Source organism: Pogoniulus pusillus, chromosome 25 (genome assembly GCF_015220805.1).
Source record: "Pogoniulus pusillus isolate bPogPus1 chromosome 25, bPogPus1.pri, whole genome shotgun sequence".
In the NCBI taxonomy this organism is placed as follows: Eukaryota; Metazoa; Chordata; class Aves; order Piciformes; family Lybiidae; genus Pogoniulus; species Pogoniulus pusillus.
Window position 1 is genome coordinate 21,130,160 of NC_087288.1, and position 288,358 is coordinate 21,418,517.

The window sequence follows — 288,358 nt, forward strand, 5'->3', positions numbered from 1 at the left end:
ACTCTAAATTACTTCCAGAGCAGCATGGCTCTAGTTAAGAGCATCATATAGCAATTTAATAAAAATAATTCATATGGTTCATTGGCTTCAGGAAAGAGCACAACAAAATATAGGCTGCAGAAAAGAGAGAGTGGAACTTGCCTAACACAGGCAATTGGGGTCCTTCACCCCAACATAAAATTCCACTTGAACAGCATCCAAGAATTATGAACCTTGTGGTCATCTCCAACCAAGCTCAGCCAAATAAGTGTAACCAAGTGGCAGATACAGCTGGGTACTTGTCTGTGTTTACTGAAAGTTACAAGTGCTTTCTCTCTCACTCAGCTACTTGCTAAGTTTACCATGACTGGGGAGTGTTACACTAAAGAATTTCAGTATTAGTAATTTTTTTAAGCAAGATCTTAAAACACCTTAAATGACCCAGAATTGTCACTTGTATTTAACATGACTAAACCCACTGGTTTATTTAGTAACATTACTGTCTCACTACGGTCAAAATAGTACTCATTGCTCCTACACACTGACCTTTGTCTCATAAAACAGTTCACATTGATAATTCCTCTTCTGGTATTAAAGTGTTAATCTTTTATTTTTAACCATGTTCATAATTTGTTCCAATTCTCGGACAAAGTACAGCAGATGCAATTGTGCAGAAGAGTCAACATCAGCTGATTTTATCAGTGTGCTACAGCAATGACTGTCACATGCTGAAGTGTTCAGTGGAAGGTCAGGACATGCAGCTAAACCAAAGCAACAAACACCATTCTCTGCCTACCCCTACACAAAACATGTTTGTTCTCCTGTCAGACGTCTGAACATCTTAGGATATAATGTATCCACATGTTGACCAACATGCTCAAGGTTAAAAAAACTTAACCTCCAAGCACCAAGAATTCCCATACTAGACTTCTGTTTTCCTGACAGCACAAAATAGGTAAGGATTTGGAACACAATTTAGTGGAGATGGCACCACACTTAAGTTTTTAAATGTTAGTGGAATTGCTAAAATGATCAGAGAATGAGAAAGCAGCTTCTGAAGTGATTGGAACTGAGTCACAATTGCTTTTAGCTCCTAGACTGCCAGTTCTAAACTGGATGTTCAAAGGCAAAGGTTCATCACCACATCATGCCACAGATGTAACCTGGTCTAAATGGATGGCTTTGATTACCCAATGAGCACGAATGGGGAATGTTGATTGACATGGTCTGGCCGGAAGGCACAGACTGTACCAACCCTCCAGAGGAGAAAATAATCCAGGCTGAGGAAGCTCCTCCCTATGGTGATCTCTCTGATCAGGAAAAGAACTACGCTTTGTTCACAGACGGTTCCTGTCATCTTGTTGGGAACAAGCGAATATGGAAGTCAGCAGTCTGGACTCCTACCAGGAGAGCTACTGAAGTGAGAGATGAAGAAGAAGAATCCAGTCAGTTTGCTGAGGTAAAAGCTGTCCAACTTGCTCTTGATGTGGCTGAACGTGAGAATTGGCCTACCCTTTACCTCTACACCGACTCCTGGATGGTAGCCAATGCTCTATGGGGTTGGCTAAAGGACTGGAAGAAGAATGGTTGGCAGAGGAAAGGAAAGCCTATTTGGTGTGCTGATCTATGGCAGGACATTGATGCACGGCTGGAGAGCATTCCAGTGAAGGTGCGGCACGTAGATGCACACATGCCTAAGAGCAGAACCACTGAGGAACACCAACACAACCAGCAGGTAGACCAAGCTGCTAAGATTGCTCAAGTTGATACCAACTCTGATCTTGACCTTGATTGGAAACACCGAGGTGAACTGTTCTTAGCTTGGTGGGCCCATGACTCATCTGGACATCAAGGCAGAGATGCAACATACCGATGGGCACGTGATAGGTCAATTGACTTGCCCATGGACACTATCACCCAAGTCATCCATGACTGTGACATCTGTGCTGCTATCAAGCAGGCTAAGCGAATCAAGCCCTTATGGTATGGTGAGAGATGGTCAAAGTACAAGTATGGTGAAGCCTGGCAGATTGACTACATCACTTTACCTCGATCTCGTTCTGGTAAGCAGTATGTGCTAACGATGGTAGAAGCCAGCACAGGATGGCTGGAAACCTATCCAGTTCCACATGCTACTGCACATAACACCATTGTTGGTTTGGAGAGACAAATCATGTGGAGACATGGAACTCCAGAGAGAATCGAGTCAGACAATGGTACTCATTTCAAGAACAACCTTGTGAAAAACTGGGCCAAAGAGCATGGTATTGAATGGATCTATCACATACCCTACTATGTACCAGCTTCAGGGAAGATTGAACGCTACAACCATTTTGAAAACCACCCTAAAAGCCATGGGGAGTGGAACTCTAAAAAACTGGGATAAACATTTAGCACAAGCTACCTGGTTGGTAAATAGCAGAGGTTCAGTAAACAGAGCAGGACCTGCACAATCAGACTTAGTCCAAACAGTAGATGGTGATAAAGTTCCTGTTGTAGGTGAAAAGAATCTGTTAGGGAAAACTGTTTGGGTATTTTCTCCTTCGGGCGAAGGGAAACCTGTCCGAGGGGTGATGTCTGCTGAAGGTCCTGGTCATACCTACTGGGTAATGCAGGAGAATGGTGAAATCCAGTGTATTCCACAGAGAAATCTAATCTTAGCTGAGAGAGTCTAAATTCAGAGTGTATAATACAAGCTGTTAGGAGTTTTCTGTTCTAGGTACCATCCGCGTCCAACACTGAAAGAATCTACGAGAGAACCTACACTATGCGAGCACCAACCCAACGTCACCTGGGAGTCCCTGATCTCATCTCACCTGTGAGGAGACAAACTGTTCTGAGCTTTTGAATCACCTACATCTGAGATAGCTGGAATGAAGAGTGAACTGAACTTGTGATATTCATTAGTGTAAATATTGGTTTAGATTAGATCAGACAGTTCTCAGCAATACTTTGAGTGAAGTAAACAGGGGTGGACTGTGCTAGTTTGAAGCAAGCTAGAATGTCTTGGTGAGAACTAGATTATAGGCTATGAAAGGAAAACAATGGTGATGTCTACCTCCCTCACAGTCATGCTGAGGAGTTTGGGAACAAGAAATGAAAACATCAGATAGCACTCTTGCCATTTTTCACTCACTCTCACTTGGGCTGCTGACTGAGCTGCACCTCTCTAACACACCCTTCCATTTGGCCTAACCCACCTTTGCTTCCTAACCCCCTGGCCGAACCTCCATTCTTCCTTGGGACCAGCGTAAGGTTGAGAGGGGTAGAGGGAAGGTGAAGGGGTGGTTGAGAAGCCCCTCCTGGGGACTCAGGTTTCTGGGATGGGAGTTGTGTTTCTGTATTACCTTTTACCTTGTCTATTTCTGTCTATAACTGCATATACTGTAAATATATGCTTGTCTATTGTGCCAGCTGTAAATAAATAGCTTCATTCATATTTCCAGAGCTGGCTGAGTCTAGTCTGGATGGTTTCTAAAGTGTGGGGGGGTGGGGAACACCCAAACCCTCACAATGGGAATCAGGAAGGAAAGTTAAACTGCTATTATTTTAAACCATACACTGAAGTTAACTGTCATGAGCTTTCTGAGCTGACCCAATTCTAACATAAATAGCAAATCCTTCACAGTAGAGCATACCTCACTGTATGAGATTAAATATATTTGTTATCTCTAGCACATAGATGCTTTCAGGCAGGATTATTGGAGGCCTTGTATCGAGATGACATACTTAAAATGTACACAAACTCACTTTTGCTTATTATCTACAGCATAAAAGATGAACCATCCTAGTTTTTCAATGAGCTCTAAACAATTCGCAACAGCTAAAATCAAAAGATCTGTGGCTTGTGGGTGTTTTAAATAGCTACACAGCAAAATAAGCTGTATCAATGAAGACATGTAGTAGGACTAAATTTCTTGAAGAACTAAGATGTGTTCACATGGTTATTTGCACCTGAGGGCATTTGAAACTGGTCCCATTATCAGTACTTTAAACATCAGTCAACTCACCATCCTCCTAAATATGAGTAGTAGTTTTTAACCTATTTGACTTCTCTCCTGCATTAGCTGAGAAAGTTCCCATCTATTCAAACAGGCCAAACTGTTCATGCTGCTTTACCTAACTTTACTAAATATAAAACTAAGGTTTCTAAGAATGCCATGGCAGAGGTGAAAAAAAAAATACAGGCTTCAAGTTAAGATTTTTTTCTTGTTGCTAACAAAGGCAATTAGGTATGCTGTTAGCAAAATATTTTCTGAAATACATTTTGACTGATATTTTACAACCCCACAATAAGCTTAAACCTACATCAAAACAAACAGGCCAATGGGAAGCATCAGAATAGTGTGAATTATCATACTGCATATTTAAACTAAGCCAAATTTGAATCACAGAATGCCTTCATTCTTCCAGAAACAAGATAAACATGAGCACAAAAGGCAAAGCATTCCACATGCCAAGCTATGTTTTTATGAAACACAGCAATGCAATCAATAGGAAAAAAAACCCTTCTTTTTTCACTTAACATCTACTTATTTCCATGTTTCCTTCCTTATTTATTATTTCTATTTATTGAAAATAATTTTGTCATACTGATGCATCTGAATATGTCACCTGGGAGTTAAATGGAAAAAAAACAAACCAAACCAACACACCTCCCCCCCCCAAAAAAAAAAAGCTGGAATTAGAACATTGTAGAAAAGGGACTGAAAGTAACTTTCTAAAATGTAGCTATTCTATTGCATAGTATTTTTGTGCCTCCATTGAGGACTGTGTGTATGGCAAGACAGCTATTAAAGAGACTGTTTCTTTCACCCTTCTAAAACTCCCACGTTCATTAAGTGAGACAATATTCATACATCTTATGTGAAATGCTCTTGCTTGGACATAATCTCATGTTCTCAACTTCTCTACAAAATTAGGTTTTAACATTTCAGTGATGACATTGAAATGATGAATAATCCCTAAAAAAGAAACAACTATAATGTTCTAGAACTATTTTTATTCCTTGAACACTCTCTCTCTTGCCTCGCACAGCACATAAGATCTATGTAGTTTGGTTTTTTAACTCTGCAGTGATACTTATAAGTGAACCTAGTTTTGCATAGGGCCTTTATGAGCCAGCTTTGATAAATGATGCTACAGCATTGTGCTAGTTTGAAGCAAGCTGGAATGTTTTGGTAAAAGAACTAGATAATGGGCAGTGAAAAGGTAAACAATGGTTGTGTCTCCTTCCCTCATCAGTCTCGCTGAGAGTTCTGGGAAGAAGAAGGAAAACATTAGATAACATTCTCCATTTTGTTTTTCACTCTGCTTTGAGCTTCAGACCTAGCCACATCTCCTTAACCCCACTGCCACTAATCTTCCTTCTTATCCTCTTGGCTGCACCTCTATTCTTCCTGGTAACTGGGGTAAGGTTGAGAGGGGCCAGGAAAGGTGTTGGGGTGGTTTGAGAGCCCCTCCTGGGGACTCAGGTTTCTGGGAGGGGAGTTGTGCTTCTGTATTGTTTATCCTTTGTATATTTCTGTATATAACTGTATATACTGTAAATAGCTGCTTGTATATTTGCTGCTGTAAAATAAACAGCTTCATTTATATTCCTGGAGGCCTTCTGAGTTAGCTGGGGCAATTCCAAAAGTGTGGGGGGGGCGGGTAAGAGCCCAAACCATCACAAGCATTTTAATCTAGATGTCAGTAATTCAGAATTTGTGTCTTGCTATATCCAGGGCAAGAATGCTCACTCATACCCTATATTTGTTAACAGAACAGAATGTGAGGTATCAGAATTCTGCATTCCACTTATCTCAATTCTGCCTCTTTAATCCCTACAAATGCATTACATCAATCATGAATATAATGGAACCTACTGAATAGAAAGGCAAGCAATACTCCACAACCTGGGGTCCAGAAGGTAAGATCATTGTCCTTAGGACACCTTCACTGCAGGCAGTTATCAGAGCTTTCTGTATTTCTGTGTTGGGGCTCTCACCTTAAGATCCTAAAAAAGATTAATAATTTGCAGAAGAATAGTCACAGTGGCCAAGACACTGATACACGGTGCCCACGCTATAATCTTCCTGAAAGGAGGTACCTTACTGGCTTGGGTTTGAAGCCTTTTCCCCTCCCCATCTCTCACAGTAACCTTTACACAAATGAAGTGTAAATTAATACAACTCTGAATACAACTTTGCATAGAAATAAGAAGTGCCCCAAACACTGCAACAGTAGCAGGAGGGGTTTATAGCACAAGTGCCTGTTAATACCTTAATGACTCTTAATGACTAATTTTTAGACTAGGATACATTATTTATTCCACTGTCAATGCCCCCACCCCCAAGAGCTGCCCAGCAAGTCTTCTGAAGAGAGGGAAAGAGAGGGATGAAAATCTTGTTGGGACAAAAATCATCATACGAGAAAATGACTTAAGTTGATGTTTACTTAAGATTGTAGGGTATTTCAGGACAGAAAGGCCCTCGAGCACTCTTTGGTCAAAACTAAGGTGAAACCTGGTTGTTGTGGGTTTTATCTGACCTGGCCTCAAAAACCTCCCAGGACAGAGATTGCACAGCCTCCCATGGCACCCGTTGCACTGCCTGACCACCATGAAAATGTCCTTCTTTATATCCAGTCTTAACCACTCTTGTTCCAGTTTATGCCTGTTGTCATTCTGCACTGGGCAAACCCTGGCAGTGCTGGCTGTTTGGCTGGTCTCCGGTCTCCACCTACCCTCTGCCCTGTACACTGTCTCTTCTCCAAATAGGACAAGCCCCATTTGCTCATCATCTCCTCACAGAGCAAGTGCTCCAGTCTCCCTGACCATCTTATTAACAAACCTGCTGAACCTGATCCTGCTGGTCAAGAATATTCCCATACTGGGAACCCACAATTGGATGCAGTATCTAAGATGTGATCCAGTGAGTGCCACGTAGAGGAAAATTTTCACTTTCCTTAATCTACTGGCTGTGCACATGGGGATGCAGCCCAGGGTGCTGTTGACTCTCATCCGTCTTACTATCTCCCAGTACCACCGAGCTCTCTATCACAGAGCTTTTCCCATCAGCTTCAGTTCCCAACTTGTATCCCTGACACAGACTCTTCCTTCCCACGTGCACAAATTTGTGTTTTTCCTGATGGAAATGCACAGTGTTCCTGCTTATGTCTCTGCACTACATTGGTCCCTCCAAATGGCAGCTCTACTTCAGACATTTTGGAGCCACTGCCTTGATGTCTTCCGCACATTTTACAACTTTACACTTCTACTGCCTGCTCCAGGAGTCCTGCAGTAACCTATTCCACTTGTTATTAGCATCCTCAAAGGTTGACCTGTTAACATCTATGCTAACCCTGATCATCCAATTATTTTTACCTTTCTAATTGTCTATCCACATAAACAAGAACATCTTAAGTTCAAAATATTTAAAAAGTGTAAGCTTTGCTGTTAGTCTAGACCCTCAGAAGCACTTTAGATATTTTACAGAAGCTTCATACAATACTTTTGCTTGCAAGAGGTGACTGCATTTTCCAACTATGGGATATCAAAAAAACAGAACAGCAAAGAAGATACTAACAGTTCCAAAGGCTCTTGCAGTGTATTGGTGGTAACTTCTCGACACAGGCAGTGGAGGAACCAACAAGGAGAAGTGCATTGCTGGCCCTTGTATTAACTAAGAAAGGAGTGGACGGGGACATTAAGGTTGGTGACAGCCTTGGCAACAGTGGTCATGACATGGTGGAGAGTAGTACTATGTAGGGTACAAGCACAGCAATAAGTAGGATCACAACCCCAGACTTCCGCAGGGCTAACTTTGCACTCTTCAGAGATACACTTGCAGAAATCATAGTATCACAGCATCACAGTATCATCAGGGTTGGAAGAGACCTCACAGATCATCAAGTCCAACCCTTTACCACAGAGCTCAAGGCCAGACCATGGCACCAAGTGCCACGTCCAACTTTGCCTTGAACAGCCCCAGGGACGGTGACTCCACCACCTCCCCAGGCAGCCCATTCCAGTGTCCAATGACTCTCTCAGTGAAGAACTTTCTCCTCACCTCCAGCCTAAATCTCCCCTGGCGCAGCCTGAGGCTGTGTCCTCTTGTTCTGGAGCTGGCCACCTGAGAGAAGAGAGCAACCTCCTCCTGGCCACAACCACCCCTCAGGTAGTTGTAGACAGCAATAAGGTCTCCCCTGAGCCTCCTCTTCTCCAGGCTAACCAATCCCAGCTCCCTCAGCCTCTCCTCATAGGGCTTGTGCTCAAGGCCTCTCCCCAGCCTTGTCGCCCTTCTCTGGACACGCTCAAGCATCTCAGTGTCCTTCCTAAACTGGGGGGCCCAGAACTGAACGCAGTACTCAAGGTGTGGTCTGACCAGTGCAGAGTACAGGGGCAGAATGACCTCCCTGCTCCTGCTGACCACACCATTCCTGATGCAGGCCAGGATGCCACTGGCTCTCTTGGCCACCTGGGCACACTGCTGGCTCATGTTCAGGTGGGTATCAATCAGTACCCCTAGATCCCTCTCTGTCTGGCTGCTCTCCAGCCACTCCGACCCTAGCCTGTATCTCTGCATGGGGTTGTTGTAGCCAAAGTGCAGCACCCTGCACTTGGAGCTATTGAACCCCATCCCATTGGACTCTACCCATCTGTCCAGGCGTTCAAGGTCCCGCTGCAGAGCCCTTCTGCCCTCCAACTCAGTCACATCTGCCCCCAGCTTTGTGTCATCTGCAAACTTGCTGATGACTGACTCCATGCCCTCATCCAGATCATCTATGAAGATGTTAAAGAGGATGGGGCCCAGCACAGATCCCTGAGGGACACCACTAGTGACAGCTGCCAGCTGGATGTGGCACCATTCACCACCACTCTCTGGGCTCGGCCCTCCAGCCAGTTCCTAACCCAGCACAGAGTGTTGCCATCCAAGCCATGGGCTGACAGCTTAGCCAGCAGTTTGCTGTGGGGGACAATCCCATGGCCTAAGACTCCAGAGGGTAAAGGAGCCCAAGACAGTTGGTAAATTTTTAAATGCCACTTCCTCCAGCCCAGGACAGGTGTGCTCCCTTGAGTAAAAAGTTGGGTAGATGTACTGAGAGACCTACATGGATGAGCAGGGAGCTTCTGACAAAAGTCTTGTGGAAGAAAGTTTACAGATCACAAAGAAGAGACCTGTCACTTGGGAGTGCTGTAAAGAAATTGTGAGGGCATGTAGGAGGAAGTCCAAAGCCTTCTAGGAACTAAAGCTGGCAAAGGAAGTAAAAGAGAACAAGAAGGGATTCTTCAGATCTATCAGCAGGAGAAGGAATAGGGAAAGTATGGGGCCACTGCTGGACAGAAGAATGCAGCCCTGAGAACAGAGGATGGAGAGAAGGCAGAGTTGATAAATAGCTTTTTTGCTTCAGTCTTTACTCCTAAGACTGAACTCCCCTATGAACTCCAGACCCTGCATGAGGGAGGGGAAACCTGTCAGAGGGATGACTCTCCACTAGTCAATGAAGACTGGGTTAGGGAGCAGTTACAAAAATGGAATATTCACAATTCCATGGGACCTGATGAGATGCACCCAAGAGCGCTGTCAGAGCTGCCTGATGTTGTCACTCTGTCACTCTCCATCATCTTTGCAGACAGGAGAGGTGCCTGAGGACTGGAGGAGTGCCAATGGCACTATATAGCTATATAACTATAGACCAGTCAGCCTCACCTCCATCCCTGGAAAAGCAATGGAGTGGCTCATTCTGGAGGTCACCTCTAGGCACCTGGAAGAGAAGGTGGTTATTAGTAGTAGTCAGCAGGGATTTACCAAGGGGAAATCATGCTTGACTAACCTGATAGCATTCTGACATAACTGAATGGGTAGATGCAGGGAGATCAGTGAATGTAGTCTACCTTGACCTTAGTAAGGCCTTTGACACTGCCTCCCACGGCATCCTTGTGAGCAAGCTCAGGAAGTGTGGGATGGAAGAGCAGGCAGTGAGGTGGATTAAGAACTGGTAATGAGACAGAGTTCAAAGAGTGGTGATCAATGGTGCCAGATCCAGCTGGAGAGCTGTGACTAGTAGAGTCCCCCAGAGATCAGTGCTGGGTGTGGTCCTGTTCAACTTCTTCATCAATGACACTGATGAGCAGAGTCTGCTCAGCAAGTTTGCTGATGACACCAAACTGAAGGCTGTGTGGAAATCTAATGAGACCTGGACAGACTGGAGAGCTGAAAAAAAGAGGAACCAGATGAGGTTCAACAAGGACAAATGCAGAGTCCTACATGTGGGAAAGAACAATAAATTACACTAGTATAGGCTGGGAGGTGATCTGCTGGAAAGTAGCGCTGTGGAGAAGGACCTGGGGATGCTAGTGGACAACAAGCCATCTGTGGGACAGCAGTGTGCCCTTGTGGCCAAGAAGGCCAATAGGATCCTGGGGTGCATAAAAAAGTGTGTCCAGCAGATCAAGGGAGGTTCTCCTTCCCCCTCTACTCTGCCCTGGTGAGACCTCACTTGGAATACTGTATTCAGTTTTGGGCTTCCCAGTTCAGGAGTGACAGGGATCTACTCAAGAATCCAATGGAGGTCTACAAAGATGATTAAGAGGCTAGAGTGCATGCCCTGTGAGGAGAGGCTGAGGGACCTGGGGCTTTTTGACCTGGTGAGGAAAGACTGAGGAGGGATTTATCAATGTTTATAAATATATGGAGGCTGCTTGTCAAGAGGGAGGGGACAGGCTCTTCTCAGTTGTGCCCTGTGATAGGACAAGAGTCAATGGGTATAAATTACAGCAAAGGAAGTTCCATCTCAACATGAGGAGGAATTTCTTTACTGTAAAGGTCACAGAGCACTGGTACAGGCTGCCCAAAGAGGTTGTGGAGTCTCCTCTGCAAAACTTTCAAGGCCCATCTGGATGTGTTCCTCTGTGACCTTGCACTAGATTATGGTCCTGCTCTGGCAGGGTGGGCTGAACTTGAGGATCGCCAGAGGTCACTTCCAACCCCTAACAGAATTATGCTTACGAATGAAATAGTTGTGTACTGTAACAATACAAATTAGTTTACACAAGTGCAGCATCTTTCAGTTACCCTGGCAGGAAAAAGACAAACTATAATTTCAATCCACCTTTTTTCCCTAGAAAACTTCAAGTCATATCAGATGGGTTTGCACTCTGGAGGCAGATCTTTGGAAGGCTGCCTTTCTAAAAATCATTCTTGTAACCCTAAACCTCAGGGCTGGGCTTCCTTACTACTAAGCTTCACAACCTTAACTTTTTCAAAGTGTGCTGAGAAACTTGAACAGGATACAGTAACCATGCTGTATTTGTCCACTCACATGATTACATTACAAATCCTCCAAGTATTCCTTGGGAATCTATGTTTGTGTACATCAAAGCAAGCATATTCTGAGATTTTTTTCCAGCAATATGCAAATTTTTTTTCTTGAAATGTCTCTTGTACCAAGAATCCATTAACTCCCCTGCACTCCTGCAGAATTAACCATGTACTTTTAAATAGAAAATATAAGCCTATTTAATGCAACCTTTAACCCAAATATATTTAGTTAACAAGGGTTTTAACGCTTCCAGTAATCAGCCTTTCTGTGTGCACAGATGAAAAGAGTTGGACTAGCTGCAGTGCAGTTTGAATTTACCAGACGCGATGAATTTACCACCAACAGCCTACACCGTAAGAGTGGTATCAAGAAGGTATCAGTCATTCCAAAACTGAATCAAGCGGTGCATAGCAAAGCAGCCGCCTCGTCTCCCCCAAAGTCGCACGACAGGCCTGCTTCGCCCGGTTCACCGCGAACGCGCACGGAGGAGTAAGAAATCCCTCTCCAGCAACATACAGGCCACCAGGTGCCGAGAAGCCTGGGCCTGGCGGACGAAGTAAGCACCAGAGCGGCAGTACGCACCTGCCTGGCCCGTCAACCCCCACTTCCCCGCGAACCCCGCTTCGCCCGCCGCCCTTGTCTGGGGCTCCCGTGTCGCTGCCCGCTCGTCCAACGGCCCTGGGGAGCGAGGACGGCGAAGGTCACGGCTGCGAGGACACCTGGGGACGCGGCTGCGTTACCTGGGGATTGTAAGCGGCGGAGGCTGCTGCTCCGACCAGCCTCTGCGTGAAGCCGTTAAACTTGTAATACATGGCGGTCACCGGCACGCACCCTACCAACCGCCCCCGGCTGCGACGCCCGGCGCAGAGGGGCCCCAGCCGCCGTGCCCCGACGCCGGCACCGGGAGGGGCCCGCCGGCTCGCGGATTCGGCCGTGAACGCCTGCCAGCGGCGAGCCCGAGAAGCCGCCAAAGGGTGAAAAATAAACAAAGAAAAGACAACAGATAAATACTCTACTTCTTCCTAAGCACTCGGAGTGCCTCTCTTTAAGTCAGTCTGCTGACAGCTTTCAGTCAGGCAACAGCCTGGGCCCCTAAAAAGCCGAGCGTAGTGCGCGCGCGCAGCGCTGCGCAGAAAGCGTGAGGGCGGCGGGCTGTGACTGGCGGCAGGTGACGTAAGAGGCGGGGCTGGTTCTAGCCAATCCGCGCCAGCAGGCGCTGGAGTCCCGCCCCTCACCGCGGCAGGATCGGGAGGCTCCGGGGTGGGAGGTTTTGCCTTTGTCGGTGTCTGCGTTGTGGCTCTGTGGCGTTCTGGGAGGGGAGCTCGCCTGGCTGCACCGTGGGGAGGGTTGCGTACGTGGATCCCCCTGTCTCTCCTGAGGCTTGGCGGCTTTGGCCCGCCCTCAGGTCACCTCCGTCAGCGTCCGACGTGTGCGCTCCGCCGCGTAACTCGGGGTGTTCAGAGTTTGAGGCAGCGCTGGCCGTTTGTTTTGAAGTGTTTTCTGACCTGAGATAAGGGACAGAAGCGGTTTTGTTGTCTGGAAGTTAATTTCTGTGTCTCCGTCAACTGATTCTCCTTTTCCCCTGCTTTTTTTGAAAACATCTGAAACTTCTAATTTCTTTAATAAAAGAAGATTTTAATTAAATTAAATTAGTGTCATGAACTAGGGAAATGCGATGTGATGCTGCTCCTGTTACGAATTTCATCTTGGGAAGGCAAACAGCCCCAAGACTGGCGGTACAACACGGAAAAGTTGCAGCTGAAGGGCACAGTGAGCAGTGAGTGGTTATTTGGCTTCTGGGCATGCTTCAGGTCACAAGCACTTAGCAACTAAGGTACTCTGGTTGGTAATCCAGAGTGTCTTGCTATTATCAGGGTCTGACAGTGCAAACTGGTAAATTTGAGTTGTCTGTGAGTTGCCTGCTGTTGGTTGAGATTAAACATACTGAGACTTTAATAAAAGAGGGTCATTGGTGGGTAATGTTTAGTCATTGGTGACCCACACCAGTTAGAGTATTGCCTATTAGAAGTGGCACATACAGTTTTTCAGATTTGGTTGCTATAAAAATAGCTTTGATCATGCACTGAGTGGAAACTATTGAAATGTACTTTGCTTATAAACTGGAGGAAGATCTGTTCACAGGAGATGTTTTAGAAAGTAAAAAGTCCATATAAATAGACTAAGATTTCTTAACCCACCCGTGTAACACCTTCTACTTAGTTTTTAGAATTGCAGTTTGCTGGCAGCAAAATTAAGCCTTAAGTCCTCTCAGTTATTTCCCATTCTGAAGAGACGCTTCCTGTGTAGGATAACCACTGCTTAGTAATGATGAAAGCCCCTGTGAGCCTTGTGCATCCAGGTGCTTGTGAGAGCAGGGCTATGAACCAGAAGCAGGGGTCTTCTGTGCCACTTCTTACCTGCTCCTCTTGCCCTGGAGGCAGGTTTTCTTCTTGGTGAGACTTTGTTCTACAAATTCTGTCTCTGTTGCCCTTTGATCAAGAAAACCAGCTGAATGCTTGAATTAGTTGGGGCAGTTAATGAAGCAGGAATGATAAAAATACAGTTACTTTTATTTTCTGAAAAGCCCCACCCCCAAACTACATACAAAGTAATTAAATTTTATTTACGGGTTCCAATTTGGCCGGGAAATCTTCACAAGGATGCTTATGGGCGATTTTAGTAGTTTAGGAAAATCAGATAAACAGAAAAGGCTTAGCCACAAAATAGCTTTACCCCACTTATAAATAAGAGGCAGCCTGGAGCCCTAAGGAAAGTCTGATCTACTCATGTCGATGCAGTGGGAATTTAGGGATAGTCCCTTGGCTCCTTTGCAGCAGTGTCTGGAACTGCAAATTATAATCTAGTCGTGGATCCACGCAGCAAAGTCTGATGTGAATAAAAATCCACCCAAGTGTCTCAGATGCTGCTTCCATGAGGCAAATCTCGTGAAGAGGCACTGCCTTAGCAGTGCCGGGAAAAGCCGAACTGCTCGGCGTGTCCCTATGAACGGCAGTGGTTTATGGCAGAGACAGGTCCTTCCAGCAGGAAGCTAGGAGGTGCCGGTCTGAAAACAGGAACTGCACACTTTCTCATCACCATTCTTCAAGGGCCACCTAGCCAATGTGGCCAGTTGTTTTATATATATACACACTGGGCATGATTTGCTGTTCCCCGTTCAAACCCGCAGGGGTGAGAGAAGCAGCTTCTCGCCTGCTTCTTCCCCCATTGTTGTCACTTTCTGTGCGAGAGCGCGACAGGCTGAGATTATTCTACTTTTTTTCTAAGGAAAAAGGGTAGTAAAACAATAATGCTATTGGTGGGTTGGATGTGAGTGCAGAAAGGTTGTATTTAAAAATCTGCAGGAACAGATATGGCATATGTGAATCCTTAACGCCTGATACAGGATACATGGGAATTCCCCCAAAAACCTTCTCCCCAACCAAACCAAAACCCACCACCAAAATGCCGGTGCTCATTTTCTCCCCTTCCCCATCGTCTCCCATTTAGGCCCAAAACAGGCCAAAATTCACTGCAGGCCTCAGCCTTGAAGGCCCCTGGCCTTCAGAGTACCTCCTACATGGTTACCTAGTTACCCAGATAAGATCCCTCTGGAGAAGCTGGGGAGGCAGGGAGAAAAGAGAGCAAATTGACCTTGCTGCTTACTTTTAAAGTATTTGCAGGATTATGGGATTGAATAATATAATTATGATATCCAAGGGTGACCAGTTTGTCCCCTGGCATGGATCTTGGTCTCTGTAGTTTTCCTAGGAACTCTGGAATAACCTGGAACCCCTCAAATCATGACACCCATTCAAACCTCCAGAGACAGAGAGTGGAGGTAGGGAAACCAGTTTTCTGCTTTCATCTTTCCCCTTTCAAACCTCCAGAGACAGAGTGGGGAAGGGAGTTTGGAGTGTCCTGCCACAGTGTCCTGAGTGGAGGTTTTGGCTGTGTTAGGAACATTAACTGGAGACAAGTTTTGTTTGCTCAGTTAAGTAGGAAATTGTGTCAATGTTTTGTATATGTTAGAGGAAGAACTGTGAAATCCCCGTAGCTCTCAGAACTAGGTAGCATTAATGACCTGGAACAAGTGCTGCATAATTTATGGTAGAGAAGAATTTGCTGATCAAGATTCTACTTCCTTCTGAGAAAACTAAGCTGGAAGTTGTCTGACTATGCATCTGCCTGTAATGGACCAGAAAACCCTGAAGATGGGGTGTTCATCTTCTTTTAGAGTGGAGTGCTGTGAGTCATGGCTACGTTTATGTGCTAAAGTCCAGAGCTATGGAATTCCATGGGATTTGTCTCATCACAACCATTCTGAAACCTACCCTGGACATACCTGTCTGCAGACACACTGTATTTTCACTTGTCCAGCCATTTCCACATTTGCCAGAAGCAGTGCGTGTGTCTGGCAAGCTCACTAAGGTTGTTTTGTGTCTGTCTTTTCTACCTTTTTTCCCAATGTTAATGCTGACTACAATCTCAGAGTAGCATAGCTTTTGTGGCAGGTCATGCATGGAGGTAAGGCCCTTGTACAGATAGTTCTTCCTGCATTGATGCTCTTGGAAGGTGATTCAGTATTGACTGAAAGCCACAGAAAGAAAAGGTTTGTGCCCTGTAGCTTCAAAGAGGCTGTGAAAGTCTTGATGCTTAAAAGTAATCTGTGAAACTTTGTTACTGTAAGTTCTTGAATTGGCACCTAGGTGGCATCTCTTGGATTATTTCACAAACTTGAAAATGGTGATTTCTTTGCTTTGCAAGAGAGATGCACGGATGGATGACATGAATAAAATTACAGATGAAGCTTCTGCTGTTGTTCTTGTAACACCAGAGCATTCCATGAAAAGAAAAGTGAAATCTGAATAGCATGAAATCTCTCCTTTAAATGAAGGAACTTGGTTTTGCCTAAGGCTTTTGGTCCATCTTTTGTTTTAGTCTTTAGATTTTTGCCAGGATCACTTTGCTTATCAGATTTTCTGACATAATGGGTAGACTGTAAAACTTATCTGCTGTAGGAAGGAACTGGGGCAAAATGAGACCACTCACTTTAGCAGGCTTCAAAGAAAGCCTGAGCATCTTTAAGGACCATAAAACTATGCAAAAAAAATCTCTGATTTTCAGACTGTCGTGGAGGGGATTTCTCTGTTCCTCCTCTGTTAGGGGGAGGTGAGAAATTAATTTGAGGCAGTTTTGATTTTTTATAAAATTATTTATTAAAATTAATATTTACAAATTTATACCACCCCCAACCACTATGAAATTCAGGTTCTTATGCAAGTTTATGAAAATAGCTTTAGGATATATTTACAGGGATTGATTATTAAAGGGAAATATCAAATTATTAACAATTATTGACAGAGAGAAAGATTCTTAGGCTTAATGCCTCTTAACCACTCTAGTGTTTGCCCAGTAGGGGATGAAACTGTGTGTGCTCTTCAGATAGAGATAACTTACATTACAAAGGAATCAAAGCTTACTTAGGTGTGCTGCTCTTGAGTATTAATCATTAATCACCCTCCCGGGAATCTGTCTCAGCGTGTGCCCAGTATTGGGGTCTTGGTGAGCTGGAGTCTGTCCCGGCTTGCAAGGGATGATAAAATTCCCAGTCCCTGGGTTAAACAGAATTTTCTCTAACCTTCTCTCCTGGGGTGATCTCTGCCTCGGGGCTGTTGCTTCTTCTGGCTGCCGTGTCCAGGGATGATCAGCTGGCAGGAATTCCAGGTGCAGGAGAAGGATTTGTCCGTGTGGCTGCTCTTGCAGATTTGCAGACAGTCTGAGGGTCTGCTGGGCTCTGGGTCTTTCCAGAGTTACAGAATAGCTGGCAAGTAGTATTTATGCCGGGCAAGCAGGGCCTATGCCGTGCTGCATGGAGACGAGCTCCGTAGATTAATCAAGATAGCTCTAGGCTTAGACTGGGGGCTATCGGCTCCCCGTATATGTATGGTGCAGGCATGAATGTGCTCTGCTTCTCAAAGGATTCGCAGGTAGCTTGACTGTGCCTTCAGATGAATGCCTGAGGTCTGAGCCTCTATAATGCTTGCAGGTGAGTGAGGCCTGGTCCTGTGCCTAGGCCATGCAAGCAGGTCAGGGCAGCAGGATGCTGCTGTGGATCAGAGCTGAGTCTAAATGCTCTAAGCTTGTGAATGGTTTGAACCTCTGGACCGTCTGAACGGACTGACCACGTGGTGCTGCTGTGCACCCCTCTTTGTAGGCTCTGGGGCCGAGATTCGTGGCTCGTTGGACGTCTAAAATGACCAATCAGGTTGGCAGTAAGCCAAACCTTGCCCCAGTAGGCAATAGAGATATGCCTGGACCTCCCAATAAGGGGTTACCTGCCCGGGCCTCAGGGGCACACGGGCTCTGTGTGTGTGTGTTACACAATTTGTTTGCTGCCTCGTGGGTCCTGGCAGAAGAACATGTCTGGGCATGTAGAGGCATGGTGGAGCCTTAGTTTTGGGGCTGCTGCCCCTCCACCACACAGACATAGACAGATGAATTCATGGGGACTGGCAGTTTTACATCTGGCATTTTGGATCTTCATCTGCAGTGTAGTATTGGTAGCAGCTGAAGTCAGTCCTATCCTGCAGGTTGCAATGAACTTCATTCTGCTTTTATCCAGATTTTAGAGGTAACTGATTTCATATGTGTTAATCATGGCTCTTTCCTGGAATAACACTAACATTATGCTTCAGGACGAGCAGATGTCAGTGAGTGACTGAAAGAAGCAGAGTGCCTTGAGCTTATTCTTCCTTTTTTTTTGTTGTTGTTGTGATATTTGTGTGCTTATTTTCATTTTGGAGATAAAATAAATAAAACAGCAAGACCTTATTCTGTTGCTTAATGAACAAAACCATCATATGCTGATCATTATTTCAGCACAGATGTCTGTAACTCACATTCTGTGAATCTGCTCATGCAGCTCTGTTCTTGAATTGCTGGGAACAACTGTGTGGGTGGATTTAGAACACGAAATTGCTGGGTGCACTTTTGCTTATGCTTTACTCTTAAATATGAGTACTAGAATGGACTTGCTTAATATTTGCTTTGTGTCTCTGTGTATGCATGATATAGACAAACTCCCAAACTAGAAGGTGATCACCAACCATAAGCTCTGTTAACAGAAGGCTATGACATAAACATGTTCCATTTGAATCATGTTATCAACTGAAAGAGATAAGTCTATGCACAGAATAAGGCAGTAGTTATTTCTGACACCTGCAGCTGAGTTTGTTGGTTCTTTATTGCCAATATGTAATGAGCACAGATGACTCTTAGAAACAGATTGTTATTTCAAAGTAATAAGAAATGTCTTTTTGATTGAGTTAATAATAAAAATAATAGATTTTAATTTTAAAACTCTTCATGCATTACAATATGAATATAAATTGAAGATACATTTACTGTTTATCTTTCTCACAACAGAATTCTCGCCTTTTTTTGCAAGGAGATGGCATTAAAGAGGCAGCCATTTATATCTTCTCTATGAATTTCAAAAGAATTACATATTTCACTTCTGTTTCATGGAAGTGTACTGGAAATTAATAATCTTTATTAATTATGACAATTTGTGTATTGATATTATTTTTATTGTTAATATTAAAAAATCAGGGAAATTCCCTGAGGCTCTTTGGATTTTCGGTCGACAGGAAACAATTGCACAGAATTAAACAGTTTAAACAATCAGAACTTGGAAAACAATAACACAAAATCAGGAAAAATTCTAACTATGCTTACGGAGTCCTGACATTCACTCCAGCAGATGCACTCATGACTCTTTTGGTCCCTGTCACTTTCAAACTCACGATATGAACCCAGGGTAGCATATAAAATATTCGAGGCAGAGGGAAGAAGATGCTGCTAAGCCACTAGTGTTAGCTGTAACACGTGGCTGCCTTTAACGAGCCACAAACGAGGAGCAGGAGCGGCAGGAAGGCTCTGTGCTGACAAAGGCATGGTGCAAAAAGGCTAGAGACAGAAAGGCAGGGGCAGAAAGGCGGCTTCTCAATCATCCCCCTTTATATACTTGATTTGAAAATCAGACTGGCCAATAGGCACTGGCACCATTGTTCTGGCCAATGAGTTCAAAGCTTGGTGCCTCCTTTGCCCACACAGGCACGGTGAGGGCAGCAGGAGACGCCTGACACTTGGTGCTAAGCCCCCTCCAAGCCCTCAAGGCTTTGCTGGAATGAAACCCTTATTGTCTGCTCATCTAACTCACTCCTGGACCCCGCAACAGAAGAAGAGCCATGATTAAACCTGCCCGGCAGGATTTATGCCCTACCAGGACAGGAAGCTTCTTTGTTTTGATATAAGGCTTCTACCTGTGAAATACCTGATAGCAATAGTTACTTAATAGCAATAACAACTTTGACTGGAATGTGATGGGAATCAGGAATCTTCAAAGGTTTAGAATTTTATTGGGAGGCATCTACATCCTGCTACACATGCACAGTATTCTTTTGAGGTTCTCAAGTAGAACTTGTCAGAAAAAGTAAATATAGAAATTGAAAACTTAGCAATATTGTAAAGTCTAATGATTGATTTATCTTACAGGGCAATACATTATCCTTCTTACAGACCATTTCTCTTCAGTAGTTATTATCTGTATAAAAGCAGAATGGAAATAGTGAAAGCAGTGGTTTATTCCAGTTTAGCAATGAAGCATTCTTTTATCCTCTAGTTTTCATATGTGAAAAGCATTGTAGAGACTTACTGCAAATACTGTTCTCAGTACTTTACATCTTTGTGGTCTTTGCTTTTCCCCCCATTATTTTCAGAATTGCAGAAATGAAGGTATGATTGAGATATTAGTGTTGGCTCTCAATAAAATATTAATTACACAAACCCCCTTTGTATTATACAGATGAGGAAGGAATCTGGAAATTCATAGGCTTATAACACATCCCAGTTTTGAAATGTGGTACCAGAATACTGGATACTGTGCCTCTTGTTGACTTTGGTAGGGATGAATATAGCTCCAGAAATTTTACTGTGTGCTTTACTATGTATGACATTCTGCTTTACCTTTCCAACCAGAAGGGAAATCTCAGTATGGCAGCACCTAATTCTTCCTTAAATTTTCCTTTAAATGTTATATGGGTGGTAAAAAAATTTCCCAAACAACAGAATGGTACCTCTGGACATTGAAAGGTAAAATGTATCTGTAGAGGTTTCTGTTCTCACACTGCTGCCAAAGTCCTTCTTCATCCTGTCTTCTCCCTCCCTAGGTTATAAATATTTTTTCTCAAACAATCAGCATTCTATGGCAGAAGTTTATGCTTCTCAATTCATTGTAGATAATGGGAGAATGATGCATTGTTTTTGAATATATTTTTTTCTTGCCAGCCTTTGCATATGCAAATCCACAGATAGGAGTCCAGAGACAATGTGACGGTTTGGGTGTCCCCCACCCCCCAACTTTGGAAGTCACCTAGACTAGTCTCAGCCAGCTCTGGAAATATGAATGAGGCTTATATTTACAGCTAGCACAATATACAAGCAGATATTTAGAGTACATACAGTTATAGACAGAAATATACAAGGTAAAAGTAATACAGAAACACAACTCCCCTCTCAGAAACCTGAGTCCCCAGGAGAGGCTCTCAACCACCCCTGCACTTTCCCCTTGCCCCTCTCAACCTTAACCCTGTCCTAAGGAAGAATGGAGGTTCGGCCAGAGGTTATGAAGCAAAGTGGGTTAGGCCAAATGGGAGGTGAGGTTAGAGAGTAAGATGTTGCTCAGTCAGCAGCCTAAGCAATAGTGAGAGAAAATGGTGAGAGTGTTATCTAAAGTTTTCCTTTCTCCTTCCCATACGCCTCAGCAAGACAGTGAGGGGAGTAGACATCATTGTTTTCCTTTCACAGCCTGTAATCTAGTTCTTCTCACCAAAACATTCTAGCTAGCTTCAAACTAGCACAGACAACCACATCCTTCATGCAGTGTGTAACAAATTCCCTGAACAAGGCAAAAAGATACTTTCTCTTCCCATGTGCCACTGTACATTTTAATGGCGTGAAGCAGACAGTAGAGTATTGTGATGGGCTGGTCCAGGCACCGTTTCTCAGCATTACAAACTAAAATACAATTGTCTTGGAAAATCTTGAGGTAATTAAAGCCAGGTGGCTTGACGTAAATACCTGACTCTCTTGTTTTCTTGATCTAGTGCCTACTCCTTAGTCATTCATACATAATTTTAGTTATTACCAGTCACATTTCAGAACATTCTGTATATCTGTGTGTATGAATTTGGGTTTAAATTACAGTTTCCCAGCAGTGATGCTGTCCTGTATCTACTCTTAACAGTTCCTTGGAGAAGGCAAAAATCAATGAACTTGCAGGGTTGCAAACACCAGCTTCACAAATCATGAGCTTGGGTTTAAAAATCTGTAGCAGCGGTACTTTACATCTAAGCATCCTTGTAAGAGTACTAGCCATGCCTTTAAAGTCTTTTTGTTGTGTTTGGGATGCAGATCTAAAGAGTCATCTCTCAGTTATGGATCCAGAGAGAGGAAACCGATGAGGTACATCCCAGTGTCCTGAGAGAATTGGCCACTCAACATAATATTTGAAGAGTCCTGTCAGTCAGGTGAAGTCCCTGATGACTGCTAGAAGGAATGCATTGCACCCATTTATAAAGGTTAGAAAGGAGGACCTCTGCCTCGGAAGATCATGGAGCAGGTTAGAAGTGCTGATGAGGCATATGGAGGTGGGAATCACCAGGGAGATGATCCAAGACAGCGAATATGGCTTCACTAAGAGGAAATCCTGCCTGATGAACCTAGTGACCTTCTGTGACAGAATGATTGCATCAGTGGACAAGGGACGCTATTTATCTGGACTTCTGCAAGGCCTTTGACACTGTTTAATATCTTTATCCATGAAACAGACAGTGAGATTGAATGCACCATCAGCAAGTTGGGGATATTACCAAGCTGAGTGGTGCTGTTGATTTACTACAAGAATGGGATGTCACAGTATCACAGTATCACAGTATCACCAAGGTTGGAAGAGACCTCACAGATCATCAAGTCCAACCCTTTACCACAGTGCTCAAGGCTAGACCATGGCACCAAGTGCCACATCCAACCTTGCCTTGAACTGCCCCAGGGACGACGACTCCACCACCTCCCCAGGCAGCCCATTCCAGTGCCCAATGACTCTCTCAGTGAAGAACTTTCTCCTCACCTCGAGCCGAAATTTCCCCTGGCGCAGCCTGAGGCTGTGTCCTCTCGTTCTGGAGCTGGCCACCTGAGAGAAGAGAGCAACCTCCTCCTGGCCACAACCACCCCTCAGATAGTTGTAGACAGCAATAAGGTCACCCCTGAGCCTCCTCTTCTCCAGGCTAAACAACCCCAGCTCCCTCAGCCTCTCCTCATAGGGCTTGTGCTCAAGGCCTCTCCCCAGCCTCGTCGCCGTTCTCTGGACACGCTCAAGCATCTCAGTGTCCTTCCTAAACTGGGGGGCCCAGAACTGAACGCAGTACTCAAGGTGTGGTCTGACCAGTGCAGAGTACAGGGGCAGAATGACCTCCCTGCTCCTGCTGACCACACCATTCCTGATGCAGGCCAGGATGCCACTGGCTCTCTTGGCCACCTGGGCACACTGCTGGCTCATGTTCAGGCGGGTATCAATCAGTACCCCCAGATCCCTCTCTGTCTGGCTGCTCTCCAGCCACTCCGACCCCAGCCTGTATCTCTGCATGGGGTTGCTGTGGCCAAAGTGCAGCACCCTGCACTTGGAGCTATTGAAGCCATCCCATTGGCCTCTGCCCATCTGTCCAGGCGGTCAAGGTCCCGCTGCAGAGCCCTTCTGCCCTCCAACTCAGTCACATCTGCCCCCAGCTTAGTGTCATCTGCAAACTTGCTGATGACTGACTCGATGCCCTCATCCAGATCATCTATGAAGATGTTAAAGAGGATGGGGCCCAGCACTGATCCCTGAGGGACACCACTAGTGACTGGCCGCCAGCTGGATGTGGCACCATTCACCACCACTCTCTGGGTCCGGCCCTCCAGCCAGTTCCTAACCCAGCACAGAGTGTTGCCATCCAAGCCGCGGGCTGACAGCTTAGCCAGCAGTTTGCTGTGGGGGACAGTGTCAAAGGCCTTGCTGAAGTCCAGACAGACCACATCCACAGGCCTCCCCACATCCACCAAGCGGGTCACCTGATCATAGAAGGAGATCAGGTTGGAGAGGCAGGATCTGCCCTTCCTAAACCCATGCTGGCTGGACCTGAGATCTTTGCCATCCCTCAGGTGCGCAGTTATTGACCCCAAGAGAACCTGCTCCATCAGTTTCCCTGGCACTGAGGTCAGGCTGATGGGTCTGTAGTTCCCAGGTTCCTCCATCTGACCCTTTTTGTGGATGGGGACCACGTTGGCCATTTTCCAGTCTCCTGGGACCTCTCCGGTGAGCCAGGACTGCTGGAAAATGATGGAGAGTGGCTTGGCCAGCTCAGCTGCCAGCTCTCTCAGCACCCTGGGATGGATCCCATCTGGTCCCATGGACTTGTGGGTGTCCAGATGGCTCAGCAGGTCCTGAACTAATTCCTCATGAATTTCCAGGGGAACACACTGCTCCCCGACCCCATCCCCCAGTTTAAGAGGCCACTTGCCTCCTCCTCCTCTCTCCTTACTGTTGAAAACTGAGGCGAAGAAGGCATTCAGGACCTCTGCCTTTGCTTCATCATCAGTTATAGTGTTCCCCTCCTGGTCCAGTAAGGAGTGGAGGGTCTTCATGCCCTTCCTTTTAGCATTGATAAATTTATAAAAGTGTTTTTTGTTAACTTTCACGGAAGTGGCCAGCCTAAGTTCTAGCTGAGCCTTAGCCTCTCTAATTTTTCTCCTACATAGTCTGGCTACCTCCTTAAACACATCAGGAGAAGCCTTCCCCTCCTTCCAGAGGCGATACACCCTCTTTTTCTCCCCCACTTCCTTCAGGAGCTCTTTGCTCATCCAGGCTGTTCGCCTCCCCCTGCGGCTCATCTTTCGGCACGTGGGAACTGCCAGCTCCTGTGCCTTCAAGAGCTCCTGTTTAAAGTAAGTCCAACCATCCTGGACCCCTTTGTTCTCAAGAACTGCTGCCCAGGGGACATTGGAAATAAGTTCCTTGAGCAAATTGAAGTTTGCCCTCCTAAAGTCCAAGGTGTAGGTTTTGTTGAAGTGCCTCCCTACCTCCCTGTATATTGAAAACTCCACTAACTCGTGATCGCTACACCCCAGGCAGCCTCCCACTATCACATCTCCTACCAGCCCTTCTCTGTTGGAGAGCAGCAGGTCAAGCTGAGCTTGACCCCTAGTAGGCTCGTTTAACAGTTGGGTCATGAAGCTGTCCTCCATGCACTCCAGAAATCTCCTGGACTGCCTCCTCTCTGCTGAATTAAGTTCCCAGTAGATATCTGGCAGGTTAAAGTCACCCACAAGGACAAGATCTGAAGATCTTGAGACAGCCTCCAACTGTTTGTAAAATATCTCATCTGTTCCCTCATCCTGGTTGGGTGGTCTGTAACAGACTCTAACCAGGATGTCAGATTTATTAGTCCTACCTCTGATTTTAATCCACAAGGTCTCTACCCCTTCATCCCTCACTTCAAGCTCAATGGCATGGAGTGACTCCCTAATATACAGGGCCACCCCTCCTCCTCTTCTCCCTTGCCTATCTCTCCTGAAAAGGTTATATCCCTCCAGTATAACAGCCCAGTCATGCCTGTCGTCCCACCATGTTTCTGAAATGGCAACTACATCGTAGTCCCCCTGGTGGACCAGGACTTCCAATTCCTCCTGTTTGTTACCCAAGCTGCATGCATTGGTGTAGATACACTTCAGCTGGGCTCTCGATTCAATTGTCCTTAGTTTCCTTCCATCTCTCTCCTTCTCAGAGAGAGTAATTTCCTCACCCACCCCCTTCAGACCTAGTTTAAAGCCCGCCTAATGAGCCCTGCCAACTCCATTGCCAGGACTCTCCTGCCCTTCCTAGATAACTGCACCCCATCACAAGCCAGCAGGTCCGGCGCAGTAAAAGTTCCCCCATGGTCAAAGAAGCCAAAACGCCGCCGCTCGCACCATCCCTTCAGCCATTTGTTGATATCGTAGGTTCTGCTATTCCTCTCTGTGAACTCCCTTGCCACAGAGGGAACTGAGCAGAACACCACCTGCGCTCCTGCCCCATCTATCAATTTCCCCAGGGCTTTAAATTCCTTTTTAATTGCCCTGGTCCCCTTCTTTTCAATTTCGTCGCTGCCAGCCTGTATTACCAACAAGGGGTAATAATCAGAGGACTGGATTAGGTTAGGGATTCTCCTGGTGATGTCCCTAACCCGGGCACCAGGAAGGGAGCAGACCTCCCTGTGAGACGGGTCGGGACGACAAATGGGTCCCTCTGTCCCCCTCAAGATGGAGTCCCCGACAACTACAACTCTTCTCTTTTTCTTGTTTTTTGTGGAGCTAGTCACCACAGTTGGTGGTGACTGCTCCACCCTAGGCAATGTCTCAGTGGGATGCTCCTCATTGCTCTCACCCTCTGTACCCTCTGCATGCAGCGCCTCATACTTGTTGCGCAAGGGCAGAGGAGGAGAAGGAGAGGGCCGGGGAGGATTTCCCTTACTACCCCTGACAGGGATCTGCACCCATCCCTCACTGTTTCCAGGGGCAGATTCCTTAGCAGGGGGGATCTGCAGAGCCTGCACCCACAGATCCAGCTCCCTTTCATTCTCCCTTATTGACCTGAGCCTGGACACTTCGTCCTTCAGCTCGGCCACTTCATCTTTCAATTCCGCCACCAAGGTGAGAAGGAAGTTCACCTGCTCACACCTGGTGCAATTGTTCTCCCCCTCCCCTTCAGCAGCAAGCGAGAGGCTGTAGCACTCCCTGCATCCAGTGGCCTGGACTCCTGTGCTTTCCCAGGTCACATCAGTCTGTGTGCACACGCTCCTCATGCCCTTTGTAGCACGAGTGACAGGCATAGTGCACAGAGATACTGACAGAAAGAAAAAAAAAAAAAAAAAAAAAATCTCCCAGCCGCAGCTAGGCCTGCAGAGCTTTTCACTCTCTCGGCTCGGCAGCCAAAATGGCGGCCGGCGCGGCACGCGGCGGGATTTTAAATCTCCCGCGGCTGACGTCACCAGCCCCGTCACAGTCTCACGCTGTATCGCGAGACCACAGCCCAGCTGTCCCCTCTGCTTACCTTATCGTGTCTCAGAACCACGGAGAGCAGCAGAACGGAGGAGCAAAACCGAACCCAGCAGCAACCCCCGCGGAGCTTTTCAGTCTCTCGGCTCGGCAGCCAAAATGTCATCCAGAAGGACCTGCACAAGCTGGAGAGGCGGGTTGTAAAGGGTTAACCCTCCTGGGGGAGTGGTCTTGGTCTCTGGAAAATTTAAACTGGAACCAAGACATGGGTCCAGTTGACCCTCATGCGGTTCAGAAAGACCAAATGCAGGGTCTTGCACCTGGGTCTGAAAAATCCTCATTATCAATACAGGCTGAGGGAGGAGCTGATAGAAAGCAGCCCTGAGGAAAAGGATTTGAGAGTTCTGGTGGATGAGAAGCTGGACTTGAGCCAGCATGCACTTGCAGTCCAGAAGGCAAATTGCATCCTGGGCTGCATCAAAAGAAGCATGGTTGGCATATCAAGAGAGGTCATTCTACCATTTTGCTCTGGTGAGACCTGTAAGGGACCACAGATCGTTATATACATGGCTTAACATTGGTGGCCTTGGCTCCATGGGGTCGACTGAGGGACTTTGAGCCCCTGGGGACTCTGTGGTGACAGAGGCGACAGAGTTTAGAAGAGTGGAGACTGCATCAGGCATGTGCTCCACTGTTGAATGAGGGAGGGTGGCTATTTTTAGCAATAGTGTGAAGCAATAAAAGGCATCACAGTATGATGGGCTAGGAGAACTGCTTGGACAATGATATGCTGGGGGAGGGGGGGGTGTCACTGCCTGTCATGAGGAGCCGGTGTGTGATGATTTGGGAGTCACCTGCCCCCACACACAATGAATTCACCCAGACTAGACTCAGCTGTCTGGAAGTTAAACTTTATATTCACATCTTACCACAATATACAAACAGATATTTGCAACATTTGACAATTATTTACAGTTATATACAGAAATATACAAGTTAAAAGTAATCACAGGCTTACAGGATGTTAGGGGTTGGAAGGGACCCAAGGAGATCATCAAGTCCAACCCCCCTGCCAGAGCAGGACAATCCTATCTAACACAGGTCACACAGGAACACATCCAGACAGGCCTGGAAAGGCTCCAGAAGAGGAGAGTCCACAACCTCTCTGGGCAGCCTGTGCCAGTGCTCTGGGACCCTTACAGTAAAGAAGTTCCCCCTTGTGTTGAGCTGGAACCTCTTGTGCTGCAATTTACACCCATTGCTCCTTGTCCTGTCCCAGGGAGCAGTGAGCAGAGCCTGTCCCCCTCTCCTGGCAGCCCTCAGATACTTAGGAACATTAATCCAATCCCCTCTCAGTCTTCTCTTCTCCAGACTAAGCAGCCCCAGGGCCCTCAGCCTCTCCTCATCAGCCATGCCCTCCTGTCCCCTACTCATCCTCATAGCCCTCCACTGGACCCTCTGCAGCAGATCCCTGTCCCTCTTCAACTGGGGAGCCCAAAACTGAACACAGGATTCAAGATGAGGTCTCAGAAGGGCAGAGTAGAGGGGGAGGAGAACCTACCTTGATCTGCTGGACATACTCCTGCTAACACACCCCAGGATCCCATTGGCCTTTTGGCCACAAGGGCACATTGCTGTGCCATGGGGAACTTGTTAGCCACCAGCACCCCCAGGTCCCTCTCCACAGGGCTGCTCTCCAGCAGTCACCTCCCAGCCTGTTCTGGTGCAGTTTGTTATTCCTCCCCAGGTGCAGGACTCTGTACTTGTTCTTGTTGAACCTCATCTGGTTCCTCTGTGCCCAGCTCTGTCTGCCCAGGGCTGTCTGGATGGCAGCACAGCCTGAAGCTCTCTCAGCCAAGCCTCCCAGCATGGTGTCAGCAGCAAACCTGCTGAGCAGACTCTGTCTGTCTGTGCCCTCAGCAGTGTCATTGATGGACAGTGGAACAGGACTGGCCCCAGCACTGATCCCTGGGAGACACCACTGGTCACAGCTCTCCAACTGGACCTAGCACCGTTGATCACCACCCTCTGAACTCTTCTGAATACAGAAACACAACAGCCCTCTCAGAAACCAGAGTCCCCAGGAGGGGTTCCCAACCACCCTTCAACCTTCTTTCACCCCTCTACCTTATCCCAGTCTGCCTTACATGCAAGGTGAGTTGGGAGGATCAGCAAGGGAGGTTAGAAGCAGAATGATTAGTTGGGCTACACAGATCCAAGCAGCAGAAACCCAGGGAGAAAACAGACACTGACAGACTCCAACAGACAGACCCTCTTGTTTTTATACATCTCAGTAAGCCTGTAAGTGCAGTAGACATCACCACTGTTTCCTTTTCACAGCCCATAATCTATTTTTTCTCATTGAAATATTCCAGTCAGCCTCAAACCAGCATATGGTGCTAGGGAAAAGCCATTTGCAAGGCAGCCACTGTCCTGGTAGGGCATAAATCCTGCCAGGCAGCTTTAACCTTGGCTCCCCTCCTCCTGTCATGCTGGGATCTGGGAGTGAGTCAGATGACCAAAGCCTTGAGGGCTAAGTGGCTTAGCACCACGTGTCAGGTGTCTTGTGCTGCCCTCACCGTGCCAGTGTGGTCAAAGGAAGCATGAAGCTTTGAATTCATTGGCCAGAACAATGGTGCTAGTCCCTATTGGCCAGTCTGATTTTGAAATCAAGTGTATAAAAGGGGATGATTTAAAAACTGCCTTCCTGAACCTGCCTTTCTGTATTCAGCCTTTCTGCAGGAAGCTTTCCTGCCTCTCCTCATTTGCGGCTCGTTAAAGGTGGCCATGTGTATGCAGCTCACACCTGCCAGCTTAGCAGCATCTCTCCCCTCTGCCTGGAATATTTGTATTTTACCCTGGGAGCATCCTCGTGAGTTTGAAAGTGTCTTTCATACAGGAAACTTAGTCAAAGACCAAAAGAGTCGTGAGTGCATCTGCTGGAGTGAATGCTGAGACTCCATAGGCATAGTTAGATTTCTTCCTGTTTTCCAAGTTCTGATTGTTTAAACTGTTTAATTCTGTGCAATTGCTTCCTGTTGACCAAAATCCAAAGAACCCCAGGGAATGTTCCTGAGTTTTTAATATTAATTTTAAAATAATATTAATAGTAGTCATAAGTCATAATGGTTATTAATTTCCAATACAGCCACACACAAAGAATCAGTTGTTGAGAAGTCAGAGCTAGAGACTGGGACCGTTGAGGACTGCCATATTGCCTTGCCCTGCAGTCTGGCTCGCAGTTTGCTCCCCCTGTTCACTTCATCCCTGCTTGAATGATCGTGACACATACCCCTTATAGATTGGACCAACATGGTATTTATACTTGCTTCCTGTTAAATAAGTGGGTTTGGCACTTCAATTGAGCCTTAATTCTGTTCCCAAGAATGTTGTTAGTCACATTAAAGGTCCAATTTGGCATCACTCAGGAGTTAAGCTCAGCCACTCTCAGCCCCTCTGATACCTGAAGGCAAGCTGGAACGCACAGGGTCTAACCTCTGCCAAATTTCCCACTGTTGGACTGTGACAAGACCTTGCTGTTACAGAGAAGAAACTGAAATACAAGAAGCAAAAACTGAGAAGCATTTAATCAGAAGTACGTTTCTGAAGTGATTGACTGTAAGGGCACACCTATTGTGGTCCAGCTGCTAAGGACCATTAAGGCAAAACAAGACCAGACTAGAACTAGTCTGAAGAATATTAGTGTAGAGGCATTTCAGCTGTGCCTCTGTTGGAGCTGAATTGCTGACTGATTTTCCCTCACCCTGATCTTTGGGCACTCTTTTCTCAGTCTGTACTTCAACCCTAGGGTCAGATCCCATCTGTCCATGCCCAGAAATTCTGTAGCTATCAACCTATCTCTGCCCTTCACATCTTCACTAACACATGGATTACCACATGATGTTTCCCTGTTGGCAGCTACTACCTGAAGGGGGTCTGGCTCATCTCTGCAAGACTTTGACTGCGTTATTTTGTCTCCAGCATGCTTCTGGGCAGCAGGTTGAGACCCTGTCTCGGTTCTAATTTAAATTCCCAGAGACGTTAATAAATTTGATAGAACCAATAACAATTTGTAGAGTGCCCTTCCCTCTCCTCCCTCCTTTCCCAAAAGAAAGGAGTTAGAAGTAGAGAGGAAAGGTTAAGCACACCCAGATAAATCAATCTCACTCGATTTGGAAGTTAAAAAAGAAAAGTTTAATAATAACTTTAAAAGGTATCTAAGGTAGGGAGGCTGCAAAGGTGTAGGGAAGGGAAAAGCAAAACACAAAATGTATAAATACAACCCGAGTTTGTGATGGTGGCTTTGTCTGCCTCGTGGGTGATGGCCAGGTGGTATGCAGGTATGCAGGGAGCGGAGTGATGCAGAGAGTGAGGCAGAGAGAGAGAGGAACAGGAAATCACCCTGCTTTTATGGGACAGGAAGGGGGGAGTGGGCTAACCATCGTCTGGCGGTGGCGGTGTTCAGACCCACCTCTGGGGAGGGGTCAAGACCCCGAGGGTCAGGTTCAGGGTTACTCCCCGTGGAGTGTTAACCCTATACAGAGCCCTCACTAGCTCTAACCCTATACAGAGCCCCCCATTGCTCCCACACTGGTGAGTCCTTGCACACCTTGCCACATGGAAGCCTGGTGACTTTATGACTGAAATGCAAGTAAATAATCTGCTTTTTAAAAGTAAACATAGAGCTGCACTCAAAACACACAGCAACAGCCTCAGCATGAGGCAAAAAATATTTTGAAACCGTAGAAAATATTTCAAATTCATTAAATACCTCTGGGATGCAACAGCACAGTTGAAGCCATGAAAATAAATGCTGACACAAAGAAAGCTATTTTCACGTAATTACTATTAATTGCAAAGTTTCTCCTGGGCAGCAAATGATAACAACTGTAACACCAGGGGAAGAGAAATTGCTTTGATCCAGCACCCCAGTGTGTATCTCCAGATCACAAAAACTCATCCTAAACCAAAACAACTCCCCAGCCATCTGAATGTAACTACTTTAAAGAGGTCTTTATTATAGTTTAGATTATTAGCCAGCTCAGTCCTTCTACAGCTTCATTTTATGCCTCATACTTTACTGTTTAATATAGAGGCTGAAGACTCTTTTAGTTGACCTGTTTTGGCTCATTTGTTTTTTACAAATTACATACCACCTTTCAAATGAGGGCAGCAGGAACTTCCAGATACTTCTTTTCCTCCACAATGGCCTTTAAAAAGGCCTCTTTTTCTTAATATATTACTAAGAATTTTGTTTATGGTCATCACAAAGTATAAGCATTTGGTCTTTTTAGAGCTCTCCACCTTATTTTCTTTTCAAATTTACTAAGATTTTTAGTCATGAAATTCAACACTAAAAACAAACAATAAATGGAACAACCCCCCAAAAAACAAAACAACACAAACAAACACACACACACCCCAAATCACAAAGTGACTCACTGAAGTTTCCTGCAAAATAAGACAAACATACCACAACAATCACTGAACTGACACTTGTGGCACTTAAGACAATGTGAATTACCACAAATTCACCATAAACCAGGTACTGCACAGCTGCGGTGGGGTGACCAATCTCGAAATTCCCAAATCAGAATATTTACTGGAAGATTAAAAACCCTGTCTAAAATCTGAGGTTTTGTTCCCAGTAAATTGCTGCTCCTCCTGGAAGAAGGTGCTGTTTATAGCTATTAACACTAGCTCACTAAACTGATCAAATCTCAATTGAAAGCCACTAATTTGAACTAAAATAACTAAACCTGAACTTGCCAGAAAACAGAGGAAAAGAAAACAGTGCTGCTGTTCAGCTAGCTAGCTTTGCTTACACTAAATGTTTTCCCATTATTATTCTGAAGAAGAAAATTATTGAGTTCTATATTCCAAATAAACTGAAAGCCAAAACCAGAAATCACTTCACCAACTGAAGCACTTAAAAGTGTTGTGTGATGATTGTGGTGTTAGGTTGAGGATGTGATGGTTTGGATGTTACCCGCCCCCCCCCTCTTATGGAATTACCCAAACTAGACTCAGATGAGCTGGAAATTAATGAAGCTTTTTATTTACAGCTTAGCACAATATACAAGCAGGTATTTACAACATACACAGTCTATAATCTAATTCTTCTCACCAAAATATTCCAGCTAGCTTCAAACTAGCACACATTGTCAACCCAGCACTTTACCTGTTCTGCTGTACAGTTTTACAACACAGCACATAAAGCTTCATTCACCTTGAAATGATTTCTAGTACACAAACTCTAATCTGTATTTCTATATAGTTACTAAATGGATGTCTTGAGACCACATTATTTGTACTCTCTCCCACTGCAAGCTCCCTGCAAGGAATGAGGGGCGTTAAAAACTATGGAGCAGGAAGCACGACAAATTGCAAAGCCAGAAGTATCTGCATAACTTATTGCCACTGTCAGAGTTCTAATAACCTTTTTTTTTAACAGATATTCTAGCAGTTGTTCCCGAAATAATGAAACACAGAAGCATGCACATGAAAGAAAGATGAAGATGTTTAAAAGTGTTGTTTATAAAATTAACAGCCAGAGAAGATGTATTAACTGAATGCAACTGCTGGAAGGAGGAAACGTTACAGCCATGTGAAAACAAACACCAGCATGACTAAATGGGGGTCAAAAATGAGTGTGGAACAACTGGCTGCCGTGTATACTTGACTACATTTTGTGATTGGAGGTTGGGTGGGTTTCTTGTCAACTGGGTAAATGAAGAGAGAAAAGTGACTAACCGTGACCTCTAGTGGATACACTGCCTACCAACCACAGCAGAGCCGGCAGAACTCCCTTCCGGAGGAGCCTGCACATTTATTCGAATCTTTGTTGAAGCAGTTTTTTAGAAGGTGCAAATAGAGTTTAAAATAGTAGTCCTTAATCGTATTCTCCTTTAAAAACAAACAGAAACAAAACCAAAACAAAACCCCACAACAACTACACAATTACATCACTATTAATTTATTTTGGTACACCTAAGTGTACCTCGCAACTGTCATCTGAGAAACTAACATGGCAGTAACAAGAACGGGAACCGAAAAGCTCCAAACCAAAGCCACAAAGGCAAGTACATCTATCTAGAGCCACAAAGAATGGGGATGGGGAAATTGCTCGTTTAACCTGGATGTCCGTTTACAGACACAGGGCTTAAGCGACAAATCTTTGGCACTGGCATTAAAAAAGGACATACTCCACCTGCCCTTTCTCCTTACAGGTAGAGGTTCATTCACAACAGAAAGCACCGCAGTGAAAGGGAGAATTCTGTCTTGTCTGATTTTACGACATGATGCTCCAGATGTTAATAAGCCTAGAAAACACTTCAGCCTGGAAAGCTGCCACATGCAGGTTTAAAAAGATTTAAAAAAAAAATCAGTAGTGGAAACCAGAACCACGCACATAACACAGCCAAATGAAAGTAAAGTAAAAGCTTTAAAGAGCAGACAGGGCCGTACCAGCTGATAGGCGTTTTAATGTAGTAGACAGGTGTAGAGCACAAGACCACAGGGAGCTAGCTGCAGAGCACAGGTATGAGGCAGGGGCGCGTGGAAGCAGAGAAAACGTCTCTGAGGCACACGACTCCTCCTGATGTCCACGCAACTATGTGCAAGAGAGAAAGAGAAGTCACTGCTAACCCAAATGTGCGCGAAAGAGACTGAAAGGTGCAGGGGCCGGGCTCGGGAAAGAAACCCATGTCTTGCGGAACAGCCCGGCGGTTGCGGCCAGCCGCTAACCCACACAGCCCGCTGGTCGCCCCATTGGGAAGTGTGGTGGCAAACAAACGAGACGGGAAAGACAGACGCTGGCAGACGGTTGCCTTTAATAAGGAGCGAGCGGTGCCGCGCACAAACGCTTCATTTCCAGCTTTTTTAGGAGCGAACCCCCTCCCCTCACAGAGTGTCACTTGGGTTTGGCGGACAACTTCGCCCAAGCGCCGCTTTCGCGGGGCGGGCAGCAGGGCTGGCAGCACGGCTGGCGAGTGCGGTCCCTCCCCCACTGCAGCCCAAGCCCACTGCCCGAAGGTGTCCCCGCAAGGCCGGGCCGCTTAGCGGAGACGACGAACCGCCCACGGCAGCATCCAGCGCTGCCGTGCGCTCCGCCATGTGCGCGGGCGGGAGAAGAGGCGTGTCCCCACCCTACTGCCGCCTCCCGCTCGACTGCCAGCCGGCGGTGCTGGAGCGGAGCGGCGCCGGGCGCGGAGAGACACGGCCCCGCGATGCCCGCGGCCGTGCCCGCGCCCCGGCGACCCCCTGCGGAGGCGCCCGCCTGCTGGCACTGAGGCCGCGGCCGCACCTGCGAGGGGCGTCGCAGGGGACGGTCGTGCAGCCTCCATTGCTCCCCATCTCCTGCGCGGCCGCCGGGGCGGCCGCAGCAGAGCCTCTCCCGTTCTCCCTCCCCACCCCGTCGCCAAGCAGGAACCGCCAACGGTGCAAGCGGAGCCCGAGCCGGGGCCGTGACAGCCTCTACAGTCCAAGCTGCCCCACGCCTCGCCCTTCCTCTCCTCCGTCTCGCCCAAGCCATGAACTTTGGCCGCGGTCCCTCGGTGGTGTTGAACGTCGGGGGCACCCGGTACTCTTTTTCCCGGGAAGTACTGAAGGATTTTCCGCTGCGGCGGGTGAGCCGCCTCCACGGCTGCCTCTCGGAACAGGACGTGCTGGAGGTGTGCGACGACTACGACAGGGAGCGGAACGAGTACTTCTTCGACCGGCACTCGGAGGCCTTCGGTTTCATCATGCTGTACGTGCGGCACGGCCACCTGCGCTTCGTCCCGCACATGTGCGAGCTCTCCTTCTACAACGAGATGATCTACTGGGGGCTGGAGGGCTCCCACCTCGATTACTGTTGCCAGCGCCGCCTCGACGACCGCATGTCCGAGACGTGCACCTACTACGCGGCGGAAGAGCCACCGGGGGACCAGGTCAGTGGCCCCGAAGGCAAGGGCCGGCGGCCGCAAGGAGCCGAGGGCGGGAAGTGGCTGGAAAGGATGAGGAGGACTTTCGAGGAGCCCACATCTTCCGTGGCCGCCCAGATCCTGGCCACCGTCTCCATTCTCTTCGTCATCGTGTCCATGGTGGTGCTGTGCGCCAGCACCCTGCCCGAGTGGCGGGCGCCGGAGAACCGCAGCGTGGAGGAGCAGAGCAGGTACACAGCAGAGTCAGTGAGGGAGCCCTCAGGGTAGGAGGATCCTTTATTTTCCTGCTGTCCGGTCCCCGTGTGTCCCGTCCAGTGTGTCCTGCACTCGTCCTGACGGTCCATGGCTGTAGTTGCCGGCGAAGATCGCCTGTGCTCCTTCAAACCCTAGCCCCGAATTGGGGAACCGAGGGGGAATGTAGGGGAGCTCCAGAGGAGAGGCGCTGCTCTGTCACTCTGGCTCCCATCGGGCTCTGCCCGCTGTCTCCGAGGGCAGGGGCCAGGTGTGGGGGTAGAGAGCGGGTAGCGGGAGCCGGCGGGCAGGCTCGGATCTCGGGCGCGCAGAGCGCGGGGCAAGGGCCACCGGAACAGGGCTTGCCGGCTCTCTACGTGTGCCTCCGCCTCTGGAGCTCGTTTCCCCGCTTAGAGGAGCCACGGGACTTAGCCCACACAGAGAGGTTCAGACACTCGGAAAAACTTACTAGCCTTACGATTGTGGAAGAAAAGGGAAATGAAAACCTGAAGACAACAATGTAATTAGTTTCTTTTCTCCTCTGGAAACAGTACAATCCTGTATGAGCTTTGCCTAAATTCGTACAAGTCCTCCTGGAGCAGATAACAATTCCAGGTTCTCCTCTTGTAGAATTTTGTGTGTGCGAACAGCCTTGCCTCAGTTCCTCTTTCCAACTCAGATGCTTTATGTGGGGAACACAGGCTGTTTGCTCTTGCAAACATCGTATTAGCGTCCCAGTGTATGAATGTAACAAATGTTTACATTTCCTTTAGCAAAAAACCTGTGTAAGCACACTAAACATTGCAAAACAGTTGCAAAAACGAGGGTACGGAGTATAGGCTTGATTCTGAGCTTTACTAGTAAGAAAAAAACCTTTTTTCATGTCCTTTGTGATTTCGGCTTAGGATTCCGTTGATGTAACTGCTGACTTCATTGCCATTTCCCTCTTTCTGTTCACTAGAGAACACAATCAAGACTGCTCTGGCTGGATTTTTCCCATAAATAGGACTGACATAAAGAGAAAGAAGTAAACATTTCTCGTGTTTGTTAGCTTTGCCCTTATTTTAAAGCAGATCACTCAACACAAAGTTCTCAGCTTCTGCCTTACAGTGGAATAGCAGCCTTGTCATTATGAAATCATCACATTTTACCGTACGGTTAATTGGAATGTGATAAATTATGTCCTACTCATTAGATTAATTCCTTGGAAAGTATTTTTGTAGTTTCCATTAGCTTAATGGAAAACTGCACCTGTGTTTTTCGTTGTAGCTGAGCCAAGGAACTAATCATATGAACAAAAAGAAAGCTGATACAGATTGAGGAGCTGTTGATTCCTGCTTAGATTTGGATATGTCAAAAGTTGCTCTTATAGGTTCTTCAGTTAAAAAAGCCTTACCTAAAGTTCGCAAGGCTATCAAGGCTATTTCAAAGGATGGGTGCTCCTTTTTTTTTTTTTTTTTCTGTAAAGCAGCTTAGGTACCCCCCAATAAACAGGGGAAAGCAGGTGCATGCAGATGGTATGTACTACCACAGCATTAACGATATGGTTTCTATCATTGTTCACAGTGTAGAAGCCAACAGCAGTTTTACCAAGTTCAGCTTGCAAAGAAATAATGCATATGATGTGTAATTTTTCTTTTGTAGCATCTTTGTCTTCAATAATGTGTGTATTAGATGCACACTGTCTGAACAATTGCATACTGTGTACCAAGTGTTTGAAGGATAAAGTCCTAAATACTTCGAAGGTACAGTGTAGCCAAGTACTTTGCAGAGTACAGTGAAGGCTGCTTTTAATACCAGAAGGACCACTATCAATAGTGAGTTTCTTCAGTACTGATTGCAGTCCTCTGTGGAATTACAACAACGAACCAAAGCAAGATAGTTGTAAAAGTTGTGGTGGAACAGATTCTAACAATCTTCCTGCAAAAGTCTGACTGGTAGAGGCTGGTTCATTTCACATGTGACATAACCCACGTGCTTGCTCTCACTCTTGGGAACTGATAGTAGTTTAATGGCAAACACATGGAAGACAGAGACAAATGTGTTCCTTTTCTGTCTACAGCTGGTCACCTGCTGAGGTGTCTTTGTTCTCTTATGGGAACTTCTTCCTTTATTGCATATGCTGTATCATGACCAACTACTTGTACATGTGTACATGACATAGTATTTGACATAACATGCCTAGCAGTCATCAGACTTCATTTCTCTTTACTCATATTTCTTTTCTTTATAGTCAAAATAAGTAAGACTCTCAAAACCTAAGTGGCTTACTTGAAAGTCTGACCACAGAAATCACACAGGAGTATCTTGGATTGTGAACACTGGCAATATCGTCCACCTTAGATGAGAAAGCTTTCAAAAATCTAGCTATTAGTTTCTGATACAATTAAAACTTTGAAGCCAAATTCTGTCTTTCATTTATTAACCAAGGTTCCTCTTTGAAGTAAATTCTGTCTAAGATGATAATGCAGTGATTTTTTTTTTTTCTTTTCGACAAGAGAAATTGTGGCACTAATGCTACATGTGAGCCTCAACTCGCATGGTGCTGCAGTGACTACTATGGAGACTTGACATTATTCTAAACCTGTATTTTGACAAATTGTAGAAATCTAAATTGAAGGGTCTTATCTAGAAGTCCTTAAGTTGAGGATTTTGGATGTAAACAACTATTTGGATCAGAATAAGCTTAGAAGAGATGAGAACTGCCTCATGAAATACAGCGACTTTTATATTTTCAGTCTGTCACATGCTTACTGATAAAACGCCCTGTCCTTCCCCAGCTGTGTGAACTCTTCAGAAAGGTCTCACATGGATAATTTCCGTAGCTGACCTGTGAAAACCATCCTCAGAATTGCTTTGGGCAGCTGTGTCTCTAGCCTACCTGGATGTCATGTTTAGAAGGACCACTATCGACAGATGCTAGCGGGCTTTTTTCATCTTTGCAAAACATCAGCTTAAAAAGTTGTATTTTAGACACCAAAAAAAAAGAAGTTACTGCTTTATGGTGGTGGAATTTCAGAATGCTCACATCCAACATTTGTTAAAAGAAAACTGGATAGCTTTTTTTCTGGGCAAACTCTAAAAAACCCTTGCATTTTTTGCTAAGTTAAAACAGTAGACTGAAGGTAAAGAATAGGAACTACAAAGCTCACTTAACAATCATAGAACAACTTAGGTTGGATGGGACCTTAGAGATCCTCTATTCCAACTTCCCCGCCATGGGTAAAGATGCCTCTCAGCTAGTGTCTTGGCTGCTCAAAGCCTCATCCAACCTGGCCTTGAACATCCCTAGAGAGGAGGCATCCGCAGCCTCCCTTGGCAGCCTATTACAGAGTCCCATGTTGCTGACAAGGATGTTAAACAGCACTGGAGCCAGTGGATCCCTGAGAAGCTCCACTTGTCACTGGTCTCCACCTGGACATTGACCATTGATCACAACCCTTCATGTCCATCTATCTAGCAGTCCATCCATCAAGTCCATGCCACTCAGAGAAGGATGTTGTACAGGACAATGTCAGAAGTCTTGCACAAGCCTGGATAAATGATGTCAGTTTCTCTTCCCATGTCTACCAGAGCTGTAACTGTCACAGAAGGCCACCAGATTCATCAGGCACAATTTGCCCTTTGTGAAGCCATGTTGGCTGCCACAGAGCACTTTATTTTCCATGCACCTTAGCACAGTTACCAGGAGGATTTGCTCTATGATCTTACTTTGAACAGAGATGATAAAAAAAAGACAAAAAGATGGAATTCTAACAAATTTACAAGCTTTTGGGAAAAAAAAAAAGAGATAACACAAAGGTCAAATATGCATCAATGCCTGACCACAGAGTGTGTTGATGAACTCACCACAGCTTGGTGTCACTCATCTTCAAACTACACAGAAACATTGCTGAGGACCTTGGGGCTCAAGGTGTTCATATCCATGTATCCCCTGAGAGCCATGAAAGGAGTTTGCCTTTTTCCAGGGGATGCTGGGTCCTTAACAGCTTCCCACATAAGTTACTGGAGTTTAGCTCACTAGGACATACTACTGCTACCAAAGCAGGGACAGCATGGACAAAAAGACAGCAAGGTTTTTAAATGCAGGGAAACCGGCTGCAGCCTTAACAATGAGTTGAAAACGTTGCTGATTTCAAAAGGCTTAAAAACAAGACATTTGTTCAAATGACTAGGAGCCTTTCTCAGCAGGAATTGGATCATTCTGACTACAGCTTGGATGCTTTTCAGGTTTAATGTGCTTTACATGGGAATAGGCTTCAGCAACAACATAAAAAAATCAGTGCTGACAGACTTTAATCCCATCATATACTTGTCTTTAATCATGCTGTCTGTTTTCCTCATGTGTCCTGTTGTTGTGCATGTTTTATTTACAAGCTTAATAGATAATAGTGCCACTTGCAAGTATTTTGGCTAGATTTCAACCAACTCATGAGGGAATATTGGAAGTATACAAATTGGCAAAAAGGATAATGCTAAGTTGAAGTGCTCAAAGACATTCATGATGTGATTTTATTAGTAATAACAAAACAAGTCTTGTTAGAGGTTGAAAAAAATTCAGAAGTGGTTTCACTCCTACCTAAAATCATTACTCTGAAAGGAAGTTATCAGATGGAACAGAAAATTGAACAGTGATGGGGATTACAGTGGAAATGAGGCTCAAGAGGGCTTCATTTTTTGTTTGTGGACAAGGTTCATTAAAGCAATATTGAAAGACTCTGAAGTAGCAAAAAGATTAAAATTTTGGGGGAAAAACTCTTTCATGTGCTTAGGTAGGTCTGGGACAATGAGCAGTAAGTTTCAGCAGAAATAATGCATAACGAATAAAAAGAGGACTTTTTATCTGAATATTTAGACAGTTTTTTGAGAATCTTCAAGGAAATGATGAATGAGTTTGTTTTTAATTTCCCCTCTTCTCTTTGAATACCAGCTATTTTAGAACAGAACTGATGGGGGGGGGAAGCAACCAAAAAACTGTGATGGAAATTTATAAAGCAGGTGCTACATTTTACCAAGTAAAGCTTGTCATATAATGACTTGGTTACAGATTTTAGCACAGCATTATTCAAGCAGCTGGCCATAAAAGGCAGTCTGTCCCGTGAACATGCAGCAAAGATTTTAAGAATTGAAGAAGATGCACTTGTTTTAGTTTTCCATGTGCACGCATTTTATTTGGCTTTAACTTCATACTCGGTTAGTCCTTGAGGACTAACTTAAATTTGCTTTCCTTTTTAGATGGTATCTATCCATTAATAAGGTCAGCTGTAAAGACGAGTCACTACAAGAAAATGGGGAGGGAGACTTTTATCCCTACACATCCGACAAAGTTGTCAGAGGGAGGTGCTGAGTCACCTGGGTGTGTTGCTGAATTTTTCTCCAGCTTGGTGCTGGAAATTAAGGAGTGATGGCAGCTACTCAGAGGAGGAACACTGTGTTCCCAGCATCCACCAAAATGGGTATTGGTATCCAGGCCACAGGCTGTGAAGAATGCCACAGCCTTTCAATGGCAACAGGGGACCACACTGGCTATGGCTGCATGCAGTGTGAACAGGTTGATAATCTGCTCAGCAATGTGGCACAGCTCCAAGATGAAGTGAGGGAGCTCGGGAAGAGGTGAGTAGGTTAACAAACATCAGAGTGAGAGGCACTAAGTGCCTCAGTCTTTTTATGAACACCTTCAGGCACGGTGACTCCACCACCTCCCTGGGCAGCCTATTCCAATGCCAATCACTCTCTCTGGCAAGAACCTCCTCCTAACATCCAGCCTATATCTCCCTGGGCACAACTTGAGACTGTGTCCCCTTGTTCTGTTGCTGGGTGCCTGGGAGAAGAGACCAACCCCACCTGGCTACAGCCTCCCTCCAGGTAGCTGTAGTCATCGATGAGGTCTGCCCTGAGCCTCCTCTTCTGCAGGCTGCACACCCCCAGCTCCTTCAGCCTCTCCTCACAGGGCTGTACTCCAGGCTCCTCACTGGCTTCTTTGGGCACATTCCAGTATCTCAACAGCTCTCTTGAATTGAGGAGCCCAGAACTGGACACAATACTCAAGGTTAGAATTAAATCTAGTCAGGGACATCAAGAGGAATTGCAAAAGTTTCTATGGGTACTGCAGACCCCCTCAGAAAGGAAGCAGGAGAAGTGGTGCCAAGTGGTGTGGAAAAGGCTGAGGTTCTCAATGACTTCTTTACCTCAGTTTTCACTTGCAAGGGCTCCAGCCACCTGAAATCACAGAAGATAATGGCAGTGGCTGAAAGAAGGAACTGCCCATTGTGAGCAAAGATCAGGTTCATGACCATTTGAAGAACTTGAGAGCGTACAAGTCCATGGGACCCAATGGGATACACTCACAGGTGCTGAGGGAACTGGCAGATGAGGCCACTTAACCACGGATTATTATATTCCAAAAGTTATAGCAGTATGGGGAAGTCCCCACTGACTGGCAAAGGGGAATCATAACCCCCGTTGTCACAAAGGGAAAGACGGATGATCCAGAAACTAAAGGCCAGTCAGCCTCACCTCTGTGCCCAGTAAGATCGTGGAGCAGATCCTCCTGAATGCACTGCTGAGGCAGAAGAGTAATGAAGAGCTGATTTGGTACAATCAACATGGTTTCACCAAGGCAAATTGTACCTGACAAACCTGGTGTCCTTCTAAGGTCACAACATCAATAGACAAGGGGAGAGCAGCTGATGTCATTTATGTGGACCTGAGCAAAGCCTTTGACACTGTCCCACACTACATCCTGATCTCCCAGCTGGTAAAATAAGGGTTTGATGGATGGGCCACTCAGTGGATAAAGAACTGGCTTCACAGCTGCACCCAAGGAGTGGCTATCAATGGGTCCACATCCAAGTGGAGGCCAGTGACAGGTGGAGTCTCTCAAAGACCAGTACTGAGATCGGTCTTGTTTAACAGCTTCATCAGTGACACAGACAGTGGCATTGAGGGCACTCTCAGCAGGTTTGCTGTTGACACCAAGCTGTGTGGTGTGGCTGACGGCTGAGTGAAGGGATCCATCCAGAGGGACCTGTACAGGCTGGAGACATGTGCCTATGCCAACCTCATGAGGTTCAACAAGACCAAATACAGGGTGCTGTCTCTGGGTTGGGGTAATCCCAGGCACTGATACAGGCTGGGCAGTGACTGGCTTGAGAGCAGCCGTGAGGAGTGGGGCTTGGGGTTGCTGGTGGATGAGAAGCTCAACATGAGTCACCAGTGTACATTTGCAGCCCAAAGAACCAACAGTATTCTGGGTTGTATCAAGAGAACTGTGGCCAGCAGTTTGGCTTCTATTATGAAAAAGATACAGACCTGCTGAGACATCTCCAGAGAAGGGCCACAATGATGATCAGAGGCATGGAGCATGTCTTCTGTGAGGATAGGCTGGGAGAGTTGGGATTGTTCAGTTTGGAGAAGACAAAGGTTTTAGGAGACCTTATTGTGGCCTTCCAGTATCTGAATGGGGCTACAAGAAAGCTGGTGAGGGACTTATTAGTATGTTGGGTAGTGGTAGGACCGAGGGGAATGGATCCAAGCTAGAGGAAGGTAGATTGAGGCTGGATGTTAGGAGGAAGCTCTTCAGCATGGGGGTGGTGACACTGTAGAACAGGTTACCCAAAGAGGTGGTGGAAGCCTCATCCCTGCAAGTTTTTATGGCCAGGCTGGATGTGGCTCTGGGCAGCCTGATCTAGAGGAAAGTGTCCCTGCCCATGACAAGGGAGTTGGACTAGTTGACCCTTGAGGTCCCTTTCAAACCTGACGACTATGTGATTTGGAAGTGAAGATGGAGTACGTAGCACTTGAGATTTCCATAAAAGGCAAGAAGTTTCTAGTTCTTCTCAGTAAAGCACTTAAAAACATGATTGACCAGGACTGCCAAAAGCCAGCTACACAGGCAAGAAAGGAGTGACAAGAAGAAAGATTGTTTTACTGCTGGCAAAGAAGTAAAGGGGGGGGGGGGGGGAAACACCCTTCTATGTTAGCTTCTCCCAAGCCAGGATTAATATAATTGATAAGAAAGAAGGTCAGATGTAGCACAGAGAAATGGAAGCACGAGATATATATATTGGAGTGGCATTAATGCGTCTCCCTCTGTCTTGATCTTGCTTTGTCATTTTTGCATCAGTGATGCACCTTAGCTCTCCTTATGTCCAGTCTACAATAAAAGGCTTCTTCAGTCCTTTGTGCTGAAGTAGAACTGATTCACTGTATCTCATGTGCTAGGAACTGACACAGTAAAAGAATAAATTGATCACACTTGTGGATTTAACTGGACAACTATTCCTCAAAGTTATACTGGACCACAGAATTAGTTGACTCGTAAAGGATCAGGATCTGACTTCCTTAAAACTTGACTGAGAGGTAACTTGCCTAATTTGTGCCATCACATTTTTTACATTCTCAGGGCATCAGGAGGAAATGCTAAGTGAAAAAGTTCTAAATGGTGTGATTACAAATCACATTTTCATTTAAATGTTCTGTGTCATGGGATACAGACAGTACTACCAGAAACAGAGTCTGTTGGAATTGTGGAAATTGTGGAAAGTTCATGGCTGCAACTCTGATACAGATACAGTTTTTCTTATCATGATTACATGAGATCTCAACTAGCTAAAATGTAAGTACATTCAGGCTTCACTGGTGTGTCCAGTACAGTGATCTCGCTGTTGGACTGATTTTACTAGGGAAAGTCTTAAGTATTTTCTCATCACATGTAAAAAGGACTGAAAACATTTTTTGTTGTTTGTTTTTCAGTGTATTCATGCAGTAGCTTTGCTATATTTAGCACCTGACTTTTGCTTAGATGACATTATTATGATTTGAGCTTTTTTTTTAATAAAGCTGCCCTTACTGAAAGAAGCCCTGGTATTTTCAAAAGCTTCCTTTTGAAGACAACACCTCATTCTTAGGAACAAGCTACTCTTGAGCTTCGCAGGTCCTTCTACCAAAAGGTGCTGACATGAACAAGTGTTTCATAATCCATTTATGAATAAAGACCACCAGCTCACAGAACTAATGTCATTATCCACTAACCAAGAAAAATGAGGTCTGGTTTTATGTGAATAGCTATTTCTTTTAGTAATATATTTATATTCCTTTAAATATGCTGTTGCTGTGTACCATATGACTTCATATCAACTGGCCATCTTCTCCATTTTTGCATAAATCTGAAGTGAATAAATTAATAAAATGAAATTAATAAAAAACGAAAACCCAACATCTTGGTGTATGAAACTTAGGAAAGTTACTTTATTGAGTCTGTTACTGTATTTTAAGCAGTTACAGGAGAATATTGTCTTTCTAGCAGGCCATTCATTGCCTTAACAACAGATTTCAGAACTGGTGAAAAATTGTGCAGATGTGTAAGGGAAGCAAAACTTTAGGTTTGAAATGACAGTTGAATCATTACATTTCTACAGACACTACCTTGTTGGAATCCCTGCAGCAGAAAAAGAGCTGTGGTGGTTTGTAGTATTTTCACATCCCCATTCTCATGTCAGTTTGGTTCCAGACCTGTTGCTGTGAGAGGGCATTGGTGACTGCTTTTTTATTTGCTCAAATTTGGTGAAAAAAGATGAACAAAAGAGGGAAAGATGAGGTTCCATTCCCTCCTGTATTAGTACCAGTGAGCACTGTCTGAATTCTTAAGGGTTATTTTCAGGTGGAAAATTTGAGACTATGTGCACTACAGTTGCTAAATAGAGCAGCATTTTCATCTTCTGATTCTACCTTCTGCTGATTTCAAGTTGGGAGAGTCTTGTCTCATTCACTGCACTGGGAACTTGAATATACTGAAGTCATCACCTTCCAGGACTTATTTTCTTAAGGCTGTTATTAGTATTTGGCAAGAAGATGATCTTGCCTATTGCTTTGGTTACCTTGATATTTTTGCTGCAACAGATTAGATGGAGTTACATTTACAATAATAAGGGAAAAAAAGGAGCAATGCAGAGCATAATCCTAAATAAGAGGACACAGGGTTATTACTTTGTTTACCCAATGAAGAAAAATAGAATATCATCTTATATTTAGTGGCAATACCTGGATACAAATCAGATGCATTGGTTTAGTCTGGTTCCTGACCAGCCAATTTGCATGAATTATGTAATGCCAAAGCCTTCTCCATCTTTACCTGCATTTTAATTTAGCAGTCTAATCCTATACCTTGCTGTTCATTGATCCACAGTCCTCATTATTTCCAAGTGGATTAGGCCTCAGAGATTTAAAACTGACAAAAAAATCTGAACAAAATCACCAAAAACCAACCAAGCAACCAAAAATGTGTTCTAGATAATGTTACATGTTGGCATCAGTGGCATACCATTTCCTGTAGAGTTCCAGGTTTTGTAGTCATATTTGTCCAGTATTTGGACTAATAAGACAATCAGTGCAAACTCCTCAGTACATCCTCTGGTTAATTGCTGAAATCTAGTGCCAGATGTGCAGGAAAAGAACAGGATGGCTTTCTGTTTGTCCTTTGTGAAGGTCTGAATGTCAGTTTTGTAGTATCCGTGAACAAACCGAACATCCACTAAAGCTTTGGCATGAAACATAAATACTGTACTTTGTTTCTATTGACAGGATAATCGAAGCTATCTGCATAGGCTGGTTCACTGCAGAGTGCATTGTGAGGTTCATCGTCTCCAAAAACAAGTGTGAGTTTGTCAGAAGACCTCTCAACATCATTGATTTACTGGCAATTACTCCTTACTACATCTCTGTTCTAATGACAGTTTTCACAGGGGAAAATTCACAGCTTCAGAGGGCTGGAGTCACCTTGAGGGTCTTAAGAATGATGAGGATTTTTTGGGTGATTAAACTGGCTCGTCATTTCATTGGCCTTCAGACACTTGGTCTGACTCTGAAGCGTTGTTACAGAGAGATGGTGATGCTACTTGTCTTTATCTGTGTTGCTATGGCAATTTTCAGTGCACTTTCCCAGCTTCTTGAAAATGGGCTGGACTTGGGAACAAAGAATAAGGATTATGCCAGCATTCCTGCTGCTTGCTGGTGGGTGATCATCTCGATGACTACCGTTGGTTATGGTGACATGTGTCCTATCACTGTACCAGGAAGGATTCTTGGAGGAATTTGTGTGGTTAGTGGCATTGTCTTATTAGCCTTGCCAATCACTTTCATTTATCACAGCTTTGTACAGTGTTACCATGAGCTCAAGTTCCGATCGGCTAGGTATGGTAGAAGCCTCTCTGCTGAATTCTTAAATTGACTAAACTTACATTTTGTTCTATCTACTTGTTAAGCTTTGTCGTAGAAGAGAATGGTGGAAGGTCCCTTTGTGTGTCCTTCTCAACAGGATGGTCCTATGGAACCATAATCTCACCAGCCTGGAGAAAGCCCATCACCATTCGGACAGCAAGGATGGCCAGCTGCCTTGGGCACCGTGCAGGGAGAGGGAGCGAAGGTTCAAATTTAAGAGAACAAAATTAACAAAAGAGGATCCAGAGGTCCTCCATTAGACCAGTCTAGTCTTCAGTTTGCCTTTTCACACAAAAGCAGAATAAAAAGATGGGCTTAAATGCCATTCCCATAACTACTTCTGATACTGCTCTAAGCAACATGTAGCAGAAGTTTTTCAAACGTTCCAGTATCTGAATGCTCCGTAAAGGCATTGGTAATTCTTGCCTGAAGTATCATCACTTAGCTAACCAAATTAGATACTGAAGGAGAATCACTGCTACTTTTGAGGTTCGCAACAGATTAGAGCTGGTTCTGTAACTTGGGAAAGGCAAAAACAGGCCTGTAGGGCAAAAAGTCTTGTAGACCAATTCTGATCTTTGGTGAAGCAAATACATCTGTAAAACCAGTGAAGCCAGCAGCATTGCTCTGAATTGGATAATTCAAAGAAGTGCACCTCCAAATATTGTACTGGGGACTTCCTTAGACCAAATTAATTTCTCCTCTGGAACCAAATTAGTAGTAGAAGCAAGTGATGTACTTCACAAAAATCAGCAGAAAAAAAATAGACATTGGTTAATATATTTTCTGGCAGCTTAGTTGAGAGCTGTCCAAATTTTATGTATATTCAGTTCAAATTCATCCACCCAAAGTTACATACTCAAGAGCATTTACCCCTCCACCCCAAATTAATCAAACATATATATCATAGTGAAAGCTCTTTAAGACAAATGATAAGATTTCATCACTTGACATAGTCTGGAAAAAGCACTGGAAAGCAAGAGTAGCTGCTCCCTGTCAGAGCATAATGTTTAAGTTCTGCACTCCTCACTGAAGGATACACTGTATTTTAACGGACGTTTTAAAAACAGCAGAGCATACCAAAGAAAGTGAAATATAGAAGTATAAGTTGCATTTGGCAAAACTGATATATTCTCCAATGTAACTAAGACATTTTAATTAATCAAATTAGCTTCTGAAATATTGTTCACTGCATTTCTTCTGTAGCATCATTTAGTGTAATTCTGAAAGGTTGCTATGTAGAAGTGTGCAGTCAGATGAACACAGTAAGGTACAGCTTTATGAATGTGGGTACCAACAAACATCAACAAGGAGCTTTCTTATTGAGATGGAAGTTCAGAGTCATCAGCATAGCTGAGTTTGGGCTACTTGCCTGAAAACACTGCATTTTCTGTTACTGTGCTGTAGAAGCATTTTTTACATAGATTCTTGTTAAAAGCTTTAGAAGTAAAATGAGTACCACCTAGAAAACACCTCTAGAATTGCTCACCCAAAAGTACCACATTGGTCAGTAACCAGGACATTGAAGGCTCTACACTGAGATCTGAAAAAATTATAATTTGAAGTGGTCTTGGTCTAAAGTAGTATTGCAGAATTACATTGCAAATGTAGCTTTTCTGAAGAGCTGGAAAGAATTTTAATAACCTGCTTACAAACAATCCTGAGTTTTCCTGAAATAGTTTTTCAAGACTACATCATTAAGTAACATTGCAGCCATACTCCGATTCTTGCCACCGACACATTCTGGTGTTCAGATTAGCTCTGTAGTTCCTCAGATGACTGTGGTTATGCCTTTTATGTCCAAGTCGTGCCATTCAGAAATTGTCTTCAGCATTCCACAGAGAGGTAAGCACAAATGTCTTCCATAGGTGAAATTCACAGCTGATGTTAGTTAGGCAAGTTGTGACTTCAGAGGCACTTAGGTGTTTCAGACTAGCAAAGATGCTGGCTCTGCATGTGTTCCTGTGTATGTCCTGCATATGTAATATATTATAGTCAGTTAAAAAAAATTTTTTTCTCCTCACAAAAATTTTCCTACTTGGTAAAATTTAAACTTCAGACTTTAATCCAAACACAGCTGTTGAAGAAATTGACATTTTTATCTTCTAATGAAAAGTTTGACAGTAATAAATGCATTTTTGAGGAGAAAAAAAGCTGGTTTTTGTGTACTTTGCTCTGATTTTTTTCCCCATTAAAAATAGGCTTAAAAAGTCAACACCAAGATAGTTTTTAACAATCAGGAAAATCAGTATTTTTCATAAAACTTACTTTGGTTTTAGTCCATGTATTGTATTTAACCAAACCAATACTCTGAAGATACAACCCTCCTCCCACAAAACGCCCAAACCATCATCACAATGACAACAGTTAGAAGTTGATACAGAATGAGAATATACTTTAAAGTATGTTGCCATCTTTTCAAGACAAGATAAAATGCATTTCAGCACTACCTTAATTCTGCCCAGACAAAGGAAAAAAAAATACTGCACAAAGTAATTTTCACCATGATTCATGTTGTATGAGCAATTAAGGAAGGATGTTTTCAAAGATCCAGGCTATTTGTGGTATACAAACAAATTGTCTGATCATTTAGAAAGAGTTTTCCAGCTAAAGAAGCATTTCCCAGTGTTAAAATATCCTCAGGTGAAAATAACCCTGTAAAAGAATAAGTCTGTGGAGATTCTCTCATCCTGTTTTGTGGTGTTTTTTTTTAACAGCTTATGTTCACTTTTTATATGTCAAACTGTGAACAGAATGACCTAATGTATTTTTTGAGTTACAATAAACTATTTTGAAACTGCTCTACAGAAGCCCACTAAGGAGAGGGGCTGGGGTAGAGGTGTTTTCCCCATTTCTGTTGTTGTATAATTATCAGTGTGTAGCCTTTAGTTTCCATAGAAACCAGGTTGAAATAACGTCATCTCAGCAGCGGCCTTAAAACACAGTTTTATAGTAAGCAAAGAGTTCATGACTTCTAGCTGTTTTCAATGGACCAGTGTTTTGTTAGTGAAACTTGCAGCTCCCTGTGTAGTCAAAAATCAGCATGTTTAGTAAAACTGATGCAACTGTTTTACTAGTTTACTTGAGAGTACATTTTATGCAGACAGGGGTTCAGTGCTCTAGTTCACGACAGAGCGTTTCAAAGCCAAATGAAGGCAGGCTGGCTCATCTACAGTCGTTGGCAGTTTGAACCCCATACAATAAATTCTTCATGGGCAGTACCTCTTTCAATATCTGAAACATTCACAGTGGGAACAAATAGGATGAAATATAAATACAGTAAAAGAAGGGACACGTTAATTGTGATCCAGCCTCCTGGATTATCTAAACCTAAAGGCAGTGCAAATGAGTTTTGAACTGCTGTTGCACATTTTGATGACAGCATAGGTTAATTAAACATTACATAGGTTCAGTCTCAGGACTGACCAATTGGATCAATATGGGCTGATTTTAAGCCATTTTATCAGCATAGGGATTGGCCATTTAAATATGTGATATTAATTATTACTGTACAGTGGCTTGTCCAAGTGTACACAGCAGCAAGCTTGAGGAAAATAAAAAATCCCCATTAATATAAGATTCAGGCATTTAAATGTACCAGGTTTTCATATCACATACACAATTTGTGCCTGTAAACAAATCACTCTTCAGCTTTTGCAGCATTCAAGTTTCATGTTTCCTAAATAAAACTGAAGGCCTTATGGGTGCAAAACACTTATCTCTTCCCCTCTCGGTGACAGCTACAAAAATCTTACCAGATCTGAGTGTCTGCCAAGAAGTGGTCATATGCACACACCAGCCAGCTAAATTCAGCATCCAACCAGCCAGTTCCCTGGGAACCAGCACAACGAACAAGGTCTGCTGTGATCTGATTTTCTCCCACCTAAGTGGTTCAGGATAAAACTACTGAATAAACTTTGAGAATTTGAAGTATGCTGAAATTTTTAGACTTATCCTTTCAACTTAGCTTCCAAAGAACCATTTTCTGGAAAACTGAGTAAGCTATGTATAGCTAAAAAGATCATACAGCTTTGTATTTTTTTTCACTGTGATCTTTCAAAAGGAAATCGACTCTCATTTTCCATTATTTGTTTGCAGAAGCAACCATGCAGGTCAGTGTATGTGCTGCTAGTTAAACTTGCTACATAAACCAGATCCCTCTTTAAAATAAGTAGACTTGTCAAGAAAGGTCTTCCAGCTTTGCTAGAGCTGTAACCATTTACGTTAGCTGAAAAGCTGTCCTAGCTCCTATGGAAGGAACAACACAATGCTGGTTTCATAGTGACAAACATGCAATGTATGGTCTGTGGAGTGCAACACAATATAGGGAGTATCTTTTGCAGATTGACAGCATCAATTTGAGCATCAAGATGGCTGCACAGTGAACCACTGTGACTGATACTCTGCTCGACAGGAAATTCTCAGAGCCACAGAAGAATAAATGTGAATGTTTGCAACTACACATTTTAGACTCCTTTATTCCTTGCAAATGCAAAGGTTTATAGTTTTATATAATGTTAATTTTATATATTGTTTGTTTATCTGTAAACAAAAGTGTATACTATAATTTGAAAAGGTAACAGATGTATTTTCTTGATGTGAATATGGAATTAGATGCATAAAATGACATTAATAATAAAATTTGCTGGTCTTGTTGCTGTAGGTCATGGACTACTGGTCAAAACACAGATGTGTATAAAATGTGTTCTTTTCAACAAATTAACTCTATGGCTGTGCATACTATGTTGTATCTCAGTAAAAACTTCCCCTTACCAATTCTGGGCCACTGAAAAGTCTGCCATTTATAACCAAACAGTTTTACACAATAGAAAACACAAATATTTGATCTAGAATTTAATATGAGCCAGAAAATAAAATGAAACCAGCAAAGGGTTATTCTCCAGCAGCCAAATATCTATTAAAATTATGGACAACAGAACTGTCACTGGAAATGAAAAAGCAGCCATCCCCTCCCAAGGCAGGATCACCCAGGGTAGTCCGCACAGGAATGCATCCAGGCAAGTTTTGAAAGTCCCCAGAGGAGACTCCACAGCCTCTCTGGGCAGTCTGTTCCAGCACTCCATCACCCTCACTGTAAAGAAGTTTCTCCTCATGTTGAGGTGGAGCCTTCTATGTTCCAGTTTGTAGCTGTTGCTCCTTGTCTTATTGCTGCAGACCAGTGAGGAGATTGGCCCCAGGCACCTGACACCCACACCTCAGATATTTGTACACATTGGTCAGGTCTCCTCTCAGACTTCTCCAGACTAAACAGCCCCAGGGCTCTCAGTCTCTCTCCATAGGGGAGATGCTCAAGTCCCCCACTCATCCTCGTGGCTCTCTGCTGGACTCTCATTAGCAGGTCTCTGTCTCTCTTGAACTCAGCAGCCCAAAACTGGACACAGTATTCCAGGTGTGGTCTCACCAGGGCAGAGTAGAGAAGGAGAACCTCCCTAGCCCTGCTGGCCACACTTTTCCTGATGCCCCCTAGGATGCCATTGGCGCTTGGCCACAGAGGCACATTGCTGGCCCGTGAAGAACTTGCTGTCCACCAGCACTCCAAGGGCTTTCTCCACATAACTGCTTTCCAGCAGTTTCAGCAGTACAATGCTGGTGTTCTTGTGAACAAGTAGGTCTGAGACAGTCCAGTATCAGCTTTTTCTTTAAATGTAGCCATTTCAAAAGTAATGTCAAAAATAATTCCAACTAATGTTCTTTCAAAAAAGCTTGAACTTATTAAGATATCCTGAAATTATGAACTACTCTGGCACCAGCTCACTATTTTATTATGAAAATTAATAGAGTTTTCATTTTGAAATCAGGAGCATTTTCACCTCTCTTAGTTTAGTTGTTGTTTTTTTCAAATGTATGTAAAAACAATCTGTGAAGAAATTAAGCAGAGGTCTATAAAGTCATGTATTTTAGAAGTGTTTTTGTAAAAGAACTTCTAAAATACTTTGGAAACAGACTTTTAAAAATGCTTTAACATTGTTATATTTTATGGATATGCTCAGCACTTAGACCACCTAGCAATCTGAGGTGGAGCTGTAAATCATAGAAACACAGAATTGTTAGGGCTGGAAGGGACCCCAAGGATCATCTAGCTCCAACCCCCCCATCATGGGCAAGGATACCTCACACTAGCTTAGGTTGCTCAGAACGCCAGCCAGCCTGGCCTTAAAAACTTTCGGGAATGGAGCTTCCACCACCTCCCTGGGCAGACCTGTTCCAGTGTCTCACCACTCTCATGGTGAAGAACTTCCTAAATACATAGGAAAGTAAGGTTGATTCTTGCTCTCTCAAAGGAAATTTTATACATTTGTTTGCCATAAGAATTAAAATAATATTTTAAAAGAAAAAAAACAGTGGACAGTTCCATTCAAATCTAGGGGCTGAAAACTAGGATTCTTTCCCTTGTACTCTGGAAATCCTCCACTTCAGTTTTTATGTTTCTTTTCACTGATCTTTTACCAATATTGAAGTAGGAACTACAGCAAGGACTATGCTTCTTTTGCACTGTGCAACCATGAATCAAAATTACTGTGCTGTTCCCCCCAAAAAATTATCTAAGTCTGAAACACAAAACAAACAGTGCTAGCAAACAACATGGCATTTCTCTTTAGCTTAGTGTACCTTACATATGTACTGAGGATGATACACTTTTAAAGTACTAAGTGTTCAAAGGGTTTTGATTTTGGGTTTTTTTTCCCTTTTCCACTTAGAGAGGCACTCAGGACACAGTCTCTTTGATAGCTGTGCCGGTTGTGCCAGGACAGCACAGCCTCTAAACATGACTTCTGCTGTTATAGTTTAATATCTGACCTTGATGTCATTTGATGGGATGCTAAGAATGAGTAAAATTAGGATAAATCCTTGATGCCATATAAAAGAGAATCCCAATCCTCAGAGTATATTCACTAAGTACATTCATGCAGAGGCCCACCGGGAAGCATGAGTAACAGAATTACTTCAATAAAAAAGCAATTAAATGTGTAGATTCCTGCCAGAAATTCCTGCTTATAGCCCTAAAAATTCCATGGATCCCTTGAGTATCCCTGCCTTTTTGTGTGCAGTGTCTTTAGGCTGTACATACTGGGTCCTTCGATACAAATGGAGCTGATATGTCACAGAAGTTTTTCGGTCTCCATTAGCCCAGATGTGTCTGAAAGGAAAGTCCTCTTCAAGACAGACAGGCAACCAGCAGTAAATAAAAGTTAGCTAAGATGAAGTTTGCTTTGTTTTAGAAAATCTATTTGCTATCTGGGTTACAGAAGACAAAGTCTTGGATATAAATGCCAGCTTACCCTCAACAGGAGTCCAGGGCCTAGGAAGCTCATCTGCTCCCCTCTTCATAGCAGACTCCACCTTCAGCATATTGCCTCTTTTCTTAGATCTCTCTCTTTTCACCTTAATCCTCATTCGAGGAGCATTAAACATTAGCATGCAAGGACTACAGCTACCGATACCTTTGCCTTCTCTTTATAGAGACTGCCTTGTTCCCATATGAAGTGCAGTCCAACTCCAGATTAGATAGCTGTGAATAAATACCCATACGTTTCTCTGTCTCAGTGTAGGATAACAAGTTCTCTCCTCCCCCCCAATCAATGTCACATATAATGGGAAGAAACAGTCATGCAAACCAAAGCTTTTACAAAGCAATACAAAATAGCCTAAATCATCTGCATCCCATCCTTTGTCTACAGTCTTCTTCTGGTACCCTGAATCCTGCAGCCCATTCAAATCCGCTCACAGCTCTGCAACAAAGATCACCTATCTGCCTTTGGCCACATACTCCTGCTGGTGGACCTGGCAGCTGAATTTGGATGTCAAAGCTGCAGATTGGTACTTCTTTACTCTTTGGCTGATTACTCCAAGTTGGTCATTTCTACCAAGATTTGTATAGCAAACTGCCCAAGCACAGACTGTATGTCTCTAGTATTAGTCCACTTCCACCAGCATGTAATAGAGTTATGCTAGAAGCAACTAACAGCACTGGAAATTGTTAGACATTTGGTCTAGTATTAAAAGCCTCAGTTTAAGATTCATAAGAGAAAGTACTGCTTTTATGTTCCCTGCTTTGAAGATTTATCCCTACTGCATCCAGGTTTGTCATGTGAACTAAAAGAACATTGCAGAGAGCAGGTGAGACTAATGAACAAAGGAAATCAGGTAGGGGAAGAGAGAGAGGTTTTAAGCCCTCTTCCCCATCACTGCTGCTGTTCTCCCATACCTGCCCTGAAAACACATCTCTGCTTCCTTCCTCTGCCAGGCTTTTCCCACCCAGTACTTTTCCTCTTGATTTTTCAGTCCTTTGCCTAGCTGCCCCATTTTATTTCTGCCACTGGCTACACTGGAAGCATCTGCACTGGCACCAAATATTTCTGAATTTGCAGTGCCAGGCCATGCTCTGCCGTCCCAACCTGCCCATTCTCTTCTATTGTCATTTCTGTAGTGTGGTGGTAGGCTTGATGGGGCAAACATGGGCTTATCCATGCCCAGACATGTTCCCCTGCCTCCTCCCTCCTGTGCTGGGGGAGGCAAGCGTGGGAGGGGAGGGCGAAAACCTTGGCTTCACCTAATATGGTGAGGCCTGGCAAAGTGCCATTCCGATTGGCTAATCTATGTCCAATGCCCCACTGGTCTTGGGCTGGATAATGATAAAAGGGTAGCATGCTGAGGCTGCTGTCTCATTTTTTTGCATCCTGATTTTTCCTGGAGAGCTTACCAGGAACAGGCTCCAAATGCCTGCACGCAACTGGCCTGCATAGCCAGCATGAGATTGTGCTGAGACTGCACCTGAATGTCTCCTGCCAAGACAAAAAGTCCTGTAGATACACAGATCATCCAGAGGAGCCAGGAGACAAAGTCAGAGATTGTCTGCCTCCTTTTCCCAGAAGCCTGGATAGAATCAAGTTTCAGTGGCCAACAAGACAGAGTTCCACATGCTTTGGGTCCTGTCTGATTTATACTTTGTGAGTAAATCCTTAAAAGCCTCTGCCAGTATAATATTTGCATTTGCCACTTCAAGTGCTCAGGTTTTGTCTGTGCCCTGCCTGTATAAATTGCCAACCTGTGCATTTTTTTGAACCCGTGAATAAAATTCTGGTGAGTTTTAATGTTAATAAACAATTTTCATAGTTATTAAGAATCATTGCCTGGATATCAAAATTAATACAGATTATTAATTTTGCATAATCCCTCACATATATGTTTAGAAAAAATGAGCATCCAGTCCCTTGAGGAACTGTGCTAAAAACCATTTCCCTCATCCACTCATCTCTGGTAAGTGCCCTTTTGCTAAAAAGAAAAACTTTCACCCATCTCTTTGGGTGAACACACTGTGACAGTAACCTGTATTGCCAACATTTGTGATTTAATATTTCCCTCTTACTCTTTTCTGATTGTGTCTGCTCACAGATGTAGTCCCTGTGATCAAGAGAATAAAAAAGAATCTGGCACCATCTCATCCAGCTTCTTCCCTTTCCATCGTGTGCTAATGACTACCAAAAAAGCAAAAGGCATCCATGGTAAGGGGATCCAGTGTCTGTAGGCTACAACTGAAAATACATCTTAACCCCCCTCCACCAAAAGTCACATCCTTTACTTTCACAGATGACCACTGGAAACTTCCATGAAAAGGTGCCATATTAATATACCTAACCTCATGATAGCTGCTACACCAAACGACCTTTTGCTTTGTAGGCTAAAGTCATGGCCTGCAGCATGTTGGCAAACTCTTTGCCCTCCATGGCTAATGGTAACAAATGCTGCTCTGTTCAGCTCTAGAACTTGGGCTCCCAATCTTTATCCATTTTCTCCTACTATTTTAAAGCAAGATATGCTACAATAGATACTATTTTGCTTTTAAAAAGAATATGAAACTGAAGCTCAGCTAAAGCATCATCAATTGCCCTGCAGATTGGAGCAAGAAGATAATCACAACTTGAGTAGGCATTTTAACTGCTCAAAGAAGTGATACAGATCTCCTGAATCAAAAGAAGTTCAGTTTGAATGTTACAGTTCAGAGGGAAAATTTGCTCCAGGTCCATTGTAGAAATCTGCAGTTACTTACCAGTAGTCATAAATAATCCATGAACTCTCTAATAGGTCTTTTGTTTCACAAAATCACAGAATATATCTGATTGGAAGAGACCTCAAAGATCATCTAGTCCAACCCTCAACCTAGCATTGAAGGATCAACACTACACCGTGTCCCTAACTGCTGGGTCCACACACTGCCTGAACACCCCCAGGGATAGGGACACCATCACTGCCCTGGACAGATCATTCCAGTATTTGTAAGCCTTTCAGTGAAGAAGTATTTCCCAATATCCAGCCTGAACCTCCCCAGGAGCAGCCCGAAACCATTTCCTCCAGTCCTGTTGCTTGACACCAAGGAGAAGAGACTGGCTACCTCCTCATTCCAACCTCCCTTTTTGTAGATGGGCATCACATTTGCCGGCCTTCAGCCAACTGGGACCTGCCCGGTCAGTCAGGACTGTTGACAAACAGTGGTGAGTAGCTTGGTGATCACTTCTGCTAGCTCCTTAAGTACCCTTGGGTAGATCCTACCCAGGATTCTCCTCAATTATCTTTTCAGTGATATTTTTGGAAACATTGGAAAAGTGATGGACACTTCTTTGTATTACCAGATGTGACAGCAACATCAGTGTACATCACTGCAAGTGTTTGTTTACTCTTTCACTAACACAAGTGAAATCGTTCTACTGCTATTCTACTAGGTTATTAAATGAATTTCTTTACCAATTAGTACACAGAAGATAAGCAGTGTCCTCAAATGTTTTGAAGCTTTTTTTAGGTTTCATACATTGTTAAAATAAAATGATATTAAAATAAAATTCCCTACTCATCTGTCCAATGTGCATGATTTTTTTTTTAATGAAAGCTTTTTAAGGCTGCAATCACCCAAAAGGGAACTCATATAGGGATTGCTGTAAAGCTCAAATTGTTTTATATGTGACTCAAAGCCAGCTCTTGGATTACATGGAACCCGGAGCAAATTTTTTTTAGTACCACCCGGGGAATGTTCCCCATGTCTCTACCCATAAAATTTTCCTGTAAGGCAGGTATGTAGGTCTTCTAATTCATTTTTTCCTGAAGCACAACAAACATGATGCTGTAATTCAATAAATTACTCAAAGCAAAGAGCAAACTTGGAGCAATTTAGTTCCTGCTACATACAGTAATTATTTTAGTGCACAAGTGTACTACAAGGCAAGTGTTCAGTCAGCACTCAGATTCTTCATTTTGTGGGTTCAAATTATTTAAATCTGATACTGTGTGTCCCAACTACACTTGCGATGAGCCATCTATTGGGGTCAAAGTGGTGCTTCCAGCAATTTTAACAATGCACAGAAGCAAGTTTCCATTCTGCCTTTGAACAGGAAACAACAAATACTGTAGTCTAAAGGAGACCATAATCACATCAGCTCCATGCTGCAAAACCTACTGGGAAGGGGAAACAACTGAGTATGAAAAGTAAAAAAGCAAGTAAACTCATGGTGCCAATTTCTCTGTTTCCATACCTTCTCACCATTCCTCTTCATTTGCTTCAGGCTGCAAAATGGGATATAATACCGTAACATGAAAATGCCTGCACCACCAATAGTACTGCAAGGTCTGATACTCCCTGGGAAAACACAGCTCAGATTTTCCCATTAAAATAGCCCAAGTTCCTATATACTGAGCCAAATGAAACTCAGTTAGCAGTTGGCATCACAGAACCTACACAGTACAAAGGAGCCAGATATGGTTCAGCAAAATTTACTGTGAAAAGTCTTTAGGAAGGCAGGTGTTATCAAAGGACATGTTTTCAACAAAAAGTTTTACTCAAGATCTTAAGTGTGGTGAGCAACTGAATCACACTGCTTCCATCCACATATGTACACTCACACAGGTCACCTCTTGCTTGGGACAAAACTATAAACAGAGAGGCAATGTGCAGAACCCCATCTACTGACGCCTTTGTAAGGCTGTGTATGCTCTGCCAAGGAAAAGTTCCTGCACAATGCGGAGGCAGATGTTGCAGGCAGCATTTACTTGGAGGACTCCATATTTCTGCAACTATCCAGCCCTTTAATGTGTGCAAGGACTTGGCTCAGAAAAAGTTCCTCTCAGCTTTCCCTGCTGTTGCTCCGCTCGCTCCAGCATACTTAAATAATCTTTTCTGCAATGCTACTACTGAGCTGCCTTTTCATTTCACTCTTGACCAGTGTTCTCCCACACTTACCTGTGCTTCTCAACTTTTTCCTCCAGTGTAGGGAAAGGCTGTGGTAAGGAGGTAGATAGTTCCTTTATCTGCTTGTACTCCCAGGTGTACATGGCCCCTATTCTGATGGCAGTAAGAAAGCACAGACAGAATATTTCAAAAGCAAAAAAAGTTATAATGCAGCAAGATAAAGAGGTGATGCATCAAAATCCCTGCAAGACCTCCTGAAACAGATCTGAGTTGCACTACCATCTGATGAGATGAAACCATAATAGTTACATGTTTATAGAATGTCAGTGAGACTATAGGATGCTGCAGGAAAGATAATTAGGAGACTGTCAATTGTAAAGGTATCACAGGGTAGTAATTCCTGCTGCTGGAAAAATACAGTCCTCAAAAATAAATGTAGTCAAAACTGCACATTCTTTTCAACGTAGAAGACACTGATGTCATGGCAGCAATCTGTTTTTATGATGTTACCTCTGATGTGCTAAATGATTCATAAACCAGGAATATTTTCTATAAACAAGACTTCTCTGCTAATCAGACAGTTGACATTAGTATAACTAAATTCAGTTATGCAGGGTTGGGGTTTGTTGGCTTGTTTTTTTTTTAATAGGTCAACGAGAAACCTCTTGAGTAGAGCCTGCTGACAAATAATCTGGGCAGAAGTGGGCCCTCTGAGTCACTGTGGTCAGAGTTCAGCCAGCTCTAAATGGGTTTATACCATAGCAGCACTTGGAAAAGGGGCTTTGAGGTAGTAGCTGTGAATGGTATTCTAGGCTGGCACTGGAATACAGAAGAAGTCTCTACACCAATCTTTCACAATTTACTAGGAAGAACCACAGACACGGAGAAATGTGCAGCTGTTGCAAAAACGACACAGCAGAGCACCAGCAACCTAAGAGGTTCCTGGAATGCATTGATGATGAATTCCTCCTCCAATTAGTAGAGGAACTGACAAGAAAATGTGCTATGCTGGACCTAGTCCTCACCAAGAAGGAGAGGCTGGTGAGTGAAGTGAAGCTGAAGGGTTGCCTTGGATGCAGTGATCATGAAATGGTAGAGTTTAAGGTCCTCAAGGCATCAAGGAGGGTGCACAGCAAACTCACTGCTTTAGACTTCAGAAAAGGGACCTCCTTGGTAGGGTGCCCCATGGGAAAAAAAAACCTGGAAGGAAGGGGTGCCCAGGAAAGCTGCTCAAGGTTCAAGGATCACCTCCTCCAGGCCCAGAGCAATGCATGCTATAAAAGAGGAAGGCAGGTAAGAACGCCAGGAGGCCTGTATGGATGAAGAGGTAGCTCCTGGACACACTTAGATGCAAGAAGAAAGCCTACAGAGAGTGGCAGCAAGGACAGGGGACCTGGGAAGAATTCAAAGAAATTACCTGTGCCACCAGAGCTCAGGTGAGGAAAGCCAAAGCACAGCTGGAATTGAATCTGGCTGGGCACAGCAAGGGGAACAAGAACTTCTTTAGGTATGTTACTGGGAAAAGGAGGACCAGGGAGAATGTGGGACTGGTGAAGTTCTGCTGATTGGAAAAGGGCAAACACAAGACCCATCTTCAAGAAAGCAAGAAAAGGATGACCCCAGGAGTTCCAGAGCAGTCAGTCTCACCTCTGTGCCTGGAAAGATCATGGAGCAGATCCTCCTGAAGGCTCTGCTGAGGCAAATGGAGACCAAAGCACAGGTGATTAGTGGTACCCGGCAATGGCTGAACCAAGGACAAATCCTGCCTGACAGATTTGGTGGTTTTTTATGATGAAGTCACAGCAACAGTGGACAAGGGAAGGGCAACTGACATCATCTACCTGGATCTGAGTAAGGCATTGGACTCTGTCCCACGTGACATCCTGGTCACCAAACTGGAAACAGACTGGAGGGGTGGAGCACTGCTGGGTGAGGAATTGGCTGGATGGTGGCACCCAGAGAGTGGTGATCAAGGGCACAATGTCCACCTGCAGACCAGTGCCAAGTGGCTCCCTCAGGGGTCAGCGCTGGCACCAGTGCTGTGTAACATCTGTATCAGTCATATGGACAGAAGAATCAGTGCACCCTCAGCAGGTTTGCAGATGGCACCAAGCTGTGTGGCACAGTTGACTTGCTAGAGGGAAGGGATCCATCCAGAGGGACCTGGACAGGCTGCAGAGGTGCACCCAGGCCAACCTCATGACATTCAACAAGCCTAAGTGTAAGGTCCTGCACCTGGGTCGGTGCAGTGTGAGGCACAACTCCAGGCTGGGTGGGGAATGGCTGAGAGCAGCCCTGAGGAAAAGGACCCGGGGGATGTGGGGTGGTGAAAAGCTCAGCATGAGCCTGCAGTGTAAGTGCAGCCCAGACACAACCCTGTGCTGGGCTGCAGCAAGAGCAATGTGGGCAGCAGGGCAAGGGAGGGGATTCTGCCCCTTGGCTCTGCTCTCCTCAGACCCCATCTGCAGTCCTGGGTGCAGTTCTGGAGCCTCTAACACAATGAGGACATGGAACTGTTGGAACCAGTCCAGAAGAGGCCACCAAGATGCTCAGAGGGCTGCAGCAGCTCTGCTCTGAGCACAGGCTTTGAGAGTTGGGGCTCTGCAGCCTGGAGAAGAGAAGGATTTGAGGAGACCTTGGAGTGGCCTTCCGGTATCTGAAGTGGCCTACAGGAAGGCTGGGGAGAGACTATTGACAAGGTCTTGTAATAACAGAGCAAGGGGTAATGGGTTTAAGCTGGCAGAGGGGAGATTCAAACTAAATATTAGGAAAGGGTTGTTTGCAGTGAGGGTGGTGAGACACTGGCACAGGTTGCCCAATGAGGTTGTGGCTGCTTCCTCCCTGGAGGTGTTCAAGGCCAGGCTGGATGAGGCCTTGAGTAACCTGTTCTAGTGGGAGGTGTCCCTGCCTATGGTGGGGGGTTGAGTGGATGACCTTTGAGGTCCCTTCCAACCTACACCATTCTATGAGTCTATATGTGAACAAAGTGGTATATCATGGTGGCAGCCTGTCGTGGAAGGTGGTTTGGGAGATTGTGGGAAAATACACAGGGCTCACTCGTAAAGTTCAAGTGATTTATTGCTCAGACACGGAGATCCCCCTCCCGAACTAGATCACCCACGTGAATTCTTTTGATATGAGGTTGTAGAGTAACATGTCAGAAAAACGGCAAATGAAAGAGAGTCTGTGATTTCCTTAGAGTTCTTTTGAGTCTTTGAAGTTATTCAGTCTTTAGGTAGAAGAGTCTTTTCCTTGAGTTACTCACTGTTTAAGCAGTTACTTCAGCAAAGTTCGAAGCTTTGGGCGCTGTCCCTTCCTTTGTCAGTATCGGGCTGAAGTGGGCCTCTGGCCTCCGCGGCCCCTGCATCGGGCAGGGCCGATCAGGAGCGAGAGGTCACTGGGGCAGGCGGGCAGGTGAGCAAGCAGAGAGCAAGAGCAGACACGCAGGCAAAAGGCGCAAGGCGCCGATCCATGCAGGCACACTGTTTTATAATGTTTCTAAAGAGGTGTAACCCACCAATTCAGACTAATTTTACGTTATTCTTACAGATTGGCACAAATTATAATCAACCCATATAACTGGACAATTTTTACCAAAACAATTTCTGAGACCATCCCAAGTTGGGCCCACACCAGGTGTTGAGCAGGCATGAGAACTGCCGTTCCCCCTAACCAAAACAGTGGCCAATGTTTACCTCTTATCTCGACTAGGGAGAGATTCTCTCATGGGACTGAAGGATTGTTTTGGGTTTTACGATGCTTTGGCCTTCAATGTGAGACACTAGTACGCACAACATTGGGACCTGCTAGGGAGCTTTGCTACCCTCCATGACACAGCCATTTTTTGCAACTCCAGATTCTTTTCCTACTGAGGAAGCTACTGAGTGTTGTAGACTTCAGTGCAAGAAAAAGTGACTTCGGGTGAGGTGTCTGCTGTCAGGATTCTCATTTCTTTTTATGACCACAACACAGAGGAACATAGAAGCTCCAGCTGTGGAGCAAGTTGCCATGATGACAGGCTTGTGGACACGGAAATAAAAAAAAAAAGAGAAGATCTTTCTGGCCAAGGAGTATTTGGTGTGTAACATGTAAAACTGCAGGGGGGGGTATTTCAACGCCTTTTGGTATTAAACACATTGTATTTGGCCATATCTATCTCAATTACTTGAAGAAGCAATACATAAAGACTAGAACAAATGCTTCAGGTTTGGCATGCAGAGATGGATTATAGTTTGCATTTAGTTTAAAACTTAGGGAAAATGGTTTCAAATAGATGTTTTTTTCTTTAATCAAACTTCTTTGCACCAAAGCCTTTCTACTGAAATGTTATTTTCACATGAGCCTATTTCCACATATAATTGCCTAACAGTCTAGTGACAGATGCAGTCTGGATTGTCAGTGGCACACGACATAAGAGCACAAGTTCCCTTGTCACTGAGGTCCTTACAAAAATCTGAATAATTCTGAATATGAATGTTTCTAAAAGTGGATGAATGACATTTAGTAGGGAGCTGGGTATTCGCATGTATCTATGTGTGCACAGAATACAATCTGTAGTTGACATTTATAATTAGACTTTCTGTTGCCCTTCACAAGTAAGAAAATCATCACAACATTTCTTTTGCCTGATGCTGGGTTAATTATTGAAGGCTGTTCAATTTCAGTTATCATTGAATCAAATAAATCTCTCCTGGACAGAGATGGTTACTAGCTGGAGTAAATGAGTTTGTTACATTTGAATACCAGACATGCATATACAATGCACTGAGAGAAGGACACTACTTGCCTAAAGAAGATAGTTAGGAGACTTGCAAATAAGGAATTCAAAGGCATGAAATTATTCTCCAACACAGAAATGTAGCAACAATGGGCATGAGCTGCGCATTTACTCAGGCTAAGACATTTATGTGCACAACTTGTATCGCTTATATAGACTTTGAGTTCTCTTCAGATCATGCACCCCACTCTCCATGCACACTGATTACATTGGCTAATTAAATCAAACCTACACCTGCATTCCTTCTGTTCACACTTCCTTTGATCTTATCTACTATCTTCACCTAGAGGCACACCATTGTTTCCTCAATAATGAACTGAACCATGTCACTCACCATATTTACCCCTTTTTTATAAAAAAAACCCAAACTTCTTTAATTTTCTATTTACTGTAGTTCAAATGCACATGGTGGTGGAGCACAGTCCAGACTCTGAGACAGCAAGGCAGCAAAGTGTAGTGGACATTTCCACTTGTGACTGATTACTGTGTCAGCTCTGGTTACTTATATACCTTATGTGTCCGGTCACATGGGGCCCATATGTGCCCAGAGGTGGGCAAAACATGCCCTTAATAATGTAATGCTAAAAAAAACAGCACTGTTTTTTTTAATAGAACAGAAAAGTAGCTGTCTCGTACCTTTGACAGCCAACCACTATAATCCCTGCTTTTCATTACCACTTAGGCAATAACTTTCTTCATCATTTACATAGTGGCTTTCTCTACTTTCTTCCCTTTAACCTTCAGTTATTACACTGAAAGTCTTAGCCAGCAGTCACATTCATAGATAAAAAGGTGGTTACAATACAACAGAACATAATCCACGGTTACATCTGTGAAATTAATACATCAAAAGGAATGGCAAGCAACAGTAGACAACAAGCGGTACACAAAAGGATTACAATAAGTAATACTAAGTCCGAAACAATTTCTGCAATCATAGCCAGCATAAAATAACTGTGACAGAATCTGTACCAATGCAATTTTATTAGTTGATCTGCTTAGCCATCGACCTAGCTTTTTCAATGTTGATAACAAAAGGTAGAACAATTACTGATTTATTCCAACAGCTATATGCTCACTTGATACGCTCCATATTTTTATGTAGTAAACCAGCATTTTCAGTTATAAGGAACAACAGTTAATCATGGTAGTACTGAATCACCCTAAGTGAATAGAAGTAGGCAGTTTAAAACTGGCACTACTTCCAAGGCTGAGGTAATTATGTTCTAATAAGTCTCCCTCCATGAATCCCTGTATGTTTACCAAGTTCAGTTTCAGCTACACATCTTAAACTGGGTTTTTCCAGCTAGGCCTGTTAGTAAGTTTCCTAAACCGTCCTAGGTATTGGTTGTTCATTTCGCTTTGGGGTTTGTTTTTAATATTAACTGCAGAAATCAGATTTAAAAGCAACCTGCATTTGAATAGCAAGAAAATGGAGAATAACAACATTTGACTGAAACATGTATTTTAAATCTCCCATCTAGTCTTTTTAGAAAGGGCTTAAAAAGTACTATACAAATCAAAACTTAGATACAAATACCCAGTAAGTTCTTACTCCCAGGGCAAGCTCATCAAGCACGGATACACATGTGCATTCTGATGATTGCCTTCAAAAGTTCAACATGCAAATGCTACAGTTACACCCATTACGACATTTCCAAGGACAAAACCTCTTTCATGTTCACAAAGCAGATGTTGGGAACAAACGATAATTGAATAGAATGCTCCTTTCTTCACTACATACAGAAATAAAGCAGTACTTACAGCATTTACAGCTTTCAAAAGCTCTGGACTTCTCACACTGTTTTGCAGGAATTTAAATTCTTCAGGCTGAAAAGCAGTTACGCAGTGGTTCAGAACAGCTTCAGAGGAAGGACAGGTTGGTTTGTTTAAATAAAGCCTAGTGTGCCTTAAGCGAAAATAAAGCCACTCCTTTCACCTAAGCATCCCGTCGTCTGTGGGACTGTACGGATGTTTGCAGGTATTTCGCGCAAGTCAGATATTGCTCATTTCTGTACCTGATGCTTTTTCCACTCAAGGGTGATATGTCCCAGCTAGTTGTTCTTGTCTGGATTGCAGAATAGGTCGTTCATAGCTTCTGGCAGGGTCTTCTCATCCAAGCTTACCTGTAAAATTCTTAACAGAACTTAGTTCTCAGGGCTGAAGGGGTGGACAAGATGGTCCTTTAGCTCTGGTTACTGGGATAATTTTATTAATTTTCTCCAGTTCTTTTCCTGAAAGACAACATAATGTTGCAGACAAAAATTCCCCAGTTGACAACCCATACAATATTTCAAAATGAACTTAATTCTTTTTTGTCCTCACACTTTAAGTAATGCAAATTTGGCTATTTGTTGTTTATCATATCATCTAACTTCTTTGCTTGTCCAGTGGCTTACGATTTGTAAGGTATATGCAATTGCCAATCAGTACCTGAGTACAGGAATGAATACCTCAATTTGAGGGAGCAACCATAGGTACCACAGGTACTCTAGAGAAAACCTCTGGGCATCTGAAAATGATACATGTGAGCACTAAAAGATAACTATATCCCTTTTCCTTGAAACACGTCCAAGTTACTAATTACTTAAAATGCTGTTTCTAACGCTGTTTCTATTATTTCAGGCTAAAGCAAAGCGCTTTGATATGTTTTTTTGCTACCTTTAAATCTATCTTCATAAATCCTATGCAACCTGACTAATATATTTAAATTCCTTAAAACTAAACTTAATATTCAGTGGCCATTTCTTCTACACCTTCATGTTATGCTTCTCTATTTAAATATTATCACAGTATTTCACAGTTCTACTTTTCTCAAGGTCTTAATGACTTGGTCGGGACGATTAACACTTGGCTTCAGCTTTTCAGCCCCTCCCACATACATGCAAGGAGAAAACCTAACCCCGAGTTTCTCTTTAACAAAACAAAATATAAAACAGACTTTTCATGCTTAACATTGCCTGGTTGCTGGAGAAATGCACTGCAGCTAATTTCAATACAGAAAAATAATTACGAAGTTACAAGTTGAATGTTTTTATCAGGAAGTTTCCCCCACGCTCCCCAAAGCAACCACAAAACGGTGATACTTGAAGAACTTAACACCACAATTACAATCAATTAGCATGAAAAAGCACTTAAACGCCAGCCTCTCTATGGTACAACATTCACAAGCACACACCCGAAACAGCGGCTGTGTGCCATTTATCAACAGCGTCTTTTAACGGATCTACGTTTTAAAATGGTTCATTGGGACCCTGCTTTATTGAGGTAAAAACAAAGCGTAGGCTTGTTTAAACCTGTAACTTAATGCCTGCTGAGCAAGTTCTTTACTTAAATCAAAAATGTCCTGATGCCTTCCTCTGCCTGAATTGGGCAAGCTTGACTTTCCCTGCCTCCAGCTTCTTCAGCCACATGGTGACTGTGCAGGCGGGCAGCAGGGCAAGGGGTCAGTGCCGGCCCCTTACCTCAGCTACAGTGCACAGTCTTGGGGCCCCATCTGTCACACAGCAATGGCAATAGCTGCAGCGGGGCCGGCGGTACCACCACCTTCGTCTCCGTGTAAACACGAAGCCGAGAAAGAAGATGTGAGCCTGCCTGTTGCTCCTCCCGCCGCCGGCCGCTCCTCCCTGCCCGGCCCGTCTACTCCGGGGACCGCCGCAGCCAACCTTTGACAGGCAGGTTGGCAGCCCTGCTGACAGTACAGACGAGGCCTGTGCTGCCAAACAGATTTCAAACTGGGAACAGACTTGATGTCTTTCCTCCAACAGTCGTAGCTTTAATTCTGAAATGTGACTTTAATTCACCAATTTATACCAATTGTTTTCTGTCTTCTACCTAATAATTTTTAAATTCATATATTATTTTTTCCTTCAGAAGAGAATAAGAATGGAGTAAATAAACTTAAAAAAAAAAACAAACCACAAAAATCTAAGAGGCAAACCCAAGAACCAAATAAACTGCTCAGCCCTCAAATACTGATTAAAACATAGGATTGAAAGTCTGTGATTCTGTCTTCCAGAAGCCAGAGTACAAGTCTTACTTCTGAGTGCCCCACTCCATAAATCATATTCATCCTCTCTCCTTCTCTCTTAGCACCAAGCATCTGGTGTCTCTAAGTGGAGGATGATGAATTCCCTACTCAGCCTGGGCTGTGGTCATCCAGTCAAAGATGTGTGGCCTGGTTCCCATCAGAAGTTAGGGGAGTGGCAGAGCCTGTTGCTTTATCTTATTATTTACAATGATTATTTGGGAAATATTCCTTACAGTCTCCTCATCTCTGAAGTTTGATATTTTAGTGACTTCAAAGACATTCAGCCACTGCCAAGTATGTAATCAGATTGCCTGGTCATACAGCTGATTGTTACAGTCTTTGACACTTCTGTTATGCCCCAAGGAACAGTCCTTGAAAGTTGTGAGGAGCTGTGATTCTGAACCCCAAACTCGTTTGGCAGCTTTGTGGGAGTGAGCCTGTTGAAGTGTACTGGTATTCCTCCTCCCAGCAGACCAGGCAGGACTGGCAGGCCAGTTACCAACACGAAGCATGTGGTTTCCCATTTGTCTCAGTTCTAATATAAATTCCCAGAGACTCAAATAAATTTGATAGAACCAATATCAATTTTATAGAGTGCCCTTCCCTCTTCCCCCTTCTTTCCCAAAAGAAAGGAATTAGATGTAGAAAGAGGAAAAGTAAGGTAAGCACACCCAAATAAATCAGTCTCACTTTGATTTGGAAGTTAAAAAGAAAAGTTTAACAATAAATTAAAAAGGTATCTGAGGTAGGGAAGTTACAAAGGTACAGGGAAGGGAAAACAAATACAAAATGTGTAAATACAACCCAATTGTGATGCTAATGGCTTTGTCTGCCTCGTGGGTGATGGCCACGTGGTGAAAAAGAGGAACAGGATGGTGATGCTGGTGAGCAGGGAGCAGAGAGAGCGATAGAACAAGAAGTCCCCCTGCTTTTATGGATCTTTAGACAGGAAGGGGGAGCGGGCTAGCCATCACCTGATAGTGTTCAGACCTACCCCTGTGGAGGGGTCAAGAAGACCTAGGGTCGGGTTCAAGGTCACTCCCCCTGGAGGGTTAACCCTGTGCATTCCACCCGTTGGTTAGACCATTTCCACCTTCCTACAAACAGTCTCCCTTTCCAAAGATATGAAAATGTGTCCAGAGATTAAGAGTTCTTAAGTCTTTCTTGGTCCCTGGCTGTATCCCAAGGTGAGATTCTTCTCCAGTGCAGGTTGGTGAGGTGAGGTGTGCGCAGGACAGGAACATGGAGGAAGAATCAGGGAAAACAGGAACAGTTCTTGTGGGAAACTCAGGAAAAAAGTATTTTCCCTCTGGAAGGAAACATCAGGAACAGTTTTTCACTGTAGGGCATCAGAGAAACAGGTGTAGCTGAGATGGTTGTAGACATCCTATGGAGGGAAATCAGGAACAGCCTTTCACTGCAGGGCATCAGGGAAAACAGGTGCAGAGTTCTGTTGGATGCCTTGTTGTGGTGCTGTAGAACTCCTCTGGATCACTGCTTGTGTGGTGTAGGTTCTGTTGGACGCCTCGTTGTGATGCAGTGCTGTAGGATTCCTCTGGATTGCTGCTTGGGTGGTGTGGGTTCTGTTGGATGTGTTGTGATGAGGGTGTAACTGGAAAAACAACTTATAACTACTTACAAACTATAATACAATTATTACACAACTATCATACAATTGGCAATCTCTTTTAGCCTGGCTCTTGAGCTGCTGGGATGGAGGAGCAGAAACCGTGGACTTAGATCAGAGAGAAGCTAAGCAGTTGGGGTCCTTGTCAAGGGATAGGGGTGTAGATAAAGATCTGGGGAGGCTGGATGGCACACACACACTTTGGGCCAGACTCCTCACAGCTGTGAGACATGGATACCCCTCCAAGGATAACATGATCTTCCATCCCCTTAAGTAGACAAATATGGAACAGGGGATCACATACCTGAGGTAAATGGCTGTACAAGAGATGCGTACTGGCTGATTATCAACTAAGGTCACGCTTACTGCTGTTGCCAGGTCCAGCCCAAAACTCCCGGAGGTGGCTGGACAGACGCTATTTGATGCCCTACAGTGAAAGACTGTTGCTGATGTTTTCTTCCCAGAGGGAAAATACTTTTTTCCTGAGTTTCCCACAAGAACTGTTCCTGTTTTCCTGATTCTTCTTCCATGTTCCTGTCCTGCACACACCTCACCTCACCAACCTGCACCAGAGAAGCACATTGCCTTGGGATACAGCCGGGGATCAAGAATGACTTTAAGAACTCTTAATCTCTGGACACATTTTCCTATCTTTGGAAAAGGAGACTGTTTGTAGGAAGGTGGAAATGGTCTAACCAAGGGGTGGAATGTATAGGGTTAACCCTCCAGGGCGAGTGACCATGAACCTGACCCTACGTGGTCTTGACCCCTCTCCAGGCGTGGGTCTGAACACTACTAGGTGATGGTTAGCCCGCTCCCCCTTCCTGTCTAGACATCCAGAAAAGCAGGGGGACTTCCTGCTTTTCTCTCTCTGCTCCCTGTATACCACCATCACCATCCTGTTCCTGGTTTCTTTTTGTTTCACCACGTGGCCATCATCCACGAGGCAGACAAAGCCATCACCATCAAAATTAGGTTGTATTTACACCTTTTGTATTTTCTTTCCCTTCCCTATACCTTTTGAAAATTCCCTACCTCAGATACCTTTTAAAGTTATTCTTAAACTTCTCTTAACTTCCAAATTGAGTGAGATTCATTTATTTGGGTGTGCTTACTTTTCTCTCTCTCTCCACCTAATCCCTTTCTTTTGGGAAAGGAGGGGGAAGAGAGAAGGGCACTCTATAAAATTGTTATTGGTTTTATCAAATTTATTTCAGTCTCTGGAAATTTAAACTAGAACCCAGACAGCTGGGTGATAGGTTGGACTGGATGATCTTGGAGGTCGCTTCCAGCCTGGTTGATTCTATGTTTCTATGAACTGTTTTGTTAGCAATGTTTAAAGCACTGTGTTTGTTATCTTTTTGCAAAGGGCCCTGCAAAAGATGAGAAATGCTGCCTTCATCTTAAAACAAAAAGAGGAATTGTGGGAATTAGGTCTACGACACCCACAGGTCCACTTGTCAGACGTGGATATTATTTATACTGTAGGCTCTGTAGGTAGATATAGGGTGTATCTTTTGTATCACATTCAGAAATTAGTAGCTCTTAAGTGTAATAGACAGCAGACACAGATCTTAGCATAGGAGTGCAGCGAAAACATCAAAATTCCTGAAAATTATAGGGTGAGTCTGGAATGGTGGGAGTCAGAGAAAGAATACTGGGCAATTAGAAGAGCAAAATGAAAAACAGGAGTGTGTTTGGGCTCTTAAAATTTATACACACACATTCTTCCATGATTGTGATGATTTTCTGGATTTTTGGTCTTTTGAATAGCGATTCACTGCCACTTTCATAGCACCAGGGGTGGTAATGGGAAAAGCTTTGAGGTTGTTAGATAAGCTTGGTTGTTGGCTTGCTAAACAAACTAATGCTACTAGCAAAGCTCTATCAGGCTTATTATTGAACGTTGACAGCGTTTGACATGCAACTTTGTAAAACAGGGCTACCACTGATCTTCTGCCTCTAGCACAAGGCCAGGTGTGTGAAGACTTCAAGGGTATGTGTTGCATGAACCTGTCTGATCATTCAGAATCAACACACGCCAGCATCCAGTGCTTGAAAGATGGTGTATCAAGACTCAAGAAAGAAGATAGACGGAATTGGCTTGACAAGATCTTTAGAAACTGGGGACTGACAGGATGGCTTAGAAGCCTGGTTGATATGATTGTATATACACTTGTTGTTTTCTTGATGGTCATTGTATTTTTATCATATGTAGTGCAACGTGTGCAAGGTATGATCAGCAGTGTAATATCTGCAATATTTAAAAGAAATGGGGACATGCTGGGGTTTGAGCAGAACTGAATAGTCTGAGAAGTGAGAAGAACAGGCAGGGTAAGACTAGGGTCATTCTGATAAGAGGCACAGCTACAGGGAAGAGGCCTTGCATAGAAGCTGAGAGTATTTAGCTGCTATCTTGTAGCTGAGCTGTGCAAGGGGGCCTTGAAGGGGGGCAGGCTGGTCAGCCCTGAGAACATGCAAAATTGTTGTAGCTAGTGAAGCCTATCAGAATTACACACATATGTACCCAATCCATGATATAAGAATTACGTTTAGCTTCAATAAACGTGTTAAGCTTGTGTCTTTCCGGTCTCCTGAACAGCCTTTGAGCAGCCCAGCATTCTGTTACTCAGGTTATTATAAAAATAGATCTATGAGTTATGCCTATGGAGTGAAAAAAATGCATTTCTTGCATATCTAGTGTTTAGCAGTAGATTAATATTAAAAACTGTTTTATCATAATTTCCTCTCCCTCTCAATCAAACCTATAGTACTATTTCTGTCACAATAAAATGGTTTCCATTAAAGGAAATTTAGCCAGAACAAGAGGAGAGGCACGTACTGGTCCAGAACCAGTAACTTCCACACAAATAAAAAATTAATTCGACTGTAAGATTTATGGGGAATGAAATCATGTGTGATATCAAAGCAGTGCCATATGGTAGGCTATAGCATCTGTGTATAAAATAGTATACTTATTGAAAAAAATCATTACCAAATACCTCTTTATTACTGCCCACTTTATATAACCTATTGCCAGTCAAAAGCACCATTTTTCTCTGCATGTTTAGATGTAATCTTACCACTTTAAGATTTCCACTAAACATCTAAATCTGCAGGCTACATATAATCCAGCAATTAAGATATTGTTTAAATCATTTTTAATGAAAATAGTGACATATTTAGCTCAGTCTCTTGAGAGATCTGACTCACAGAATCAATAAAAAGGCCAGTGTTATTTCTGATGCCAAGAGGTGATTTTCTTTTGTGAGAGGGTTGGGATGTCTTTTTTTTTTTTCTGATTTATAAATAAGTTGATATGGAAGCATCTATTACAGACTGCACCTGCCTGCTGTTTCAGTAAAGGCAGCTACCGTTTCCTATTGCCTACAATCATAAACATTGAATTTTATGTTCCTGAAAAAAAATCCAACCAAAAAAACCCAACCAAAACCTTATATAATATGTTACAACATGAGAGTTATCTAAGGATTTTCTAAATACAAGTATTGACATGAAAAAATGTTTTTCTTTGGTGACCACATTTCAGTGACAGGGATACAAACTTGTTAGCGAGGTTTTGTAGGCCCTGGTATGTCTGCGTTATGTAAAAAAAGCCATGCATAGGCATTTAACATGCCAGGAAGCCAGTTGGTCTATATCCAGCTGCACTAGCTGGCATGTCTGCTCACTCTAGATGAAACATGGTTAACACTGTGCAGACTATGTATTATTTCTGAGCTGCAGGGCAAGTTAGAGAATTACCAAAGTCCCCTGCTCTGATGAAGTGTGAGTGACACTGACTCTCATTGTGAGTTTAAGATGATCAGAAACAATAATTTGTAATTTTTTTTTAAGCTCTTTGCACAAGTTATGTGTGTGCACCTGTTTATTTGTTGTAGCAAAGTTGTACTAGCAAGGGAGCCATATACTCTTGCATGTACTCGTAAATGTTTCCTTGGCTTGAACTGATGTTTCCTGAGCTTCCAGATTACCAATGCCTGAAACAAACTCCAGGCTCAGCCATTTTGACTTGGCAGGCTTTTCAAGTATAGCCCAAAGACAGAAAAGTCTAAATGCCTTTTCCTTTCTGTTTCATCAGCATGGGGGTGTCTATAAAAGCTCTACAAGGAGTTGAGCACCTTTTATTTGAGTTCAAGCAACAATCTTCTCCAATGCTTTTGTTGATTTCAGTAGGATGTTTGTCCTGAAGTACTCCCTACTTAAAACACCATTCTGTCAATATATTGTGTTTTAGACCTCTATCAGTTTAATTCTTAAGCAAATAATTTAGGAAGATATATTTTCAGCACTAGCAAGTTTGTGGATTATTTTGCTTGTTGGATTTTGTTGTTGTTTGGCACCTTTATTTTTGGTTTTTTTTGGTTGGTTGGTTGGTTGTGGGGTTTTTTGTTAGATTCAGGCTTCCGTTAGAATTCGAGATGGAACCTTTGAAAATATGTTCTCTGGACACAAACCAGGACATTGCAAAGCAGCTGCAAGGAAAGTAATCTTATTCTGCCATTTTCAGGGGTAATAGCAATTGGCATAGCTTTTTGAACCTTTCATCTTGTCTCCACAATGATGGAAAAAGAGGATCAGTGCTGAGGGTTTTCTTGTGTCCAATGCATGAATCTTTGATGATTTATCCTAAAACCTCTGCACTAATGTGAACAGCTGGGCTGAACACAACTTTTAATTCTGTGCAGCTTTTTTGAGACCAAAAGCGGAAATTCAGCAATAAAATTATCTGAGAACGTAGTCACATTCCCTTTGTTCAAACAATTCCAAACCAAGAAAAAAGCTTTAAACTGCCTGTGAAGAAAATGTAAAACTTTTTGTATTATCACTAACGACAAGATTTATTTCATGACTGCTTATTTTTTAAAATACAGCTCTACTCAGCTTAAAGGGCATTTAATACATGTGATTTAGATGTGTTTGACGATGTGGCAGTGAAGAAGCCAATAAAGAGGGTGAGTCCTGGACAAGTCAATAGACACTGTATTGGTGATACTGTGAAAGGTCCTCAGGAAACTCTGGTCTCAGCACCTCATTTCTATCTCCTTTCGTAATACTGATCTAGTTGTGCTCTGTGGAGGCAGTTGGTGAGCCTGGACTGGGCAAATGGTCTATGTTTTAAAATGTTCTGTTACACATTATTCTTTTCTTCTTGCCTTCCCCCTCCCTCCATTTTTAAAATGAGGAATATGAGGAGAAATGATGGGCTGCTCATAATGGCACAATAGAAAAGTCGTGAAATGAAGTTCTCTGGTATTCTGTGTCTCTAACAGGAATGATCTGTTTTGCAGCTTTAACTTACATTGACACAGAAATGTGATTTCTTTTGAACTACAGAAGTAATCTCAGTCTTTAGCTGAATACAGTCAATGTACTAGGTTAAGACAAAACTTTTTCATGTGTTTTTTTTTTTTTTCTCAAAAATGCTGTGGCTGAAACAAGAATTTTCTGTTACATTTAATTAAGCAAAACGAAGATATTTATATAACTTTAATTTTTCCCACTTACATGAGATAGCAGAAACTAAACTTTTGTATACATTACACCAAAGTAAAACGTACTGCCAGTCCTGCAACTTAGTCCCAAACCACACCTAGCTGTGCCTGCTACCTCCCTCAGCTTGCAGCAGTGACTTTAAAATATAGCAGCGTGACATCTGATCGTAAGAGGCTGTGCTGTCTGTGGCTGTACGAACTGTGTTAGTGTGAATAAGGCTCAGTGACTCAGTAATAAGGTATGTAAACATCATTATTCATTTGATCAGTGATGTGTGCCTGAGGCAACTGTAAACAAAGGAGTTTTTCTTACTATTTTCAGGCTCTCAATCTGAAGGGTCAGGCTGGAACCACAGGCTTTCCTGGACTGCACTCATGACTTTGAGAGGCAAATTTTGTATCTTCAGGTGTTGCCTGCCTTTTTCATAGGTCATGTCTTCTGATGATGGAGATGGAAGATAGATTTTCTATGAAAATCCTCTCCTTTTTGGATGAAGCAAGTTTACATTGTAAACTTCAACGTATGGGAAGCTCCTCCAATGTCCACGTGCAGACTTAAGCTGAACCAAAGAGCCTGCAGGCTCTGTTAAATTGATAATAACTGCAACAAACCAGCTACTTAAAACAACTGTTCTCTTGCCTGGAATAGTTGAACCTGTTTCATTTACTAAACAGTAAACCGTAAGAGTAAAAGTAACACTTATTTCTAGCTGTTTGTATTTAGGTCTCTGCTTTGGCAATGTTATTGTGCCTCTAGAAACAATGGGCTGGATAGAACTGCTACTTCCCAAGGGGTTTATACAGACTTCAGCTAACACAGTTTTTCTTATTTGGAGCCAAAAGAGATGAAGATTTCTCATTTTTCCTTTCCATGCATGAAGGTGGTGGTGTTTTCATAGAGTCATAGAATCAACCAGATTGGAAGAGACCTCCAAGATTATCCAGTCCAACCTATCACTCAGCCCTGTCCAATCAACCAGACCATGGCCCTAAGTGCCTCATTCAGTCTTTTATTGAACACGTCCAGGGACAGTGACTCCACCACCTCCCTGGGCAGCCCATTCCAATGCCAATCACTCTGTCAAGAACTTCCTCCTAACATTCAGCCTACACCTCCCCTGACACAACTTGTTCTGTTGCTGGTTGCTTCTCTTCTAGAGAAGACTGTTGAGTATCATGTGTCTACTCACATATTTCAGGAATTTGGTACCATGCTAGTTTGAGGCTAGCTAGAATGTTTTGGTGAGAAGGACTAGATTATAGGCTGTGGAAGCAAGACAAGGCTGATGTCTACTTCCATCATAGGCTTGCTGAGATGTATAGAAACAAAAATCCAAACATAGATAAGGGAGTCTCACTTCCCCTGCTGGGGAGCTCGGAGCTGCATCTCTCTCTCTAACCTCACTCTGTGTTTTTCTGATTAATCCACTTTGCTTCCTAACCCCCTGGCCAAACCTCCATTCTTCCTTGGGACTGGGGTAAGGTTGAGAGGGGTAGGGGGAAGGTGAAGGGGTGGTTGGGAGCCCCTCCCGGGGACTCAGGTTTCTGGAAGGGGAGTTGTGTTTCTGTGTTACCTTTTACCTTGTATATTTCTGTCTATAACTGTATATACTGTACATATCTGCTTGTATATTGTGCTAAGCAGTAAATAATAATCTTCATTCATATTTCCAGAGCCGGCTGAGTCTAGTCTGGGTGATTTCCGAAGTGGGGAGGGGGGAGGGGATGGGTAACACTCAGTTACCTGTTTGACACAAAGTGGTCACTTGGGAAAGTAAAAGTGCCATAAAAGAAACCTTAGCCTAATAGTGCCAGACACGCTTAAAAGGGAAAAGCGAAACACTGGGGAAATCATCCTCTTTCTAAGCAGTATTTCCATAAAGCTCAGGGTGAAGTGAAAAGTTAGCTTAGTAATGCTCAAGCATCATCTCCTTTGCAATAAATTGGTAAAAAGTATTTTTCTCCCAAGGAAGCATTCCATTGCAAGACTAATTTGCTTGCCATGTCTATGGGTTGCTTGCCATGGTGTGAACTTTGTACAAACTCGAGGAAACCACTTCCTGTTACGTCAATATTGATGTTCTTGAGGCATCCTTCCCATCAGTGATTCGTAAGCATCCCTTCAACGCTCCATGATTCCAGGACAAGCTAGATTTATCTTTATTCAGTCGTAGACGCTTTCTGCTGCCTGTTGTAAGCAAGCTGCCTTCTCAAAACAGTGGCCTCCGGAGAGCCTCGGCGCCCGCTTTCCTCGGGCGCACGCTGCTCTCAAGGCGAACAAAGAAGCCGCCGCATCTATGACCACCAGGCTCTCTGCGCGCCTACGTGTGAGAAACTTTGTCAGTGTTATCACTAGAATTCTTCTAACGGAGAGAGAACCCTCGGCTGAAGGGGACAACGTAGCGCTAGAGGAGAAGCAGCAGCCTTAAAAAAAAAAAAGAGGGCGCCGGAAAGAAAATGATGGGAAGTGTCACCCGCTTGTTCCAGGCAGCGCGGGGCTCTCGGGTGTTGGGACAAAGCGGCGAAAGTCCACAGAACGAGGGGAGCGGCGGGGCGAGGAGCACAGCCCGCGCTCTACGGTAAAGCACCTCGCCCTGCGCCACCCGGAACGCACGTCCACACCCCGGCCCGCCTCAGGCCGCCCTACCTGCGCACGAGCGGCCAGCCCCTACCTCCGAGCCGCCCTGGGGCCGGTGCACAGTGGGGGAGGGAGGGGAAGCAGTGGGGGCGGCTGTTTAACCCTGTCCCCGCTGGGCGGCTGGGGAAGAGGCCGAGACGACAGCGCCGTGACGCGCGGCGCTCTGTCCTGTGCCCGGGCGGTGAGGGGTGGCGTGGGGTGGGGGCGAGCTCGGGGCGAGCTCGGGGCGGGGGGGCCCGCGGGAGCCGGTCCTTCCTTTCCGAGCCCAGCCCGGCTCGGCCCGGCCCGGCCCAGCCGAAGCGGTGGCAGGAGAAGGGCGCTGAGCGCGGATATGGCGGCCAACATGTACAGAGTGGGAGGTATGTGGGGATGCAGCAACGCCCGCTTGGCGCCGGGGGGTCCTGCAGACGGCAGCAGACCTGGGGCCTGTCCGGGAGACATTGCCGCGGGCTTTGCGAAAAGAGATGAGTTAGTCGCCTTTGCCTACCGCGGCCACTGCCGTGGCCCCTGCAGGGCTGCCTGACCTCCGCGGGGTGGAGGGACAGGGCGCAGGTTCCTCCCACACCAGCCCTGTACGCCGGGTGGGAAGCTGGCCTTCACCCCTGAAGCGGGCAGTACCGCCCTCCGCGAGGAAGGTGGGGGCAGTACCGCTGTTTTCTGGACCCCTCACCGTGGCGCGGGCTGGGCACGGCCTCCCGTTGCGCCTCTCTTCCTTACCCGGGGAGAGGCGAATAGGCTGCTTGGTGAGTTCCCGGCCCCTTTGCCCGCCGAGCCAGCGCGCTGCACTGTAGTAGACATGCCCGTTTACCAGGGGCGGCCACTGGGGCCGTGCGCCCCTAGCTCGGGGGCCGGCCTCGGCCCAGAGCTGCGGCCTGGACGAAGCGGGCAGTGTGGCGCGGACAGCCGGCTTCCTTCAGTGCCGTTCCTGAGCGCTCCTTCCGCCCTTCAGCAGCGGAGTTTCTCCGCGTCTTTCTTAAATCACTCGGAGATAAAGTAATCGGGGGATTTCTGTCTGCTGTCTTGCTTGCCGATGTGCCTCCTGACGAATGCCCATATAGGTAACTGCTCGGTACTGCATGGAGTGGGTCACTTCGGCAGTAAAAAAAACAACCCATGACAAACGTCTCTTTTCCCATCCATAGCCTAGGTAAGCAGACACTGGTAACTTCCCGCTCCTCTGCTTACGGAGTGAACATAGCTATGTTCCGAGCGCTGTGCCTCAGTGCACCGTTCAAGTTAGGTTTTCAGTAGTTGGTGCTCAAAAAGGTTTGTTTCTTCCTCTCGCCTGGACAGCCTGAGATGAGAAGGAAGATGCAAGGAAACGCTTTATGGTAGTTTGAATCTCTTTCTGCTTCTGTTTAAAATATGCTGAATTGTCCTGTCTGCCTATTCCTTCGTTAGAGTGTTAGTCTTAGACTAGTTTCATCAACCCTTACGCATGAAAGTCCTTGCTAGCGCAGTGCGGTTGAATTCTGGGTAGGATTTGGTTTCTAGGTCATCAGTTGTAATTTTTTTCGTTGTAATCTTAATAAGCAATTGGAACAATCTCCAGAGATCATGAACTTTATTTACAACTGAGCGAGCAAATTACTGGAGACTTTGTAATGTAGGCTCAAACCGTTGTGGAAGAGTTTGATACACCATTATGGTTCTTCCACCTGATGTTTGGGCTTTTTTTCCAATTTTGCTTGTTACAAAAGTCAGATATCAAATGTAAGGTGAGGTTAGCATTTGATGCGTGCTTTTTTGTTTGATCAAAATGAATTAGAGAAAACTATTGAAAAAATGTGTCAATTATTTGCATATTACAATTATTTGAATGGGAGCAGCTTTAAGGATATGAGCAAACCTCCACATACTTTGTGAAAATATTTTTAATGTTAATGATGCTGTTAGAGATTTTGTCCTGAAGAAACCTTGCTAACCTCGTGACCATTGCTGCTTAATGTAGCTTGCATGTTCTCGAACAATGACAACAGCAAACCCAAGTATCGTAAAATGTGCATTACTCATTTGGAGAACTGTACTATCGTGGCACCTGATAACATGACATAGCATATCTTGCAGAAATGTTTATCTCTGTAATATAGAAACGTGCTGCTGTGCTCAGTTCTTAAGTCTTCACTAACCGATTGTGAGAAACTGCTGCTTTTAAATCAAGATACGTGAGGTGTGTGCATTACTGATTAGTGTAAGCTTCAGCACAAGGCATTTATTGTAGTATGACTTTTACAGCACATGTAGTGCAGTGATACCAATAATTTAGAAACAATTTTCTTAAATCTCAGTATAGTTTACTGTCTTAATGTTTATTAAGAAATCTCATCTTTTTAACAGATTCTGTTTAGAAATTTTTTGCACTGATAGTGATGCAGTTTTTACATACTACTTCTGTGTTTCAGTGTCTTTACTACTTTTTATTGCAGATTATGTTTATTTTGAAAATTCTTCCAGCAATCCATATCTCATTAGGAGAATTGAAGAACTTAACAAGGTACACAAATTATCTTCCATTTTCTTCTTTAATCTTTGTTAACAGTCAGTGCACTTATTCAAAACCTGAGAATGATTTCCATCCTGTAAGATTTCTACCGTACTCAAATTTGGTGGTGGTTTGTTTTGAAATTTGCTATGTGTTTGTGTATGTTTAAGTTACTGAAATGTTGCTATGTGATATCCTGTAATTGTGGCCTGTTGCCTATGTAAACTCTCAGCTGATTATTCCTGGTGAGCTGGAATATTCTGTAAAAACTTAAAATCTTCTGAATGCTTGAAGAAATGAATTAAGTTGTGTGCGACACTGAATCCATCTGGAGCGTTAAAGGTCGTGTAATGTGTCTGCTTTTGGATATATGTATAAAGAATTAGGTATCAGTGAGACTTTGCAGTGATCAAGTAACAGTAGGTGTCTTTGGCAGCCGTTTATTGCTCTGTTTATTTGCAGTTGCAAATGAGGGCGTGAGACTTGTGCGTATAAAGAGAGGCTGTATTATGTCTACTTTGTATTTTTTGTGAAGAATGGAGGCATTTCTCTCATTTTTCTTTGTCATTGTGCTGTTGAAAGCCATGCGTGATGTTAATTTCTTTTTATTGTGTCATGTTTTCAGTAGTCCATCAAACAGCATTAAAACTCACTGATATGTTCTGTCAAAAAATAATGATCAAAATGCTAACTAATGCAGTGATATTGATTTATTTTCCTGTGGTTAAAAAAGAAATTAAAAAATTGGTTACCTGAAATGGTTTTCTTCTTATTAATGGAAGAATACACTACTTCGTAGTAGACATCAACCACATTACTTGTTAGTGCTTTCCAATATAGCATTTACTGAACTTGTGTATGGCAAATAGTTTTTTACTTTTATTGGAAAATACTATTTTTTTATTTACAGTAATTGAAGTGATGCCAATCATGTCCTGAATTTAATGTTTCTTATCTTTAAACTACACTGCTGTAGTTTAATCTTGCTTACGGTTGGTAGAGCAGAGTCATATATTGATTTTTTTTTCTCTTTTGTTAAAGAGAGTGATGAGGATATAGTCCAGATATCTTAATTGTGAATTACATGCTTTCACTTTAAAAGTATTGAGCAAGCACAGAGATGTTATGTGTATATGTAATAAAATGCATTTGTAATCATTTTACCAGAGATAAGATGCTTGCCTTTGGTGAGGAGCTTAACTGAAACATGATATTTTTCAGTACTGCATCTCAAGTTTCAAATAAGCAACTCCAAGTAATGAACCAGTTCTGTACTTTTCATATGAGGGAAGAGTATCACAGTTCTTCAGATATTAGTAGATTCTTTACATCATCAGACTAAAAAGCATGATCCCTGTAATGAGTCACAAGAGCAAGTGTGAACTAAACAGCTTTTCTATCTTGGAAGCTGCAGTGAATTTTCAAATAAAATGTGATATATTAAATACAATTAAAAAAAATGGCCAGAGTACCTTGAAATAAGCATTTCTGTCTAAAGCTGGCTTGCAAAGAAGTGTTCAACAGCTTGTAGTATTTCTGAAGTAGCTTCATGTTAACGTGATGATGCAATTGCATCCCTAAACCAGCTGATAAATTCTTGGGACTAAATAATTACAATCAGTACTGTTATCTGATCCAGAATTGATATTGGCTTGTGTCTGGAAGTTACTACTTATTTGAGTAACTGTTGATTTCAGCCTGACTGATCATGTGAGAACTACTATTACAGCAGGGTGTTTAATTTGTATTACTCAGCTGAGGAAGGGTGTATTCTGATTTGATTTACCTTTCTTTTGTAGACTGCCAGTGGAAACGTGGAAGCAAAGGTGGTGTGTTTTTACAGGCGAAGAGATATTTCCAACAGCCTTGTAATACTTGCAGATAAGCATGCTAGTAAGTAGATTGCACAGGGCATTTTTCTCTCCCTATCACAGCCTGCTCAGTTTATACAGCTACTTAGAATTGCATTTCTTTGGCATGTGGAATGTATATTAAGCCATAATTAATAGCCAGTTAGAGGCTTATCATTATCTAATACTGACCCTGGTCCTCATAGTTGCGTCTAGGACTTAAGCTGTATTGAAGTGATTCAAAGTCTTAAATGGAGAAAAAAATATAACCTGAAAGATACAACTATACTTCTTATATCAAAGATGAATCTTGAACACAAGCTGATTTAAACCAAAGACCTTAAGGATTTCGGTCTGCTTTTTTTGAGCTAGACATAAAGACATATTACTGTAAAGATGAAAAATTATCATTGGGACTGAAAAATCACTGGAGCTGGTAAAGCTAAATGTAGATATTAATCAGTAGTAGCCAGTGTCGTCTCACTTTTTTTTTAATAACAGAGCAACAGGTAGTAGTAGGGAAAAAAGTTCCATTTTCATAATGATTTTTTTGTGATAGCTGCTATTTGGTCTACACCCAGGGTGGAATATGTTTCCATAACTTTACAATTAAAAATAGAGTTCTGAAGATAAAACCAAAACATAAAAAAACTGAAATATTTGAGAAAATAGTTATTTGCAAAATACTGCACTCTTGATTGTAAATAATTGAAGTGTTACATATGTCAATGTCTGGTATGTTTTTTGCTATATACAGCTGAATAACATTTTGATTATAATTAATACTTCAATTCTTAAAATTAGTACGTGAACAAGTGAGATAGGGATTATAAATCTCTGCTTTCTAATTTGACAGTATGAATTTCTTTTAAAAATGTAACCAAATGCTGCATTTTGTGTGCAGATGTATTGTGGCATAATTAGGTGCTTACAATTTATTTTAATGTTAAGTTCTGATTCACACACGTACCAATATTTCACACAAATACCAAACGTAAAGAGAAACAGACAGCTTTTGGCTTTTATTTTATTCTTTCACTGGTCCTAGAAAAGTGCAGGTGATTTGAATTTGTTATGTAAAGTACTAACTTGTTTTGTAAACAAGCTAGTACGTATGTTATAAACAACTGACTTAATTGTTTTTTTCTAATATAGTTATTTTAGAATTACTGGTAACCTTTTTTGTGGCAGCCTCCCCCCACAATCAGTAGCCTTTTTAGTTCTTCCATGCGAAATTTAAAGAACTTACAGTGAGGTTCACTAAGCTTTACAGCACTTTTTTATTTGTTTTGATTGTTTGTTTTATCAAACTAGTAAAGAGCCAATATAATTGGCCAACATAATTACTGCTGGGAGGTTGTTATTTTTTGAGTTGTCTTCAAAAAAGTTCCAGGATGTATAAAGAAATTGGTGGAGAAAACCAAAGCTTTCCTCTGGCCTAAAATATTTGAAAATACTCAGGCACAGAGGAGTTCACTTGATTTCAAAGCATCTGACACTAATCTGTGAGGAAACTGCATTTCCTCTTTTTTTTTTTTTTGATGCTTCTGGTGGAAGTTACTGAGCATTTTTATTTGTCTACCATTGTTGTATGATGTCGGTATAGATCTGGGAGTAGTTCTATGATCTGACTGTAGCCACTGAAGTCCAGGTTTTTGAAATGTTTCATGGGCCCTTGAAGACATTACATTTCCGCCCTCTGATTTCTGTTACTATAAAATAGTAACAAAAGTCTACAAAATAGAGTTCATGAAAAGGCCAACTTGAAAGCCAAAACAAAGTACCAGCCAGGATCAGCTGCTTCATCCTGTGCAGCCTCCTGAATGTAGTTAGGGAGTTCTGTTGGAAGTGTTATCACTCAGCAGCATTAAGGTGGTAGCCATTACCTTAGGGTCACTGTGAGGGACTAACTCCTTCATACAGTGGAGTAAGGCTTACTTTATGGGGAAGGAGGGAAAAGAGAGAAACAGGAGACAGCAGGCAGTACAAGAGCTATTGCAACAGATGATTGAAGCACGTGAAGTCTTAGAATCATAGAATTATTTCAGTTGGAAAAGACCTCTGAGATCATTGAGTCCAACTGTTGACCTCTCACCGCCATGTCCATTAAACCATGTCCTGAATCGCCATGTCTACACATTTTTTGAACTGCTCCAGTGCTGGGGTCACCCAGTTCATGCAGGAACCGGAATGACTCTTTGACACCAATGTGATGCATAAGTCGAACCTTTATTGCAGCTAAAAGCCGCACTTATGTAGAGAGCTAATACAACGTGTATACTTCTGATAGGTTACTTAGCTGTCCACACACCCTAGGAGCAAATCTGTCTGAGCTTTAGTCCCCTCACACAGCTAGCTTTGCAACTTCTTTGCTAGCTTTTTCAAGGTTATTTTTTCTGAGGCTGCGCTCCTTATCTCTGTGTCCTGATGTTACCCACTTGCTCTCCTATTTCAGACTACTCAGCTCTGCCCAAACCCTAGCACTCCAGGTACGAAAACTGTACCACCTCTCTGGGCAGCCTGTTTGAATGCCTGACCTCTCTGTAAAGAAACTTTTCCTAATGTCTAACCTAAACCTCCTCTAGTGCAACTTGAGACCATTCCAGCTTGTTCTATCACCTGGTACTAGGGAGAGAAGGCCACCCCCCACCTCAGTGCAGACTGCTTTCAGGTAGTTGTAGGGAGTAGTATGGTCTCCCCTCAGTCTTTTCCAGACTAAGGAACCTCAGTTCTCTCTGCTGCTTGTCATGAGAGTTGTTCTCCAGGCTCTTCACTAGCTTTGTAGCCTTTCTCTGGACATGCTTCAGCACCTTAGTGTCCTTACAGTGAGGGGCCCAAAACTGAACATAGTATTTGAGATGCGGCCTCACCAGTGCCGAGTATTATTTTGCATGTTGTCAATGTACATGAACATCATAAGAAGTGTCAAACACTCCAGGAATGTCACAGAGAATGAGGCTGTTAACATGCCCTCTGGTTTTCCAGAAAGCATTTATATTTGGCGTTCAGTAGCTCCAAGTGCCGGGTGCTGCACTTCGGCCACAACAACCCCATGCAGAGATACAAGCTGGGGTCGGAGTGGCTGGAGAGCAGCCAAACAGAGAGGGATCTAGGGGTGCTGATTGATACCCACCTGAACATGAGTCAGCAGTGTGCCCAGGTGGCCAAGAGAGCCAGTGGCATCCTGGCCTGCATCAGGAATGGTGTGGTCAGCAGGAGCAGGGAGGTCATTCTGCCCCTGCACTCTGCACTGGTTAGACCACACCTTGAGTCCTGTGTTCAGTTCTGGGCCCCCCAGTTTAGGAGGGACATCGAGATGCTTGAGCGTGTCCAGAGAAGGGCTACAAGGCTGGGGAGAGGCCTTGAGCACAGCCCTACGAGGAGAGGCTGAGGGAGCTGGGATTGGTTAGCCTGGAGAAGAGGAGGCTCAGGGGAGACCTTATTGCTGTCTACAACTACCTGAGGGGTGGTTGTGGCCAGGAGGAGGTTGCTCTCTTCTCTCAGGTGGCCAGCACCAGAACGAGAGGACACAGCCTCAAGCTGCACCAGGGGAAATTTAGGCTTGAGGTTAGGAGAAAGTTCTTCACTGAGAGAGTCATTGGACACTGGAATGGGCTGCCCGGGGAGGTGGTGGAGTCGCCGTCCCTGGAGCTGTTCAAGGCAAGATTGGACGTGGCACTTGGTGCCATGGTCTAGCCTTGAGCTCTGTGGTAAAGGGTTGGACTTGATGATCTGTGAGGTCTCTTCCAACCCTGATGATACTGTGATACTGTGTGATACTGTGATATTTCAGTAGTGGAGCAGGCTAGCAGGTAGCAGAGAAAATAGTAAGAAAATGGGCTTCACATGAGAGGTACAATTTAATAGATTTAGTAGTTGTGCAGATTACCATGTAATACTCCCAAAGATATGCAAAACTGAAATGTGTTTTCTTTTCATATGTCATCAGATTTTCTTTATATATGGTTGCTGTTGATTAGTGGTATTCTTAGTACTCAATTCTAGGAAAGACAAGAGGATTTTTCCTCCCTTTTTAATGACTGAAGAAATGTGACTTTGAAAGTTTAATTTTTTAGTATTTTTCTCAAGTGCACATAGAAATAATACGGGAGTAGGCCATTCAGATATTCAGAAAAATACTATGTGTGTGTAGACTGTGCTAGTTTGAAGCAGGCTAGAATGTTTTGTTGAGAAGAACTAGATTACAAGCTGTAAAAAGAAAACAATGGTGATGTCTACTTCGCTCACAGTCTTGCTGAGAAGTATAGGAACAAGAAATAAAAACATTAGATAACATTCTCTGTACTTCACTCTCCCTCGGGCTGCCGACTGAACTGCATCTAACTTCACCCTCCAGTTTGGGCTAACCCGCTTTGCTTCTTAACTTCTGGCCAAACCTCCATTCTTCCTTGGGACTGGGGTAAGGTTGAAAGGGGTGGTTCAGAACCCCTCCTGGGGACTCAGGTTTCTGAGAGGGGGGTTGTGTTTCTGTATTACCTTTTTAGCTTGTATGTTTCTGTCTATAACTGTATATACTGTAAATATCTGCTTGTGTATTGTGCCAACTGTAAATACAAGCTTCATTCATATTTCCAGAACCTGCTGAGTCTAGTCTGGGTGATTTCTAAAGTGAGGGGGGAGCAGGGAACGCCTAAACCTTCACATCTCTTTATTTGGCGTTCCAATGAGGGGCAAATTCATTTTGAGTGATTGTTAATTAACTCTGGGAATCAGAATAAAGCTAATGAAGAAGCTGTTTTACTTAGTGGGGGCTACTGTGTGGCCTATTTTCTGTTTTCTTGTTTATAAACATACATTTTTTGGAGTTGAGGGGATTTCATCCTTAGTTATGTTGGATCCAATGTCACTTAGACTTTCACCAGTAACGTTACAGGCAATGGAAGTAGTACTTCTACTGCTTTATCTGCAGCCCTTATGAGAGTTATCTTACCTAAAACTGAGATGTCAGATCCTTGTTCAAAATTTTATTCACATCAGACTGTGGCATTTCTGTTGAGAGTGATTTTGGGTCTTGTAATTCGATTTTCATATTAATTTTGGCGTTATGTAAGAAAAACTTGAGTGTGATGCCTTTAAGAACTAAAAAATTGTCTGCATCCCAGGCAAAAGATAAACAATGTACCAGTGTAAACCAAAACAAAGATAACTCAGGGGCACAACAAGGAGCTACCACTACATCTCTTCCTTCCCAAGATTCTGGGAAAGCTGCCAATGTTCCTCTCGGGAATGATAACATGGCAGGATTCCCAGGAGTACAGGGAAATAATCAAACTCAAGATGTTCCCTCAAGTAATAACACTCGTGCAGCCAGCTTGAATCCCCAGGCAGCAGACAAAAAAGACTCTACCTCTAAGGCAGATCTGAACTCACAGGCCTCAGGCCAGACCCCCGATAATTCAAACCTGCCAGCAGCCTCGTCAAAGTCTGTCTCTGTGCAGGGCCTCTTGGCACCTGCCAAAGCCCAAGCTAAGACACCACGTTTGACAAAGAGTGATTCAAAAGATAACTTAGGAGAGGGGACCTCTGGTGAGCAAGAGGAGGAAGAGGAGACATACAGTCTTGGAGATTTGGCAAACATGCTTAGATCCCAGTACTCTGAAGAGAGGAGCGCTGTGAGGTTGGCTGCCAAGAAGGAGGATGGTTCTGATGGGTTTAAGAGTGCTCTTAGGAAAGTTCTGTTTCTAGGCCAGAGACAGCCATATCAACAAGAGGAAGAGGAGAAGGATGACATCCAGGACTCCAACAATCCCGGCAGAAAGGTCAGGGAAGTTAGAAAGGAATACTCAAAGGGAATCAGGAGAGCCAATCCTAAGCTGGCTGGTGAGATGCCGTACTATGGATGCCAACGCTCTGCAGGTAGGAGACAAGTCTGCCAAGCAGCTGGGACCACTCACCAAGGAGAGTGGAGTGGACAAATACCTAGCAAGTCCTCTTGGTAAGGTTAGCTTGTGGACACGCCTTCTGTTGGCTGTGGCTATGAGATATCCTTCCCGAGATGATCTGCCATGGTCTGCCAAGAAGTGGAACACCATTGAGCAGGGAATTAAGCTTCTGAAGGAGTTTGCTGTGAAAAAAGTGTATTATGGAGATCATAAAGATGTGTGCTTTATGGCACACATGAGCCTGATGACATTCCTCTTGGAACAGATCAAGCGAGAAGTAGTCCATGCAGTGGGCCTGGGACCTGTGCGGTCTGGTCCGGACATTAAGAACATTCTGTACACGGCTGCCAGTGACAATGGTCCAAATTGGAGCCTTCGGCAGAGAGCTAAAAATGAGACACGTGGTTGTCCACTTGGTTTCTGGGGTCGTGGCTCCAGAGGTTCAGAGGCAAATTGCACCCCAACAGAGAAAGAGATACTAGCAGCCTGTGAAGGAGCGAAAGCAGCTTCTGAAGTGATTGGAACTGAGTCACGATTGCTTTTAGCTCCTAGATTGCCAGTTCATCACCACATCATGCCACAGATGCAACCTGGTCTAAATGGATGGATTTCATTATCCAACGAGCACGAATGGGTAATCTTGATCGACCTGGTCTGGTGGGGGTGATCACCAACTGGCCGGAAGGCACAGACTGTACCAAACCTCCAGAGGAGAAAATAACCCATGCTGAGGAATCTTCTCCCTATGGTGATCTCTCTGATCAGGAAAAGAACTATGCTTTGTTCACAGATGGTTCCTGTCGTCTTGTTGGGAACAAGCGAATATGGAAGTCAGCAGTCTGGACTCCTACCAGGAGAGTTACTGGAGTGAGAGATGGAGAATCCAGTCAGTTTGCTAAGGTAGAAGCTGTCCAACTTGCTCTTGATGTGGCTGAACGTGAAAATTGGCCTACCCTTTACCTCGACACCAACTCATGGATGGTAGGAAATACTCTATGGGGTTGGCCAAAGGACTGAAAAAAGAATGGTTGGCAGAGGAAAGGGAAGCCTATTTGGTGTGCTGATCTATGGCAGGACATTGATGCACGACTGGAGAGAATTCCAGTGAAGGTGCGGCACGTAGACACACACATGCCCAAGAGCAGAGCCACTTAGGAACACCAACACAACCAGCAGGCAGACCAAGCTGCTAAAATTTCTCAAGTTGATACCAACTCTGATCTTGACCTTGATTGGAAACACCGAGGTGAACTGTTCTTAGCTCGGTGGGCCCATGATTCGTCTGGACATCAAGGCAGAGATGCAACATACCGATGGGCTCGTGATAGGTCAGTTGACTTATCCATGGACACTGTCACCCAAGTCATCCATGACTGTGACATCTGTGCTGCTGTGAAGCAGGCTAAGTGAATCAAGCCCTTATGGTATGGTGAGAGATGGTCAAAGTACAAGTATGGTGAAGCCTGGCAGATTGACTACATCACTTTACCTCGATCTCGTTCTGGCAAGCAGTATGTGCTAACGATGGTAGAAGCCAGCACCGGATGGCTGGAAACCTATCCAGTTCCACATGCTACTGCACGTAACACCATTGTTGGTTTGGAGAGACAGATCATGTGGAGACATGGAACTCCAGAGAGAATCGAGTCAGACAATGGTACTCATTTCAAGAACAACCTTGTGAAAAACTGGGCCAAGGAGCACGGTATTGAATGGATCTATCACATACCCTACTATGCACCAGCTTCAGGGAAGATTGAACGCTACAACGGTTTGCTGAAAACCACCCTAAAAGCCATGGGGAGTGGAACTCTGAAAAACTGGGACAAACATTTAGCACAAGCTACCTGGTTGGTAAATTGTAAAGGTTCAGTAAACAGAGCAGGACCTGCACAATCAGACTTGGTCCAAACAGTAGATGGTGATAAAGTTCCTGTTGTATGTGAAAAGAATCTGTTAGGGAAAACTCTTTGGGTATTTTCTCCTTCATGTTAAGGGAAACTTGTCTGAGGGGTGGTGTCTGCTGAAGGTCCTGGTCGCACCTACTGGGTAATGCAAGTGAATGGTGAAATCCAGTGTGTGCCACAGAGAAATCTAACCTTAGCTGAGAGAGTCTAAATTCAGAGTGTATAATCCAAGCTGTTAGGAGTTTTCTGTTCTAGGTACCATCGGTGTCCAACACTGAAAGAATCTACGAGAGAATCTGCAGTACGTGAGCACGAACCCAATGTCACCTGGGAGTCCCTGTTCTCGTCTCATCTGTGAGGAGACAAACTGTTCTGAGCTTTTGAATCCCTTTCATCTGAGCTAGCCGGAATGAAGAGTGAACTGAACTTGTGATATTCATTAGTGTAAATATTGTTTTAGATTAGATTGGACAGTTGTCAGCAATACTGAGTGAAGTAGACGGGTGAATTGTGCTAGTTTGAAGCAAGCTAGAATGTTTTGGTGAGAAGAGCTAGATTACAGGCTATGGAAAGAAAACAATGTTGATGTTGACTTCGCTCACAGTCTTGTTGAGAACAAGAAATAAAAACATTAGGTAACACTCTTCAGCACTTCACTCTTGCTCGGGCTACTGGCTGAACTGCATCTCTCTAACTTCACCCTCCATTTTGGGCTAACCCACTTTGCATCTTAAGTTCTGGCTGAACCTCTACTCTTCCTTGGGACTGGCGTAAGTTTGAGAGGGGCAGGGGGAAGGTGAAGGGGTGGTTGAGTGCCCCTCCTGGGGACTCACATTTCTTCTTGTATATTGTGCCAGCTGTAAATATAAGCTTCATTCATATTTCCAGAGCTGGCTGAGTCTAGTCTGGGTGATATCTAAAGTGTGGGGGTGCGGGGAACACCCAAACCATCACAGTAGACCCCAGCAGCTCAGTAAAGAACTTCAGAATGAATACCTACAGAGGATAACTTTGTGTTCTCTTAGTTGTATATTTGATGTGGGAAAATTCAAAATATTTATAATCTACTATTACTGAGTTACGTTTTTCTGATCAGATGATAACAGAACCAAAAAGTTTTGGTTTTGGTGTGGTGGTGGTGTTGTCATGATTCTTTTTCATCATAGTGTTTTTTATACATCAAACTAAAATGCTGTTACTCAGAAAGGGTACGTTACTGTAATCATGGTCTTTTTTCTGAAAAAAATACTCTAAGGTGAGGGACATTTTCCTGTTACTTAATACAAATCATATAATGTTTTAGAGTAAATATGTCTTTTGGCTGGAAATTTTGTTTGAAATGTTAAAAGGCTTTTGTTTTGTGTCCCTTTAGCTCTCCCAGATACCTGCTTTCTCCACAGCCTATGTTTAGGTAGAAGCAACTTTAATCGTAGAAACATCATAGAATCAACCAGGTTGGAAGAGATCATCCAGTCCAACCTATCATCCAGCTCTGTCCAGTCAACCAGACCATGGCCCTAAGTGCCTCATTCAGTCTTTTTTTGAACACCTTTGGGGACAGCGACTCTGCCACCTCCCTGGGCAGCCCATTCCAATGCCAGTCACTCTCTCTGTTAAGAACTTCCTCCTAACATCCAGCATATACCTTCCTGGGCACAACTTGAGACTGTGTCCCCTTGTTCTGTTGCTGGTTGCCTGGGAGAAGAGACCAACACCACCTGGCTACAGTCTCGCTTCAGGTAGTTGTAGACAGCAATGAGCTCTGCCCTGAGCTTCCTCTTCTGCAGGCTGCACACCCCCAGCTCCCTCAGCCTCTCCTCACAGGGCTGTGCTCCAGGCCCCTCACCAGCTTCGTGGCCCTTCTCTGGATGCATTCCAGTATCTCAACATCTCTCTTGAGTTGAGGAGCCTAGACAAATTAATGTAAGAGATAATCCATTCCATTCTACTTTGCTTTCCATATTGTTGTATTCTGCATAAAATTTCCAGGGAATAAAGTAAGACAATTTTACTTGCTTACAGGTGGTACTAGTAGAGATCGACATCTATCCTAAAGATGCTGAAATACACACTGAGTTCTTAGTTATTCTTTCAAGGGAATTGAAGTTTAAGCAGCTGCCTGTTTAGCAGGCGGTGTTCTGAACAAAAAAAAATATTGTATTGCATTGGTCTTGATATAAATATTTTGGATATAATTTAGGATCATTTGGGTGCAGTGAAAAGAAGTCTGCAGAGCTCAAGAGTTGAAATGATTTGCATCTTGCAGTAATGTGTAAGTGGCTTGGCAGCCAGTCACTAGTGGTGTCTCCCAAGTATCAATGCTGGGTCCAGTCCTGTTCAATACCTTTATTGACGATCTAGACCAGGACATTGAGTCCAGCTTAAGTAAGTTTGCAGATGACACCAAGCTAGGAGCAGGTGTCGATCTGTTGGAGGGTAGAAGAGCCCTGCAGAGGGACCTGGACATGATGAATGGGTGGGCAGAAGCCAATGGGATGAGATTTAACAAGGCTAAGTGCAGGGTTCTACACTTCAGCCACAACAACCTCAGGCAGCACTACAGGCTTTGGACAGTGACTGGAGAGCAGCCAAGCAGAGAGGGACCTGGAAGAACTGGTAGAGAGTAGCTGAACATGAGCCAGCAGCGTGCCCAGGTGGGCAGGAGAGCCGGTGGCATCCTGGCCTGTATCAGTGTGGCCAGTAGGACAAGGGAGATTATTCTGCCCCTGTACTCAGCGCTGCTCAGGCCACACCTTGAGTACTGTGTCCAGTTCTGGGCCCCTGAATTCAAGAGAGATGTTGAGATACTGGAACATGTCCAGAAAGGGGCGACAAAGCTGGTGAGAGGCCTGGAACACAGCCCTGTGAGGAGGGGCTGAGGTAGCTGGGGGTGTTTAGCCTGCAGAACAGGAAGCTCAGGGGTGATCTCATTGCTGTCTACAACTAACTGAAGGGAGACTGTATCCAGGTGGGGTTGGTCTCTTCTGCTAGGCAGCCAGCAACAGAACAAGGGGACACAGTCTCAAGTTGTGCCCAGGAAGGTCTAGGCTGGATGTTAGGAGGAAGTTGTTGGCAGAGAGAGTGATTGGCATTGGAATGGGCTGCCCAGGGAGGTGGTGGAGTGCTGTTCCTGGAGGTGTTCAAGAAAAGTCTGAATGAGGCACTTAGTGCCATGGTCTGGTTGATTGGTCAGGGCTGGGTGCTAGGTTGGACTGGATGAGCTTGGAGAGCTCTTTGAACCTGGTTGATTCTATGATTATATGGTTCTATGATTTAGTGGCTTTCAGAAGAATTTGTGAGATTGTAGTTAATTTTGTAATTGAATTTGCTTAGAAGGCCTCTTTCCTGCTTCCTGTTAAGAAAGCATCTTGTTGGTATTACTTTGTGATGAAGGATACCATTTCTCTGGATATTCAATAGGGAAAGGAGCTAAGGAATTGAAAGGCAGAGTTGGGAATCAAGAATAGGAGACCAATCTCTTGGAGCACTCAGGAGGAAGAAGGCAGCTTGGCTGCTAGATAGACTTGAGTAGTGGGTGAGCAGACTTTTGTAACTGGTCCAGTGAGATACTACTTTCTTAATCTCAAGGCTTCTTGAGATTATGTAAATATAAACTAGTGCTTGTTTGCAGCTTAATGTCCTTGGCTCTGTCATCTCTGTCAACCAACCCTGCCCGCCTGGTGAATATCCAAGAATTAGGAGAAAATTATTTTTGACCTCCCATTTGCCTTCTCTGAGGAAGATCAAAGTCTTTCAAAAGTGAATGTCGGTCAGCAAGACATTGACAGACTCTGGGTTTGCGTTGAAGATAGTGGTGAGACAAAGCCAAATACAGTTAGTCAGTTTAGGAGAATGAGTTCCAATGTCTGTTTTGCTTGAGACTTGGAATTCTACATGTTATACTTTTTTACAGTCAACTAACATCTAAACTGAGCCTCAAGGTATTCAAGTGTGTTAGGTTGCTTTTGGGGATCCTGAAGTCTGTCATTTGGGTGAGGCACACCCTAGGACAACCATTTAAGAATGGTACGGATAATAGATTCTTTAATCGGAGACAGTAGCTTTTATGCTAAGCTGTTTCTGTATTGGTGCAAGTGTCACTGTTGCTGAAATGAGCTTGAGGAATAGGCTGCTTTTTTGTGAGGAACAACATGACATTTTTCATGTTCCCTTGTCTCAGGAGATCAAGTTTTCCTCCTTTACCTGAGAGAATGCCTACAGTTCTAATTTATTTAGAGAGGAAGAAAAACTCAGAACTTGCTGACACAGAGCAGGTCCAAAATTACATCCTTGTCACCAAGGAGAAACATTTCTCAGGGCTCCCAATTATCTTTTTGAAGGGCACTTTGGGTAATCTCATAAATTGTGTTTTATTCATTTGACTTCTGTCCAAGAGCTGCATACTTGTGGATTGTAGGTATTTTTTCCCCTCAAAAGTAAGAGCAATAAAAAAAAAAAACACAGTACTGAGAAGCTTTTTGCTTCTGACATTATCTGCATTTTTTTGTGAATGGCATTTTAGAATGAGTAGTGAACTGTGTGTGTATAGTGCCTCCTTAAGTTTACTGTCAGCTCTTAGTATCATTTGGAATTATTAACTGCTGTGGCCATTCAGACTCCTCTTTTGATGCAGAATGACTTGTTATGTTGTGAATGTTAATGATCTTCTCTTAATGGAATGCATGGATTTCCAGGTTCCCTAATTTTAAGAGTTCTTAGATCCGATGGGAATACATTGTTTTTTTATTCTCACCTGACTACATATGGTCTGTATTTCTGTACGTAGGATTTTGCATGTGTAAAAATGTTGTCTGCTCTGTGCAGTTTGAATAACTGCATCTGACTTTTTTGCATGAACTGGTGAACTAACAGAACTACCTAGCTTTACCTTTTGACCTTTGAAGAGTGAATTTATCATTTTGGGCAGCAATACCTAGATAATTATTTTACTTTTTAAAAACTAAACAATATTATTTTCTGAACATGTAATTTAAAAGGCTTTAACACATTGCTGCCAATCTCTGTGGATATAAACGCAAGCTAAAGCCGGATCCAGGTTAATTCCCCACATTTGTTGTGGAGGGTGGAAAGCTGCAAAATACTGGATGGTGTTTATACTAAAAGTCATTTTAATAATTACCTGAAATTTAGGGTTTTTTAAGTTGCTTGGTTTTGTCTTAATTGCTAAAATTATTTAGTCTGTTTCCTCAGTAGGCAGGGACTTTTCATGAGCACTACTCACTAAATAAATGTTTGCATTTGAGATTTTGGTAGGAGCTAGAATTCACAGAGAGCTTCCAAAGCATTGTGTGCTCTCTGCTTCCGTGTTCTTTAGGATTCTGTTCCCCATGATCAAGTTCAAAGCCATGTATTGATGTTACTGAACTTCTGTGTTTCTTTTGATTAGTGGAAAACATGTAATTGTTATCTCCCAGCTGCTGACTTTCTTGTCTCTTTAATGTTTGTTGATTGGTCATCCCAGCGATCCCACACTCTTTTCTTGCTAACTTTCAAAATATTAGTAACATTTAAACTGACTATTGATGAGAGGTTTTTCCAGTAAAGCCATTTCACACCAGCAAGATTACTCTCAAATGGTTCTACTTTTTCTTTCTTTTTTTTTTTCTTGACTTGTAATTTTTATGACTCTTCCCACGTTTAACTCTGTTTAACTCTGTTAAATGTAACTTGCCCAAAAAAACCTCTACAGGCTCAGAATTACCATTTCTGTTGAGTTTGACATGCCCAAACCACATGGAATATCAGCGAGTGGTTGTGCTATTTGTTAATATGATTTCTCTGTTTGAGCAATACTTTTTCACCTAAGCTACTGTTTCTAATCCTGTCTGAGCAAGAGGAGTTCTGTAGTGTGGACTTGCTTCATTTCTGATTTTGATGTGCTACAGACACGCTTCTATAGGAATTCAAGAGATGTTTTATACTAACAAAGGAGAGAGAATTCCTCTGTGCAAAGCAAGTTTTAGTGGTAAAAAGTGCAGGACTGTTTTTTTTTTAAAATCTGTTTTACATTATTAAATTCATAAAAACTTAGGAGAGCTAAGTAGTTTATTTTGGCTGTTGCCCAGTGTCTACATACACCTTTTTTTTTTTTTCAGTGTGTAAAATGTCTTCTCTGTGCAGATGGCATAGTTGCTGTGTAGTGCACAGAGCACTATGTATACGTACATCCAGGGCCTTTAGTACACGTGCATTTTCTGCTGGTACAACAGGTTAAGTATCTATGAAAAAACAGCCCATTTTTGATATGCTGAGTTGTCATTTGTTTTTGTTTCTGTGAAGGATTGTGATAGTGATATATGCAGCACTGAAGAGAGTAATGTTTCAGTTTTCTGGTTTAACTGTGCAGCCTTGTTTTGGCTTAAACCAGTGCAGAAATTGTTAATATTGATAGGGTCAGTGTCCATTCCTATAAGGTGCTGTGGCCGTTTGCTATGTGGTCCTTTAGGCCAGATCCTTTGACTGATACAGATGGTAGCAGTGAAGTCCTGGTGCCATTATTCTCAGTAGGGCCTCAAGGATGCAGTTTCCTAGGATCACAGAAACATTCCACTTGGGAAATATCCTCAAGGTCACCAAGTCCAACCAATACCCCTACACTGCAAGAGAAAGGGCTTTGGTATATGGACAGCTTTTATATTTATACTTGTCTTCCAAGGGTGACTAACTTCATATACTTCAATGATGTTCTTCCCTTTTTCAATATTTTAAAATTTTCACTTAAGAGGAAAAAATGCCAGGGTCAGAATACTGAACATTAAACATGTCTGAAGTGAATAAATGGTATTATTTTGGGATGTTTTGCTTGATGTGATACCAAACCTGGCATTTGAACATGTTGTCTAGAGAACAAAGTACTGAGGGTAGAAGAAAAACTTTGTTGATTGCCTTTATTTCTATTTATTAAAAAAAGACAACCATCCAACCAAAAAAACCCACAAAAAAGAGACACCAACCCCCCAAAAAAACCACTAGGCAACACCCCTCCCAACCAACCAAAAAACCCCAAAAGGCCACCAAAAGACCTCTAAATGGCATATGTATTCAAGATCTGACTATCTAATACAATGTGTTCATTTTTAATATGTGTTTATTTTTATGCCTTTGTGTTGGTTGTTTGGATGATTCCCCCCCCACACACTGGCATGGGAATTAATAGATAAAAGAAAACCTTGTAATTTAAAGTGATACATACATTCCTTACATTCACATCTCTTTATACTTTTCTCAGTTCATGTGTCTAGTTTCTATTAAATAGACTCTTAAGATCTCTGTACATGCATCAGTGAAATAATATACCCTGAAAGATAACTCTCTAGCATAGTTGAAGATAGGAAAAAAAATGTTTTAAGTCTTACACAGACCATCAGAGTGGATGAACTCCTTTTCCTGCTTATTTTGTCAGGTCTCTGAAGAGGAAAACTCTTACCATGCTGGTATTCAGCAGATATTATCTGGGATAACATTTTTCTCATTTAAAAAAATCTTGCTTTTATGTGTTGGAGTTAAGTTTACTTGAGAATGGGATATACAAATTCTTACATTTCTTTCCCCCTACCCTTCCTTCTCCTTTCTGAAAAAAACCCAAACAAAATCTAGCTCTCTGGAAAGAGGTGCTGTAGAAGATAACTACGTTGTGTTTTATAAGCAGATCATACGCCATTCTGAGAAGGGGCAGGAAGGTGCTTGCACAATCTGTGCCTTTTCATCTCTGCCAACAAATTTTGAAAATCTGTTTACCTATTCTTGAAGATGTGAATTGTATGTTAGAAAAGCTTCTCTAAAGCTCTGTGGCTTTCTTTACAGTGAAAGAAGATGCCAGGGTAGATCTTAAATGTGGACTCCCAGTTCTTAGAGAAAACCTAATGAGATTTTTGATGTGCTTAGTTCTCTACGTGATATATTTAACAGTAAAAAAAAAAATTACACTACCTTTTTTTAAGGAGAGGCAACTATACAGCTTATCTAACTACATTAGGCACATTTGTTGCCAATTCTAAAGGAAAAATCGTCTGGTAATAACATGATACTATGAATAGATTTGTATGGAAAAGAGGAAGATCCAAGTGATGGGAAAAGTTAACAGCATCAGTCTCATGAAAATGGAAGATACAAATTTCCTTTTCTCCAAGTGAGGTCTAACATTTATTCCTGCAGGCTGCATGGCGTTGTTGGAGACAAGCCTTGTTATTTTGTAGAGTCAGGATAGGTTAAAAAAAGTACTTCTTGGGTACTTCCCTTCACACACTTTTGCTGTGTGGGTAGTCTGCCAGCCTGGATTTGAGGGTACAACAAAAACTTTTGACTTAATTTCCTACTACAAATCTAAATGTGTTTACGCTGGAAAAATTACTAATTGACTTCTGATTTAGCAGATGAGCTGGGTACCAATAACTGGACATTGAAACTATTTGTCAGATTGCAAATAGCTGTGTCTGCATCACAACCTATTTAAAGCAGCACTACGCAAGACTGTTGCTTCACACATCCTTCAGCAGGTTGCTACAGTTCATACAGGTGCACACATGACTGAAAACATTTTGAGCCCTGTAACAGAGTACTTGCTCACTTGGAAGAGTTAGGAGGAATGTGTGATACACAAACTAGATAGGAAGGAGAAAAGGGAAAAAGATTCTAGTTTAGATTTATGATACAATGCTTTTCCTACATGTCATTATTTTCAATACTTCTATGGAATGCTTTTCTTCTGTAGTGTTCTCATGAACTTGTTTGCATTGCTGGGTAACAGCGTTCAAAATACTACGTGTTTGTTTATTGCATTTATTCGTGTCACATTTAATTCATTAAGATACATTTATTGATGTAGCACATCATGATTCATGCTACTTAAAGGTAATCCTTCTCTGCCTTCCATCCACATGCTCCTTCCTCTCAAAAATCTCCAAAACCAGTTACTTAAAAAACCCATCCATTAAGCTTTGGAAGGCAGAGTTTTCTGGTAATGAAAACATGAGAGTGTTATCCAGTTGCTTTTAACTTACTCTTGTCCTGGAAATTCTTAATGTGATACTGTACTTGGAATTACTCAAAGGCTTTTGCATGATTTTAGATTTTTTTGTTGTTTATTACAGAATAGGTGTAGCATATTAGTATTTAATAGCTGTACTGTGTAATTTATTTCTTTGTTTTGTGACCTTCTTCAGAAGAAAAAATAAGGTAGTGTAGGAGAATCACCTGGATGAATAACCTAGAGGCCACATGTGTAGCTGTGTTATCCAGTGGGAATTAAAAATACACCTCTTCCCCGTAAACACAACTGATCAGTCTTTTTTTTTCCCTACATACAGAATTGTGACGCTTTTAAGTGACTTAACAATCGCAGCAAGCTGTACTTTAGATTTCTAATCCTATCTGACAGTAACAACAAATACCTGATTGATGTTTTATATTGTAGGAGCCGTCTGAACATTGTACTAACAGATGTGGTCTGAGTAAAGTTAATTAATACAATTCTTGACAACATAACCATGTATACATGATTAAACTCAAAGTTGATTAAACTGCATTATTACCACACTAGAGGATTAAATATCACAACTAGATTGGTACAGCACAATGTGTGGCAAGAGGCCTTGCTCAGGTGAAATGAAACTTCCCACTGAAGCTGCTTGCTTCATTCACTGTCTGAATAGAGTTATTTGAAACATTAGACTTAATGTTTGTCTTTTGTACTCAATTTACCAGGAAATAAATTTACTTCCTCTCCCCAAAATCTACATTTGTAGTTCTTACTGTTGTAGCATCTGATTACCAAATACTTACTTGATGGTTTTGCCACAGACAGCTAGGAGAAGAAGGACTTACAGATGTCTTTTCATTTGATGTATGTGGTAAATGTGCTGCTCTTCAGCATTCGCAGCTTTTTATCTGTAGGTTTTAAAATATGTTGATGATGTCTATGACTTATCTAGTTTTGGACTGAGCACAGAAGCAAAAGGCAGGAAGGAAAAAAACATAGCAATTATTTAGAAACTGTTCAGAATGTAAGTATTAGTCACATTCTTTGGATGGAAATTTAGACTGATCTAATAAAATTTTAAAGAGATTTTAACAAACTTAGTGAAACTGCTGTAACTCCACAAACTCTGGTAGTGATCTAAATCTCTCCATCTAAGATTGCATAAACTGGGTGCAGATGAGCTGTGGTTTCAAAATTGGAAACAGTTGAGTTTAAGAAGGAGGAAGTTAATGCTCTTCTGTTTTTTGTTACACAGATGGGTTTAATTCAGTGTTGGTCCTAGCTGCTGTTGAAAGGAGTGGTCTTAGAATCATAGAATCAGTCAGGGTTGGAAGGGACCACAAGGATCATCTAGTTCCAACCCCACCTTGTTGCCGTGGGCAGGGACACCCTACCCTAGATCAGGCTGGCCAGATCCTCATCCAGCCTGGCCTTAAACACCTCCAGGGATGGGGCCTCAACCACCTCCCTGGGCAACCCATTCCAGCCTCTCACCACTCTCATGGTGAAAAACTTCCTCCTCGCATCCAGTCTGAATCCACCTGCCTTCAGCTTTGCTCCATGGTCTTTTTTTTTTCACGTCTTGTCTTCTCAACTGAAATGTTATTCCTGCTTTTTTTGCTTTGTGCCAGTACTGATCTGGAACTGATCAGCATTAAGATACAACTAGGTGACTAAAAACTAATTGTATAATCTAAGTCAGGGTGGTGGTGAAGGGTTCATACTGCATGTGGAGTCCCACAGGGACCTGTCTGTCAGTGGCTGGAGCTTGTAATGTGCAGTCTCATTACATTCACAAGTGACACCATGCTGTGGGTTGATGACCAGGTGATACACTTCAGAGAAGTGCCATCAGGCAGAGGTTCTTTAAAAGCAGAAGGAATGGTTGGTTGAGAACTTGAAGATATCCAGGAGGAACAAATGCCAGATCTTGAGCCTTTGAAGGCAGAGTCACTGGTGGGGATACAGGCTGAGGACAGAGAAGCTGGGAAGGCAGCTCTCAGAAAAGGCCTTGTGGGTGCTGGCAGACAGCAACTCCCTGTCAACAAGGTTGACCAGTTACCATATCACCAGGCACATAGCCAGTAGATTGAGACAAGTAATTATCCTCCCTTATTATTGGCCACTCATTGTGTTGCATCTGGAGGCTTGTGGTGCAGGAAAGTTGCTGATGAACTCGAGCAAGGTTAGTGGTGGCCACCATGACAGGCACTTGTTCTGCTAGGAATGGCTATAGGAACTGAGCCTGTGCAGTTTGGTGAAGAGGTGGTGTTACAGTTCAAAACTGCTAAGTGTAAATAAAAGTTTTCTAAAGAATATGAGTGTACTTTTCTCCCTAATCTTGGAACAATGGCTATTGTGTATGTCATCACCATGTTGTTCCATTAAAATACTTGCTCACTCTGAGGCCTTACTTTATTTCCCTCCCTGAGTGCTGAAAATGTGCTTAGCTTAGTGTTAATTTATGATATCCTGCAGGTATCTTCCATGTCACTCCTTTTGATAGGAGTAATGTCTCCTTGGATGGCAGATTAAATTGATAATGCACTGCAAATCTGAGTAGAAAAGGTGAAGAGATTTCTAAAAGTACTCAAAGTTCATGGACCACTTTTCTTCTGATGGGGGTTAAGGCCTCATCTGTGCAAAGCCCTGGTTCGAAAGCAACTATCTAAAGGTCCATTCAGATGTAGAATTCTTTGTATTGCTATCAAGCAAATTTAGTTTTCTCATGTAGTTGTGCTACCCAGTGTTTCTTTTCCTGGTGCAAGTTTGTGTTACTGCTGGGGCAAGCTACTACTGTTTTACTAAATGTTAATCCTACTGTTAACATTTATTTTGGTTAAAAGAAAGTTAAAAGAAAATTGTAGAATTATCCTGGTGGTAAGTTGTACTGTATTAAGAGTGAAACTGTTCTATGGCTGGATGTATTTTGTTCCACTTAATACTGAGCTTCTCATCTTAGTAAATAAAACATTGAACTTTTATTTCTGAAAATCCACCAGAAGAAGTTACATTGATTCATATTGAGGTTTGGGGTGTTTTAAGAGATGTGCATAAGAGAGATGTAATTTCAGCTTCGAGGTCTTGGATCAACACTTACTTGGCATAAATAGGATTAGTACAATAAATTTTGTGGGTTTTTTTAATTGCATTTTCATGTGAATTTTTACTCTGAGGGAGCTATTAAGATACTTGAGTGTAGTTGTATTAAACTGTTTTAAACTCTGGAATATCATCTATGGCTCCCTGAAGCCACTTCAAAATGACACAAGCCCTTTCAAGATTACCTTGCTTCAATATTTTTCAGGAAGGAGAGAGGGAATTTTTAGCCAGCTGAGAACTTTGGACCTGTGGAATACTACAGGCAGTACACTAATTTAAAAAACAAACCCCGAGCCACTACAGCAAGCACTGGCATGTCTTGGTACTTTCAGAAGAAATGTTGATGCTTGATCTTTGAAATACAAATGCAACTTGTAACGACCACTTACTGCGATTAATAGTTGCAGCTATTAATTGCTTGAAACATAAACTTTTAATATTTATTTATATTTTTAATTACTTAAGAAATATTTTGCATTTAAATCTTTATTTATTATTAGAATTTTAGATGCCAGTGTGATTCTGAGCTGACTTGTAGTTTGACGTGAACCTATATGTGTATTAGGTGAGGCTGTGGGCCAGCAGATGTGAGACTGGGGGAACTCTTGATTTCATTTTCTTTTTTTTCTTTAATATCCCCATAAACCATTCCAAACAAGGAAGGCAACTGAGACAGCACCTACAACAGGATAGACTTTATGTGGGTGGAACTGGGTTTGAAGAAGTGGGTTACATCAGAGTGCATTGTTTTATTGCTTTTGTGGAAAGAACTACTAGAAGTGGAATGAACTACACATGGGCACAGTTAAAAAAAATTCCAGTCCTGTGTTTAGAGAGAACTCTGGTTGCCATGAGAATGCAGATAGGCTTCATTTTGAGTTAGTGTCTGTAGGTTGTGAAAATGGTTGTTGTTGAAAGAGAGAGGGAATGGGGTGATCTGTCTCAGGTAGTTAGATGAAATACTACCTAATGCTGAGGTTTTCTTGTATAATTTCTGAAGCATACTTTGTAAAGTACATGAGATAGGAAATTACCAAATATTGGAGAAGTTATAAAAGTGCTAATATTTTCACGTACAGTATTCATGGAGACTTCCTATCCTTTCTTGGAAGCCACAGCAGGTATAGGTTCAAGTTCCATATGTCCTAAGAATCTGCTAGAAAGGCAGATAACATTCATAAAGATCCTGGGGTAGCCATTTAGGAAGACTTGCCCTCATATGACATGTCAGCAACCACTGTGTACATTGCTGTTTAACTCTGTGGTGAAGCTTTCTAGTATCTGCTTCTGTTTCTTTCTTTGTGGTCCTAGTTTACTGTTTTGTTTAAATCTTTTAAAGGAATGATTCCCTTGATTTTATGAACAGACAGTACTACAGAATTCCAGATTAGATTAGCTATGATAACTGAAAATATCCCTCAAAAAAGGTATATGATTAGTGATTTGCCATTGGAGATTTTGTCTTTGAGGTCACGTAGTGCTGTTTTGCTTAAAACAGAAATTATTTTAAACCTTATTTAAATATAAAGTATATTTGTTGTCAGTAGCTAGTAAGTTTAACCTGATGAAAGGCAGTAGGCTTTTTCAGTTTTCTTAGAGTGCATCTTGGCAGTCTTAGGCTGTAATTGTTCAGTAGTTTTCTATTCATAGGAAGTGTGCTTTCCCCAAGACTTGGGTAAAAAATTCAGTAATAGCAGTACTAGCCAAACCAGACGTGGTCAGCAAGCAAGGGGTTCTCTCAGAGGAGAGGAAAAAAGAAGACAAGAATGAAAAATATTAAAGAATATGAAAAAGGAATGAGTAGTCTTGTCAGGATTGTTTTTAACAGCTATGTTAAAGACATCAATGCAATGTACAGTAGGAGAGGAGCACATTTTTTTAAAGAGGTATAGAATTCAAAATAATAATCTGTCAAATTACATAAACTGTAGTCTTAAACTCCTCTTAGTACTTCAGAGGGAGGTTGCAAAGAGTTGGGGGGGTATGTCAAGTGAAATGGCTGCAGTGGTATTATGCAACACAGTTAATTTCAACCTACGCTCTGCTTCTCTGCAGAAGAAGTTGAAGAAGAGTCTGAAATTACAATTGAGATTGATTTGACTGATAAACAGAAACATCAACTGAAGCACAGAGAGCTCTTTCTTTCTCGACAGTATGAGTCCCTTCCAGCAACACACATCAGGTAAGAAAAGTAGATGATCGTTTATCCGTATATTCGATTGAGGTAGGTTGCCTGCCAGTAGTACCTACTATGATTGATTAATGTTGATTTATTAATTTTGAATTTTTGAAAATTAATAAATGGTGGAAATTTATTTATTGATATGAAATCTCTCCAGAAAACTTATTTATAAGGTTTGAACGCACAGCTGTGGTTATTTACACAAAGAGAACAAGCAGTTTAAATAAGAAAAACTAGCAATGTACAAACTATTTAAACTGGAAAGAGTTTCAGTATGCCTCTTGCCCTTTAGAGTGACTTGAGAGACTCCTTTTGGCTGAAGCAGAAGGCACAATAGAGTTAATTAAAGAACCAAATCAGAATTTAATTACAAAGGGACTTTCTAGAATATTAACTCACCAAATAGCATCTCCAGATTTCTGGGGCTGCATTATAGTCCCAGAGAGTACCCAAACACGTGGAGGGGTTGCTGTCAGTGGTTTGGTAGCCACTGAAGGCTTTGGAGTTTTACCCAGGGCTCTAGCAGCATGCTGGGGTTTAGATGGTCTCTGACCTGGTCTTTGTTCCTTCCAGGGCTGACAATATCTTGCTGGTGGCTAATTCTTGCCTACAGCCGGAGGCACTTAACACCTCTCCCTTGTAAATTGAGCATGGCAGTTTCCAGGTGGACAAGCTTGAAGCGTCAAAGCTTGTTGTTACACAGCAAAGCTGGTCTGAAGCATGGCAGCATAGTAAAACGAAGCAGGGCAGAGCACGTGGCAGAGCACGTGGCAGAGCAGAGCACCATGAGGCAAAGCATAGCAACAGATGTTGTCAGAGCAGAGTGCATTGCTTTGCAGACTTGCTTACATTTATCATTTGCTCAAATCATGGCCCATTTGCCCACAGAGATTCACAAGTCAGAATGGCACTTTGCCAAAACTGACCATATTAGGTGAAGCCAGGGCTTGAGAAAACATGAATCATGCATAAACAAGTGTATGTACTATGTTTACCACTGCAGAGTAGACTTGGTGGCTCTAGGCCTTTTGTCTCCTTTCCCACATTGCTCCCCCCTTCAGGGGAAGAGATGGGCAGGAGATCATACTTGGCTGAGACAAGACATGTAATAGGCCTATATTGGCCTTTCACAACAGTAGCCCACCTTTATCTTCCAAAAGAATGTGATTGATCACAGGTGAGTTGTCCCACATTGTCCCATGAACAGCTTTAGAAGTGCTTTTGATTTTTCCTTCTGCTACTTTATGTTTGAGCCTTGGATCAGACAAGTGGCTCAGAGCTCTGCCTTTGCAGTTTGAGCATCAGTTCCATTCCTACTTTGGAGGAGTTGGGGTTTTTTCCTTCTTTGTTTTGTTGGCCAGAGGAGCTTTAATCATTTAGTCTGCCCAAGGAGATGACAGATAGGTTTGGATAGGAGACACTCAGTGATCTGCAGTTTAGGGCTGCATTCATGAAAATAACATTACCCAAACTTAATTCAGTAAATGTGACAAATTAATGATTTGAGTTTGGCTAAAGGTTGCAAAAGTATTTTGAGTATTGTTTTAAATTGTTCTAATGTAGGAAGAGGTTTGCTAACGCTTGAAAGGAGTTTGTTGGTTTGCTTCTGTAAATGAGGTGAATGCTCATGTCATCTTGCTTTTGTCAGTCAAGCAAATCCTTTTGTGTTGAGGAGGGAGTGACCTATGTACCTAGAAATGGAGAAGAACGAACACAGTAACAGGGAGAAGTGTAGTAAGTGTAAAACAAGGGCTCCTACATTGCATTCTGAAGGAATTCCTGTTTTCTTCAGCTGCTCTCCAACATTTCAGACTATAAATTACTAGAAGCTACCAAAAATTGGAGAAACACTTCTTCTGTGTGTTTCTCTCTCATTGGCAAATACATGGCTTATCTTTCTCACTGCCATCACTAAAACTGGAAACTGGAAATTTTTCATATTAATTTCTTGTGTTTGATTCAACTACTTGTTCTCTGACTTTGAGAAAGTAATTTAACTGTCAGGTCTCTGCTTCTCCAACTAGAGCACAGAGATAATAATCTTCTGCAGTTTCTCTTACTCACTTTGACATTTAGCTACTGAAATAAGGTTTTCTGTTCGTAGAGAGATGATTACACAGAAGAAGTATCGTAAATGTCTTCTTGCCTCACAACTCAGGAAGCAAGTACAGTAGAGTTTCTTCAGTGCATATTTCACAAAGAAACCTGAGAAACATGAGAATTCATAGTACATGATGCTTTGCACAGCAGGCAAAAGCAGTGATGACTTGCATCTACTTCTCAGAATGCTGTGGGGCTGTGCTGCCATGTGTTACTAGGACCTTTACCAGGCACATTCTGGACAAGCTTTATGTGGTCTATTGACATTATAGCAGTCTTGACTATTAGAAACAAGAGGGAAAACAAACTGTGGTGTATTTGTTATATAGTTTTTTAGCTTGCTGATGTTCACAATCTGTAGTTCTCAGTAGTTTTTGCAATTTTTATTCATTAGCTTCTCATGTGAAAGAAATACTGTGAAGGTGGTACTTTATCACTGCTCCTGAATATCCTTTCATGCATATTCCACAGCCTTTTTGGGTGTGTTTCAGTGTTTGACCACCATCGTGCTGAAAATTTTTATTCCTGTCATCTAACTGGGATTTGACTTGTTGACATATACTGTCCACTGCCTCTTGTCCTAGCCCCGTGCTTCTCTGAAAAGAGTCCAGCTCTGGTTTGCATGTCTCTTCATTAGCTAATTGAAAACAGCATCAGGATTTCTCACCTCAGTTGTCCTACCTTTGGAGTGAACAAATCCAGTTTAGTGTAATCTGCAGAATTGCTGAGAGTGTATTCAGTTAACTTATTGAGATTCTTGATGAAGATGTTAAATTGTTGGCCTGAGTGTCAGCACTTGGAGGATGCACCCAGTGCCCAACTGCCACCTAGACTTTGTACCACTCATCTTCATCTATAGAGCTAGCAGCTACTCTTGCAGTGAGTTCATGTAGCTCTATTATCTGGGCCTTTGCTCTTACCACAACACCCACAGTTCTAGCCGCTAGGTACAGTGGAGAATGGAGATCAGTTTTCTCAAGAGTAAGAATACAAAAGCTCGGTCACTTTGGAAGGAGAAAACTAAGTATGATTTTAAAAGAATGGAGGGGACAACCATTTACAGTTGCTTTTGGTAGTTATGGATCACAGTATCATCAGGGTTGGAAGAGACCTCACAGATCATCAAGTCCAACCCTTTACCACAGAGCTCAAGGCTAGACCATGGCACCAAGTGCCATGTCCAACCTTGCCTTGAACAGCTCCAGGGACGGTGACTCCACCACCTCCCCGGGCAGCCCATTCCAGTGTCCAATGACTCTCTCAGTGAAGAACTTTCTCCTCACCTCAAGCCTAAATTTCCCCCGGTGCAGCCTGAGGCTGTGTCCTCTCGTTCTGGTGCTGGCCACCTGAGAGAAGAGAGCAACCTCCTCCTGGCCACAACCACCCCTCAGGTAGTTCTAGACAGCAATAAGGTCACCCCTGAGGTCCTCTTCTCCAGGCTAAACAATCCCAGCTCCCTCAGCCTCTCCTTGTAGGGCTGTGCTCAAGGCCTCTCCCCAGCCTCGTCGCCCTTCTCTGGACATGCTCAAGCATCTCGATGTCCCTCCTAAACTGGGGGGCCCAGAACTGAACACAGTACTCAAGGTGTGGTCTAACCAGTGCAGAGTACAGGGGCAGAATGACCTCCCTGCTCCTGCTGGCCACACCATTCCTGATGCAGGCCAGGATGCCACTGGCTCTCTTGGCCACCTGGGCACACTGCTGGCTCATGTTCAGGCGGGTATCAATCAGCACCCCCAGATCCCTCTCCGTCTGGCTGCTCTCAGCCACTCTGACCCCAGCCTGTATCTCTGCATGGGGTTGCTGTGGCCAAAGTGCAGCACCCTGCACTTGGAGCTATTGAATGCCATCCCATTGGACTCTACCCTTCTGTCCAGGCGGCCAAGGTCCCGCTGCAGAGCCCTTCTGCCCTCCAACTCAATCACATCTGCCCCCAGCTTGGTGTCGTCTGCAAACTTGCTGATGACTGACTCCATGCCCTCATGCAGATCATCTATGAAGATGTTAAAGAGGATGGGGCCCAGCACTGATCCCTGAGGGACACCACTAGTGACAGCTGCCAGCTGGATGTGGCACCATTCACCACCACTCTCTGGGCTCGGCCCTCCAGCCAGTTCCTAACCCAGCACAGAGTGTTGCCATCCAAGCCATGGGCTGACAGCTTAGCCAGCAGTTTGCTGTGGGGGACAGTGTCAAAGGCCTTGCTGAAGTCCAGATAGACCACATCCACAGGCCTCCCCACATCCACCAAGCAGTCACCTGATCATAGAAGGAGATCAGGTTGGAGAGGCAGGATCTGCCTTTCCTAAACCCATGCTGGCTGGACCTGAGCCCTTTGCCATCCCTCAGGTGCGCTGTTATCACCCCCAAGATAACCTCCTCCATCAGTTTCCCTGGCACTGAGGTCTGGTTGACAGGTCTGTAGTTCCCAGGTTCCTCCATCTGACCCTTCTTGTGGATGGGGACCACATTGGCAGTTTCCAGTCTCCTGGGACCTCTCTGGTGAGCCAGGACTGCTGGAAAATGATGGAGAGCAGCTTGGCCAGCTCAGCTACCAGCTCTCTCAGCACCCTGGGATGGATCCCATTTGGTCCCGTGGACTTGTGGGTGTCCAGGTGGCTCAGCAGGTCCTGAACTAATTCTTCATGGATTTCCAGGGCAACACACTGCTCCCTGACCCCATCCCCCAGTTCAAGAGGCCTCTTGCCCTGAACTCCTCCCTCCTTACTGTTGAAAACTGAGGCGAAGAAGGCATTCAGGACCTCAGCCTTTTCTTCGTCATCAGTTATAGTGTTCCCCTCCTGGTCCAGTAAGCAGTGGAGGCTCTTCTTGCCCTTCTTTTCAGAATTTATAAATTTACAAAAGTGCTTTTTATTATCCTTCACAGAGGTGGCAGCCTAAGTTCTAGCTGGGCCTTAGCCTCTCTAATTTTTCTCCTACATAATCTGGCTACCTCCTTAAACACGTCAGGAGAAGCCTTCCCCTCCTTCCAGAGGTGATACACCCTCTTTTTTTCCCCCAGTTCCTTCAGGAGCTGTTTGCTCATCCAGGCTGGTCGCCTTCCCCGCCGGCTCATCTTTCGGCACATGGGAACTGCCAGCTCCTGTGCCTTCAAGAGCTCCTGTTTAAAGTAGGTCCAACCATCCTGGACCCCTTTGTTCTCAAGGACTGCTGCCCAGAGGACTTTGGAAATAAGTTTCTTAAGCAAATTGAAGTTTGCCCTCCGAAAGTCCAAGGTGTGGATTCTGTTATAGTTCCTCCCTACCTCCCTGCATATTGAAAACTCCACTATCTCGTGATTACTACACCCCAGGCAGCCTCCCACTGTCACATCTCCTACCAGCCCTTCTCTGTTGGACAGCAGCAGGTCAAGCTGAGCTTGATCCCTAGTAGGCTCACTTAACAGCTGGGTCATGAAGCTGTCCTCCATGCACTCTAGAAACCTCCTGGACTGCCTCCTCTCTGCTGAATTAAGTTCCCAGCAGATATCTGGCAGGTTAAAGTCACCCACAAGGACAAGATCTGATCTTGAGACAGCCTCCAGCTGTTTGTAAAATATCTCATCTGCTTCCTCATCCTGGTTGGGTGGTCTGTAACAGACTCCAACCAAGATGTCAGATTTATTAGTCCTCCCTCTGATTTGATCTTGAATTTTTGCTGACATCTTCAGACAAGAAGAAAGAATGCTGAATTTGGTTGCCTTTCTGCTTGTAATGTAAGGGAATAAAGCAACTTTGCCTGATGTGGTATAACTTTATTTAATATTTACTAATGTACTTTTACTGCGTTTATTTCAGTTATGTTTTTTAAACTGAATGGCAGAGGAAATTGCAGACACCATGACTGAGATTACTTATGATTCACAATTACAGAATACAGTTATGTCTCATACACCTGATGCCACCTCTTTATAGTTGAAATGCAGGTTAAATTTGACGTACAATAATTTTGAAGCTTTTTGGTTTGTGGTGTTGAGTTTTGAAATTTTTAATGGAATTTTTTTGGATGTTTTGTAATTACTGAAATACAGTTTATCCCTTATTCTCATACTTTTATTTTGCTATATATGGTGTATGTAACTATCAAGATATGCTATGTTTTGTTAGAAAGATTGGGAATTTCACGATGTCTTCTTGTTTCCCTTTTACATTAGCTGTTGCTATGCTGTTTTAGTAGCTTTAGGAAGTAGTTTAGTTTTGGCACAAAAAAAGAATAGTGCCAGATGTAGAAAATATTTAGAAGTGAGTAGTGTAGCAGTACTTTAACATGGCAACACTGCCTTTGTGGACACAGTGTTCCTGCAGTGGAATGTGTTCATTGCCTAGCTCAGTGCAGCACCGTTCTGGAATGATGGCATGTGGTACAGTACAAGACTTGCTTTTCAGGTTACAGGCGAAGTCATTCCCTCCCAGATCTTCTCAAACTTGTGCATTTAGAAGCACCCTACCAATGAATGATCTCCCTTCTTCCCAATCCCTGTGTGTCACAGATCCAGTTTTTCCCAGGTTGTGTAATCTCCAGATGTCATTGTAGCAGAGTATGCTGCCAGCCAGACTTAGTGAACACTCTTCATTCACACAGTGAATGCACCCAGAATTCATGCAGATGGCTCCTGTAAGCAATGCCAGTCTCTGAGAGTGTCTGAGTTTAGCCAAAGTGCTGTGTATTTAACTTGGGTTTTCCGAGCCTTGGGCATTACCAAATACAGCATTTTTGTAAAAGTTGCCATAGAAGTTAAACAGTTTGCCAGGGTTGTAAAGTTCACCATAAAATGTAGCACGTGGTGAAATTCTAGAATTTAGAGCTTAGGCTGCCACAGCTGTTAAGGAAAATAAAAAATGTTTCTATAAATACATTAATGGCAAGAGAAGGGCCAAGGACAGCCTCCAGTCCTTATTAGATAGAGAGGGGAACATAGTGACAAAGGATGAGGAAAAGGCAGAGGTGCTTAACACCTTCTTTGCCTCAATCTTCACTAGTGGGACAGGTTGTCTCCAGGACAGCTGGACTCCTGAAGTGGCAGATGGAGTCAGGGCCCAGTATAGTCCCACTCTAATCTAGGAGGAAGCAGTAAGGGACCTGCTGAGCCACTTGGATCCTCACAAGTCCATGGGACCGGATAGGATCCATCCTAGGGTGCTGAGAGAGCTGGCAGCTGAGCTGGCCAAGCCACTCTCCATCATTTATCAGCAGTCCTTGCTCACTGGAGAGGTCCCTGAAGACTGGAACCTGGCCAAGGTGATGCCCATCCACAAGAAGGGTCGAAAGGAGGAGCCAGAAAACTACAGACCTGTGAGCCTGACCTCAGTGCCAGGCAAGGTCATGGAACAGGTCACCTTGAGTGCCATCACAAAGCACCTCCAGGATGGCCAAGGGATCAGACCCAGCCAGCAGGGGTTTAGGAAGGGCAGGTCCTGTCTCACCAACCTGATCTCCTTTTATGATCAGGTTCCTGCCTGGTGAATGTGGGGCAGGCTGCCTGGACTTCAGCAAAGCCTTTGATGACACCATCTGCCACAAGAAGCTCCTGGCCAAGCTGACAGCTCCTGCCTTAGACACATTCACTCTGTGCTGGGTCAAGAACTGTCTGGATGGCTGAGCCCAGAGAGTGGTGGTGAATAGTGCCACATGCAATTGGCAGCTGTCACTAGTGGTATTCCCCAAGGATCAGTGCTGGGCCCAGTCCTGTTCAGCATCTTTATTGATGATCTGGATGAGGGGATTGAGTCCAGCATCAGTAAGTTTGCAGATGACACCAAGCTAGGAGCAGGTGTTGATCTGTTGGAAGGTAGGAGAGCCCTGCAGAGGGACCTGGCCAGGCTGGATGGGTGGGCAGTGGCCAGTGGGATGAGGTTGAAGAAGGCCAAGTGCAGGGTTCTGCATTTTGGCCACAACAATCCCAAGCAGCACTACAGGCTGGGGACGGAGTGGCTGGAGAGCAGCCAGGCAGAAAGGGACCTGGGGGTACTGGTGCATAGTAGGCTGAAGATGAGCCAGCAGTGTGCCCAGGTGGGTAGAAGAGCCAATGGCATCCTGGACTGTATCAGAAACAGTGTGGCCAGTGGGCCGAGGGATGTTATTCTTGCCCTGTACTCAGCACTGGTCAGGCCACACCTTGAGTACTGTGTCCAGTTCTGGACTCCTCAATTCAAGAGAGATGTTGAGATACTGGAACATGTCCAGTTAAGGGTGACAAAGCTGGTGAGGGTCCTGGAGCACAAACCCTATGAGGAGAGGCCGAGGGAGCTGGGGTTGTTTAGCCTAGAGAAGAGGAGGCTCAGGGGTGACCTCATTGCTGTCTACAACTACCTGAAGGGAGGCTGTAGCCAGGTGGGGTTGGTCTCTTCTCCCAGGCAACAAGCAATAGAACAAGGGGACACAGTCTGAAGTTGTGCCAGGGGAAGTATAGGATGGATGTTAGGAGGAAGTTGTTGGCAGAGAGAGTGATTGGCCTTGGAGTGGGCTGCCCAGGGAGGTGGTGGAGTCCCTATCCCTGGAGGTGTTCAAGAAAAGCCTGGCTGAGGCACTTAGTGCCATGGTCTGGTTGACTGGATAGGGCTGGGGGATGGGTTGGACTGGATGATATTGGAGGTCTCTTCCAACCTGGTTGATTCTATGATTCTGGGGTCCCATATATAACTATCTGTGAGTGGTTATCCTGTTGGAGAGATGCACTGGGCTATCTCACTTGGGTTTTACACTGAAATTGTTTTAATTCTTAAACTCTCAACAGTGAATAAACACATTTAGATTGGTGTGAAAGACTGCATTAACTTCAGAGATCATTTGTAACAGGTTTTAAGTGTAGTACTTGATAGAGGTTGTGCAGAAGTTATCCATTGGTGTTCGTCTTGCAATTTCATTACCTGTACTCAGCTATTGTTGGCTAATAAGTGTTGCAGTTTTGGGGTTTTGACTTTTCGTGTTTGTTTTTATTTTTTCTTTCTAAGTGTTTGGAAAGCATACTTAAGCCAAGCATTCTGAGGTGTCATAACAAAATCAAGTGTGAATCTTCTGGTTGGCTCTATGCTGCAGTAACACTCTTCCTCTTAAAACAAAACCAGACCTGATTTATGCAGTATAAAGTCAGAGTAGCTCAAGAAAGCAGAAGAATTTCACAGTGGTGGTCATTTCTGAAGAGGAAAGAGGGTTTAAAATATGTAATGATATTTGTGAGCTGTGGGAGTGCAGAATGCGCAAGAGTTGTGGCGTGCGGGTGGAGAGCCATGGGAAAGGATGTGAGGAGAAATAAACAACAGGCATATCCTTGTAATAATAGACCTTGGTTCTCACATACAGCTGGCCACCTTATCTCAGAAGGGGTAGATAACGGACCTCGCTAACGAGGATAACAAGGCATGGACTTATGCAGATGTGGTGGGTCATCCCTGACTAATTATGCTAATGTGTAGGCCTATGCTCTGCTGGCTGAGTGTATAAATTTGGGCTGTCATGATCAATAAAGGGCTTCAGCATAATTCATATTTGAATCGTTCTGAAGACTCAGGCGGCTCGCCTGGACCATACTGGTTTATGGGCCTGTTTACCGTTGGTGCCTGCCAGCAAGCGTAACTAGCAGGCAACACGGCCTGCAACATCTGGGTCCCTGCCTGCAGCTAGCTCATATCGAGTCCTCTCGGCAGTACCCTGATCCTCCCACCTCCGCTGGCTTCATGCAACAGCAGTGTGCTGTCGTGTTGATGTTTTAGTTGGTTGCTGTGGTTGGGGGGGGTTTTCCATACTGTTCAAGATTAAACTACTACTGTGTTAAAATTCTTTCTTAGTTACAGCAGGGCAACAAATACTTTGAGTAATGAAAATTTGCTTAATGGCTTTTATTCAGTAGTCTTATTAATGCAACTCAACATCCCGTTGGCTTTCTGTGGTAGCAAAGTGTGGTGCTTTGGGCGTTACCTGCCTCCCCTCCCTGACTTTGGAAGTCACCCAGACTAGACTCAGACGGATCTGAAAATTTGAATGAAGCTTATATTTACAGCTAAGCAGAATAGACAAGCAGATAGTTACAGTATTTACATTAATATACAGAAATATACAAGATAAAAGGTAATACAGAAACACAACAGCCCTCCCAGAAACCTGAGTCCCCAGGAGGGGCTTTCAACAGCCCTTCCACCTTCTCCCACCCCTCTACCTTACCCCAGATGTTGCCTCGTGCCCCAAGGAAGAACAGAGGTTGGCCAGGGGGATTAGGAAGCAAGTGGATTAATCAGAGAGACGGAGGGTGAGGTTAGAGAGAAATGCAGCTCAGGCAAAGAGCGACTCCCTTATCTATGTTTGTATTCTTGTTCTTACACATCCTGCAAGCCTATGAGTGAAGTAGACATCACCCTTGTTTCTCTTTCACAGCCTGCAATCTAGTTCTCCTCACCAAAACATTCTAGCTAGCTTCAAACTAGCACACAAAGCAAGCCAACAGGATCATGAGTTGCATTAATAAGGATATTGCAAGCAGGGACAAAGATGTCATTCTCCCACACAGTGCTGGTCAGGCTGCACCTTAAGTACTGTGTACAGTTTTGGTTCCTGCTGTACAAGAATGGTGTAGACAGGCTGGAAGGGGTCCAGAGAAGGGCCACAAGAATGATCAGAGGACTGGCATGCCCGTCATATGAGGAAAGGCTGAGAGATCTGCATTTGTTAAGCCTTGAGAGAGGAAGGCTTAAGGGGAGGCCTTCTGACCATCTACAAGTACACAAAGGGTGGCTATCGTGGGGAGGGAGACTCCCTTTTTACAAAGAATCACATGGCAAAGACCAGGGTTAATGGGCACTGATAGCTACTGGGGAGATCCAGACTGGATAGTGGAAAAATTTAATTTCCCCATTCAAACTATTAAGACATTGGAATGAACTCCCAAGGAAGGTAGTGGATTCTCTTACATTGATTAGACAGTTTCAAGGCCCAACTTGACAGGGTACTGGGCCGTCTCATTTAAGCTATATTCTTGCCCTGAAAGATGGGACCAGATGACCTGATAGCACTTTATGATGCCATAACTGAATGGGTAGATTCAGAGAAACCAGTGGATGTAGTCTACCTTGCCCTTAGCAAGGCCTTTGACACCATCTCCCATGACATTTTAGTGAGCAAGCTGAGGAAGTGTGGGATGGAAGAGCGGACAATGAGGTGGGTTAGGAACTGGTTGCAAGAGAGAGTTCAGAGGGTGGTGATCAACGGTGCCAGGACCAGCAGGAGAGCTGTGACTAGTGGTGTCCCCCAAGGATCAGTGCTGGGGCCAGTCCTGTTCAACATCTTCATCAGTGACATTGATGAGGGCACAGACAGACAGAGTCTGCTCAGCAGGTTTGCTGATGACACCAAGCTGGGAGGCTTGGCTGATAGAGCTGCAGGCTGTGCTGCCACCCAGAGAGCCCTGGGCAGACAGAGCTGGGCACAGAGGAACCAGATGAGGTTCAACAAGGACAAGTGCAGAGTCCTGCTTCTGAGGAGGAATAATAAACTGCACCAGAACAGGCTGGGAGGTGACTGCTGGAGAGCAGCCCTGTGGAGGGGGTCCTGGTGGCTAACAAGTTCCCCATGGCACAGCAATGTGCCCTTGTCGCCAAGAGGGCCAATGGGATCCTGGGGTGTGTTAGCAGGAGTGTGTCCAGCAGATCAAGGGAGGTTCTCCTCTCCCTCTGCTCTGCCCTGGTGAGACCTCATCTTGAATCCTGTGTTCAGTTTTGGGCTCCCCAGTTGAAGAGGGACAGGGACCTGCTGGAGAGAGTCCATCAGAGGGCTACGAGGATGAGTAGGGGACAGGAGGGCATGGCTGATGAGGAGAGGCTGAGGGCCCTGGGGCTGCTTAGTCTGGAGAAGAGAAGGCTGAGAGGGGATTTGATAAATGTTCCTAAGTATCTGAGGGCTGCCAGAAGGGGGGGGACAGACTCTGCTCACTGCTCCCTGGGACAGGACAAGGAGCAATGGGTGTAAATTGCAGCACAAGAGGTTCCAGCTCAACACAAGGGGGAGCTTCTTTACTTGTAAGGGTCCCAGGGCACTGGCACAGGCTGCCCAGAGAGGTCGTGGACTCTCCTCTTCTGGAGCCTTTCCAGGCCTGTCTGGATGTGTTCCTGTGTGATCTGTGTTAGATAGGATTGTCCTGCTCTGGCAGGGGGTTTGGACTGGATGATCTCCTTGGGTCTCTTCCAACTCCTAATATCCTGTGATCTTTGAGGTCACTTCCAGCCTGGTATTCTGTGAATCTTTCTGATAAGTTGGAATTTGAATACAAGTTTTTAAAGTGTTCTTCTCTGGGAAGAAATCTGAGTGATACGGGGTTGTCATCTGTAGTTGCTCTTTTACCTGATTCAGGCCACACAGTTTTGCGCTGTGACTGCTGATGTAATCCTAACCGTTTGTGCTTGATTTAAGTTGCGTATTTCAGTGAGGCATCAGTATTGAAAGTTTTCTAAGTGATGGATGATTTACCATATTATTTATCATTTTATCAGTTGATAGCTACATATGTCTGTAACACTCTACTTCTTTTATAAATGCAGGGATTCTGATATTGTAGTATTTTAATTTATTTTTTTTTTGCTTTCTGCTCGTGGAAACTATTCACTGAGTACATTTTACTTCATTTGGACACCATCTCAAGAAGCTGAAATTCTTGCTGAGCTTGATTTCTGAACTCGCCATAGCTGTGTATGATACCTGTGCATTACACACATATTTGTCATTGTGGAGATTATTCAAATAACTGTAATATATCAGCTGCTTAATGGCCAGTGTTTATTTATCTTCAACTGGATGAACTAGTTGTGTCCTTTAATTCTTGGAGGATTTTTTTTTCTTGGTAAAAGCAGTAAATTCAAGCTTTGTATATTCCTGTAGCTTTAATTAAAAGAAACTCTCTGACCTGTGATTCAGAAATCTTCAGTTCTAATTTAATAATTCTTTTTGCACATACTGTTTATTTAAAATAAAAGGCAAAACAAGCAACACCAAAAAAATCTCACAAACCTCAACCAATTCTTAAGGTGCTCTTCACTGGTTCAATATGCTCCCACATCGAAAGAACTTGATGAGCCTTTTGAAGATTGTGATCACATGAATTCATTTTATTAAGGGCTGATGAATATGATTGAGAAGGTGATTACTTTGGTAGAATGCACTGGTGCCAAAATCTTCCAAGTAGTATAACCATGAGAAGAGTTATTATTTTTTTATTAAGAAATTCAGAGCTTCTGCATATCTTTGTGTGTAACCATATGAAAAAAGTGTACCTAAACTTCAGAAATATCAAGCTCTGCAGACTGCCCCCAAGCTAACCTGCTCCATCAGTTTCCCTGGCACTGAGGTCAGGCTGACAGGTCTATGGTTCCCAGATTCCTCCATCCGACCCTTCTTGTGGATGGGGATCATGTTGGCCTTTTTCCAGTCTCCTGCGACCTCTCCGGTGAGCCAGGACTGCTGGAAAATGATGGAGAGCAGCTTGGCCAGCTCAGCTGCCAGCTCTCTGAGCACCCTGGGATGGATCCCATCTGGTCCCATGGACTTGTGGGTGTCCAGGTGGTTCAAGCAGGTCCTGAACTAATTCCTCATGAATTTCCAGGGCAACACACTGCTCCCCGACCCCATCCCCCAGTTCAAGAGGCCACTTGCCCTGAACTCCTCCCTCCTTACTGTTGAAAACTGTGCTAGTTTGAAGCAGGCTAGAATGTTTTGGTGAGAAAAAGTAGATAATTGGCTGTGAAAAGGAAAACAATGGTTGTGTCAACTCCCCTCACAGTCTCGCTGAGATTTATGGGAGCAAGAAGGGAAAACATTAGATAACACTTTCGCCATTTTGTCTTCACTTTCTGGCTGGGTTTGGACGGAGCTGCATCTCCCTAACCTCAATGCCACTAACCTTGCTTCTTAACCTCTTGGCTGAACCTCTTTTCTTCCTAGGACTGGGGTAAGGTTGAGAGGGGCAGGGGGAAGGTGAGGGGTGGTTGAGAGCCCCTCCTGGGGACTCAGGTTTCCGGGAGGGGAGTTGTGTTTCTGTATTATTTTTAACTTGTATATTTCTGTACATAACTGTATATACTGTAAATAGCTGCTTGTATATTGTGCTGCTGTAAATAAATAGCTTCATTTATATTCCCAGAGTCCGGCTGAGTTAGCTGGGGTACCTTCTAAAGTGTTGGGGGGCGGGTAAGAGCCAAACCACCACAAAAACTGAGGCGAAGAAGGCATTCAGGACCTCAGCCTTTTCTTCGTCATCAGTTATAGTGTTCCCCTCCTGGTCCAGTAAGCAGTGGAGGCTCTTCTTGCCCTTCCTTTTAGCACTGATACATTTATAACAGTGCTTTTATTGTCCTTCACAGAGGTGGCAGCCTAAGTTCTAGCTGGGCCTTAGCCTCTCTAATTTTTCTCCTGCATAATCTGGCTACCTCCTTAAACACGTCAGGAGAAGCCTTTCCGTCCTTCCAGAGGTGATACACCCTCTTTTTTTCCCCCAATTCCTTCAGGAGCTGTTTGCTCATCCAAGCTGGTCGCCTTCCCCGCTGGCTCATCTTTCGGCACATGGGAACTGCCAGCTCCTGTGCCTTCAAGAGCTCCTGTTTAAAGTAGGTCCAACCATCCTGGACCCCTTTGTTCTCAAGGACTGCTGCCCAGGGGACTTTGGAAATAAGTTTCTTGAGCAAACTGAAGTTTGCCCTCCAGAAGTCCAAGGTGTAGGTTTTGTTGCAGTGCCTCCCTACCTCCCTGCATATTGAAATCTCCACTATCTTGTGATCACTACACCCCAGGCAGCCTCCCACTGTCACATCTCCTACCAGCCCTTCTCTGTTGGACAGCAGCAGGTCAAGCTGAGCTTGACCCTTAGGTAGGCTCACTTAACAGCTGGGTCATGAAGCTGTCCTCCATGCACTCTAGAAACCTCCTGGACTGCCTCCTCTCTGCTGAATTAAGTTCCCAGCAGATGTCTGGCTGGTTAAAGTCACCCACAAGGACAAGATCTGATCTTGAGACAGCCTCCAGCTGTTTGTAAAATACCTCATCTGCTTCCTCATCCTGGTTGGGTGGTCTGTAACAGACTCCAACCAGGATGTCAGATTTGTTAGTCCTCCCTCTGATTTTAACCCATAAGCTCTCAACCCCTTCGTCCCTCGCCTCAAGCTCTGTGGCAAGGAGTGACTCCCTAATATACAGAGCCACTCCTCCTCCTCTTCTCCCTTGCCTATCTCTCCTGAAGAGGATATATCCCGCCAGTATAGCACTCCAGTCGTGCCTGTCATCCCACCAAGTGTCTGAAATGGCAACTATATCATAGTCACCCTGGTGGACCAGGACTTGCAGTTCCTCCTGCTTGTTACCCAAGCTGTGTGCATTGGTGTAGATGCACTTCAGCTGGGCTCTGGGTTCCTCAATTGTCCCTAGTTTCCTTCCCACTCTCTCCTTCTCAGAGAGAGTAATTGCCTCACCCACCCCCTTCATATCTAGTTTAAAGCCCACCTAATGAGCCCTGCCAACTCCATTGCCAGGACTCTCCTGCCCCTCCTAGACAACTGCACCCTATCAGGATCAAGCAGGTCTGGTGCAGTAAAAGTTCCCCCTCCGCAACACCACGGGCGTCAAAGAACCCAAAGTGCCTCCTCTCACACCATCCCTTGAGCCAGTTGTTGAAGTCATAGGTTCTGCTGTTCCTCTCTGTGAACTCCCTTGCCACAGAGGGAACTGAGCAGAACACCACTTGTGCTCCTGCCCCATCTATCAATTTCCCCAGGGCCTTTAATTCCTTTTTAATTGCCCTGGTGCCCTTCTTCTCGATCTCATCCCTGCCAGCCTGTATTACCAGCAAGGGGTAATAATCAGAGGGCCGGATTAGGTTTGGGAGTCTCCTGGCGATGTCCCTAACCCGGGCACCAGGAAGGGAGCAGACCTCCCTGTGACATGGGTTGGGACTACAGATTGGTCCCTCTGTCCCCCTCAAGACGGAGTCCCCAACAACTATGACTCTTCTCTTTTTTTTTGTTTCTTTGTGGAGCTGGTAACCACAGTTGGTGGGGACTGCTCCACCCTAGGCGTCATCCCAGCTGGATGCTCCTCAGCCCTCCCATCCTCCCTGCCCTCTGCATACAGCGCCTCATACTTGTTGTGCAACGGCAGAGGAAGAGGAGGAGAGGGCCGGGGTGGATTTCCCTTACTACCCCTGACAGGGATCTGTACCCATCCCTCACTGTTTCCAGGGGCAGTTTCCTTAGCAGGGGTGATCTGCAGTGCCTGTTCCCACAGATCCAGCTCCCTTTCGTTCTCCCTTCTCGTTGTGTTTACTACACTGACTAGTATGTCTTGCCGTTTCCTTATAATCCTCATTAATGCCCCTGTGCTCTGCAGTTTCACTTGAGGATCATTAGCATTTTGATTTGGGGGCTATATGGTCCTGGCTTTCTGCAAAACTGTCACAGCACTTTTTTCCAAGGTAGTACTCTTTGTGGAAAATGCACGAATCTCATGGTCTAGGTGTGCTCTCATGCTCTCGTGTTCCAGGTGAGGGGCCTGGAACACAAACCCTATGAGGAGAGGCTGAGGGAGCTGGGGTTGTTTAGCCTAGAGAAGAGGAGGCTCAGGGGTGACCTCATTGCTGTCTACAACTACCTGAAGGGAGGCTGTAGCCAGGTGGGGTTGGTCTCTTCTCCCAGGCAACAAGCAATAGAACAAGGGGACACAGTCTGAAGTTGTGCCAGGGGAAGTATAGGATGGATGTTAGGAGGAAGTTGTTGGCAGAGAGAGTGATTGGCCTTGGAGTGGGCTGCCCAGGGAGGTGGTGGAGTCCCTGTCCCTGGAGGTGTTGAAGCCAAGCCTGGCTGAGGCACTTAGTGCCATGGTCTGGTTGACTGGATAGGGCTGGGGGATGGGTTGGACTGGGTGATCTTGGAGGTCTCTTCCAACCTGGTTGATTCTATGTTGTAATAGAAGGACTTCACTGAAGTATGGAAGTAGCTTGTAGGTGTGGAGAAATAGGTTGTTAGGCATCCCTGTAAAAGTCAGGAATTGACAACCTACTGACGGAGACACCTGAAGCACAAAATGAATTTACAAGCATGCAGCAGCTTCTAACAAATGAAAGAAGGTGTAACATGTGAAAACAGCTTTCCTATGGGTAATGCTTTAAGGAATGAGAAGTTATATGAGCAATTATAGTTCTTATCATAGAGGATGATAATGCCACGAGCATCTGCGCTGGTGAGCTGTGTTGTCTCCTACTATAAGACTTAAAAATTAACTTTTCATTGTTGAGAGATTTAGTATTGTAATGAGTTTTGTTGATGTCATCAGCTCAATGAATAACTTCTTATTTATTACTAGTTTGAATACAAAGTGCATCTAAGAGCAGAAAGAGTTCTGAAGTGACAATTCTGCCTCATCAGAATTAAATTGAAAGTGAAGACAAGAAATATAACTTTTTTTTGTTAGCAGTTATGTGCTGGTTTTGGCTGGAATAAGTTAATATACTCATCTTCCTAGTGTCTGCTAAAATGCTCTGATTTTTGGATTTAGTGTAAGAGTGGTGCTGACAACATACTGGTTTAGTTGTTGCTGAGCAGAGCTTACACTAAGTCAAGGACTTTTCAGTTTCTGATGCTGCTATGCCAACTGGGGCTACACAAGAAGCTGAGAAGGAAACATAGAAAGGACAGCTGACCAAAAAAAACCCAAAAAGGGTGTTCCATACCATACAGCGACATGTCCAGTATATAAACTGAGAGTAGTAGGTTGGAGTGCCATGACTTGGAATAGATTGGTCCAGTGAGTGCAGAGCACCCAAGTAATTGGGTATTACTTGTTATGTGTATTCTATCCTGTTGAACCACCTTTATCTTGACCTCATTGAGCTTTATTTTTCCCTCCTCTGATTCTCTCCTGCTTCCCATGGGGGGAGGGGAGCAAGAAAGTGGTTGTGTCATGCTGGGGTTAGTGTCAGGTCATTTGTTTGTAATTGAGGTATCTGAAACTTTTCCTCAACGTTATTATAAGATAAATTTTGCCTAAATCTGTTTCTGGATACTATTTAGTTAGAGAGAAAGATCAAAATCAGATATGTAACTTCAGCATTGTTGAGACCTTTGGGTATGATTTGCTGGTTGTTAACTCTATTGATACCAGTTATGAATGCTGCTTGGTGGAGAAGTATAGTGTATGTTGGGCAACAAGTCTCACTTAAGAGGAAGGAAGTTTCGTATTTGAATAACTCTTAGCTTTCCAGTGTTATGATTATTGGATTTTTGTTGTTGGTTTGGGATTTTTTTGTGTTTTTGTTAGTTTGTTCTTTTCATGAGAGCTGGGTAGTTCTTCATAACTTTTATCTTAGTTTAGTTAGTTTTTGTGACGTTTCAGGTAGGAGACGCTACCTATAGAACGATGAAGCTATGCAGGTGAGTCCTCCTCAGTCTTTCTGGGCTAGCCCTTTCAACAGGGAGGATGGAAGAGAACACTACCTGTACTCCCACTCCCTTGACCAGTTGACTGGAGGCTCTGAAGTCTTTCTTGATAGCCTTCAGTTTTCTTCTTTCAAGGTCATCATTACCTATCTGGAAGGTTAATAGTGGGTAGCAATCTGTGGGCTGTACCAGGGAGGGAAGCCTTCTTATCACATCCTTGACCCATGCCCCAGGAAGGCAGCAAGCTTAGCTTCCCTTTGTGGGTCAGATCTGCATATTAGGCCTTCTGTTCCCACCAGAAGGGAGTCTCCTGTAACAATGACTCTCCTCTTTTTTTCTGATATAAGGTGTTTGTATGCTGAGCTTGGGCTTCCTTAATATTGGGAATTCTTCCAAGGCAGGCGATTCATCTTCCTCGTTGACCAGCTGCACTTGCAGGACATCAAACCCCTTCTGCAAGAGCCCTTGAGGGGCTCTGGTAATAACTGAAGCAGCCCTCATACCACAGCAGGTGGGAACTTGTTGCCACAGCTTCCTGGTGAAGAGGTGAAGGGAGGCAGACAAGGCAGGAGTTTGTTTACTGCCTTGACCATGGACTTGCCTCCCCTCCCTCTTTTCCTTTTGGTTACTGGCTTTAGTTTTTGGTTCATCTTCTCACCATTTATCTCTGGTGGTCTGTTTTTTGTTACAGATGTAGAAATTAAAAGAAATTGAAGAAGTAATGTACTGCAGATTTAATGAGTGGTTTAATCCCATTGTCTATGATGTGCAATGGTAATGAGTTAAAGGTTAGCTGGGTGCGTTCTCTTAATGATCGCCTTTTAAGAATTGGTGTCTAATGTTTATGGTTCAAATTAACATTCATCAAAATGAACAGTACTTTTTGCAATAACCTTTTCTCTTAAGAACAAGGAAGCCTCTGCAAGCAATTATTTTTTTCTAGAAAATTATTCTGGTCTGTTCCATGGGAAAGGAGTATTCTGTGCTATATGTATAAGCTCCCTGGAACCTCCTGACTATATTTACAGAAATTGAAAAGTGCATGAAATGCAAAGTGATGTATATGAGGGGTAAAAATATATATATATGATGATAAAATAGTGGTTCAGTTGAAAATAATAGCATAAAAATGCCAGTTGCCAGCAAGATGATTGACCACGCAGCATTTTTTTGTTCACATCCATGTGTGTCTTTTTTAAACATCATTTGTTAAAAAAACATTTCTGCAGTTTATTTGCAGAAAAGTTGGAAGCAGAGGAATTCCACGGTGAAAGGAGTGGTGGGGAAGAAGGGGAGGCGAAAGAGGGGGGAGAAAAGGAGTGGCAATAATGGTGTCAAACTCCCTTTGTGTTGTCTGTGTGTTTGTGTACTACTGCTGAGTGATGGGAAGTTTCTACTAGCAGCCTGCACAAAATTGTGTTAGTTAGCATTTTAATGTGGCCATATTGCTTTCATGGTAATTGTGATCTCTTAAAAGTGTGTACTTTAGTGTAGTTTTACACTGAAAGCTTATAGTATGTCTAGATTGTTTTCTTGCCGAACAGCTTTCTAACTTCAAATTTTGAACTTTGAAAAAAGTAACAATTCTTCCTTATGTTTGTGTAGGGGAAAATGCAGTGTTTCACTTCTGAATGAGACAGAATCTGTGTTGTCGTATCTGGAGAAAGAGGTAATGTGTGGCATCTATTTGGGTCAATACTGAGATAGATTTATGTGATCTTTTACAGCTGTCTTTTTAGTAAATGGAAATCCTTAATGATAGAATAATTCTGTTGTTGAAAACACTGATTTGAGGAAGTGAATAAAAAAGTTGACACTATAAAATGGCTTCATTATAAATATGGTTATGGAAGAGTATGGTTATGAAAGAATTTCCCTCCATCTTTGTCCATTGACAGAGAGAGCAAGAGAGGCTTCTGTAGAGAGTAACTTATCATAGAAGTTTAATATTAAGGGTTCTGAATTACTGTATAGAAAGTACCTCCTCACCTTTAATTTCCTGTGGAAGGAATTTAGGGTGTTTAGCTTTACCAAACAGCAAAAAAAAAAAAAAAATCCCCAAGAATTTGAAGCACAATTGTACTGCATGGTGCCTTCAAAACAATCACTTTTTTCTTTGGAGTGTCTTGAAATCTCATCAGGCAGATGATGGGTTTTGACTGGAATTAACATGTCATTCTCTAAAGGTTTCTCCAGGACTGATAGTCATAGAGTCGTAGAATGGTTTGGATTGTAAGAGACCTTAAAGATTATCTAGTTCCAACCTCCCTGCCATTGACAGGAATGCCTACTAGCTTTCTCAAGGCCCTGTCCAACCTGGTCTTGAACACTTCCAGAATTGGAGCCTTCACAATTTCTCTGGGCAATTTATTCCAGTGTCTCACCACCCTCATGGTGAATAATTTCTTTCTAATGATTAATTTAAATCTAGCTTCTTCCAGTTTGAAGCCATTACCTCTTGTCCTGTCATTACATGCTTTTGTAAAAAGTTCCCTTCCAGCTCTAGGCCCCTTTAATGGACTGGAAGGCAACTGTATGAACTCCTCAGACTTTCTCTTCTCCAGGCTGATCTCTCTTGGCCTGTCTTCATGGGAGAGGGGCTTCAGCCCTCTAACCACCTCTGTGGCCCACCTCTGGATCTGCTGTAATAGTTCCATGTTCTTCTTGGACTAGGACACAGTACATCAGGTGGGGACTCATGAGAGCTGAGTAGAGGGGAAGAATCACCTTCCTTTACCTGTTGGACACACTTCTTTTGTTGCAGCTTAGGACACAGGTATCTTTCTGGGCTGCAAGCACACACTGTTGACACACATCAAACTTCTCATCAAACAGCGCTTCCAAGTCCTTCTACTCAGGACTGCTCCCTTTTCATTCTTCTCCCAGCCTCTATTTGTGCTTGAGATTGTCCCAGCCCAGGTGAAGAACCTTGCACTTGGCTATTTTGAACTTTACAAGGTGAACACTGGCTTACCTCTCAAGCCTGTAAAGGTTTCTCTGAGTGACATCCTTTCCCTCCAGCATGTTGACCACAACACACAGCTTGGTGTCATTCACAAACTTGCTGAGGATACACACAATACCATGATCCATCTCACTGACAGACAATCATAGCATTGTCAGGGCTGAAAGGGACCACAAGGATCATCTAGTTCCAACCTCTTTGTCATGGGTAAGGACACCTCACACTAGATCAGGATGCCCAGATCTAGCCTTGCTTTAAAAAATTCCAGGGATGGGGGCTTCTACCATCTCTCTAGGCAATCTGTTCCAGTGTCTCACCACCCTCATGGTGAAGAACTTCTTCCTAACATCCAATCTGATTCTACCCACTTCCAGTTTTGCTTCCTTCTCCCTAGTCCTGTCACTACCTGACATCCTAAAATGTCCTTCACGAGCTTTTCTGTAGGCCCCCTTCAGATACTGGAAGGCCACAATAAGGTCTCCTCAGAGTCTTCTCCAGACTGAACAGCCCCAACTCTGTGTGCTCATAGTAGAGGTGCTTCAGCCCTCTGATCATTCACGTGGCCCTTCTCTGGACATGTAAGTCTTCTGAAAGATGAATATTAGATAGTTCTTTTGGAGTTAGAATCTAGCCACGTGGAGGGACATTAATCCTAGGTCATCTAAAACATCAAGTGACCCAATGCACACACTGGGTCCTTAGACTCAGTGGTTCCAAGTTCTTTGTCCTCTTTCCCGTGGTTGCTTCTCCCCATAGCAGAAGGAGGGAGAGCAGAAAAACATGTCTCGGCAGGCCAGGACATGTTCAGGCCTATTTTGGCCTATTCAGGCCTGCCACGACAGGGACATGGAGGTGTTGGGTAGAAGGTTGGACTTGATGATCTTAGAGGTCTTTTCCAACCTGTCGCTGTTAGCATACTGCTGCTGCTGAAGTTGAGGAAATGGACTTACGGAATCCAATATGGATTGTGAATGTAAGCCGTTTAATGCATAAATCAGAAGGCTTTTATACTGTTACAGAAGGCTGTTATAGGATTACATCAGGATTACATGTTAATTTCTAATTGGTCCATGCTACACGTTGCTACATATTTTGTGGTTAAGGCATATTCGTTAGTGAATACAAAGGCATATTGAATATTGAATAAACAAAGGCATATTGAATAAACAAAGGCAGCACTCAATATAACTAGCTAGGGAGGCATCGTCCTTGCAGGGCAGGATACAGCTAACTCTAAGATATATCTATGACTATTTATTACTATGTTTCTTCTACATAGCTGTACAACACAGCATCCCTACCTGCTGTGTTCAAGTCTCTTACATATCGATTGTAAAGCAACAGCTCCTACAAAGTTTCCCACACCAACCTTAATGATAATGATACTATGTTTCAGTACATCTTTATCTTTCTTGTAATAAGAGCTCCAGAACTGGATGCAGTACTCCAGATGGAGTAGAGGGGGAGAATCATCTTCCTCAGCCTGCTGGCCACACTTCTCTTGATGCAGCGCAGAGTACAGTTGGTCTCTAGGTTGCAAGTGCACACTGGTGGCTCATGTTGAGCTCCTCATCCACCACCCAAATCCTTTTCTTCAGGGCCGGTCTCAAGTCAGCCACTGCCCAGCCTATACTGGTGCTTGGGAATGCCGCAACCTAAGTGCAGGACCTTGCACTTGGTCATGTTGAACTTCTTGAGTTTGGCTTGGACACACCTCTTCATCCTGTTAAGGTCCCTCTGGGTGGATCCCTGCCCTCCAGCTGTCAGCTCCACCACAGCTTGGTGTCGACAGCAAACTTGCTGAGGGTGCACTCAGTTCCACTGTGTCACTGATGAAGGTGTTAAAAAAGACTGATCCCAGTACTAATCCTTGAGGGACTCCACATGTCATTGGCCTCCACTTGGATGTGGACCCATTGACTGCCACAATTTGGGTGTGGTTGTCAAGCCAGTTTTTAATCCACTGAGTTGTCCATCCATCGAACCCATGTTTTACCAGTTTGGAGATCAGGATGTTGTGTGTGACAGTGTTGAAGGATTTTGCTCCATGATCTTACCAGGCACAGAGGTGAAACTGATTTGCCTATAGTTCCTTGGCTCTTCCTTCTTTCCCTGTTTGAAAATGTGGGTTGATTCCCCTTTTCCAGTCAGTGGGGACTTCCCCATACTGCCATGACTTTTGGAATTTAATAATCAGTGGTTAAGTGGCCTCATCTGCCAGTTCCCTCAGCACCTGTGAGTGTATCCCATTGGGTCCCATGGACTTGTACACTCTCAAGTTCTTCAAATGGTCATGAACCTGATCTTTGCTCACAATGGGCAGTTCCTTCTTCCAGCTACTGCCATTGTCTTGTGACTCAGGGAGTGTGGCTGGAGCCCTTGCCAGTGGAGACCAAGGTAAAGAAGTCATTGAGAACTCTGTGTCACTTGTCACCAGTTCACCTGTTTCTATCCTATTGCCCATCATAAGTGAAGATCAGGTTCATGGCCACCTGAAGAACCTGAAAGTGTTCAAGTCCATGGGACCTGGCAGGATACACCCACAGGTGCTGAGGGAACTGGCAGATGAGGTTGTTAAAACCCTCTCTATTGTATTCCAAAAGTCATGGCAGTCTGAAGTCCCCACTGACTGGTAAAGGGGAAACATAACTCCCATTTTCAAAAAGGGTAGGGAGGAGGAGCTGGGGAACTCCAGGCCAGTCAGTCTCACCTCTGTGCCTGATGAGGTGATGGAGCAGATCCTCCTGGAGGTGCTGCTGAGACAGAAGAATAGTGAAGGGGTGGTTTGGTACAGTCAGCATGGCTTCACCAAGGGCAAATCCAAAGCTTTTCTGAACAGGTCCCTTGCTGCTTGGGCTGCTTCCTTATATACTACTCATTCTAGCTGTCCTTTCTTCCAGTCCTTATAGATCTCCTTTTTGTGTGCCAGTGTGTCCAGGAGCTCCTTACTCATCTGGAAAGGTCTCCTATCATTCTTTCCTGCCTTCCTCTTTATCAGTATACTTTGTTCCTGGACACAGAGAAGGTGATCCTTGAGCACTGACCAGCTGTCCTGGGTTCCTTTTCCCTCTAGGGCATTGTCCCACAGTGCTTCGGCCATCAGATTCCTGAAGTGATCAAAGTCAGCATACCTGAAGTCAGGGGTTGAGGATCTGAAATTCTATCATTTCATGATCACTGCAGCCAAGGTTATCTCTGAACCTCACATTGGTCACCAGCCCTTCCCTATTGGTGAGAACAGGGTCCAGCATAGCACCTTTTCTTGTTGGTTCCTCTACCATTTGGATGAGGATGTTGTCATCTCTGCACTCCAGGTGGCTTGCTGTGTTGTCCCTTCAACAGATGTCAGGGTGACTGAAATCCCCCATGAGAACCAGGGCTTGTGAACGTGAAGCCACCGCTGTTTGCCTATGTAGGGCCTCATCTGCTTGCTTCTGCTGTTCAGGTGGCCTGTAGCAGACCCCTACTGTAACATCACCTTGACCTGTCTTCCCTTTAAACTTAGCCCATACACTCTGAACCAGCTCATCATCCTCCCCAGGTGGAGCTTCACCGATTCCAGCTGGTCACTGATGTAGGGGGCAACATCTCCCCTCCTGCCCTCCCTGTCCTTCCTAAAGACCTTATACCTGTCTATCCCTACATTCCAGTCATGGGAACCATCCTACCAAGTTTCAGTAATAGCCACTATGTGATGGCTTTCCAGCAAGACAGTGACCCTTAATCCATCCTGTTTATTGCCCAAGCTGCATGCATTCAGAGGCACTTCAGCTGGGCTGTGTCACCCTCTTAGGCAAATCCCCCTTGACTCCTGTGAGGTGTCTTGGTGCACTGTCCCTGGCTTGCCTCAGGGCAACAAGTTGAGAGCCCTTACTAGCACTCCATCCCTCTGCCTCTGGTGAGCACCCCTGCTGTTTCTCACAGGCCAGCATGAGATTATTAGCCCCTTCCCCCTTCAAATCTAGTTTAAAGCCCTATCAGTGAGCTCTGCCAGCTGCTGCCCCAGAATCCTCTTTGCCCTCTGGGACAAGTGCAACCAATTTGTTGCTCACAGCTCTGTAGCCTTGTATACTGAGCTCTGATTATAAAACCCAAAGCCCTGCTGATGGCACCAGTCCCAGAGCTATTAACTGACCCACTGACTCTTCCCTGTATATTCTCTTATCCATCACTGATGTCAGGTGTATGGAGGAGAATCCAACTTGAGCTCCTGATCCCTTTACCAGTTGCCCCAAGGTCTTGAAGTCTCTTTTAATTGATTGTGATCCTCTCATTGATGCATCATCACTGCCCACCTGAAATACTAGAAATGGCTAATAATATGAAGGACTCACAAGGGTGGGAATGGGCACCAGGGAGACAGCAGAGGTCTCTATGAAGCAGGTTTCATCTTCATATCAGGCCTTCCACTCCCCTCAGCAGGGAGTCAACTACAACATGACCCTTTGATTTTTCTTTTCAGGGTCAATTCTGATGGCCAGCTTAAGGTGAGTCAGCCTTGTTGGCACTTCTGGCCTTTGTGAGCCCTAGTCCTTGCTCACAAATAGAGCTTCTTATCTGGGCAAGGACACTGTAGACAGAGTGCTTCTTAAAGGAGCATGCTTGCTCGATTTGTAGCAATTGTTTTGTCTGGCAGAGAGCTGTTCCCATTGACCCTGCTCATGCAGGTTACTACAAGGAGGCTGGGGGACTTGCTGCTGAGAGATCAGATCCTCCGCTCCACTGGGAGTAGTCCCGTTCTGTTTTTGCTGAGATCATTTTGTGGAGATAATTAATTTCCATCTCACTCTCCCTGATGCTTTTCAACTTACCTCTTTCCTGAGCTCTATCACTTCATTATGAAACTCTGCCACCCAACTGAGCAGTTCAAAAACCTGCTTGCACTACACAAAACATTAGTATTGCTCCTTCAGTAAGCTGCAGCACTTCATATTGCCTACATGCCTTGCCTGTGCAAACTACTGAGCCAACTCGGAAGGGGCCCTTTGTCACCCTCTTTGGTTGTGATGTGACCCTCCCAATACAGACTTACCACACTGAAGCTGGTCACTCTGAAGGTGAGCTTACCTCGTGCTCAGTACCCTGTCCAATGGGCGGTAAACTTCCCCTGAGGCACACACAGTCATTATTTGCTTGCCCTGTGCCTGTTGGCCTGCCTGTACCAATGGCCATACTCTCCCAGCTCCCTTCCCTTGTGTGCCCTGCTCACTGCCTTCCCAGGAGCAAGAAATCTGCCAGACAGTTCTGATCCTGCTGCCTCGTGGTTTGCAAGCTGACAGCCTCTGCCAGTTTCACTGGATTTAAATCTCCTGCCGCTCCTTTGGCAATGCTCCCAGCACGTTACTGTCTCAGACACCCTTGTGAGAGATGCAGAATCGTGTGGGACCTCCCTCCCGCTTTCCCTCCCTCCCTCCCTCCCTTCTTTTCTGCCTTCAGGAGCCCCCTGTTGTCTTCCAAAGATCATGACATAGCATGGGTCTAGCTGGTGCTGACCCTGCTGCCTCACGGTTTGCAAGCTGAGCAAATTGCAAGTTAAAACACTGTTTGTCCTGTTACTGACCCCTGAGGAGTACTGCTCATTGCTCATCTCCACACAATGGTTATGTTGATTTTAGTGCAATCGTTAAGCCAATTCTGATGCACTGAGTGGCCCAACTATCAGATCCATGTCTTTCCAATGTAGAGACTAGGATATCAAGGTGTACAGTATCGAGTGCACTGCACAAATCCAGGTACACATCAATTGCTCTTCACCTGTCCATCAGTACAGTTAAACCTGTCACAGAAGGCCACCAAAACTGAAATGCAGTTTGTGCTTGGTGAAGCTCCTTGTTTTTCATGTGCATTTAGGGAGTTTCCAGGAGGATCTTCTCCACAGTATTGCTGGGCATGGAAGTGAGACTGGCTGGCCTGTAGTCTGCCTAGTTTTCCTTCTTTCCATTTTTTAGAATGGGGCTTATGTTTCTACTTTTACAGTCAGTGGAACTTCCCCAGTGTTAGGACCTCTCAAATACAATGAAAAGCAGCTTAGCAACTTAATCTGCCGGTTTCCTCAAGATCTGTGCCTTGATGCCATCGGGTTCCCTGGGCTTGTGCACCATCTAATTCAGGGGTCCTCAAACTTTTTAAACAGGGGGCTGGTTCACTGTCCTTCAGATACTATCGGGGCTGGACTATAGTTTGGTTCCAGCCCAGTCCCGGCGGGTGCTTGAGGGCTGGCGCGGATTAAGTGGCAGGAAGTGGCTGCTTGGTTCCCCCTGCAACCCCCGGCGCAGGGGATCTGTAAACACTGGCAGGCTGTAGTTTGAGGACCTCTGATCTAATTCTTTGGGTGGTCTTGAACCTGATCTTCAATTACAATGAGCATTTTTTTCCCCCCAGTTTCTGCTTTTATCTTCTGTAACTTAGGCAGTGGTTAGAGCTGTTGCCAGTGAAGAGTGAGGCAAAAAGTCATTGAGTCCCTCAGTGTTCTCTTTGTTACAGGTGACCAGGTGCCCTGTTTCCTTCTGGAGAGGACCCACATATTCCTTGGTCTTTCTTTTATCATCAGCATACCTATACAAGTTGTGATGGTTTGGGTGTTCCCCTCCCTCCACACTTTGGAAATCACCCAGACTAGACTCAGCCGACTCTGAAATATAAATGAAGCTATTTATTTACAGCTAGCACAATATACAAGCAGATATTTACAGTCTATACAGTTATAGACAGAAATATACAAGGTAAAAAGGTAATATAGAAACACAACTCCCCTCCCAGAAACCTGAGGCCCCAGGAGGGGCTCTCAACCACCCCTTCGCCTTCCTCCTACCCCTCTCAACCTTACCCCAGTCCCAGGGAAGAACAGAGGTTCGGTCAGGGGGTTAGGAAGCAAAGTGGTTTAGTCCAAACTGGAGGGTGAGGTTAGAGAGTAAGATGCAGCTCAGCCAGCAGCCCAAGTGACAGTCGTTACCTATTTTTTTATTTCTTGTTCCCATACATCTCAGCAAGCCTGTGAGTGAAGTAGACATCACCATTGTTTTCCTTTCACAGCCTGTAATCTAGTTCTTCTCACCAAAACATTCTACCCTGCTTCAAACTAGCACACAAGTTTTCCTGGTTGCTGTTGCAGTCTCTAGCCAGATTTAGTTCTGTCTGGGCTATTGGTCAAAATGGTTATGACAAAAGGACTTGCCTTCAAATGAGTGCAGGAAGTATGTCAGTATTGTTTTTCTCTATCATATTTTCTCTGGCATATTTTTTGCATTTTTCAAAGTAGTCTATATTGCAAAGTTGGTATGGTAAAGACACCTAGAAAACATGTTAAATTCAGGAAGCTGTTAACATTAATTCTACTCAGTATATTTTTGTGTATGATTCTCATCATTATTGCTCTGAAATAACTCTAAGCAATGAGAGATACTCCCTTTAGTCATTTAAAAAACTTATAGACATCTACATTATTTCAAATAAGGGTTGATGTACCAAAATTGTGTTCTATAAAAATGGATAAAGGGAGGTTAGTTTTAATATCCTAATGGAAGGCAATACACACTCAGAACCTGAATTTTAATCAGATGTTTAATCATTATGCTGTCCAAATGTCTTCTTTCTTTTAGGATGCTTTTTTTTATTCATTGGTGTATGATCCATCACTGAAAACACTTTTAGCAGACAAGGGAGAAATCAGAGTGGGGCCTAGATATCAAGCAGATGTGCCAGACATGCTTGCAGAAGGTAAATATATGATCTTTCATTAGTAAAATAAATAATAAACCCTTCATTTTGCATTATTGCTTGTGCTGACTTTGAACTAATCTAATTGGTATAGATGCAGTGAAAATATAATAGTAGGCCTGAGAAAATTGGCAGATAATATGAAGAAAGGAAGGATACTTGAGTAGTTGTTGAAAACATATTGTCAGTTTCCACTTTGTACATAACAAATTTTAGACATTCCCTGGTTTTTCTTCATTTAATCATAGGGTCTTTGATATTGGCCTCATGGAAGAAAGATGTTGAGGACCAACCCGTTTTGTAGAATAATATGTTAACAAAACAAATGAAAAATGTATTCTTTCTCTCCCTTTTAAAACAGATTGTACATAGAGAATGTGTGTTTTTATGTCTGATGGAAATCAGTATCTAAAAGTAAGACCACCTTTGTTTTGTAGCAGGGCTGAAACAAGTACTTCAAACTTTGTCGTATCTTTTAGATCATTGGTGGTTTAAAATTCTTACTTTAATCTAGCACGACTCCCCTTTTCTCTGTCTTTTGCTATGTAGGAGCTTCAGTCTTTCAAAAGCATTCTAGATTTCGGATGCTACTTATGAAGCATGAGCCACTGTTTGACATTTTCTATACTCAGTAAATTTTAATTTGAGCTGGTTTTGTCAGTGAAATATGGACTCTGAATATAGCACGAAGTAAAAAAAAAGCTTTCCTGAGAAGTATCAAGATACAGATACTGATTTCAAGAATCTTGGTATTTGTTCCTTAACAAGACAAAATTATGTGACGGGAATAGCAGAACTCCTTTTTCTTACCAGAAATTGAACGTCCAAACGTCTATTTGTGAGCTTAAATGGTATGTTTGCCCTTCATCCTGATCTGCCTTTTTTATCTGCTGTACTTTTTCTGTCATACAAAACAAGCACTATTTCTACAAGGCTTATTTAATAAACTGTATAAAATAAGAATTACTTGATTTCTGGCAAGTTACAGATTATTTTGCAATTGATGCTGTTCAGTAGCTCACTTGTGTCACTATTCTGACTCTGGTTAACCAGAAATTAACTACAGTGAGTCTTTTCCAAACTGGTTTGTGAGGTGTGCAGATCTGTTTCAGAACAAGTTTACGATTGTGATAGGATACAATGCTGTGTGTGGGAAACAAGTAATGATGCAGATATTCGTATATGCTCAAGAGTGAAAGTTTCCAAGAGGAGTAGTATCCAGGCAGTACTAACGTGTTTGTGAAGCCAATGGCTGAATTGTGTGTTGTCATGATGAACTGTGTTTGTCTACTGGGCAGGAAGGCTTTTCCTATTAGATTCTGCTGCTTTAATTACCGAAGACAAAGCCTCGTTATGGAATGGTGAATATTATCTCTGACATAAATGTTTTTCCTATAAAATTGTCACCTGATCATTTTTTTCTACTATTCCATATTATTGAAGGTTATGCTACTAGGTTTTTCTGGAGTTTCACATTCTTAATAAAATACTTAGTGAAGTGTGTGGCATATCTTTCCCTAATGGCAAATCTTTCCCTAATGGCGTGAGGACAGGGTTTTAGTCTTTGTTTTCCTCACACCCCATTAATCTGCACTTGCAGTGAATAACGCAGTCGTCTTGCTGTCTTTGGTAGGCAATGATAGTCCATCAGTTATCAGGGTTCAGAAACACCACGTTGCCCACGGATCAGCAATCTGGTAGCACACAGCACACTGCTTTGGGGCTTCAGTTGAGTTAATATGACCTTTTTTTCCAGTGCACCTGGTGGAAAAAACAGTTTGGTTTTAGGAGGATAAAAATAGTAGTTTTGAGTGATGGGTTATCTTAAATGTTTCCGTAGCCTTTTGAACTCTGAGGAATAGAAAAAGATGATTCAGCTGTATCTTTATGTAAATTAACAGTCAAAAAGTTAATCCATCAGTTGTCAAACCCTTTCACTGATGAAAGTAAATCTAAAAAATATTCAAAATCAATGTCATAAAATAGTTATGTTTGGAAAATACAGGATTGTGTGGAGATTTTTGATTCTTCATATAAATTTTTCAGCCTGTATTTTAAAAAGTGGCTAACGACATGTATGTCCAAATTATTATGCTCTAATGTATGCTTTTTTAAACTAAAAGCCTAGAGGAATTAGATTATAATAAAGGATCTATGCAACTTAAAATCAATCTTGGATCTCTTGAGAAAAATGTGGGTTTTGTAATCTAATAATGTTGTTATTAAATAGAAAGTGTTTCTAGTTTTGTGTGCATGTGGAATTTGTCTTCACATGTAAAAGAATGTAGGGGCAACAGACCTTTTTCAAGGTTATTGACAAGTGTGCTTTATAGAAAATCTCTGAAGCCATTCCTGGGGAAAAAGAACGCAGGACCCACAGTCCCTTGTTTTAAAAAGTTACTGACATAGAAATGCAATTCAAATAACTGAAGACATGCCAGTTCAGAGTAGCTTTTGTAAGACTAGTCACAACTTGACTAAAATCTGAGGAAAATTCTTTGAGCTGTGAAAGCCCTCCCACGTATTCTATAAACACGAAATTATTTTGATGTAAACACAATGATGTGTTCTCGTAGATGAAAAATGCAAGTTGCTTGCATTTCGTCTGTATTGTGATAAAAACTATTTATCGCTGTGGGCTGCTGCTCTGGTTTTTGGTGGTGGGTTTTAGAAAAAAAAATGTTTGATGGAGAACTATATACTGTGTGTGTCACTGTTAGTAGTTATTTTATTGTTAAAGAAGTGCAGTCCAAGACTTAGGCTCCTCGAAGCAGTCTTGGGCATAGAATCTCATAAAAATGAAGAATTCAGTAGAATGGTACAGTAGCTGGGTCAGCTTGAGCTGGGTGCTGTCAGAGAGGGATCCTGAACAAAGGAATGCACAGATTTCTCGGGTAGGCTATAGACTATTCATCCACCCTTCATGTGAACATGCATCTTTTGTGTGCCCATTTGTTCAGTGGTGATTTTGGTTGAGATCCTAAACCAGCTTCTGTCTTCTTATTCACTGTCTCCAGTCTGCAGGCTGTTACCTGGACTAGTTACAGCTGCTGCTGATGGTTGTAGCATTGAAGCCTCCTTATCTTTTGCTTTATGCTCGTTCTGGAGGCGCTGTTTTGACTGAGTTGGTACAGTTAAGTAAATTCAAATACACAACTTCTTGCCTAAGGCTTCAGCAAATCTAGCTAAGCAAGTACAGCTAAGCAAACAGCACACTAAAGCACACAGTATTAAAACTCTAAGTGATTAGTTCTATTTAAAACTTACTTAAACAAAACAACTGTTATCTCTTTGCAGTATCATTAAGTTCTTGTATAAATCTTGAAAAGATTCTCATCCAAACTCAAACAGCTTCTTCATAGCATACAGTTCTTCTGATGCTTCACTTTTAGATCTCTTATGAAGCACATGAACCTGTGCAGTTTTGTCCAGTTGTCAAAAATCCAGAGAATTGATTTGATTTCTCTGCTAACAGTTAACTCAAATGTCTCAACCTTGTTCTAGTTTTAAACTGATCATGTTGCCAAAGTCTTACAGACCTTTTGACTCTTAGTAGTTATCTAAAACTAGTTACAGAATCACAGAATTTTAGGAGGAAGGAATCTTGAAGATCATCCAGTCCAATCCCCCTTTCAGAGCAGGATCACCTATACAAGATCACACAGGAATGCACTCAGTGGGTTTTGAGCATCCACAGAGAGGGAGACTCCACAGCTGCCCTGAGCAGCCTGTTCCAGTGTTCTGTCACAGTAACAGTGAAAAAAAATTTCCTCACATTTGCATGAAACTTCCTATGCCTCACCTTCCACCGTTGCCCCTTGTCCTGCCATTGGGCATCACCGAGAACACCTAGGTCCCACCTCCTGGCACTCATTCCTTACATATTTATAAATATTAACGAGGTCACCTCTCAGTCTCCTCCAAGCAGCACAGCCCCAGCTCCTTGTAAGAGAGATGTTCCATTCCCTTAATAATTTTTTGTGGCTCTCTGCTGGACTCTCTCAAGCAGTTCCCCGAAGTCCTTCTTGAACTGAGGGTTCCAGTACTGTACACAATATTCCAGATATGGCCTCACCAGGGCAAAGTAGAGGAGGAGAACATTTCTTGACCTACCAACCACAGCCCTTCTCATACACCCCAGAATGGCATTGGCATTCTTGTCCATTTGCAAGAGCACATTGCTGGCTCACGGTCAACCTTCCATCCACCAGGATCCCCAGATCCTTTTCCCCTTCACTGTTTTCAGCCTGTGCTGATCTCTAAGGTGGTTCTTTTCCAGGTGCCAGACTCTACACTTGTCCCTGTTGAATTTCATTCCACTTCTTTCGTCCTAACCTTCAGCCTGTCCATGTCAGGCTGAATGGCAGGACAGCCTTCTGGTGTAGCAGCCACTGCATCTAGTTTGGTGTGCCCTCAGCCTGGGTATTAATGACTGTATTGAACAGAACTGGTACCAGTACTGACCCCTGAGGGACTCCACTAGTCACAGGCCTCCAACTAGACTCCATCCCACTGAGCACAACTCCCTGACTTCTTCCCTTCAACCAGTTCCAAATCCACCTTAGTCCCTGATCCTCCAGACCACACTGCCTCAGTTTAGCCAGAAGGATGCTGTGGGAGACAGTGCCAAATGCTTTATACTGAAATCAAGATAAACCTCGTCCACTGCTCTACCATCATCTAGCCACCTGGTGATGTCCTCATAAAAGGTTATCAGGTTGGTCAAACATGACTGCCCCTTGGTAAAACCATGCTGACTGCTCCTGTTGACCCTCTTCTCCTTGATATGCCTAAGGACAGCACCAAGGATAAGTTTCTCCATTACCTTTCTGGGGATGGAGGTGAGGCTGACAGGTCTATAGTTACCTGTGTCCTCCTTCTTACCCTTTTTGAAGATTGCAGTGATGTTTGCCCTCCTCTAGGCCCCAGGCACCTCTCCTGTCCACCATGACTTACTGAAGATGGTAGAGATTGCTCTGGCAATGCCGTGTGCCAGCTCCCTCAGTACCCACGGGTGCATGCCGCCAGGACTCTTAGATTTATGGATGTGCAGATTACTTAACTGTTCCCTAACCTAGTCCTCACCAACCAAGGAATACTCCTCCTTTGTCATGTCTTCTTCTGGGTCCTCAGGGGTTTGGGGCTCCTGAGGACAGTCTCCAGCAGCATGGACAGAGATGAAGAATGCCTTTAGAAACTCTGCCTTCTTTGTGTCCTATGTCACCAAGGCACCCACCTCATTCAGCAGAGGGCCTACATTTCCCTACATCCCTGCAGTGTGTTTGAGGGAGCCTTTTTTGTTGTCCTTGACCTCCCTTGCAAGATTGAATTCCAGGGAGGCCTTAGCTTTCCTAGTTGCCATGCTGCGTCCTCTGACAACAGTCTTGTACTCCTCCTAAGTAACCAGTCCCTCTTTCCATGATCTGTAGACTCTCTTCTTCCACCTGAATTTGCTCAACAGTTCCCTACTTAACCATGCAGGTCTCCTGGCTTATTTTCTTGGTTTCCTACTTGTTGGAATGCTCTGATCTTGAACTTGGAAGACTCTTAATTGAATATTAATTATTTGAATGCCCCCTGAAATTTGGACAATGTTGAAGCAGTTAGGATCAAAGAAGAGTAATGAAACTGAAAAGAATAAATTATTAATGCTACATATGATAGTGTCTTTGTTACAAGTAGAATTTTCCTCTGTGGCTTAAGATTGCTCTGATTTTGTTCTAGCTAAAGGCAAAATTGTAGCATATGAATGTAACTCCTCTTTATTTATTTAATGTATGTGTATGACATTTAGTAGGGACTGAAGGAAGCAGATCTGTGGGAAGGGCTCTGGGATGTTGGTGGACAGCAAAGGGATTTAAGACAGTACTGAGCCCTGGCAGTGAAGTCACCTAGCAGCATTCTGGGTTGTCACCTGGCACATAGACACTAGGTTAAGCAGAGTGACCACTGAGCATTCATTAGACCGCATCTAGATACTGGACTTAGACTTGAGTGTCCCAGTATGGGAAAGTTATTGATAGACTAGCAAAATGCTAACAGTAAGCTTTTGGAGATTCTTGAGGTGCAGTATGTTTCTTGCCCTCCGGAGGACTCCTTTCTGCTGAAGCAGAAGGCACAATTACAGAGTAAGCAGAGAACTTACTACAAAGAGGCTTTCTAGAATATTTACTCACAAATTAGAATCTCTGGATTTCTGGGGCTGCATTATAGTCCAGACAGTACCCAAAGCACTTGAAGGGGTGCTATTGGTGGTATGCTAACCATTTTTGGGCACACATCCTTCTGAGACTCTGGGCTTGGCGCAGGGACTCGCAGTGTTCTCAGGCAGACACGCTGCCTCGCTGCATGGCAGTAACGTGCTCTCTGTCGCCACGCAGGCTGCCATGAGTGCATGCTCAGGCTGGGAGCGACTTACTGCTTTCAATAGCTGTGACTTCTAGTGGCAGTAATGCAGCTTGGGGGCACTTGGCTCTCCTGCTCTTACCGCTTCTGCACAGTCTAGGCTGTCATTACCTACCGGCAGGGTTGTTCACGCTAAGGCTGGCCATGGACATCTTTTGGCAATGACTCTTGCCTATGGTGTGAAGGGCACTTAAGCTTCTGCCTTGCCAACTGAGTCACGGCAATGTTTCCAGATAGGCAAGCTTGCAGCATCAATGTCTGGTATTAAGCAGCAAGGCTAGGCAAAGTATAGCAAGGTGAGGCATGGCAAGGGAGTTGTTTTATCAGTTGCCTGAGTCTTAATTGCTCCAATGGGCAAATGAGATAAGCATGTCCATTAACTAATCAGAACAGCACATTGCCAGAACTAACCATATTAGGTAAAACCATGGGCTTGCTTTGCCCAAGTTTGAGAAAACATAGGCTTTGCATGAGGTAGGCACAAGCCATAGATATGTACCTTGTTTACCACAGGATGTGAACAGGAGCAAAGCAAGTCTGGGCAAGCCCTGATCCCTAGACTCAGTGCCACCAGGTTCTTTGTCCTTTTTCCTGTGTCTTTCCCTACTTCAGAAGAAGGAGGGAAGCAGGGGACCATGCCTGGACGTGCCAGAGCACATATTAGATAGACTTGTTGTGATGGTTTGGGGGTTACCCCGCCCCCCCCCACTTTTGAATTTGCCCCAGCTAACTCAGACGGACCCTGGGAATATAGATGAAGCAATTTATTTACAGCTAGCAGAATTTACAAGCAGCTATTTACAATATATACAGTTATATACAATTATATACAGAAATATACAAAGGATAAACACTATAAAAGCACAACTCCCCTCCCAGAAACCTAAGTCCCCAGGAGGGGCTCTCAAACCACCCCAACACCTCCCCCCGGCCCTCTCAACCTTACCCCAGTTCTCAGGAAGAAGAGAGGTGCAGCCAAGAGGTTAGGGAGCAGGGTTAGTAGGAGCAGGGTTAATGAGATGTGACCAGGTCCAAGGCAAAAGCAAGAGTGAGAAACAAAATGGAGAAAAAGTCTTTCTTCTTCCCAGAGTTCTCAGCGTAACTGTGAGAGAAGTAGACACAATTGTTTTTCATTTCACTGCCCGTTATCTAGTTCTTCTACCAAAACATTCCAGCTTGCTTCAAACTAGCACAATCCACCCCTTGTCTACTTCGCTCAGAGTATCGCTGAGAATTATCCAATCTAATCTAAACCAATATTTACACTAAAACAATATATACAAGTTCAGTTCACACTTCAATCAGATGTAGGTGATTCAAAAGCTCACAACAGGGACTCCCAGGTGATGTTGGGTTCGTGCTCACGTACTGTAGATTCTATTGTAGATTCTCTCAGTGTTGGGCGCCGATGTTACCTAGAACAGAAAAACTCCTAACAGCTTGAATTTAAACTCTCTCAGCTAAGGTTAAATTTCTCTGTGGAATACACTGGATTTCACCATTCTCCTGCATTACCCAGTATGTATGACCAGGACCTTCAGCAGAAACCACCCCTCGGACAGGTTTCCCTTCGCCCGAAGGAGAAAATACCCAAACAGTTCTCCCTAACAGATTCTTTTCACGTACAACAGGAACTTTATCACCATCTACTGTTTGGACCAAATCTGATTGTGCAGGTCCTGCTCTGTTTACAGAACCTCTACTATTTACCAACCAGGTAGCTTCTGCTAAATGTTTGTCCCAGTTTTTCAGAGTTCCACCCCCCATGGCTTTGAGGGTGGTTTTCAGCAAACCATTGTAGCGCTCAATCTTCCCTGAAGCTGGTGCATAGTAGGGTATGTGGTAGATCCATTCAATACCATGCTCTTTGGCCCAGTTTTTCACAAGATTGTTCTTGAAATGAGTACCATTGTCTGACTCGATTCTTTCTGGAGTTCCATGTCTCCACAAGATCTGTCTCTCCAAACCAACAATGGTGTTACGTGCAGTAGCATGTGGAACTGGATAAGTTTCCAACCATCCAGTGCTGGCTTCTACCATTGTCAGCACATACTGCTTGCCAGAACGAGATCGAGGTAAAGTGATGTAGTCAATCTGCCAGGCTTCACCATACTTGTACTTTGACCATCTCTCACCATACCATAAGGGCTTGATTCGCTTAGCCTGCTTAATAGCAGCACAAATGTCACAGTCATAGATGACTTGGGTGATAGCGTCCATGGACAAGTCAATTGACCTATCACGAGCCCATCGGTATGTTCCATCTCTGCCTTGATGTCCAGATGAGTCATGGGCCCACCGAGCTAAGAACAGCTCACCTCGGTGTTTCCAATCAAGGTCAATGTCAAGTTCAGAGTTGGTATCAACTTGAGCAATCTTAGCAGCTTGGTCTGCCTTCTGGTTGTGTTGATGTTCCTCAGTGGCTCTGCTCTTAGGCATGTGTGCATCTACGTGCCGCACCTTCACTGGAGTTTTCTCCAGCCGTGCATCAATGTCCTGCCATAGATCAGCACACCAAATAGGCTTTCCTTTCCTCTGCCAACCATGCTTCTTCCAGTCCTTTAGCCAACCCCATAGAGCATTGGCTACCATCCACGAGTCGGTGTAGAGGTAAAGGATAGGCCAATTCTCACGTTCAGCCACATCAAGAGCAAGTTGAACAGCTTTTACCTCAGCAAACTGACTGGATTCTCCTTCGCCATCTTTCGTTTCGGTAACTCTCCTGGTTGGACTCCAAACCGCTGACTTCCATATTCGCTTGTTCCCAACAAGACGACAGGAACCATCTGTGAACAAAGCATAGTTCTTTTCCTGATCAGAGAGATCACCATAGGGAGGAGCTTCCTCAGCACGAGTTATTTTCTCCTCTGGAGGTTTGGAACAGTCTGTGCCTTCCGGCCAGTTGGTGATCACCTCTACTAGACCAGGTCGATCAAGATTACCCATTCGTGCTCGTTGGGTTATCAAAGCCATCCATTTAGACCAGGTTGCATCTGTGGCATGATGTGGTGATGAACCTTTGCCCTTGAACATCCAGTTAAGAACTGGCAGTCTAGAAGCTAAAAGTAATTGTGACTCAGTTCCAATCACTTCAGAAGCTGCTTTCACTCCCTCATAGGCTGCTAGAATCTCTTTCTCAGTTGCGGTGTAATTTGTCTCTGAACCTCTGTAACAACGTCCCCAGAAACCAAGAGGACGACCACGTGTCTCATTTGGAGCTCTCTGCCAAAGACTCCAAGTTGGACCATTGTCACTGGCAGCAGTGTACAGAATGTTTTTAATGTCCGGACCAGATCTCACAGGTCCTAAGCCCACTGCATGGACTATTTCTCGCTTAATCTGATCAAAGGCTGCTTGTTGTTCAGGTCCCCACTCGAAATTGTTTCTCTTACGAGTCACATCATGCAGAGGTTTGACAATCTGACTGAAACCAGGAATGTGTAGTCTCCAAAATCCCACCACACCAAGAAAAGCAAGTGTGTCCTTCTTACTGGTGGGAACTGCCATGGTAGAGACTTTGTTAATCACATCCTGAGGAATGTAACGGCGACCATCCTGCCACCGCACTCCCAGAAACTGAATTTCTTTGGCAGGTCCTTTGACCTTGTCTCTCTTAATGGCAAAACCTGCTTGCAACAGAATGTCAATGATTTTGTTACCTTTCTTGAAGACTTCCTCAGCAGTTTGGCCCCACACAATGATGTCGTCGATGTACTGGATGTGCTCTGGAGCTTTACCTTTCTCCAGTGCATTGTGGATGACTGAGTGACAGATGGTTGAGCTGTGTTTCCACCCCTGAGGCAAACGATTGAACTGGTACTGGATTCCTCTCCAGGTGAATGCAAACTGAGGCCTGCACTCCTTTGCTATGGGAATAGAGAAGAAAGCATTAGCAATGTCTATGGTTGCATACCATTTAGCCTCCTTCGATTCCAGCTCGTACTGGAGTTCCAGCATGTCTGGCACAGCTGCACTCATGGGTGGCGTCACCTCGTTGAGGGCACGAAAGTCAACTGTCAGTCTCCAGTCGCCCGTAGGTTTACGCACAGGCCAGATGGGACTGTTGAAAGGTGAATGAGCTTTCTCGATGACAGCCTGACTCTCCAATTGACGAATCAGCTGATGAATGGGCAACAAAGAGTCACGGTTAGTTCTGTACTGCCTATGATGAACAGTTTGAGTTGCAATTGGCACTTCCAGATCCTCTATGTCATGATGTCCCACAACTGCAGATTCATTAGAAAGTTCAGGCCTAATGGACAATTTCAATTTATCATCCTCAATCTCTACAGATGCTATTCCAAAAGCCCATTTATGACCCTTAGGATCTTTGAAACAACCTTGTCTCAAAAAGTCAATTCCCAAAATGCAAGGCGCATCAGGACCAGTTACAATAGTATGTGTCTTCCACTCTTTACCAGTTAAACTGATCTCAGCCTGTATCTTAGTTAACTCTTGAGATCCACCAGTGATTCCAAAAATAGAAATGGACTCTGTCCCTTTACAATTTGATGGCAATAAAGTACACTGAGCACCTGTGTCAACTAAAGCCCTGTATTTCCGAACTCTTGAACTGCCAGGCCACCTAATGAATACATTCCAATAGATTCGGTTCTCTCCACTATCCCTTTCCTCCTCCTGGCTGGAGGCAGGGCACCCCTAATGCTGAACATGGCATGTGGGGTGTACACAGTGATTGGTGTTGTTGTGAGAGGAACTGCAACTGTTGGAACAATTGCAGTTGCTCTCGGGAGCTGAAGAAGTGACAGCTACTTTTCTGGCATTGCTGCCTCTGTTTCTGCCACTCTGCAGATCCCTGACCCTCTTTGAAAGAGCTGAAGTAGGTTTACCATCCCATTTGTTCATGTTCTCCCCATATGTGTCACGCAGAAGTATCCACAGTGACGCACGTGATTGCTGATGTCTAGGTGGAATTTGTCTCCTCCTGGGCTGGAATTGCCTTGCAGGAGGTGGGCGTCTGTTCCTGACAGCAGAAACATGCACCCATTCAGATGATGCAGGAATGGTATCCTTTACCAGATTGGAAATTGAGGTTTTAAGGTCCTCCTTCAGTTCTTTCATGCTCTCCTGAAAACCATCTTTAAGCTCTGTAGTCATAGTCTTTATGGCACAGATTATACCAGAATGTGACAAGCTATCCTCTATCTGCCTGAGCTGGTCAGTGAATTCACCAACAGTGAAAGATCTTCCATTATCACTCCTTGCTAGAAACTTACTGGCCAAGATGTTAGCATAGGATGAAGGAGCAAGCTTAATCAGCTTCTTCATGAGACCTGTTCCCAAAGGAATATCATCAGGCTCATGAGTACCATGATCTCCATAAAGCACTTCCTTCACAGCAAACTCCTTCAGAAGCTTAATTCCCTGCTCAACGGTGTTCCACTTCTTGGCAGCCCATGGCAAATCATCTCGGGAAGGATATCTCATAGCCACAGCCAATAGAAGGCGTGTCCACAAGCTAACCCTACCAAGAGGACTTGCCAGGTGTTTATCCACTCCACTCTCCTTAGTGAGTGGTCCCAGCTGCTTGGCAGACTTGTCTCCTACCTGCAGAGCATTAGCACCAATGCCACGGCATCTCACTAGCCAGCTTAGGATTGGCTCACCTGATTCCCTTGTGTATTCCTTCCTAACTTCCCTGACCTCTCTGAGTGGATCCTTTGAGCCTTGGATGTCATCTTCCTCCTCTTCCTCCTGTTGTTCTGGTGGTGCCTGGCCTAACACAATCTTCCTCATAGCATTCCTAAACTCATTGGAACCATCCTCTCTCTTGGCAGCTAACCTCACAGCACTCCTCTCACTTGAGTATTGTTGTCTCAGCACATCTACAAGGTCTCGCAGACTAACTGCCTCCTCTTCCTCCTCTTGCTGCTGATCACCAGAGGTCCCCTGTCTTACATCCTCCTGCGAACCACTCTTTGTTTTAGCTTTTGCCTTAGCAGGTGCTAGAAGGGCCTGAGCAGCAACAGACTTGGATGTGTCTGCTGGAGGATTTGAATCTTTAGGAGTCTGACCCGAAGGGTTTGAATCCTTAGGAGTCTGACCTGGAGCATTTGAATTATTGGAGGTCTGACTTGGAGCATTTGTATCCTTAGGGGTCTGACCTGGAGCTTGTGAGTTCAAATCTGCCTTGCTTTTAACAGGTGGATTTTGGTTCTGGTCTGCTGGCTGGGGGTTCGAATTGGCTGAGCTGGTATCATTAGGATTTGGACTGACTGGGCTAGCGTTACTAGCACTAGTAGGATTGTTTGCCTGTCCTCCTGGGATGCCTGCCAACCCTGAGGTGTTTTGATTGTTGCTAGGAACATTCTGATTTTGGGTACTTGCCTGTGCTCCTGAGGCTCCTGCTAAACTCTGCGGCTTGTTTTGGTTATCCTTATCATTGTTTACGTTAGTGGCGGGAACGCTGGCTGTGTTCCCAGAACCTACAGAGGAGGGTGGAGAGGCTGGCAAGGGGGAAGCCGATAACTGTGTTCCCTTGTTTTGCTGTGAAAGAGACTGCTTCTGAGACACAGAAATTTTCCTAGCTCTTACAGAAGCTGGTTTTGAATTTTTCACCAATAATGCCAAAATTAATATGAATATTAAAATCATGAGGCAAATATTAAAAACTGTGAGAAGAAAAACAGTTTTACACGAGCATGTGCCTATACAAACAGTTGGAATTCCTGTCTTAGGCTGAATAACTCTCATTAGAGCCATATTTAAAGCAGAATTTCCATTGATTGTCACATTATTGACCAGAGCTCCTGTAATGTCCTTGGTAATATTCTCAGAGATATTAAAACCAGCATAACCAAGAATAAAATCACCCCAGCTCCAGAACATATCTGAAACCTTAGCTTTAGCCTTATTATAAGCCAGATCAATGAAATAAGCAACAATTTGACCTTTTAACCAACTAAATGCCAAGAAAACAAAACCAGACCAGAGCAATGCACCAACCAAATAGAATAGCTGCTTGATTAGCTTCATCTTAATTCCCAGAGCTAATTTCCACTGACTCCAAAATATCTAGCCCCACGTTGGGCGCCAATTATAAAATGTGATGGTTTGGGGGTTACCCCGCCCCCCCCCCACTTTTGAATTTGCCCCAGCTAACTCAGACGGACCCTGGGAATATAGATGAAGCAATTTATTTACAGCTAGCAGAATTTACAAGCAGCTATTTACAATATATACAGTTATATACAATTATATACAGAAATATACAAAGGATAAACACTATAAAAGCACAACTCCCCTCCCAGAAACCTAAGTCCCCAGGAGGGGCTCTCAAACCACCCCAACACCTCCCCCCGGCCCTCTCAACCTTACCCCAGTTCTCAGGAAGAAGAGAGGTGCAGCCAAGAGGTTAGGGAGCAGGGTTAGTAGGAGCAGGGTTAATGAGATGTGACCAGGTCCAAGGCAAAAGCAAGAGTGAGAAACAAAATGGAGAAAAAGTCTTTCTTCTTCCCAGAGTTCTCAGCGTAACTGTGAGAGAAGTAGACACAATTGTTTTTCATTTCACTGCCCGTTATCTAGTTCTTCTACCAAAACATTCCAGCTTGCTTCAAACTAGCACACTTGTTTTGGTTTACCACAACACCAGCCTGACCTGATCTTACTGTGGTGCTCCAGCTTAAGAACCTGCAAATACAATTCAGCTCAGTCTTTCTGCCTGTTACCCTGAAGAAGTGCTTCTTTATACACAGAGAAAGAATTGGGAGTAGAGTTTTACATCTTGATGAGCAGGAATGTGAGTGGACAGTTTAATCAAAACATCTGTGTTTCAAAGATGAACTTAAGTCACATCTCCTGTGCTTACATAATGAGCTATCATCAAGAAAAGCTGCAACAGAAACCCTAAGCTGCTACTTAGTTGCCTTTCCTCCAGATGATGCTGGGTAACATTAAATGTTCTCAGTCATTGCTAATAACATGTTCTGTTCCCTGACTTTACCGCAAAACCTTGAGACAATATATTGAGCTTTTAGCAAATCTCAGTCTAGAAATAAAAGGAACTCCTGAAGATTAGGAAGTGCAAACATTAATGTTAAGCTAACTGCAGTAATACCTACCAAGAAGTCTTCGGTATAATTAGATTATGATAGTGCGATGTAAGAAGAAAATTAACATATGCACAGTGTGACTCAGTTAACAGAGCAGCTACTGACCTTTAAAAAATTTATTTCTTTCTAGTAAAAACATGGGCGAATTCCTGAGACACAGTGCAAACCCACCAGCTTGAAAGTAGATTATAGAGGGAGTTACCCTCTGAACTTTCTCTACCTCTATTATGTTGTTCAGATGGTTGAAGAGATTCTTCGGGCATGCAGAGACTCCCACCTTATGTTATTCTGGGCAGCATCGTAGTGACAGCTATTCACAGCTATCTGTGTGCACACATTTAGCTGAGCAGGGGAAAGTGCCTGGTAAGAACATTTTACTGCTAATTAATTTCCTATGTATAGCAGTGGCTTCTCTTGGTTCAGCCAGCCATGCTCATAGTGCCTGCTGTTAGAATGCTGAGTGCTGAGCAAGTCATGTGGAGCTGGAAACCACTGGACCAAACAGAGGCACATCAGAGTGGGAATCATAGAGTCAACCAGGTTGGAAAACGCTTCCAAGATCATCCAGTCCAGCCCATCACACAGCCCTATCCAGTCAACTAGGCCATGGCACTAAGTGCCTCATCCAGTCTTTTCTTGAGCACCTCCAAGGACGGTGACTCCACCACCTCCCTGGGCAGCCCATTCCAGTGCCAGTCACTCTCTTTGTGAAGAATTTCCTCCTAACATCCAGCCTAGACCTCCCCCGGCACAACTTGAGACTGTGTCCCCTTGTTCTGTTGCTGGTTGCCTGGGAGATAAATGTCAAGAGGTTGACCCATGGTGGGGAGTGATTGTTTTTAAGAAGTTTATCTAAAGAACTGGTTGGTAGTCCAAACTGGGTACTGCCACCAGCAATGGCAGATCCCTGTTTTAATTACCCTGGCCAGCTGTCATGAGAGCCACTGTTAAGGAATGTCTCTGTAGTGCTGCATGGATTCTTTTCTCCTGCTGATGATCCCCTTCCAGCAGCAGTCCTGTTCCTGGCCCAGTGCTGCACATCTCTTATATCAGTGTTCTGGTGAATTCTTTATGGAGCAGGGATCTGACACGATTAGGTACTCTGATGATTTACAGCAGTACAAAGAGTTTGGAGCTGGCAAAGAGGACTGCCCCCTTATATAGAGATGAAGAGGAACTAAGAGTCTGTAAAAAGGAGGAAGAAGCAGCTTGTAGAAAGATAATCTGTTTGAGGCTTTTGTTTGTTTGTTAATAAAATTATAAACTGTATTTAAAGTATTAATATAATACCCCAGAATCCCTCTTGCATGTCTGAAAATATGCAGAGAACACTTTGACTCAGTTCCACTTCTTGAAGATGAGGCATTTTAGAATGAAAAAAGTAGCCAAGTGCTTAACAGGAAAAAGGGGAGCAGTTGGTCTAATTCAAAAGTGCAGATTTTGAATGATGTATACAGAAATTGTATCCAAAGCTTTTCTCTGTTTTTGAAAAGAACAAAATAATTCCTTTAGAGGTGTTTTCTGATGTCTCCTCTGGTTTGGGAGTACTGGAATTCCAAGATTTTAAGCTTGAACATGGTTACAAGTAAAAAGGCAGTTAAGAAAACTCATCTACATACTGTTTGGATTTTTAACATTAGGGAAGTTCAGGATGCTTAGTGTTTCGCATTTTTAGTTCCTTAAATGCTTCTCACATACGCTTTTTTTTTTTTTTTAATAAATGAAAGATACCTAAGGAGGGATCTGTTCTGTTACTTGTGGGACGTAACAGTCCTGTTTACTGGAAGAACCACTGCTGAGTTTGCATATCACTCATACTAGCCAGAGACTTGGAGGAGTTTTTTCAACTGTGCGTCTGGTTGCCTTGTCACAAGTCTAGGTACTGGATTATCTCTATTGGTGTTGCTGTAATGATTTCGTTCTGTTGTGAGAAAAAAAATCAGGCCTTTTAAAAATCAGTCAATGTGAAATTTTCAGAAGATTCTGTGTTTAAATATTTAAGTTAAAAATTGGAGAGCCCTACAATTGTTAATGGATAACCTATGAGGAATGTCTGATGAGGCAAACATACTGTCTTTGGTGTCCTTCAATTTTTGCTGTTTGTGCTAAGTGATCAGATTTATGACAACTACTGGGTATGAGGAATGGACACAGTACAACAGACAGTTCTTAGAATATAAAATGCAGAAAGATTTACTTCTTTGTTCCTGAGTTCAGTGTTTTATCTTTAACTGGTTTTCAAAAATCCTGAGGGCGGATGATTTTGAGGCCACATTAGTGTTTTCTTTGAGTGAAGCAAGTATAATAAATTTGTGGATTTATTGTATACCTATTTGCAACCATTTGTTTAGGTACTATGGGTACTATAATTAAAGACAGAGTTGTTTTTTTCCTGTGCACACAGAAAAGGAGACAACAGTAGCAGCTTAAGAGGCTTCAGTAATCTCTATGTTGGCATGTCAGGAGACATTTTTGTGGAAAATGTTGACCAGAAAGTATTTTTTAAGTGGATCAGAACAACTCATATGTGTAGCAGCTTGCATGCCTCTTGTTCTACCTACAGGAACTTTGGAGTCTGTAGTTTGTTATTTAAAACCAGATTTCCTGTCCCTTTTAAGCTTGTCTGAACAGGACCTGTAGAGCAGAAAGCAAAGCTCAAATTCTGAAAACAATTATGCCAGAAATGGAGAAAGATTTTTGAGGGCTGTTGGTTCAACTAAAAGTTAGTGACTTCGTGTTTGTCGCGGAGGGGTATTCTGCCGCCTACGCCAGTTGTGGCAGAGAGGAGAAATTAATTGGTGTGAGATAATATTCTATAAAAACATGTATTTATTAACTTCAGTAATCTGAACTCTCACCACCCCCAACCACTGTATTTAATATTAAAAGGATTCTACATGGTCATGGAAACATTCTAGGATTAATACCACGCTATAACTTATTAATACCTAGCAAACAGTTCAAACTATAAACAGAGAGAGTTTTCCCCATGGCTTAATGCCACTTGGGGTCTATATGCTATTCGCCCAGCAGAGTTGGCTGAAAACTCTTTCTGCTCTATGGCAGAGGCAATAGATAATACAGAAGCATTAAAGCATTCACTTACAACTCTTATTAATTATCAGTCACCCTCCGGGGCTACGTCACATCCTAGTACTAATGTCCAAAGTTCAGGGGAGTCTTGCCCGTGGACTTTGAGGCTGGAATCCTCCTGGCTTGAGGGGAAAGGAGAATCTTCCTGTTTTCTGGGGAAATGACTGTCTCTGATGTGGTTCTGCAAGAGAAGGATGCAGTCTCTGCCTTTGTGCTGCTGGCTTCTTCTGGATGCTCTGTCCAGGGATTCTTAGGCAGGATCTCAGGTGCAGAGGCAGCAGTGTCTCAGCATGATGCAGCGCTGGCTAGCAGGCCATAGCATGCAAATAATTCAGAGTCTGCTTCTTGGTTAATCAGTGGCAGTGGCACGCTTACCAGGCAATGATAAGGCAGCAGGCATATAATAGGGTGCACGGCTGCTCGGGAGTCTGCGCTCTGTAGGTAAAGGCAGGCAATACAGGATGTGGTCCTGATAACTCACCACAGTGGTGTGCAAGTGTGCACAGCTGGCTGGGAGTCTGAACTCCGTAATAACAGCAAAGCAAGCAGGCTTAAGCAGTGCTGGTGAGTCTAATAGTGAGCCTGAGTGATCAGAGGAGTCTGAGCATGTTGTTTACCTGTGTACCCCTATTTATTAAATGTGGGCTGAGATTAATGGCCCTTTGGACACTAGAATGACCAATCAGGTTGGCAGTCAGCCAAACCTTACCATAATAGGCAAAAGCCACAGGCCTGCATTCTCTAAATATGGTGAAACACTTGGGCCTTACACTAGGCAAGCACAAGCTGAGTGTGTGGGGCTTACACAACATGTTTACAAACAGGGGTCCTGGCAGGCCAGACTTTGTGGCATTAGGCCTGTTGTACCCCTTTTATGCATTTTTACCTCTGGTTTGGGCAGAAAAACATGTCCAGGCAAGGCAAGGCATAAACAAGCCTATTTTTGGGCCTACAGGCCCTCCACAACAGTGTTTTAATGAATTTTTCAGGAAGATATAACAAACAGAGTCAGGAATTCCTACTTGCAGAAGCTGCAGTAGAATACCAGACATAAAGGGGGTGATCGTGCTAGCCTGGTAACTTACCTGTATGGTCAGAGTAGAAAAATGTTGCCTAGTTTTGATTCATCTAAGTTTTGATTCATCTAAGAAGCATCAACTCAGTTCTTCTTCCTCTGCCTGGAATATTTTGTATTTTACCTTGGGATCATTATTGCGTGTTCCGGAAGCATCTTTGTACAGGAGGCTTACTCAGGGACCAAAACGTTGTGAGTATGTCTGCTGGAGTCGGTGCTAAGGCTCCATAAGCATAGTTAGATTTTCCTGGTTATGCATTACTATTTTTCAAGTTCTGAGTGTTTAAACTGTTAATTCTGTGTTTATAAATACCCTCTCTGCAACTACTTCCCATTGACTAAAAATCCAAAGAACCTCAGGGAATTTTTGAATATGAGTAATAAAAAATAATAGTCATACAGAAGTTGATATTCATAATTCAAAACTGATTATTAATTTCCAACATAGTGTTTTTTACAAAATAAAATTTGCAGACCAGAGGTTTCATATGGCTTTAGTGGGAGGGTTTTTTAAAGAATGTAACGTCTATGTACTGTAGTATCCATCTTTCCAAAACAGCTGTTTCAGCTATTTAGTGGGCTCAGGAGAACCTCATGAGGTTGAAGAAGACAAAGTGTCAACACAGACTGGGGAATGATGAGATTGAGAGCAGCTGTGCAGTAGAAGACTTGGGGTGCAGGTGGATGATAAACTGAACATGAACCACCAGCGTGCACTTGCAGCCCACATCCTAGGCTGAATCAAAAGAAGTGTGGCCAGCAAATGGAAAGAAGTAATTGTACAACTCTGTTCTGGTGAGACTTCACCTGGACTACTGTGTCCAGCTCTGGAGCCCCCAACACAAAAAGGACATGGACCTGCTGAGGTGCCACAAAGAGGTGCCACAAAGCTGATCAGAGAGCTGGAGCACCTCTCCTGTCAAGACAAGCTGGAAGAGTTGTAGTTGTTTAGCCTGGAGAAGAGAATTGTAGTAGTTTAAGGCATATTGGAATATTGCAATAAGATAAATTGGTATTTTCCTAAAAGTTCAGTGCAGAATCTAACTGAATGAGATCATTGGTTGTAAAGTCTGTATCATTCATTGGTTCGCTAAGAAGTGTAAAAAGCCAATGTGTAAACAATTCTTCTTGGCTCTTAGGCACTGGATCTGTTCGCTGTTCCTTTGCCTCTCTCTCTAACCTTGACTGACCAGATAACACATCAGCTTCGCTGGTTGTGTTCTCTCTGGGGAGACAGAGGGTGGCATTGGCTCCTTGTAGGCTTTTTCTTTGCCTGAGAAGGGAAAGATTGGATTTTTGCATTATTTCTAAATTGCATATAAATAGTATGTAAATACATGTAAATATATTTTGTATATATTCTTGTACATTTACCTTTGCTGTGAAATACAGCTTTATCTTATTTCTAAGCCATTTGAGCTGCTCTGGTAAATTTCAATTGGTAGGGGATGAAGTTCCTAACCCACTACAAGAAGGATCTGGGGAGATCTTATAGCTGTATTTCAATTTCCAAAAGGGACTTACAGGAAGGCTGGGGAAGTGCTTGTAAGGATGAATGATAGTGGGTTTAGGCTGGAGCAGGATAGGCTTAGGTTGCACAAAAGGAAGTTCAAGTTCTTAACAAGAGTGGTGAAACACTGAGAAAGGTTATCCAGGGATGTGGTTGAGGCCCTATCCCTGGAGACTTTCAAGATAGAACTTGATGTGGCCCTGAGGAACCTGATCTAGTAGGAAGTGTCCCTGCAGGGGGGTTGGACAAGATGAACTTCGACGGTCCCTTCAATCCTGATGCATTCTATGAAATACTGTTAATAAGTAGTATGATACTGCTGTTATTTATACACAGAATTATTTTCGTTATGTTTTTCTAAAAACTGTTACCTCATGGTATGATTTCAAGAATTAAGAAAAAGAGTTGCAGTGTCTGTGTTCAGATTGGAGCAGGTGCTAGACCACTGAACAGTGTCTACCAAACAAAAATATCATCTCAAATAGGGGAGAGGACTGATCAATCTTGATGCAAGTTATGTTTATTTGCATATATTAGAAGAGTACAATCAGCTAATTCCAAAATTAAGATGAGTTTCAAGTATCTTTTCATTAGGTGAATATTTTGCCTTTGAGCTGTAGATGACTGTGGTTGTTTTGTGCAGTATATTGATCTAGGTCATTGCCTTTAGATTTCCCATAAAAAGCAAAAATTAAAGGTCTGACTTACTATTTCGTTTCTGTGGCAGTGGGGATTCTGACTAAATGTAGTTTATTATAACCACTATAAAGTGAAGAACAGTGTGATCTGAGGACATTGTGCCTCCATGTTCTTTGATATTGTGATGGTTTGGGTGTTCCTCGCCCCCTCCACACTTTGGAAATCACCCAGACTAGACTCAACCAGCTTTGGAAATATGAATGAAGCTTATATTTAGAGCTAGCACAATATACAAGCAGATATTTACAGTATATACAGTTATAGACAGAAATATACAAGGTAAAAAGGTAATACAGAAACACAGCTCCCCTCTCAGTAACCTGAGTCCCCAGGAGGGGCTCTGAAACATCCCTTCACCTTCCCCCTACCCCTCTCAACCTTACCCCAGTCCCAAGAAAGAATAGAGGTTCGGCCAGTGGGTTAGGAAACAAAGTGGATTAGCCCAAACTGGAGGGTGAGGTTAGAGAGATGCAGCTCATCCAGCAGCCCAAGTGAGGGTGGTTATCTGTGTTTTTATTTCTTGTTCCTATACATCTCAGCAAGCCTATGAGCGAAGTTGACATCACCATTGTTTTCTTTCCACAGCCTGTAATCTAGTTCTTCTCACCAAAACATTCTACCCTGCTTCAAACTAGCACAATCCACCCCTGTCTACTTCACTCAGAGTATTGCTTAGAACTACCTGATCTAATCTAAACCAATATTTACACTAATGAATATCACAAGTTCAGTTCACTCTTCATTCCAGCTATCTCAGATGTAGGTGATTCAAAAGCTCAGAACAGTTTGTCTTCTCACAGATGAGACGAGATCAGGGACTCCCAGGTGATGCTGGGTTCGTGCCCTCTGTAGATGCTCTCGTAGATTCTTTCAGTGTTGGACACCGATGGTACCTAGAACAGAAAACTCCTAACAGCTTGGATTATACACTCTGAATTTAGACTCTCTCAGCTAAGGTTAGATTTCTCTGTGGAATACACTGGATTTCACCATTCTCCTGCATTACCCCGTAGGTATGACCAGGACCTTCAGCAGATACCACCCCTCGGACAGGTTTCCCTTCACCCGAAGGAGAAAATACCCAGTTTTCCCTAACAGATTCTTTTCACATACAACAGGAACTTTATCACCGTCTACTGTTTGGACCAAGTCTGATTGTGCAGGTCCTGCTCTGTTTACTGAACCTCTACTATTTACCAACCAGGTAGCTTGTGCTAAATGTTTGTCCCAGTTTTAAAGGGTTCCACTCCCCATGGCTTTTAGAGTGGTTTTCCGCAAACCGTTGTAGCGCTCAATCTTCCCTGAAGCTGGTGCATAGTAGGATATGTAGTAGATCCACTCAATACTGTGCTCTTTGGCCCAGTCTTTCACAAGATTGTTCTTGAAATGAGTGCCATTGTCTGACTCTATTCTCTCTGAAGTTCCATGTCTCCACATGATTTGTCTCTCCAAGCCAAGAATGGTGTTATGTGCAGTAGCATGTGGAACTGGATAGGTTTCCAGCCATCCGGTGCTGGCCTCTACCATCGTTAGCACATACTGCTTGCCAGAACGAGATCGAGGTAGAGTGGTGTAATCAATCTGCCAGGCTTAACCATACTTGTACTTTGACCATCTCTCACCATACCATAAGGGCTTGATTCACTTAGCCTGCTTAATAGCAGCACAGATGTCACAATCATGGATGACTTTGGTGATAGTGTTCATGGATAAGTCAATTGACCTATCGCGTGCCCATCGGTATGTTGCATCTCTGCCTTGATGTCCAGATGAGTCATGGGCCCACCGAGCTAAGAACAGTTCACCTCAGTATTTCCAATCAAGGTCAAGATCAGAGTTAGTATCAACTTGAGCAATCTTAGCAGCTTGGTCTGCCTGCTGGTTGTGGTGATGTTTCTCAGTATCTCTGCTCTTGGGCATGTGTGCGTCTATGTGCCACACTTTCACTGGAATTCTCTCCAGCCGTGCATCAATGTCCTGCCATAGATCAGCACACCAAATAGGCTTTCCTTTCCTCTGCCCACCATTCTTCTTCCAGTCCTTTAGCCAACCCCATAGAGCACTGGCTACCATCCAGGAGTTGGTGTAGAGGTAGAGGATAGGCCAATTCTCACGTTCAGCCACATCAAAAGCAAGTTGAACAGCTTTTACCTCAGCAAACTGACTGGATTCTCCTTCTCCATCTCTCACTTCGGGAACTCTCCTGGTTGGACTCCAGACTGCTCACTTCCATCTTCGCTTGTTCTCAACAAGACGACAGGAACCATCTGTGAACAAAGCGTAGTTCTTTTCCTGATCAGAGAGATCACCATAGGGAGAAGCTTCCTCAGCCTGGATTATTTTCTCCTCTGGAGGGTTGGTACAGTCTGTGCCTTCTGGCCAGTTGGTGATCACCTCCACCAGACCAGGTCGATCAAGATTACCCATTCGTGCTCGTTGGATTATCAAATCCATCCATTTAGACCAGGTTGCATCTGTAGCATGATGTGGTGATGAACCTTTGCCTTTGAACATCCATTTTAGAACTGGCACTCTAGGAGCTAAAAGCAATTGTGACTCAGTTCCAATCACTTCAGAAGCTGCTTTCGCTCCTTCATAGGCTGCATAGATACGTCTCTTTCTCTGTTGGGGTGTAATTTGCCTCTGAACCTCTGGAGCCACGACCCCAGAAACTGAGTGGACAACCACATGTCTCATTTGGAGCTCTCTGCCGAAGGCTCCAAGTTGGACCATTGTCACTGGCAGCTGTGTACAGAATGTTCTTAATGTGTGGACCAGATTGCACAGGTCCCAAGCCCACTGCATGGACTACTTCTCGTTTGATCTGATCAAAGGCTGCTTGTTGTTCAGGTCCCCAATTGAAATTGTTTCTCTTATGAGTCACATCATGCAGAGGTTTGACAATTTGACTGAACCCAGGAACGTGTAGTCTCCAAAATCCCACTGCACCCAAGAAAGAGAGAGTGTCCTTCTTACTGGTGGGAACTGCCGTAGTAGAGATTTTGTTGATCACATCCTGAGGGATGTAACAGCGACCATCCTGCCACTGCACTCCCCGACACTGAATATCTTTGGCAGGTCCTTTAACCTTGTCTCTCTTAATGGCAAAGCCTGCTTGCAACAGAATGTCAATGATTTTGTTACCTTTCTCGAAGACTTCCTCAAGAGTTTGGCCCCACACAATGATGTCCTTGATGAATTGGATGTGCTCTGGAGCTTTACCTTTCTCCAGTGCATTGTGGATGACTGAGTGACAGATTGTTGAGCTGTGTTTCCACCCCTGAGGCAAGTGGTTGATCTGGTACTGGATTCCTCTCCAGGTGAATGCAAACTGAGGCCTGCACTCCTTTGCTATGGGAATAGAGAAGAAAGCACTAGCAATGTCTATGGTTGCATACCATTTAGCCTCCTTCGATTCCAGCTCGTACTGGAGCTCCAGCATGTCCGGCACAGCTGCACTCACGGGTGGAGTCATCTCGTTGAGGGCACGAAAATCAACTGTCAGTCTCCAGTCTCCGTTAGGCTTGTGCACAGGCCAGATGGGACTGTTGAAAGGTGAATGAGCTTTCTCGATGACAGCCTGACTCTCCAGTTGACGAATCAGCTGATGAATGGGCAACAAAGAGTCACGGTTAGTTCTGTACTGCCTGTGGTGCACAGTTTGAGTTGCAATTGGCACTTCCAGGTCCTCTATGTCATGATGTCCCACAACTGCAGATTCATCAGAAAGTTCAGGTCTAATGGACAATTTCAATTTGCTGTCCTCAGTCTCTACAGATGCTATTCCAAAAGCCCATTTATGACCCTTAGGAACTTTGAAACAACCTTGTCTCAAAAATTCTTGTCTCAGAATGCAAGGCGCATCAGGACCAGTTGCAATAGTATGTTTCTTCCACTCTTTACCAGTTAAACTGATCTCAGCCTGTATCTTAGTTAACTCTTGAGATCCACCAGTGATTCCAAAAATAGATATGGACTCTGTCCCCTTGCAATTGGATGGCAATAAAGTACACTGAGCACCTGTGTCAACTGTATTTGCCCAGCTATTGAACTGCCAGGCCACCTAATGAATGCATTCCAATAGATTTGGTTTTCTCCACTATCCCTTTCCTCCTCCTGGCTGGAGGCAGGGCACCCCTAATGCTGAACATGACATGTGGGGTGCACACAATGATTGGTGGTGTTGTGAGTGAAACTGCAAATGTTGGAATAATTGCAGTTGCTCTCAGGAGCTGAAGAAGTGACAGCTACTTTTTTGGCATTGCTGCCCCTGTTTCTGCCAAATCTGCAGTTCCCTGACTCTCTTTGAAAGAGCTGAAGTAGGTTGACCATCCCACTTGTTCATGTTCTCACCATATTGGTCAGGCAGAGTTATCCACAGCAACACATGTGTTTGTTGATGTCAGGGTGGAGTTTGTCTCCTAGTCTGAAATTGCCTTGCAGGAGGTGGGCATCTGTTCCTGGTGGCAGAAACATGCACCCATTCAGATGATACAGGAATGGTATCCTTTACCAGATTGGAAATGTTTCTAAGATCCTCCTTCAGTTCATTCATGCCATTCCTAATGTCATTCTCTATGCTATTCTTAATACCATTCTCAAGGCTGTCTTTATTGCCATCTTTTATCTCTGTACCTAGAGCTTTTATAGCAGAAACTATGGTAAAATGTGACAAGCTGTCCTCTGTCTGTCTCAGCTGGTCAGTGAATTCACAAATAGTGAAAGACCTTCCATTATCACTCCTTGATAAGAACTTGCTAGGCAAGATATTAGCATAGGATGAAGGGGCAAGCGTAATGAGCTTCTTCATGATACCTGTTCCAAGAGGAATGTCATCAGGCTCATGTGTGCCATAAAGCACACATCTTTATGATCTCCATAATACACTTTTTTCACAGCAAACTCCTTCAGAAGCTTAATTCCCTGCTCAATGGTGTTCCACTTCTTGGCTGTCCATGGCAGATCATCTCGGGAAGGATATCTCATAGCCACAGCCAACAGAAGGCGTGTCCACAAGCTAACCCTACCAAGAGGACTTGCTAGGTATTTGTCCACTCCACTCTCCTTGGTGAGTGGTCCTAGCTGCTTGGCAGACTTGTCTCCTACCTGCAGGGCATTTGCACTAATGCTACGGCATCTCACCAGCCAGCTTGGGATTAGCTCTCCTGATTCCCTTTGAGTATTCCTTCCTAACTTCCCTGACCTCTCTGAGTGGATCCTTGGAGTCCTGGATGTCATCTTTCTCCTCTTCCTCTTGTTGATCTGGATGTCCCTGGCCTAGAAACAGAACTTTCCTAAGAGCACTCTTAAACCCATCAGAACCATCCTCCTTCTTGGCAGCCAACCTTACAGCGCTCCTCTTTTCAGAGTACTGGGATCTGAGCATGTTCGCCAGGTCCCGAAGACTAAATGTCTCCTCTTCCTCCTCTTGCTCACTAGAGGTCCCCTCTCCTAAGTCCTCTTTTGAATCACTCTTTGTCAAATGTTATGACTTAGCTTTTGCTTTGGCAGGAGCCAAAATGGCCTGCGTGGAAACAGACTTTGACAAGTCCCCTGGCAGGTTTGAAATACTGGGGGTCTGGCCTGAGGACTGTGAATTCAGATGTGCTTTAGAGGTAGAGTCTTTTTGTCTGCTGGCTGGGGATTCAAACTGACTGAGTTAGTGTTATTAGCTGAGGGAACATCTTGAGTTTGATTATTTCCCTGTGGTCCTGGGCATCCTGTCTTGTTATCATTCCCGATAAGAACATTGGCAGCTTTCCCAGAATCTAGGGGAGGAGGTGTAGTGGTAGCTCCTTGCTGTTCCCCCAAGTTATCTTTGTTTTGGGTTGAATTGTTGCTTTGTTTATCTTTTGTGTGGGGCACAGAAACTTTACTTCTTAAAGCTACCACACTCCATTTTTTCTTACATAATGCCAAAATTAATATGAAAATCAAAATTACAAGACCCAAAATCACACTCAACAGAAATGCCACAGTGTGACTTGAATAAAATTCTGAACAAGGGTCTGCCTGAGTTTTAGGTAAGATAACTCTCATGAGGGTTGTATATAAAGCGGAAGTACTACTTCCATTTCATTAATGTTACTGGTGAATGCCCCTGTAATATTACTGGTAAAAGACTCAGTGACATTGAATCCAACATAACCAAGGATGAAATCCTCTCAACTCCAAAAAATGGATGTGAGTTTAGCTTTGATCTTCTTAAAAATTAGATTAAACAAAAAATAACCAATCTGGGCTTTGATCCAATTATAAACAAGAAAACAGAAAATAGGCCACACAGTAGCCCCCACTAAGTAAAACAGCTTCTTCATTAGCTTCATTCTGATTCCCAGAGTTAATTAACAATCACTCAAAATGAATTTGCCCCATGTTGGAGTGCCAAATAAAGAGATGTGAAGGTTTGGTCGTTCCCTGCCCCCCCCCCCCCCCACTTTAGAAATCACCCAGACTAGACTCAGCCAGCTCTGGAAATATGAATGAAGCTATTTATTTACAGCTAGGACAATATACAAGCAGATATTTACAGTCTATACAGTTACAGACAGAAATGTACAAGGTGAAAAGGTAATACATAAACACAACTCCCCTCCCAGAAACCTGAGTCCCCAGGAGGGGCTCTCAACCACCCCTTCACCTTCCCTCTACCCCTCTCAACCTTACCCCAGTCCCAGGGAAGAATAGAGGTTTGGCCAGTGGGTTAGGAAGCAAAGTGGATTAGTCCAAAATAGAGGGTGAGGTTAGAGACTAAGAAGTAGCTCATCCAGCAGCCCAAGTGAGGGTGATTATCTGTGTTTTTATTTTGAGTGAAGTAGACATCACCATTGTTTTCCTTTCACAGCCTGTAATCTAGTTCTTCTCACCAAAAAATTCTACCCTGCTTCAAACTAGCACAGATATGCAGAAGTTTCTTTTTTGCATACGCTACTGCAGGATTTTGGGAAAAAGATAACCTTACTTATTACTGCTCCAAGCATTGGACATTCCCATATGCCAACCATTCTTGATGAAGCATTATGAAGAATTCTGTTGCTACTATGTAATTACAGTACAGTTTATTCTGAGGTAGATTGTACTTCTATTTATTTCTAGGAATTTAGAACATGATGAATTAAGCTTCTTTTGAGTACTTTTTGAGGTCCTGGCCTTTCACTCACCAGTGGTTGATTAATAAACACTGTGAGATTGAGCACTTAAGCTCTAAAGTCGTTTGAGGCAGTTTAATTTGAAAGGGATTTTTCCAGTGAAAAATGACAGGGGTTTTGGGCTTGATTGTGGGTTTTGTTTGGGTGTTTGTTTTTTTTTTCAGTCTAGAGCTCTGGAGGATAGGAGATGATTGGACTGTGCATGCTTTATTGGCTTAGAAAATATTCAGTTTTAAGTTGCTGTAGACAAATGAGTTTGTATTACTTGACATCTTCCATTTGCACTTTCTATGCATTTAGTCTTCTTGAAGATTGGTTTTCATTTCTAGTCTTCATACATGTGTTATTTTCATAAATGGAGTTGTCTTAATGTAAGTCATCTGAATGACTAATTGAAATCTTAAGTATACAAATATTCTTTTTAAAATTACATTAAAATGAGTAATAATTCTATGTCTGCAGAGCTTTTCTAGTGAAAGAGTTTGAATTTCTGTTAGTTAAGACCAATAGCTGTATGCCAAGAATTCATCTTACGCAGAGTTGAGCTTGTTAAGTGTCTTACCTCCTATGCTTCATGTAAAACTTAACTTTGCCAGTAGCTGTCTTTCTCTTTCAAGCTGTAGCCCACTTATCAGTTTGTCAAAATCTGTGTGTTGTTTTGTGATAATTAACCTCTGTCTATGAATGTCTAATTCATTTTATTCAGAATGAATATGGTGAATGTTTTAGAAGGGGAACTGAAAATCTTTTTTTTTGAAGTGGAAAGCTCAGATTCTACTTTAGACAATCTGAACGTCTGGAACTTTGTTCATAGCTGGACAGTATGAGAAAATCCTTGGTGGTGCTTTTTTTCCCCTTATCTGTAAGTTAATGAGTGTTTTCAGACAAGCAGTGTAAATAGAGCATGAGAAGATGGTTCAAAAATTGAAACCTCTTTTTATTTTTGTGATTAATTGCCTATTTTTACAGTGTTCTCTAGCACATGGAGTTGTGTTCAAAAAGACATTTAGGATTACCTGCAGTCAGTACACTGCCCAACAGTGCCCAACAAAAATCTGCTAAATGCTGTCTCTAAAAATATAATCCCATAGTTCAGAAACAGGAATTTGATTGTGTTATACTGAACTGGACTATGGGAAAATAAGAACTGACAAATATCTCTCTTCTACATCCTTGAGGTATAGCTAAACGAGATTCTGGTTTCTCAGGTATAAAACTGAAGCACAGAGATAAAGACACTGAATTTACATCTTGGAAATGTGCCTAGAGAATATAAGACCATAAAATTAAAGGCCAGCATAGATTTGTGTTTACTTGCTTAGGTATCTAGTGAATTAATGGGTAGTTAATGCATGAGTCAAAACTTTTGGCTAAGTTCAAGAGATTGTATCAAGTCCTGAATGAATTTCCGTGCTAGGAAGAACTCTGGAGTACAAGCTAGCGGTCTAGTGTCCAACTGCTGTCTGCTCAAAATATTGCAGCTACAGATTTTCTGTCCCAACTGATTGAGCATCCAGCAACTGGTACCTCTGTTTTCCATATCATGGAAGATAAATTTAGATAAATTCACTCAGAAAGCTGAACACTTGTTTGGTTTATATGTTTGTACTGAAGTGAGACCACAAAATTACTTTTTGGAAAAGCAAATGAAAAAGTATTTTCAGGCATAGTGCAAGCTGTGCAAAATAAAAAAGTAAGATATGCTACTAATTCTTGCAGCACATTCAAAGGAAGTAAACAGAATTTTTATTCCTGAAATTAGCTTTTCATGATTTCCACAGCATTACTTGACTGCTTCCTTGATTTGACCTGTTAAGGTTACTTTTCTTCCTGTTTAAGCGATAATATCCTGCCATTTAAGTGGAAAATCACAAATGAAGGAGTTTTTGGAAGTGTAGTTTGACAGAGATGATTTATCTTCTGGAAGTCTTCCTGTCCACTGTTGTTGCAAATAACTTACTTTATATGTCTGGATTGTGTGATATAGGTGGTCCACTGCTTGTATCTTGCCTGTGTGCCACCATTAGAAAATATTTACTTCTAGCAAGAGTTAAAACAACTTTTGGTAGTAGCAGTTTTAAATTTATTTTGAACTGAAGTAAGATGTATAGTGGTGCATTTTCTTTCATCTTTTTGCAAACAGTTCAGGAGAGTGGCACATTTTAGTTGAATACTCACATGTTGCTGGTATAATGCTTTCTCTCCATGACAAGTACACTCTGTCCTGAGTATTTTCATGGTCTCCAGGATATGATGTCCTGAAACAACTAACACTAGAGATATTAGCACTGCTGAATTAACAGATTGTAAATAAAGTACTGGGAGATGGTTTTTAAAATGTAGACTATCACCCGCAATGTCTCTGTCTCAGATGGGAAAAAAACACTAGAACATGTTGACAACTGTAAGTTTATAGAACTAAAATGCTACCCAAGATTGCCAGAGTGTGTCTCCCATACTGGATGTGAATTAGCTTAAGCAGAAGTCCCATTAGGTAGGCAATTATTTATTGTCTGTAAACTAATTTACTATGTTTTTCTGGGAGTATGACTGTGGCATTTGTTCCTGAAACATTAACCAGACACCACATTTTCATTTCCTTCCATAATGAATGTGCTAGAGAAGCTCACCATACATTATTGAATTTCGGAAGAGCCAGTAGTTAGCCTGGATGTAGGCTGCAAACTCTTAAATGTACAGGTTATTTCATGTCTTGGTGATACTGTGGGTATTTAGACTGGCTTTCACTACATCATAAGAAATAGCACAGACTAAACTGATTTTCTGTGTGCTTGGAGGAGTTACCTACACAGCCTAGATTTGCAAAGGAAATGGAATAGCTGTACTTCAGAACAGGTTTTTATTCTTGTAGCAGCTTGTGAAAGCTAGAAACAAGTACAGAATCATAGAATGTCAGGGGCTGGAAGGGACCTTGAAAGCTCACCCAGTCCAACTTCCCTGCCAGAGCAGAATCTCCTGTACCAGATCACACAGGAACATGTCCCAGTGGATTTTGACTATCTGCAGAGAGGGAGACTCCAGAACTCCCCTGGGCAGCCTGTTCCTGTGAGGGTGACAGAACAATGGGAAAAAAAATCCCTCTCATTTTAAAATAAAACTTCCTATGCCTCAGCTTCCACCCATTGCCCCTTGTCCTGTCATTGGGCATTGGCCAGCAGAGCCTGGCTCCAGCCTTCTGGCACTCACCCTGCACATATTGATAAACTTTGGTGAGGTCACCTCTCAGTTTCCTCTTCTCCCAGCAGCACAGCCCCAGCTCCCTCAGTCACTTATCATAAGAGAGATGTTCCATTCCCTTCAGTTTAGCCAGAAGGATGCTGTGGGAGACAGTGCCAAATGCTTTACTGAAATCAAGATAAACCTCATCCACTGCTCTACCATCACCTAGCCACCTGGTGATGTCCTCATAAAAGGTTATCAGGTTGGTCAAACATGACTGCCCCTTGGTAAAACCATGCTGACTGCTCCTGTTGACCCTCTTCTCCTTGATATGCCTGAGGACAGCACCAAGGATAAGTTTCTCCATTACATTTCTGGGGATGGAGGTGTCATGGAAGGTAGTTTTACGGGAAATTTATGGGGAAAACACGCGAGGCTGACTTGTAAAGATCAAGTGATTTATTGCTAAAATACGGAGATCCCCTTCCCGGAACTAACTTACCCACGTAAATTCTTTGATGAGGTTAGAGTAACATTTAAGAGTTCTTTGAGTCTTTGAAGTTATTCAGTCTTGATTCTAAGAGTTCATCAGTTACTCATTGTCAAAGCAGTTCAGAAGAGTTTCGGAGCACTATTAGGGCGTTGTCCCTTTCCCTGGTCAGGATCAGGCCTAAGCGGGCCCTCAACCCCTGAGGATCCGGCGTTGCCAGTCTGGTGCCGGGCAGGCCGACCAGGATCAGGAACGAGTGCGGGCTGGAGCTGAGGCTGGAGCAGGCTAAAGCAGGCAGGCAGGCTGAGGCAGGCGAGCAAGCAGAAGCAGGCTCCCAATCAAGGCCAATACACCATTTTATAGCGTTCAAAAGAGGTGTGCTCACCAGCTCAGGCGATTTTTATGTTGTTTTTACAGATTGGTACAAAGTTATAATCAACCTGCACAATTGGACAATTCTTCCCAAAACAACCTGTAAGACCACCCAATGTTCGGCCCATCAGCAGGTGGTCAGCGTGCATGAGAACCAAGGCCGGAAAAAGGAAAACATTGGCCAATGTTTACCTTTTATCTTCACTAGGGAGAAAACTTCTCATGGGTACTGAAGGTTGTTTTGGGTTTTGCGATGCTTTGGCCTTCAATGTGAGACACTAACACGCACAACATGGGGACCTGCTAGGGAGCTTTTGCTACCCTCCATGACAGGAGGTGAGGCTGACAGGTCTATAGTTACCTGTGTCCTCCTTCTTACCCTTTTTGAAGATTGCAGTGATGTTTGCCCTCCTCTAGGCCCCAGGCACCTCTCCTGTCCACCATGACTTACTGAAGATGGTAGAGATTGCTCTGGCAATGCCGTGTGCCAGCTCCCTCAGTACCCACGGGTGCATGCCGCCAGGACTCTTAGATTTATGGATGTGCAGATTATTTAACTGTTCCCTAACCTAGTCCTCACCAACCAAGGAATACTCCTCCTTTGTCATGTCTTCTTCTGGGTCCTCAGGGGTTAGGGCTCCTGAGGACAGTCTCCAGCAGCATGGACAGAGATGAAGAATGCCTTTAGAAACTCTGCCTTCTTTGTGTCCTATGTCACCAAGGCACCCACCTCATTCAGCAGAGGGTTTCATTGCCTCTAGCATTAGCTTTTCCTGCACTGTATTTGAAGAAGCCTTTTTTGTTATCCTTGACCTCCCTTGCAAGGTCAAGTTCCAGGAAAGCCTTATTCTTCCTAGTTGCCTTGCTGCATCCTCTGACAGCAGTCCTATACTTCTCTCAGGGGGCCAGCACCTCCTTCTGTGAGCCAGCTGTGTGCTTAGGTGGCCAGGAGAGCCAATGGCATCCTGGCCTGCATCAGGACCAGTGTGACCGGCAAGACAAGGGAGGTTATTCTGTTCCAAAACTCAGCACTGGTCAGGCCACACCTTGAGTACTGTGTCCAGTTCTGGGCTTTTCAATTCAAGAGAGATGTTGAGGTGCTGGAACATGTGCAGAGGAGGGCAATGAAGCTGGTGAGGGGCCTGGAGCACAACCCTGTGAGGAGAGGCTGAGGGAGCTGGGGGTGTGCAGCCTGCAGAAGAGGAGGCTCAGGGCAGACCTCATTGCTGTCTACAACTACCTGAAGGGAGGGTTTAACAGGTGGTGTTGGTCTCTTCTGCCAGGCAACCAGCAACAGAACAAGGGGACACAGCCTCAAGTTTTGCTGGGGGAGGTCTAGGCTGGATGTTAGGAGAAAGTTCATCGCAGAGAGAGTGATTGGCATTGGAATGGGCTGCCCAGGGAGGTGGTGGAGTTGCTGTCCCTGGAGGTGTTGAAGCCAAGCCTGGATGAGGCACTTAGTGCCATGGTCTTGTTGATTGGTGAGGGCTGGATGCTAGGTTGGACTGGATGAGCTTGGAGGTCTCGTCCAACCTGGTTGGTTCTATGATAATTTTGTACTAACAGAATATATCTTGCCTACTGAATCAGCCTCTATAATGTTTTTGATTTTGCAGTAGATGCTACTGGTGTCAGTCAAGCCAAGATTTAAGCTTCAGTATGAATGTGATTCATTGTACTGTCTTCACACATCACTGTTTATCTAAGCATTGCAAATGCACACAGGGCAAGTTACATTTCAGACACCACCACTGTTGATTTGGCCACACGAATGTACACAAATTGATCAGTTCAGACAAGTGGAGTTGGGAAATTATGATGTCATACATAGTAACTTTCTTGTGCTGCAGCATTATAGATTATTTTGCAGGTGAAGCAGTCAACATAGAATCATAAAATCAGTCAGGGTTGGAAGGGACCACAAGGGCTAATTCCAATCCCCCTGCCAGAGCCTCATCCAGCCTGGCCTTAAACACCTCCCTGGGCAAGCCTATTCCAGGCTGTCACCACTATCATGCTAAAGAACTTCCTCCTCCCATCCATTCTGAATCTCCCCACCTCCAGCTTTGCTCCATTCCCCCTAGTCCTATAACTACCTGATATCCTAAAAAGTCCCTCCCCAGCTTTTTTGTAGGCCCCCTTCAGATCCTGGAAGGTCACCTCAGAGCCTCTTCTTCTCCAGCCCGAACAGCCCCAACTCTTTCAGTCTATCCTCGTAGCAGAGGTGCTGCAGCCCTCTGATCATCCTCATGGTCCTGCTCTGGACACACTCCAGCATCTCCACATCCCTCTTGTAATAGGGGCTCCAGGACTGGATGCAGTACACATTAATAGTATGATTTCAGGTAACAGTACACATAAAGTAGTGGCTGAGAACAAGAAGTGAAAGAATAAATGTAATATACAGCATTTTTTTTAAAAATAATTTTTGTTTGGGGGGCATAGAATACATATTGGATAGAATTTAACTGGTAAAGCTGGCTAAGTGGAAAGTAATTTTGATTTTTTTTTTAAAGAGAAATGGTAACATTTATACAGTTGAAACACAGTTGAAAGAAACCACTTGTTGCTTAGGCTATAGTTTCAAGCTTATAATTACATTTTATTAACATTCTTTAATACTATATCTCTTAAGAATGCCTCCTTAAATTGAAATGCTGGTGTGAAGGGAAGATTTTTTTTACCAATGCTTCATTATGGAATTGAAAGAGATATCTGCTTGGAAATGTACAATGTCTCTTAAACATACTACAAGAAATACGTGGAAAAAGCCATTGTGAGTAATAACTGTTTTATCCCATCTACCTTTTGACAGGAGAATTAGATGACAGAGAACAGGCAAAGCTGGAAGTGAAAGTATGGGATCCAGATAGCTCTCTTACTGACCGTCAGATTGACCAGTTTTTAGTTGTAGCACGGTAAGATTAAAATCATCTCATAAAAATTCATGTTCGACTAACTGTTTATTCCCCTATGTCATGTTTCTCAAACTTGTTTGGCATTTTGTGAGCCCTTCTTTCTCCCACACTTAGCTGAAAAAGAAAATCAAAGCACAGCCTTCTGCATATTTATTGAAACTACCCATACAGAAGAGAGAAAAAACCCTCAGATTTAAATAATGCTACACAACCTGTATTTTAAGTTATAGTAGAATTTGATACTTTGGACAGCAGTCAATTTTCCCCTCAGAGTAAATGAAGCAGGATTACAGTGCTAATATCTCAGTCTTGTATTATAGTACTTGGAATTTCATTATGTAAGATAACAGTACAAATAAAGAAAATGCTAACAAATGAAATAATGCAGAACTTTCCCAGTTGCATTTAAGCTCAATAATATGCAGTGTGATTATTTTGGATTAATACATCTTTAAGTGATGCACTTCATTAGTGAAAACAATTTGGTCAGTTTGATTTGATAGATTAATAATGTGATTATACAGATTTATGAGAGGAGTGTCAAATCCTTTGGAATTCATAAATTCCTTTAAAAAATTATTTCTCTACTTCAAAAGAAATCACCAAACAACTTTCGAGACAATAGCCTTCTTACTGAAGGACAACTCTGCTCTCATAAAACACAGTATTTTTCACCTGTCCCATAATATGTACTCACAAATATAATACAAAGGTGCTGTACTGTTCTAGTGATGTCAGAGAACTGTTTATCACAGCTAATGCAGGGATTTTATCCTGAAACACTCCATTTCTTGTATTTTCTGTAACCTAGTTGCAAGCGTATCCCCAAGTCTTTTCAAATAATCCTTTTGCATTGTTTCCAGACATTCTTTATTCTTTCTTCCATTTGATCAAAGCATTTCAAGAAGGGAACAGAGAAACTGCTTTGTATTTTCCATCTTATATGCATGGTGAAATGGTGTTGCTCATCCACCCAGGATTCTTCCTTCTCTCTCACTTTGTAGTGCTGTATCCTTTCCTATACAGTAGTAAAACTTTCCTGCCTTTGTTGATTTCCAAGCAAGCCAGAGCAATATAGGGGTCAATATGTGTCTCTTCAGTCTCTTCAGAGGGTCACAGTGCCTGGGAGATGCTTTGTAAAATAGGACCTAGGCACAGAACTAGTTCTGTCACCAGCAGTGTGTGGACAGACCATTGTGGTACCGTTTATGACAGTACCGATTATGGGCAGTGGAGGAGTTTTGCTCCCCTTCCCATGTATTTCAGCAGGTCCTGCAGAGGGTGGCCAGCCAGGACTAGCGGCGGATGGCAAGATGGCTCCACACATCTCAGCTGAGTTTTTGTGGGGAGCAGAGGTGGCAGCGGCAGCCTTGGTGTCGAGCTCAAGTGGCAGGGTGAGCCTTAAGGGTGTCCTGATGGTAGTTCTTCTTCTGGCTGGTGGGGAAGTGGTGAGGAGGGACAGTCCTGGTCTGGTAGTGGTTCCAGTAAATAGCATTGATCCTAGTGATTCTTTTCCCTGTTCAACCACCTGCTTCTTGTCCACCACCAGCTCCTGCTTTTCAGCTGCCTGTTGAGAAAGTGTATGGAGAGATGTTGGGGAGGCTTAATAAATTTGAGGCAATTCTGTCTAGATTGGGGAACAAAGATAATAAGGGCAGGAACTGATGATGTGGTGTGTTCACCTCTGATTTTGCAGCTAGAGTAGAGGAACTGCAGGATGGAACCCTCAGAGGTGGTGGATGGCCTGATACAAGACACAAGTAGAAGTACAGGACTGTCTTAGATAGTGGAACTCAGAGATGGAACTCATCTGTGATGGAGGGATCTTCAGTCTTGCACATGTTGGAAGCAGAGAAGCAGAATGAAGCAATAACTTGCTGTTATTTGGAGAACTGCAAGTGAACTGGACTTAGTTGCCCCATTTAACTGCCTCAGGGGTCAAGACACACTGTTTGAGCTGGTCATGGACTGATCCAGATTGTGCCGAGTGGAACTCCAAGAATCCGCAATGAGCAGTTGAGACTTTGCAGTGAGCAGTTGCTTGTGCATTTGTAGTTCAATGGTAGAATGCTCCTCCAGCAGAGGGCTACGAGTATGAGTAGGGGACAGGAGGGCATGGCTTGTGAGGAGAGGCTGAGGGACCTGGGGCTTATTAGTCTGGAGAAGAGAAGACTGAGAGGGGATTGGATCAATGTTTCTAAGTATCTGAGGGCTGCCAGGGTGGAGGGACAGGCTCTGCTCACTGCTCCCTGGGACAGGACAAGGAGCAATGGGTGTAAATTGCAGCACAAGAGGTTCCAGCTCAACACAAGGGGCAACTTCTTTACTGTAAGGGTCACAGAGCAGTGGCACAGGCTGCCCAGAGAGATTGTGAGATCTCCTTCTCTGGAGCCTTTCAAGGCCTGTCTAAATGTGTTCCTGTATGATCTGTGTTAGATAGGATTGTCCTGCTCTGGCAGGGGATTGGGCTTGATGATCTCTTTGGGTCCCTTCCAACCCCTAACAACTCTGATCCTGTGATTTTTTGGTGTGGAAGACCCAGGTTCGATTCCCTGCTGGATGCATGAACCGTAAAGCGTTGAATGAGAATGGAGAGGGACTGTCCATTAAATAATGGATGTTGGGTGCTACTGAGTGTCCTGGAGTCCCGTACCCCTAAATTCCTCTCCTGTCCGGACTTCGGGGGGAAAGGGGAAAAGCCGCCTGGTTTCTCCCCCCCTCGCCTGCCCTGCAGCCGTGAAGGGGGGGAGGACTGCCCCGTGAAGGGAGTGACTGCCCCGTGAGTTCCCGCGCTGGAGCCAGGCTGGGATTGGCCGTGCGCTTTCACACCTAAGGTGTGGTAACTCTGCCCTTTGTCTAGCGAAGGTTATAACTATTGGGGGTCTTCCCGCCTTTGGGGTTCCCGCTTTGGATTTTGCCCGTGCCTGGACGTATGTGTCTGCCTGAGCTCACACACTCCCCTGTGCCTGGACTGCAGAGAGACCAAGGATTCGCTTTCCTGTTAGACACACCTTTGTGTGCCTAACGACCCTTAACGACCCTTAACGACTCCTGCAACCGCTGGAAAGGAAGAGGAACATAGACCGCACGAGCCAGCCTGAGTGAGTTATTTGGCTTAGCTTAATTTAGTAAGAAACCGCTATTAATTAATAGCTGAGTCCTTTTCCAACTTCTGACTTCCAAAAATAGTCAGATTATTGATGGTATTCTTGTAGATTAATTCTCATGTAACTGAACCTGTTTATTAAACTAAATTAATCTTTGTATATGTAGTTGTGGGGGCGGGTTTTTGGGAAAATAAAAAATATCTGTTTTTGATAAATTCTCGACTCGGCCACGTATCAGTTCCTGCCCTCTGCAACACTGAGCACAATGAAGATGGACATAGAATTCCTTTTGTTTGTGAAAAGAATCTGTGGGGAAAATTGTATGGGTGTTTTCTGTCTTTGGGTGGAGATATGACCTGTCCAAAGGGTGTTTTGTTCTGCTGGGGACTTGCATGTTGTGTGATGCGGAAAGGTCAGGTGTGTTCCACAGAGGAGTTTGACTTTGACTGAGAGAGTTTGAGTTCAGAGTATGTGTAAGTTGTTAGTGAGGTTTTTATTCAGATAACCAGTGTTATCTGAGAAGTCCTATTTGATGAGAAGAAGAGTTGTGTCCAGGGCCTGAGTGATAGATTGGTTGAAAGAAAAATCAGGGAATGAAGAATTATTTGCTATTGGAATTTTGCTGCCTGTTATCTGAAGACAACTAGAATGACGAATGATTTGGATGGCGCTGCCTACTATGTAGAGTCTGTTTCTAGTTACTTGAGTAGTGTGGTGCAGAAATTATGGGACTGAATAAATGGGTGGAGTGGCATAGGTTGGAAACCATAGAGTTAAAAATCCTCTAGGGACTAGAGGAGTCCAGGGGGTGGACACAGGGGAGTGTAAAATTGTTGTTCAATCCCATAATTCTGCTATCTCTTTATAAGCTGGTAGCAGGGCCAACTTGTCCTCCTTTTCTTTCCCTCCTGCCTGCTGTCTCTGGCAGGACCTACTTACCAAGGTAAACATGTAGGAAGTGGGCCTGGTTATGGCTGCAGAGGCCTTGTTTGGACCTATGGGCAGCAGAGGCGCTGTGGGGGAGGAAAAGGAGCATTGGGGATTGTAGATGAGTTTCGGGTTGGGGGAAGGTTTAAGGGGGTTGAATCCTGTGTATGCTCTGTAATTTTTCTGTTTCTTTTCAAATGTAATTCTGTATTTCTTTACAAATCATTTGAGAACACAACAGAGCATCTCTTCTTGATTCTTTCAGTCTGCTTTGGTTGAGGTAGGAGTTGCTTTTGTCCTTATAGACTTTTTCAATCACACAGGCAAACTTTTGGTTCTTTGGAAGGTCTTCAAAGACACTTCTGTCTGTGTTGCCTGTTTGCAAGAACATTGATATTTGTCCTTGGGCAAAGTTGCCTAGTTTGACAAGATTTGTTTGCTGTCTCAGGAAGGAGAGGCCTTTTTTCTACATCTATGTGCCTGGTGAATCTGAGCCTGTGTGTAAGCCGTAGTATGCAAATATCTGCTCCATGTAAAGAGAGAAGAACGTACCTGTCCTGTAAAGAAATTGGAGATAGAAGTCACAGAAAAATTATGGAGAGTTTGAGAAAAGCATGTGTACTTGAGTGGAAAAATCCTTAACTTTGAGTTCCTAAGTAGTCTTGCTTGGCTCTGGATTTCCAAATCTGGAAGTATTTTACTGCTAGTACTGAGTCTTGCTTGAACTAGCAAAAGTATCTGTTAGGAGAAGCTTGAGGCATCAGACTACTGTATTCTGGATGTGTTTTTTAGGGAGGATAATACACTGCCATTTATACTCTAGTAATAATTCCAACACTGTTTTCTACTACACTCAAATAAAAAAAAGCTTCATCATCCAATTTTGGTTCTGTCATACATTGTGTCTGCTAGCTTCAAAGATCAGGGCTCTGAGAAGCTGCAGCAGCCGTTTAGATCTGCCCATGTTAGTTAATAGCATAATACAGTAGAAGTGGATTTATGGAATAGAAATGTGTGGTGCTGAGGACCTAGCATCCACACTATGCATGTTTTGAGCAGTTTTATTTTTAGGTGAGCTCTAATTTATTCCTGTGGAATGAATATCTACACGTATGTGAAACTATCCAGTATGTCTGCTACATGGTACTTTTTGATGTTGATTCAGAGGCAGTAGATAAAGACACTGGGGACAGTTGCTTTGAAATGACATTTCTAATTTGAACTAAAGCACTGACAGATGTATCCTATTTTCTCCACTCATCAATCTCTGTTATTCCTCATATAGAAGAAATACTTTATTTCCTTGTGAGATCTCATATTCTCTTTCCAAGTATTAAGAAATATTTCCTATCGTGTGCATAACATCATAATCCTGTGGGTATTTTTTTAAGCTTGTCAAGGAGTTGAAAGTGGTCCTGAACAGACTCTGATGTGGTAGAAAAGCTGGAAACTGTAGACCTGGCTGTGAAAGATCTTGATGACAGTGTTGCACTCACAGAACTAGATGTTTGCTAGCAAGGTGGATTACAGCACATAGTAGGAAGCACATGGTTTGACAGTACAAAGGAAAATGTTCACATCAAGTTTACTAGGAGTATAAATAATAGCATGTTGCTGCCAGCTTATCTGCTTAGCCAGTACATGTTTATTTCATTGTGCATTTTGTGTTACTATTTTTACGCTTGACCAAGTTAATTTGAAAGCAACTAAATCAGACCTGGAGATGAATTAATTTTTTTTTAGTGAATTTTGATATATTACAATATAAAGAAAAAAAAATCTCTGCAAGAGCATTTTCATGGACCCGCTTTTTTGGGTCTGTAAATCTCTCTGACTGAAGTTACAGGATGATGTACAGAGATGGTCAATTAAATCATATCATGTGAATTAAACTGCTTGTATGCATCAGATTCTGTTAAAAAAAAGATTGCACATATGTTCCATTTCTGTTCATCTTCTCAAGAAACGAAAAGTTAATTGTGGTGTGTAGGGGGCATCGTATGTAATGCCACACTCTACCTTAACTTTGAGAGTCTTTTGGAGAGAGAACAGTGGCAGGTGACTTTCATGTTTATCATGTAGTAACTGCTACTGTAGCTGCTGTAACTTTCAGAAGTGATAATAATGAAGCATAGCACTGTTCAGACAGTTGCTTAGAAGTACAAAGAAATTGTATTCTGGAACAGCAGCTTTTTACTTTTAGCATGTTCTTATGTCAGATTGTGCGTTATCCAGTAGGAAAAATATGAGGGCTGTTTTTCATCTTTAATTAAACTATGCTGGTGACTTGCACCTCCACTGAAGAAGTATTTTTTTTTCTTCTCAAGATTTTGAGTATCTTAAGACTCTCTTTTAGTGCCTGTTTGTAAAGTGCTGTTATTGATAGCAGTCTAAGAGATGCATTAGCAGTGTTTTCTGATTTTCTTTGTTAAATAATATCCTGTTTCAGAACTAGTTACTGATGAACAATCACCTTGCATTTGCTGCTTCATAATTTCATTGACTAGCACTAATAGTAATCCTATGCAATAGTTTCAACAATTGTTTCCTTTAATATAATCACAGAATCATTGAGACTGGAAAAGGCCTCTGAAATCAAGTCCAGCCTATGACCTTTCACCATGACATCAGCTAAACCATGTCACCAAGTGCCACATCCAATCTTTTCTTAAAGACCTTCAGGGATGATGTCTCCACCACCTCCCTGGTCAGTCCATTCCAGAGCCTAATCACTCTTTTGTCCTTCTGTGGCACCTGGGCACGCTGCTGGCTCATATTCAGTCAGCTGTGAACCAGTACTCCCAAGTCCTTCTCAGCTGGGCTGCTCTCCAGCCACTCATCCCCCAGTCTATAGTGCTGCTTGGGGTTGTTATGGTCAAAGTGCAGGATCCTGCACTTGTTGCTGTTTAGTCTCATATCATTGGCCTCAGCCCATTGACCCAGCCTGTCCAGGTCCCTCCGCAGCACCTTCCTACCCTCCAGGAGATCAATGCTCCCTCCCAACTTGGTGTCATCCGCAAATTTACTGGTGATAGACTTGATTTCCTCATGCAGGTCATTGATAAAGATATTGGTGTCCCTGGGGGACACCAAAGGTCACCAGATACCAACTGGATGCAGCACCATTCACAATCACATTCTGTGCCTGGTCATCCAGCCAGTTTTTAACCTGGTGAAGAGTGCACCTGTCCAAGCCATGGGCTGCCAGCTTTTCATGGAGGATGCTGTGGAGACAGTCAAAGGCTTTGCTGAAGTCTAGGTAGAGCACATCCACAGCCTTGCCCTCATCTCCTAGGCAGGTCACCCAGTCATAGAATGCAATCAGATTGGTTAGGTAGGAGCTTCCTTTCCTAAGCTGAGTTTGGCTGGGCCTGATTCTCTGGTTTTCTTGTACATGCCGCTCTGTGGTACTCAGGGTGACTGGCTCCATAACCTTGTCAGGTACTGAGGCCAGGCTGACTGGCCTGTAGTTTTCTGGTCCTTCTTGTGGATGGGCATCACATTGACCAACCTCCAGTCAACTGGGACCTCCCCAGTTATCCAGGACCGGTGATAAATGATGGAGAGCAGCTGTGCCAGCTCTTGCACCAGCTCCCTAAGCACCCTAGGATGAATCCCATTCAGACTCATTGACTTGTAAGGGTCTAAGTGGCACAGCAGGTCATTTAATACTTCCTCTTGGAGTACAGGAGGGATATACTGCTCCCCATCCCTTTCTGCCAATTCAAGAGCCGAGTTGCCCGGCAGATAGTCAGTGTTTTTGTTAAAGACTGAGGCAAAGAAGGTGTTAAGTACCTCAGCCTTTTCTTTGTGTTTTCTGTGTTTCCCCCTTCGTCCAATAAGGAACCAAGATTTCCCCTGGCCCTCCTTTTTTTATTGATGTAATTATAAAAGCACTTTTTATTATCCTTGACAGAATTGGCCTGATTATGTTCAAGTTGAGCTTTTGCATCTCTAATTCTCTTTCTATGTGACTTTACAATATCCTTAAATGCTTCTTAATTCGACTGCCCATTTTTCCAAAGTTGGTACACTCCTTTATTTTCCCCCTGAGTTCTTGCAAAAGCTCCATGCTTGATCTGGCTGGTCTTCTTCCCCACCACCTCATTTTATGGCACATAGGGACAGCCTTCTCCTGTGCCTTCATAATTTCATTGTTAAAGTAGGCCAGCCTTCCTGGGCCCCTTTGCCTTTGAGGGCTCCTTCCCAGAGTCCCTCTGGCTGTTGTAATCCTCTCCTACTCAGTACAGCACTGGAAGCAGTGTCAACTAGAGTGTCAGTTCTTACCTTTTTATCAATGTAAAGCTATAATGTATCTTAATTTTGACTTCATATACAGGTAACATACAGTTGAGCTCTGAAGTTAACCTTCAGAAAGCTAGATGTGAAGACCTGTTCTTTGTCACTTTCATAGTGACCCTTCTGCCTTCCAACCCAGTCACATCTGCCCCCAGCTTGGTGTCATCTGCAAACTTGCTGATGACTGACTCCATGCCCTCATCCAGATCATTTATGAAGATGTTAAAGAGAATGGGGCCCAACACAGATCCCTGAGGTACACCACTAGTGACTGGCCGCCAGCTGGATGTGGCACCATTCACCACCACTCTCTGGGTCCGGCCCTCCAGCCAGTTCCTAACCCAGCACAGAGTGTTGCTATCCAAGCCATGGGCTGACAGCTTAGCCAGCAGTTTGCTGTGGGGGACAGTGTCAAAGGCCTTACTGAAGTCCAGATAGACCACATCCACAGGCCTCCCCACATCCACCAAGCGGGTCACCTGATCATAGAAGGAGATCAGGTTAGAAAGGCAGGATCTGCCCTTCCTAAACCCATGCTGGCTGGACCTGAGCCCTTTGCCACCCCTTAGGTGTGCTCTTATCACCCCCAAGATAAACTGTTCCATCAGTTTCCCTGGCACTGAGGTCAGGCTGACAGGTCTGTAGTTCCCAGGTTCCTCCATCCGACCCTTCTTGTGGATGGGGACCACATTGGCCATTTTCCAGTCTCCTGGGACCTCTCCGGTGAGCCAGGACTGCTGGAAAATGATGGAGAGTGGCTTGGCCAGCTCAGCTGCCAGCTCTCTCATCACCCTAGGGGGGATTCCATCCGGTCCCATGGACTTGTGAGGATCCAAATGACGCAGCAGGTCCCTTACTGCTTCCTCATGGATTAGAGAATTTATAAATTTACAAAAGTGCTTTTTATTATCCTTCACAGAGGTGGCAGCCTAAGTTCTAGCTGGGCCTTAGCCTCTCTAATTTTTCTCCTACATAATCTGGCTATCTCCTTAAACACGTCAGGAGAAGCCTTCCCCTCCTTCCAGAGGTGATACACCCTCTTTTTTTCCCCCAATTCCTTCAGGAGCTGTTTACTCATCCAGGCTGGTCGCCTTCCCCGCCGGCTCGTCTTTCGGCACATGGGAACTGCCAGCTCCTGTGCCTTCAAGAGCTCCTGTTTAAAGTAGGTCCAACCATCCTGGACCCCTTTGTTCTCAAGAACTGCTGCCCAGAGGACTTTGGAAATAAGTTTCCTAAGCAAATTGAAGTTTGCCCTCCGAAAGTCCAAGGTGTAGGTTTTGTTGCAGTGCCTCCCTACCTCCCTGTATATTGAAAATTCCACTAACTCATGATCACTACACCCCAGGCAGCCTCCCACTGCCACATCTCCTACCAGCCCTTCTCTGTTGGACAGCAGCAGGTCAAGCTGAGCTTGATCCCTAGTAGGCTCACTTAACAGCTGGGTCATGAAGCTGTCCTCCATGCACTCTAGAAATCTCCTGGACTGCCTCCTCTCTGCTGAATTAAGTTCCCAGCAGATGTCTGGCAGGTTAAAGTCGCCCACAAGGACAAGATCTGATGACCTTGAAACAGCCTCCAGCTGTTTGTAAAATATCTGGTCTGTTTCTTCATCCTGGTTGGGTGGTCTATAACAGACTCCAACCAGGATGTCAGATTTATTAGTCCTCCCTCTGATTTTAACCCACAAGCTCTCAACCCCTTCATCCCTCACCTCAAGCTCAGTGGCATGGAGTGACTCCCTAATATACAGAGCCACCCCTCCTCCTCTTCTCCCTTGCCTATCTCTCCTGAAGAGGTTATATCCCCCCAGTATAGCAGCCCAGTCATGCCTGTCATCCCACCAAGTTTCCACAGCCTTTAGAAATTTAAGCCTGTAGTATCTAGAGTGTGAATCACTGCTGTTGAATCTTAACTGTTAAATTCAGATACTGTATTTTGTAAGTTTTTGGCAGCAAGTACTGAAATGTCCATTCAGTATTAAATGTTCAGAAATCCAAGAAAAAATTGAATTGCAATAGCAGCTGTTGTTACCGGATTCTCCGTGATCAATAATACACCTTAGTGAGCTGAACTCTCTATGCGCGTCATGTTGATTTTTTGCTGAATTTTGAGTTCACAGTCTGCAGTAGCATCTCTTAGAGTGCTGCGAGTTGTCAGTAACACTCTTCATGAGCAACACTTCACACTTAAAAATTGTTTAGAGTGTTATTGTTGAATGAGGCTTGTGATGGTTTGAGCTCTTACCCGCCCCCCCACACTTTGTATTTGCCCCAGCTAACTCAGACGGACCCTGGGAATATAGATGAAGCAATTTATTTACAGCCAGCAGAATTTACAAGCAGCTATTTGCAATATATACAGTTATATACAATTATATACAGAAGTATACAAAGGATAAACAATACAAAAGCACAACTCCCCTCCCAGAAACCTGAGTCCCCAGGAGGGGCTTTCAAACCACCCCAACACCTCCCCCGGCCCTCTCAACATTACCCCAGTTCTCAGGAAGAAGAGAGGTGCAGCCAAGAGGTTAGGGAGCAAGGTTAGTGGGAGCAGGGTTAATGAGATGTGACCAGGTCTGAAGGCAAAGGCAGAAGAAAAAAACAAAAATGGAGAATGTTTACTTCTTCCCAGAGCTCTCAGCGTGACTGTGAGAGAAGTTGACATCAATTGTTTTCATTTCACTGCCTGTTATCTAGTTCTTTTACCAAAACATTCCAGCTTGCTTCAAACTAGCACAATCCACCCCTTGTCTACTTCACTCAGAGTATCGCTGAGAATTATCCAATCTAATCTAAACCAATATTTACACTAAAACAATATATACAAGTTCAGTTCACACTTCAATCAGATGTAGGTGATTCAAAAGCTCAGAACAGGGACTCCCAGGTGATATTGGGTTCGTGCTCACGTACTGTAGATTCTATCGTAGATTCTCTCAGTGTTGGGCGCCGATGTTACTTAGAACAGAAGAACTCCTAACAGCTTGAATTTAAACTCTCTCAGCTAAGGTTAAATTTCTCTGTGGAATACACTGGATTTCACCATTCTCCTGCATTACCCAGTAGGTATGACCAGGACCTTCAGCAGACACCACCCCTCGGACAGGTTTCCCTTCGCCCAAAGGAGAAAATACCCAAACAGTTTTCCCTAACAGATTCTTCTCACGTACAACAGGAACTTTCACCGTCTACTGTTTGAACCAAATCTGATTGTGCAGGTCCTGCTCGGTTTACTGAACCTCTACTATTTACCAACCAGGTAGCTTGTGCTAAATGCTTGTCCCAGTTTTTCAGAGTTCCACTCCCCATGGCTTTTAGGGTGGTTTTCAGCAAACCATTGTAGCGTTCAGTCTTCCCTGAAGCTGGTGCGTAGTAGGGTATGTGATAGATCCATTCAATACCATGCTCCTTGGCCCAGTTTTTCACAAGATTGTTCTTGAAATGAGTGCCATTGTCTGACTCGATTCTCTCTGGAGTTCCATGTCTCCACATGATTTGTCTCTCCAAGCCAAGAATGGTGTTACGTGCAGTAGCATGTGGAACTGGATAGGTTTCCAGCCATCCAGTGCTGGCCTCTACCATCATTAGAGCATACTGCTTGCCAGAACGAGATCGAGGTAAAGTGATGTAGTCACTCTGCCAGGCTTCACCATACTTGTACTTTGACCATCTATCACCATACCATAAGGGCTTAATTCGCTTAGCCTGCTTAATAGCAGCACAAATGTCACAGTCATAGATGACTTGGGTGATAGCGTCCATGGGCAAGTCAATTGACCTATCACAAGCCCATCGGTATGTTGCATCTCTGCCTTGATGTCCAGATGAGTCATGGGCCCACCGAGCTAAGAACAGTTCACCTCGGTGTTTCCAATCAAGGTCAATGTGAAGTTCACAGGTGGTATCAACTTGAGCAATCTTAGCAGCTTGATCTGCCTTCTTCTGGTTGTGTTTGTGTTCCTCAGTATCTCTGCTCTTAGGCATGTGTGCGTCTTCGTGCCGCACCTTCACTGGAATTCTCTCCAGCCGTGCATCAATGTCCTGCCATAGATCAGCACACCAAATAGGCTTTCCTTTCCTTTGCCAACCATTCTTTTTTCAGTCCTTTGGCCAACCCCATAGAGCATTTGCTACCATCCACGAGTCAGTGTAGAGGTAAAGGATAGGCCAATTTTCACGTTCAGCCACATCAAGAGCAAGTTGGACAGCTTTTACCTCAGCGAACTGACTGGATTCTCCTTCTCCATCTCTCACTTCGGGAACTCTCCTGGTTGGACTCCAGACTGCTGACTTCCATATTCGCTTGTTCCCAACAAGATGACAGGACCCATCTGTGAACAAAGCATAGTTCTTTTCCTGATCAGAGAGATCACCATAGGGAGGAGCTTCCTCAGCACGAGTTATTTTCTCCTCCGGAGGTTTGGTACAGTCTGTGCCTTCTGGCCAGTTGGTGATCACCTCCACCAGACCAGGTTGATCAAGATTACCCACTCGTGCTCGTTGGGTTATCAAATCCATCCATTTAGACCAGGTTGCATCTGTGGCATGATGAGGTGATGAACCTTTGCCCTTGAACATCCATTTTAGAACTGCCACTCTAGGAGCTAAAAGCAATTGTGACTCAGTTCCAATCACTTCAGAAGCTGCTTTCACTCCCTCATAGGCTGCTAGAATTTCTTTCTCAGTTGCAGTGTAATTTGCCTCTGAACCTCTGTAACAACGTCCCCAGAAACCAAGTGGACGACCACGTGTCTCATTTGGAGCTCTGCCAAAGACTCCAAGTTGGACCATTTTCACTGGCAGCCATGTACGGAATGTTCTTAATGTGTGGACCAGATTGCACAGGTCCCAAGCCCACTGCATGGACTACTTCTCGTTTGATCTGATCAAAGGCTGCTTGTTGTTCAAGTCCCCACTCGAAATTATTTCTCTTACGAGTCACATCATGCAGAGGTTTGACAATCTGACTGAATCCAGGAATGTGTAGTCTCCAAAATCCCACCACACCAAGAAAAGAAAGTGTGTCCTTCTTACTGGTGGGAACTGCCATAGTAGAGACTTTGTTGATCACATCCTGAGGAATGTGACGGCGCACTCCCCGACACTGAATTTTTTTGGCAGGTCCTTTGACCTTGTCTGTCTTAATGGCAAAACCTGCTTGCAACAGAATGTCAATGATTTTGTTACCTTTCTCGAAGACTTCCTCAGCAGTTTGGGCCCACACAATGATGTTGTCGATGTACTGGATGTGCTCTGGAGCTTTACCTATTTCCAGTGCATTGTGGATGACTGAATGACATTGTTGAGCTGTGTTTCCACCCCTGAGGCAAACGGTTGAACTGATACTGGATTCCTCTCCAGGTGAATGCAAACTGAGGCCTGCACTCCTTTGCTATGGGAATAGAGAAGAAAGCATTAGCAATGTCTATGGTTGCATACCATTTAGCCTCCTTCGATTCCAGCTCATACTGGAGTTCCAGCATGTCCGGCACAGCTGCGCTCATGGGTGGCGTCACCTCGTTGAGGGCACGAAAGTCAACTGTCAGTCTCCAGTCGCCCGTAGGTTTACGCACAGGCCAGATGGGACTGTTGAAAGGTGAATGAGCTTTCTCGATGACAGCCTGACTCTCCAGTTGACAAATCAGCTGATGAATGGGCAACAAAGAGTCACGGTTAGTTCTGTACTGCCTATGATGAACAGTTTGAGTTGCAATTGGCACTTCCAGGTCCTCTATGTCATGATGTCCCACAACTGCAGATTCATCAGAAAGTTCAGGTCTAATGGACAATTTCAATTTATCATCCTCAGTCTCTACAGATGCTATTCCAAAAGCCCATTTGTGACCCTTAGGATCTTTGAAACAACCTTGTCTCAAAAATTCTTGTCTCAGAATTCAAGGCGCATCAGGACCAGTTACAATAGTATGTGTCTTCCACTTTTTACTAGTTAAACTGATTTCAGCCTGTATCTTAGTTAACTCTTGAGATCCACCAGTGATTCCAGAAATAGTGATAGGCTCTGTCCCTTTGCAGTTGGATGGCAATAAAGTGCACTGAGCACCTGTGTCAACTAAAGCCCTGTATTTGCCCAGCTATTGAACTGCCAGGCCACCTAATGAATGCATTCCAATAGATTCGGTTCTCTCCACTATCCCTTTCCTCCTCCTGGCTGGAGGCAGGGCACCCCTAATGCTGAACATGGCATGTGGGGTGTACACAGTGATTGGTGGTGTTGTGAGAGGAATTGCAACTGCTGGAACAATTGCAGTTGCTCTCAGGAGCTGAAGAAGTGACAGCTACTTTACTGGCATTATTGCCTCTGTTTCTACCACTCTGCAGTTCCCTGACTCTCTTTGAAAGAGCTGAAGTAGGTTTACCATCCCACTTGTTCATGTTCTCCCCGTATGTGTCACGCAGAAGTATCCACAGTGACGCACGTGATTGCTGCTGTCTGGGTGGAATTTGTCTCCTCCTGGGCTGGAATTGCCTTGCAGGAGGTGGGCGTCTGTTCCTGACTGCAGAAACATGCACCCATTCAGATGATGCAGGAATGGTATCCTTTACCAGATTGGAAATTGAGGTTGTAAGATCCTCCTTCAGTTCTTTCATGCTCTTTCTAATGCCATTCTCAATACTATCCTTCATCTCTGTAGTCATAGTCTTAATGGCACAGATTATACCAGAGTGTGACAAGCTATCCTCTATCTGCCTGAGCTCGTCAGTGAATTCACCAACAGTGAAAGATCTTCCATTATCACTCCTTGCTAGGAATTTACTGGCCAAGATGTTAGCATAGGATGAAGGAGCAAGCTTAATAAGCTTCTTCATGAGACCTGTTCCCAAAGGAATATCGTCAGGCTCATGAGTGCCATGATCTCCATAAAGCACTTCCTTCACAGCAAACTCCTTCAGAAGCTTAATTCCCTGCTCAACGGTGTTCCACTTCTTGGCAGCCCATGGCAAATCATCTCGGGAAGGATATCTCATAGCCACAGCCAACAGAAGGCGTGTCCACAAGCTAACCCTACCAAGAGGACTTGCCAGGTGTTTGTCCACTCCACTCTCCTTAGTGAGTGGTCCCAGCTGCTTGGCAGACTTGTCTCCTACCTGCAGGGCATTAGCACCAATGCCACGGCATCTCACTAGCCAGCTTAGGATTGGCTCACCTGATTCCCTTGTGTATTCCTTCCTAACTTCCCTGACCTCTCTGAGTGGATCCTTGGAGCCCTGGATGTCATCTTCCTTCAAACTAGCACAAGGCTCTAGTTCTTAGTCCAGAGGCTTAGACTGTATTAAAAATGTTAGGTGAGTAATTTGGTGTAGTGGTTTGGAAAAAAGAGTCTGATATTCCCCGCTACCAGAAATCAAGAATTTGTAGCAACTGCAGGGCATTCCCATCCTAGACAGCTAGTATTCATTCTTTACTTCACTAATGGGAGTAGCATACATGCATTACTGTGAATAAAGTGTTAGTAATTTACTCATGGTAAGATAGTGGACTCTCTTTTTTAATTCTGTTGTCATTTGTTAAACAGCTTTTTAATTTTAAAAATAATAGCAACAGTTGTAATGCCCAACTTGAGTAAATCTTTGACTTCATAATTATTTAAAAATTGACACATTTAAAAGCTGGTTCTTCATAGTTCTCTGAGTATCTTTTGTTTCCATGCTGTTGTTCTTGTATGTGGATTTTTACTTTTGGAGGAGAGTCACAAGTTCATACTGCAATGTTTAGAGATTTGTCTCTATCGAATTGTGCTTCATTAGAAAGGTCTTAAATCTTAACAGTATGCTGCTTCTGTTTTTTGCAGGACACTTTGTTATCAGACTATGTCATATCTATAAAATAAGTGGTTACATCATTCTGTATATTTACCGTCTGCTGTTTCTCCATTGTAGTGCGGTTGGCACGTTTGCTCGAGCATTGGACTGCAGTAGTTCTGTCAGGCAACCAAGTTTACACATGAGTGCAGCTGCTGCTTCTCGAGACATCACACTGGTAGGTGTGCAGCTTTATTCATATCCATGAATTTAGCAGTATCTATCACTCCAGCATCCCCGTCCTCCAGATAGCCATTTTATTTAGATACACGCAAGGGGTGTGTCTGTGTTTGTATGTGTATGGTAGGTAATCATATGTGAGTTTGGTAGGCTTATTGTTACTGCCCATGTAATCGTACTGTAAATCAATTGTCTTTAGCTGAAATCTGTTTAAATACAGTATCTCATATGTGGTGATATGCACAGTGACTCCACTGTGCAAATATGTGGTGGTTCGGCCCTGGCTGGATGCCAAATACTCACCAGAGCTGCTCTATCACTCCCCTTCTTAGAGGGACGGGAATATATGACAAAAGCCAGTAATAAGGTAGAAGCAATTTAATAATGCAAAACACAGGCAAAGAGCAAATGCTGTGCATGGAAGCAAAGTAAAGATGTTATTCTCTACTTCTCATCAGCAGGCAGTCTTGAGCCCCAGGAAGCAGGGCTCTATGTGTAACAGTTGCTCTGAAGGACAGACGCCTCAGACAAATATCCCCACACTTCTTTCTCTTGGCTCTTGTATGTGAGCTGATGTCATATGGCATGGAATACCCCTTTGACCAGTTTGGGTCCCCTCCCAAGTTCTCGCTCATCCTTCAGTGTACTCTTGGGGCAGGGAAATAGTGGAAAAGCACAGCGTGGATGCTTGGCTCAGCAGTAGCCAAAACACTGATGTGTTGTCAACACCCAGCTACAGCACACTGCAAAACACAGCACTAGAAAGGAGAATTAACTCCATCTCAGTCAAACCAAATACAAGTGGATAATGCACATTATGCAGAGATTCATTTAATATAATTGATCAATAATGTAATTTAAAGTTTGGGGTAATAAAGGTAGGTGAAAATTGTTTGGATAATATTTTGTACTTTTCTAAAGGATAAGCAATCTAACTTCATGAGCAACATTTCGAAGAACATTTTCGTTTTTGTTCCTTCAAAATAGTTCTTTAGTTTAATTATTTTTAAAATTTTAATAAGGTTTAATTAGATTAAGAATTTCTTATAAATCCCACATGTTGCACATCCTTCTTACGGTGTTCAGTGATTAATAGAACACATGCGTCTTTACAGCAGCTACTGCTTGTTTGAAGGTACATGTGCAGTGCTGCTGACATGATGGGATACGCTTAGTGCTTGAGTGCTGTATAAATGTTTCTCCATTGCAAATGATCCATTCAGTTCCATTACACTTAGTAAGAGGCATCTCTTATAGTGAGGCATCAAAGGAACCACCCCAGGTTTAATTATTGAGTCTGTTGTTCTCATTTTCTTATCTTCTCAGCTTTTTTAAACCCTTCTCTTTGTGTCCTTGACAAAGTACTTATTTTCTAAGTTAAGAAAAGACACATTTGTCATTGCAGTAGTTAACTCAGACATTCCCATGTTAATTTGGAGCATATTTTGAGCAGCAGTTACAATTAGTACAGATGTTTTCAGAACTTGTGGCGTGTCTCATTTATGCTTTGGAAGGGACGTAGGTGCACCAAGAATATTTCTCCATCTTTATTCTTAATGCAAGGTAGACAAGCCTTGCACCTCAAGTGCAGTTAATGAGATTTCTGTACAACTGTGTCTTTTCTGTATTCCTATTTAGTTGGTTCACTTAGAGATGACCATAAACAGACTGATATGAAAAAACTCCAAATGATAAATATATAACATTGTAAATATCATTAAATTCAGGATGGATATACACATTAGGAGGTCCAGAAGCTTAATAGCAAGTGAGAGGCTACTTTCCTTATTTTGAAAACATGAGAAAGGCAGCAAACTGCCAATGCTTATGAAATACATGAGATGCTGTGTGCTTATCTTCTTAGATGACAAAAAATACTATTTTCTTACAGCAATAAAGAATTGTGAGATAGCCTACCACCTGAAGCTTGCATTTCTGGCCTTCTCAGAGGCAGTATTTTATTTTATAATGAAAACTGATCTCAGAGAAGAGAAAGAAACTGGAAAGACTTCTGGTTTCATGCTCCTAAACGTTGCATAGTGCATACACTGATGATGACAATCGTTAAAGCAAAGCAGGTTACTGGGATTGCTTTCACTTTGTGGTGGACTTGTTTGGGAGAGCCTGTGCTACTTTACTCTAAGGACATAAATACGGTTTTGGATGTTTCTTCAAAATGAAGAAGTATGGACAATTTTTTTCTTTGCATTTTGAGTGATGTCTTTTTAATGATTTTTGTTTTCCAATCAGATTTCTGTATATGTAATTTCTGCAATAATCATCCTTAAAATATTATTGAGTTGCAGAATCCATACTCCCATTTGAATGTTTTGTTGGAGGTAGCCCAGTCTAGCTGATTTAACTGACTACTGAAATTTCAGTTAGTTTTGGAACTGTGTTACAGAGTGTTTGCAGTGTCATTCACTTTCTTCCAGCTCTATGCAGCACTTTCTTGGATTTCAGTGTATAGCTTCTTCCTTTACCTACTTAAGTTTGAACTCGAAGTTTCCTCTGTGTGGCTAATATCTGTACTTTGGGGTTCTGTGTCTGTGCTGAACAGTATGCTCTGGGCAAGAACTCTTAGGGAAAGGTTGGTCTTCCTCGGTCCTTCAAGCTTCTGTTTGGAAAAGACAAGGCAAAGTCTTCCCAGCTTCTTGCTCCTTAGATGTGAAGTACCTACTACTGTTTTCTTGAAGTCCTCTGATCCTTGCTTAAAGCAGATATTCCAGGACCTTTTGCCTTGGGCTCTAGTGATATCTTTAGCCTATTCTGGCTTTTGCTAGCGCAGTTTACTCACTGCACTGTGAGAATTCAATTGCAGGTGAGGGCTGACAAATGTACTAAAGGCTAAGAATTGTTACTGTAGGAACTTATCAGCGATCTGTCGTAGAACAGCTCAGTTCTTATGGATAAGACAGTTCTTGCCCACAGAGGTCATTAGAAATATTTTGTTTACTAATGTCAGAAAAAGCTGTTATGGAATCAGATGTTTGTTACAGATGGAAAGAAAATAATATAAGGCAAGAGCAAGATCCTACTGTTGTCAGTTTTAAGCTTGGTGATTTAGCAGCTGCTTGGAGAATGCCCAGTATGTGCTGCTTTTCCACAATGGCTACAGTTTAAATGAAGGTTTAAACCTTGGTAATGCTTAGACCATGAGGGTTCAGTCTTTAGGCTTGATTTACTCATTGACTGAATGGTAAGCAATAAACCAGTGGTTTCATATTACATTTTCTAATCTGAAAACTGCATTTTAGACATCATGGTATGTATTTCCATTATAGCATACTGCATTTTAAGAATGTATTTTTCTCAAGGCTTGTGAACTCAACTTGAATCATAAGTAAAATGATGTTTTGTAGGATACTAGTGTCATTACTTCTTGGCGATGAAACAGGGCAAGAGTCTTGTGCATGATAGGTTTCAAAGAAGTATTTTGATAGCTGGAGAAAGACTTTTACCCACTTGTAGAATATGTCAAAAAAATAAGGAAATTATCTGCAGTGCTGTATAGGGTTAACACTCCTGGGGGAGTAAACCTGAACCTGACCCTAGGGGTCTTGGCCCCTCCCCAGGGGTGGGCCACACTCCAGGTGATGGTTGGCCCACTCCCCTCACTTCCTGTCCTATAAAACAGAGGAGCTTCCTGCTCCTCTTCCTCTTTTCTTCGCTCCCTCTGGACACACACACACACACACTGCATACCAGCACACCACGTGGCAGCCACGAGGCAGAGACACCATCACATTGCTCGGGTTGTATCCATCCCTTTTTGTATTTTGCCGTTTTCCCTTCCTTATCCTTTGTAAACTCCCCTACCTCCAACACCTTTTCTAAGTTATTGTTAAACTTTTCCTTTTTAACTTCCAAATCGAGTAAGATTGATTTATTTGAGTGTGCTTACCTCTCTCTCTCTCTCCCTATCTTTGGGAAAAGGAGGGGGAAGAGGGGAGGGCACTCTATAAATTCTATAAATTGTCATTTGGTCTATTAAATTTATTAGAGTCTCTGGGAACTTGCATTTGAACCCAAGACAAGTGCATTTGTATACAGAAGCTCAACTGGGATTGTTTTGTAAGTGCTATACTGAAACATACTGCTAAAGTGTTTCTTCCTTGAAACCTTTTGGATGTCCCCTGTGATAAAATAAATTTATGGCTGCCTGAGAGGTTGCATGCTACGGTTACAGCTCATTGCTGTGATGGGACAGAGAGGCAGGAGACCGATGGACAGTCACAGACATTATTGCACTTAATAACACTAATACTTCCTTCAGAACAATTTAAGATTGTGCTGATGGAGTCTTCTGGGACACTGAGTCAGAAAGATCTCTTGTATGTTGCTCTCTTTCCCTGTAGGTGGATTTGTGATGGTGTTACTTTTTATACTACCCATCATTGCTACCCAACACTCAGCAGTGTGAGTGTCCAGTGTTACTTGTGAAGTGAGGAATGCTATAACATGATCGTTTTCTCTTTTCCTGCTCTATAACAGAAACAGAATTAACCAAAGAAACCTCATATACCCATCTGTAACAATAGAGCTTAGCAGGGCACAAAACCATTGCTTTTTTTTCAGTATGATGATAATGAAAACAATAAATGCCTTCCTTCCCCAACAATGAGAATATTGAGCAAATAGATGTCTGGACAGCTTTTTTGGTACTGTTTAGAACTTCTGTTCATGGAAAATGCCCCCTCAGTCAATATATGCCATTGTCTCTATTGGGTTACATGAAACCAATTTCTACTGACCAAATATGTTCTAGAAACGTTTGCTTGTAATTTGCAGGAACTAATAAATGAATGTAATTTTAAATAAACGTTTTATTAAGGCATTTCCTTTCCCAAATTAAGTAATAAATAAATAATGTTCCTTATATTCCATAGCAGAAAACCTATGAAATCAAGATAGGTTCTAAATGTAGTCAAAGTCAAGGCCGCTTTTGTGGCTTGTAGAGAAGAATACACTGAATTTGCGTTAACTGAGATGCACTACTGTCTATTAAAATATTTTCTTTTATTTTTATTATCATCTACTTGCTAGTTTCATGCAATGGATACCCTGCATAAACACAACTATGATTTGAGCAGTGCCATCAGTGTTCTAGTGCCACTTGGAGGGCCTGTCTTGTGTAGAGATGAAATGGAAGAGTGGTCAGCATCAGAAGCTAGTTTATTTGAAGAGGCATTGGAGAAGTATGGCAAGGACTTCAATGACATTCGACAAGACTTTGTAAGTATACAAGTATTACATTACTGCATTTTCACATGAGTGAGCATAACTGCTTTCTGGCGGTTTGGGAGCACAGCTAAAGGAGGAATCTGTGTAGCTGATAGATGAAATAAACATACATATACATTGTGCCTGGCTGAAAGCCAATATCCTTTCTTGTTCACTGTCATTCTTTGCAAAGATGCTGACAGAAGATGATCGGTTAAATGGTTTAGGGTTTCTCATGCTGATGTTCTTTGGTAGGGATTTTTACAAGGTTTTAAAAGTATTTGAAAACATTCCAGCGCCTTTTCTTAGAATATTCCCACAATTTCCAGTGAAATTTATTAGCAGTTGCATGGCTGACTGCCCTGAGTGCTTTTGGAAAGCTGAGGTTTCTCTCTATGTTTAACAGAGAGAAATTTATATTTAGATAGCTTTTAAAGTGCACCACAGGGAGTTATTTTGACATAGTAGATATTTTGGCAGTTTTGAAAAGTGAAGGAAATGTTTTCTAATATGTTATAAACTATAACTATACTGGTTTTGGTACTAAGTCATAGTATCAGGCTATAGAGCATTTAAGGTTTCATTTTGTGAGTCTTTATGCAGAGTAATGACATGAAATTGATTCTAACACTGATTGCTGGAAATGCTAGTAATTTGTCTTCAAATTTCTTTGGCCATTTCTGGGAGAACTTCTTTCTTTCAAGCAAACAAACAATTCCTGTTGTACTGAATTCAGAGTGGGCTTTGTGAAAAGATTGGGATTTAAGCCAAAGGAATTCCCTTACTTAAGACAGAAGTTGATTGAAACATTTCCGCGGCAATCTCATTCTGCTTGACACAACTCATATTTTTTTTTTAGCCTTGCAGAAGTTATTAACAAACATTGTGAGAGGAAAATGGTACTGTGTGGTAAATGTGGAAGTCCTTCAAAGATAGAGTGTCAGACAGTGGAGAAGGGTTAGCACTGAGCTAAGCTGTCTTTCCTTCACTTTCACAGTTCTGAAATGAGGCAGATAATTGAATGAAGGTGGGAAGGGAAGGCTGTTGTTGCTGGACATTTTAAAAGGTGTATTATAGTTGTGCTTAATTTTGCGACTCCTAAAGAGGAAGATACTCACTGTATTCATCATGTAACATTGAAATTTGTGTCGTGTATGAAATAGTTCTGTTATTCAAGAAAATGTAATTGTAAAGAGCATTAATTTATAGAGTTTTAGGATTGAAATCTTAATGTTAACTACAATTCCTTATTCTTTCTTATTCAGATGATGGTCCTCAGCTGCAATTGTGCAAGAATTCAGTAGCTATTTTTTCTATCGAAATATTTCCTAATACACAGTGTTAGTCTTTTCAAAATGCATAAAGCATATAATACAGCTTTTATTGGCTGTTAACAAGTTGAGTCTTAACACAATTTGTAGCGAAGTACACCTAAGCCTCATCTTTGTTATTTATGTAGTATTTTTATTTTCTGTGTAATTTCTGTGTTACGTAACATAATTCTGTTGATGTGCATACAGTAAAGTGATACAGTGGAGTTATGTGTTGCAAGAGTTATTTATGTGTTTGGAGTGTTCAGATGCTGGGAATTTGAAAGAGTTTGCTAGAAGATGTTTATAATGTCCTTCCCCACACTCCTCTCAAAATGAGAAATGCACAAATCTAGAGAGTGTGGTCTACTGAGAGCACATGCTGAGTGCAGCAGAAATGGATGTGGGACACTAAACAATTACCGTCTCATTCAGTTAGAACAAAGAGGTTGTCTCTCCTTATTCACTTGGGTTTTTTACTTTTGGGAAAGTGCACACAGTCTTGATCTAATTCTATATAACTTGAATTCTTTACGTTATGTGAATCACTGTGTAATCTTGGGATGCTTTGTTTCCTCTGAAGTAAAATTTACATGTCCTCACTTGCTCTGTAGCCTTGTGAAAGTACAGAGATTTGAAAATGAATATTTGGTTTTCAGTAACCATCTAAACCAATTCTTTAAGATTTAGATCACAGATACATGAGAAATTTCTGCAAGATGACATAAGTATAAACAACGAGGCATGGTGATTTTCCATCAAAATACATTCATCTGTTATCATCCCTCTCTTCAGTGACAAGTCACTGAATACACTGATGCTGTTCAAGTCTAGTGATAAAACAAAGTCTTATGGTGCCTGTGATTAAACTCAAACCTAAACAGTCATCCAGTGGGGCCATAGTACAGGGAAGATTACCATATTGTGTGGTTGGTAGCAGTTTTCGGAAGCAGAGGGGTTATGTAGCACCTGCTTGAGTTGTGGCATTGTCGGTGGAGGGCCTGTAGGCCCGAAAATAGGCTTACCTATGCCTTGCCTTGCCTGGACATGTTTTTCTGCCCAAACCAGAGGTAAACACAATAAATAGATAAAAGGGGCACAATAGGCCTGGTGCCACAAAATCTGGCCTGCCCAGGGCCAGGTTGTATAATGTGGCTGTAAACATGTTGTGTAAGCCCCCACATGCCCAGCTTGTGTCTGCCTAGTGTAAGGCCCATGTGATTCCCATATTTGGAAAGTCCAGGCCTGTGGCTTTTGCCTAGTATGGTAAGGTTTGGCTGACTGCCAACCTGATTGGTCATTCTAGTGTCTAAAGGGCCATTGATCTCAGCCCACATTCAATAAATGGGCATACACAGGTAAACAACATGCAGCTCGGGCTCCCCTGCTCACGCTCACTCATGTTCAGGCTCATTATTAGACTTGGACTCAGCAGCACTGCTTATGCCTATTTGCTTTGCTGTTATTACGGAGACAGTATCTCCTGTAATCTCCCAGCCAGCTGTGCACACCTGCATGCCATTGTGGTGAGTTATCAGGACCAGATCCTGTATTGAATCATAGAATCAACCAGGTTGGAAGAGACCTCCAATATCATCCAGTCCTATCCAATCAACCAGACCATGGCACTAAGTGCCTCATCCAGTCTTTTCTTGAAGACCCCCAGGGACGGTGCCTCCACCACCTCCCTGGGCAGCCCATTCCAATGGGAAATCACTCTCTCTGTGAAGAACTTCTTCCTAATATCCAGCCTATACCTACCCTGGCACAACTTGAGACTGTGTCCCCTTGTTCTATTGCTGGTTACCTGGGAGAAGAGGCCACCCCCTACCTGGCTACAGCCTCCCTTCAGGGAGTTGTAGACAGTAATAAGATCACCCCTGAGCCTCCTCTTCTCCAGGCTAAACAGGCCCAGCTCCCTCAACCTCTCCTCATAGGATTTGTGCTCCAGGCCCCTCACCAGCTTCGTTGCCCTTCTCTGGACATGTTCCAGCACCTCAACATCCTTCTTGAATTGAGGGGCCCAGAACTGGACACAGCACTCAAGGTGTGGTCTGACCAGTGCTGAGTACAGGGCAAGAATAACCTCCCTTGACCTACTGGCCACACTGTTCCTGATGCAGGCCAGGATGCCATTGGCTCTCTTGGCCACCTGGGCACACTGCTGGCTCATCTTCAGCTTACTGTCTATCAGTACCCCCAGGTCCCTTTCCTCCTGACTGCTCTCCAGCCACTCCGTCCCCAGCCTATAGTGCTGCTTGGGGTTGTTGTGGCCAAAGTGCAGAACCCTGCCCTTGGCCTTGTTAAATGTCATCCCATTGGCCTCTGCCCACCCATCCAGCCTGTCCAGGTCCCTCTGCAGGGCTCTCCTACCTTCCAACAGATCAACACCTGCTCCTAGCTTGGTGTCATCTGCAAACTCACTGATGCTGGACTCGATCCCCTCGTCCAGGTCATCAGTAAAGATATTGAACAGGACTGGGCCCAGCACTGATCCTTGGGGCACACCACCAGTGACAGCTGCCAACTGGATGTGGCACCATTCACCACCACTCTCTGGGCTCTGCCATCCAGCCAGTTCTTGATCCAGCACAGAGTGAATCTGTCCAAACCATGAGCTGCCAGCTTGCCTAGGAGCTTCTTGTGGCAGACAGTGTCAAAGGCTTTGCTGAAGTCCAAGTAGACTACATCCACAGCCTTCCCCACATTCACCAGGCAGGTAACCTGATCAGGTTGGTGAGGCAGGACCTGCCCTTCCTAAACCCATGCTGCTGGGCCTGATCCCTTGGCCATCCTGTAGGAGCTTTGTGATGGCACCCAAGATTACCTGTTCCATGACCTTGCTTGGCACTGCGGTCAGGCTGACAGGTCTGTAGTTTTCTGGCTCCTCCTTACGACCCTTCTTGTGTATGGGAATCACATTGGCCAGCTTCCAGTCTTCAGGGACCTCTCCAGTGAGCCAGGACTGCTGATAAATGATGGAGAGTGGCTTGGCCAGCTCAGCTGCCAGCTCTCTCAGCACCCTAGGGTGGATCCCATCCGGTCCCATGGACTTGTGAGGATCCAAGTGACTTAGCAGATCCCTTACTGCTTCCTCATGGATTAGAGGGGAACTGTACTGGTCCCTGACTCCATCCACCACTTCAGGAGTCCAGCTGTCCTGGAGACAACCTGTCCCACTAGTGAAGATTGAGGCAAAGAAGGTGTTAAGCATCTCTGCCTTTCCCTCATCCTTTGTCACTATGTTCCCCTCTCTATCTAACAAGGACTGGAGGTTGTCCTTGGCCCTTCTCTGCCATTCATATATTTAAAGAAGCACTTTTTATTTTCCTTGACAGCCGTGGCCAGCCTGAGCTCCAAGTGGGCTTTTGCCTCTCTAATTTTTCCTCTACAAGACCTAGCAACTTCCTTGAACTTCTCCTGGGACACCTCCCCTCTTTTCCAAAGGTGATACACTCTCTTTTTAATCTTTAATTCCTTCAGCAGCTCCCTGCCCATCCAGCCTGGCTGCCTCCCTCCTCGGCTCATCTTCCGGCTCAGTGGCACTGCCTGCTCCTGTGCCTTCAGGAGTTCTTTCTTGAAGCAGGTCCAACCTTCCTGGACCCCTTTGTTTTCAAGGGCTGTTTCCCAAGGAACTTTCTGAATTAGTTCCTTAAATAGGCTGAAGTCTGCCCTTGGGCAGTCCAGTGTGGAGGTTCTGTTGGTGCCCCTCCTGGTTTCTCCATGTATTGAAAACTCTATAATTTCATGGTCACTGGACCCCAGGCAGCCTCCAACCACCACATCCCCTACCAGCCCCTCTCTATTTGTGAGCAGCAGGTCAAGCAGGGCTGCCCCCCTGGTAGGTTCACGTAACAGCTGGGATAGGAAGTTGTCTTCCACACATTGCAGAAACCTTCTAGACTGCCTCTTCTCTGCAGTGTTTAAGTCCCAGCAGATGTCTGGTAGGTTAAAGTCGCCCACCAGAACAAGGGCAGGTGATCTTGAGGCAGCCTTCATTTGTTCAAAGAGTAATAAATCAACCTCTTCTTCCTGGTTGGGTGGTCTGTAACAGACTCCAACCAGGATATCAGCCTTGTTGGCCTTCGCCTTAAGTCTCACCCATAATGACTCAACTTGAACATCTTTGATTTCTACCTCCACGACATCCAGAGCATCCCTAATATACAGAGCCACTCCCCCGCCCTTTCTCCCTTGCCTGTCTCTCCTGAAGAGTCTGTAGCCATTGATTACAGCACACCAATCATGTGAGCTATCCCACCACGTTTCAGTGATGGCGACAATATCATAGTTTTCCTCCAGCACCAGAGCTTCCAGCTCCTCTTGTTTGTTACCCATACTGCGTGTATTAGTGTACATGCACTTCAGCTGGGCTGCTGCTTTTACTCCTAGCTCTAGCCTACCATCCTCAATTCCCTTTGATTTATCTCTGGTGCTGTCATGTTTAACCCCCTCCCCCTTCCATTCTAGTTTAAAGCCCTCTTAACAAGCCCAGACAGCTCATGTGCCAGGGTCCTTCTCCCCTACTGTGACAGTTGTATCCCATCTGCTGATTGCAGACCTGTGGCAAGATGAAGTTCCCGAAGATCAAAGAGTCCAAAGTTATGTTGGAGACACCAACCTCTGAGCCACTTGTTCATCAAATACGCTTTCCTATTCTTCTCTGTATTCCAGCCTGTAACTAAGGGTATAGATGAAAAGATTACCTGTGCCCCTGCTCCCTCAACTGCTTTCCCCAGTGTCTTAAAGTCCCTTTTGATAGCTTTTAGCCCTCTGTTATTAATCTCATCATTCCCTGCCTGTATAACTAATAAGGGATAGTAATCAGAGGGCTGCGCTACAGTAGGCAGCCTCCTGGTACCATCCCTGACCCGGGCCCCAGGGAGGCAGCAGAGCTCCCTGTGGAAGGGGTCTAGCTGGCATATGGGGCCCTCTGTTCCCTGCAGAAGGGAGTCACCGATAACAATTACCCTCCTCTTTTTCTTCTGGGTATTACCTGCCTTTACCTACAGAGCGCAGACTCCAGTGCAGCCGTGCACCCTATTGTATGCCCACTGCCTTATCATTGCCTGGTAAACGCTACTGCCGCTGAAGTTAGCAGGAGCAGACACCACTTGTCTGCATGTGATCGGCCTGCTAGCCAGCGTGAGACCGTGCTCAGACTGCACGGCATCGTACACCTTCTGCACCTGAGGTCCTGCCAAGAATCCCTGGACAGAGCGTCCAGGAGCAGCCAGGAGACAAGGGCAGAGATTGCATCCTTTGCCAGGAGAACAAGGTGATGGTTTGGGGGTTACCCCGCCCCCCCACACTTTTGAATTTGCCCCAGCTAACTCAGACGGACCCTGGGAATATAGATGAAGCAATTTATTTACAGCTAGCAGAATTTACAAGCAGCTATTTACAATATATACAGTTATATACAATTATATACAGAAATATACAAAGGATAAACAATACAGAAGCACAACTCCCCTCCCAGAAACCTGAGTCCCCAGGAGGGGCTCTCAAACCACCCCAACACCTCCCCCCGGCCCTCTCAACCTTACCCCAGTTCTCAGGAAGAAGAGAGGTGCAGCCAAGAGGTTAGGGAGCAAGGTTAGTAGGAGCAGGGTTAATGAGATGTGACCAGGTCTAAGGCAAAAGCAAGAGTGAGAAACAAAATGGAGAAAAAAGTCTTTCTTCTTCCCAGAGTTCTCAGCGAGACTGTGAGAGAAGTTGACATCAATTGTTTTTATTTCACTGCCTGTTATCTAGTTCTTTTACCAAAACATTCTAGCTTGCTTCAAACTAGCACAATCCACCCCTGTCTACTTCGCTCAGAGTATCGCTGAGAATTATCCAATCTAATCTAAACCAATATTTACACTAAAACAATATATACAAGTTCAGTTCACACTTCAATCAGATGTAGGTGATTCAAAAGCTCAGAACAGGGACTCCCAGGTGATATTGGGTTCGTGCTCACGTACTGTAGATTCTATCGTAGATTCTCTCAGTGTTGGGCGCCGATGTTACCTAGAACAGAAAAACTCCTAACAGCTTGAATTTAAACTCTCTCAGCTAAGGTTAGATTTCTCTGTGGAATACACTGGATTTCACCATTCTCCTGCATTACCCAATAGGTGTGACCAGAACCTTCAGCAGAAACCACCCCTCGGACAGGTTTCCCTTCGCCCGAAGGAGAAAATACCCAAACAGTTTTCCCTAACAGATTCTTCTCATGTACAACAGGAACTTTATCACCGTCTGCTGTTTGGACCAAATCTGATTGTGCAGGTCCTGCTCTGTTTACTGAACCTCTACTATTTACCAACCAGGTAGCTTCTGCTAAATGTTTGTCCCAGTTTTTCAGAGTTCCACCCCCCATGGCTTTTAGGGTGGTTTTCAGCAAACCGTTGTAGCGTTCAATCTTCCCTGAAGCTGGTGCATAGTAGGGTATGTGATAGATCCATTCAATACCATGCTCTTTGGCCCAGTTTTTCACAAGATTGTTCTTGAAATGAGTACCATTGTCTGACTCGATTCTTTCTGGAGTTCCATGTCTCCACAAGATCTGTCTCTCCAAACCAACAATGGTGTTATGTGCAGTAGCATGTGGAACTGGATAGGTTTCCAACCATCCAGTGCTGGCTTCTACCATCGTCAGCACATACTGCTTGCCAGAACGAGATCGAGGTAGAGTGATGTAGTCAATCTGCCAGGCTTCACCATACTTGTACTTTGACCATCTCTCACCATACCATAAGGGCTTGACTCGCTTAGCCTGCTTAATAGCAGCACAAATGTCGCAGTCATAGATGACTTGGGTGATAGCATCCATGGACAAGTCAATTGACCTATCGCGAGCCCATCGGTATGTTCCATCTCTGCCTTGATGTCCGGACGAATCAGCTGATGAATGGGCAACAAAGAGTCACGGTTAGTTCTGTACTGCCTGTGATGAACAGTTTGAGTTGCAATTGGCACTTCCAGGTCCTCTATGTCATGATGTCCCACAACTGCAGATTCATCAGAAAGTTCAGGTCTAATGGACAATTTCAATTTATCATCCTCAATCTCTACAGATGCTATTCCAAAAGCCCATTTATGACCCTTAGGATCTTTGAAACAACCTTGTCTCAAAAAGTCAATTCCCAAAATGCAAGGCGCATCAGGACCAGTTACAATAGTATGTGTCTTCCACTCTTTACCAGTTAAACTGATCTCAGCCTGTATCTTAGTTAACTCTTGAGATCCACCAGTGATTCCAAAGATAGAAATGGACTCTGTCCCTTTGCAATTAGATGGCAATAAAGTGCACTGAGCACCTGTGTCAACTAAAGCCCTGTATTTCCGAACTCTTGAACTGCCAGGCCACCTAATGAATACATTCCAATAGATTCGGTTCTCTCCACTATCCCTTTCCTCCTCCTGGCTGGAGGCAGGGCACCCCTAATGCTGAACATGGCATGTGGGGTGTACACAATGATTGGTGTTGTTGTGAGAGAAATTGCAACTGTTGGAACAATTGCAGTTGCTCTCATGAGCTGAAGAAGTGACAGCTACTTTCCTGGCATTGCTGCCTCTGTTTCTGCCACTCTGCAGTTCCCTGACCCTCTTTGAAAGAGCTGAAGTAGGTTTACCATCCCACTTGTTCATGCTCTCACCGTATGTGTCACGCAGAAGTATCCACAGTGACGCACGTGGTTGCTGCTGTCTGGGTGGAATTTGTCTCCTCCTGGGCTGGAATTGCCTTGCAGGAGGTGGGCGTCTGTTCCTGACTGCAGAAACATGCACCCATTCAGATGATGCAGGAATGGTATCCTTTACCAGATTGGAAATTGAGGTTGTAAGATCCTCCTTCAGTTCTTTCATGCTCTTTCTAATGCCATTCTCAATACTATCCTTCATCTCTGTAGTCATAGTCTTAATGGCACAGATTATACCAGAGTGTGACAAGCTATCCTCTATCTGCCTGAGCTCGTCAGTGAATTCACCAACAGTGAAAGATCTTCCATTATCACTCCTTGCTAGGAATTTACTGGCCAAGATGTTAGCATAGGATGAAGGAGCAAGCTTAATAAGCTTCTTCATGAGACCTGTTCCCAAAGGAATATCGTCAGGCTCATGAGTGCCATGATCTCCATAAAGCACTTCCTTCACAGCAAACTCCTTCAGAAGCTTAATTCCCTGCTCAACGGTGTTCCACTTCTTGGCAGCCCATGGCAAATCATCTCGGGAAGGATATCTCATAGCCACAGCCAACAGAAGGCGTGTCCACAAGCTAACCCTACCAAGAGGACTTGCCAGGTGTTTGTCCACTCCACTCTCCTTAGTGAGTGGTCCCAGCTGCTTGGCAGACTTGTCTCCTACCTGCAGGGCATTAGCACCAATGCCACGGCATCTCACTAGCCAGCTTAGGATTGGCTCACCTGATTCCCTTGTGTATTCCTTCCTAACTTCCCTGACCTCTCTGAGTGGATCCTTGGAGCCTTGGATGTCATCTTCCTCCTCCTCTTCCTGTTGTTGATCTGGTGGTACTGGGCCTAACAGAACCTTCCTCATAGCATTCCTAAACTCATGGGAACCATCCTCTCTCTTGGCAGCTAACCTCACAACACTCCTCTCACTTGAGTATTGTTGTCTCAGCACATCTACAAGGTCTCGCAGACTAACTGCCTCCTCTTCCGCCTCTTGCTGCTGATCACCAGAGGTCCCCTGTCTTACATCCTCCTGCGAACCACTCTTTGTCTTAGCTTTTGCCTTAGCAGGTGCCAGAAGGGCCTGAGCAGCAACAGACTTGGATGTGTCTGCTGGAGGATTTGAATCTTTGGGAGTCTGACTTGGAGGGTTTGAATCCTTAGGGGTCTGACCTGGAGCATTTGAATTATTGGAGGTCTGACTTGGAGCATTTGTATCCTTAGGGGTCTGACCTGGAGCTTGTGAGTTCAAATCTGCCTTGCTTTTAACAGGAGGATTTTGGTTCTGGTCTGCTGGCTGGGGGTTTGAATTGGCTGAGCTGGTGTCATTAGGATTTGGACTGACTGGGCTAGCGTTACTAGCACTAGCAGTGTTATTATTTGCCTGTCCTCCTGGGATGCCTGCCAACCCTGACGTGTTTTGATTGTTGCTAGGAACATTCTGATTTTGGGTACCTGCCTGTGCTCCTGGGGCTCCTGCTAAACTCTGCGGCTTGTTTTCGTTATCCTTATCATTGTTTACGTTATTGGCAGGAACACTGGCTGTGTTCCCAGAACCTATAGAGGAGGGTGGAGAGGCTGGCAAAGGGGAAGCCGATAACCGTGTTCCCTTGTTTTGCTGTGAAAGAGACTGCTTCTGAGACACAGAATTTTTCCTAGCTCTTACAGAAACTGGTTTTGAATTTTTCACCAATAATGCCAAGATTAATATGAATATTAAAATCATGAGGCAAATATTAAAAACTGTGAGAAGAAAAACAGTTTTACACGAGCATGTGCCTATACAAACAGTTGGAATTCCTGTCTTAGGCTGAATAACTCTCATTAGAGCCATATTTAAAGCAGAATTTCCATTGATTGTCACATTATTGACCAGAGCTCCTGTAATGTCCTTGGTAATATTCTCAGAGATATTAAAACCAGCATAACCAAGAATAAAATCACCCCAGCTCCAGAACATATCTGAAACCTTAGCTTTAGCCTTATTATAAGCCAGATCAATGAAATAAGCAACAATTTGACCTTTTAACCAACTAAATGCCAAGAAAACAAAACCAGACCAGAGCAATGCACCAACCAAATACAATAGCTGCTTGATTAGCTTCATCTTAACTCCCAGAGCTAATTTCCAGTCACTCAAAAATATCTAGCCCCACGTTGGGAAAGCCAATTAAAAATGTGATGGTTTGGGGGTTACCCCGCCCCCCCACACTTTTGAATTTGCCCCAGCTAACTCAGACGGACCCTGGGAATATAGATGAAGCAATTTATTTACAGCTAGCAGAATTTACAAGCAGCTATTTACAATAGATACAGTTATATACAATTATATACAGAAATATACAAAGGATAAACAATACAGAAGCACAACTCCCCTCCCAGAAACCTGAGTCCCCAGGAGGGGCTCTCAAACCACCCCAACACCTCCCCCCGGCCCTCTCAACCTTACCCCAGTTCTCAGGAAGAAGAGAGGTGCAGCCAAGAGGTTAGGGAGCAAGGTTAGTAGGAGCAGGGTTAATGAGATGTGACCAGGTCTAAGGCAAAAGCAAGAGTGAGAGACAAAATGGAGAAAAAAGTCTTTCTTCTTCCCAGAGTTCTCAGCGAGACTGTGAGAGAAGTTGACATCAATTGTTTTTATTTCACTGCCTGTTATCTAGTTCTTTTACCAAAACATTCTAGCTTGCTTCAAACTAGCACAAGAAACTGCATCCTTTCTCCAGAAACCAGGAAGTTTCTCCTTTCCCTTGAAGCCAGGAGGATTCCAGCCTCAAAGTCCATGGACAAAGACTCCCCTGAAGTTTGGACACCAGTAATAGGCTGTGATGTAGCCCTGGAGGGTGACTGATAATTAATCAGAATTTGTAAGTGAATGCTTTAATGCCTCTGTAATTTCTATTTCCTCCTGCCTTAGAGCAGAAAGAGCTTTCAGCCCACCTGCTGGGCAAACAGCAAATTGACTCCAAGTGGTATTTGCCACGGGGAAACTCCTCTCTCTGTTTATAGTTTGAACTGTTTGCTAGTTATTAATAAGTTATGGTTGGATATTAATTCTAGAATGTTTTCATGACTGTGTAGATCCTTTTAATATTAAATTACAGTGGTTGGGGGTGGCAAGAGTTCAGAATATCGAGTTTAATAAATATATATTTTTATAGAACATTATCTCGCACCAGTTGATTTCTCCCCTCTGCCACAATCAGTGTAGGTGGCAGAATACCCCTCTGCCACAGGCCTGCCATAGGTGTTGTCTTTTCTGAACTTTGCCCAGATTTGCCAGGCATAGCAGCTACTGTTGCAGCCATTAAATGATAGTTTTCTAAAGGGAGGGTTCAGTTCCTTTTCCAGCGATTAGTAAGAACTGTTCAATGTTCAGCTCAAGCATTAAGCTAGGTTCTTGTCTTGGTTCTAGTTTAAATTTCCCAGAGATTCAAAATACAGCTAACAGAACCAATACAATAATAGGATTCTTTCCCCTCTCCCCCTGTTTTGGAAAGAAAGGAATTAGATACAGAGAGGAATACCCAAACACCCAAATAAATAGCCTTGCTTCAATTTGGAAGTTAGAAGAAAAGAATCTTTTAACAGTAAATAAAAGGTATTTTGAGGTAAGGTTGTTACAAAGAGGGATAGGGAAGGAAAAAACGAGGTATACAAAATATATATACAATCGGATTTAAGGCAATGGATGGTGATAGAATTACGACATGTCCACCACGTGGAAGGATGACCACCTGGTAAGACAGGAGCAGCAGGAACCAGAGTGGTGCTACCAAGCAGAGAGGCAAAAGAGAGAAAGAAACAGGTGGTTCCTCTGTTTTTATAGGGGTCTAGACAGGAGGTGGGAGTGGGCTAACCACTACACCTGGGATCAGGTTCAAGATCCATCTCCCAGGGAGGAGTCAGGAGGCCCTGGGATCAGGTTCAAGACCACCACCCCTCCAGAGGGTTAACCCTTTACAGTTCTACTGCCTTTTAGAACCTCTGTGAATCCTAATCAACCTAAACGTGTGAGTGGAATTTATTTGAATTACTTAAATCCCAGGGTAGCAGAGTGGGAGACTGAATATTTTATGTTCTCAGATATAACTGTTTTCCTAATGTTAAAACTCAGCTGTCATGCTTGCTAATCCTTGCTTTTTAATTATCAGCAGTCCTCACAAATTTGTAACTGTTAGATCTCAAATATGACAGGAAAGGCCTTGGGACTCAGACTTGAACCATGTTTAGGAAATGGGAAAAACTGTTGTCCAGATTCAGAAAATTGTGGAAAAATGTCTTAAAGTTACAGGTTTTTCTTGTTCATCTGAGGGGTCTATCTTGGCCCTGAAGAAACTAGAAAACCTGAAAATTCCCTCTCCCCGTTTCTGTACTGCTGACACCTCTTTGCTAATTTTCTCTTACAAAAACATCATGCAGATTGTAATTTTTACTTCTTTCAAGTAGTGTTTAATAGAATTTGGTAATGAGAGTATATTATTGCATAGGTGTTCACAGCTTCTTGGGCAGTTCAGATCAACCTCGGGAAAATTCACGTGTCTACAGTGTTCTGTCATTTAGCTGTGCATGTAAACAAAACACAGGATAATCATAGTCTGTTGCACAGGCTTTCTGCGATGTCATTCAGTGTGAAAGGATTATAGTTATCTAGTCTAAGTGCCTTCATGACGGCAGATAGCCAGGATGACTGTGCCACCTTGTTGCAAGGAAGAATATGGACCTAGCTACTGAGAAGCAATTAATTTGTAACTATGAACCAAATATTTTCTCTTCACTGGCCTTTTCTTGGGCACATTTCTTCTAAGGCATAATGTACCTGAGACAGCAAAAGGGATTTTAGTAAACTAAATTGTGTTGCTATTTATTGAAATGCCTGCTTATGCATTGGTTACATTGCTACTTTTTCATTAACTGCAAATGGACAGGGATTTACACACCATGCTATGCTGCCCAAGAGAATTTGCAGCAGTCTGGACTTGAGTCCCAGTTCCAGAAAGGCAGAGGTCTGGGAGCCGGACTCTCTTCCTCTTGTCTGAAAGCTATCGGCATGAACTGTGAGTTCCTGCCTCCAGGGAGAGGCAACTTGATATGGTGTTCCCGTCTTGGTTTAGAAACCTTATTAAAGGCTCAGGAACAGGGCTTAAAACATGTAAAAAGCCCTAAAGTGGAGTGAGTAGGATTGAAAAGATAGGATGCTACATCTGTATTTCCTGGGACTTCTAAAAATCATCCTCATTTCAAGGAAGCAGAGACTATTAATGCATGCCTCTAGAAAATTCCATGCACAGAATAGTAGCATATTTCCAGGTTATGAAGAAAAAAATGTATTAATTTGGTGAGAGAAGTACTAATTTAAACTATAGAAAGAATTTATGGAGTCAGATAGATTGCTTGGTAGTAACTAAAATGGCTACTGCATACTTACTTTTCTCCCAAAAGTGTTTGCTGATACATTTTTCTTCTACCAGTGAACATGTGCATCCAAAATAATCATTAAGTGCTCTGAGTTTGCACAGAGATGTTTGTGAGATATTGTCAGTATCACGCTGATTACTCAAGGTAGTGATTCTTCCTTTTCCTTCTTGTTTAATGGCCAAGGATGTGCAAGCTTTGCAAAACTAGTGCACAGTCTAGTTGTTATAGGGCCTGAAAACGTGTGAACAAAGTACAGTAACCATCATTTGAATGTAGTCTAGTCAAGAGGATTTGTTTTAGTCTTGATGTTCTTCTCCATCTGATACACTTTATAATAGAGATACTACCTTCCATGGTTCCTGATGGGAATATTGACTCTGTTTTGATCATTTTGTTTAACCAACTTAACCAGAATAAATTACATTGGATTTGAATGTGGTGTTGTTATTCTACATCCTTCTTAACTACAAGGAAAGCTTTTGTATTATTAATGACAATATTTATATTACCACTTGCATGCTGATTTTAACACAGGCAAATGCCTATGTTAAAATACTGCCATGTACATTCACATTTCAGTATTTGTGTATCAGCTATACTTGAATTGATAATATTTAATGAGTTATGGACATTGCAATTTCTTGGAACTGCTTTCATTTGTAACAAATGTTTTTCAGCTCCCTTGGAAGTCACTGACTAGCATCATTGAGTATTATTACATGTGGAAGACGACTGACAGATACGTGCAGCAGGTACGTGACTTCAGGTACATGACTGTTTCAGCAAGAATCAGTGTGTCTTTAAAAATCTGAACTTGTTAAAATCTGTTAGTTTTCTTAGGAAGAAATATGATGGGAGACCTGTTTTAATATTTTAGACCAGTGGGTTTGTGCTGTTCACAGGGTGCATTGTCAAATTCTCTGATGGATACTGTATAACATGTAGCTCAAAGAGCTTTTGAAGCCATTTGCATTGTATGCTGTTTGGTAGCAATGTGGTTCCTAGTTCTTACTCCAACATGGGGTTAGAACAAAATGGGTTGCAGAGCTTTAAGCTGTGCACCTATGCATAGAATGGAAGGAAAGGATACATTGTATTAAAGTGCCTCCTAATCTTGTGAACCTTTTATTGGCATTAGCAAGATTTGGAAACAAAATCGAGAACAGTCTGCACACAGGGGATGTGTTCAGCCATCTGATTCAGACTCCGATGTTTTGAATTGCTTTGATGCAGAATCGTCATAAGCTTGTACTGTATACTGACACGGGGATATTTTAAGCAAATTTAGGTGAATTGTCAATTCTCTGTATTGCACACTTTATTTACTCCTTGGTTTAGAGGTATAAAACATTTAAAAATACTCTGTTTTCATGTATGATTGTACATTTAAGTATGTAGCTCCCTCACGTGCTGTGGAATTGGTAGTAATAGTATGTGCAGCATGTTGAAACTAAATTTTGTGCTATAATGATTATAGCTGTATTGTTAGATAGAATCATGGAACTGTGGGGGCAGGAAGGGATCCCAAGGATCATCTAGCTCCAATGCCCCTGCCATGGGCAGGGACACCTCACACTAGATCACGTTGCTCCGATCTAGCCTGGCCTTAAATACTTACAGGAATGAGGCTTCTACCACCTCCCTGGACAACCTGTTCCAGTGTCTTACCACCCTCATGGTGAAGAATTTCTTCCTAGCATCTGATCTGAATCTACCCACTTCCAGTTTTGCTTCATTTCCCCCTAGTCTTGTCACTACCTGACATTCTAAAATGTCCCTCACTAGCTTTTCTGTAGATCCCCTTCAGATACTGAAGGCCACAATAAGGTCTCCTCAGAGTCTTCTCCAGACTGTACAGCCCCAACTCTATCAGTCTGTCTTCATAGGAGAGGTGCTCCAGCCCTCTGATCATTCTCATGGCCCTTCTCCAGACATGTTTGAGCACATCTGTATCTTTCTTTTAACAGGGGCTCCAGAACTGGATGCAGTACCCCAAGTAGGGTCTCAGCAGAGTGGAGTAAAGGGGGAGAATCACCTCCCTCAGCCTGCTGGCCACACTTCTCTTAATGCAACCCAGGCTCTGTTTGGCTCTCTGGGCTGCAAGTGCACACTGTGGCTCATGTTGAGCTTCTCATCCACTAGCACCCCAAGATCCCTTTCCTCATGACTACTCTCAAGCCAGTCACTGTTCAGACTGTATTTGTGCTTGGGATTGCCCCGGTTCAGGTGCAGGACCTTCCACTTGCTCTTGTTGAACTTCATGAGGTTGGCTTGGGCACACCTCTCCAGCCTGCCAAGGTCACTCTGGATGGATCCCTTCCCTGCAGCTGTCAGCCACACCACACAGCTTGGTGAGCAGACTTGCTGAGGGTGCACTCAGGGTGCACTCAATATCTGGAATTGCTCCAGATTTCATTATAGTGTGTCGAAGTCTGTGACTTCAGGTGGTCTGGTTTATTTGAAAGTATTTCTACTTTATTGTGTTAGAGTATGGAAAGTACAGGAAGTCTTTTACCATATAGTAGATTACTGGACTGTCACTTCCCATGAATAGTAAGGATAGAAAGTGGTATGCTATGTGATAGAAAACAGTATGCTGTGTGTTCGAAGTCATGTTTTTCTGTGTTTGTTGCCATAGATTTCACTTTTAACCTTTTTTTTCATTGTTAATCTTTATCCTAGAAAGGTATTGCCAGCAGAGATTTGCTGCGGTCTTTGCCAGCTCTTAAGGATTAGAGTTATGAATGATCTTAAAGAAACAGATAAAACTTTTATTAATACTGAAAGCCGTGGACTGAAAATGAGTGGAAGTGTAGGTTGACTTTGTCAACACTTGGGTTGCTCAAAGAATGATATCTCCTGTGAATTTTTTTCAGTATCAGTATCACCAAGGTTGGAAGAGACCTCATAGATCATCAAGTCCAACCTGTTACCACAGAGCTCAAAGCTAGACCATGGCACCAAGTGCCTTGAATAGCTCCAGGGATGGTGACTCCACCACCTCCCCGGGCAGCCCATTCCAGTGTCCAGTGACTCTCTCAGTGAAGAACTTTCTCCTCACCTCAAGCCTAAATTTCCCCTGGCGTAGCTTGAGGTTGTGTCCTCTTGTTCTGGTGCTGGCCACCTGAGAGAAGAGAGCAACCTACTCCTGGCCACAACCTCCCCTCAGGTAGTTGTAGACAGCAATAAGGTCTCCCCTGAGCCTCCTCTTCTCCAGGCTAACCAATCCCAGCTCTCCTCATAGGGCTGTGCTCAAGGCCTCTCACCAGCCTTGTCGTCCTTCTCTGGACACGCTCAAGCATCTCGATGTCCCTCCTAAACTGGGGGGCCCAGAACTGAACACAGTACTCAAGGTGTGGTCTAACCAGTGCAGAGTACAGGGGCAGAATGACCTCCCTGCTCCTGCTGGCCACACCATTCCTGATGCAGGCCAGGATGCCACTGGCTCTCTTGGCCACATGGGCACACTGCTGGCTCATGTTCAGGTGGGTATCAATCAGCACCCCCAGATCCCTCTCTGTCTGGCTGCTCTCCAGACACTCCAACCCCAGCCTGTATCTCTGCATGAGGTTGCTGTGGCCAAAGTGCAGCACCTTGCACTGGGAGCTATTGAACCCCATCCCCTTGGACTCTGCCCATCTGTCCAGGTGGTCAAGGTCCTGCTGCAGAGCCCTTCTGCCCTCCAACCCAGTCACATCTGCCCCCAGCTTGGTGTCATCTGCAAACTTGCTGATGACTGACTCGATGCCCTCATCCAGATCATCTATGAAGATGCTAAAGAGGATGGGGCCCAGCACTGATCCCTGAGGGACACCACTAGTGACAGCTGCCAGCTGGATGTGGCACCATTCACCACCACTCTCTGGGCTCGGCCCTCCAGCCAGTTCCTAACCCAGCACAGAGTGTTGCCATCCAAGCCGCGGGCTGACAGCTTAGCCAGCAGTTTGCTGTGGGGGACAGTGTCAAAGGCCTTGCTGAAGTCCAGATAGACCACATCCACAGGCCTCCCCACATCCACCAAGCAGTCACCTGATCATAGAAGGAGATCAGGTTGGAGAGGCAGGATCTGCCCTTCCTAAATCCGTGTTGGTTGGACCTGAGCCCTTTGCCATCCCTCAGGTGCACAGTTATTGCCTCCATGATAACTTGCTCCATCAGTTTCCCTGGCACTGAGGTCAGGCTGACAGGTCTGTAGTTCCCGGGTTCCTAATACTTGCTCTGGAGTACTTGGACTAAGGCTAATACTGCATTTCTCACGTTCATTAGGGCTTTGTTGTGGTTGTTGCTGCAGTAATCAAAGTGTGTGAGAGCCTGTTGAGTTGTGCATTGTTTTGCAGGATTAGGTTTTTTAGACTTACATAGAAGAAGATTGAGAGCTCTTATAAATGCCTGTGATCTACTTGTAATTAAGTAAACTTACAACATCCTGAACTCAGAACTTGAATACAGCATTGAAAGCTTTAGATGTAATCAGTAACAAAACCAGTGTGGTCCAAATACTTCATTTTAATGTCAGAATAATCCTCCCTAACAAAGAGACCAGAGCTTCATCCTGCCCTTCTTCTGGAAGGGTGAAAATAATACAGTTTGGTAAAATAAGTAGAGTTTTGTTTTTTTCCCCAGCAGAACAAGCCACCATAGTTGTATGAATTTCAGGGAGAAAATATGTTTGTTTAGAAAGTGGCTTTGCAAAATAGCATGATGCAAAAGTCTATGTGTGTCCCTGAGTCTCTAAATTGATGTGATTTAATATGAAAATTTGTTTCTTTATTGTCTATCTTTGTGTAAATAACCTGTATTATGTCAGGTGTAAGAAAGGTTTCCCTGTCAAAATAGCTACTAACTGTCATTCTTGCACGGTAACTAAAGGTGGTGATTTAATGGCAGTGGAGCTACTGTTGCCACCTTGCTTTCAGGGCAAGTTTACTTCAAATAAGTGTGAAGAGTAATAGATGTGTTAAAGTTCTCAGTTTGTGCTGAACCTGTCTAGCAAAACAAATTCATTCTTGGTGCTATGGTGCGTTTTATGACCACTATATCATGCAGTGTTGTGGAAGGGCAAGTTCCTGGTTAGACTGAATGAAAAGTGTCCTTCTTACTTGTAGCATTCTCCTTAATCTGTTTCAATGCAAAATACTTTTACTGAGACTTTGCAACACAAAAGGGAAGGATTACTATATTACCACACTATATTACATCTCCCTCTCATTTATTTCCACTGTTGAAAACAGTACTAGCATAGTGAAATTGTCACTTCTTGGGATATTTTTCAGCTGCTACTCATAACAAAAGTTCTTAAAAAGAAGAAACTGTCAGTTTTAAGGGTAAGTTGATTAAAAATCATAGAACCCAGGAGAAAACCTAGTTTAGTGTAGTTTGATCTCCCCTAGAATACAGTCTGTAAGACTTGCTTGGAATAATTAACTGTTTAAGAGCAGATGTAAAGATGTGTTGTTGCTTTGGTTTTTGATTGTTTCTTTTTTACTTTCTTTCCTGGAAGAGCACTAGCTGGTTTTGTTACATCACTCGAGTGATTGGTCACCTTTATTGTTACAAACTGGTAGTTTGTTTGTTGTCTAAATAGATTTCGATTTCACTTTCAGCCTTCACAGTTTACTAACTTTGATCCTCTGAATTTCAGAGGAGAGATTTCATAACTATTTGTTGATAGTTTTGTTTCTGCATCCTTTCTCAGTACTTAAAAGTTGAATTCAAGTTGTGACATTTTCTACTACTTTTAAAGAGCACTATTAACTGTAGATTTAATGGATCAATATATGGTTAATACTGAAAAGTCATTGTGTGTTTTTTTCTTAGAAGGCAATATATAATTCACTTTAGTAACCAAAGGAGGAAAGCAGTTGCTAAAATGGCAGTCCTTGAGCTCTCATGCTGGTATTCAAAGTATGCTGAAATTGGATGTGTCTAGTCACTTTTTACTGGCACTGCAGTCAGGGCTTGATACAGCTTTCTACAAATGCCTTAACATTTTGTCAGTGCTTCAAGGCTGCTTTCCTAGTTTCTTTCCCTTTATTGTTTTTCTCTTTTGCTCTGATGATCTTGCTAGGTCCGAAGAGAGACTTCCCTATTCTTTTTGTAGAATGAGACCTATTTGTTATGAACCTCTGTAGAATGTATATTACCTGCTGACCTGCAGTCTCGTGCTCATGTTTCAGTTTGAGAACAAATTCTGTACTGTTGCATATAATATGGATGCTTAGGAGTCTGTCAAAGATTGCTCCTCAAAGATACAGTCTTTATAAATGAGAGTTACATTGCAGAGGCAACTCTTTGAATTGGAAAAGATCAAGAGTTTACATAAGGATGCTTACCTGGGCTGTTCCACCGCTGAAACTAATTCACCTTGTGAGTTGCCTCATGGCTCAAGCAGGAAACTCTCAGAGCAGTCTTTCGATGATCCTTTTGATGATCAACATGGGAATTCTTGAGTTGTGAGCTTTGCAAAGATTGTATGTGAGAAAAAAAAAAGAAATTGAAGAAAATTGTCTGTTGTTGGAGAAATGAGGACATGAGAGACAGGCAGGTAGTAATTGATTTATTGATGGATGTCAATGTCCATTTTTTGTTTTTTTTTTTCTCTGTAAAATTGGCCTTGTTTCAACTCTCTTATTTTTTTTATTTTCTATTCTGCCCCTCCAAGCAAACAGAAGTAGTATTTTGACTACAGAAAGAGCAGGGATTTTTTCCCCTTAATCTTTTATGTACAGACAAATGTTTCAGATGTCTGAACTCTGTATTTATTAAGCTATTACTGAAAAAAAAAGTCATCTGAAGTTACTTGTGTGATACGTGGCAATGACTAAAACTCAACATTTTGGAAGTTAGTAATGCTACCTGTTTTGTGTTTGTTTTACAAGGAGTAATAATCTAGGAAATTCACAGACTATCTTGACAGCAGTGTAGCTGTCCTGCTGCTGCTGTGTTCCTGAGCTACATTTTTAGGGACACTTCAAGGAAGTAGATGTTTGAGTATTTCTAACAGTCAGGATTCCGATTCCTTATACTTCTTGCAAAATACTGGTCTCAGGGCAAACAGAGCGCATGAGAACAGACCGATATTGGTAAGAAACTCATCATGTGCTGTGTCACTGCTTTATTTTCTACTCATTCTGCAGTGAGGTTAGCCAGAATGTTGTCCATGTTTATATAGATGTGATTCATGTAAATTGTAATTGCTTTTTTTCCAATTCTATTGTTATGTTTGATTCTTTTGAGTTTTACTTGGCAAGAGAACATACTGTAATTTCAAACTAATCATGAAAATAGAGAGCTCATCTTTCATGATTTTCATCTTGTATGTTTCTGCACTTGTTTTAGAGACTCCTGAAACCACAAAACACAAATAATTTAAAGATGGATTATGCACATTTTTATGAAATGTTGTATATAATAAAATGTTTGAATGTGCTAATTTTTCAACTAGAAACGTCTGAAAGCGGCTGAAGCAGAAAGTAAATTGAAACAAGTATACATCCCTACCTAGTGAGTATAACAATAGTCTTAATAAGGTGCAGGTGAAGTTGAAACTGTGACATGCAGTTGCATACAGTAACACACATGATAATTTCGTTGTCTTTTTAATAGTTACTTTTCGTAATGTTTGCTATATATAAACAGAATTATACAGACAGAGAATCAGAAAAAGCCACAAACTCCTGTGGTAAGTGAAACCTTTGTACTTAATCGAGTCCTTTGGCCTGCAGATTGCTTGTTCTGGAAGCTTTACAAAAGGCAGTCAGGTGCTATGTGGAGCACTCCCTTGTGAGAAGGACCTTAGAATTTTTTGAAAAAAGCTTTTCCAGAATGATCATCCCCCAGTCTGTGTAGCACATACCATGTAAATGCAATACTTCAAAACAGAAGCTGGTTTTAATGTGGACAAATAAAACAAAGTCAGGTAGCTTGCCATTACAGTTTTGTCTTGTTGATACAATCAGCTACAGAAATTACATGTTCTGGCTGTAAATTAAAGGTAGCACACAGCCCAAAATCTTTTATATTTGAACAAGCCTTATTAATAAAACAGTTTTTTTTCTGGGGTTTCTTTAACCTGTTTGGGTCTCGTTTGTTTTTATTTAAACTCAGTGCTATATCTGCTTTTGTTACCATGCAGTTTACAGAACCAAGATGTCATCTGTCTCCTTCATGTTCATAACTTCCTCAAGGTTATGAGAAGAGAAAGGGTTACAGATGACATTCTTTTGAGATTTCCGTGGGCATATTAAGTTTTACATATATGTGAATTTCCCCTTGTTATGAATATTTGTGTAACAGAAGAGTAGAATATCAGATGAAATACATTGAAAATCCACTAATGCCTTTTGATTACTTGTATGAATTTCAGACACTGGAGCTTTGTTTCCATATTTCATGCAGACTTTTCTCTCTTAAAGAGATTCAGTAATACAAACTGCAATGTTTTAAATTCAATCTCATCTCCGAAAAGGTGTTGTGAGCTTTGAAGTTCAAGTCTCCCATACATGGGACCCTTTTAAAACAGCTGAAAACTGTGATGAGTCTTCCCTAGCCTCGGGGAGGCAGCTGCTGTAGGAACACTGTAACATACGCAGTCTTTCCATAATGCTATTACAATTTAATTTCTTTGGTCCATGTGGACAATTTAGGACATTCACTTAAATGTTCACAATAGGGACAGTTTATATTGGATGGCAAAACATGTTTTGACATGTAGGATGTTTGCTTTATTAATCTTTCTTTGTGTCTGCCTTTTGCCTCTATATCAAGACAAACTCTATAGTCAATGGTAAGGACTCTTGTAAAATTAGGGTTCCATCCTTAGTAACCAGAGTCCCTTCATTTCATGGTTTCTGTGGAATGCATCTAAGCAAAAGATTGTAACATGGAAGATAATAATCCCTTGATACCTTCTCTTGTACCTTGAGCCCAAGGTACTTTTCTTTAAAGTACTCAATAAAGAGTACCTGGAAATCATGACAGTGTCTCTCACTGGCTTTAGTGAAGAAGTGAAGACAGATTTCCTGGGGTTTGGAGTAGGGACTTGATGCAGTAAACATTTTTTTAATTGGTCATTTTAAGTAATCTTGGATATGTTTTATGTGATCTAAAGTAGCAAGTAATAATTTTAGTAATTAATGTGTCCAGCCTTGTATTTTGAGTATAGCTTATCAAAGGCATAATTAGCTCCCACAAAACTGGAGCTTTGGAAGTGCCGTACTTAACCTAGTGAAAGAGTATCTTAATTCTCTCTAAGCTAGCTGACCTGTAAAGTTCTACTTCACTGAAGTATTAGCAGGTAAAATAATCACTACAATAATCTAACAAAACAATAAAATCTAAAACCAGGTCTTCAGAAGGAAAGTAGTTTAAAACAGAACCCAAACAGAGAGGCCTGATACTCAATGGGTGAGCTTTCCCAGGGTTGTAGGACATTGACCTTTACTTCATTGGTACATATTTCTGCTTGAGAGAGGAGCAGCAGGCCCTGTTCAGGTTGGGCAGCTTTGTAGTAGTACAGACAGCACTGCTACTTCTAATTGTACACTTACCCCAAAGTCCAGCCTCACCTTCTTGACTGGAACTCCCTGTCCTGTGCTATGACAGGTTATTCTTAATGATTGACCCTGGGACTTGATCTTTTATTAGCTTGTCGGGTATCTTAGATCATGTTAGAACATTTTACAAGGATCTGTAAATTCAAATATCAAGGCAGCTCTTTACACTGTAAGTCTCTGACAGTGCTGAAAATATTAGTCCTGTTGTTCAGAGCAGTTTTATAGATGTTACTTTCACATATCAGAAACTAGGATTAATTGCTTCTTTTTATGTTGACTAGCTGGTTAGTAAAATCTTTTAAACATTTTTTGTTTAAAGCAACAAACCAAATCCTAATCAAATATCCAGCAACAGTGGGAAACCTGCTGCAGTCAATGGAGCGATGGGAGTCTCTTATCAGGCACAGATCTCACTAATAGGTCGAGCTTGTGAAAGTTGCTATAGTAAGTAATTTTTTTTAAGTAAATAATATTTTTGTAGTAAAAAATTATAGTTCTAATATGCAGTTTGTAGAAACTTACGTACTTTTGTATCTTGTAAATGCCGGAGAGTTTTCCCTGAATTGTATGAGAGATACGTTACAGCTGGTTTCAGCTTAGTGATCAAATGTCACTATTCAAATCCACTTTTTTTTTAACAATTCAGAAAGTACAGAAGGATGAAGTACTACAATATGATAGCACTGATATGGGTTCCCTTTACCTTCAGAATACTGCATTCAAATTCATGTTTGGTTCTTTACAATGGCAGGGCTGTTTGAATTGTTTGGGATTGTTGGTTGTTTGGGGGGGGGGGGGGGGGGGTTGTTGGTTGGTTTGGGGGATTTTTGATTGGTTGGCTTTGGGGTTTTTTTAGTATTTTATGTGTTTCTGGTGGTCAGTGCTGGACCCCTTGAAGCAGCAGCTTTTGACATAGATATATGTAATAAAATCCAGAATTGAGAGTGGCTACCGTATGAGAGTCCTTCACTTATCATTGCTATAGCTCTCTGTGTCTTCGACACCAATGACATCAAAGTCCTAGTCTGTAGATAGAAAGTTAGAGTTATATACGTGTTTTACAAATAACATTTTTCAAAAAATACTTTTATTGTGAAAGAATATTTTTAAAAAGGTTAAATCAGGGTTCCATGCTGAGTCTCCTCATACACAAGGTACACATGCATCTCCCAACAGCAGTGGCTGACATGATTGCTCTTTTCTTCTGTGGATCTTGACTTACAAGTACTCACTTTGCATGCATTAGGCAAGACCCCCAGATCTTAGTAATCTTAATAAGCAAACAAGTTAATAAGCCTGTCTTCCAGGGTGAGAAGTAGTGGAGAGTGTATAAAGTGTGGGTTTTGTTGTTTCTTTGGTCAGACATTTTTGTTGTCTGCTTGCTTTTGTACTTCCCTGTGGAAAAAGCTTCTAGTTCATACAGTCTCTCATTTGAAATTAAGTAGGAAAATACTTGGAATTTTTCATTTGAAGTTGACTTGTGAGGTGCTTTAAAAAAAAATCATATCCAAATCATTATGTTTTTCATATGAAATCTATTAAATATTGATCCATATAATGCCCTTAGGAATGCCATCCATTACAGCATTTGGATTTATTATACTGAATGTAGCATGCACTGCTTTAACTCTGCTGCTTTTTCTTCCATAGCTCCACAATCTCATCAGTGGTATTCTTGGGGTCCTCCTAATATGCAGTGTAGACTGTGTGCATCTTGCTGGATGTATTGGAAGAAATATGGTGGCCTGAAAATGCCCACACAGACAGATGGAGATAAATTGTCTTCTAGCCAACCTGCTGAGGTGGGATTGCATAGATAAATTTCCTAAAATGAAGTGTGATGTTTTCACAAGACTGCTGTGATTTAATAAAATGGGGTTCTTTTTTTATGTGTTCAACTTTATAGAATCATAGAATGATGTAGGTTGGAAGGGACCTCAAGAGATCATCTAGTTCCAACCCCCTGCTATAGACAGGGACACCTCCCACTAGAACAGATTGCTCAAGGCCTCATCCAACCTGGCCTTGAACACCTCCAGGGAGGGAGCAGCCACAACCTCCCTGGGCAACCTATGCCAGTGTCTCACCACTCTCACTGCAAAGAACTTCTTTCTACCATCTAGTTTGAATCTCCCCTCTGCCAGTTTAAACCCATTATCCCTTGTCCTGTCATTACAAGACCTTGTAAATAGTCTCTCCCCAGCCTTCCTGTAGGCCCCTTCAGATACTATGAGATCTCTAAAAAGTCGTCTCTTCTTCAGGCTGCAAAGCCTTAGCTCCCTCAGCTTGTCTTTATAGCAGAGCTGCTGCAGCCCTCTCAGCATCTTGGTGGCCTCCTCTGGACTGGCTCCAACAGTTCCATGTCCTTCCTGTGTTGAGGGCTCCAGAACTGCACACAGGACTGCAAGTGGGGTCTGAGGAGTCTCCTCTCTCTGAGGAGAGCAGAGCCAAGGGGCAGAATCGCCTCTCTTGCCCTGCTGCCCACACTGCTCTTGCTGCAGGCCAGCACAGGGTTGCTATCTGGGCTGCACTCACACTGCAGGCTCCTGTTGATCTTTTACCACCCCAGAATCCCAGGTCCTTTCCCTCAGGGCTGCTGTCAGCCATTCCCCACCCAGCCTGGATTGTGCGTCGCATTGCGCCAACCCAGGTGCAGGACCTTACACTTGGCCTTGTTGAATGTCATGAGGTTGGCCTGGGCACAGGATCCCTTCCCTCTAGCAAGTCGACTGTGCCACACAGCTTGGTGCCATCTGCAGAACTGCTGAGGCTCCCTTGAGGGAGCCACTTGGCACTGGTCTCCAGATGGACATTGTGCCTTTGATCACCACTCTCTGGGTGCCAATTCCTTACGCAGCAATGCTCCACCCATCCAATGTGTTTCCAGTTTGGTGACCAGGATGTCATGTGGGACAGAGTTCAATGCCTTACTCAGGTCCAGGTAGATAGTGTTACAAAACTTAATTTATTCCTCCTTTTCCTCTTTTAAGTAAAACTGAACAGTGTGCAGGTCCTGCAGTGTCTTTTTATGACTGTGCCTTAGATAACCAAACTTCCAGTTTATACATTTTTGGTGAAAAAACATCATCTTCTCAACGAATCAGTCATAAGAGTGATTGATTCAGCAGGACTAGGGGGTGAGGTTTTAAGCTGAGGGAGGGTGGGGTTAGACTAGATCTTAGGAAGAAGCTCTTCAGTATGAGGGAATAGGTTGCCCAGAGTGGTTGTGGATTCCCCTGGAGATGTTTTGAGGTGAGGTTGGATTAGGTCTTCAGCAACCTGATCTGGTTGAGAGATGCCCCTGGTCCTGGCAGGGAGGTTGGAGTAGATGATCTCTGAGGTCTCTTCCAGCCTAAGCCATTCTGTGAAATGATGTTACCTTTAGAATGGTAATATTATATCTCATCTAGATTAACATTATTTATCCATTCACAGCAGAGCTCTCTACTCAGCTCCTTGCGTAAGACTGAGGCTTTTTTAGTACTGTACCTATTATTTGATTGCCCTTGTGAATTTCTCCAAACTATGGATTTTTTTTTAAATGCTGTAGCTTAGATGCACATGTGATGGTTTTTTTGTTTTGTTTTATGTTTGTAGGAATCCCATGTTAGAACTCACCTGTCCCGGCAGGCCGCACAGGGAACTCCAGTTCATAACACTGGTAGTCCAAAGTCAGCGGTGAAAATGCGCCAGGCTTTCTTTCTCCACACAACGTGCTGGACAAAACTGGCCCGCCAGGTCTGCAGAAACACCCTCCAGCTGCGGCAGGCAGCAAGACGTCCCTTTGTCCCTATTAACTGTGCTGCCATTAAGGCAGAATGTAAGATGTTTTTTTAATTCTTAGTTCTGTGTGATGTGCTTCCCACCTGTTTTTGTCTTTTAATTTTATTTTCATTTTCAATAAACATTCCTTGTCTATATGCCTTTGGTTTTCTTTTTTTTTCATTTGTCCAGCATTTCACTGACACATTGGATAAAGTCCGGCTGCACTGAGCAAATTTCAGGCTGAATTTAAAAGGAGATGATTGTTATTACCTTCACTTTAATCCAGTTGTCATTAAAAAATAAGTTGGGGGCAGGAAGGAGAAATCAATCCTGTGACATCAAAAATTGCTTTCTATTAAGGAGTATGAAAGAAGTTTGTCTTTATGTTGTTTGCTTTTTTTGTTGAGCAGAAAGCACAAATCTGTATATGTTTATATTTTCTTAGAGGGATTGGTCAAGGAAGAAGGAGGTGAGGATGCATAAGAATTCAAATCTGACCTGTAATACGCCCCTTTGTTACAGTAGTCATCAGATGATGGTGACAGCCATGCTTACTATTTCATTATAGTTTCTTTTTTTTGGTCCCACTTTTAAACGTAATTCTGTATTATGCTTGTTCTTTTTATAGCCAAAATACAAAGAATGACAGATAAATGTACTATAGTATGACAAAAGGTTGAGTTGTAGGTAGCAACAGGAAGCCTTTTACATGCACATGTGTGTCACTTCTGCTGCATAGTCACTGAATATTTCAGCAGGTCTTGCACCTGTGCTGAGCACAATGTTTTTCAGTTTGTTTATGTTTCTGTTTCTTCCATAGATGAAATTCTTGTAGCAGTCTGTGGTGAATAGTCCTAAAGGGCATAAAATGGGCCTAAGCATGCCCTGTCTCATTTACCTGCCCGTCTGCATTGCAGCCAGAGGCGGGAAAACAGGACAAAAGAAACCCAGGCAACTTACTTTCTTTGCCTGCGTGGGATTTCATGGGGACCGCACCCCTGTCCCGTGGTAGGTGTATGCGCCCCCATTCTATAGAAGACAACAGCCTGTGGATTCTTGCATTTCTGTGTCTACTTGGGTGATTCTGTGATCAATGAGACCATTAGCCTCGGCCATTCCCCTATAAATTGGGGGTGAACAGGGAAAAGGGTGCTGGCATGTTCATTCATTCCTCGCTGATCTGCCTCTCGCCTGCCAGTCACCTCAGCCAGCCTGCAGCGGATTTTCACTTTGCGGCCCACGTGGAGTTTGCTACAGGACTTCTGCTGGATATTTTCCTGCCTATGTTTTGGGCCACGGACTTTAGGACTAGTGAGTATTCTCCATTCTTTGTTCAAGTTGCTAAAGGATTTTAATCAGCCTCACAAGCGGCGAATTAAGCCACCGGACTCTCTATCAAAGACATTTTCTGAAATCAGTCAAAATTCCATTGTGCACAGACATGCTGTGAAATAGTTCTGCTAACAGCATCCAAGAACTTGTGTGGATAGTTGTAAATAAGTTTGGGGGAATTATTTTGGGTATATTAATAAATAGTTCATAACTTTTAAATCTGCCTCATTGCATTTTACCCCAAACTCAGATTTCGACTAGTCCCATTTACAACACAGTCCCTTGGCATTCCAAGATTACTTGTCCTAGATCATTGTACTGTCAACTGTATTGGAATTGCAGAGTCTTTTTTACAGTATTAGATGTCAGATTTATAACCGTAGTTACTAGATTAATGATAAATATTTTTCCAACATATTTTTATTGGGATGCTGATTATGTCAGTGTCAAGTACAAGAAATTTACTCCATGTAAGATTAAAATCTGGGTTTGAGTAATTCTTTTCCTCTTACATACTTTAATACCAGCCATTCTTCATGTGCAGGCTCTTTACCTACTTCTACAGTCATCCAGAACTTGGTGATTATTTCTGTTCATTGTCCTTGTTAGTTGTCCTGTTGGCCATTTTCTTTCCTCTTTCAAAGCCATGCAAGTCAATAGCAGCTTTCAGGTCTCAGGCAACCATATGGCTGCTGTGTTGACAGAATGAGTTGTACTTTAAAAATGAAGCTTGTCTAAGTTTTGACTAGGATTATTTTCTTAATTCTTAATAGGAAAGAAGAGTGGTTTTCTGGGAGGAAAGCATCATACCTTTTAATTTATGCATTTGACACGAACTTACTGAATCGTGGAGGAAAACAAGCTTCAGGACTCCACTTGAACCATGAATTTTTCTATCCATATCTTTTTCTCACTGACTACTGTGGCTTAGTGAGAACAAAGATGAAGCTTCTGTAAGAAAGGAAAAACAGAAGAAAAAAAATATCATCCAACTGTTAAGCTTTATATTACAACAAATGTTATATACACAGTTCAACTTCAAAACAAAGGAGTGAAAAGCTGGCCTTTTCAGCAGGAAATAGTCATTCTTGTTCTTTTGAATGAAAAGGTGTCATATCCCGTTAACATCAAGAGCACAGAAAGATGTTTTTTTTCCTGTAATCTCCATCTTTATTCATTTTGCTTAAAGCAAAATTTGGACCACGCAATTTTATCGTTTCAAATGCTGATGCTTCCTGGTTAGACCTAACATAGATGGAAAAACAAAGACACAATTGCCAGTGCTATTTGAGACAGCATTCAAATTACTTTATAATAGTGGAAACCACATTATACCTCATTTAATTGTTTTTCTCTTCCAACCTTGATGATACTGTGATACTGTGATACTGTATGCACACATTCTGTTTCTGGCAATATCTCTCTCTGGAATTGTACAGTGCCCTTACCTACATTGTCATGTTTTCACTCTAGTAAAGCCTAGTTAGTAAATAAACATACTGTTTCCTAGTTTTGTTCGTGTGTAGTTTTACCTGGTGACCTGTGTTCAGTGCATTGTATTATAACTAAAGAGACCTTCTTCCTGAGAGTCCTTGAATCCTTTTCTAAGGACAGCTCAGTGCAAGTTGGGTTTTTTTTGTTGCTGTTTGGGATTTTTTAAAACATAATTTAAAATGAGATATTTAATTAACAGAAATGATTGCTTAAATACCACTGAGTAATTACAATATTGAATTAATGCCTATGTTGGTTTTACAAAAGTTACACTCAAACTTGATAATAACCTGGCCAGAGTAGCAGGTCACCCGTGTTATGATATCATGCGAGATGGCTAGGATGCCCAAGAACTAATTTGGAAATTGTTTTTCATGTTGGTGTGCTGAAACTTGAATCTAATGACTGTTTAGCTGCTTTGCTAGGCTTGCCTTAGTCGTTGTGTGAGCCAAACCAGTGTTCAACTGTGTTTCTTGACTATATTGCAATGGGCAACATACCAACATTCAGCAACCATGAAATCTAAAGACAGAAAAATGGTAGAGCACTTGTCCCAGCAGCCTATCAGGTGTTATGCCTTCTTAGCCATATGCAATTTGTTGCAGTGCCAGGTTGTAAGTGAAACTAATTCCCAGATCTGAGGAAGCCCGAAAAAGCCAGGCAGAGCTAGCTCATAAAATAAATTGATTTTTGCAGTACACATGAACTCATCTGCAGATGCTTTTGCTCTGAAGGGGCACAGAAACTGCTGAGGATGTTAATGGCCAACCTAACCATCTTTTAGGTGAAACTAGATTTCAGACAGCATTTTTTTTATTCCGCCCACATCATCTCCCTCTGGCACATTATATCTACTGGCAGAAGCCAAAGTCTTATATTCTGTGTTTTTCATCGCTTCAGTTAGTGCAGAGAATTAGATCTTTTTCTCATTAGGGAGCTGCATCTCATGACCCCTGCTCAGAGGCTAGCAGGAGGTAGTGGAGTCAATGCATTTACATTCCAGTTCCCTGTAGGGATGCTTACCAGGACGTGGAGAGGGTTTGGCATCTCCTGCTAGTAGCACAACCCATTGTGGAAATCTCAGACTTTGTTCTGCCTAAAGATAACAGACTTGCTGCAGTTGTTCACAATAAACTTGTTTGATGGATTTTCAAGAATAATTGATGTTGGTGAGCTGTTCAGTAAAGAGAAAATCCCATGCACTAAATGAGTCAAAATACCTTCTTCTTAGTTTGGCTATATTGTTTAGAAAGGTAAGGAAACTGTCAGGTCTGTGAAAGGTAGCTTAATTAGGGGAAAATACAGTGGGCATTCTCTTCTACAGTCACTGACAAGATTGGGTCTATTTCCAGCTTAGAAACGTCCCTGCATGTGTCCTTGTACTGTGACTGGTTTACAGGAAATGTAGGTAGGAAAGGACCTCTGGAGGTCTTTAATCCCATCTCCTGCGTAAAATTCATGTGCTCATGAGCCTTTTACCCAGATGAGATTTATGCCTTTCTCAAGGATGGAGACTCCATAGCTGCTCTGGCCACCTGTACTTACAGTAAATACTCCTTGCATTTGAGAAGAATTTCCTGTCTTCCAGCTCATCTCTGTTGTGACAGCAATACTGTGTTTTCCTAGCCTTACATACCTCCGAAAACGGTCAGGCTTGGTCTTCTCTATGCTCTGCTGCTAGGCAGTTACAGTTGGCAACCACAGCTCCCCTTGGCTTTCTCATCTCAAGCCTGACCAGACTCTGTTCCCTCAGACTCTGTGTGTGTGTCCTCTACTCAGATTCCAGTCATCTTGGTGACCCTCCAGTAGCTGGACTTGCTCCAATATTTCCCTTTTTTTTTTTTTTTTTGTAATGGGAATTCCAGAACTCAATCCAGGGTCTGGAGATGGTTTCACAGGGCATGAAAGGAAGGGATAACCTTTCCTTGTCCTGCTGGTGGCTACCGTTGGCTAAAGCCATGTATGCAGTTATCCTTGTGGCTGCTGAATTAATGTGATCACATCAAACGTTGTCTTTTACAAAGGTGTCTTGGGTTCAAATGCAGGTTCCCAGAGACTCTTATAAATTTGGTAGACCCAATGACAATTTATAGAATTTATAGAGTTTATAGAGTTTATAGAGTTTATAGAGTGCCCTCCCCTCCTCCCCCTCTTTTCCCCAAAAGACAGGGAGAGAGATAAAAGGTAGGGACACCCCAATAAATCAATCTCACTCGATTTGGAAGTTAAAAAGGAAAAGTTTAACAATAACTTAGAAAAAAGGATTGGAGGTAGGGGAGTTTACAAAGGATAAGGAAGGGAAAACAGCAAAAATACAAAACAGGGATGGATACAACCCGAGTAGTGTGATGGTGTCTCTGCCTCGTGACTGGTATGCAGTATCAGTGTGTGTGTGCGGTCATGAACGCAGGTAGGGAGAAAGAGGGCGAAAAGAGGAAGAGACAGGAGAACTCCTGTCTTTTATACCACAGGAAGTGGGGGGAGTGGGCTAACCATCACCTGGAGTGTGGCCCACCCCTGAGGAGGGGCCAAGACCCCTAGGGTCAGGTTCAGGGTCACTCCCCCAGGAGTGTTAACCCTATACATTCCACCCCTTGGTTAGACCACTTCCACCTTCCTAAGAACAGTCTTCTTCTCCAAAGATGGGAAAAAAGTTGTCCATGGGTTAAGAGTTCTTAAAGTCCTTCTTGGTTCCCGGCTGTATCCCAAGGCGATGTGCTCCTCTGGTCCGGTGCAGGTTGCTGAGATGTGAGCAGGGCAGGAACGGAAGAAAAGTCAGTGAAGCAGGAACAGTTCTTGTTGGAACTCAGGAAAGTCTTTTCCCTCTGTGAAGAAAAAACATCAGGAACAGTCTCTTCATGTCTGGCATCAGGGGAACAGGTGTGGATGAGATGGCTGTAGACATCCTCTGGAGGGAAATCAGGAACAGTCTCTCACTGCAGGGCATCAGTGACGAATCAGATGCAGGGTTCTGGTTGGACGCCGTGGTGTGATGCGATGTTGTAGGACTCTGGATAGCTGCGGCTGTCATGTAGGTTCTGTTGGACGCCGTGTGGTGGTGAGGGTATAACTACAAAAACAACTTGTAACCCCTTATGAACTATAATACAAGTATTGCACAACTATGATACAAGTATTGCACAACTATGATACAACTATAATACAAGATAACCTGAAAGTATCTGGAACACATGGAATCAACTCTGAGATTTCAAAACCTTTTCAGCTAAAGAGAGGTTTCTCTGAGGGACACACTCGATAACACCAGTTTCCATCATCACCCAGTATGTGTGACCAGGACCCTCTGCAGATACCACCCCTTTGATAGGTTTTCCCCCACCAGAGGCAGGAGCAACCCACACAGTCTTTCCCAGTAGATTCCTTTCACAGACTACAGGAACTCCATCTCCCTCAACTATGGGCAGTAGGGCAGACTGAGCAGGACCAGCTCTGTTAACTGATCCCCTGCTGTTCACCAGCCAAGTGGCTTCTGCAAGGTGCTTCTCCCAGTTTCTGAGAGTTCCACCTCCCATAGCCTTCAGGGTGGTTTTCAGCAGACCATTGTGTCGCTCAATCTTTCCTGCAGCTTGTGGGTAGTATGGGATGTGATAAACCCATTCTATCCCATGCTCTTTTGCCCAGTTGCTTACAAGGTGGTTCTTGAAATGGGTCCCATTGTCTGACTCAATTCTCTCTGGGGTACCGTGTCTCCACAGGATGTGGCTCTGCAGGCCCAGAATGGTGTTACGGGCAGTAGCATGAGGTACTGGGTAGGTTTCCAGCCACCCCGTGCTTCCCTCCACCATGGTTAACACATACTGCTTGCCACTACGAGACCGAGGCAGAGTGATGTAATCAATCTGCCAGGCCTCCCCATACCTGTACTTTGACCACCTTCCCCTGTACCACAAAGGCTTCATGCGCTTGGCTTGCTTTATGGTGGCACAGATGTCACATTCATGGATAACCTGAGTTATGGCCTCCATGGATATGTCCACGGATCTGTCTCGGGCCCATTGGTATGTGGCATCTCTTCCTTGGTGACCAGAAGAGTCATGTGCCCACCGAGCTAAGAACAGTTCACCTTTGTGCTTCCAGTCCAGGTCAATCTGGCAGATGTGGGCAGCCTGGTCAGCTTGGTGGTTATGCTGCTGCTCTTCAGTGGCTCTGCTCTTTGGGATGTGAGCACTGATGTGTCGGATTTTAACTGGTAGTTTGTCCAGGCGTGCAGAAATGTCTTGCCAGAGATCAGCAGCCCAAATAGGCTTCCCTTTTCTCTGCCAATCATTTCTCTTCCACTCCTTCAGCCACCCCCATAAGGCATTTGCTACCATCCATGAGTCGGTGTAGATGTATAGCATTGGCCACTGCTCTCGTTCTGCAATGTCCAGGGCCAGCTGGATGGCTTTCACCTCAGCATACTGGCTGGATTCGCCTTCTCCATCTCTTGCCTCTGCAACCCTGCGTGTGGGGTTCCAGACGGCAGCCTTCCATCTCCGCTTGCTGCCTACCAGGCGGCAGGATCCATCTGTGAAGAGAGCATATGCCTTTTCCTCCTCAGGAAGGTCACTGTATGGGGGGGCTTCCTCGGCACGGGTCACTGCCTTCTCTTCTGCTGGCTTTCCAAAGTCAGTGCCCTCTGGCCAGTTGGTGATGACCTCCACAATGCCTGGACGCTCGAGAGTCCCCATCCTAGCCCTCTGAGTTATCAGAGCCATCCACTTACTCCAAGTGGCATCTGTGGCATGGTGCGGAGTCGAACCCTTCCCTTTAAACATCCAAGTCAGGACCGGAAGCCTTGGAGCTAAAAGGAGTGGTGACTCTGTCCCAATCACCTCAGAGGCAGCTCTGACTCCCTCATAGGCAGCTAGGATTTCTTTCTCTGTGGGGGTATACTTGGTCTCTGAGCCTTTGTACGCCTTGCTCCAGAACCCGAGTGGGCGGCCTCTTGTCTCATCAGGAGCTTTCTGCCATAGGCTCCAGCTAGGACCATTCTCACCGGCTGCTGTGTAGAGAATGTTCTTAATCTCTGGGCCGGTTCGAACTGGTCCCAAGGCCATGGCATGGACCACCTCTCGTTTGATCTGGTCAAATGCCACCTGCTGCTCAGGTCCCCACTCAAAGTTATTCCTCTTTCTTGTAACGTCAAAGAGGGGTTTCACAATTTGACTGTACCCGGGAATGTGCATCTTCCAAAAGCCCACAAACCCCAGGAAGGATTGTGTCTCCTTCCGGTTAGTGGGTTCCACCATAGTGGCCACTTTATTCACCACATCCATAGGGATGTGGCGTCGGCCATCCTGCCATCGAACTCCCAGGAACTGGATCTCTCTGGCAGGCCCTTTCACTTTGCTTCTCTTAATGGCAAAACCTGCATCCAACAGGATATTAATGATCTTCTCACCCTTCTCGAAGACCTCCTCTGCTGTCTCACCCCATACAATGATGTCATCGATGTACTGCAGATGTTCCGGAGCTCCACCCTTCTCCAGTGCAGTCTGGATGATGCTGTGGCAGATTGTAGGGCTGTGCTTCCACCCTTGAGGCAGTCTGTTCCAGTGGTACTGGACTCCTCTCCAGGTGAAGGCAAACTGCGGCCTACATTCTTCTGCAATGGGGATGGAGAAGAAAGCATTAGCAATGTCAATTGTGGCATACCATTTGGCCTCCTTTGTTTCCAGTTCATACTGCAGCTCCAACATGTCAGGCACGGCTGCGCTGATTGGAGGAGTCACTTCATTCAGGCCTCGGAAATCCACCGTGAGTCTCCACTCCCCCGTCTCCTTTCGCACTGGCCATATCGGGCTGTTGAAGGGCGAGTGGCTCTTGCTGATGACAAGCTGCTGCTCCAGGCGGCGAATCAGCTGCTGTATGGGTAGCAGGGAGTCTCTGTTGGTGCGGTATTGCCTGCGATGAACTACACGAGAAGCAATAGGTAACTTGACATCTTCCACCTTGTGGGTACCAACCACGGAAGGGTCATCTGACAAGCCAGGCATGATAGACAGCTGCTCTTTGTCTGCAGTCTCTACAGCTGCTATGCCAAAAGCCCACTTGTTCCCCTTCGGATCTTTAAAGTACCCTTCCCGGAGAAAGTCGATCCCCAGGATGCAAGGTGCATCAGGGCCAGTTACTATGGAGTGCTTCTCCCACACATTCCCGGTGAGGCTTATCTCAGCCTGCAGCACAGTCAATTCCTGAGACCCCCCTGTGACTCCTGCGATTGTAACAGTTTCTGTCCCCCTGTGGCTGGAGGGGATCAGAGTGCATTGGGCACCGGTGTCTACCAACGCTCTGTACTTCTCAGCTTCAGAAGTGCCAGGCCATTTCACAAACACGTCCCAATATACTCTGTTATCCCTGGCCTCCGCCTGGCTGGAGACAGGGCACCTCTAATTCTGAGCAGTGTGACTGCATGAGGCACATGGACCTGAGGTACTGGCTTCACCACCCCTTGAGCGAGAGCGCTGCCTGCGGGACACTGGGGCAACCCCTCTTCTGGAGGAGTTATTCCCTGTGTTTGTCCCCTGCAGTTCCCTTACCCTGGCCCATAGAGCTGAGGTGGGCTGGCCATGCCATCTATCCATGTTTTCCCCATGGTCACAGAGTGTTCTCCAGAGTGACCCCCTGTGTGTACCCTGTCTGCTCTGGGCTGGTCTCCTGCGGGGAGGAGGAGGAGCACGGCGTGTGTTCCTTACAGCTGAGACTTGCACCCATTCTGAAGGTGAAGAGCAGTTATCCTCTGCCTTCTGCATTTCAGAGAAAGAGGCTTTTAGCTCGTTCATTTCTTGGGTGAGGGTCTCTACAGTGGCAATTAAGGTTTTCCTCGACAAACTGTCTTCAAACTGTCTTAGGTCATTCACAAACTCCCTGATTGTGGGAAGGTTGTTGGGGTCTCTGCCCAGCAGCAGTGCTTCCAATGTGGGGGCATATGTGGAAGGGGCACACTGAGTCAGTTTCTTTAAGAGGGCTGGCTTCATGCGGACATCATCAGGGTCCGAGGGCCTCTGGTCGGCTCCATAAATTATCTCCTGAACCGCCATTTGCCTCAGGTATGAGATCCCCTGTTCCATATCTGTACATCTAAGGGGATGGAAAATCATGTCATCCTTAGTCGGGTACCTGTACCTCACAGCTATCAGAAGCCTGGCCCAAAGTGAGTGGGTACCATCGAGCCTTCCCAGTTCCTTATCCACACCTCCATCCCTCGACAAGGATCCCAGTTGCTTTGCCTCCCTGTGATCTAGGTCCACGGTTTCTGCTCCTGCATCCCAGCATTTCAAAAGCCAGGCTAAAAGGGACTGTCCGTTTGCCCTTGCATACTCCTGCCTTATGTGCCTGATTTCCTTTCTGGGCGTGGAGCTGATAAGGATCACTCCATTATCAGGTCCATTTCCAGCTGGTTGCTGTTGCTGGGGGGTGCTGGTTCCCGAAGAGGTCCCTTGCCCCGGATCGGTATCTGCGGGAGGATTTGGGTTTGATCTGGCTGGCCGCGTGGTGATGGGGGCAAGATGGATGGGGCTGGGCTGAGGGGGCAGGGTCCGGGGGGCTGCCCTGGGCGGGACCGGAGGCGGAGTTCGGGGCGGAGCCGCGCTAGGGGCGGTCTGCCCGGTCTGCCCTGTCGCCCATCCCCCGCAGCTGCAGCTGGGGCAGTGAGGACTACCCCTCCCCCTAAGCACCCTAATGGCGGCGCCCACCCGAGGTCCCCACGTGTTCCAGCTTGGAGCTGCGTTGTAAATTCCCAAACCCGCATTTACACACAGTGAAATAACAGCTATCCAGTACCATTTTCCCCCCAAAATATCTGGAGCTTCTGTGCTCCAATGCATATACTCAGATTGATTCCATGTTCCAGAAACATTTCTAAACACAGTGATATTACTAACAGAATTCAGGAAATAGGCATAGACTCGGGCAGGCAAATGCTTAGAATATTCCCAGAGCATATCAATGACAATCCAGAAGACATGGTAACTTATAAACTTTAACAGCCAGCCCCAAAACAGACATCCAAAAGCGTTAATGATTAAGACTTTCAGAATATCCATTTTTTAACTTCCAAATCTTCTCTGAAAGAATTCTTTCTACCTAGCCCCACGTTGAGACGCCAAATAAATTGTCTTGGGTTCAAATGCAGGTTCCCAGAGACTCTTATAAATTTGGTAGACCCAATGACAATTTATAGAATTTATAGAGTTTATAGAGTTTATAGAGTTTATAGAGTGCCCTCCCCTCCTCCCCCTCTTTTCCCCAAAAGACAGGGAGAGAGATAAAAGGTAGGGACACCCCAATAAATCAATCTCACTCGATTTGGAAGTTAAAAAGGAAAAGTTTAACAATAACTTAGAAAAAAGGATTGGAGGTAGGGGAGTTTACAAAGGATAAGGAAGGGAAAACAGCAAAAATACAAAACAGGGATGAATACAACCCGAGTAGTGTGATGGTGTCTCTGCCTCGTGGCTGGTATGCAGTATCAGTGTGTGTGTGCGGTCATGAACGCAGGTAGGGAGAAAGAGGGCGAAAAGAGGAAGAGACAGGAGAACTCCTGTCTTTTATACCACAGGAAGTGGGGGGAGTGGGCTAACCATCACCTGGAGTGTGGCCCACCCCTGAGGAGGGGCCAAGACCCCTAGGGTCAGGTTCAGGGTCACTCCCCCAGGAGTGTTAACCCTATACAAAAGGCTTTGTTGATTCCCTTGACACTTCTGAATGCCTCTGTTTCAGCCCTTTTGCCCCTATGCAGACCTGCTTACTGAAGAATGTTATCACGTTTGTCGTGGTTTTGTTCTCTGGAATTGAGACGGATTTAAACATTAGTTAAACACCATTAGCGTGAGTGCTCAGCAGTTTCTGTTTGGATGGATCCCACCCAGTCTGGTGACTTGGTTTTATTCATTAACCGGTTTATTTTGAAATGTTCCCTAGGAGCACTTTGGTGTGACACAGTTCTTGTACTTTGCTAGTGTAAAGAATTTTGGAAATAAGCTGGTTTAAGTTCTCCTGCAGCGAACACTGATGCAAAGAACTCAGCTCTTCTGCCATGCTTTTATCTTTTTTGTGTCTTTTCCTCACAACTTCCCCTATTGCTGCAGGCACTTGCACACTTTCTGCTTTCATATGTTTGGGAAAATATGCTATAAAATGTAATACTGATTTAATTTTTTTTTCTTCTTCTCATAATTTACACTATTTCACTGATTTTTATTGTTTGAGAGAGCACCCGTATTTGCGTTTAGGACTTCTCATTTGGTTTTGACAACTTCTACCTAAATTTTATTCAGTGGTTTCACACTTGAGAGTCGTGCAAAGTCTAACGTGTGCTTTTCTATATGTAGTCAATAAAGGACATCAACTTCATTATCCTTTTTATGGGAATACCACATTATGGATTAAAATTTGCCGCTGTTAAGCATATTTAATTTTTTCAAGAGGTAGGTGTGCTTTGGAATACCCATCTGGTACCTTTGTTAGACATGCTTTGCCTCAAGGATGGAAATTGTGCTCTCTTTGCAGCTGGCACTCTCTCTCACTCAGTGTATTAATATCTCACTGTGATTCAAGGCCTTCTTTTACACTGATGACACGTAGATGGAAAATGTTCTGGCTAATTGCTTCTTAACTGATGTTTTGCTGTTCTCAAAGTAACTATAAAATGCTTACCGTATAGTCTGTGCTTCTAAAGGAGACAGTGGAGACACATTTTTCTACTCTTGTCACTTAAAGTACTTCAAACACTGTGGAATAATAAAAATATTCCAGGCATCAGAGTCAGTGCTGCTTTTTTTTGTTGTTGTGTTTTGTTTTGTTTGGTTGAGGCTTTTGGGGTTGGTTCGTTTGGGTTTTTTTGTTGTTGTTGGTTGGTTGGTTGGTTTTTCACTGAGAGCAAGCAGTTTATTATGTTATTAAAATAATAAAATACTTTGTTAGGCTTTGGAACTTTAGGACTACGCAGATCCTAGGAGGCATTTCCAGAATTTCAAGTAGGTTTCTTAATATCTTGAAAAAAGTTGTACATTGTGTGCTCCACTGGAAACATCTGTAAACTTGCTGAAATGCTTATTTCAGTCATTGCTGTGGTTTTGTGACTGTGTGACCTACATGATTTTTGCACAGAACTAGACAGAAAACAATGAGATTGTAAATTGTTCGATATAGTCTTCCTCTCGTCATATGACTGTGCACTCCCTCTTGTCTGCTGGCAAGAAGCAAACAGGATTGGATTGGCAAAACACAAGGTGGATACAAAGTGGAATTACAGTTACAATAACCTGTTCATAACACCTAGATTATTAGAAATGCATTTTGTGTGTGCATATGAGAAACCTGCATATGTGAAATGACAAAGAAAGGTGTACATGTAGGAGGTGGTTCCATGTGAGAGAATTCTAGAACTGCAAAATTGACATGTGAATGAAAATTGTCACAAAATGGACTAACTGTGTTCAAGGGATACTGTCAACCCTGTACTTACCTGCTTTTGCAAGAAACTAACCAAATAGTTCAGAGTGATTTGGGGGGAAAAGTGTAATTCCAGTAGTCTTGAAACTTTGTTGAAGTCTTGTGGATTTATGCTTCAGATTGATTGAGTTATTTGTGAACCTCTTCATAGTGTGACACTCTTAGGGGCATTTAAGGCTCTCCTTGTGTATTCACAGTGCCTTTTAGAGGTTTGCGTTCATAGTTGCAGCATCAAATTTAAGGTAGTTAGCAAACTGACGGTTTTAATTTGCTTTCCAGGAGGTTATGATCTTTGAGGCCTTTAACCTCTGTGATACTTGGTTATAAATGACCATTTTCTTCAAAATGTTATAGTAGAGAATAGTTTTTTTTGGTTGGTGAGGGTTTTTAAGCTTCATCTTGCCATGATAGCCCCTATGTTCTGTTTTACTTAGGAAGAGTTACATGAATCACCGTACTGTGTAAGACATGACAAATCAGTAGTGTCGACTTGCATCTGTATTACCCATTTTGACCCATGTTGAATATGATTAAGAATTCACTACTTTTAAGTCAGAGCTGCTTTTATATTAGTACTCATGTTTTCATCTGTTTCACTTGTCTATCTGCCTCCAAAAAGGTTTTCTAAGCAAAAAATGCCATCAAATTTGCATTGGAACTTTTATTAACCTAAAAAAACTTTCCAAATAATATTTTTTAAATTGCATGGATGAGAATGTGGCCGGCCTTTGAATGTCCATCCAGTCAGAAACTGGCTGCTGTATCCTAATTATATTTGTAATAGTAAAATATTTAAGCTGAGTTTTATTCTTTAAAATTCTCAGATGCGGAGCGACATTGTGAACTTGCTGGAAATCCTCTGAAGATAAAAAGCACGAGAAAACCACTGTCATGTATCATTGGGTACTTAGGTGCGTATCTGTCTCCAGAGAACTGCAATCCAAAGGAGTGTTCAGTGCACACTGATACTTCATACGCATAGAATGAGAGATTTATGCTTTTAGTAACAAGAAAACTATAAAGTCAATAAACTTCTGATCTGCTATCAGTTGCAAAACTGCATGATTGAACTTGCAGAGTGTAGACAGAAGGCCTCCTGATACTGGTTTAAAGTGGCAGAGTGAAACCTGATGTAATTAGAATGTGAGAAACAGTCTGGTGGTCTAAATAAAACTCAATGGGGTGATACTTGGTATGCTCAGTGCTGCTTCAGTGTGCCCCTGAATCCACTTGCGGCATGCCTTTGTCGTTACATGGAGGAAACCTCAGCCACACTAAGACACTGATCTTTGATCATTTTAAAAGATGTGATGACATCTGCAGTGAGATCACAGCCAAGAGGATAGTGAACTCACACAAGAGAGTAGGAAGAGGAGAAATTCCAGTAATCATGATTCTGTATTGAAAAAAAATTAAGCTATTCTCTCTTTAAGGAGCCACCAGTGGTTATTAAATACTTAGAGTCATGCAAAATTGAATCACGCAGATTCACTGTGGTTGGAAAAGACTTTTAAGATCATCAACCATTATCCAATTCTGGCATGGCCACTACTACACCGTATCCTTGAACACCGTATCTAGACAGCTTCTAAACACATCCAGAGATGGTGATTCAACCACTTCCCTGAGCAGCCTATTCCAGTCTTTGATAACCCTTTCATTATAGAAGTTTTTCCTAATGTCTAACCTAAACCACCCTGGCATAATTTGATGCCATCTCCTCTTGCCCTGTCAGCTGTAACTTGTGAGAAGAGATCAACACCCGCCTCTCTACAGCATCTTTTCAGGTAGCTGAGATGCCCTAGAGGCTTCTGCAGTGTATTGATCTTATTCTACAGGAGTGAAGCTGAGGGTACAGCTCAGTGTAGATGGTTTCCTCTGCATTTCAATCAATGGGAGGTTTTTTTTGCACAAGAACAGAGTAACCAATAACATGATTTACTGGGTTAGAATTTGACTATTAATAGTTATAACTGTTCTTCCAGAACATCAGTTTAAACAAAATCTGAATCTCAGAGAAGAATTAGTGCCTGCTCTCACTAAATTTTGATTCCTCTTTGCCCTGGGGTTTAGAAAAAAATGCCAGTGGAGCTGTGGTTGTAAGGGGAGGCATTCACAAAAGAGCGGATTCATCCAGCTGACCCATCTGTGTAGTCAAATGTGGCAATGGCAGCATGTGTAATCTTAGAAGATGCTGCCCGTTTTTAGTGCCATGTCTTCATTTGCTGAGGAGCTATCTTGATGTGTTTGAGAGGGTGACTCTGTAGGTTTAATGAGGCAAATAATGAGCAGTGTCAGAGTGTGTATGTACATGAAGGTTTTGTGGAAGATTAACAGTGCTAAAATACACCTGATATCTGTGGAGTCAGCTTAGCATTTGGCTGTATGGGAAGTGAAAGCATCTCACTATAGTTAAGGCAAATTTTAAATCTTACAGAGTGGCAGCTGGTGGCCTATGACTGTGTCAAAGGGCCAGAGACCTGCCCCCAACCAGTCTGACTTCCCTTGCAGGTTTAGGTCTGTCCAAAAATTGACAGAGCAGTGGCATTTTGAACTCAAGTGTGTGATGGGAATAAGTGAATTGGTTCAGCAAATTTCTGGTGAAGGACAAGCAGACTCTGCTGAGGCTTCCTTTTGCCACTTTGGCAGATAACTGAGAAATTTCCATTTAGCTGTATCAGCTTTTGGCAAACACAGCATCTGCTACCCTGAAGCATTCTGGGCAAATAGATACATTTTGGAACTGTTTCTTATCCACCTGGTTCTTCTCCAAGGTAATCCTACTCTGGGATGTTTGAAGTTTCCAAGTAATGATTTTGTATGCAAGCCCAGCAGTAACCGGGGCACTCGATGCAGGCAATGATTTTGGTGTTTGTGCAGCAATTTTGGGATAGTTTTAGCTTCAGAGACTGGCTGCCACTGGCCCCTTACATCCGTTGACTTGTGTTTGGGAAGATTCCATGAGAATTGTTATTGTGACAGAAAATATATAATAGCTTGTGATACTGAGGTGATTTTGCTATTGTAAAATGCTTTTATTCGTTTGCTAAAAAAAATCTCTAGGCATGTAGCTATGATATAAACCCTCAAAGAGTAGGAAAATATACATGTAAACCTATTGCAGATTGATTTGTATTATCTCTTCAACCTCTGAAGTCCTTGCATGTCTACCTGGGTGATCTGAAGCAAAATAGATTTTTTTTCTTAACTGGGAGAACTGTAGGCATGAAGACTTGTGTTTGAATTTTTATTCAAGGCCCTGAAAGCACTCATGCAAAGTAAACTCTTTTACTGGAAATGTATGGTATGTATAATTTTTCTCTTTTGTCTCAAGTAGAGGTTCATCTTGCAGTGAGGCCCAATGAAATCACATCTACATCAAGCCTTCGAAGTCCAAATTCAAAACAACTGCTTGCACCTTCCAATCCTTCTTCATCACGTATTTTGGAAAAAAGAAACTATAGCTATCATAATGGCCTTGATGGTATGTGAAGGAATATAGAAGAAGTACTCTTCAAGTCTCTGAATTGCAAAACTTTGTGCGGCCTGAGATGACATTAAATACTGGGGGTACAGGTCAACAGAAATGTAAGATACGTACACATGCATATGTCTATATATGTATATATAAATAAATAGATTTTTAATGCAGTGAAAAGTAGTGCATGAACATGGATCTACAAATGGCTCCTCTTACAAAGCCTCCTTTTACCATTTTTCTCACTAATCCTAATTGTGACGGTTTGAGCATTCTCCACCCCCCCACACTTTAGAAATCACCCAGACTAGACTCACTGGCTCTAGAAATATGAATGAAGCTTATATATACAGCTCAGCACAATATACAAGCAGATATTTCCAGTATATACAGTTATAGACAGAAATATACAAGGTAAAAAGGTAATACATAAACACAACTTCCCTCCCAGAAACCTGAGTCCCCAGGAGGGGCTCTCAACCACCCCTGCACCTTCCCCCTGCCCCTCTCAACCTTACCCCAGTCCCAGGGAAGAACAGAGGTTCGGCCAGGGAGTTAGGAAGCAAAGCGGATTAGTCCAAAATAGAGGGTGAGGTTAGAGACTAAGAAGCAGCTCATCCAGCAGCCCAAGTGAGATTGATTATGTATGTTTTTATTTCTTGTTGCTATACATCTCAGCAAGCCTATGAGTGAAGTGGACATCACCATTATTTTCCTTTTACAGCCTGTAATCTAGTTCTTCTCACCAAAACATTCTACCCTGCTTCAAACTAGCACAGTCCACACCTGTCCACTCAGAGTATTGCTGAGAACTGTCTGATCTAATCTAAACAATATTTACACTAATGAATATCACAAGTTCAGTTCACACTTTCATTCCGGCTATCTCAGACACAGGTGATTCAAAAGCTCAGAAAACAGCAAACAGTTTGCCTCCTCACAGATGAGATGAGAGCAGGGACTCCCAGGTGACATTGGGTTCGTGCTCACGTACTGTAGATCCTCTCATAGATTCTTTCAGTGTTGGACGCCGATGGTACCTAGAACAGAAAACTCCTAACAGCTTGGATTATACACTCTGAATTTAGACTCTCTCAGCTAAAGTTATATTTCTCTGTGGAATACACTGGATTTCACCATTCTCCTGCATTACCCAATAGGTGTGACCAGAACCTTCAGCAGACACCACTGATCAGACAAGTTTCCCTTCACCCGAAGGAGAAAATACCCAAACAGTTTCCCTAACAGATTCTTTTCACCTACAACAGGAACTTTATCACCATCTACTGTTTGGACTAAGTCTGATTGTGCAGGTCCTGCTCTGTTTACTGAACCTCTACTATTTACCAACCAGGTAGCTTGTGCTAAATGCTTGTCCCAGTTTTAAAGGGTTCCACTCCCCATGGCTTTTAGGATGGTTTTCAGCAAACCGTTGTAGCGCTCAATCTTCCCTGAAGCTGGTGCATAGTAGGGTATGTGGTAGATCCACTCAATTCCGTGCCCTTTGGCCCAGTTTCTCACAGGATTGTTCTTGAAATGAGTGCCATTGTCTGACTCGATTCTCTCTGGAGTCCCATGTCTCCACATGATTTGTCTTTTCAAGCCAAGAATGGTGTTACATGCAGTAGCATGTGGAACTGAATAGGTTTCCAGCCATCCAGTGCTGGCCTCCACCATCGTTAGCACATACTGCTTGCCAGAACGAGATCGAGGTAGAGTGATGTAGTCAATCTGCCAGGCTTCACCATACTTGTACTTTGACCATCTATCACCATACCATAAGGGCTTGATTCGCTTAGCCTGATTAACAGCAGCACAGAAGTCACTTGGGTTATAGTGTCCATGGATAAGTCAATTGACTTATAGCATGCCCATCGGTATGTTGCATCTCTGCCTTGATGTCCAGATGAGTCATGGGCCCACCAAACTAAGAACAGTTCACCTCGGTGTTTCCCATGAAGGCCAAGATCAGAGTTTGCATCAACTTGAGAAATCTTAGCAGCTTGGTCTGCCTGCTGGTTGTGTTGGTGTTCCTCAGTGGCTCTGCTCTTAGGCATGTGTGCGTCTACATGCCGCACCTTCACTGGAATTCTCTCCAGCTGTGCATCAATGTCCTGCCATAGATCAGCACACCAAATGGGCTTTCCTTTCCTCTGCCAGCATGGTCTGCCTGCTGGTTGGCTACCATCCATGAGTCGGTGTAGAGGTAAAGCATAGGCCAATTTTCACGTTCAGCCACATCAAGAGCAAGTTGAACAGCTTTTACCTCAGCAAACTGACTGGATTCTCCTTCACCATCTCTCGCTTCGGTAACTCTCTTGGTAGGACTCCATATTGCTGGCTTCCATCTTCACTTGATGAAGGTGATTGGGTGATAGTTTGGCCAATGAGACCATTAGCCTCAGCCATTGTTCTATAAAAGGTGAATAAGGTGCTTGCGTGCTCATTAGTTCCTCGCTCACTCGCCACTCACCTACCACCTCAGCCAGCTGCCGATTCCACATCGCAGCCCACGTGGAATTCACCACAGGACTTCTACTGAATATTTCCCTGCGTATGTTTTGGGCCACAGACATTAAGACTGAGGACTAGTGGGTATTCTGAATTCTTTATTCAAGCTCCTAAAGGAATTCAATTAACTTCACAAGAGGTATATTAAGCTGACAGACACTCTATCAAAGACATTTCTGTCTTTGGTTCTAATTCAAATTCCCAGAGACTCTAATAAATTTAATAGACCCAATAACAAATTGTAGAGTGCCCTCCCCTCTTCCCCCTTCTTTCCCAAAGGAAGGGATTAGATATAGGGAGAGAGAGAGGTAAACACACCCGAATAAATCTCACTCGATTTGGAAGTTAAAAGGAAAAGTTTAACAATAACTTAGAAAGTTATTGGAGGTAGGGAAGATTACAAAGGGTAGGGAAGGGAAAATAGCAAAATACAAAAAGGTATAAATACAACCAGAGTTGTGTGATGGTGGCTTTGGCTGCCTCGTGTCTGCCATGTGGTGTGCTGGTATGCAGGCAGAGATGTGCAGAGTGAAGTGTGTGTGGAGAGAGAGGAACAGGAAGCCCCTCTCCTTTATAGAACAGGAAGTGGGGGGGCAGTGGGCTAACCATCACCTGGTGGTGTAACCAAGCCCTGTGGAGGGGTCAAGACCCCTAGGGTCAGGTCCAGGGTTACTCCCCCTGGAGTGTTAACCCTATACAATTTTCAAATCCTTTCAAAATTCCATTGTATATAGACATTCTGTAAAATAGTTCTGCTAACCGCATTGAAGAATTTGTGTAGATAGTTGTAAGTAAGTTTAGGGGGAATTATCCTTGTATATATTAAGAAATTATTTCATAACTTTTGAATAAATTTTGCATTTCACCACAAACTCAGATTTCAACTAGACCCTTTATAACAAAGTCCTTTGGCCTTGTCTCTCTTAATGGCAAAACCTGCTTGCAACAGAATGTCAATGATTTTGTTACCTTTCTCAAAGACTTCCTCAACAGTTTGGCCCCACACAATGATGTCATCGATTAACTGTATGTGCTCTGGAGCTTTGTCTTTCTCCAGTGCCCTGAGGCAAATGGTTGAACTGGTACTGGATTCCTCTCCAGGTGAATGCAAACTGAGGCCTGCACCCCTTTGCTATGGGAATAGAGAAGAAAGCATTAGCAATGTCTATGGTTGCATACCATTTAGCCTCCTTTGATTCCAGCTCGTACTGGAGCTCCAGCATGTCCGGCACAGCTGCGCTCATGGGTGGCGTCACCTCGTTGAGGGCACAAAAATCCACTGTCACTTCCAGACTCTGTTAGGCTTGTGCACAGGCCAGATGGGACTGTTGAAAGGTGAATGAGCTTTCTCGATGACAGCCTGACTCTCCAGTTGACGAATCAGCTGATGAATGGGCAACAAAGAGTCACGATTAGTTCTGTACTGCCTATGATGAACAGTCTGAGTTGCGATTGGCACTTCCAGATCCTCTATGTCATGATGTCCCACAGCTGCAGATTCACCTGAAAGTTCAGGTCTAATGGACAATTTCAATTTGCCATCCTCAATCTCTACAGATGCTATTCCAAAAGCCCATTTGTGACCCTTAGGATCTTTGAAACAACCTTGTCTCAAAAATTCTTGTCTCAGAATGCAAGGCGCATCAGGACCAGTTACAATAGTATGTGTCTTCCACTCTTTACTAGTTAAACTGATTTCAGCCTGTATCTTAGTTAACTCTTGAGATCCACCAGTGATTCCAGAAATAGTGATAGGCTCTCTCCCTTTGCAATTGGATGGCAATAAAGTACACTGAGCACCTGTGTCAACTAAAGCCCTGTATTTGCCCAGCTATTGAACTGCCAGGCCACCTAATGAATGTATTCCAATAGATTTGGTTTTCTCCACTATCCCTTTCCTCCTCCTGGCTGGAGGCAGGGCACCCCTAATGCTGAACATGGCGTGTGGGGTGTACACAGTGATTGGTGTTGTTGTGAGAGAAACTGCAATCGTTGGAACAATTGCAGTTGCTCGCAGGAGCTGAAGAAGTGACAGCTACTTTACTGGCATTACTGCCTCTGTTTCTGACACTCTGCAGTCCCCTGACTCTCTTTGACAGAGCTGAAGTAGGTTGACCATCCCACTGGTTCATGTTCTCACTGTATTGATCATGCAGAGTTATCCACAGTGACACACGTGTTTGCTGATGTCTGGGTGGAACTTGTCTCCTTCTAGTCTGGAATTGCCTTGCAGGAGGTGGGCATCTGTTCCTGGTGGCAGAAACTTGCATCCATTCAGGAATAGTATCTTTTACCAGATTGGAAATGGGGCTTTTAAGATCTTCCTTCAGTTCTTTCATGCTTTTCTTAATGCCTTCCTTTATCTCTCTACCTAGGTCATATAAGTTTCCTTTTAAACACCAATGTGTTCCTTTCGGCAGCCGTTCAGACCAGCAAAAAAATCATTAGAAAAAGTAGCCATTCATACCGCTAATAGCTCCTGCCAGGAATGGCCTGGGTCTGAATACCGTGCACCATTCTACTCCTCTCTAGGAGCCTCAGGGACAGGCAAAAGACATTAGGTTCTAGGTCATATTAGCTTCCTTTTAAACACCACCGTGTTCCTTTCAGCAGCTCTTTGGACCAGCAAAAAAAATCATTAGATAAAGCAGCCGTTCATGCCACTGATAACCCCTGCCAGGAATGGCCTAGGCCTGAATACCATGTACCATTCTACTCCTCCCTAGGAGCCTCAGAGACTGGCAAAAGACATTTGCTTCTAGGTCATTGTCATTGCCTTGTAAAACCCAACGTGTTCCCGTCGGCTGTGGTTCCAACCGTCACAATAATTGCTTAGAAAATGCAGTGGTGCAGTGACTGCAAAATCCCACTGAAGTGCTCCCAGAACACCAAGAGTCCTCCAAATCTCTCCCAGCTTCTCCCAGCATGTCCCCAGTGTTATCCCAAGTCTCCCAGCGATGCCAGTGAGGCCCCAGAGTACTGCCACTTCCTCTCACTGCTTCCACAACCTCCCAAATCCCCTTCCCAGTACCAGCAGTGTTCTCTCTTTCCCTCCCACTGTAGCCAGGATCTCCAAACTCTCTCTGGTGTCTCTCACTACCCCCACCCCCCCCATCACTTCCAGTGCTCCAAGTAAGGCACGAGTCATCTTCTCAGTGCTTCCACAGCCAAGCCATGCCCTGCCAGTGCTGTTGGCATGGCCACCATAGCAGGACTGTGGCTCCCAGCATGCCCTGGGGAAGAAAATGGCTGCCAGGGAGTCTCACATGGCACAGGACTGCAGCTCCCAGCATGCTTTTGGGGAACACCATGGTCAGTGAGAAGTTGCATTAGCATGACTCCAGTTCCCATCATGCCCTGGGCAATCAAAATGATGGGCAGAGAGCCATGTGCCACAGGACTTCCTGTTAGCTGCCTTGATTTTCCTGAGCATGCTGGGAGCTGGAGTCCTGTGGCAAATGCATTCCTGTCGGTCATTTTGTGTGCCCAGAGCATGCTGGGAGCTGGAGTCCTGTGGCAAATGAATTCCTGTCGGCCATTTTGTGTGCACAGACCATGCTGGGAACTGGAGTTAAGGGTAAGAGTTAGAGTTACACTTAGGGGTTTGGTTTGGGATTAGGGTTAGGTTTAGATCTTAGAGTTAGAGGTTCAGATTAGGGTTTGGTTGCTGTCAGTTTAGGTATTAGGGTTGATGATCATCGTGTGGCTCCAATGCCCCCAGTCCCTCCCTGTGCTCCCAGTAACTCCCAAATGCTTTCCCAATGCTTCAATTCCTGGTGACCTCATTTAAGTGCTCCCAGTGACACCGAGAGTCCTCCCTGTTTCTTCTAATGCTCCCAGTACAGCCCTAATGTTCTCCCAAGTCCCTCAGTGCTCCCAGTAACTCCCAAATCTCCTTCTCACTGCTCCCAGTGTGGCCCCAGTGTCCTGCATTCCCTCCCAATGCTCCCAGTAATTCCAAAATATCTTCCCAGGCCTCCCAGTAATACTCGGTGATCTCTCAGTTGCTCCCAGTGCTCCCATTAAAGTCCAGATCTACTTCCCAGCTCTTCCAGACTTCCCAGTGCCCTCCCAGAGCCCCCAGTGCTCCCAGTACAGCCCAAATCCTCCCAGCCCCACCTAACAATGCCAGTAAGGCCCCAAAGTGTTCTCACTTCCTCCCACTGCTTCCAGTAACTCTCAGATCTCCTTCCCAGTGCTACCAGTGATCCCAGTGTCCTCCCTATCCCTCCTAGTATCTCCAAAATCTCTCCCAGTACTCTCAGTAAGTCCCTGGTGTCCTCCCAGCATCTCCCAAAATACCCACTGAGTCTCAACCCCAGTGATCTCCGTATGGCCCCTCTGTTCTCTCAGTCCTGCCCAGTAACTTCACAAGTTCTCCCCAGTGTTCCCAGTAACACTCAGTGGTCCCCCAGTCACTCCCAATGCTCCTAGTAAGGCACGAGTCACCTTCTCAGTGTTTTCAGAGCTCACCGTGCCCTGCCAGTCCCTCTCAATGCTGTTGGCATGCTGTCTGTAGCGGGACTGCAGCTCCCAGCATGCTTTGGGGAACAAAATGGCTGATGGGACATTCCAATGTCATGACTGCAGTTCCCATCATGCCCTGGGATATAAAAATGGTGGACAAAGAGCCATGTGGCACAGGACTTCCTGTCAGACATCTTGATTTCCCTGAGCATGCTGGGAAATGGAGTCCTACACTATGTGAATTCTTGTCCAGGTTAGGTTGTTAGGTTTAGGTCTTAGGATCACAGAACTATAGAATAGTTTAGGTTGGAAAGGACCTCAAAGCTCATCCAGCTCCAACCCCCTGCCATAGGCAGGGACACCTCCCACTAGAACAGGTTGCTCAAGGCCTCATCCAACCTGGCTCTGAACACCTCCAGGGAGGGAGCATCCACAACCTTCCTGGGTAACCTATGCCAGTGCTAGGAAGTACCATTTTTCCCCAACAATATCTGTACCTTCTATGTCCCAGCACACATTCTCAGAGGTGTTTCATGTTTCAGAAGCATTCCTAAATATGGTTAGATTTCCAACAGAATTCAGAAAATCTGCATACACCTGCATAGGCAAAGTCTTAGAATATTCCCAAACCATATCAATCATTATCCAGAAAACATGATTGTCTCAGTTCTAGTTTAAATTTCCAGAGACTCAGATAAATTTAATAGAACCAATAACAATTTTATAAAGTGCCCTTCCCTCTTCCCCTTTTCTTTCCTAAAAGAAAGGAATTACATGTGGAGAGAGAAAAGGTAAACACACCCAAATAAATGAATCTCACTCCATTTGGAAGTTAAAAAAGAAAAGTTTAACAATAACTTTAAAAGATATCTGAGATAGGGAAGTTACAAAGGGTATAGGGAAGGGAAAGCAAATACAAAATGTATAAATACAACCTGATTGTGATGGCTTTGTCCACCTCGTGGACGTGGTAAAACAAAGACAAACCAGGAACAGAAAGGTGATGCTGGTATGCAGGGAGCAGGAAGTGCAGAGAGAGTGAACCAGGAAGTCCCCCTGCTTTTATGGGTCTTTAGACAGGAAGGGGGAGTAAGCTAATCATCACCTGGTAGTGTTCAGACCCACCCTGTCATGGAGAGTAGCAAAAGGCTCTCTAAGCTTTTTGCTATATTGTGTAGTTTCTAGTGCCTCACATTCAAGCCAGAAGCATCGAAAAACCAAAACAATCTTTCAGTCCCATGGGAAGATTTCTCCCCAGGGTAAGTGAAAAGGTAAACACTGGCCATGTTTTCCTTTCCACTTGGCCTTGCTTTCCAGACAACAGGGTATTGTTTTGGTTAAGTAGAAATGACTATCTCAAGCCTGCCCAGCACCTGCAGGTGGGCTGGCCTGAGGAGTGGTCTTTATATTGTTTGAGTAATGTTATCCAATTATATAGATTGCTTACTGTCTTTTACCAATATATGTGAACAACGTAAAAGTGGTCCGAGTTGTGGGCTAGTCCTGTTTTGGAACATTATAAAAATGGTGGACAGGCCAGGATCGGGTGCTCGTGCTCGTGCTCTTGCTTTTGCCCTTGCGCCCTTGCCCTAGCCTTCTGGATCTGCGTCTTGTCCTTCTGGGTTTTTCCAGCCTTTCTGGTTTTTTTCCCGGACTTAACAACAACAAACTGCTCGCCGATCTAGTCTCGCCTCGGGCGGACGCTGAGTCGCAGAGGCTAAAGCCTGCATGCCTGGACCCTCATCGGGAGAAAGAGACTCCTACCAAGCTACGGACTGTGAGTAGCTGACGAACTATTAACTCAAACCACAGAAACTCAAAAGAACTCTCTTTAAACATCATAGACTCTTTAATTTGCCATTTTCGGAAATGTTACTTTGATCTCAGTCAAAAAGAATTCACAGTGGTGGTGTAGTTTCGGGAAGAGGGGATCCGCATTCTTTGCAATAAATCACTGATAAAATAGTCAACGCCTCGCGTATTTTCCCCATAACTGTGGAAGAATTTCTCACCAGTCGAGGACATAAAGTCATAAACATGGGTAAGTGGCGCTGAGAACGTCCTTGGTTCCCAGCGAGGCTAGGAAATCGAGATGTAAACAACTGAGCACCCCACACACAGCTGCAGTGGGCAGAGACTAGATAACCAAGGGGGCTGGAGTGGGTGGTCTGGGAGGCTGACCCTTAGAATGTTGTGATAAGTTAACCTATGCACACCTTACATGTAACCCTGGACCCTCTGACTGTAACCAATCTTAAGCTGAGCACGCCTCTTGCTAGAATGCATATAAGTCACTGTATCACGGAAATAAAGTGGATTTGACCATCTAACCATATTGGTGAACAAAGAGTCATCTTCCCATAGCGCTCCACCGAACGTGATTCCCAACATCTGGCGCTCGAACAGAGGAGTCAGGACACAAGCCGGCCGCAGGTGAGACTGCGTTGGGGGCCGGAGGGTTGGCCCGAAGACAGAGGGGTCCGATCAACTTGTGGGACGTTCTCCGTATCGGAGAGAGTAAGCGTCATTCGGTGCCGCTGGGCCGGGTAGCGCTGCCCCGAGGTGGCAGTAGTCTGGACGTTCATTTCCGGAGTGAACAGCCCGTGTGTAAGGCAGGTAAGGCCCACAGTGGATTTGCTGGTGCACTGCATCTGCTGGCGTATTTATCTCGTGAGAGAAGTTCGCCGGACATTGAGCTCTGAGATCTGCTGGCCCGGGCGTATGCGCAGGGTCATGCGAGTAAAGAGCCTCCCGTGATTTTAAGATCGAAAGTGCAGCGGGAGGTTGGAGACGCACTGTGGGACGCGGTTCTTAGCAACGGCACGGACTTTGAGTCGCCCCGCCAGCTAAGTCCCGCCCGGCGGGAGGTGCTCCGCGCGTTACTAAAGATGACAGCCGAAAGAAACACGGCGGCGGTGGTCCTGTTACTTCTGCCGGCCGCTACGAACAGCTCTGACGCGTGCGCGGCGCCAGGTTTTTCCTCCACCCCCGCCCCAAGCGTCCCGGAGAGAGAAGGCTCCGTGGTTCGGTTTTTCGGTCTCGGCAGAGCTGCTTCCGTTAAAGGCGTGGCTGGGAAGGTTGCCAGCTCTGTGGCGGAGTTGAAAATGAGCGTGCCGTACGATCCCGGCGGGCACCCGTGTCGCCCGCCGCCCGCCCCGCCTCCGCCCTCCTTCCCTCCTGGAGCCGCGCCCGGTAACCCGATTGTAGCCACATTGACCGCAGGAGCAATACGCGGTTCGCAACAAGGTTGCCGGCGATTTGCCTTTATAGTACCATCTGTGACTGAAGCTGAGCCTGCGAGCCGCTCTGAGTACACAACTTTGCCGCGAGGCATGCAGACCACACCAACTCTCTGCTGATTGTTCGTTGCAAAGCATTTGCAAGCCCCCGAGAAGAACTGGGCGTGTGCAATTGTTTATCACTATGTGAATGACTTTGTTTTCTGTCCCCGCTGATGAGTCTTAGTCTCCGAGAGACATCTCATCTTGCTTCAGCTCTGTGGGCTGCACGTAGAAAGCTAAGGACTTTTTGATCGGTCTAACTGGAGCGCTGGGAGAGATGCGCTTGGGACTGAGTTGCGGCTGACACACCCATGATGGCGGCTGCCCGTAGCGACTCACTGACACACCCGTGATGGCGGCTGCCCGCAGCGACCCGCCGGCAGCCAGTTACAATCGCTTCTCAGCTTGGAAAAGTTTTCGGACCTGCCGCGCGGAGGGCGGCTGCCTGCCGCTGTGTGTACTGTGTCGAATCTGCCGCTGTAGCCCGCGCGTCCCCGCGGATGGCTGCACGCGATACAGGACACCGCTTTTTAGTTTTTCAGCCGGTAAAAGACGTTACTGAAGGTACAGAGGAACGGACGGTAAAGAGAGAACGGACCGACGGCAGACGCGACCTCACCGGACGGCTCGGGACCCTCCCTTTCCCGCGGCTCGGCGGAACAGTCTTCAGATCCGCCCCCTTCACCGCCGCACGCCCGCCCATCTCCGACGGACCGCATCCCAAAGCCGAGGGGTCTCCCGCGAGTCTTCAACAGCTGGGGGACTGAGGGGGATGCTGAGGGGGTCGGTGGGATGGGAAGGATTTGTGGGTTTCCTTGGGTCGTTTCAGAGTTTAGTCAATTTGCGTTTGTATAGCTACAGGGAGATTAGCAGTTCGATAGCTCACAGCTTCACCTCTGCCTTTTTTTTTTCTGGAAGAGCCTGAGAGGGAGGACGGCAGTTTGGAAGTTTTCAGGGTAGATTTCGTATTATGTACTAAGGATCGATAGTGGGATGGGAGAAGGATGAAAACAGCAAGTGGTGGCTGACCTGAAACAGCTGGGGGTTGGGCGAGATGGAAGGCCGAGGACAAAAGCGGCGCTGCGGCTGCTGGCCTCCTCCCCTGTGGAAGAATTTCTCACCAGTCGAGGACATAAAGTCATAAACATGGGTAACTGGCACTGAGAACGTCCTTGGTTCCCAGCGAGGCTAGGAAATCGAGATGTAAACAACTGAGCACCCCACACACAGCTGCAGTGGGCAGAGACTAGATAACCAAGGGGGCTGGAGTGGGTGGTCTGGGAGGCTGACCCTTAGAATGTTGTGATAAGTTAACCTATGCACACCTTACATGTAACCCTGGACCCTCTGACTGTAACCAATCTTAAGCTGAGCACGCCTCTTGCTAGAATGCATATAAGTCACTGTATCACGGAAATAAAGGGGATTTGACCATCTAACCATATTGGTGAACAAAGAGTCATCTTCCCATAGCGCTCCACCGAACGTGATTCCCAACACCTGGCGCTCGAACAGAGGAGTCAGGACACAAGCCGGCCGCAGGTGAGACTGCGTTGGGGGCCGGAGGGTTGGCCCGAAGACAGAGGGGTCCGATCAACTTGTGGGACGTTCTCCGTATCGGAGAGAGTAAGCGTCATTCGGTGCCGCTGGGCCGGGTAGCGCTGCCCCGAGGTGGCAGTAGTCTGGACGTTCATTTCCGGAGTGAACAGCCCGTGTGTAAGGCAGGTAAGGCCCACAGTGGATTTGCTGGGGCACTGCGTTTGCTGGCGTATTTATCTCGTGAGAGAAGTTCGACGGACATTGAGCTCTGAGAGCTGCTGGCCCGGGCGTGTGCGCAGGGTCATGCGAGTAAAGAGCCTCCCGTGATTTTAAGATCGAAAGTGCAGCGGGAGGTCGGAGACGCACTGTGGGATGCGGTTCTTAGCAACGGAACAGACTTTGAGTCGCCCCGCCAGCTAAGTCCCGCCCGGCGGGAGGTGCTCCGCGCGTTACTAAAGATGACAGCCGAAAGAAACACGGCGGCGGTGGTCCTGTTACTTCTCCTGCCGGCCGCTACGAACAGCTCTGACGCGTGCGCGGCGCCAGGTTTCTCCTCCACTCCCGCCCCGAGCGTCCCGATAGAAGGCTCCGTGGTTCGGTTTTTCGGTCTCGGCAGAGCTGCTTCTGTTAAAGGCGTGGCTGGGAAGGTTGCCAGCTCTGTGGCGGAGTTGAAAATGAGCGTGCCGTACGATCCCGGCGGGCACCCATGTCGCCCGCCCCGCGCCCCGCCTCCGCGCCCGGTAACCCGATTGTAGCCACGTTGACCGCAGGAGCAATACGCGGTTCGCAACAAGGTGGCCGGCGATTTGCCTTTATAGTACCATCTGTGACTGAAGCAGAGCCTGCGAGCCGCTCTGAGTACACAACTTTGCCGCGAGGCATGCAGACCACACCAACTCTCTGCTGATTGTTCGTTGCAAAGCATTTGCAAGCCCCCGAAAAGAACAGGGCGTGTGCAATTGTTTATCACTATGTGAATGACTTTGTTTTCTGTCCCCGCTGACGAGTCTTAGTCTCTGAGAGATATCTCGTCGTGTTTCAGCTCTGTGGGCTGTGCGTAGAAAGCTAAGGACTTTTTGATCGGTCTAGCCGGAGCGCTGGGAGAGATGCGCTTGGGACTGAGTTGTTGCGGCTGCCTATAGTGACTCACTGACACACCCATAATGGCGGCTGCCGTAGCGACTCACTGACACACCCATGATGGCGGCTGCCCGTAGCGACTCACTGACACACCCATAATGGCGGCTGCCCGCAGCGACCCGCCGGCAGCCAGTTACAATCGCTTCTCAGCTTGGAAAAGTTTTTGGACCTGCCGCGCGGAGGGCGGCTGCCTGCCGCTGTGTGTACTGTGTCGAATCTGCCGCTGTAGCCCGTGCGTCCCCGCGGATGACTGCATGCGATACGGGACACAGACTTTTAGTTTTCAGCCGGTAAAAGACGTTACTGAAGGTACAGAGGAACGGACGGTAAAGAGAGAATGGACCGACGGCAGACGCGACCGCACCGGACGGCTCGGGACCCTCCCTTTCCCGCGGCTCGGCGGAACAGTCTTCAGATCCGCCCCCTTCACCGCCGCACGCCCGCCCATCTCCGACGGACCGCATCCCAAAGCCGAGGGGTCTCCCGCGAGTCTTCAACAGCTGGGGGACTGAGGGAGATGCTGAGAGGTCGGTGGGGTGGGAAGAGTTTGTGGGTTTCCTTGGGTCGTTTCGGAGTTTAGTCAATTTGCGTTTGTATGGCTACAGGGAGATTAGCAGTTCGATAGCTCACAGCTTCACCTCTGCCTTTTTTCTCTGTCTGTCTTGAAGAGTCTTGAGAGAACAGACGGCAGTTTGGAAGTTTTCAGGGTAGATTTCATGTTGTGTACTAAGGATTGGTAGTGGGATGGGAGAAGGACGAAAACACCAAGTGGTGGCTGACCTGAAACAGCTGGGGGTTGGGCGAGATGGAGGGCCAAGGACAAAAGCGGCGCTGCGGCTGCTGGCCTCCTCCCCCTCCTCCTCCCCCCCTCTAGCCACCTGTAGAGGGCCCACGGGGCCCCGTTCCCCCCCCGCCTGTTGTTTCTTTTACGGATTTTTTTTTCCCTGCTGGGAGGCAGCGAAGCCTCGAAGCTGTTTTGACAATGCCAGATGTGAGGAGAGAGCTCTTCACTGAGAGACTGATTGGATACTGGAATGGGCTCCCCGGGGAGGTGGTAGAGTCGCCGTCCCTGGTGCCCTGGAGCTGTTCAAGGCAAGGTTGGACGTGGCGCTTGGTGCCATGGTCTGACCTTGAGCCCCGTGGTGACGGGTTGGACTTGATGACCTATGAGGTCTCTTCCAACCCTGATGGTACTGTGATACTGTGCTACTGCAGACAGATGTCAGACAGTTTATGGAAATGGTAGCAAGAATGACGAGGATGACTTAGGACCATTTTTGCCCCTGTTACAGGCATGGACACGCACAGCTGTATTTTTTAGCCACCTGATGATAACAGTTTGCATTCGAAATGATAGCTGATAGTTCCTGACTGGGGTATTTACCATCGCCTTACTGGTTAATTCCTTCTACAGACTACACAACAATGACTTTTGCACCCCCTGCTCAGTGGCAAAAAGAAAAAGAGGGAGATTGCTAGGACATAGCAGAGATGCCAATGCCACTGACCATGGGTGGAAACTTATACAGACACGGAAAGCACCAAGCAGGACAGACTAGAACTCAGATGCATTGCCTCTCACAGCGAGGGTGTAGGCACTGAGATCCACATTGCAAGTCACTAACCAGATTCTGGACTAGAAGCAGGGAATGATAGAGCTTGTAGGCTAATGCCAGTCAGCTCCTTCCCCCAATAACAGATAAAGACAGGACTAGTATAGAAGCTTACTGGAACAGCTGCTAATTGCAATGAAATGAGCCTTGTGACAATTCTGACTTTTCCTTTTTCTGAGAATACCATGGTATTGTTATCTTCTTGAATTTTCTTTGCTTTTCTTGAAGTTCCTATAGCTGATAGATTCTTAGGGTAAGATAAGTTAAGACTAAGGGTTTGTAGTTTTGGGAACTTAGGACATAAGGATGTTATGGGATGTTTTTCTTGGGTATATTTAGGCATTATTGAAAAGGGGAATATGGGTTAGAGGACAGTAGGATAGCAGAAGAAATCTTTTCCTTTTCGGGATTTTTCTAATCACATCATACAGACTAGGCCAGTGGATCTGCTAGCCTAGGCAATGGATGTGTCTGCATTTGTTCTTGTATCTGCTTGTGTTTGACCATTTATCTTCACAGGCCTTGATGAAGACCAACCTGATTATGACCAACCTGTTTTTCCCTAAAGTAAGCAGAAGTTTTGCTCAGATGGCAGAACTGTGAAAGGACTTGAAAGAAGCACTGACATGATGATTGTATTTGTATGGATCTTTAAGGTTTGGACCATGGCTAATGAATTTGAGTATTTTTTACGAGTTTTCAGTGATTGTGGTTTAATGGAATAGGTTCAGTTTGACAGCTTTGTAAAGGCCAAGGCCCACTCAAATTGGCATAAGATGGCAATGTGACTTTTTTCTCTTGCAAGGGCCCTGCAAGAGATAAAAAGACATTGCCCTAAATTCTGAAAGCAGTTGAAGAACTGTGGGAAAAGGCCTAAGTAGAATAGACTGATAGTAACATCTAGGGCATATCTTTGTATTGTATTTAGAGGTTAGTAGTTCTTAAGCACAATAGTCAGACACAGCTCATAGCTAAGGAGTGTAATGAGAACATCAAGTGAACCAGAACTATGGGAGTCTGAGAAGAATACTCGACAGCTGAGTGATCGGCGAGTCTGCAGCGTCGACTGCCACACAGAGCCAGCGCAGACGTGGCACACCTGCACTCTCCTGTGACTGTGATGTTCGTCTGCACTTTTGGGTTTCTGAACGAATGGCTTACTGTCGCTTGCAGAAATAGCTTTTGGGATTGTTAGCTAAGCTTGGGTTGTTAGCTTGCCAGACTAATGCTACTGATGAAAGCTCTAACAGGTTTATTCTTTTGATTGTAGCACTGTTGATTTGTAGCTGCACCATTCACCCCTGTGTTAAACAGCCTATGATAACTTCCTTAGCAATGAGGGTGGACACTGCGGTTCAAACAACACTGACAAGGCCCATATTAGACCCTTAGGTGCTTTTGGAGCAAACAATTGGTGTTATGGTGTTAAAGCATCAAGAAGGGGCCGAGGTCATCTGTTGTGGAACAACAGAACCGCTAAGGCACTTCCCACTGGTGTGTTCCTTATTTGTGGTGATAGAGCCTGGCAAGGCATACCAAAGAACGTTTATGGAGGTCCATGTTATTTGGGTAAATTGACAATGTTTGCCCCTCATCTTAGTCAGCTTAGGAACCTAGCCCGACACCGGTCTAAGCGATCTTTAAAATTGAGTCCTAATTGCAATGACAACGTTCAATTGTTATCCACAGCTGCTCGTGTTGCCTTAGCTGTATTTCTACCAGGAGGAGCAGCTGGAAAAGCATTAGTACAGCTAGAGAGACTCGCGTGTTGGTCAGCAAAACAAACCAATGTCACCACAAAGGTTTTAGGACAACTATTGGTTGATCAAAATTGCCTTCGTCATGCCCTATTGCAAAATTGAGCAACCATTGATTTTCTTTTGCTAGCCCAAGGACACGGCTGCCAGGACTTCGAAGGGATGTGTTGTTTGAATTTATCAGATCATGGTGAGTCCGTTCACAAGAGTATAACCTGGTTGAAAGGCCGTATTGACAAGATCGAAAAGGAAACATCGACTTTTGATGACTGGTTGCAGAACCTGTTTGGGACAATCCCGGGGTGGTTAAGCAGCTTATTAGGAGAAGGCTTACAGCTATTTGTTATTTTCATAATAATTCTGCTATGCGCTTGTATTGTCTTGCTTGCATTAAGAAGAGCTTAACTAAGGTAGTTAGCCAGGTGTGGGTTGCTCAAAAAGAAAAAGAGGGAATTGTGGAAGAATTTCTCACCAGTCGAGGACATAAAGTCATAAACATGGGTAACTGGCACTGAGAACGTCCTTGGTTCCCAGCGAGGCTAGGAAATCGAGATGTAAACAACTGAGCACCCCACACACAGCTGCAGTGGGCAGAGACTAGATAACCAAGGGGGCTGGAGTGGGTGGTCTGGGAGGCTGACCCTTAGAATGTTGTGATAAGTTAACCTATGCACACCTTACATGTAACCCTGGACCCTCTGACTGTAACCAATCTTAAGCTGAGCACGCCTCTTGCTAGAATGCATATAAGTCACTGTATCACGGAAATAAAGGGGATTTGACCATCTAACCATATTGGTGAACAAAGAGTCATCTTCCCATAGCGCTCCACCGAACGTGATTCCCAACACTCCCCCTCCTCCTCCCCCCCTCTAGCCACCTGTGGAGGGCCCGCGGGGCCCCGTTCCCCCCCCGCCCGTTGTTTCTTTTACGGATTTTTTTTTCCCTGCTAGGAGGCAGCGAAGCCTCGAAGCTGTTTTGACAACACCAGATGCGAGGAAAGAGCTCTTCACTGAGGGACTGATTGGATACTGGAATGGGCTCCCCGGGGAGGTGGTGAAGTCGCCGTCCCTGGTGCCCTGGAGCTGTTCAAGGCAAGGTTGGATGTGGCGCTTGGTGCCATGGTCTGACCTTGAGCCCCGTGGTGAAGGGCTGGACTTGATGACCTATGAGGTCTCTTCTAACCCTGATGGTACTGTGATACTGTGCTACTGAAAACAGATGTCAGACAGTTTATGGAAATGATAGCAAGAATGACGAGGACGACTTAGGACCATTTTTGCCCCTGTTACAGGCATGGACACGCACAGGTGTATTTTTTTAGTCACCTGATGATAACAGTTTGCATTCGAAATGATAGCTGATAGTTCCTGGCTGGGGTATTTACCATCGCCTTGCTGGTTAATTCCTTTTGCACCCACTGCTCAGTGGCAAAAAGAAAAAGAGGGAGATTGCTAGGACATAGCAGAGATGCCAGTGCCACTGACCATGGGTGGAAACTTATACAGACACGGAAGGCACCAAGCAGGACAGACTAGAACTCAGATGCATTGCCTCTCATAGCAAGGGTGTAGGCACTGAGATCCACATTGCAAGTCACTAACCAGATTCTGGACTAGGAACAGGGAATGATAGAGCTTGTAGGCTAATGCCAGTCAGCTCCTTTCCCCAATAACAGATAATGACAGGACTAGTATAGAAGTTTACTGGAACAGCTGCTAATTGCATGAACTGAGTCTTGTGACAATTCTGACTTTTCCCTTTTCTGAGAATACCATGGTATTGTTATCTTCTTGGATTTTCTTTGCTTTTCTTGAAGTTCCTATAGCTGATAGATTCTTAGGGTAAGATAAGTTAAGACTAAGGGTTTGTAGTTTTGGGAATTTAGGACATAAGGATGTTATGGGATGTTTTTCTTGGGTATATTTAGGCATTATTGAAAAGGGGAAAATGGGTTAGAGGACAGTAGGTTAGCAGAAGAAATCTTTTCCTTCTCGAGATTTTTCTAATCACATCATACAGACTAGGCCAGTGGATCTGCTAGCCTAGGCAATGGATGTGTCTGCATTTGTTCTTGTATCTGCTTGTGTTTGACCATTTATTTTCACAGCCTTGATGAAGACCAACCTGATTATGACCAACCTGTTTTTTCCTAAAGTGAGCAGAAGTCTTGCTCAGACGGCAGAACTGTGAAAGGACTTGAAAGAAGCACTGACATGATGATTGTATTTGTATGGATCTTTAAGGTTTGGACCATGGCTAACGAATTTGGGTATTTTTATGAGTTTTCAGTGATTGTGGTTTAATGGAATAGGTTCAGTTTAACAGCTTTGTAAAGGCCAAGGCCCACTCAAATTGGCATAAGATGGCAATGTGACTTTTTTCTCTTGCAAGGGCCCTGCAAGAGATAAAAAGACACTGCCCTAAATTCTAAAAGCAGATGAAGAACTGTGGGAAAAGGCCTAAGTAGAATAGACTGATAGTAACATCTAGGGCATATCTTTGTATTGTATTTAGAGGTTAGTAGTTCTTAAGCACAATAGTCAGACACAGCTCATAGCTAAGGAGTGTAATGAGAACATCAAGTGAACCCAGAACTATGGGAGTCTGAGAAGAATACTTGACAGCTGAGTGATCGGCGAGTCTGCAGCGTCGACTGCCACACAGAGCCAGTGCAGACGTGGCACACCTGCACTCTCCTGTGACTGTGATGTTCGTCTGCACTTTTGGGTTTCTGAACGAATGACTTACTGTCGCTTGCAGAAATAGCTTTTGGGATTGTTAGCTAAGCTTGGGTTGTTAGCTTGCCAGACTAATGCTACTGATGAAAGCTCTAACAGGTTTATTCCTTTGATTTTAGCACTGTTGATTTGTAGCTGCACCATTCACCCCTGTGTTAAACAGCCTATGATAACTTCCTTAGCAACGAGAATGGACACTGCGGTTCAAATGACACTGACAAGGCCCATGTTAGACCCTTAGGTGCTTTTGGAGCAAACAATTGGCGTTATGGTGTTAAAGCATCAAGAACGGGCCGAGGTCATCTGTTGTGGAACAACAGAACCGCTAAGGCACTTCCCACTGGTGTGTTCCTTATTTGTGGTGATAGAGCCTGGCAAGGCATACCAAAGAACGTTTATGGAGGTCCACGTTATCTGGTTAAACTGACAATGTTTGCCCCTCATCTTAGTCAGCTCAGTGACCTAGCCCGACACCGGTCTAAGCGATCTTTAAAATTGAGTCCTAATTGCAATGACAACGTTCAATTGTTATCCACAGCTGCTCGTGTTGCCTTAGCTGTATTTCTACCAGGAGGAGCAGCTGGAAAAGCATTAGTACAGCTAGAGAGACTCGCGTGTTGGTCAGCAAAACAAGCCAATGTCACCACAAAGGTTTTAGGACAACTATTGGTTGATCAAAATAGCCTTCATCATGCCCTATTGCAAAATCGAGCAACCGTTGATTTTCTTTTGCTAGCCCAAGGACATGGATGCCAGGACTTCGAAGGGATGTGTTGTTTGAATTTATCAGATCATGGTGAGTCCATTCACAAGAGTATAACCTGGTAGAAAGGCCGTATTGATAAGATCAAGAAGGAAACATCGATTTTTGATGACTGGTGGCAGAACCTGTTTGGGACAATCCCGGGGTGGTTAAGCAGCTTATTAGGAGAAGGCTTACAGCTATTTGTCATTTTCATAATAATTTTGCTATGCGCTTGTATTGTCTTTGCTTGCATTAAGAAGAGCTTAACTAAGGTAGTTAGCCAGGTGTGGGTTGCTCAAAAAGAAAAAGAGGGAATTGTGGAAGAATTTCTCACCAGTCGAGGACATAAAGTCATAAACATGGGTAAGTGGCGCTGAGAACGTCCTTGGTTCCCAGCGAGGCTAGGAAATCGAGATGTAAACAACTGAGCACCCCACACACAGCTGCAGTGGGCAGAGACTAGATAACCAAGGGGGCTGGAGTGGGTGGTCTGGGAGGCTGACCCTTAGAATGTTGTGATAAGTTAACCTATGCACACCTTACATGTAACCCTGGACCCTCTGACTGTAACCAATCTTAAGCTGAGCACGCCTCTTGCTAGAATGCATATAAGTCACTGTATCACGGAAATAAAGGGGATTTGACCATCTAACCATATTGGTGAACAAAGAGTCATCTTCCCATAGCGCTCCACCGAACGTGATTCCCAACACCTGGCGCTCGAACAGAGGAGTCAGGACACAAGCCGGCCGCAGGTGAGACTGCGTTGGGGGCCGGAGGGTTGGCCCGAAGACAGAGGGGTCCGATCAACTTGTGGGACGTTCTCCGTATCGGAGAGAGTAAGCGTCATTCGGTGCCGCTGGGCCGGGTAGCGCTGCCCCGAGGTGGCAGTAGTCTGGACGTTCATTTCCGGAGTGAACAGCCCGTGTGTAAGGCAGGTAAGGCCCACAGTGGATTTGCTGGGGCACTGCGTTTGCTGGCGTATTTATCTCGTGAGAGAAGTTCGACGGACATTGAGCTCTGAGAGCTGCTGGCCCGGGCGTGTGCGCAGGGTCATGCGAGTAAAGAGCCTCCCGTGATTTTAAGATCGAAAGTGCAGCGGGAGGTCGGAGACGCACTGTGGGATGCGGTTCTTAGCAACGGAACAGACTTTGAGTCGCCCCGCCAGCTAAGTCCCGCCCGGCGGGAGGTGCTCCGCGCGTTACTAAAGATGACAGCCGAAAGAAACACGGCGGCGGTGGTCCTGTTACTTCTCCTGCCGGCCGCTACGAACAGCTCTGACGCGTGCGCGGCGCCAGGTTTCTCCTCCACTCCCGCCCCGAGCGTCCCGATAGAAGGCTCCGTGGTTCGGTTTTTCGGTCTCGGCAGAGCTGCTTCTGTTAAAGGCGTGGCTGGGAAGGTTGCCAGCTCTGTGGCGGAGTTGAAAATGAGCGTGCCGTACGATCCCGGCGGGCACCCATGTCGCCCGCCCCGCGCCCCGCCTCCGCGCCCGGTAACCCGATTGTAGCCACGTTGACCGCAGGAGCAATACGCGGTTCGCAACAAGGTGGCCGGCGATTTGCCTTTATAGTACCATCTGTGACTGAAGCAGAGCCTGCGAGCCGCTCTGAGTACACAACTTTGCCGCGAGGCATGCAGACCACACCAACTCTCTGCTGATTGTTCGTTGCAAAGCATTTGCAAGCCCCCGAAAAGAACAGGGCGTGTGCAATTGTTTATCACTATGTGAATGACTTTGTTTTCTGTCCCCGCTGACGAGTCTTAGTCTCTGAGAGATATCTCGTCGTGTTTCAGCTCTGTGGGCTGTGCGTAGAAAGCTAAGGACTTTTTGATCGGTCTAGCCGGAGCGCTGGGAGAGATGCGCTTGGGACTGAGTTGTTGCGGCTGCCTATAGTGACTCACTGACACACCCATAATGGCGGCTGCCGTAGCGACTCACTGACACACCCATGATGGCGGCTGCCCGTAGCGACTCACTGACACACCCATAATGGCGGCTGCCCGCAGCGACCCGCCGGCAGCCAGTTACAATCGCTTCTCAGCTTGGAAAAGTTTTTGGACCTGCCGCGCGGAGGGCGGCTGCCTGCCGCTGTGTGTACTGTGTCGAATCTGCCGCTGTAGCCCGTGCGTCCCCGCGGATGACTGCATGCGATACGGGACACAGACTTTTAGTTTTCAGCCGGTAAAAGACGTTACTGAAGGTACAGAGGAACGGACGGTAAAGAGAGAATGGACCGACGGCAGACGCGACCGCACCGGACGGCTCGGGACCCTCCCTTTCCCGCGGCTCGGCGGAACAGTCTTCAGATCCGCCCCCTTCACCGCCGCACGCCCGCCCATCTCCGACGGACCGCATCCCAAAGCCGAGGGGTCTCCCGCGAGTCTTCAACAGCTGGGGGACTGAGGGAGATGCTGAGAGGTCGGTGGGGTGGGAAGAGTTTGTGGGTTTCCTTGGGTCGTTTCGGAGTTTAGTCAATTTGCGTTTGTATGGCTACAGGGAGATTAGCAGTTCGATAGCTCACAGCTTCACCTCTGCCTTTTTTCTCTGTCTGTCTTGAAGAGTCTTGAGAGAACAGACGGCAGTTTGGAAGTTTTCAGGGTAGATTTCATGTTGTGTACTAAGGATTGGTAGTGGGATGGGAGAAGGACGAAAACACCAAGTGGTGGCTGACCTGAAACAGCTGGGGGTTGGGCGAGATGGAGGGCCAAGGACAAAAGCGGCGCTGCGGCTGCTGGCCTCCTCCCCCTCCTCCTCCCCCCCTCTAGCCACCTGTAGAGGGCCCACGGGGCCCCGTTCCCCCCCCGCCTGTTGTTTCTTTTACGGATTTTTTTTTCCCTGCTGGGAGGCAGCGAAGCCTCGAAGCTGTTTTGACAATGCCAGATGTGAGGAGAGAGCTCTTCACTGAGAGACTGATTGGATACTGGAATGGGCTCCCCGGGGAGGTGGTAGAGTCGCCGTCCCTGGTGCCCTGGAGCTGTTCAAGGCAAGGTTGGACGTGGCGCTTGGTGCCATGGTCTGACCTTGAGCCCCGTGGTGACGGGTTGGACTTGATGACCTATGAGGTCTCTTCCAACCCTGATGGTACTGTGATACTGTGCTACTGCAGACAGATGTCAGACAGTTTATGGAAATGGTAGCAAGAATGACGAGGATGACTTAGGACCATTTTTGCCCCTGTTACAGGCATGGACACGCACAGCTGTATTTTTTAGCCACCTGATGATAACAGTTTGCATTCGAAATGATAGCTGATAGTTCCTGACTGGGGTATTTACCATCGCCTTACTGGTTAATTCCTTCTACAGACTACACAACAATGACTTTTGCACCCCCTGCTCAGTGGCAAAAAGAAAAAGAGGGAGATTGCTAGGACATAGCAGAGATGCCAATGCCACTGACCATGGGTGGAAACTTATACAGACACGGAAAGCACCAAGCAGGACAGACTAGAACTCAGATGCATTGCCTCTCACAGCGAGGGTGTAGGCACTGAGATCCACATTGCAAGTCACTAACCAGATTCTGGACTAGAAGCAGGGAATGATAGAGCTTGTAGGCTAATGCCAGTCAGCTCCTTCCCCCAATAACAGATAAAGACAGGACTAGTATAGAAGCTTACTGGAACAGCTGCTAATTGCAATGAAATGAGCCTTGTGACAATTCTGACTTTTCCTTTTTCTGAGAATACCATGGTATTGTTATCTTCTTGAATTTTCTTTGCTTTTCTTGAAGTTCCTATAGCTGATAGATTCTTAGAGTAAGATAAGTTAAGACTAAGGGTTTGTAGTTTTGGGAACTTAGGACATAAGGATGTTATGGGATGTTTTTCTTGGGTATATTCAGGCATTATTGAAAAGGGGAATATGGGTTAGAGGACAGTAGGATAGCAGAAGAAATCTTTTCCTTTTCGGGATTTTTCTAATCACATCATACAGACTAGGCCAGTGGATCTGCTAGCCTAGGCAATGGATGTGTCTGCATTTGTTCTTGTATCTGCTTGTGTTTGACCATTTATCTTCACAGGCCTTGATGAAGACCAACCTGATTATGACCAACCTGTTTTTCCCTAAAGTAAGCAGAAGTTTTGCTCAGATGGCAGAACTGTGAAAGGACTTGAAAGAAGCACTGACATGATGATTGTATTTGTATGGATCTTTAAGGTTTGGACCATGGCTAATGAATTTGAGTATTTTTTACGAGTTTTCAGTGATTGTGGTTTAATGGAATAGGTTCAGTTTGACAGCTTTGTAAAGGCCAAGGCCCACTCAAATTGGCATAAGATGGCAATGTGACTTTTTTCTCTTGCAAGGGCCCTGCAAGAGATAAAAAGACATTGCCCTAAATTCTGAAAGCAGTTGAAGAACTGTGGGAAAAGGCCTAAGTAGAATAGACTGATAGTAACATCTAGGGCATATCTTTGTATTGTATTTAGAGGTTATTAGTTCTTAAGCACAATAGTCAGACACAGCTCATAGCTAAGGAGTGTAATGAGAACATCAAGTGAACCAGAACTATGGGAGTCTGAGAAGAATACTCGACAGCTGAGTGATCGGCGAGTCTGCAGCGTCGACTGCCACACAGAGCCAGCGCAGACGTGGCACACCTGCACTCTCCTGTGACTGTGATGTTCGTCTGCACTTTTGGGTTTCTGAACGAATGGCTTACTGTCGCTTGCAGAAATAGCTTTTGGGATTGTTAGCTAAGCTTGGGTTGTTAGCTTGCCAGACTAATGCTACTGATGAAAGCTCTAACAGGTTTATTCTTTTGATTGTAGCACTGTTGATTTGTAGCTGCACCATTCACCCCTGTGTTAAACAGCCTATGATAACTTCCTTAGCAATGAGGGTGGACACTGCGGTTCAAACAACACTGACAAGGCCCATATTAGACCCTTAGGTGCTTTTGGAGCAAACAATTGGTGTTATGGTGTTAAAGCATCAAGAAGGGGCCGAGGTCATCTGTTGTGGAACAACAGAACCGCTAAGGCACTTCCCACTGGTGTGTTCCTTATTTGTGGTGATAGAGCCTGGCAAGGCATACCAAAGAACGTTTATGGAGGTCCATGTTATTTGGGTAAATTGACAATGTTTGCCCCTCATCTTAGTCAGCTTAGGAACCTAGCCCGACACCGGTCTAAGCGATCTTTAAAATTGAGTCCTAATTGCAATGACAACGTTCAATTGTTATCCACAGCTGCTCGTGTTGCCTTAGCTGTATTTCTACCAGGAGGAGCAGCTGGAAAAGCATTAGTACAGCTAGAGAGACTCGCGTGTTGGTCAGCAAAACAAACCAATGTCACCACAAAGGTTTTAGGACAACTATTGGTTGATCAAAATTGCCTTCGTCATGCCCTATTGCAAAATTGAGCAACCATTGATTTTCTTTTGCTAGCCCAAGGACACGGCTGCCAGGACTTCGAAGGGATGTGTTGTTTGAATTTATCAGATCATGGTGAGTCCGTTCACAAGAGTATAACCTGGTTGAAAGGCCGTATTGACAAGATCGAAAAGGAAACATCGACTTTTGATGACTGGTTGCAGAACCTGTTTGGGACAATCCCGGGGTGGTTAAGCAGCTTATTAGGAGAAGGCTTACAGCTATTTGTTATTTTCATAATAATTCTGCTATGCGCTTGTATTGTCTTGCTTGCATTAAGAAGAGCTTAACTAAGGTAGTTAGCCAGGTGTGGGTTGCTCAAAAAGAAAAAGAGGGAATTGTGGAAGAATTTCTCACCAGTCGAGGACATAAAGTCATAAACATGGGTAACTGGCACTGAGAACGTCCTTGGTTCCCAGCGAGGCTAGGAAATCGAGATGTAAACAACTGAGCACCCCACACACAGCTGCAGTGGGCAGAGACTAGATAACCAAGGGGGCTGGAGTGGGTGGTCTGGGAGGCTGACCCTTAGAATGTTGTGATAAGTTAACCTATGCACACCTTACATGTAACCCTGGACCCTCTGACTGTAACCAATCTTAAGCTGAGCACGCCTCTTGCTAGAATGCATATAAGTCACTGTATCACGGAAATAAAGGGGATTTGACCATCTAACCATATTGGTGAACAAAGAGTCATCTTCCCATAGCGCTCCACCGAACGTGATTCCCAACACTCCCCCTCCTCCTCCCCCCCTCTAGCCACCTGTGGAGGGCCCGCGGGGCCCCGTTCCCCCCCCGCCCGTTGTTTCTTTTACGGATTTTTTTTTCCCTGCTAGGAGGCAGCGAAGCCTCGAAGCTGTTTTGACAACACCAGATGCGAGGAAAGAGCTCTTCACTGAGGGACTGATTGGATACTGGAATGGGCTCCCCGGGGAGGTGGTGAAGTCGCCGTCCCTGGTGCCCTGGAGCTGTTCAAGGCAAGGTTGGATGTGGCGCTTGGTGCCATGGTCTGACCTTGAGCCCCGTGGTGAAGGGCTGGACTTGATGACCTATGAGGTCTCTTCTAACCCTGATGGTACTGTGATACTGTGCTACTGAAAACAGATGTCAGACAGTTTATGGAAATGATAGCAAGAATGACGAGGACGACTTAGGACCATTTTTGCCCCTGTTACAGGCATGGACACGCACAGGTGTATTTTTTTAGTCACCTGATGATAACAGTTTGCATTCGAAATGATAGCTGATAGTTCCTGGCTGGGGTATTTACCATCGCCTTGCTGGTTAATTCCTTTTGCACCCACTGCTCAGTGGCAAAAAGAAAAAGAGGGAGATTGCTAGGACATAGCAGAGATGCCAGTGCCACTGACCATGGGTGGAAACTTATACAGACACGGAAGGCACCAAGCAGGACAGACTAGAACTCAGATGCATTGCCTCTCATAGCAAGGGTGTAGGCACTGAGATCCACATTGCAAGTCACTAACCAGATTCTGGACTAGGAACAGGGAATGATAGAGCTTGTAGGCTAATGCCAGTCAGCTCCTTTCCCCAATAACAGATAATGACAGGACTAGTATAGAAGTTTACTGGAACAGCTGCTAATTGCATGAACTGAGTCTTGTGACAATTCTGACTTTTCCCTTTTCTGAGAATACCATGGTATTGTTATCTTCTTGGATTTTCTTTGCTTTTCTTGAAGTTCCTATAGCTGATAGATTCTTAGGGTAAGATAAGTTAAGACTAAGGGTTTGTAGTTTTGGGAATTTAGGACATAAGGATGTTATGGGATGTTTTTCTTGGGTATATTTAGGCATTATTGAAAAGGGGAAAATGGGTTAGAGGACAGTAGGTTAGCAGAAGAAATCTTTTCCTTCTCGAGATTTTTCTAATCACATCATACAGACTAGGCCAGTGGATCTGCTAGCCTAGGCAATGGATGTGTCTGCATTTGTTCTTGTATCTGCTTGTGTTTGACCATTTATTTTCACAGCCTTGATGAAGACCAACCTGATTATGACCAACCTGTTTTTTCCTAAAGTGAGCAGAAGTCTTGCTCAGACGGCAGAACTGTGAAAGGACTTGAAAGAAGCACTGACATGATGATTGTATTTGTATGGATCTTTAAGGTTTGGACCATGGCTAACGAATTTGGGTATTTTTATGAGTTTTCAGTGATTGTGGTTTAATGGAATAGGTTCAGTTTAACAGCTTTGTAAAGGCCAAGGCCCACTCAAATTGGCATAAGATGGCAATGTGACTTTTTTCTCTTGCAAGGGCCCTGCAAGAGATAAAAAGACACTGCCCTAAATTCTAAAAGCAGATGAAGAACTGTGGGAAAAGGCCTAAGTAGAATAGACTGATAGTAACATCTAGGGCATATCTTTGTATTGTATTTAGAGGTTAGTAGTTCTTAAGCACAATAGTCAGACACAGCTCATAGCTAAGGAGTGTAATGAGAACATCAAGTGAACCCAGAACTATGGGAGTCTGAGAAGAATACTTGACAGCTGAGTGATCGGCGAGTCTGCAGCGTCGACTGCCACACAGAGCCAGTGCAGACGTGGCACACCTGCACTCTCCTGTGACTGTGATGTTCGTCTGCACTTTTGGGTTTCTGAACGAATGACTTACTGTCGCTTGCAGAAATAGCTTTTGGGATTGTTAGCTAAGCTTGGGTTGTTAGCTTGCCAGACTAATGCTACTGATGAAAGCTCTAACAGGTTTATTCCTTTGATTTTAGCACTGTTGATTTGTAGCTGCACCATTCACCCCTGTGTTAAACAGCCTATGATAACTTCCTTAGCAACGAGAATGGACACTGCGGTTCAAATGACACTGACAAGGCCCATGTTAGACCCTTAGGTGCTTTTGGAGCAAACAATTGGCGTTATGGTGTTAAAGCATCAAGAACGGGCCGAGGTCATCTGTTGTGGAACAACAGAACCGCTAAGGCACTTCCCACTGGTGTGTTCCTTATTTGTGGTGATAGAGCCTGGCAAGGCATACCAAAGAACGTTTATGGAGGTCCACGTTATCTGGTTAAACTGACAATGTTTGCCCCTCATCTTAGTCAGCTCAGTGACCTAGCCCGACACCGGTCTAAGCGATCTTTAAAATTGAGTCCTAATTGCAATGACAACGTTCAATTGTTATCCACAGCTGCTCGTGTTGCCTTAGCTGTATTTCTACCAGGAGGAGCAGCTGGAAAAGCATTAGTACAGCTAGAGAGACTTGGGTGTTGGTCAGCAAAACAAGCCAATGTCACCACAAAGGTTTTAGGACAACTATTGGTTGATCAAAATAGCCTTCATCATGCCCTATTGCAAAATCGAGCAACCGTTGATTTTCTTTTGCTAGCCCAAGGACATGGCTGCCAGGACTTCGAAGGGATGTGTTGTTTGAATTTATCAGATCATGGTGAGTCCATTCACAAGAGTATAACCTGGTAGAAAGGCCGTATTGATAAGATCAAGAAGGAAACATCGATTTTTGATGACTGGTGGCAGAACCTGTTTGGGACAATCCCGGGGTGGTTAAGCAGCTTATTAGGAGAAGGCTTACAGCTATTTGTCATTTTCATAATAATTTTGCTATGCGCTTGTATTGTCTTTGCTTGCATTAAGAAGAGCTTAACTAAGGTAGTTAGCCAGGTGTGGGTTGCTCAAAAAGAAAAAGAGGGAATTGTGGAAGAATTTCTCACCAGTCGAGGACATAAAGTCATAAACATGGGTAAGTGGCGCTGAGAACGTCCTTGGTTCCCAGCGAGGCTAGGAAATCGAGATGTAAACAACTGAGCACCCCACACACAGCTGCAGTGGGCAGAGACTAGATAACCAAGGGGGCTGGAGTGGGTGGTCTGGGAGGCTGACCCTTAGAATGTTGTGATAAGTTAACCTATGCACACCTTACATGTAACCCTGGACCCTCTGACTGTAACCAATCTTAAGCTGAGCACGCCTCTTGCTAGAATGCATATAAGTCACTGTATCACGGAAATAAAGGGGATTTGACCATCTAACCATATTGGTGAACAAAGAGTCATCTTCCCATAGCGCTCCACCGAATGTGATTCCCAACACATAACTCTGCCGCGAAACTGCGTTCCACGACACACCCCTGGGGAGGGGTCAAGACCACCTAGGGTCAGGTTTAGGGTTACTCGCCCTGGAGTGTTAACCCTATACAATATGTTATGAGTTTACAAGTCCATGACCAAAGTAGACGTCCAAATGCTTGAATGATTAAAACTCTCAAAACATCCATTTTTAACTTCCAAATCTTGTCTAAAATAATTATTTTCTATCTAGCCCCACGTTGAGATGCCAAATAAATTGTCTCGGTTCTAATTTAAATTCCCAGAGACTCAAATATATTTGATAGAACCAAATAACAACTTATAGAATACCCTTCCCTCTTCGCTCTTCTTTCCCAAAAGAAAGATATTAGGTGTAGAGAGAGGAAAAGGTAAGCACACCCAGATGAATAATCTCACTCTGATTTGGAGGTTAAAAAGAAGAAAAGTTTAACAGTAAATTAAAAAGGCATCTGAGGTAGGGAAGTTACAAAGGTATAGGGAACAGAAAAACAAATACAAAATATGTAAATACAACAGGGTTTGGTGGTAATGGGTTTGTCCTCCTTGTGGGTGATGGCCACGTGGTAAAAAGAGAGGCAGGGAGCAGAGAGACAGAGAGAGAGAGAAAGAGAGAGAGAGAGAGCGAGCATACACATGCAGGAAGTCTCCCTGCTTTTTTGGACTTTTAGACAGGAAGGGGGAGTGAGCTAACCATGAATCACCTGGTGGTGTTCAGGCCCCCACCCTGGGGAGGGGTCAAGACCACCTAGAGTCAGGTTCAAGGTCACTCTCCCTGGAGGGTTAACCCTGTACAACTTCCTACTAGACCAGGCTGCTCAAGGCCCCATCCAACCCGGCTTTCATTGAACAGAGTGGTTTGGGTTGGAAGGAGCCTTAAAGGCTATCTAGTTCCAACACCCATACTGTGGGCAGGGACAACTACTAGATCAGGCTGCTTAAGGCCTCATCTAACTTGGCTTTTACAAACCAGAATGATTTGGGTTGGAAGGAACCTTACAGATCATCTAATTCCACCACCCTCCCCCACCCTGGCCATAGGCAGGGACACCTCTTAGTAGATCAGGCTGCTGAAGGTCCCATCCAAGCTGCCATTGAACATTGCTAAGCTTGGAGCCTCCTTCGGCAGCCTTTTCCAGTGTCTCACCACCACAGCTGCTTGGTATCACCAATGAGAGTTTGAGCTAATGACTTCCTTAAAGATGGAATAGTTTTCATCCTACATTACCAAGAAATTGTTCATTCTCTTTTTCTTGGTCATCTTCAGATGCTTGGAGAGAACAACCCCTCAGTGCTGTGCTGTGATCATGCTTTGCAGGGGTCTGATGACCTTTGAGGGTCCCTTCACAGCCTGATGCATTCTGTGGTAGAACTTAGAGCCTTCTGCTGTGAGGCCAGGCTGAGATAGCTGGGGTTGTTCAGCCTGGAGAAGAGAAGGCTCCAGGGAGACCTTCTGGTAGCCTTTCAGTCCTTGAAGGGGAATAGTTACTTAAAGCTGGGGACAGATTTTTGAACAGAGCCTGTTGTGACAGGACAAGGGGTGATGGTTTGAACTAAAAGAGGGAGATTTACACCAGATAGAAGGAAAAAAACTTTACACTGAGAGTGGTGAGACCCTGGGGCAGGTTGCTCAGAGAGGTGGTGGATGCCCCATCCCTGCAAGCATTCCCATCGAGATGGATTGGAGCTTTGAGCAATCTGCTCTAGGATCATAGGATAGTAGGGGTTGGAAGGGACTGCCAGAGATCACTGAATCCAACTCCCCTGCAGCTTCTCTGGGCAGTCTGCTCCAGGGTTCCATCACTCGCCCAAGAAAGAAGTTTTTCCTTCATGTTGGGGTGGAAGATGGTGGAGTTGCAGATGTCCTTGCTGGCTGCAGGGGGAGTGGACTAGTTGATCTCTAAAGGTCCCTTCCAATCCAATCCATTCAATGATGTCAGGAAAATGGAAGCAGAGAAGGATAAAGATCTACTTGAGACTGGAAAGTGACCTAATGCCAGCACCAGAACATGTGTCTGATGGATTTCAACTATTGATGGTGAGTGCTGGCTGTGGAGCAAGGGGGTTTGATTCACCACTGATGGCACAGCAGAAGTGGTCAGGGCCGCATGGATGCCATAAAAAAAAACCAACTCTCAAACCCACCATGGTGGCACCCATGCTTCCCCTCCTCACCCTGCCTCCTTTCCTCCCACCCATCATCTGATGCCTTCTGAGAACATCTGGGGTTTTTTGGAGCTGTTTATGTCTTTAGACCAGAAACGGTTGTGGTGCCAGAGAACACCAGTAGCAGTAACACAAATGAAAAGCAACTGCATGAGGCGGGGAAGAGGAAGAGTTTTGGTGTCAGCACTGAAAGAATGAAGATGCTTTGGAAGAATCAGAGAACAGCCTAGGTTGGAAGGGGCCTCAGGGATCATGTACTCCAACCCCCCTGCCATGGGCAGGGACACTTAAAACAGGTAGCTCAAGCCTTCATCCAACCTGGCCTTGAACACCTCTGGGGAGGAGACATCCACAATCAACACCCCCAAGGCTTTTTTCTTTCAGGGTTGCTCTCAACCCACTCTGCACCCTGCCTGGATTTGTGCCTGGAGTTAGCCCAACCCAGCTGCAGGACCTTGCCCTGTGACTTGTTGAACCTCATGCAGTTGGCACTGGCTCACTTCTCAAGCCTGTCAAGATCCTTCTGGGTGGATCCCGTCCCTCAGGTGAGTTCCCTGCACCACGTAGCTTGCTGTCATCAGCAGACTTGCTGAGGGTGCACTCAGTGCCACTGTCCTTGTCACCAACAAAGATGTTAAACAGCTCTGGACCTAGGCCAGACCCCTGAGGAGCTCCTCTTGTCACTGGTCTCCACCTGGACATGGAGTCATTGATCACAACTCTTTGACTGCAACTGAACTTCTCTTGCTAGTCTGAAAAATGTCATCTCGTGCTCCCAAACTCCTGGATGCTGTGTGGCAGGTTCAGGATGCCCCCCTCCCCATCTCAAGCATCACTTATAGAGGTGTCCTTCTGGATTGCTACAGGTGGCCTTGATTTCTTCAGGACCAGTTGGCTCTGGTTGGGTCAATGAGGCTCTCTTGAAAGCAATGACCCTAAAGTTTGTCCAGTTCTGGGGTTGCTTTTGTTGATGTATCTTTTTTTCTTCTTAGCCAATATTGAGTCAAACAAAGCACATGGCTCCCTGAACACTGAGGCTTCTGGAGCTCCCCTATCCATTTGTGGTCATCTTGCTCAAGAGTGATGGTTGGTCACGTGAAAGCTAACAGAAGGTTGTCCTCCAGATATGGTACTGGCTTAGTAGCAATGCTGGGATTGTGAGCTTGAGGCAAGACTTGGTGAACTCAAAGGTCTCTTCCAGCCTGAACAGAGCTGTGGTTCCATGATTCTGAAATGACAATCAGGAGAGGGCAGTTAGTGTCAGTAACTGCATGTCACTTAGCATTTACTTATTTACTTCATGGCTTTTTATTTTTGTTACACTCAAGGAATCTGCAGAAGGCTGCCCTGGGAGGTGGTGGAGTCCCCATGCCTGGAGGTGTCCAATCAGCGAGATGGAGGTGCACCCTCAGCAGGTTTGCAGATGGCCCCAAGCCGAGTGGTGCTGTGGAGAAAGCAGAGGGACAGGATGGCATCCAGAAAACACCTGAGCAGGCAGGAGAGCTGGGCCCAGGTGAAGCTTGTGAGGTTCAAGGAGAGCAAGGGCAGGGTGCTGCGTGTGGGCGGGAGGAAGCCTGCCTGTGCCTGCGGGCTGGGGGAGGAGGCAATAAACAGCAGTCCTGGGGGTGCTTGGGAGAAGCTGAGTGTGAGCAGATGGTGTGAGCTTGCAGGCCAGAAGAAGTGTGTCAGAGGTCTGTAGGTGTCTGCAGCGGTGTGCAAGCATCTGTAGAAGTCTGCCCAGGTATGTAGTTGTCTGCAGGGGTCTTCTAAAATGTCTGGAGGCTTTTCTGAGTCTGCAGAGGTGTGTGGGGGTTTGGAGGCATCTGTAGGTACATTTAGGGGTCTGGAGGACTCTCTGGAAGTGTATGGAGTTCTCTAGGTGTCTGTGGAGGTGGTTAGGGATCTTCAGAGATGTCTGTGGTGCTGTAGGTATGTTTCAAAAGTCTGTAAAGGTCTTGAGGTGTCTGTAGAGGTCTTTAGGGGTCTACAGGGTTCCCTAGAAGTCTGTTGAGGTCTTTGTGGGTCTCCAGGGGCCTCTTGAAGATCTGTAGGGGTCTGTTGGGGTCTTGAGGCATCTGTGGGCATCTGCTAGAGATCTGTCAATCTGTGGGGAGGCCTCTAGATGTTTGCAGAGATCTCTAAGCAGCTTTGAATGGTGTGGAGGGCAATGTAGGGGTCTGCAGGGGTCCCTAGAGGTCTCTAGGAGACTGGAGGGGTCTGTAGATTTCTGGAAGGTTCTGTGGAACTCTGTAGGGGTCTGCAAGTGTCTGTAGCATTCAGTAGGTGTGTGGAGGTCTGCAGGTGTCTGCAGGCATTTTTAAAGGCCCAAAGTGGTCTCTAGAGCTCTGTCAGGCATCTATTAAGTGTCTACAGGAATCTGTTAGCCTGGAGTGGCCTGTAGGGTTCTGTAGAGGTGCAGAGGAGTCTGTGGGTGTGTGTAGACACCTTTGAAAGGTCTGAAGTTGTCTGCAGAGGTCTGTAGACATCTGTAGATGTCTATAGGGTACTGGAGGGGTCTTCAGGCACCTATTAAATGTCTATAGGGTACTGGAGGGGTCTGTAGAGCTCTGTCAAGGTCTGTAGATTTTTTCAGGGTTCTGTAGGAGTGTCTAGGAAACTTAAAGGTGTGGAGGGGTCTGAAGGTGTCTGTAGAGATTTGTCAATGTCTCTGGTGGTGTGTAGGTGACTGTGGGTGTCTGCAGAGGTGTGAAGGGGTCTGTAGATAATCGTCAGGGTCTGAAAGAGTCTGCACAGGTCTGTAGAGTAGGTGTTTGGAGGTTTCTGTGTGGGTCTGTAGGTGACTGCAGGCATCATTTAAGGCTCTGGAGGGGTCTGTAGATGTGTGCAGGGGTCTGTTAAATATCTGGAGAGGTCTGGATGGGTCTGGGGAGCTCTGTAGGGGTCTGTATGTGTTTGCAGGCACCTGCAGGGGCCTGTAGATGCCTGTAGGGATTTGCAGGGGTCTGTTAGTTGTCCGTAGAGGTCTGCCTGGGTCAGGAGGTGCCTTTTAATGGGTCTGTGGAGGTCTGGAGGGTTCTGTAGAGTTCTGCAGTGGTCTGTTAAAGGTGTGGAGGGGTCTGTAGGTGTCTGCATTCAATTAAGGAGTTCTTTGGCTCCAGGACACTTTTGTCTAATGTCTCTAAACTGTGATCGTAGCAAGTGAGATAGAGGTGCACTGGCAGCATATTTGCAGATGGCCCCAACCTGAGTGGTGCTATAGAGAACTCAGAGGGACAGGATGGCATCCAGAAAACACCTGGTCAGGCAGGAGAGCTGGGCCCAGGTGAAGCTGCTGAGAGTCAACAAGAGCAAGTGGAGAGTGATGCAGCTGGGCAGGAGCAAGCCTGCCTGTCACTGAAGGCTGGGAGTGGAGGTGATAAAAAGCAGCCCTGAGAATGCCTTAGGGGTGCTTGGGAGAAGCTGAGTCTGAGCAGACTGTGTGAGCTTGTCCAGGGTTCCTAGGAGGCTGTTTTAGGCAGCTAACAGGAACGAGCCTTCCTGGGCCCTTAGAGGGTTGGGGTGGCTCCCTGGGCTCCTGAAGAGGTGTTGCTGTGCTGCAGCCAGGAGGGCTGGCCCGTGAGTTGGGTGCAGGCTGGAGCCCGTGGCTCCGTAGGTGTTTTTGGGAGTGCCGAGGTGAGAGCAGCCACCCTGTAAGTAGGGCTGTGTGTGGTGGTGCCTGGTGGGAAGGTGAATGAGGGAACCCCCCCCTGTAATTGGAGTGGGTACGTCTGGCCCCAGGCTTTCAGAGGCATGTGGCTCCAGGTCTGTTTGGCTTAACATGTGCACCCCGGCCCCTTGCTTGGGGCTGGGGTCTCCCCCTGTGACCCAGCCTCTGGCTGTGAAACCCCACTGCCTGGCTGCTGAGTCTCTTTCCTGTAGCTGTGGGTCTAGGCCAAGCTCATGACTCCCTGGGCATTGACCCACCAGTAAGCGGGCCCAGGTCGAAGTGCCTTTGTGCTCAGCTGGCAGCCTGTGTGGGGTGCCCGCCCTCCTAGCGGGGAGTGGATCTAGATGCCCCTGAAATGGAGAGAAGGAGCCTCTGTGGGCCTCTGGAACCAGGGCTGCCCTGTAGGCCAGGGCCCGCTCAGTGCCCTGGCATCCCAGGCGATTTTTCATGCCAGCAGCGACTGCAGCCTGCTGTAAGCAGAATCGTGCAGCCTCTGCGGCTGCTGCTGCTTTACGTGCCCAGCTGGATTTGCCCAGGGTTCCTGCCTCGCAGCCCATCTCCAGTCCAGACCGGAAGTCTGCTGTGCACCACTTGGGTGAGGCAAGCCAAAGTGGACAGGCTTTGCAGCGCTGGGGCTGCCTGCAGGGGGGAAGCTGGCCGAGTGGTGCCCCTGGGGAGGTGCCCGTTTCCCTCGGGTACAGAGAAAAAGGTGGCACTGAGGGCTCAATCTGTCTTCCTTCCTCAGCGGCAGCTGGCACCAACAGTGGAAGAGGCATGGCACAGAACGGCGAGACAAGAGGCGTCGAGAAGAGAATGGACATCGGACTGGAGAAGCGGAGCTGGGCAAGGCACTCTGGGCAAAGGGGCTCATGTCTGACCGAAACTGTGGTAACACAAGGGCTTTGCTGTCACCTTGAGTGTGGCCTGGCTGGCTTTGTGCAGGGCGACCTCCCTGTACGCAGGCTCAGTCTTTGTGCCGTCGTTTGCCTTTAGCTACTTTGTTCCTTTGGCTGCCTGGAGCCCGGCTGCCCTGTAAGGAGGGTGTGAGCCGGTGTCTCGTCGCCCGTGGTGAAAAGGGAGCAACCTGGCCCACGAGCCTCCCGTGTAAGCAGGGTAGGGTCCTTTCCGCAGGCCCGGCAGCTTCTGGGCTGTTGTCTGCCTGTGCAGCGTGACCTGCTGTACTCGGGGCATGTCGCAGCTTTTGTCCTTTGGCCACCCCTGAAGGCCTTTGGTGTCCCGAGGCTTTCCTGAGCCCCACACAGTCTGGCGAGGCCAAGTCTGACCCTCTTCTCTCCTGCTCCGGGGTAAGGATGGCTGTCCCAAGAGTGGCTGGCCAGAGCTTGCTCCCTTTCCTGAGAAGAGATGTGTGTACGGACCCTCCCCTTGCCTCTGTGTGTGCGTGAGCCTGCTTGTTGTTTAGGTTGCTGTGAAAAGTGCTGCAGCTTAGCTTAGGCTTCCCAGGAGGGAACGAGGGGCTCTGGGCAGTAACAGGGGAGTCTCCTTGGAGTCCCCAAGTGGAGTGGGAGCTCAGCTTGCCCCTCCTTGTCCTGTAGGGACACAGCAAAGGCCCCATAGTTCAGGGCCTGGGTCTCCACCTCCTCAGCAGCCTGTCCTATTGTCAACGTGGCAGCTCAACAGCCCCGTAGTCGGGGCCTGTGTGATGAGTTGTGTTCCCCTCTGTCCCTGTGTGTCCCCAGGAGCAGCCCGAGGTCCCTGTAAGCAGGGCCTAGGAGGCTGTTTTAGGCAGCTAACAGGAATGAGCCTTCCTGGGCCCTTAGAGGGTCGGGGTGGCTCCCTGGGCTCCTGAAGAGGTGTTGCTGTGCTGCTGCCAGGTGGGCCGGCCCGTGGCCCATGAGTTAGGTGTTTTTGGGAGTGCTGAAGTGAGAGCGGCCGCCCTGTAAGTAGGGCTGTGTGTTACAGTGCCTAGCGGGAGGGTGAAGAAGGGAAACCCCCTGTAATCGGGGCGGGTATGTGTGCTAGTTTGAAGCAGGGTAGAATGTTTTGGTGAGAAAAACTAGGTCATAGGCTGTGAAAGGAAAACAGTGGTGATGTCTGCTTCCCTCAGAGTCTTGCTGAAGAAGAAATGTAAACATTACATTACACTCTCGCTCTGACTGCTGACTGAGCTGCATCTCCCTAACCTCATCTTCCACTCACCTTTGCTTCTTAACCTCTTGTCTGAACCTCTATTCTTCTTTAGGACTAGGGTAAGGTTGAGAGGGGCAGGGGGAAGGTGCAGTGGTGGTTGAGAGCCCCTCCTGGGGACTCAGGTTTCTGGGAAGGGAGTTGTGTTTATGTATTACTTTTACCTTATATATTTCTGTATATAACTGTATATATTGTAAATAACTGTTTGTATATTGTGCTAGCTGTAAATAAATAGCTTCATTTATATTCCCAGAGCTGGCTGAAGGTAGTTGGGTATTTCTAAAGTGTGGGAGGCTGGGCAATACCCAAACCTATCACATATCTTTATTTGGTGCCCAACATGGGGCAAATTCATTTTGAGTGACTGTTAATTAACTTTGGGAATCAGAATGAAGCTAATGATGCAGCCATTTTACTTGTTTGGAGCGATTATGTGGCCTGTTTTCTTGCATTCAATTGGATCAAGGCCCAAACTGTTCATTACTTTCTTAATGTAGCTTATATGAAGGCTAAAGCTAAACTCACAACCATTTTCTAGTCCTGGGGTGATCTCATTCTGGGGTATGCTGGTTTTAATGTCACTGAAAATCTTACCAGTAACATTACAGGAGTATTTACCAATAATATTACATCCAATCAAAATACTGCTTTAACTACCACTTTGATGAGAGTAATTTACCCCAGAACCGAGATGCCGAACCCTTCATTAGGATTTTGTTCATGTAAGACCATGATGTTACTCTTATGTGTCAATTTATGTCTTGTACTTTTGATTTTCATATTAATTCTGGCATTATGTGTGAAAAACTTGAATGCAATGCCTGTAAGAACTAGGAATATCTCAGTTTCAGAAAAACAATGTACCAGTGGAAACCAAAACAAAGATAACTCAGGAACACCACCTCTCTCCCAGCAAAATTCAGGGCCACAACAAGGGACAGCAGTCCCTATGCCTCCCTCTTCAGATTCTGGGAATGCTGCCAACACTCCTAACGGGAATGATAACATGGCAGGATTGGCAGGTGTCCCAGGAGCACAGGCAAATAACACTGATAATACTAGTAACACCAACTCAGTCAGTTTGAATCCCCAGCCAATAGACCAGAACCCTGTTAGCTCTAAGGCAGATCTGAACTCACAGGCCTCAGGTCAGACCCCCAGTAGACATGTCAAAGTCTGTCGCTGTGCAGGCTTTTTTGGCACCTGCGAAAGCCAAGACACAGCATTTGACAAAGTGTGATTCAAAGGAGGATGTAAGAGAGGGGACCTCTGGTGAGCAAGAGGAGGAAGAGGGGGCATTTAGTCTTTGGGACCTGGCAAACATGCTCAGATCCCAGTACTCTGATGAGAGGAGTGCTGTGAGGTAGGCTGCCAAGAGAGAGGATGGTTCCAATGAGTTTAAGAGTGCTATTAGGAAGGTTCTGTTTCTAGGCCAGGGACAACCAGATCAACAAGAGGAAGAGGAGGAGGAGGATGACATCCAGGACTCCAACAATCCACTCAGAGAGGTCAGGGAGGTTAGAAATGAATGCTCAAGGGAATCAGGTGAGCCAATCTTAAGTTGGCTAGTGAGATGCCGTAGCATTGGTGCTAATGCCCTGCAGGTAGGAGACAAGTCTGTCAAGCAGCTGGGACCACTCACCAAGGAGAGTGGAGTGGACAAATACCTAGCAAGTCCTCTTGGTAAGGTTAGCTTGTGGACATGCCTTCTGTTGGCTGTGGTTATGAGACATCCTTCCCAAGATGATTTGCCATGGGCTGCCAAGAATTGGAACACCATTGAGCAGGGAATTAAGCTTCTGAAGGCATTTGCTGTGAAGGAAGTGCTTTATGGAGATCATGGCACATATGAGCCTGATGACATTCCTCTTGGAACAGGTCTCATGAAGAAGCTCATTACGCTTGCTCCTTCATCCTATGCTGACATCTTGGCCAGCAAGTTTCTATCCAGGGGTGATAATGGAAGGTCTATCACTGTTGGTGAATTCACTGACCAGCTCAGGCAAATAGAGGACAGCTTGTCACATTCTGCCCTAGTCTCTGCTGTAAAAACTCTAGGTACAGAGATAAAGGATGGAATCAAAAATAACATGAAAGAAATGAAGGAGGATCGTAAAACCTCAATTTCCAATCTGGTAAAGGATACCATCCCTGCATCATCTGAATGGGTGCATGTTTCTGCCATCAGGAAGAGATGTCCACCTCCTGCAAGGCAATTCCAGCCCAGGAGGAGACAAATTCCACCCAGACATCAGAAATCATGTGCATCACTGTGGATAATTCTGCATGACAAATACAGTGAGAACATGAACAAGTGGGATGGTCAACCTACTTCAGCTCTTTCAAAGTCAGGGAACTGCAGAGTGGCAGAAACAGAGGCAGCAATGCCAGAAAAGTAGCTGTCACTTCTTCAGCTCCTGAGAGCAACTGCAATTATTCCAACGATTGCAGTTTCTCTCACAACAACACCAATCATTGTGTACACCCCACATGCCATGTTCGGTATTAGGTGTGCCCTGCCTCCAGCCAGGAGGAGGAAAGGGATAGTGGAGAAAACCAAATCTATTGGAATGCATTCATTAGGTGGCCTGGCAGTTCAATAGCTGGGCAAATACAGGGCTTTAGTTGACACAGGTGCTCAGTGTACTTTATTGCCATCCAATTGCAAAGGGACAGAGCCTATCACTATTTCTGGAATCACTGGTGGATCTCAAGAGTTAACTAAGTTGCAGGATAAGTTTAACTGGTAAAGAGTGGAAGAAATGTACTATTGTAACTGGTCCTGATGTGCCTTGCATTCTGAGACAAGAATTTTTGAGACAAGGTTGTTTCAAAGATCCTAAGGTGTGGGAAGCTTTCTCCTGCAACGAGGTATGGAATGTAAACATCAGGCCCTGTGCTGGGAAGTGTCCTTGGGTCTTACTGATTCCCAGGGGCCTAAGCTGGCAACCATGAGCAACCCACGCACAGCTGTCAGGGGGTGGAATCTGCCAGCCCCCGGGGCGGACACAGCCCCAAGGGGGGCTGACCCTGGCCAGCCCCCCTGGGTGGTAGTCACAGGTTGTTTACCACAGGTAACCTATCTCTGCCTTACACATAACTTGGGGCCAATCTGTACTGTCCACTTGTGCCAGCCCCAGGCTGGCTGGAAACACCTCCTCGGAGACACTATATAAGCCATTGCACTACCCTAATAAAGTGGTACTGATGTACTGATGCACAGATGCCTAGAAGCTGCTGTCTCGAGTCGTCAGTACCCCGATCTCGCCTCTCGCCAGCCTCCGTACCCCGACAAATGGCGCTCGAACAGGCTAATTGGACCACCATATCGTTGCGGCCAGGCACTGAGGCCTGCATCGTGACCACCGGCAGGCCTCCAGGACGCGATTGACAGAACTCTAAGCTGGCCCTTGAGCCGCAGGGGCCCTGAGGAGGGGCCAAGACCTCGCTTCACCTCCGTGCGTAAGGAGCTGGCAGAACCGTAAGAGATCAGACGCTACTATACCCCCTGCTGGGGAAACGCGCTGTTTTTCCTCTTTATCTTTTTTTTCTCTTTTTTTTTTCCTCTCTTCCCCCTCGCTAAACCCGTTACTAACCACGAGGGATAGGTGTCTGCTGATACGGGCGGCCTATAGAGATAGGCGCTTATTGAAGATTGACACCGCTCATAAATATGGGGGTGCTTCAGTAACGGTAACTGTCGTGACGACGGGTGCGACCATATAGATGGGCACTTCTGGGGGCAGTGATCGTGCATAGTCAGGTCCCCCCCGGAGCAGTTGTTGCCGGAAGACAGGAACACACACCCATCCCCCCCAGCCCCCCCTTTCTCGCTTACGGAATTTTTCTGGGGAAGTGCGCTGGTTTTCCTTTTTTTTTATCCCGTCCCTAACCGTGGGGGACAGTGTCTGCTGGTACGGGCAGCCTATAGAGATAGGCGCTTATTAAAGATTGACCGCTCATAGATATGGGGGACTTTAATAACAGCAACTGTCGTGACGATGGGTGCGACCATACAGATGGGCACTTCTGGGGGCGGTGATCGTGCATAGTCAGGTACCCCCTGGAGCAGCTGCCGCCGGAAAGCAGACCACCCCCTTTCCCCCCCCCCTTCCCTTTTTTTTTACTTTCGGCGGAATAGCGACCGCGCGGCACCGGTAGCCGCTCCCACCACCCCGTGATGGCGATTGCCGATGGCCGTCCGGTGGCGGCAAACTGCCAAAGTTTCTCAGCCTGTAAAAGTTTTTCGGGACTGCCGTCCAAAGCAGCTGCTTCCAGCCACCACTGCCAGCCGCTACGGCGCTTTCCTTCTGCGTTCCATCATCAGGATGGCAGCTCCCCCACCACCGCGTCCCCGATAGGGACAGAACGAAAAGCAGAAAGAAAAAGCAGAAACGGCAGCAGCGCCCACGCTTCCTGAGTCTTGCCGCCAGCGGGAAACGCCCCTCCCCAACTGCGGAGCCCGGCGGAACCCAACCCCCCCCCCCCGTGCTCCCCACAGATTGTGGGTATAGGACATGAGAACACCAAAGAGACCGACGGACGAACAGAAAGACTCTGGGGGACCAGGCTCGAAGACCAGCCTGCGGAGATCAGCGAGAAGTCATCTGGAAGTCCGAGCCTCCCTCCCCTGGCACAGGCGGCAAGCTTGGCTCACACCCCCCCCTCCCTGCACTTCCTCAGCGAGAAACGAACAGCTTAGTTCTTACTGTAACAAACTCGTATTGTTGTATCTTGCTACCTATATGAACTACTGACGTCAGTATTAATGCTTTTTTTTGATTGTACTGGATCTTACAGGTTAGGAGTTTACTGAATAGGATGTTAAATGATTGCTAATTGTATCAGAATTTCTAGGAAGATCTTCTTTTCCCCTTTGTTCTGATTCTGACTCTCCTGTGGTACCACACTTCTTGAATTTTTCTTTGCCTTTTTTTCTCCTATTTCCCTCATTTCCTAGACCCTTAAGCTGCTAAAATAGTATAGTTAAGGCTAAGAGTTTGTAATGTGACAATTATGGGATTTTTTTTTTATATGGGGAAATCATGGGATGCTTTGATCTTGGGTTCTTTCTGTATATCTGTTATTTTTCTGGAATTAAAAAAAATTAAAAAAAAAGAGGGGGAAAAAAGGGGCTAGAAAGACAAGGGAGCAGGTATAAAAAATTCTGCAGGCAGGATCAATGAATCTGTTAGCCTAGGCACCCAATCTGTTTGTGTTTGTTTCTGTATTTGTTTCTGTATTTGTTCACTTGCATTTGTCTCGGTGTTTGTTTGTGTTTGATCCCTTATCTTCACCGGCATTGTAAGATGGGGACCAGCTTGAGTATGATTAGCCTGTCCTTTCCTAAGGTGAGCAGGAATCCTGCTCAGATGGCAGAATTGTGGTAAGATCTTGAAAAGAGTATTGAAATGATGGCTATATGTGTCTATGGATGATGAGGTCTGATCATGGTCAGTGAATTTGGGTATTTTCATGAGTTTCAGTGATTGTGGTTTAATGGAATAGATTCAGTTTAGCATCCTTTTGTAAAGGACAAAGCCCACTCAAATTGGCATAAGATGGCAATGTGACCTTTTATCTCTTGCAAGGGCCCTGCAAGAGATAAAAAACACTGCCCTAAATTCTTAAAGTAGATGAAGAACTGTGGGAAAAGGCCTAAGCAGAATACCCTGAATGCAATATCTAAGGCATATCCTTGTACTATATTTAGAGGCTAGTAGTTCTTAAAGCACAATGGACAGATGCAGCTCACAGCTAAGAGGTGTGATTAGAACATCGAGATTTCTGAGAACTACAGACTGAATCCAGAACTGTGGGAGTCTGAGGAGAAATACTGGACAGCTTGGTGCAGCTGCAGCTCTACAACATCAGCTGCCACGCTGAACCAACAAAGACGACGGATTTGCACTCTCCAGTGACTGTGATGTTCGTCTGGACTTTTGGGCTTTGAACATTTGACTCACTGTCGCTTACAGGAATAGCTTTTGGGATTGCTAGCTAAGCTTGGGTTGTTAGTTTGCCAGACTATTGCCACTAGCAAAAGGGTTCTTCACAGATGCATTCTCTTAACTTTAGCATTGTTAACCTGCACTTGTGTCATCCATACCTGTATCAAATACGGCCTGTATAAGATCGAACGTGGGTTGCTCAAAGAAAAGAAGGGGGTATTGTGGGAAGCTTTCTCCTGCAACGAGGTATGGAATGTAAACATCAGGCCCTGTGCTGGGAAGTGTCCTTGGGTCTTACTGATTCCCAGGGGCCTAAGCTGGCAACCATGAGCAACCCACGCACAGCTGTCAGGGGGTGGAATCTGCCAGCCCCCGGGGTGGACACAGCCCCAAGGGGGGCTGACCCTGGCCAGCCCCCCTGGGTGGTAGTCACAGGTTGTTTACCACAGGTAACCTATCTCTGCCTTACACATAACTTGGGGCCAATCTGTACTGTCCACTTGTGCCAGCCCCAGGCTGGCTGGAAACACCTCCTCGGAGACACTATATAAGCCATTGCACTACCCTAATAAAGTTGTACTGATGCACAAATGCCTAGAAGCTGCTGTCTCGAGTCGTCAGTACCCCGATCTCGCCTCTCGCCAGCCTCCCTACCCCGACACTAAGGGTCACAAATGGGCTTTTGGAATAGCATCTGTAGAGATTGAGGATGGCAAATTGAAATTGTCCCTTGGACCTGAACTTTCAGGTGAATCTGCAGCTGTGGGACATCATGACATAGAGGATCTGGAAGTGCCAATTGCTACTCAAACTGTGCACCACAGGCAGTACAGAACTAACCGTGACTCTTTGTTGCCCATTCATCAGCTGATTCATCAACTGGAGAGTCAGGCTGTCATCAAGAAAGCTCATTCACCTTTCAACAGTCCCATCTGGCCTGTGCACAAACCTAATGGAGACTGGAGGCTGACAGTTGATTTTTGTGCCCTCAACGAGGTGACGCCACCCATGAGCGCAGCTGTGCTGGACATGCTGGAACTCCAGTACGAGCTGGAATCGAAGGAGGCTAAATGGTATGGAGCCATAGACATTGCTAATGCTTTCTTCTCTATTCCCATAGCAAAGGAGTGCAGGCCTCAGTTTGTATTCACCTAGAGAGGAATCCAGTACCAGTTCAACCATTTGTCTCAGGGGTGGAAACACAGCTCAGCAATCTGTCACTCGGTCATCCACAATGCACTGGAGAAAGATAAAGCTCCAGTGCACATACAGTTAATCGATGACATCATTGTGTGGGGCCAAAGTGTTGAGGAAGTCTTTGAGAAAGGTAACAAAATCATTGACATTCTGTTGCAAGCAGGTTTTGCCATTAAGAGAGACAAGGTCAAAGGACCTGCCAAAAAAATTCAATTTCTGGGAGTGTGGTGGCAGGATGGTCGCTGTTACATTCCTCAGGATGTGATCAACAAAGTCTCCACCATGGCAGTTCCCACCAGTAAGAAGGACACTCTCTCTTTCTTGGGTGCATTGGGATTTTGGAGACTACACGTTCCTGGGTTCAGTCAAATTGTCAAACCTCTGCATGATGTGACTCGTAAGAGAAACAATTTCGAGTGGGGACTTGAACAACAAGCAGCCTTTGATCAGATCAAGCGAGAAATAGTCCATGCAGTGGGCTTGGGACCTGTGCGATCTGGTCCAGACATTAAGAACATTCTGTACACGGCTGCCAGTGACAATGGTCCAACTCGGAGTCTTTGGCAGAGAGCTCCAAATGAGACACGTGGTCATCCACTTGGTTTCTGGGGTCGTGGCTCCAGAGGTTCAGAGGCAAATTACACCCCAACAGAGAAAGAGATACTAGCAGCCTATGGAGGAGCAGAAGCAGCTTCTGAAGTGATTGGAACTGAGTCACGATTGCTTTTAGCTCCTAGACTGCCAGTTCTAAACTGGATGTTCAAAGGCAAAGGTTCATCACCGCATCATGCCACAGATGCAACCTGGTCTAAATGGATGGCTTTGATAACCCAACGAGCACGAATGGGTAATCTTGATCGACCTGGTCTGGTGGAGGTGATTACCAACTGGCCGGAAGGCACAGACTGTACCAAACCTCCAGAGGAGAAAATAACTCATGCTGAAGAAGCTCCTCCCTATGGTGATCTCTCTGATCAGGAAAAGAACTACGCTTTATTCACATATGGTTCCTGCTGTCTTGTTGCGAGATGGAAGATGGAAGTCAGCAGTCTAGAGTCCTACCAGGAGAGCTACCGAAGTGAGAGATGGCGAAGGAGAATCCAGTCAGTTCGCTGAGGTAAAAGCTGTCCAACTTGCTCTTGATGTGGCTGAACGTGAGAATTGGCCTATCCTTTACCTCTACACCGACTCGTGGATGGTAGCCAATGCTCTATGGGGTTGGCTAAAGGACTGGAAGAAGAATGGTTGGCAGAGGAAAGGAAAGCCCATTTGGTGTGCTGATGTATGGCAGGACATTGATGCACGGCTGGAGAAAATTCCAGTGAAGGTGCGGCACGAAGACGCACACATGCGAAAGAGCAGAGCCACTGAGGAACACCAACACAACTAGCAGGCAGACCAAGCTGCTAAGATTTATCAAGTTGATACCAACTCTGATCTTGACCTTGATTGGAAACACCGAGGTGAACTGTTCTTAGCTTGGTGTGCCCATGACTCATCTGGACATCAAGGCAGAGATGGAACATACCAATGGGCACGCGATAGGTCAATTGACTTGCCCATGGACGTTATCACCTAAGTCATCTATGACTGTGACATTTGTGCTGCTATTAAGCAGGCTAAGCGAATTAAGCCCTTACGGTATGGTGAGAGATGGTCAAAGTACAAGTATGGTGAAGCCTGGCAGGTTGACTACATCACTTTACCTCGATCTCATTCTGGCAAGCAGTATGTGCTAACGATGGTAGAGGCCAGCACCGGATGGCTGGAAACCTATCCAGTTCCACATGCTACTGCATGTAACACCATTCTTGGCTTGGAGAGACAAATCATGTGGAGACATGGAACTCCAGAGAGAATCGAGTCAGACAATGGTACTCATTTCAAGAACAACCTTGTGAAAAACTGGGCCTAAGAGCACGATATTGAGTGGATCTATCATATACCCTACTATGCACCAGCTTCAGGGAAGACTGAGCGATACAATGGTTTGCTGAAAATGACCCTAAAAGCCATTGGGGGTGGAACTCTGAAAAACGGGGACAAGCATTTAACACAAGCTACCTGATTGGTAAATAGTAGAGGTTCAGTAAACAGAGCCGGACCTGCACAATCAGACTTAGTCCAAACAGTGGACAGTGATAAAGTTCCTGTTGTAGGTGAAAAGAATCTGTTAGGGAAAACTGTTTGGGTATTTTCTCCTTCGGGCGAAGGGAAACCTGTCCGAGGGGTGGTTTCTGCTGAAGGTCCTGGTCACACCTACTGGGTAATGCAGGAGAATGGTGAAATCCAGTGTATTCCACAGAGAAATCTAACCTTAGTTGAGTGAGTCTAAATTCAAAGTGTATAATACAAGGTGTTAGGAGTTTTCTCTTCTAGGTACCATCGGCGTCCAACAGTAAGAGAATCTACAGTATGTGAGTATGAACTAAATGTCACTTGGGAGTCCCTGATCTCATCTCATCTGTGAGGAGACAAACTGTTCTTGAGCTTTTGAATCACCTACATCTGAGATAGCTGGAATGAAGAGTGAACTGAACTTGTGATATTCATTAGTGTAAATGTTGGTTTAGATTAGATCAGGTAGTTCTAAGCAATACTCTGAGTGAAGTAGACAGGGGTGGATTGTGCTAGTTTGAAGCAGGGTAGAATGTTTTGGTGAGAAAAACTAGATCATAGGCTGTGAAAGGAAAACAGTGGTGATGTCTGCTTCCCTCAGAGTCTTGCTGAAGAAGAAATGTAAACATTACATTACACTCTTGCTCTGGCTGCTGACTGAGCTGCATCTCCCTAATCTCATCTTCCACTCACCTTTGCTTCTTAACCTCTTGTCTGAACCTCTGTTCTTCTTTAGGACTGGGATAAGGTTGAGAGGGGCAGGGGGAAGGTGCAGTGGTGGTTGAGAGTCACTCCTGGGGACTCAGGTTTCTGGGAAGGGAGTTGTGTTTATGTATTACTTTTACCTTATATATTTCTGTATATACTGTAAATATCTGCTTGTATATTGTGCTAGCTGTAAATAAATACATTCATTTATATTTCCAGAGCTGGTTGAGTCTAGTTGGATATTTGCAAAGTGGGGGGGGGGCGGGTAATACCCAGACTAATCACAGTATGTCTGGCCCCAGGCTTTCAACGGCATGATTCCAGGCCTGTTTGGCTTAACGTATGCGCCCCAGCCTAGTTTTTTGGGCTGGGGCCTCCCCCTGTGACTCAGCCTCTGGCTGTGAAACCTCACTCCCTGGCTGCTGAGTCTCTTTCTGGTAGCTGCGGGGCTCGGACAAGCTCTTGGGTCCCTGGGCATTGACCTACCAGTAAGCGGGCCCAGGTTGAAGTGCCTTTGTGCTCAGCTGGCAGCCTGTGTGGGGTGCCTGCCCTCCTAGCGGGGAGTGGATCTAGATGCCCCTGAAATGGAGAGAAGGAGCCTCTGTGGGCCTCTGGGACCAGAGCTGCCCTGTAGGCCGGGGCCCGCTCAGTGCCCTGGCATCCCAGGCGATTTTTCATGCCAGCAGCGACTGCAGCCTGCTGTAAGCAGAATCGTGCAGCCTCTGCGGCTGCTGCTGCTTTACGTGCCCAGCTGGATTTGCCCAGGGTTCCTGCCTCGCAGCCCATCTCCAGTCCAGACCGGAAGTCTGCTGTGCACCACTTGGGTGAGGCAAGCCAAAGTGGACAGGCTTTGCAGCGCTGGGGCTGCCTGCAGGGGGGAAGCTGGCCGAGTGGTGCCCCTGGGGAGGTGCCCGTTTCCCTCGGGTACAGAGAAAAAGGTGGCACTGAGGGCTCAATCTGTCTTCCTTCCTCAGCGGCAGCTGGCACCAACAGTGGAAGAGGCATGGCACAGAACGGCGAGACAAGAGGCGTCGAGAAGAGAATGGACATCGGACTGGAGAAGCGGAGCTGGGCAAGGCACTCTGGGCAAAGGGGCTCATGTCTGACCGAAACTGTGGTAACACAAGGGCTTTGCCGTCACCTTGAGTGTGGCCTGGCTGGCTTTGTGCAGGGCGACCTCCCTGTACGCAGGCTCAGTCTTTGTGCTGTCGTTTGCCTTTAGTTGCTTTGTTCCTTTGGCTGCCTGGAGCCCGGCTGCCCTGTAAGGAGGGTGTGAGCCGGTGTCTCGTCGCCCGTGGTGAAAAGGGAGCAACCTGGCCCACGAGCCTCCCATGTAAGCAGGGTAGGGTCCTTTCCGCAGGCCCGGCAGCTTCTGGGCTGTTGTCTGCCTGTGCAGCGTGACCTGCTGTACTCGGGGCATGTCGCAGCTTTTGTCCTTTGGCCACCCCTGAAGGCCTTTGGTGTCCCGAGGCTTTCCTGAGCCCCACACAGTCTGGCGAGGCCAAGTCTGACCCTCTTCTCTCCTGCTCCGGGGTAAGGATGGCTGTCCCAAGAGTGGCTGGCCAGAGCTTGTTCCCTCTCGTGAAAAGTGCTGCAGCTTAGCTTAGGCTTCCCAGGAGGGAAAGAGGGGCTCTGGGCAGTAACAGGGGAGTCTCCTTGGAGTCCCCGAGCGGAGTAGGAGCTCAGCTTGCCCCTCCTTGTCCTCTAGGGACACAGCGAAGGCCCCTTAGTTCAGGGCCTGGGTCTCTGCCTCCACAGCAGCCTGTCCTATAGTCAACGTGGCAGCTCAACAGCCCCGTAGTCGGGGCCTGTGTGATGAGTTGTGTTCCCCTCTGTCCCTGTGTGTCCCCAGGAGCAGCCCAAGGCCGCTGTAAGCAGGGCCTAGGAGGCTGTTTTAGGCAGCTAACAGGAATGAGCCTTCCTGGGCCCTTAGAGGGTCGGGGTGGCTCCCTGGGCTCCTGAAGAGGTGTTGCTGTGCTGTTGCCAGGAGGGCCCGTGGCCCATGAGTTTGGTGTGGGCGGGACCCCGTGGCTTTGTAGGTGTTTTTGGGAGTGCCGAGGCGAGAGTGGCCACCCTGTAAGTAGGGCTGTTGGTTACGGTGCCTAGCGGGAGGATGAAGGAGGGAGCCCCCCCTGTAATCAGGGTGGGTATGTCTGGCCCCAGGCTTTCAGAGGCATGTGGCTCCAGGTCTGTTTGGCTTAACGTGTGCACCCCTGGCCTCATGCTTGGGGCATGGTACTCCCACCGTGACCCAGCCTCTGGCTGTGAAACCCCACTGCCTGGCTGCTGAGTCTCTTTCCTGTAGCTGTGGGTCTAGACCAAGCTCTTGGGTCCCTGGACGATGACCCACCAGTAAGCGGGCCCAGGTCAAAGTGCCTTTGCGCTCAGCTGGCAGCCTGTGTGGGGTGCCCGTCCTCCTAGCGGGGAGTGGATCTGGATGCCCCTGAAATGGAGAGAAGCCTCCGTGAGTCTCTGGGACCTGGGCTGCCCTAGCATCCCAGGCGATTTTTGATGCCAGCAGCAACTGCAGCCCGCTGTAAGCAGGATCATGCAGCCTCTGCAGCCGCTGCTTTACATGCCCAGCTGGATATGCCCAGGGTTCCTGCCTTGCAGCCCATCTCCAGTCCGGACTGGAAGTCTGCTGTGCACCACCTGGGTGAGGCAAGCCAAAGTGGACAGGCTTTGCGGCACAAGGGCTGCCTGCCGGGGGAAAGCTTGCCGGGTGGTGCCCCTGGTGACGTGCCCATTTCCCACGGGTGCGGAGGAAAAGGCACCACTGAGGCCTAAATCTATCTTCCGTCCTTGGTGGTAGCTGGCACCGACAGTGGAAGAGGCATGGCACGGAATGGCGAGGCAAGTGGTGTCGAGTAGAGGATGGGCGTCGGACTGGAGAAGCGGAGCTGGGCAAGGCACTCTGGGCAAAGGGGCTCATGTCTGACCGAAACTGTGGTAACACAAGGGCTTTGCCATCACCTTGAGTGTGGCCTGGCTGGCTTTGTGCAGGGCGACCTCCCTGTACGCAGGCTCAGTCTTTGTGCCGTCGTTTGCCTTTAGCTGCTTTGTTCCTTTGGCTGCCTGGAGCCCGGCTGCCCTGTAAGGAGGGTGTGAGCCGGTGTCTCGTTGCCCGTGGTGAAAAGGGAGCAACCTGGCCCACGAGCCTCCCGTGTAAGTGGGGTAGGGTCCTTTCCGCAGGCCCGGCAGCTTCTGGGCTGTTGTCTGCCTGTGCAGCCTTTCTTTGTGAAAAGGATTTGTTGGAGAATGGTATGGGTGTTTTCTGCCTTTGGGTGGGGTTACAACCTGTCCAAGGGGTGCTTATTTCCTGGTGGGGGATGTCCAGGACGTGCATGTTGGGCAATGCAGGAGGGTGGTGAGATCAAGTGTGTTCTGTAAAGAAGTTTTGATTTTGGACTGAGACAGTTTGAGTTTAAAGTATATACAAGTTGTTACTGAGTTTCTTTCAGATAGTTGATGTCATCTGAGAAATCCCATTGGATAAGAACAATTGTGCCCAGGATCTGAGTGGCAGATGGATTTGAACGAAAGCAGTGGAACGACACAGGGTTTGGATGGCACTGTTCACTATATAGAGAATCTGTTTCTAGTTAGATGAGTAGTGTGATGAGCAGGAATTGTGGGATTGAATATAGGGGTGGAGTGTCCCAGGTTGAGGCTATAGGGTTAAAAAAAAATTCTGGGGACTAGAAGATTGTTATTCAATCCCATAATTCTGCTATCTCTTTATAGACTCACAACATGGTCAGTTCATGCTCCTTTCCTCCTCCTTCTGCCCTGAGTGTGTGGTGGCAGCCAACCACTTTATCGGGAACATGTAAGCAGTAGGCCTCTTGGATGGCAGAGGTGTTGAGGGATGGGGGGGGGAGGATTGGAGCACTGGGGAAATGTAGATTTAGTTTTTTTGGTGATGGGGGAAACTTCAAGGGGGTTTGCCATGATAATTGCTTTGTAATGTCTATTGCTGTATTCTCTCTCTAAATATAATTCTGTATTTTCTCTCCAATTTGGTTTGAGAGTTTAATCTCTATCGGCTCTCTTTAAAAAAACTACTAAATCTAGAAATGGAATCTTTCTCACCCTAGATTACCAAGAAATGATTCTTTCTCTTTCTCTTGGTCCTCTTCAGGTGCTTGGAGAGTACAAGCCCTCAGTGGTATGCGGTGATGGTGCTGTGCAGGCCAAGCCAGGCTTTGAGCAGGCTGTCCGAAGGAAGCAGCTGTCCAGTGCCAGCAAAAGCTGGAGCAGAAGCTGGAAGCCCAGCACAGGTAACTTAGAGAAGCATCCAAGTGCTGCTTGCAGTCTGCCTTTTGTTGTCTCTTGCAGCACTTGACCTTTCCAAAAGAATAATTTTGTTCAGCTGGATGGATGGATTTGCCTGTACTCAAGCTGTTTGCAGCCAGGAGCTTGTGCTGCAAACGTGCAGCTGGTGCTTCCAAAGCCACTCATGTAAATCTTTGCTGCTGTTGAATTTTGAAGATCTCTCCAGCAAGCCTGAAATGAGCTGAAGGAGCATCAGAAGCAGCATGGCCATTCCCCCAGGCAGCAGGATGTTTCAGCCAAGCACAAGCTCATCCAGGAGGAGCTGATCCTGAGGAACATCCCCCACGAGACGCAGGTGGCAAAAGAGGCTGGGTCAGGTAAAGCTTTCTGTCGAGTTTGTGCTCCTTCTGGCAGTCAGTTGCACATATTCAGATGAGTAGAAGCATGGAGTCGTTGCTGTTGGAGAAGAGCTTCCAAATCATCCAGTGCAGCCCTTAGGCCAGCACTGCCAGGTCACCCCTAAACCATGTCCCTGAGCAGCACAGCTGTAGGACTTTTTGCTCCCCTCACGGATGGGGACTCCACCACTGTGCTGGGCAGCCTGTTGCAGGGCCTAAGAACTCTTCTGGGGAGGAGACTGTTCCTCCTGTCCAGCCTGAGCCTTCCCTGGTGCAACCTGAGGTCATTTCTTTGCATCCTGTCATTTGTTAGTTGGGAGAAGGGATCAACTCCAACCTGGCTCCAAGCTTCTTCTCAGGATCAGTGAGGTCTCCCCTCAGGCTCCTTTTCTCCAGGCTGAAACCCCCCAGTTCCTTCAGCTGCTCTTCACAGGCCCTTTTGTGCAGAGCCTGGAGCAGCTTGGTTGTCCTTCAGCTGGTGTCAGGACATGACTCCTTCCACAGTGAGCTGGCCCTGTGTGGCTTGTTGAAAGAAGGGATTGCAGAGTGTCCTGGAGCTGGGAGGGTTTGGAGCCATTTGAAGACAGTTTCCTCTCTGCTGATTTGCATCATGGAGTGGCTTAGGCTGGGAGGGACCTCAAAGATCATCTAGTCCAGGCTCCTTGCTGTGGGCAGGGACACCTCTCAGCTGAAGTTGATTGCTGAAGGCTGTAAAAGAGCTTGGCAGGTCTGGGGGTGGAAGGCTGCCTGTGTGTCTTTAGCTCTTCAGAAACCTGGATTGAATAGAAGCAAGGAAGCCTCTTGTGTGCCCGGCAGGGAACCAGCAGCTGTGTAGGCTGGGTAAGCAGCAGCACAGCCTGCACTGCCAGTGGCCCCAGCCCGTCCCTCATCACCATGGAGATCTCTTTGAGCATGTGGAGTGTGTTCAGGCTTGTGACTTGATGCCACTGCTTGAGCTTGTGTCTCATTTGCCCGAGCAGCAAAAGTCAATTCCATTCTTGTGGAGGCTTGACAAAGGAGGTAAATTTTCTGTGCAGCAGCTACAGTTGGGAAACAATTTTATCTCATTCTATTGAGTCACAGAATGGTTTAGGTTGGAAAGGACCTTGGGTATCACCTGATTAGAAGCCCCCTGCCATGGGCAGGGACACCCTCACTAGCCCAGCTTGCTCAAGGCCTCATCCAGCCTGGCCTTGGACACCTCCAGGGAAAGGGCATCCACGACCTCCCTGGGCAACCTGTGCCAGTGTCTCCCCAGCCTCTCTGTAAAGAATTTCTCCCTAATCTCTGTTCTGAGTCTCTCCTTTTCCAGCTTCAGTCCCTTCCTTTCTGACTTCCGTACAACAGAAATGCTACTTTTTTTCCCCATGGTATGACCAGATCAAGAGGCTTAAATGAGCATTTCTGCTCTGCGCCCCAAACTTCAGTTTGAACGCCAGAAATGTGGGGGACAAAAACCCCAGTGGTCATAAATTCAGAGAGTAATGCACCCCCAGCTCTCTGCTCTCTTTTGATGCTGTTTTTCTCTTGTTTCTAGTCTGGTGAAGACTCTCCAGCTTCTGGGCAGTGGGCTCTAACTTGATGCCAGGAGGTTGCACGTGAATGTGAGAAGAGACTTCTCTGGGAGGCTGCTGGAGCCCTGGAGCAGGCTGCCCAGAGAGGCTATGGAGTCTCCTTGTCCGGAGGGATTCCAGCCCCAGCTGGCCAGTGCTGGGCAAGCTGCTGTGGGTGCCCTGCCTTAGCAGCTGGATTGGACCAGAGGAAGGAGCTCTGTCTGATACATGCAGACAGACGCACAGGCATGGATGGGAACTCCCTGGGCATACCTTGGGCTGCCCGGTTGGTGCTCCAAGAGAAACAGCTATGAGCTGTTCTTCAGGTGCCTGAAAACTGCAGACCTGTCAGCCTGACCTCAGTGCCAGGCAAGATCATGGAATAGGTCATCTTGATTGCCATCACAAAGCACCTGCAGGATGGCCAAGGGATCAGGCCCAGCCAGCATGAGTTTAGGAAGGGCAGGTCCTGTCTCACCAACCTGATCTCCTTTTGTGACCAGGTTACCTGCCTGGTGAATGTGGGGCAGGCTGTGGATGTAGTCTACCTGGACTTCAGCAAAGCCTTTGACACTGTCTGCCACAAGAAGCTCCTGGCCAAGCTGGCAGCTCATGGCTTGGAGAGATTCACTCTGTGATGGGTCAAGAACTGGCTGAATAGTAGAGCCCAGGGAGTGGTGGTGAATGGTGCCACATCCAGTTGGCAACTGTCACCAGTGGTGTGCCCAAAGA

General features: G+C 44.6%; 3 protein-coding genes across 10 annotated transcripts in view; 2 read left to right on the forward strand and 1 right to left on the reverse strand.

Moving 5' to 3' along the window:
- The window catches only part of LOC135186398 (cytochrome c oxidase subunit 7A-related protein, mitochondrial), an 18,475-nt gene extending 6,075 nt beyond the window's left edge, over positions 1-12,400 (reverse strand). The window contains exon 1 of one of the 2 annotated variants that reach the window (XM_064164036.1): positions 12,024-12,400. In XM_064164036.1, coding sequence (XP_064020106.1) covers positions 12,024-12,095 — 72 coding nt within the window. In that variant the 5' untranslated portion in view covers positions 12,096-12,400. The remainder of the gene's footprint in view (positions 1-12,023) is intronic. The other variant, XM_064164035.1, reaches the window with a different exon arrangement.
- Positions 12,401-34,862: 22,462 nt separating this feature from the next.
- On the forward strand, positions 34,863-51,503 carry KCNG3 (potassium voltage-gated channel modifier subfamily G member 3). Of its 2 annotated transcripts, none has more exons than XM_064164037.1 (2): positions 34,863-35,599; positions 46,149-51,503. In XM_064164037.1, exons 1-2 carry the CDS (start codon positions 34,944-34,946, stop codon positions 46,792-46,794), a joined length of 1,302 nt encoding a protein of 433 aa, XP_064020107.1. In that variant the 5' UTR covers positions 34,863-34,943; the 3' UTR covers positions 46,795-51,503. The 2 variants fall into 2 exon arrangements, with proteins under 2 accessions (XP_064020107.1, XP_064020108.1); XM_064164038.1 differs by having other exon boundaries at positions 34,863-35,566.
- A 26,294-nt stretch (positions 51,504-77,797) lies between these two features.
- On the forward strand, positions 77,798-234,371 carry MTA3 (metastasis associated 1 family member 3). 6 transcript variants are annotated; one of them, XM_064164042.1, is made up of 17 exons: positions 77,798-77,927; positions 79,995-80,062; positions 81,850-81,943; positions 103,866-103,992; positions 124,095-124,158; positions 133,053-133,170; positions 168,030-168,132; positions 184,367-184,466; positions 189,515-189,703; positions 204,773-204,847; positions 211,540-211,598; positions 213,969-214,093; positions 215,300-215,451; positions 217,247-217,469; positions 218,613-218,725; positions 231,523-231,609; positions 234,036-234,122. In XM_064164042.1, exons 1-16 carry the CDS (start codon positions 77,900-77,902, stop codon positions 231,559-231,561), a joined length of 1,677 nt encoding a protein of 558 aa, XP_064020112.1. In that variant the 5' UTR covers positions 77,798-77,899; the 3' UTR covers positions 231,562-231,609; positions 234,036-234,122. The 6 variants fall into 6 exon arrangements, with proteins under 6 accessions (XP_064020112.1, XP_064020110.1, XP_064020111.1 ...); XM_064164040.1 differs by lacking the exon at positions 218,613-218,725 and having other exon boundaries at positions 234,036-234,371; XM_064164041.1 differs by lacking the exons at positions 231,523-231,609; positions 234,036-234,122 and adding an exon at positions 219,520-220,255.
- The last annotated feature ends 53,987 nt before the right edge of the window (positions 234,372-288,358 follow it).

What these genes read in the sequence shown, in the direction of transcription:
- MTA3 (XM_064164039.1), top strand. Translation starts at nt 77,900, where the DNA reads ATGGCGGCCAACATGTACAGAGTGGGAG. An exon ending in GAATTGAAGAACTTAACAAG is followed by an intron (nt 80,063 to 81,849) that starts GTACACAAATTA and finishes TTTCTTTTGTAG; the next exon opens with ACTGCCAGTGGAAACGTGGA. An exon ending in AGCTTGTGAAAGTTGCTATA is followed by an intron (nt 214,094 to 215,299) that starts GTAAGTAATTTT and finishes TTTCTTCCATAG; the next exon opens with CTCCACAATCTCATCAGTGG.
- KCNG3 (XM_064164037.1), top strand. Translation starts at nt 34,944, where the DNA reads ATGAACTTTGGCCGCGGTCCCTCGGTGGTGTTGAACGTCGGGGGCACC. An exon ending in TCAGTGAGGGAGCCCTCAGG is followed by an intron (nt 35,600 to 46,148) that starts GTAGGAGGATCC and finishes TTCTATTGACAG; the next exon opens with GATAATCGAAGCTATCTGCA.